We start from the raw sequence: 248,253 nt of genomic DNA on the forward strand, positions 1-248,253 counted from the left end.
AAACTCAAAAGAATTCTGTTAAAAAAAAATTTAAAAAAATTGACACTCTCACTCCTGCTTTGGAACTGCTTTGTTCCTCGATACGAAATGCAGCAATTTCACATTTAAAATCCTAAAACGACAACATTCTGAAGGCTGGTTAAGGTTCGACATTAAAATAAATATGCATTAACAAGACCTAAACAATGCTTGCAAAATACAATTTATTATGACACTATATCATGCTTCTGTGGTGTAATAAACCTTAAACTATAATAAACTGTAACATTTTTTGCTGTGACACTTGGCTGTTTAAGCCATTATGACTCAGAGCAGCATGAGAGAAATTAGATTCTTTTTATTATTATTAAATTCTTTTTAATTGAAGAAAATGTTGGTAAATTTGGTATGTCACAATAAAAGCTAAAAGTTAAACCTCTAGAATAGCTTTTCTATGGTGTTTTTACAACCCAAATTTTAAATTTCTGTATAAAAAATAAATAAAAACAGTAAACCAATATTTCATTCTCCACAGAACATAACAAACATATCAAATGTTAAAAGTGAGACAATTTACCATTTCATGAAAAATATTTGCTCATCTTGAGTTTGATGGTAGCCACGGCCATGTGTACACTGTGTTGGATCCTCTTTCAACGACAGTCTGTAACATCTGGGAACTGAGGAGACCAGCTGTTGGACCTTTAGGAGAGGAATGCTGTCCCATTCAAACAGGCCTTTTGTCAATTATCTTCATTAGTTGCAACATGTTCCTCCAGCCTTGTGTTCCTAATTTTTCTGAATAGATGTTGCTGCCATCGAATTCAAGATGAGCTAATTCTTTCCTTTAAATAGTAAGATTACTAATTTTAAATATTTGGTATGTTTCTTTGTTCTACAGTGAATGAAATACAGGAATAGGAGATATTTAATTCACATTTTCATAGTGTTCCAACTTTTTTGAAATTACGGTCGTTTCTTTAGACGCTGAGTTCAGAAATTGAATGTGTTAATTGACATTTTAAGTTTTCAAGAAAAGCCTCAGGTTTTAGAAAAGGCTGCTTTAAACAAATCATTAGGTCTTAGTGGGTTAAGTTTGTAAGACTTAGGAAAGAGAAATCAACACGACGAAACAATTTCTATACATTAGAATCAATTTTTATTTTACATATTAACAAACTAACTGATTCCTTTGCACAGTCTGAAGTTTTAAAGGTGCAGGTTTTGTGAAAATTAAACCAACATGTCACTGATTATTTGGCATACATCAATAATTTAAAAAAACTTGATACCATTTGATCATGTTCGTATTGTGTTTATGGATTATCTGTTTATGTATTTCATTACTCCGATTGATTTATGTTACAGTTTATCTTACTATGGGATAATGTTTTGAACCAGACTGGAGCAATTGCTCCTGATTGTTCATGTTTATTGGGATTAAAGTTATTATAGTTATGATTAATCTGCCAATGCCACCAAAATGGCGGGGTTTTTTTTCATATGCTGAACTTTACTGGTGAAAGTGCTTATATATCTTAACCTCGGAATTTAACAGCAGTACAGGTCTGCAACAAGCTTCTCTCTGACTGTTTTATGTTGCTGAGAGATGAAATTACACCATTAGGCAGCAAAAAGGGCATTGTGAGGACAGAGCTGAGGCCAGTTTGTGGATGTAAATAAAATACAGAATGGATGCTCTATAGTCTCCCGGATGTGTTATTCTTTCTACATCCTTGTGAGCACTGTAACAGTTTATAGCCACGGACACCTATAAACAGAAGTTTGTTATCACACAGCAATTATGTGCATGATTTGAAAGGATGTGCTTGGTGGCTTTACTGTCCCGGCGCCATTTGGTCTTTGCTGTTTTGTAGCCCATTTAGCTTTTTAGATAACAATTTCAAGAGAAGACTAGAACTGTCTTTACCAATTTAATTGGTAAATATGTATGTAAACATTCATGGATCATGAGTAAAAATCCCAGTTCATTATATCATGTACATACCACTGATTCATCTCTTTGAAACAAGCTAATAATTTTGACACTATACAAAAATTTGATTGAAACTGAGTTGAAAATGTACTTGATCACGTTTGTTCATGCAGGAACACAAGGTGTTTATCAGCAATGGGAAAAAATCCTCATGCGATGACAAAACAATATAAACTCAGAAACAATAGTGTCCTTCAGTATTATTACTGCATAGAGAGCTTGGAGTTCAAAGAAAAACATTGCATAAATCATTTATGCGCCATTAGAGAGTGCAAGTGAGGTCCCCATGTCAATAATAAGCTGTGGTTGTCCTTCAGGATTCAATGTGTCTCTCTCCAGTTTTTTTTTACAAACAATGTGGAAATCTGAAAACTCAGTTTTTATTAAGCAGCACAAAGCTAATGCTGCCACCCAGAGAGTGACAAAAAGAAGGGATACACTTGAAAATGGTCAAGAGTTAAAACCAAAATGTCCAAAATGACTTGAAACTTGTTAAAAAAAAAAAAAAAAAATTTAAAAAGTACATTACTTATTATTTACCTAAAAGGCAAAGCGGAACTTCCCTAAAAAGTACATAAAGACTTATTTATTACATTTCTGATACTTCTCCAAAGAAACTGGAAACTCATCTGAAAAGATAGAAAATTCCTCAAACGATCCAGTTTTGGGCAAAATTACAAAAAAAATAAATAAATAAATCCCAGAATATTTTTTCTTTTTAAATTTAAAATAAAAAAGTTATCTGCAAAAACAGAGTAAAAGTGTGTAAAAATTAAAAAGTTTCATAAACCTAAGTTATCGAATTTATCACATTAGAAATCTTCGTGTAAGACTGAAATAAGCTCATAGGGATTTTTTTCTATGGTTTTATTTTTGTCTGCGTGCCTGAAAAAACAGAAACACTCTAATCTGTTCATCCATCCACTCTCAGTCATTTTCTCCTCTCATCCTCATTCCTCTTCTACATCCAGAGGCTGCAGGACGCAGCCAAAGAGAAACATTTATTCTCCCTGTGTGGTGATGGTGTTGCTGTTGCCTGCAGCCCTGTGTGTAGGTGGAGGATCATTTGGTTGACCGATTTTAATAACTTTGCTATTGTATAAATACACACATAACTATCCATCACTCAGTGAGGGTGTGAGTGTGCATATTTATGTGCCTCTGTGTGTTATATATGAATGCAAACCATTAGTCCTTTCAGTGGGGAGTTTTCTGTTCTTGTGGGGACAAAGTCAGCACATATTTAAAACATATACTGTGCATCCACTTCAGAGAGACACAAACCTGCCCACACCTGTCTAAATGAGACCTCTGCTGGTGGAGAAAGCAGTTACAGACAAACAGACAAATCTAATTATCTGTATCCATGCTTTACACTGACATCCTATATGGTCTCTGCCTGAATCCAGCGACAACATTGAAAGAAAAATGGAATTTGTTAAAATGTAGGCACACTATGCAGACAAACAGGGTAAATATTTCATTATTAGCATTAAAAGTTTCAGTTAAAGCCTCTAAAACCAATATGAACATCATCAAACTGGCTATTAGTGGTTAGTAATAGGCAACCTAAATCATCAGCAGCTTGACAAGTGATTAAACAGCCCTTGGCTGAAGTGACTTGAACTTTTTTGAAGCAGGGCTCGCAATAGTCTGCTTGACTACCAAAAAATGTTTATCAATGTTTACAGCTTTTCACCATAGGCTATAGGCATTGTTTTGCAATTGTCTATAGCAAACAAGTCAAAGTAATACTTGATAATTTGGTAAAATGTTCTCTCTTTGGCTTTCCCTATAGTTATGGGGGGGTAGCACCACTAACACACATCCATATGGACCCTACACATGTAAATGTACACATGATGGATCAGTCTGTGGTTTGTATGATAGACTGAAAACAAATGTGGATGTTATGATGGAGATAATTTAATACTTTTGTTTATGTTGGATTACGCTATGGTGACCAGACGTCAGAGCTGTTCCCGAAAATGTCCCCAATTTTGACACTGAAAGGGGGAAAATACAGTTTTTACTGTTAAATGGCTACCGTAAGTAACAGTTATTACAGTAGCCATTTAACGCATCACCAGAGTCATATAAGGTACAGACGCAGAAGCATCAACAACAACAATCCAGAGGCGGCAAAAAGGAAAGAAAAGGAGACCAGTGGCCACGATAAATGGTATGTTGTGCATCAACTTATTTATTTTGTGGGAACTGGCAGTAGACTTGTGTGTGTGTGTGTGTGTGTGTGTGTGTGTGTGTGTGTGTGTGAAGTGACACACATGTAACATTAAAGTAAGTATAATTTTTTTCTGAATTGAAAACTTAACGTTATAAAAGTCAGTGAACGTTAACATTATGACACTGTTTTCATGTCTGTCATTGGTGAATCTGTAACGTTAACATTAGCATGAGATTACCAGGTGATGACATGTTTTTCTCATGTTCTCCTCTGCTCTTATTCTACCCAGGCTCCTGAGGTGGATGAATGAGGAGATAACTGTAATGTCACAAATTTTTTTGATTGCCAACTTTTGTGTAATAAAAGCTGGTTAAGATCCATGAAAAAGTACTTGTCCCTGTTTTTTTTTAATTTTTTTTTTATTTCATAAAGATGATATTTGATGATATTTCACCACTGCAATGAAAATGTCCCCGATTTTCATTTCAGAAATCTGGTCACATTAGATTAAGCCATATTTTATATTTTGAGATCAGCTTGCCAAATATTGAGTGAATAACTGGATATTCAGATAACACTCCATTTAGAGAGTGCCTCTGAAAAATCTCTGTTGGTCCATGTAACCCAATCACTTTGGCTTTTCCCTCCATCAACCCACAAAACTGTGACATCTAGTCCTCAGCATGAATATGACGAAAGGCAAAACAGAGAGCTAAGTGATAAGGACAAGTTCTGTAACAGATCTCACTTAGAGCTTCAAACACAAACATGTTTGCACCCTTACTAAGACATTGTATTGGACTCCATTTATTATGTACAGCCTAAACCAAACCCTACCCTTTACAAGTTTATGCTTTCTACTAACCTTAACCTAAGTTCAGTTCACATCCTGAGCTTTAACTTGTGGTCCCCACAAGTTTGGTATAAACAAAAGTACCTAATGAGGTAACAAAAACAAGAACACACACAAACAAGATATATAAAAATCTAGATATTATTTTCTAAGATTGTGTTGTCAAACTTAGCAAACATGTTGATGTTCAACATTTGAGGTCCATTAAGGAAACCCATCATCTCTGCCCCCAACGACATTCCCTTCTAGGGGATATATGATCATTCTACTGTGTTCCTCCCAGATGGACATGCCCAGAAAACCGCCACAGGAAGGCAACAAAAAGACATCCTAATCAGCTGCCAGAACCACCTGAGCTGACTTCTTTCAATGCAGAGGAGCGGCTCTACTCTGAGCTCCCTCTGAAGGCCGAGCTCCTCACCCTATCTCTAAGGCTAAGCCCAGACACCCTCGAAAGGAAGCTCATTTCAGCCGTCATTCCTTTGGTCACTACCCAAATGTCGTGACCAAATGTGAGAATTGGAATGAAGATGAACCAGTAAATCAGAAGCTTTGCCTTTTGGCTCAGTTCCTTCTTCACCACAACCGAACAGCGCAGGGCCCTCATTACTGCTGACGAAGCCCCAATCCGTCTGTCCATCTCTTGCTCTAATTTCTTCCAGCCTGATGACATTCACACTTCCTATCTTACAGTACTCTCATATTGATAGCAACATTGTGACACTCTGATTCAGATGAAATAGATATTTTCAAAAGATTGTAAAGTTCTGCACAAGCCTGGTAATGATGCATTTCTCTGAATCAGATTTGGGGAAACCTGCGGGACAGCGGCCCTCGAGGACCGGACATGGACATCCCTGGTATAGGGGAAGTAAAACTCATTCCCAATTCTCACTCTGTGCTGGCATGCCGAGCCAAAAAATTATTCTGATGAACCACACATTTGTAGACACGACAGAAAATAATACAAACAAGAATATTGGTGCAAATAAGCAGCAAGTTCTACAGCATGGACAGTTCACAAATATTTTAAACCAACACAGCTGCAAATCTGTGAGAAATTCAAAATCAGTGTCAGCATTCCTATTTTTTACCAAATATCAACAATGCTCACAATCTCTTCTGTTTTTGACTAGTGACATTGAAAATAAGAGACAGAAGATTATGATGTCAGTTAAGCTGGCTTTAACTTTATGTTGTACAGCATCTTCATTTCATCATATTCATCTCTTATCCCTTTCATCAAAACTGTTCCAAATCTGAAAAAAATGGCAACAAAAGTCTTCATGCTGCTACAGTAAAGTGGATTTCCACTCTAAATTGTTTGTTAGTAAAACTCTCACTGAGATGACAAAAAAAATCCAGCTTAGCATAATGAGCTTTGGATGCAAGACCATCAGCAGCACAGACAGGAAAGACAGTATGCAGGCGACAAAATGAAATCTCACAGCTGGAAAATTCATGCTTTTATCAATAATTCAGGAGTCTCGGGGAAAAAGGGTTTTGTGTTCTGTCCAAAATTCATGATCTGGCTTTTCTTTTTTTCTGGAAAAGCTTTTAGAGTAAAAGTCAGGGCACTGCTGCCTGGGTGGCTTTGAGGTTTCATTTGTCGTCTTTTAACAGCTCTACAGTAGTTTCAGTGGTCTAACATCCCTGCAGCAGAGTGACTCAATGCTGGAGAGATGCTCCTAAACAGCTGCAAACTAAAGCACACAATTGTGTATACTTCTGCCTTTGTGAGGACCTGATGCACTCTCTGGCGCCTTATCAAAGCCAGAAACCTAAAACCTTGCGTGAAACTGCAAACAGACCCTTCAGGCTATCCACAAGCAGCAATGGAAGACATATTCAAAATAACGTTTCTATGATAAATGTAACATTTTGGCCGATAAAGGCCGTAAACAGTGAAATAACTCTCTGCACAGTAATATTTTAAACAGCTTGTGGGAATAGCTTCTCATGATGTGTTTGGACTGACTGTGGTACAAAGAGGCTCGAAGCACATGACTAAATTACATTATGCATAAACTCTTCTTTAGATCTGTCTGAGTTTAATGATGCAGTTTGATACTTTCATTCTGTATTCTGTGTTAATTCTGCCCATTAATTGTTGGGCAGAGACTGGTGAGAGAAAACGGGAGTATTCTGCTGCATTTACAGTCTAGTATTCTAAATTTAAATCCAATTAAATTGAATTTAAATAAACAAAAGCTGAGGCTTTCATTATAAAACATGACTGTTTCTGAAAGGCAAACTCATGGCTAAATTAATTATTTCCAAAAAGATACAGTTAAAGATCACACCTTTTTAATGGTTTATAGAAAAACGATCCAAAGAAAAAGTTTGGGCCACCTGCATGGACCCCCTCTAACAAATACAACTGTCACTTTTGATTGCCGTTAAATTCTTGAAGTGTTTGGCAATCTTTTACTCATCCCTCCAGCAAGAAGTTTGAAACTCTTAGAGATTATTTTTGTTTGTTTGGTAATGTGCTGCTCTTTTTTTAGGTCTATCCACTGATCTTTAAAAATGTCAGGGTCAGGGGATTGTGTGTGGGCCGTGGCAAAACCAACAACCTGTGTCTCTTGAGGAGTCCATTGTAGATGTTAAATGTTTAGGATGACTATCATGTTATAGAAGCCATCCTCTTTTTACATTTGGCTTCAATTCAACTATTTTTTTTCCTGTACTAGTGAAATGCTCCTTTGTCCAAAGCCTAACTGATATTCTTTTCACTACCAAGACTCTGTCTTTGTAAAACATACAAACCAAGAAAAAGAGAGAAAAAAAAAAAAGTAATAATTAATGGCAGTTTCCTTTTCAGATCAAGTTGATGAAAAAACTATGGAATCAGCATGTCATTCTTACTTCTAAAACAAATACCTGCAGAAGCCTAAACATGCAAAGTCTGAGTCTGGAGTTAAAGCTTGCAGCGCTTGAGGAGCTGTTGCATCTGGCTGATTAATAGAAAAATGGCCCCGACAAGAGATCTGTCGGTGGAAACAATGGAAAGGATTATAAAACTCTCCATACTCAAACAACTTTGAGTATGGCAAAGGAAGTTGGTTATTCCCAGTCTGCTTTGTCTGAAATATAGTACAAATGAGATGGAAAGGTTGTAAACATACAGGTCGAACAACAAAGATGTCATGGAGAGTCAACTAAAAGCAATATGCCTGAAAATGGAAAAATCTAAATAAATAAAAAGGGGGATATGGGAAAAACACATTAGCAGCTGTGGATGGAAGTGATATTCAGAGATGAATCACCAATCTGTATCAGACAAGGAGATGATGCTGGAACTAGTTTGGTACAGGTCCAATAAAAACATGTAAAGATGACTGCCTGAAGAAAACAAACAAATTTCCACAATCATTGATGATTTGGGGTTAATGTCAGGTAAAGGACCATGGGGGGATGGCAGTCACTACCTCACAAGTGCGCTGCTGGACGCTGATATTTTGGACAGTTTTCCAGATGATAATGCATCTTATCACAAAGCAAAGAGCAGTCAAACTTCTCTTAAGGAAAGACAAGTCAACTCAAAGACATGGCAAACAAACACTCCAGATCTTTGACTGATTAATGATTAAAGATTAATGATTTTCTCTTTTTAAATGATCCGTGATAGGGCTCAATCCTGCAAAGCTGATCTGTCAACAGCAATGCAGAAAAGCTGAAACGTGACTGATTAAGAAGTGTTTTAAACACCTCAAAGATTTCAAGCTGTCAGAAAAGCCAGAGGATCTGCAAACATTCATTCATTCAACAGCTTTCTAAAAGAATGTCTTCAGTGTTAATTCCATATTCTTTTGCCAGGGCCTGTAGGTGAACATTAACCTCAATGGATTTGTATCCCTGTCTTTGTGGGAGTCTTTTTAACTAAAGAAGGTGTGTTATTTTGTGGAGGAAAAGCTAACGGTTCTTCCTGGGAATGAATGTGCATGCGTGGCATGCAAAACAAAGAACTTAGAAAACAGAGAGCTTGCGGAGGAAAAGTAGCTTCATGCTTGGATAAGAACATCATAATACACTGCGTGTAGTTGTTGTGGTTTTAGGATTTAAAACAGTGTAAATTGGAAGTTTAAATCACACAAACAAAGATTATGTGATACACTAACCTTTAAAATATGGAAAATTATATTTAATCTCTCTTATTCACTTACTTTCACAGAAGAAGAAATTACTGCCTGGATTGCTAAAACTGAGTAATGTCAGACTCGTTTTCCATAGAGACTAAATTTCCAAACTCAGACAAAAAACAAACAAGCCAATGGAGAGCAGCTATAAACAGGCCTCTTTGACATGCTGCTTGGAAAGTTCATGTGTCATGGGGCCCATTCAGAATTTTCTGTCCATAGGTTCATGGCAGGAAGTTTGCAACCATTTCCACTTTCACATTTAAGATGTTGTCTACTAAACAGCAGTATTGTCTTATCTGTCATCCAGTCTCTGTTCCAGTTTCCTCTTAATCTGTCAGAAAAACACCTCTGGCAGCAGCTTACTCCCTGCTTCTGCTGGACTCTCATACCTACGGAAAGCAGCTTACTTATAGTCTGAAATCTGAAGATGACTGGCATTGAGCCCAAGTTTCATTGCCAAACCCTGTAGCAATCACCTTTAACAGGTAGAACCATTTTAAGACAACTCAGGGTGAGAGGAACAGATCTGCTGAGATGCTGAATGTTTGTTTTAAATTGTTGGATCATATATCGCAGGCAGAGTGTGTGCAAAGAGCCTGTAGTCAAATGGCTTGAAAAATAAATACTAAATTCTGTTTTCGACTAATTAATTCTAATTGGGGTGTACATAAGAGCGGTTCTGCTTCGTGAGCTGTCAGGCCAGCTGCCCAATGATTACACTTCAATATTTAGCTTTAATTGTTTGCAAAATCAGCAGTAGAAACACACAGCCCGGAAGTAGGTTTGCCTGGTAATTATCTAGATTTTCCTCCCCTCCGGGAAATAAAACATCCAGCCTGCAGTTTCTGTGCTTTATAATCTTCTTTGTTGCTTTAGCAGAAAAAGCTGAGATATGACTTCTCAAAAATAACATAATAATGTATCACAGCCAGCTGAAAAATCTGAAAATCTCCGTATGATTTTTGTTATTTGTAAACTGAGCTTTTTTTAAATTTAGGTACAAACTCACTTATTTGCCCCATCAACAATTAGATACACAAATCTGTGGTTTTATTCTGAGCCTTGCTTTATCCCTGTTCTTCAACCCCAACAGACTCTTCTGAATCTCCATTACCAGACTTGTCCACCCACCTCACCCGTTTTCAATTCCATAATCGACCCTAATGTGTTTCTGTTTTCTTCACCTGTCATCTTACTACATTGAAAACATGCCTGCCTCAGCAACAAATGCTTACTGAAAATGCAAAAATGCACAAAAGGTTGTCATGTTTAATTCAACATATTCTTAGGGCATTGTGTCTGAATAGCACACAGTTTGTGGCACATTTTGCATGTCGTACATTCTGTCATGTTCTTTGGTCTGTGTGTTTATCTTGCGTTAATGGTTCTTTGCCTTTATTTTCATGTTTTTCTCAGTTAGACTTTATTTCTGCTCTCCTGACACACCTGACCTTAGTCTGTAATAACCACACCTGCACCGCTTCATCCTTTACCCCACTTAGTATCTATACTCATGACCTAGATGTAAAATGTCAAGGGTTTGAGGAAACCTGGTAGGGAACATTTCTTATGGACTTCTGAGCAGACGACCATGCTATAATGGGACTCGACCACACTTTCACTAAGCTGAGATGTGGGTCTGCAGCAACAAAGCTGTGCAAAGAGCTGTGCAATAAATATTCCACAAAAAGTGCTTTAGATAATCTTATGCAGTCTTAACATATTGTTACACACATATAACTCATATATATCATATTAGAGATAATGTAAATATTACTTTATCAAGGTTAGTAGTTGAAAAATTCAAGACAAACTGAAATATACTGTTGTCACAGGCTACTCATACTCATCCTCCTGTTTTCATCTTTATCCATCACCTTTACTACAACTCGATGAAAATAATCAAATGTCACTTTGAAACTTGTAACCACATGGAATTGTGGGACTAAATGATCTCCTCTCTTTCAATAAAGGATTGCCCCGTGTATCATATGCTAAATTATATCTTAAAGGCAGCACAGAGCACCTTTAGCATTTATATGATTTGAACAGCGCTCATCATGGCTACCACTTAGTTACCTCTGCATCATTTCACTCAGTTATGAAGGACCCAGATTCTCATCTCTGTTTCTGTCGTATGTCCCTCCTTGTAAACAAGTTCATTAGCATTGTAGATTTGTGTTTTTGGACATCCTGACATTGCAGCACTTTTTGGTTTGCTCTTGAATAAAAGTGTTTTTACTTACTTGTCTGTCTCTTGAGTATGAGTCTTTAAGTCTTCTTACACAAAACTGCAAGAGAGGGATCTTTCCAGTGTGGACCCAGCAGTGGCTGACTTTCCCTGTGAGGATCTCTTATTGGTGAGCTCTGCATCCAATGTCTTTTTTTTACTTGCTAATGTTGAAAGCATGTCCCATCCTGGGGTCAGATGCATTAAACTGTGTGTAGATTCATGACTCTCTATCCCCACTGTGTGAGAAAAGTTGCGAAGGTGTGGAGTGAGTCACTTTAGGAGTCACATGATCAATGCATGACACTTGAGAACCCTTAGCATCAGAGACAAAAAAATATGACATTTGTCAATATAATTTGCCAAGGGAGGCAGACTCAGTTATTTTAGAGCCCTCAGTATGATACTGACAAGTTTACTGCCTTAAAGGTAAACAACTGATCAAGACTTAGTATGATGATGTGGGCTGAGAGTGAGCACATGACCTGCCTGAACCAACCCTATGCTGAATTTGTGCTTGATCCTTAGCTGCTCCTCTTTGTCCTCTATCTTTTAAAGCAAGAAGACAGCATATCGTCTCTGTGGCCCTGCCTTCCAGCCTCCTCTGTCTGTCCAGATGATAGCTGAAATCAAAGAGGACCAGAATCAAAGGCAGAAACCATATGAATAAGAAATTAAAGAACAGCTCATGTGAGAGGATGAAATAATAAAATAGTGCATGTTGGAAAATAAAAAACAGGATGAGAAATGCAGGAAGTGAAAGAAGGAGGAGTTTCCATCTTATCGTAAAAAGGTGATGGAAAGATTAGTGAAGGTCTCAGGAAACAATTTAATGGCCATATACACCAATCAGCCACCTCATAAAACCCACTGACAGATGAAATGAAATCATCTAACAAAAGATTTATGCTTTGGAGTTAAATGCATTAAAAACTCTGCAGACTCAGGGACTTAGAAAACATCACCATGCAATAGGATGGAAGTGAAGCTGACTTCATGTCTAAAATGTATTAAGATTACTGGGGAAAAAAAGAAAGAAAAGAAACTTCTTCCTCTGGCAACTAGGATTTGATTGGTGCACAAGGCTATGGATTTTTTTTACAGCTCTTAACATTTACAAATATTACCAAACAATCCTTTACAATTTGGATTTCAAGAAGAAAATAGTAAATGCTGTAACTGCTAAATGAAGATAGGTAACCAGAGACATGCTCAGAAAGATCAGGCAGTGATCCATTTTGCAGGAAAAGGAGGTGAAATATGACATTCAGCAAATGCATGATGCTTGAGATGTTTTAGGAAAAGAAACACAAGCAGCTCCTCTTTGGTTTCTCTGCAGTCAGGCAGACTCACAGTGTGAGTACAGTGTGAGACTCAGAGAGGATTTAACTGAAATAATTTTCTAAGTGTCAGCAAGCCAGTAGCAGACTGCTGACAAGGTGAGGATGTTGAAATGAGCTCCTCATTGAGAGCTGATAACCAGGACACAGGATATGCAGGGCAAGAGAGCATATGACTGCAAGAAGAAGAGTAAAGGGGGACTGTAGAGATCTGAGTGTATTTCTGTTTGAGATTATGAGAAAGTGGTCTGAGGAGAGGGATTAAGGGCAAGAAGGACTGAAAATTGAGTGAATATCTGTCTGTCTGGGTGGACTGATATAGTGAAAGACCAATTAAATTCAAAGACAGACAGCTCTATCCTTCAGACCTGTCCTTGAGTTCAAGGAGAGGTATAAAGGGAACTGTGTGGGCATCTCCGCCTGCTGTTTTAGTTCATGTAATTGCAGGAACCCATATAAAGAGTCTCTAAACTGTTTAATCCTTGAAGTTTGGAAACATTCTAAAAAGTTCTGAAAAGCTTTAAAACCTTGAGCTAAGACAAAAACTTTTGTTTGTGCAGCATTAAAACTGTAAATCAGAAAACCAATAAAAGCCCCATAACAACCAATCAGTGACACAGATTTTACTGAACCCTTCCAAAAAAAAAACACCTTACCTGCCACTCTCCTAAATCTAATGAATCAGAAATTAAGTGAAACAAGGCTGTGTTCAGTCACAGCAGCATGTTAAATGTCCCATACAACATATTGCATTCCAGAAAAAGCTTTGGATTACATTTCAGGAACAGATACAGTCCACTTCTGGTACAGTAACCTCCAGAGTGGAAAGAGTCAAAGGTGAAAAAGCTGAGTAGTTTATGATTTTTTACAAAGGAATGATCTGTAAATCATTTAAGGGACACCATTTTTTTTTGTTCTTGGTAGGATATAGTTGAATGTCTTAAGTCAGTACCAACACAAAATCCCAACTCTGGCAATTTCTTTGGAACCATAACACATGACTCGCGAAAAGAGTGCTTAAAAGAGTGATCAGAACTAGCTGCCTATAGCTGAACTGCAGATAACGGAAATATCAGTATTTGAGAATAAAACTGCACAGTATTTTTTCACCGGTTTGGTGTGAGGCAGTGTGAAATCTCAAGCTAGATGCTGTATGCTTTCTCAAACAGGAATAATGTGCTTCAAGAGTTATTGAGTGCATTACATCCACTTTGATGTTTAAATTGTAGCTCAAAGGTGAGGAAAGATTTCAAAGAGAAGGAGAGTGTAGAACAAGTGAATTTGCTCCCTAAATCCAACCATTAAGTAACAAATGTCATTGTGACATGTGTCTACATGTAACCAAGGCAACAAGCATAATGGCATCCATGAAAGAGAAGGTCAACATGTAAAAAGAATATATTTTAGTCCTACTTATGAGCTTTCTCTAACACTCACAGCATTGAATTATATATAATATATATGATTATTATCATATATAATATATATAACTTAATCTTGACTTTTGATGATTTTGCAGAAATTCAAACAAAAGTTTTTAACTGAAAGTAACTCACAAGTGAAAAAGCTGCTTTCGTATTTTAGTTCTGAACTTGGTTCATGAATGCATGAATTATTATGTCTTTTAAGATCATGACAATGATGTGAAAATTTTTCCTAATTACAGCATTTGGTCTCCACACAAGTTTTTGTGTTAGTTTCTACATGTGAATTGTTGCTTTTGGTCTCTTTTCAGTTGTAGGGTGTAATTTGCATATTATTGGAGTCTGTTTTTATAGATATTTTCATAGCAGGATTCTTGCTAATTTAGTTTTACATTTAATGCAGCTCCCATAATCTACAGATGACAGCCTGTCACAGGTCAGCCAGAACTGCTACCTTCCTCCACCTGCAAGCTTCCTTTACCTCTTCCACCTCTGCGCCAAGAGAAGTAACACAGCTTTCAGTTGCACAAGTCATCAGAAGTTCAGACTGAGCTATTCATCTTGAGTAATTGTCTGACCTCCATCTGCACACAGACACGCCAACCAGCTTCCCTGAGGCTGCATTGTAGGATGAGAGGAAGCTGTTTGATTGGAGATCAGATCCCTCTGACCTTGTTTTATACAGCCTCACCGGAGTCTCAGTTTGAGTCTTAAAACTCTCCACGCGAAGCTGTGTTTGAATTATTATCTTATAGTGTTGATCAAGGCTTTATTTGCCTTCCTTGAAAAACTGGAAATTTTCTGTACCTGTCAAAAAAATATCATGTTCATTGCCAAATCTGCGCTGGCTGCATCATCAACTATATCAAAGCCAGACGTTTGTCTTGTTTGTGGGAAGACTGAGGTGGCAGAAAATATTGGGATAGAGCTCGATTGTTATCCAAAGCCTCTTGTATTCATATTGAAATTGCAACAACTCGAGTGAAACGTGATGTTGACAGTTTAAGCTTTAAATCTCTGCCATCTTCTTGCAAAGGAGAAGCGCCTCTTGATAATATGGTAATCTAAATCTGCAATATAAAGCACCATTAAATACAAAATCATTTTTACCATTTGATCAAACTGTCTGCTGTGAAGCTCTGCCTGTTCATCGCTGCAGATTGGATTTAGACACACCGTTCAGGACCTCTGCAGTTTTCATTCACTCTCCAGTGTCAGTTTCTCAGAGTCAGAGCATCACCCACTCAGAAATCAAACTTGCCTGCTTCGTGTCCTTCTTGTCCTTCCCCTCTTTTATCTCATATTTCTGTTTGCCTTTCTTTGATTGGCTCCGCTGCTCACTGATGGAAAACTCCACTCAAACAAATAAAACCTTGAGGGACACAAGTTAAAGCCTCAGAAGCAAATTTAAAGACATCTCATGTGATTCTAAAGAAACTGCTGTTCTCACTTTAGCATCACTTGTGGGGTTTTATTTTAGTTTTTCCCCCACTTTTACCAGGAGTAGAAGTAGTAAAAGTAGTTTGACATACACAACAAAATGGGTTAGATTTAGGCACAACAACCACTTGGTTGGTGTTAAGGTAAGAACAAGATATTATATGGTACAGTAGTGGTGATCAGTGATGAGATAACAGGTAGCTTTTCAGGAATTGACAATAACAAGTATAATATCTGAGGTTTTGTTGGTGATTTGGGAATTAAATGATTTTAAAGGTTTGGTTCCAACATTTTGTGACTAAATCTTTCACTGGTTGGATATTTGTACAATTCTAACACAGAACATAGATTTACTAGATTTATGCCCAACAGCAATAAAATGCTGCAAAAGTCTTTGTAGCTAAGTCCAAAAATCTGAGACGTATCTAAAATCTGTTGTGTCTTGTCACGTAAACCAGGATATCATTGGAAAGGTTGAGGATTAGAAACATTTAAAACCAAGATTCTGTCATAAGTAAATCTAATCAAATATTTCAGATTCTTAACTGTTCCTCAGACAGAAATCCCACTGAAACAAATAAGTTGTACAAAATGTCAAATTTTCTTTTGGTTGTATCCTTTCATTAGAGAAGTGTTGAGGTGATACTCGGATGGATTTGATTGACACTTCAATTTATACAAATGATGGACAAAACTGTGAAACTTAGACCCAGGTAGTCTATACTATTCTTATTTGTTCAATTTCAAATGTGTGAGCATGGACAGAAAATCAATCATCTCACAGACCTGAGGACCTCCAACACACCATCAGCTCCTCAGCTGCCTCTGAAGATTTATCTTCATGATGCCTTTGCCTTGAAACATCTGCATTAATATTCCATCTATATTTAATCTGGAAGCTGTGAGTGGATAAAGGCAGGAGAGAGGGGTAGAAGGCACATGGCTTTCTGTTTGGAAGTTGCTTTTTTTCTGTCGCACTGCTTCTACAGTAAAGGGAGGCTCTTAGCTGCTATTTGTAACAGCTATTTGAAGTGAACTTATTTTTTCTTTCTTTTCGGGGGGGATTTTAAGGGCTTTCATTGAGTACGAGAAGCGATGGAGTAGCGGCCCGTTGGTGGATTAGGCTCCGCTTCTTAATCGGCAGTAATCCTTCCATTCTTCTCCATGTTGTGCTTTGCTGCAGCTGTGTGAAAAGTGACATAAGAAAAACCAACTTTAGGGTTTTCCAAAATTTCATCGATGTTAGTTGTGTTACAGAAAGAACAGCAAGAATCTTAAACACAGTGCACAGACTCTACTTTTTAACTTTTATTTTACCCACCAAAGTGCTGAGAGACCAGATTTAAAAGACATGGTTCTTGTGGAGCTCTTCTTAGCTTCCATCAGACACCTAAAGCTGCTACAGAAAGATCAACATCTTTATTTTCAGCATGAATAGCCTTTACTGGAAAGTTGCTTGACAGGAAATGAAGGCAGAGAGCGAGACAGAGGGGAAAGACATGCAGCAAAGGGCCCCCGAATAGGGACGTTGAGGAGCTTAAACCTCTGTATATGGGATGTTTGCTCAACCTGTTGCGCTAACCGGCATCCTGGGATCAACATCTTTTGACACATTCTATGCTGAATTAGACTAGTGAAGGATGTATACAATCATTTCCATTGTTTTAGTTGGCATCACTCTTTATTTGGGGCAATGTTTTCTGTCAGTCAGCTAACTGTAGCAGCCCATGAAGGTCTGCAAGACTAATTTGCATATTTAGACTTGTGACGGTATTTGTTTTAGAAAATTCCAAGGTGATTTCATGACATTTCTCTCTTTACTTTATCTAAAAAAAATAATTAAAAAAGCCAAGATTTACAGCTTATGTTATACCTGTGATTTGTTTCCACTTTACAAAAACATAAAAGTCCTCCAAATATGGTGACTCGATTTTGCCAGGGCCAGTAAATGCATAGTTCAACTCACTTTTCTGCAGACACAGTGCAAATTATTTTTGAGGATAGCATTGAAACTATTTTGTTTAGCCTATAATTTGTCACATAATGACGAATGCAGCAGGAGCGGTGAGAGTGAAGGGCGTGATGCAGTTATCATTTGTTGTTTAAGTGGCAGCTTTCAACTGAAAGTACAGAGTAAATAAAGTGAGAAATCTTTTGAAAACTCTAGTCTGACCTATTAGAATAGTAGCATAGTAGTAAAACATTTTAAATAATACCTCCTACTTCATAGCTTATGACTAAGGTCACAACAGACTGAAACAGTTTAAAGCTACAAGGGTAATTCTGTGTTTTAATGTTAAACATGAGTCTTAAAAAGAGCACTCCAGCCCTCTGTCTGCATCAAAAACAGAACAAAAAGGATTTTTCTGCTCATTCAAAATTGTCGAGTGTCCGTGGAAACTTCCACACACTGACAAAGTCCTTTTGTCCATTTTCAAACAGCACTTAAATGTCTCAAGTGATGTGGCCCTGATGCAGTGAATGGTCCTCCAGTGTGTTTGAATTTTTGCATTTCAAGCATTTAACTTTTGTAAGCAATTAACAAGTGTGCAAACCGAGGGCACTTCATAGAAACCTCAGCAATTTATGGTTCTAATATCATAAAAAACTTTTTTTTAAACTACGACCATCTTTCACAGGTTTCTTCACTTTCTCTTGCTCAGCATGATTCGACAAAACAATCAAACCACTTAATTGTTTATTCTTGAGCTTTAACACTTTGTTGAAAAAAAAAGTTGAAAAAAAAATCCCTTTTGTAAGCTAGTGACTGCTCAGAGTGAGGGCAGAGAGACATCTGCCTTTGTTTGGAAGAAATACCATGTTTTTGTGCTAATGTCAATGGTTTGTCCACGAAGTTGCTCATTCTGCATCCTCACTGGTCTTGCTGTGGCAATGCAAGAGTCTTAATTGGCTTCATTTGTGGCACCTGTGAAGTTGTGGTTCATTTTAATCCCCGCTCCTGCCGCTGCTCAACCTGCACCTTTGCATTGGTTTTGCTTAAACTTTTAACCACGCTTATTGTTCTACAATAAACCCATTTTCCTATGCATTCAATCTCTTTTATGTTGCAGTCCATTAAACTAGGAGTTCATCTGTGATACGTTTAAACTTTTAGTGAGGGCTGTTAATGAGCTAAACCAGTGACACTGTTATATGACCAAGCGTTTGTACTTGGGGTGAACAAAAGTTTATGGATTTAGTGTTGGAGCTACGTATATAAATGTCCACCGTGTGAATGCATAGTACATCAGCACTTATAGATGCATAGCAATAAGGTGAGTGTGTTCTGTTTTGTGACCTTTAGTGTTATGGAGAAGTTGACCCTCTTTTGGTGGATCACCTGTGGATGTTACTTAGCTGGATGTCCGCACTAATTTTGTGGTCGTGAATCACAGTAGCTGTAGTCATTGTGTGTGGGTCTGGCTCTCTAAACTTGTGTGCAATCTTCATTTTATGTTTTGACTCAACTAACCAGGTCATAACATCCTAGATTTGAGGCTAACAATGTTGACAATGAAAACTGACAATGTTGTTAATTAAGGAGAATTTTACTGCTTTGAGCAGCAGAGATGTCAAGATTGCAAAGTTAAGACCATACATATTCATACCAAAAAAAGAGTAAAACCAATCACTTACCAGACAGACTAATAACTCAATAGAGTATTCAGGTATAATACCACTGCCAAGGGGACTTTCTGAAGAAGGGTCGACCAGAGGAGGAAGAAGTTTATGGTACAAAGAAACGTAAATAGTTCAGAAAGGGAAATAAATACATGAAAATCTGAGGAGAAATAAATTAAGTGTGATGATATTACACTTGACAACAGTAACACGCAGCTTACAGTATGATGTTACATACTAACTTTTGATTAACCTTGCTCATGATAATTTGCTCTGAAGACTTAGCTCCACTGTTCATATGACCAAGATTAAATTAATTGATTTGGTAGGTTATGACAATCTGAGATTTTGAGATCGTTCTTGTTAAAGTGCAGTTCTAGAGGGAACATGATGTAATGGGTGTATTTAAGACCCAAAATCAGCACTCTGGAAACAGCTGGTCATGACTTGGAACTTGAGCAGATGAAGAAACTTGGCAGACAGTTTAATCTTCAGGCTAATAGTCCACACACAGCCTCTGAGTCTCAGGCTAGAGAAAGGGACTAAGCCGAACCAGGCCGCAGGGCAACGTTGAGCCCTCGGACCCATACAATTTAGTTTAACAGGCAAGGAGGGCACCAAAAGATCAGACAGGTAATGAACACTGGAAAGTCAAGGACATGGATGCAGTAGAACAATCTGGCAAGGGTGAGAGTGCTGGAAAGGCTTATAAACAGGGCTAATTGGGAATGAGCTGCAGCTGAGCTTGCAGGTGAGTGTAGTTGGGCTGATTAGGTGGGAGTGGCTGGCAGGTAGAGTGGAGCAGAGGCAAGAAGGAGATAGGGAGGATGAAACTGTGACACAAGTTGTTTTAGTTTTTTTTCACATCTTCTAATATAGAAGCCTTACCCTAGGCATAGAAGGAAATATGAAGAATTTGGTTGTTTAAGTTTGGTCTTTTTGAGAAAGCACAAGTGCATTTGAGAAGAATATTTTCCAGCAGATGCAAACTGAATTCATATAGGGTTCCACTAGCATTTATCTAAACAAGTGAAAACATCAATAGTGTGGTTATAATGTTGTAGCATTGTAGCTCATCCCCTGATCAACATCCCTGCTGCACTTTTAATGACCATTCCATTTAATGTGATGACACACGCAGTCTATAATTACTTGATGAATATGCACATAATGTTAAAACAACACATGGTATTGTCACCCAGCTCTGAAGCATGTGTTTATTGCGCAAATAGATTCCTGCAAGGGATGTCGGAAGGCAGTTATTTTAATGAGTGTGTGACCACCTGCAGAGTGGGTGGCATGCTCCTCATTAGCATATTAACCTTAAGAAAAGGGGCATAATTAATGAGGGGCCTCATCAGATGACTTTTAAGTCATCTACATCAACATTTCTCTTACCATAGAAATGGAATATTAGCACTGCGGTGAAATTGCGATTACATTGGAGTTTACAATAAGAGATTGTTTATCACCACAGTAACATTAAATCATCCATGTAACAAAAAAACTAACATTATGACTGTTATCATACAATTTCATTAGGTTTAAAAGATTGGACAAAATCAATCAGCAATCTTTGTTGTCATGGTTCCAAGTTGAAAGGCATTCAAAAAAGCATGAATTTGACCAGAAAGTAATGGCTTTTTATCCGAGTATGCGCGTTTGCTACACTGTACACACATGGTACAGAGAAGGCGGGGTGTTTACATTACTGTCTGCTTGTTCAGTTGTAATTAACACAGCACTTCAAATTTTAATTTGTTCTTTGTGTATTTTGGTGCCAGGTTAAACAAAGGAGGATGGTTAGTTTGAATGGAGGATCTAACATCAACTTGATTAAAATAACCCTTACAATTAAAACATTATCATGACATAAAGTTACAAAAAGCAAATTAATACAATGCAGAGTTAAGTACAAGGAATGCCTTATGTTTAGCCTGGTGGTGCTAATGCTAATACCCAGTGTTTTTTGTTTGTTACCACCGTCATTAAGAGACAATTCCGTCCTTGGAAAAGGGCAAGAGATGGTCCAGGTCTGGCAGGAAAGAAGGAGCATAGGCACTCCTTGGGGGTGTTATGTGTGTCTTTGGGGGTTTGACTACCCGAAGGACTTTCGGAATGAAAGCCCAGTGTTTCAGGATTTCGGTTTCCAGTATTCCCAATAACACATAGAAGAGAGATTTGCAGAGGGAGTTCACAAAGTTTTGAATTGAATTTTTAAACTGAGTACACCATCTTGATGGGGTTCAGTTGTTCTACTTTGCAGATATGGAATCTCATGTTGTTTGACATATACATTCAAAGGGTACCATCAAAAAGGAAAAAAATTATAGAAATAATACTGAAAGTATTCATCTTATCCTTCTTCTTTAGAATTGTATCAGCTGTAATCAACTGCTGCTGATACCATGAAAAATTCTCTTTAACATCAGCTGAAATAACAGGAACGAATAGACTGAACCCTTCCGACAGTTCCTGTGGCTACACTTGAATACCATCTACTGGATTTTTGTACATGCCCATAATATTTTCAAGCAATGGACTCATCTGTAAGAACACAAAAATCTACCAAAATAGTCTTTAAATGTGGAAGTGTCGCACTTTTAAGAATTTCAGTAACTGTGTTTTCAGAGTTGTTTACAAGGTCATGTAGCTTCCTCTTGTTTGTATCTAAACCTTTTCACGGAACACCACTGAACTGTGACAAACAGAAGTGGTCATACATTGGAAATACATGTTATGTAAATTAAAATAAAGGAAGTGAAGCAGCTATTACTGGGTTCAAGCTCAACCCCCTAACCCCTTCTCAGTTTCCTGATTATCCCTGAAAGATGCGACGTGAACAGTCGATGAGTGCTTGTGAGTATCAGAAACAATTATGTATAACTAAACCGTTAAGATATAACTTTCCTTTCCTTATCAACAACAATGAATAAGAAAAAAAGTTTGATCTTAACAAACTCAACCTTTGAGTCACAATTTTCTTAAGGGACAACAAAATCTGCAAACAAGTCCTGGCAGCTTTTTCATTTAAACCAGGGAAGCAGTGCTTATCAAATATTTACAAGACTAAAGCTCGACATTCATGCTGCAGTCTAGACTAATTTAAAACAGCATGAGGCTGCTCAAATCTGTGCTTCATAGCTTCAGAGTGTTTAGTTGTAGGTAATCTTAGGTAGTGTTTTAATTACTGTGACGGTCTATCACTGCAACTATTTTTCAAGTAACTATCACAATGAGAAACTGTTCCTTTCTGGGGATAATGCAGCTCTGTGTATTTATGTGTTTGATTCTTTTTTTTTTACAGAAAATATTCGAACAAAATAAACTACAACCCCACAGTGACCTAACCGCCATGTCTATGGGAAGTTTGTCTTCACACCTTTTTCTGACTCTTCTGTCTTGTCTGCTTTATCTTAACCCCTCACTGGCTTATTCACTAAAAAACTGCAGCATTGGTTATCAGAGGAATCCCACTGATGATGCTTTATTGGACTGTGCGTACAGGAAACTTTTGACTGTCCCTGATGACATCCCCAAGGATGCTGTTTCAGTACAACTCAAGGACAATCTGCTTGAGAAGATTAACAAAAAAGATTTTGGTGGTATGTTAAAGCTGAGATTTCTGAGTCTAGCTGATAACCGCATTGCTCACGTGGACAATGAATCTTTCATCGAGTTGGTGACACTGAAAACACTCCACATGCACAAGAACATGCTCAAAAATCTGACAACTAACATTTTTCAGGGCTTGTCCAACCTTACCGTGCTTACATTAAGTGGAAATGAGATTAAGTTTATTCATGCCTCGGCCTTCGAGTCCCTAACCAGTTTACAGTCCCTGGATTTAGGTTCTAATATGCTCCAACAAGTCACTGACATTCAGCCTGTCCTGCAGCTCTCAAAAATACAAGTACTTTATCTTAATTACAATAAATTTTCTTCCTTTCAGACTAAGGACTTGCTACTTAATGTGTCCTCAAGTCTTAGAGTGTTGATTGTTTCTTTTAATGATCTGGAGAAGTTCAGCATCACAACACCAATCTTTCCTTATCTTCAGATGATAGATTTTTCTCAGTGTGGACGCAGTTCAGGGCTGAAATGGGAAATACCTGACAAGACGTTGCTGAGGAACATCACACAGCTGTTTTTTAGTCAACCTTGGATTTCCTTTGAAGAGATCCAAAAAGTCCTGCAAAGTCTTGACTCACTGACGCATCTGAGACTGAATTACATGGACGAGTGGATTAATAAAGGACTGTTAGCTACAGTTTGCAAAATACCAACACTGAGGAGGCTGGAGATGTATTACAACAATCTCACCAATTTTACTCTCGAACTTTCACCTTGCTCTGAGCTCAGGGAGCTTGACTTGTCCATCACGCACATAACTGAACTGTCAAAAGGTTCGATACAATCGATGAAGAAACTGCGGTCCCTGAATTTGGAGGCCAACTTGCTCACCAAGGTTCCACCTGACATTAGAAGCCTTGCCTCTCTTGAGATCTTGAATATGAATGACAATATTATCTTCGAACTGACCTGTGAGGATTTTGTGAACACAAAACATCTTACAGAGCTTTCCCTAGAACTCAACCATATTACCACACTGAACGGGTGTGTCTTTGAAAATCTTTCTAATTTAAAGCTTTTAGATCTTAGAAACAATCTGCTGTGGACATTTGGAGATGCCTTCAAAACTTCCCTGCAGACACTTGAGGTCTTGAATATAAGCCAAAACTCTATACTTATTCTGGAAAGTGGAGATTTTCAAGGTTTACAGTCCTTAAAACATCTGAATATGGTGTCAGATCATATTGGAAGGGTGACAAGTAAAAGTTTTGATGGACTGAAGAACTTGGAAACTCTTGTTGTATCTCTTCCCCTCGAATATGAACCTGACTTCACAGAATTAGTACACTTGGAAAGTCTTACAATCTACTTCAATGTTGATGGCACTTGGAAAAGTTCTCATCAGAACAATTCTAAAGACTTCAAAGGCATCAACTTAAAATATTTGAAAAACTTCACAGTAATCTGCAGTGGCTATCACTATGGCTTTCCTTTAGATGTACCAACGGATTTTTTCCAGGCTATGAAAGATTTAGAGGACTTCACAGCAGTGAATGTGTACACTCAAGCCCCAAATGTGGAAACATTTCAGTACAATCACCAGCTCAAGCGTCTGACATTTACAAAAACTGATTTGTCAGATTTGGATCCTGAACTGTTTCAATCAATCCCAAACCTGCAGGTGCTACATTTTTCAGAGTGTATGCTCACTTCTTTGGATTTTCTGGTGCAGGCCAACCTTGTTGAACTGAGATATCTTAAACTGAGTGAGAATGAGATTGCTGTGATCAATGAGACAGTCTTCCAGTTTCTCCCCGCTCTAACATACTTGGACCTGGACAAAAACCCATTCACCTGTGATTGCTCAAATGCTGGCTTCATCCACTGGGTAAAAACCAACAAGCAAACTCTGGTTGTAAATGCTTATCAGTATACATGCTCCTTTCCTGCGGCCGCACGAGGGAGCATGTTGCTAGACTTTGATATCCAGTCCTGTTGGGTGGAAGGTAGCTTCCTCTGCTTCATTTCTAGTTCCTGTCTTGTTGTTGCAACTCTCCTGGCATCCTTCATCTACCACTTCCTGAGGTGGCAGCTATCTTATGCCATCCATCTCTTCCGAGCATTCCTCTACGAAAGCAGAAAAAAGAAGAAGGCATGCCCATGTCAGTTTGATGCCTTTGTCTCTTACAATGTCCATGACGAGGACTGGGTTTACCGAGAGATGCTTCCAGTTCTGGAGGGAGAGCAAGGATGGAGACTCTGTCTGCACCACAGAGACTTCCAGCCAGGTAAACCCTGTCTTTCTGTTTGTTTATGATACAAAACACTCGATGTCCATAGACTTTGTATTGGCAGATATGTGTTTCAAAATATGTAGAACCTGTCGGCTTTTAGGTTTCCATTTGTAGGCAATTGGTAGATGGAGTAGAACTGAGTTAAATTTCAGTGGGTTTTAGTTTGGAAATAAGAGGTATGTGTGGAGATCAAATTAGGGAGAATACCCCGACTTAAATTCCGTGTCAAATCTATCAAACGTCGTCTGATGACAAGTTAACTTTGCTTTCTACGATCACTTTGAACTTGTAAGAAATATCTACCTGTATATCTGTTGTCAACACTGAAGGCGTCAAAGCATTCAAACTTTGCTTTGCTTTCAACAGCAGGTTCCCTTGTTGTTTCACCAGATGTGTATATTTGACCTTTGTTCTCTGTTTTACTCTTATCTGCTTCCTGTCAGACTCAACAGTGGGTAGTGAATGCACAACTACAGATGCTATTTATTTTCTGCTTGGTTTCACATCCGGTCTCAGCTCACAGTATCAGTGTGTCAGGTACTGACTGATGTGCTGATGTTCACTTTATTAAGCATGTTTCACTGGTTTAAATGTGCTTTTCTGTATGAAACTCAAACTTGATGCACTTGTTTTGCACTTCTCAGTGTTGAAGGTCCTTTCTATTGTAGACAGCAGCCTTATGACTGGTGTCGGTTTCAAAAGGACACTAAAAGCTGCAGTGAACTGTGCCCCAACGTCCAATAAAGAGAGATCTGTAGCATCTCAGCATTAGGACTCTTTCAGTGTCTTTTCTTTATTACTTTCTACAGTTCAGAGCAAAACTGAAGATGTCAGCTGATGTGTGTGACAGATTATTTCATTACTTTTTAGAGGATAAGTCTTTGCAGTACTCTTTTTGTGTTTCGGCTGACTGGTTTTCAGTTGAGAAACCAGTGAAATGCAGCTGATACACCTCATGTACTGTATCCACAGGTAAACCCATCACAGAGAACATCACAGATGCCATCTATGGCAGCAGGAAGACCATCTGTGTGATTAGCCGTCACTACCTGCAGAGCGAGTGGTGCTCTAGAGAGATCCAGATGGCCAGGTGGGGGTGCTGTCTTCTATCATTCTGTCTTTTTTGACAGATGTACAGGGGAAAAAAAGCTCTGTTTACATGACATCTCTATCAGACTAAAAATAACTTTCTGTCATATTTGCTGAAACGGTCACTAAGCCCCGACAGCTGATAGAAGTAAATGAGACAAATGACCTGTGGAAAAATCCATTTTGCATGAATTCAAGAAAGCAGTGTTGTTCTTTTTAAATGAGAGGCATCACGTCTGAGTATTCAGTTAATTTCCAACGAGACGTGACAGTTAGGTCGGGCGGTGGTACGGTAGGTGGTCACGGTCCCAAGAGACTTGATGCTTGTGTGCACAAATAAAGAGCATGACCTGCTCTCATATCCATCTTCTGGGTTGGCAGTGTCGAAGTTTTTATTGCATTTGGGTAGTCAACATGTACAACTTTTTGTTTGTCCAATAAGAAAGTAATCAAACAAAGTTTCACATCGACTTACCAAGACAATCTGATAATTCATATCAAATATGAAAGATGGCCTGAGAAATTATTTAAATATGTAATAATTACAAGGAAACTGACCATGTAGAAGAGACATTTTGGCAACTTGACATATATAATTCTTGAAGTAACTAAAGACACTCCAAGATATTACTTGTGAAATATGTAGCCTAAGAGTATCTGTAGTCATCCTATTCTAGAGTACTATTAAATAGTATGATATTGAAGAAATGTTGATCGCTGATTGATTCAAGCTGTATAATATTATATTGTTTCTCTGCCCTTTATCTTGCTACAGTTTCCGTCTGTTTGATGAGCAGAAGGACGTGTTGATTCTGCTGTTTCTGGAGGAGATCCCTTCTCATCAGCTGTCTCCATACTACCGCATGAGGAAACTGGTGAAGAAGCGTACCTACTTAAGCTGGCCTCAGGCCGCACAACACCCTGCAGTCATCTGGCAAAACCTCAAGAGAGCTTTGCAAACGGAGGATGTTGTCACTGAGAATGAAGACCTGCTGACTGGACCGAGAGGATGCTGAAAAACTAATGTTAGGAGACTGAAAGGGGAATGATAAAGATGATCAATCTCCTCATTTTCCTAAGGTTTAATGCACATGGTGTAAATTATAATCATCCAAAAACCGATCAAACATGCTTTTGTGATTTTTGTGTGACAAATGATTAATAATCAAATAGGTTATAAAATGCAAAGAGCAGAGCAGCTTTACAAAGAAGTCCCTGCTTTAATAATTATCAAGGTTTGTTTTTTTTTGCCTGACTATGCAATTTATGGACAAATCGCAAATGCTGACACCGACCATTCCTTGTGTCTTCCTAACTCCTACAAAGTTGTAGCTTAATCTATCAAATTGTGTGTAAATAGAGCAGACGTTAACTATCAAATGCCTGTCAGCTGTGAGCTCTGTGGGGCAGTAGGGGTTGCCATGGTGACGTTAAGTGCAACATTCTCTCTCCCTCAGACTAAAAAGTAAAACCACTGCTATTTCAGGAAAACCTGTTAGTCTGATTGACAGGATGTAACACCGTCAGCATCAAAAGGCTTTCCCTTGAAAATTGTGTGTTCATTATGGAAAATGCAGATATACGACCGAGTTAAAAACAGTTCTGCTCTCATTTTGCACAGGACGTTTTGGGGCAGTTGGTGATATTCCTGTCATTTGGTGGCATCCAGCTCCACTGTTTTAATGATGATTGTCAGCATTATTATTATTGTACGACATGATAGAACATATGTCTGAGCAATGTCACAGTAAGTGTTGTTAGGACATTTACATTTGAGAAAGTTGAAAACTGCCATACAAATAATTGTGATTAATAATTAAATTGTACGTCTGTTGATTTTCACGTCACTATTATACTGTATTATAAATTTACTAAGAAATTCACAGAACGCCATAAGGATTAATTGACATGTATTGTAAATGAATACAGAAAAAAAAATGGAACTGTGGAAACATGTAATATCTGTTAGTTTCAACCATCTGCTTTCATACAGGAGAATAAAAGAGAATGATTAATCCATCCAGCCATTTTCTACACCAATCCATTTCAATCCATTGCTTAATCCATTTCAGGCCCGCGGGGGGGCTGCAGCCTTTCCCAGTGAGCGAGAAGCGGGGTACAACCTGGACAGCTCGCCAGTCCATCACAGAGACATGATCAAGATTATCTCAAATCAAAATGCAATTATATGATACATTGTCATTTGTAACAGGCCTAATGGCTGTTATACCTTGCCAGCCATGTTTGTGTTTGAAGCATGTCCCATATGGCAAATGGTTTGACTCATTGCAACCAGAATCTTTTTGCATTCTATCAGCATATTTTGACTTTGTGCTTAACAATCCCACCAAAAAAAATCTCTTAAAATGTAATCATGATGAACTGCATTTTTGTGTTTTACTGTTTGATAATAAACCAAAGTGTTTCTTCACCTTCATTGTGTGTTGTCACACAATAACCCTTCTCACTCATTCCATGTGAAATTATGACCAACGTAGTTACTCAAATGGATTTTTCAGTACTAACTCAAATATTTTTTGGTGTTTTAGTTCATCAGGTACACACCTGGTTCAGGTCAACTGTTGTGTTTACACATTTTCAAACTCACACTGTATCTGTTAGGATCAAGGGATGTTAGTTGTAGTGTAGGACAATTGGATTTAATGTTATATTACCTGAAAGCGTTACACGGTTTTTGTATTTAGGTGTGATGACTGTGAGCATGTTATTGATTGGGAGCCTAAAGGTGCTGTATATTTAGCAGGGGCATTCATGTGTTATTGATTAGTATCAAAAGGGCTCAGACTAGCTGCTTGTAGATTAATTAAACCTCTAATTTCCTCAATCAATACTTTCTTAATATGCTTGTATTGATCAGACTATGCAGCGTGTTTGCATGCATGTGTTTTTGTGCGTGTTTGTGCTTGTTTGTGTTCCTCATACGTCATTCGTGAACAGTGTTCAGTCTGATAAAGCAAACTCCAGTTAAAGCTTCATTGGACTCCTGCTTTAACCTGACTATCACCTCTTTGCGTTTTACATTTTTACCATGAATGACCTCATCTGATCTGCAGCCAGCTGTTTCAACAAACAATCTGAGACCCACGTCATCTTCATGCAGTGCTTGATCGGCTGTAAGCGGATGTAATTTGGAACAGGTTCAGTAATAGAACAGAGTGTTCTGCTCTGCATTCAATCGACTTTGGAGACAACAAAGACAGAGGTGTTGATATGTGAGAGATAAGTGATTAGTGATGGAAAGCGCTACAGATGACACAATCGAAAATGTAGTCAGTTTTCTTCCTTTTAAGTAATAACAATCTGGAGCAGCCATCTTACTAGTTTTTCATTTGGCATTTTTCTTAAACACGGTTTACAAAGCCAAACACTTTCATTACACAATTAAAGAGAAAAGGACTGAAATATAACTAAAGAACCAAGCTATAAAAACTAGATTTCCATTAAAACCAACCCACAGAGGCACATTTACTGAAGAGCTGTCAACATTAATGGTTCAGAATGAGGCTGTTACCTGGCAACCTATCATCAGGAACCAGCTCTTTATCCTGAGCCATTAAAAGCAGTGAGAGGAAACATTCAGACTTGTAGAGCATTCTGCTGCCATTACACCTCATCTGAGCCAGTGCGAGAGCAGGCACAGAAACGCAGCTCTGCACCGACACCCGACAGGCTGACATAACCCCCCTTTGCCTGATGAGGTTACAGATATTATTAGGTTTCAGTTCCAATTCGCAGTTTGGACCAATTATCAGGAGTCAAGGGAAACGCTCATGGAACCCAGGATGGAACATCAACATTGACCACACTCACACAAGATTTAGCTCTCACAAATGTATTGTTCAGTCATCAACAATAACAGTATGACACAAATACCAATAATTGAATATGAAAAAAAATCAAATGCGCACAAAAATAAAAAATAAAAATTGTGTTCTTTTGTCCTGTTCATTCCTTATTGTCTTTTCATTCTTTTGTTGTGAGCTCAGTTTATTTTTGTATCGTTGGGGCCCTTTTAATCTTTGAGTGTTTCACTGTCCTACCACACCGCAGGTTCAGCTGTCCTTGATTCCTCTGTTCCAGCTCGCCATCGAGTGCACTGGATCCGTTTCATCAGTGGATGTCTGGAAAGCCGCCTGGTGGCTATCCAGCGCTAGTATACTCTCTCTAATGTAGACTACTGGTGTCACTGATGTCCTCTCTTTCAACATCAAGTGTCACCAAATCACATCCTCCAAAAAAACCTGACCTATATAACAGGCCACATTTATTCATTTCAGTTCAATTAAATTACTACAGGCCATCATTTCTTAGTGAAAATAAATAACATAAATGACCTATATAAAAATTTAAATAAACTTTTATATATATTTTATTCCCGTTTCTTCTTACAGGTCTCACTTTACCAGTGTAAATTAAATTTAAAAAAACTAATAATTCAAAATTAGCCATTTAACATCAATTATCTGGATTTTTTTCTCCTCTCATACAATACACACACGTGGCACACCTGAGGCATAAGCGGCTCACACCCGAGGTATCTAATTAGCAGTTTAGCAGCTAAATTAACGCTGCGGCTAACACTACCTTTACTCGACGCGCTTTCACTCAAAATGTACATTGAACTCACCGCCAAGCGGGTAACATCAACCGGGGACTCTGCTGAGTCGGCTCGCGGTGGATTCCGACTGTTTCACTCGGTTTTAACCACTTTTGGATACTTTTCTTAGGCAGAGCATTCCTCACACAGCGGGACGGTGTTATGTCTGCTCCCGTTCCTGTCTTCCAGAGTGCTGTGCGCAACTGTAACGCCGTTGGCCCGTGACATCATGACGCACTGCTCTCTCTGCTCTGCCCAATTAATCACATAAATGCTAGCTATCTCTCTCTCACACACATTCATACAGACTAAATAATGGACTTTTACTTCTTTTTCTTTTAACTTTTCCACAGCTTATGAAGCATGGGCTACACCGAGACTCAGAAAACACATCCAACAGGCTCCCAGAGATCAACCATGATGAAACATTTACTCCTTTGAAAGCAACACTATCCCCCAAAAGAGCAGGGACAAGTCCTCTGATCCTTTACTTTAGTAAAAGTGGAAGAACTAATTCAGACTACATCCTTACATGTAGAATTCTTGGAACAAAGCTTTTCCTTTTTCTGTTTAGAAAGTGCTGTAAATAATAATAATCCTAATCACAAGAAGAAGAATGTTATTTAGATGTACATTTTCACTTCTTCAGAGCCTGGGTTGATGCCATCAGATGATGCTTTTGTCCTAACAGAGGTCCAAATAATCAAAAAATATTGAATCCACTGTAACATTACACAAGAAAATCCAACAATTTCTGACTTCAAATGATTTGCATCCTTACCTTCCAGTCAAAAGTTAATCCTGAATTAATAAAACTGAATGTTGTGAATTATATAAATGCCAACTATTTCATGCATTTTATAAACAGATTTTACTGACTTTGTTTGCTGATGTGTCTCACAGTCCAATGGATTTGATTATAAAACAGGTGTTAACAAATAATTGAGTTGGCACAAACTGATCATACTATTTTCCTTAATTATTTGGCTTCATATTGTGCTTGGATGTGTATCTAAGCACAATAAACCTATGCAACAGACTTTATTATCATTATCATCATTATTGCACTGTGAAACATGCAGGATTCCAGTTAAGGCTCAGCTTAATATAACAGGCTGGTGTATTGTTGTTGTTCTGGGAATGGTGAGATCATTTACTGTGATGTCGGCCTTTTCCCGATGGAAACACAGTTTTATTACATTCAGATTTCATTAATACTTGGGTTCATAAACACATAAACAAAACATGCAGAGCAGCTCCATCTTCTACTCAGCCCTCCTGCAGGTCAGGCTGACCGCATTGAGGCACGTCATGTGTTTCATAATAAAATTCAAACACAAGTCGCAGAGGAGGAGAAGCTGGAAAGAATCTGAGATCAAAACTGTTTTCCAGGGAAAGAAAAACAATATCCAAGATACAGGACCATTCTAAAAAGTGGAGTTATGGTTAGAAATCTCAATGTTGCAAATGTAATTGTTTTCTTGTTTATTCTGCTTATGTCAGCCATATTCAGCTTTAACAACTGTTTGCGATTCATTTGATTCATTAATTTTGCTATTTTCAAATTTGATTAGCAGTTATGTGTGGTCAATATATGCTATGGAAATGTTTGTCGTCTAGTTGTGTGTTTTTGTTATGGACAGGTTACAGAGGAGTCCATCTGAACACAAGTCCTGACCCTTTTTGATATTTCAGTTAAATTTAAAAACTCCGAAACAATGATGAAATGGACAGAAGAAGATGTACATGACCACAAGGTCATGCAAAAGACCACAAAACTACAGACCAAAGAGATGAAAAACCACCGAAGACCAAAAATAATTACACAAAACATACACAAACTACCTCTAAGAGACTCAAAAAAACACAAGACGACCACAAAATCATGCAAACTACCACAGGAGGACATAACAGTAACACAAACAGCTAGTTTGCCTCTCAGAGAGGTCGTGCCAGCGCAAAGAAAGATGAAATCACCAAAAAATACAAAACCACGAAATGGCAGGTCTGCTTCTTTCTGTGCAATGTTTGCAAACTAAGATCAACATCTTACATGGTGTTAAAAGCCAAATGGAAAAGATGGGTTTTAAGGAGAGATTCAAAACTTTAAAACTTGACTTGAGACTTGTTTATAAGAATTACTTGAGAACTGACTTGGGAGACACGTCATATGCATGCAGGGAGATTTGGTCAATAATCACGCAAAAACTAACCCCCAGTACAAGACCTTTTCGTGGCTGTGAGAACAATTGCACGTGGAAGGTGAAAATGTTATCCATGAGGGTGATGGTCACATATTTTAGCCCAAACCATGACTGTTTTCTGACCTTGTCCAGTTGATGCTGCTGCCTAAACCAAACCGGGAAATAACAAAAGGGTTTCAGTGAAGTTTTGTTGTGTTATTGACTTGTACGTTGGTCTCAATCACAAGTCACAGAAAGACCTGTGGTTGAAAGCGCAGCACGTGACTTCGCATCCACCCTCCTTCCTTCCTTTTATGATTATTTTTGAGATTTGAGTATGACGTCTGCTGTGATTAGTCGTGTTTCCCTCCTGCTGCTTGTAGGGTTGGTACAAGACTGGTCATTCTGAAGGGTATGAAGAAACGTCCTATATAACTATTTCAGTTGGATCCGTTGTTGCAAATATGACCCCATGGATAGTTTGGTTCTTGCAGGCAAAGTAGCATTTTATGACAGACTAATTGTAAAATAATTTTTTGCAGCTTAGATCATTTCTATGAGGTGTCCAGAACAACATACAAAAACTCCTAAGAAATCCTAGTTGACGAAATATGTTAAATTCTCATTAATCCGAGATGTGTGCCAATAAGGCCAAACAACAATACACCCCAATGGGGCTATTGTTTTCCTTTACTCCTATCAAAATGAAACTTTATACGATGAAAGTACCCATGGAAAGCAAAATTTTTTGTGTTACAAGTTTCTTTGAAAATGAATTTGAATACATGAATGAGCTATACACTAATCTAAAATGCCCAAAATACCCAAATAGGCTTAATTTTTCCCTTTATTCCTACCACAATAAAACTTTACATGGTAAAAGTATACATGAAAAGTAACTTATTTTATACGGCATCTAATGACGTTTGAATAATACGCCACTTCAAGTGATCGTGAGAGAAACTGCATGTGAAGCTGTAAAAACAGGTGGCCGTGAGGGTGATGGTTACACTGTAAAAAAGGCTTTTCAGCCTTAATCTGGATAATTTTTTTAACCCTAAACAAGTGATGTTGTTATCTAAACCCAACTAGGAAGTAACAAAATGTTGTAGTACCATTTTGTGTTTACATGTAACCAAGGCAACCAGCAAAATGGTGTCAAATAGTCATATCATCATATCATATGCTGGATTTAGACAAACATAATGAATGTATGAATGAATGATTGAAAGCAATGCATGTATCACACCAACCAATTCCCCTCATTGCACCGAATAAGGACGTAGTGGCTTGTAAAGGAAACACTTGAAAATATATTTCATTCTCCTATCTAAAACACTCCTATGAGTCAAGCATCCTTCCTGCAGCTAATAGGGCCAGTACATCACAGGACATCATTATGGGTCGTATTTAGGGGTATGTTTCAGTTGGAGGACTTGTTTCACGTAGGGTTGCCTGTGCGAACTAAAAGATTGACTTGAAACTTTACTGACCCAACTCTTGAAATCCTGGAGGTTCTGATTTACAGATTTAACCTTGAAACTCCTACAATTGATCTGATAAACGAGAATTTTATAATGAAAATGCTTGGACACTTGTTACCTGTGCTTGACTGATAAGTAGGAACTGTTCTACAATTGACAGTTTTACTTAAATACTATGTTTTGGTTGGTTAAATATTTTTCTGGCCATTAATTACACTTGAGTCTGTCTACTTAAAAAAAACAAACATATGTGCCTTTAGTCAGTGTGCCAGAAGTCACATACAGTAAAAATAGTCCATCTGTCTCTAACTTGTGTCTGGACATCCATTAAAATGTGTTCCTGAAGGCTTTTTACTTATCTTGACAAAGTGAAGGACTTTGGACGTCTCGTCAAGCCTTTCAGAAACTCTTGCATCAGTTGTTCAGCTCAGAAGTAAATCAACCTTTCTGCTGCTTCCAGTGTCTCATTTTCTTGTCTGTCCTTGAATGTTCTGCTGTCCACATAGATCCCACTCCAGTGATTTTGGATCCTGTGGTGCATGAGGCTGTTTTTCGTCTAGTTCAGTTGTTTTCTTATGCACTTTTAAAAAAAAATCATTCCTCCATTTTTATTTAATTTGCTCTTGTTTTTCTGATGTAATTGTTTGTTTCTGTTTACTCTCTTCTGAATTATTTATCTCTTTATTTAAATTGTCTTTCTAATTATTCAAATTCATCTCTGTAGTTTTATGTTTTAGCTTACAATATGGCTCTGGGATCTTTTTTTTTATCTCGTTGTATTATTTTTTTTTGCATCCCTTCCTTATTTTGTGTTATTATGTTATATACATATATATTTCGTCTCTTTAGTAGCTCTGTGAGGGGTTTATTTTTGGTTTTGTTGCTTTTTATTTGCAAAGCATTTCTAAGAAAGCAGACCGCTTAATGACCAAATTATATTTGTGTTCATTTATTTGTCTTTTTTATTGACTGGATAAAAAAAAATGCATCAATAAACTTGGATACATGATTTACTGAAGAAACAATGAATTATCTAAATGGCAAATGACTTTGTTGTTTAATGTTTTGTAAAACTACAAATTCACTTCATCATTCACACTTTTCTTGAGTCGCTGTAAAGGGCAGTTTAGCAGGAATTTCCTGCTGAGAGTATAATTTGCAGCAGAAGTGGAAAGAGGGTCAGTGTTGTGCTGCTTTCGTGACTGACAGTTCAGACACACTGTGGCGGGCAAACAGACAAGTTAGTAAATAAATGGGAGGTGGCAGAATATATTTGTGCATGCTGTCAGGTATCCATGGGGTGAGATGATTTTCAGCCTGTGGCATCAGGATAGTCTCACCAACTTTATATCGTGCTCTTTTCTTTAAACTTTATAAAGGATTTCTAATAAAGATGGAAAACCTCAGAGGCTCCTGCTGCTGTTTTTAGAAAAGAGAAAAGAGAAAGAATCAGTTCAGCTGTAACCTGATGAAACAGCAGTTGCACACAACACAAGGTTTACCTTTATTGATTAAAGACCCTGTATGTTTATCCTTTCATGTCACCATCAGGACAGATATTTTTGTATTAAAAAGAAAGAAATAAGACATAATATCAAAGGCAATACTGTGTTAATTAATCACTGATAAACCAAAACCTATAATTAACAGTCTTTGGTTGATCATAAATTACAAGTATTTCATGAATATAATGTACCAGATGATTAAATCCCTCAGACAGCCAACTTGTCTGATTTTTACTTTAAGTAATTAATTTGTGGTTTTTATATAATCGTCTCATGTATAAACTAAAAGGAGGCTTCCAGACTGAATTGAAGTCTTATAATAATGTATTAATGTATTTAATTACAAGTTTTCCACTCAATATTTTTTTTTTGGAAGAAAAATGTGTGATTGATACAAATATTCTTTAATCAGCGTATAGTTTTTATAACTAGACCTAAAACGTAGCTTCTAATAAAAAGTGCTTCAGGAAGAGTAACAATGTATGTTGCCGATGTGCCTCTGAGCAGAAAATCTTCAATGATCAGGGATCAGATGGTTCTCTGCTTCACGTGTTCAATAACTCCAGAAGATCAACAGCACCTCCCAGTGCTTGTTTCTACTACTAAATCATTCAAATCATTAAGTTAAGTCTCAATAGTTGGATATTTATGTCTCTTAATTATGTTGAATGTAAGTGTATTTATTTCTCTGGACTTTACAATGCATTTTCTTAAAATCCTTGTGCTTTTGTGCATCAACCTTTTCATGTGTACACCAGATCTTCTCTCTTCTCTTTTATGAAAAGGTGAAAAAGCATGTTTTCTCTGAGAGGAAAGAATATACTTCTCGGACTGTTGTGTCAACCTGAACTTCTGCAGCCCATTAGAAATGTAGCAAAGCAGTTCATCTATCAATTCTTACATAATTTTTTATAAAGATCTGTTAGATTGTGAACTACAGTGCATTGTGAGGAAAATAAATCCTCACTTTTGTCTCTATTGTGGAGCACCACCAATTTATCCCTTTATGAATATATCAGTAAAACATGTTCATGATTGTCTATGCAGTTTGATGCAAATGTTGGACAAATCAAACACTTAGTCAGTACTGTTGTTAGATGTCACTCATATTATAAGCTATTCAAATTCTTACAATGTTTTCTAGTCAACAGATTACATCATCGACCCCTGATGATTCTGACAATTTGCAGGTTCTTTTTCCTGAGACACAACAGAAGATTTATAAGTTCTGTCTGCAGTGTATTGTAGATACAAAGATAGCTTGCTATAGTTACAAAGAAGTTATGTTTTTAAAGTTTTATTGTATTTACTCTGGCTCATATATCTCTATTTTGGCAAACTGCCATGTCTATAAAAACACTGAACGATTTGTTAATGATCGTTAATAATGTGTTTTTCATACATGTGCTGAAAACTACCAGTGCATCACTGTGATATTGCAAAAAACTGAAGATGTGATGATTCACGGGCAAATTCAGCAGGGTTTTTTTAAAAAATTTTTTATCTTCTCCTTTACTGGGATTTCATAGACATTTTTCCAGATGGACAGTGGAGGTGGTTAGTATAACCAAAGTGGCAAACGTGCATGTCATGTGTGTCCAAAGACTGTATACAGTCTGTATACGGTCTGCATACAGAAAAGCCAAGCTGACGGCAGTCTGTTTCGCAGTGATAGAGTACATTTTGACTGGTGACTGTATCATTTCTGTTGGTAAAAGTGCTCTTACATGAACATAGATGGCAGCTTAAATGTCTAAATATCTGTTGAAATACCTGGTTAGCAAAATATTTAATCATTAGGGATAACACTGCTTTCATCACATCACAGCCACTTTCCTAATTTGGATTAGATCAATAAAAAAGGTGAAATATTTCTAAACCACTGTTTAGGGACTTAACAATCCTTATTTTACTGATTAAAGTTTAATAAAATACTAATTTTTCTTTTCTTAAATGATAATAATGTAGATCATGCTATCCATGGTTCTGATCAGAACTCAGTTATTAAGAATATAAAAACTGTAATGAGGACAGTTTTAGATATATGATCAGGATCAGTAGTTCCCATCAAGGGTTTCCCTGACCCCTTAAAGGGGCCCCAAAGATTGCAGAGAGTGTGCAACCTTCACAGAGGTTGCTAAAATGATTTAGTAGCAATTGTGGACCACATTAGGTAGGTGTAGATCCACACTGATACAGTATTACACTTTAACTTTTTGAGATGTCAATTAGATTGATAGGGAATGTGTTTCAGTAGCTCTGAAACACAAGCACTTCCTCATCCTAGAGCTCCCAGAGCCATGAGAGGGATGCTTTTCCTTTCATTTACAGGTCCTTTACCCAATGTTGGGTGGTTTCTAGTTTACCGTTTGAGTGGATTTCTCAGGTACACACCTGACGTCAACTTTTCCATCCTGCAACAAATAATAAAAATCAGAAGCTGTAATAATTTGAATTGGATCTCCAGAGTCTAATTCAGCTTTAATACCCTAAACTGTTCAACTGGAGCACTTTAATCCTGTGCTGTGCCCTTCTGTCACACTCAACTGGACTTCAGACTGCTGATTTAAAAAACTTTAATTTGAAGTATTAATTAGTTCTTTCAGAGAGAGAATCAGAAAGAGAAGCTCTAAAAGTCATCACTGACAGACCTATTTTCTTATGCTATCTTCTTTTTGAACAAAAGGACTACAGTGACAACAATTTAAAAGCAAAAATGCCAAATATATAGGCTGCATAGGTTCAAAGGATAAAACTAAAGCCCAGTTTTACATTTTACTGTTTCATATTAAAGCAACAAAACTGCCACTGTAACCCAACTCAGATCAAATCATAATTTAAAAATCACTGTCTCTCTCTCTCCCTCCATCTAGACCACATTGAACAAGGTCCACATAAAAAAACACTTATTTTTTTATTTATTTTAGGCCTATATACCAAAAAACAAATGTATTTCATCTGATTAAGTTCTCCCTGTAAAACTATAGCATTACAAATCATCCTCATCATGGTTTGTGGCTTTGATTATGTTTTTGCCTTGTCTGCCTGTTTGTGGTTCACTATTGTTTACCAGTTTCATACTCTAGATGTCCTCAGTTATCCTTTTTTTTGTCTCCATTTCGCTATTTCACCACCTGCTCCCCGTTCCTCGCCTGTATTCATTCCCCTCTTCACCTCTCTCAGTACATACACCCTCAGTGTCATTGTTCCTAATTAGATTCTCTATTTACTTGTTGGTCAAAATGCCATATAAGCCTGCATGGGTCTTCTGACCTCTCACAATAACTAATAAAATAATATGATATTTGGCTTGTTTATGACACTTTTTAATGAGCAGTTGTGTAGTTGGTACTGTCTATGTATGGAAGCAAAACTATGTGTGTTAAGACTAGCCCAGTTGTCTAAACATGTGAAATTTAAACCAAAGTAATCCAAAGACCCTAAATACTTCTTTAGGGACTGGAGATACTACAAGAAACACCAGTTTTACGGCATTTTCCTCATCAAGACTAGTATACTTTTGAAACTTTACTAATATAAATCAAAGAAAACAAATTCCCCATAAGACAAAGGACTTCTAATGCATTTTTCACACGTTTGTGTCTTTTACAAAGTTGTTGATGAAGACAAAGCACACTTGAAAGCAGCTACATTTTTCTCACACCTTCTTCGACAAACCTGTGTCAGAAAGGATATCACTTTGACCTCTGACTTCAGATTTTCAATGTACATTGAACGCAGCATTAGCCTTGTCAGATCTAGACTAGGATTTTTTTTTAATTAAGTGAATTTGCAGAGAAATGTCACCTTTGTTATCGCTGCTGTGAGCAGGACTAAAGAGATGAAAGATGTTCTACTTTCATTGGTTTATCAGGGGAAAGGACAAGTTCATAAACCTCATATCTTCCTTAATATCTATTCAAATGGTCCACATTTACAAAGCATAACTAATGCCTATTTAGAATATGTAGATTTGTAGATAAAAATTTTACTCTACAAGCTATTTGATGGCAACTTTAAAGAAAGCCACCACCTAACATGATCTCTAACACAATGCCAACCTCATGAAGCTGATTTAGGAGGAATAACTTTTTTCTGCTGTGTTAGAAAAATTAAAACAATTTTTAAAATTGAATTAAGTGATTGTATCTAAACTTTTCACTTGCGCTAACAAATCTGCGAGAAGAGCATAAAACATCCTCTATCAGATTAAAAGCTGTACTTAGTAGCATCAAATCACAAGACGCTTCTTGTTTTCTTTATAACCGAAGTTCCCACACAAGCAGAGGTGATAATTACAACATATAAAGGCTCTAAATTGTGATTTTGGGTCTTGTTGCAGCTGGTTTGCTGACGCCTCCATCAAGCATTAAAATGATCTTCCGGTAATAACACAGCTGTCTGTTGGTGCAGCTGAAGCAACACATGAGTGTTTGGGATAATTGTAGGTTTGCACTGATTTACAGTCACATGTCTCCTCTTTGCTTGTAGAAAAACACACTTAGAACACAAACAGTTCAGAAGTCCAGTACTGGATCAAACACTGGTGAGCAGTCACATGTGTAGTCAGGTTAACTACGATGAGTGTATAGATAGTAGTTTGTTAGTAGTAGTAGTTTTTTTAGTTTGTTAGTATTAGAAACACTATCTCTATTACAAAGTTTGTCCACCAGAGAGCGCTCACAAGCATGTAATGATCCTTATCTTAAATGTGTCCTGTAACATTTACAGTATAAATCCAAAGACCTATCCTAAATCCTAAATCTTAAGACTAAAACCAACTCTAAATACCTGATGTGTATTTTCATCTGAGAAAGAGAGCTGCCACTAAAGCAAACTGGTGACTCAAAATCACTGATCAATAAAAATGTGAGATTAGTTTTTGCCTATAGTATTCCTATAATATCCCAGTAATATGTATATCTATATCTATATGTATATATAGATATACATATAGATATGTATGTAGATATATATAGATATATTTATATAAAACAGTTTGATGTGATTTCCATATCCGTAAGCCACTGCTGACAGTGCAAAACATTCATGATGTTCTCTGGAGAATTTCAACCACACCTCTTTCTGCTACACTTTAAATTTTGAGTCAATTTACAGTTGGTCAACCACTCCACCAGCATAAATGTTAGACATGCATACAGCTCCTCTACCCTTCCTTCATTAAGAAAAGACATTAACGTGGTACTTCTCACCACTACAAGCAAACCCATATGACACCAACGTGTCACCAAAGGAACTGTGAATGTGGTAACAGCAAGCTAAAGATACTCTGCAGGAGTGCTTTGAGGTTACAGAATTGGATCCAATCTGTGAGAGATGACATCAGACACATGACTGTGTATGGCAGACTATATTAAACCTGTGTGGTGACTATCATCCACACAGAGACAGTGATGCATTCCCCCAATAATAAGCCCTTGGTCACCAGTGATCGGAAAAAACTGCAGAACAAGAAGAGCCTTCTGGGAGGAAGACAGGGAGTAATTGAGGAGTGTGTAGAGAGCTGATGGAGAGTCGGGGGGGATGTAGACAAAAAAAAAAAAACTTCCAGAGAACAAAGCAAGGGATGTGTGGTCAGGGATGAAACAGATCCCAAATATTAACCTTAGCACAGCCTCACCAACCTCTCCCCAACATCCAAACACACTGAGAACCTTCTGCCTTCCCCTCCAACGTGCATCTCCCCAGCAGCCATTTAAAGACGCAGCAGGTCCAGGTGGTATTAGCCCAAAGAACTGTACTCTTCTTTTTCCTCTGCGCTACGTGCACATCAGATTTCCAGAGCAACTCAGTCACCTCCAGAAATGTTTAGATGATTCTGCAGTTGAGTGTAGTACAGGAAACTGGTTGACCACATTGTGGAATGGTGTGGGAATGATCCCCTCATCTTGGATGCTTTTAGAGAGATTAGAGATAAACCAAATGCTCTTTCAGTCCTGGCGAGAGGTGGAGGTGGTGGAGGACCACAGATACCTTGATGTTTCCCAGGACAACAGAGTGGACTGGAAATGCAACACTGGGGCTGTTTACAAGACGGGACATAACACAGTGTATTTCTTGAGGAAGCTTGGATTATTGAGCATTGCAGCAAGATGTTAAATATCTTCTAAAAGTCTGTTGTGGAGAGTGTAATCTGCTTTACAGCCATCTGTTGGGGCAGCAGCATCAGGGCCACAGACTCAAAGAAACTACAAAATGCCTGAAACAATGCAAAACACTGAAAGTGCCATGAGATGACAAGTTAAATGTCACTGATAGTCTTGTGTCTTGCTGATTAATGATGCAGAAACTAAATTTACAGCTAATGATGCACGTATTTTAAACTGGAGGGAGTTGTCTGCTTTCATGAAGAGGATAGTGAAAATGAAAAAAGACTGTCCTCACTTATCTTAACCTGCCTATTTTAGATTCTGTTTCAGTAGATAACAGGAAATGAAAATGGAGACCCATGTTCTCTGGGATAGGACGTTCAGTTTATTTGATTGTAAGACAGATTTTACGTTTATTAGAAAATCTGAGTGCTTTAAGAATTGAAGAATTGAATATCAAATCTTTAGCTTTACTTACTTTAATACCCTCTTTGTTCAAGTTTTACTTTGTTACGATTTAGTTTCTAGCATCTGAAAGCAGTTCCCAACGTAAAGTTCGCTCTCATCTCCCTCCTCACTTTCACCTCCCAGTTTCTGTGACAGTCTGATCTTGTCTATTTTTTGGTAAACTTCCATTTAAACAAACTCGGCTCCTCTCTGTCCCTCCATAGGCCTCCCCACATCTCCATCATCACCTCCGTCTCCCAATGAGCTCAGGTCCATCGCTATAGCAACTGGTTGCTACGGGTGACGAGACACAGCCAGCGCCAGCCAGCATTCTCAGTTGTTGTCGAAGGCAGGCAGAGAGAAGGCGAGGCGTGAGCAGAGCAGAGAAGCAGAGAGAGGAAGAGGCTTTTTCTCTTGCCAAAATAAAACCAACAACATGTAAAAAATAAAGTAAAAAAGGATCCAATCAGACGACTGGATTCTTTTATTTCTGATTCCGCCTCTGGAGAGGCAGTGAGAGGATGGTGACAACTTGTTCATCCAGGAAAGTGTTGCTTCAGCACTCGACAGTGTCGGAGTGCAGGCGGTGACCCCGACGCCCAAAACCTTAACAGAGACCTCAGAGACCAAGACCGGCACTACTGTTGACGCTGCTGTCTCTGCAGGGTGAGTCCCAACTTCCCTTTATTTCAGTTTGAGGTTTATAATCTTACCTAAATCATGTTTGTCATCTGTCATGTGGGTCCAGAATTTAAAGGTTCAGGGTGGTGCAGCGAGGTGAGGTATGTCATAGACTTTTGCAGGCGTGACAGGCGTGTGTGATGACGTCCCCAGCTGGTAAACAAAAACTGTAGCACCAAAGGGAGCCAAAAACTGCCATTTTCATCCCATGATATTTTTTTAAAATGTTGTCAATGACTGTTTAGATGTGTCAAGAAGTATCTAAATGCAACACCTAAAGGTACCATGTCTGGTTTTAATGTGGGATCGTGACTATATTCCAAATCCAAACTCATTAAATAATGAAAATAGATCCAGCCTGGTGGACTAAACAGCGTTTAAACCATCATACAGAGAAGTGGTGATAGGGTCAGGACCTCCAAGTGGATGCAGTAATAAAATTATATTGGTTATGAAGCAACCTACAAACCTCATTCGGATTTATTTTTGCTCTTAAAGCCATTTTGATTAAATTTTTTACACTGGGACAGATCAGGAGATCTTGATTAAGTCAATAACAAAAATAATGATAATAGTTACAGTAACATCTGCTGAAATAGCCTCACCCTTTATTTTTCTCAAGTAAATCTCTCCCTTTTTTTTGTTTTATTGGACAACAATTTATCATCTCAGGATAAAATTCTGCTTTCACTGAAAGTGAAAAGTGGAAGAAAATCAGATGGGAGAATATTAACACAGACTTTAAAGCTTATCAGGGAACCTACGACAGAAATAAATCAAATGTGTCAGGAGAGCTACACCCAGTGAGCTCATTAATGTGCTGTTGTGATGCCAGCTACAGGTTGGGCGCTATTCTTTGGGAGGCATGTTTTAAGACCCTATGTGTTTACTGTTTGTCAAACTCACACAGATTTAGAGCCTCTTTTTCTTTCTGGCTGGATCACTGAATTTCTTTAAGCAGATTTTAACGCATTCAGTTCTGTTTGTGTGCTTTCTCTTCTGCTTCATCCTGCTGAATGTCCATATCTGTTACAGACCTATTTATAGTCTCAATTGCAGGAACCACAGGGAATGATTAATCTTCAGTCTCCCCATGTAATGTTTACCCTGCTTGAATGAGGCTTTGGTCTCAGACAAACATGCACATTAGTATAATTCAAATTCACTTTATTTCATTTTTGTCAGCTTTGAGAAATGATGTTATGAAAATTCAGTCAAGACTTGACAGATTTGGTCACAGTCCACCTTTCCTAATGTTGCTGTTTATCTAGTTTATAGCTCATTTCACAGCAAGAAAAAAAGGGCATCCATTTAAATCTTTTGACAAAGTCGACTCTTGTATGGCCAGAAAATGTCTCTAAATCACAGCACTGATTTTTAAAAATGACATTTTTTTTCAGTTTTTGACACTAAATTCTGTTGTTGCATTTTGATTGGCATTAGCTCTGATTATGCCTTATCTGAAGGCACCACATCTCACAATCAAATGCTGTAAAGCATTTTAAGAGCCCAACATCAGCAGTGATTGTTTGCTATTGCATACTTACCTTTCTGAAATGAATTAGAACACTGCACTGTGATTGGCTGGCTTCTTGTCCATTATCTGACCCTCCTTTCCACCCACCCTCAGCTGGCTTATGCTCCAGCACCCTGCAACCCTGAACAGGATGAAGTGGGTTTAGCTGATGGATGAATGGATATAGATGAGAAAATGTTTTTTTATTTATGAACAAAGTGTTAATGTGTTACTGTCATCAACAACAAGTCATCATTAAAAGTCATTATAGAGGCTAGTCATGTAATTCGGACTCGCCCCTTGGTGGTAATGTAAATTCATTATTCAAAGCTCTAAACCCATACAATGTGACACAGAAGTGTGTCTCTGGGACTGACTGATACAGTAACACGATGGTGCTGCATCTGATTTGATTCGTTCAGAGCATCCTTTATTGTACTTAAGGCACATTTTGACCAACAGCGCCTAGAATTTAAACGCCACAGGGCTTTTGTCAAGGAGCTAAAAGGTTATATAAGCTCTGGGTTTTTCGCTTTTCTAGTCGAGATCTAAGGTCCAGGGTAGATTATGCAAATTGAGCCAATTGAAATGTAAAACATTGCACCTTGCTGGAGTGTTGGGGGTGTAGAGCTGGTTACACAGCAGCCTACAAAGGGGTCAAACCATGATGTGTGCTCCAGTTCTTCTAACTCATCATTTTTAACGTTACACATTTTTAAAGGGCTGTTTTTATTTGTGTTTTTAAATGTATCACTGTTGAACAATCCATGTTTCATTCTTCAGATTTGCTCTTTTACCATCACAATCGCCACCGCATCTCCTTATTTATTTCTCAGCCGTACCCAAGTACAGCAGCTCTAAGTGTGCATGTGTCTTCTCAGCAGATTGAAGTGGGGATCAATGGCCGAGTTTCTAAGTAATTTCCAAACATGAACAACCATTCCTTCTGTACAACGATGTTAACAGGTTTCAACAAGCTGTGGTGGAGATTAAACACGAGATGATTCTAAAACACAGAGGAAAACATGACCAACCATTATTCAGAAATTAAAACCCTATCTCAAAGGTTCCAAATAATTTCACTACCTCCCTAACAGTTCTGTAGGGAGGCTGGATGGAACTCTGTTTAGGGTCTGGTTCCTGGGGTGGAAAGGGATTGGGCCAAGGTAAGGACTGTCCAAAAGGGCATAGTTCCCTGAAAACATTTCTGCAGTTGGAATGCAGTTTTAGATTTCTGATGACAATAGTTCTGCAAATAAATAAGTACTGACACTGCTAATGATGGGGAGAGGGAGCTAGTTTATGGGTGATTAAGGATTTAGATCATTTGAAAAGGGGTCCAATTAAAATCCTAAAAGAAGACTGAACTGAAGGTGTGGATTCACATCTACTGCTTCAGGCCTGATGCTGTAAACAAGTAGAATTTAGGGACAAATTTCCAGCTCAAAGTTTTTAATCATCTTAACTGAACAGTTTGCTATAAATGTTATTTCATTCCCATTTTACTTGCCTGTGCGATTATCTGATAATAAAAAAAAGAATCTGTGCAAACAATATTAGGAAAATGAGGCACACAATTTATCTCCAACATTACTGGCTTTCAGCTGCAGTGGCCAAGCTGCAGAAAAGCAAAAGGATGTCAAAGCTTCCAAAAGCGGATGGGGCACTTGATATCTTTAATTTTTCCATAATGAGAACTGCTTCATTTAAAGCGAGGCATCTGAAGATGTCCAGCCATGGCAGTAGACCGGCTTTATGCAATAACCAGGCTGCAATAACCTCGAGCATGTGACTGTGAGAGGTGATAACTACGATGACTGATTTGTTTTGGTGGGTGTTCCTCTATAGCTCCTTTCAGACATGCACTCGATGCTATAATCAGATGGCGACTGAACGTAATGGCTTTATGTCTGAATAAGGATTTATGAAAAATTACAGCAGCTATATGGAAGATAAAACAGTAGAACCATGACATTTCAGGAAAAAATGTCTGAATATTAATCTAGTTGGAACTTTCACATTTTCTAACTTAAATGATTCCAACGTTCAAAAGGTGACATTTTTTATTGTTAGTCCTTTTGTCTTGAAATGTTACAGAGACATTTAGTATCTGGCTTTGTCAGACTTAAATAAGGTCTGAGTGATGAATTTAAAAGACAATCTGCATTTGATTAAAGGCAAGAAAGGAGGAGAAAAGGAAATAAAACATAAGTGATACAATCCGATGAAGAAAGGACACTGCAGATTGAGAGAAATTAAACTGATCTTTTGTTTGCTGTCTGCATTTTTCTGCTTTAAACTCATAATGATTCAGCATGTTTAGGCCTTTTTTCTTTCAAGACAATCATCCACCTAAGTTTAAACTCACAGATGATCCACATCTGTTTCTAAACCCCAAAGCTGAGAATGTAGTAGTAAATGTGTCAAACTAACTTAAGATGGCAAGCTATCATAGAAACTGCCACATCAAAGGGTTTTTCACACCATGAGAGGTAAAACAAGATAAAACATCACAAATGAAAACACAGTCACTAAATCTGTCGACATGTTTCTTCCAGAAACAGTCCCAAGGTGGACTGAGCATGCTCAGTTCAAACCTGAGAACAGAACAGATTAATGCAGACAGAGGGAATAAAGAGAAGCTAAGACCGATGAGCAGTCAGAATATTTATGTCCTCGCTGACCTCTTTTAACTTCATTTAAATTTAGATTTCTGATGCAATTTCAATGTGTCAGTGTTGTCCACTCCTGCAGACTCACAGAGGGAAAGTTAGACAGGCCGGAAGCAAGGGGAAGACAGAAATAACACCTCAGAGCAAGAGAAACAAAAGCATAGATTTGAAGATCTAAAAGACATAAATGAGAAACAAATACAACAACAAACAGATACAAAGACCACAGACCACAAAGAGAGCATTTTTTACAGTACATGGTTTGATACAGTTCAGCGCTGTTCAACCAGGCATTGCAGATAGTATCCCCTCGATGTGGGCAGGATCCGCTGTTTATCATCAGGGTGCACGTGAAGATGCAGCGACACAGAGGCAACTTCACTCAGATTTCATTATATTACATTGATTAAGCAGAAGCTTTTATCCAGGTGTTGTATGGAGTGGTTAGACTAAGTAACTTTCAGATGGCTTTTAGTACAAAAGCATTTGAATTTATTTTGGAAACAATAATAATCAGCGCTAGAGGGATCACTTCTGGTCAACACATTCGAAAAAAACCATCTGTAAATCCGTATTTCGAGATTGATAAACATTCTCATAGATTTATTAGTCATGCTCACAATATGGGATCCGTGCAGACAAATTAGATTTCTGCCATTTATGTTGTCAATTGTATGCAGGACTTTAAGATGATTTCATTAAACAAGGCAAAAAAGTAGGAGCTATAATTAGTGATGTGGTACCGCCGACAATGGAAAACAACAACAACATCAAAATAATCATACTGTACCATGTTCAAGAAAACCACCAGAGGCGTCAAATGACTGCGAAGACACACAAAATGACCATGTCTTGTTGTTTCTTGCATTAGGTTGAACTGTGCTGTTACCGTTACTTTTGTGCTTGACTTGCATGTGGTGTCATCAGCTGGATTTAAACTCACTGATGGGGAAAAATAAATAGAATAATGTATAATCAATTTCCTCTGGTTGTTCTGTGAAGCACTAGGCAAACAAGGTGGTACAAAACCACTATTTGCCGAAAACTAACCATTTGTGTTTGCTTTGGAGCCCGATTGTGCAAAAAGAAATGTTGAATAGGTTGCTATTCATATTTGACTCTGGTAGGTCAGACATGCCTAAAACAATAGTCTTACGTCATTCTGACTATTTGTTCTACTTATTTTTACTCATTTGATAATTATACTCCAAGAATATATTTTACCTTGAAATGATGTATGATTTAATTAAACTAACTGCAACAATACTTTTAACTATTAAAGTGAGATTGTGCCAGTCCATTATCATCTTAACTCTGACAGACGAACCCAAAACGTTCACAAAGAGAAACAAAATTACTACAAAGATGCACAAAAATAACCACAAAGAGACACAAAATTATACAAAAAGACAAAACTGAAAAAAAAAAACACCTCAAAGACACAAAAAGCAAGTTGAAGTTTCCTCAGATCGAAACCGGCTGCAGAGACAAAAAAATTAAGACGAAACACAAAATTACATGTGCAGCACAACCACAAATAGACTCAAAATGCACACAGATCCACAAATAAAAACAAAAACGGCCACCAAAAAATAGCTGACCACAAACTCCATCAAGACATTCGTAAAAACGAATAGAAACATCGATTAAGAAACCCAAACATCTACAAACACACTCGAAATATTCACAAAAATATGCAAATCAACCTCAAAAAGTTACAAGATGGAATAGATGGAATAATGGGAGACAGAGGTGGAGGAGATTATGAGATGTTGGAATGATGGTTGTGAATAAGGATGAGGCAGACTCAAAGACAGATTGGATCATTTTCTGGAGCTAAAAACTGATTCTAATCTTAGAGAATCACAACCAACCTGAAATAAAACAAGAGAGGAAGAGGTGTTAAAAGGAGAGAGGAAGATAAAAAAAGAAAGGATAAACATATGGAGGGCTGGGAAGAGGTAGTGACAGTACCACACTTCCTGATATCAGGCAGATTTCATCAACGAGGAGATGAGACACAGAGAAAGTAATTACGGCAGTGAAATAAAGCGAGATGAAGGGTGGAGAGACAGAACAAGTTCAACGGCATGAGCTAAAATCAGACAGTCAATAAAAAAAACTGACAACAGAAACACATCGAACGCCCCACTGTCACGTTCACACTCGAAATATCTTCATCAGCAAAACAAAGAGACTGAGATCAGAAACGTTGTCATGATTAGCAGGTTTAAGTTAATGATAAGAGCCGTCTCTCACAATCGTGAATTTAAAACTATTTATGAGCAAAATGTGACGCCGGGGTTGATGTAAAACACAAGTTCTTCGAAAACTAAAACAGTTTAAAAAAGCACTCAAAATATTGTTTTAATCTTGTTAAGTCAAGAAAAAGAGACAAATATCAGAACCCACAACAATGGTTCAAACTGCAAAACTATTAACTGAAAGAAAAGGTACCAGATCACGTTTATGTTTATGCATTTGGTCGACGCTTTTATCCAAAGTAGCTTACACTCACATCCCAGGTAGGTAGTGTAAGGGGGTCTTGCCCAAGGACCCGTACTGGAGGTAGAGCCTTTCATGCGGGCAGGTCAGGTTTCAAACCCCGGTCACCCACATGACACTATCCAGTGTCCATGATCATCTCAGGTCAGCGGCTGTAACAGTAAAGATTTGGCAGTTTTTCATATATTCAGAAACTAACTGATTGAAGGTCTGCAGGTTCTGAGGTGTGTTTTGTTTATATGGGATGGTTTAATTGGGTTACTTTTGGTTATATTATGCTCATTGCTTTTGTTTTGCTCCTGTTCTGTGTTTTGTTTGATTAGTGTTGCCTTATGCCTCATTCTCATTAACCTTATCTCCTGTTTTAATTTTCTAATGTCTGTTCTTTTGTTGAAATTCAGTTAGTTTAGCTTCCTCCCACCTGTTGTTCATCTGATTGCTTCCCCCAGGATATATTGTCCTTGGCTGCCCGTGTCACTCCTCCTCAGTCCTGTTACCTGTGCACATAGACAGTTTTTACTTTTCTGTTAATTATTAAAGTTTATTTTGTCCTTCACTTGCTGCGTCCTGCCTGTTCGTCCAGTGTTTGGGTCCTCTTTCTACCATGGAGCTTGACATATTGAATATATCCATCTTGTATAAACTTTAATATCTGGAAATATACTTTTGATAGAACTTTTGATTTTAGATGTGTGCATTCAATGATCCTACTTAAATTCATTTTACATATTGATCAATCATTTTGTCTTTTTTTCAATGATAAAAGATATATTTTATCTATTTACAAGAGAACAACAGAGTTTGGTGCTATGACTATTTCCTTATAGTGTACATTTGTGCTGAACATGTCGTCACCTTTGGACAGAAACACGTAATTTTATCTTCTGTGTCTTTAAGGCCCTGTCTGTTCTGATTGATTAAAAATGTCAACATGAGAGGCAGCTGCTCATTCTTACTTTGACATGGTTAAAACTATCCGATAGTATGGCATTATGGAAATCTGTCACATGCTTATGTCAATAAGTGACACAAAACGAAGCTTGGTCACAAACGAGGTATTTCAGGCAGTTTTAGAGCAGCCTCTCCTTCTTAGTTTAAGCTCTTTAGCTTTGTGATACTGCAGAACTTACTGAAAAAAATCCAAAAACATGTTTTCTGTATTAGCAAAGCAAATCATTACCCACTGCATCAGTATCAACCTCAGTTTCTTTGTGTTTGTCCACCCTGCAGCCTTGTTTGTACAGACGGATGTGATTTTCTTGTTCACTATAAGCACAACAATCAGCCTCCTGTCTGAAACACAGCTGGGCTTCACAGCAGCTGTTGTTTCTTTTTCATTGGCTGCTAAAATGGCTCTAAAATTCTAAAGCGGGAAGAAAAAATGTCTTGATGTTCAGCCTTGTATCCTCTCCTGTGTGTCCTGTCGGCTGTGACAGCCTCTTGCCCATCTATGTCCATCGGTCTACCTGCTGAGATGACTTATTGACAAGCTGTCAGGGATTACCGTGGCAACAATCACTTTCCCTCGTTAGGAAGTGCATACAGTGGTTGTGCTGCTGTTGCTCAGCCTTGTGCAGCAACAGATATTGATGTGCTCAGTGTCAGGACAGAGATTAACACAGTGTTTGCCCACACTTTATTAACCTGGTATAACCAGCACCGAAAATACACTGGACTGAGATACAGGTCCATCTCTGCCGTACTTCAGACCTTCAAGAAATATTTGGAAAACTGTCTGTTTGTGGGCACACACACTTTATACAGTCCTGAAAAAACAGCTTTTATATTTTTGTTTCCCCTGAAGAATTCAGTTTTGTTGAAAGTTTTGAAATTTGTTGTCTAAATGTTACCTGGACAAAAAGTCAAACGCGACATTTTCAAAGAGAAACACAAGATCAACATTTTAACCACACAAGTTGCAGGATGTTTTTGTCCCACCAGGTCAGCTCTGTGTCAGACCAGTTCTGCTGTATGCCTTTGAATCAGCATAAATGTCCACCACTATAACTTTGATTACATTTTTACAATTATTGAAGTTCAGGGAAATATCATGCAACAAGGTTACTTCAGTCCAACTGAGCTACATGAGCTAGTTTTAGTATTTGCATATGCAATAGCCAGGACAGATGGTCACCGTTGGGTCACTGTATTTAATAAAAGATACAATGACCAATGGATGCTTATGTGTTCATCTTCAATGTACCTAATGTGTGGTGAGAATATGGACACTTGAATTCCTCAAATTTTGCACACACACAATTTTTCTGATATCAAACAAAAACATTCCGCAGACTAGTATGATTGTAATTAGATCAGAAGACTATGATGACATTTGTTTCTATAATATACTCTTACTTCCCCGTAGATGCTATAAATAACTGCAGCTGGGTGACTTGGTCGAGCATAATGGATAAGGAAGACCTTGGTAATGAGCTTGAAAAAGAGCATTTAGATCTTGTGCTCTGTCTCATACCTTCTTATAGGTTTTAAAGGGCTTTTTCATAAAACAGCCTAAATACCATGATCCATCAGTGCATGTGTGTCTGCCTCAGCTTCATACAATGCTGTATGCTGTTCAGGTTATACACTTATTAGCTACATGTGAAGCAGAAGTTACTTTCCCCTATTTTGTTCTTTTTTTTTTACCTCTGCAGGGTTGTTTGTTCTGAACTCACAGAGCTGATCACTTTTGTTGTTTTTTCCACTCAGCATTTTTTTTGCTCTGTTTGTGATTCCAGACCAAATAAATCACATTTAATTTTCTCTTTGTCACTGGACAGTTTGTCGATTTGACTTTCGGTTAAACAGCACTTCACCTTCACTGTTGCTTTCATTCTCATGTCTATTTAGTCACTGTGCCTTTTTTTATATGCAAATAATAATAAGACGAATCAAGGGAGTATCTGCATACATTCATGGCAAAACATGGGAGTAGAAATCAGGTTTGTGCTCATATGTATAGTTTCATGATAATTGAGATTTATAAAAGATAACCATATGTACACACTGCCTTATGAATCTCTTCCCATTTAACTGTTGTTATGAATGCATAAAAAGATGTATACACAAATTATCCATAACATTTAAGTCTCTGAGACTTCATCATCACAGTAAACTACAATGGCAGCATCCTCCTCTGCCACAGTTCAAAAACTCTCAGGAACGCCACAAAATACTTAAAGCATCGACTTGACCTCTGAACTTCTCATGCGATTGAGCAAGCTCAAGAGGCATAACACAACAAATATATATCCTCATCCACCAACCCACATGATAACAAGGAGCCAGACACTACAAGATTCCCCCAAATATCACATGCAGAGACATACCCAACATTAGGCAGCAAGTTTTAATGTTATGGCTGAGCAGAGTCACTTGTGATTCAGTCACAAATATTAACTGCAGACCAGTTTATCTGCATCCTGAGATGAGCTTCTGATGAGGACTCATAAGGTGTCCTCCTCTTTATAATTGTTGTGAAACTGGCTCACAGCTTTGCTTTCTCTCGCTCCTGAATAGCTCTTTGTTAACACTAAAGGCGGGTGAGAAGGAGCTGTGGTTTGGTAGACGCAGGACTCCCCACAGAGCTTGAGCTGTATGCTGTTGGTGCTAAAAGTTGCAAACTTTGTGTTGTGGCAGTTTATTCTACAGTTTCCACAGTTCAGCTGTTTCACTTCTTTCTCTCTCAGCTGAGGAAACTCTCCCAACTGTTCATGCCCACGAACAGATTTCTGTCTATAGCTACACTTCCTATTTCACCTGGTTCCCCTGGCTCCCCCTTTCACCTGGTGTCTTATCGGCTGTTGCGGCAGCATTTTTAGATGAGCTAGGAGCTGGATCAGTAAGTTACCCAGCGCTACCAGTAGCCTTCAAGTAACAGCTGTTGGGATTAATGCACCAAATGCTGGAGAGATCGTCGTCTGCTTCTTTACGGACAAAAATTCCAGTTCTTTTTTTAAACTGCCTTTTTCTATACCAGTCACACCAATATCATAATTGTAGAAAATAAAACAAACACCCACATCTTTAACAAAGCAGCCTATAAAATGTAACAAATAGGTCACAAGGAGGAACATAGAAAAAAGAAATACCGTCATCCATTTCTGTGAGTCTGTAAAAAGCTGTACATCTTTCTGTGGGCCGTGCTAAGAAAGCAGTTTTTGCTTTAGTTGGTGTTTGTCTCTATGGTTATTGTCTAAGTGTGCGTATTGTGGAAATCATCATAAAAGACCAGAGAAGGTAAAAAGCTCCAACAAGGCAGTCTTTCTGTTAGTATACAATGAGGCTACCACTGTCACATTTGCCTGCTTCATGGAGTCAGAACCAAACGACTGCGCACAGTACTGACAGTATGTAGAATATAAATAGAATATACCCAGTGTCATGATCCATGGGTTTTTTGTGCATTGGTTTTCTATGTTTTGATTTTGCTGGTTCATCCTTGGTTCACTTATGTTCTTTGCCTTAGTTCATCATTCTTTTTAGTTTTTAGTCCTTGTTCTAGCCAGTTGCTCAGTTTACTTATCACTATCTCAGACATCCTGAGCTGCCTCTCATCATCTAATCACCTGCGCCTTGTCTTTGTTACTCACCTGCACCACTCAGCTAATAAGCCATCCCAGCATATATGCTCCTTGGTTTTCAGTGTTCATTGTCAGATCCTCGTCATTAATCCTACTTTGTTATTCTCTGTAGTTCTGCAAGTCTGGTTTTCTCCAATGGGTTTGTTCCGTAATTTTGTTTTTTGTTTTCACAATTTAATTTGTGGTTTTCCACCTTGCCGCATCTTTGTTTTCAAAGATGTTGATGATTTACCTCATATGGACTTGTTTTTGTCCCCCATAGAGTCCCCAGTCTGGCTATAAACAGATGACCGTCCCCACAACATGAGTCATTAATGTAGACACACGTACACAAATGTTAGTCCATAAGAAGAGGGTAATGACAGGCAATAGCAATTGTTATGTAATGCAGACAAAAATGATGATCAAGCATCATTTCATTACAAACACACACAGCATCCTTTCCGCAGGGAGGTGGATAAGCGGCACAGAGCTTCAATCTGTTTAACAGATGACTCTATGAGCAGGTGTTTATGTGTGTGTGCACATGTATGTCCATGTTTGTGAGGACCAGTGTGAGTTTTTAACCATGACTGGAGCAGAATTGTAATCGGATAAGGAGCCTAGGAAAGCCATACGACATTAAGCATCCTCACATAAGTAAAAGATAGATGGAGTGTGTCTGTGTTGGCGTCCAGTCTACATCCAGTTCACATCAGACGGACAGTTGCACTGATCAATTACAACCACAGATCAGAAGAGGCAACCACAGATCAATAACCATTACTGACCATGTTTGTGTGTCTGTTTGTTTCTTCCTCTTTGTTATTTCTATATATTCAAGTACCAGAAACACTTGCTTCTAATCTCAATTTTAAAAATATTCAGGCTGTTTTCTATCTACATCACCAAACTCGTTTTGGTGAGGAGACTGAACATCTTTCGTCCGTCAATATTTTTAAGCCCATTTTAATCTTTTTATCATTAAACCTTTATTTAACAAGATAAGTCAATTGAGAACAAATTCTCATTTCCAACAAGCAAAATACATACAACAAGACATACATACACATCAAACAATACATTACCATGCCAATTTAAAACAGGTTATAATATGACATATGAAATAATAAGACTAATAAAACTAGCTATAGCTAATACATAATAATAAGTACAACAATCACGGGCCATTTCCATTACCAATTTTTTAAAAGATGAGTTAGTACTAATATGTGTTTCAAATGAGAGTGAACAGTCGAGCCAAATGCCGAGATACTTATAAGAGTTAACAAACTGAACCAATGAAAGAATTTTGCTAGGACACTCATAGTGGGAGATCACACATTTTGTTTTGCTTGTGTTCAATGTTAAATAAAGGTCAGAAAAAGCATGTTGACTAATACTGAAGCTAATTTGTAGTGCAGACAAGGGAGAATCGAGAAACGAACTGGAAGTGTAGACAATAGTATCATCGGCATACAGGTGGATATGAGAGTTAGCTATGGCATGGGTTATATTGTTGATGTAAATGTTAAATAATGTTGGACCAAGTATAGAGCCTTGGCGAACACATTTACAAAGGGGCTGTGGATCTGAGAGGAGACCCCCCGGCCTCACTGACTGCATATGTCCAAAACAATGGCTACAAAACCTAGATTAGGTTAGAGGTGGCTATAGTGCAGCCCATTTACCATCTGTCCCTGTGTATTAGGAGTTTACATATGTGTTAACAATAATTATGAATATCAATGCATTTTCTTATAACAGACCAATAATTAATTGCAGACTAAACAATACCTGCACAAATATACAGTATATGCAAAGCAACCTATACTTTTCATATTACCATATTCATTCAAACTCATTCCTTTTGCAGGCTGGCAACACAGGCTTGTTTTCTGCTGAAGAGGACCATTTTCTACACTAATACTTAGCCCTACTCACACAAATACCTTGCTGGCATTTAACAGCCATTTGTCAGAAGCAGCTGGCAACAAATCCATCTTTTCCCTATAGAGAGGAACAAAGTTGATGTGTCGACTCACACCAAAACTGCTGAGCCTTAAATAATGCAGAGAGCTGTGATCATCTCGCACAAACAGTCACACGCACGCAAGTTTGTACAGCTGTCCTTATTAGGACATCGCAATGACTTCCATTCACTTTAACAGAAATCTACATCCAAGCCCTAACCTTATCGTCCCCACAATAACTATGTAATGTAAGTAGAGATAAGAGAAAAAATCTAATTAGAACCAAAAAAAAAACCAGAAAACATTTAACTTGCCATCAAACAAGACATATTGTATTTCTACTAACCTTTTGTCATATAATCTTATCAATTATAAAAAATTGTTTTGAAATCTGTCCATCTATCCATTTCCTAAACCAGCTAAATCCAATTCAGGGTTGCAGGAGCCTATCCCAGCTGTAATTGGACAAGTTGACAGTCCAATCACAGGGTCAGCTTTGAAATTTTTAGGTATACTTTTCTTTTATATTTTCAAAATATTTTTAATTTATTCCCACATTCAACAACAATCAGTGGAAAACCTTTCCCATAAAAATTCACACAAATTCCATTCCCTTATTCCCACCTCAGCTCTATGCCTAACTCTAAGCTCTATCCTGAACATAAAACAGGTCTTCCTGACCATGCATACTTCATTAACATGCTTCTTACCCAAGTCTTTAATCTTTACCCTGAATCTTAACCTAAAAAACAGTATCCTAGCCCTTACCTCTGCTGAACATTGGATGCTTTAAAGACTACTGCAACTGACAAGATAATTAATTTCACCAGAAGAGATACTAATAAGATAGCAAGAACACAAACGACACACATCTGTATGTGATGTGCTTATTAACCGGTGACACTGACAACATCAGGTAATAATAATAGGAAACAAAGTCAGTGTGAAAATCTGCCATACATGCAGGTATTTTAGGAGAGTTTGAGCATGTATGCATTGTTTTATTCTTGTTGTGGTGACATATGTCTAAAAAAAAAAAAAAAAAAAAGGTTTAGGGACTTTTATTTCCTTTTGGAAATTCCCCTGAGGGGGAGATGAAAAAAATGATGTTATGTTAAAAATAGGGTTTGGGTATTTTTGCCTCCTGAGAAAAAGCCCAAGATGTGCTTCAGGTTTATGTTACAATGGAGCAGGGAAACAAGAATGTGAGTTTCAGCTTTAAGTGTGGACTCTTTTTATAGCTCACTTTAAATGACAGCCCTGTCTCTGAAAACAGCCTGATGGGTACCTTGACAGCTTCTGTTGCACCATCCCCACATTGTATACTGGATTTATATCCACAATGTATAACTGTCAATCCACAATGACTCACAGTCACCTCGACTCTTAACTCTGCTATTTTGTCACTCTGTGACTCTTTATTCTGACATAAAGCCATGTGAATAAGAAAGTATATTCTCTTTAAATTTTAAGGTTGAAGGACTTTAAGACAAGATCTTAAAATAATAAAACTTTAGATAAACAACAACATATGGGTTAAAGTCCAAAGTAAAACAGTAAAAGTGAAAACTAAGTCCCTCCCATGATTCAATAGTTTGTAGAACAACTTTTTGCAGCAATAACTTTAAGTAATTCAGTGCTTCAGTTCAGCTACATCATTTCCGGCTGAGGTCTATTCTTTGACTGGACCATTGCAACATCTTTATTCTTTCATTCTTTAATTGATCATTGTCTTGTTGCATAACCCTATTTCAGCCAAGCTTTAACTGTCAGACGGATGGCCTCATATTATTCAAGAATACTTTGGTATGCAGAGTTCATGATTGAATCAGGTCCGCTGATACGCTGCATTTGGTTTTCTCTAAACAGGGTTCTGTACGTTATGGCTAAACATCTATGCTTTGGTCCATTCTGTCCAAAGGACATTGTTCCAGAAGTCTTGGGGTTTGTTCAGATGTAACTTTGAAAACTTATGCTGTGCTGCCATGTTTTTTCTAAGAGGCTTTCTCCAACATCCCTTCCAAACAAGCCATACTTGTTCAGTCTAGAAAGATTGTGAAAATGCACTTTTTAACTGTGGTCCATTTATCATCTGACTTTGGAATAAACTTGCGGTGACATTCACTCTTAGGAAGATTGCCAACTGGCCCAACTGTTTTCCACATGTAAATAATCTTTCTGAATCATAGACACCAAATGGTCTGGAAATGGTTACATAACCCTTCAAGATTGACAGGCAGCAGCAATTCACTGATGATGACTTTCTTCCTTTGCATTGTGTTCACGCACACCTGAATGCTCCGCACCACTGACAAAACTTCTATTTATAGAGGTGCTCACACCTGCTGATGATCTATCAATCAAGTGCACTTGATTAGCAGCACCTGACTGCTTCTTACCCTCTTAATTCCTAGGAAAACAATAAGAGTGGACTTAGTTTTTTACATGCAGCTTCTGCATTTGTTCTTAGTTTTTGTTAGATGAGTAATGACCTGGTATAATATGGCATGTGTTATTGTTTATCACAGACTTTATTTACTTCATTTTAATTTGTAGATCTGTGAAAGAACAAAAGGGATTTCTTTATATTTGCTCTAATACATCAAAACTTAGAGCTCAAAGAGGGTGTGCTGTATTTTTCACATGACTGTATCAGCTGCTGATATATATATATATATATATATATATATATATATATATATATATTAATTGCCCCTGGATCAGTTTATTGTGACTTTGAGCTTTTAAAAGCTGCTTTTTTTTCCCACCCCACTGACAGACAGACAACTATTTCCGTCGTGAGACACATCAGTGTGTTTTTCATGGATGCTCACCCCAAACATCTGGTTTTAACTGTGTAGTCAGTCAGAAATGTGGAGATTCGGTGACACAGCGGGAGGTTTACCTTGAGCAGCCTCTACAGAAGCTATTACCACAGTCCGTGTCTGTGTGTGTATGTTCCTTCTCTGATGTTGCAGTGGATTTCTTGTTTCAGCCTGCAGAAAAAAGTCTGAGAGTTGCTGTCATTCAGAGCTGCAGCCTCACACGCTGAGAAAGGAGTATACACATATTTTTATAGCTCAATGTGTGCTTTGAGGGAAAAAGACACTTTTAAATATACAGCGCACACAAACACAGTGGATAGGAGTACATACTGTGCACTAACAGACAGGTGTCAGGTTAAACAGTGATTGACAGGGCACACCAAGACGTATGAGATGAGAATGTAGGGCTGTACACAGATCTAGTGACAGTATACACATTCATTTTACTAAAATATCTTCTTTATAACTAAAAAATCTTGCACAGAAAGACACCCTGTGCTCCCATCTTCCTAAACGTTTCTGTGCTGTTTCTTCAGCAGTGAGGGACATTATGCTTTTATTTTGAGGCGGCATATGTAGTCATCTGCATTTGTTGTGTTTTATCAGCTGTAACAGTATTTCAAGACTAAAGATGCATTTAATTTATAGCAACACAGCACAATATTGCAAAGCAAAACTATAGATGTACTCCCTTAGGTCATAAGAAAACGCTGACATTGAGCAGATTATCTTTTTATCAGCACAAGGATGTTAGAAGACGTGATGTTACAGATCTTTGTGGAGTATTTCTTCCTCTGGTGGTGATATTATATCAAATTAGGTAACAGTTCTGAGGTCTGTTTGGTCAAAATTATCGTAACTGCTCATGATTTCTTGTAAACCATGAATTAATTTTCTATCTATTAGCATCTGGGGGAAAGTAAACATTGACATTCCAGAATTTAAAAAAAGTCAACACTGTTCATCTACCCTAACTGCATTTGTGGGCCAACTATCTCAAAGTCCTCCCACTTGTTCCACACTGTGTCAAAACAGGATCCAGCATCCACGTATCGAGCAGCTGAGACAAGTCTCGGCAGCGATATAGTATATATAGAGTCTTATAACATCTGCTCCATTCGCCTGTGACCGAACTTCTGCAGAATTGGGCTGATCGGAGGAAAAGCTCTGAGTGAAAGCAGGCTTAGTTTAAAGGGAACTCCGGTATTTTTAAACCTAGACCTTATTTCTGGCATGAAATACATTTATCTACTCACCGAGAACAGTTTGGCGAAAGTCGGCGTCCTTCGGAAGCGATTTAGATAACTCGCGATCGGCGTATATCTATATAACGGGGTGAACAGGGCAGGGGTGATGCAGCCTCTAAATAAGGCATTATCTGTCTTTATTTCACCAATACTTTAAGAAGAATGAATGAACGAACGTGCACTATAGCTCTGTTAGCTCATAGCTGCTGTTATGTGGCTACTTGCAGCTTTAGGAGAACTAACGGAGGGATTTCTACATAGGCACTCTACTGGGACCACTTCATCCACAGATTATTTACTTCTTTCTCTGTGACAGTCGGCTAACTTCACACGGTGTTTGCTTCTGCTAGTTTTGTGCAACATGGCAAGATCTTTATCAAATTTTGACAACGACTTTGAGTAAGATGGATGTTCTTACCGGAGTTTACTGTTCTCCTCATGCCAGAAATAAGGTCGAGGTTTAAAAATACCGGATTTCTCCTTTAACTTTTATCCCAACTTTCTTCATCTCTTTCTGGGTTAATCCACGATCTTGCAGTGATGTTTAGTCAGGCAGTATGGCCTGAGAGTCTGCTGCACCAATACTGTATCTGTGATCAATAATATTTACGAAACTGTACTGGAAAAACTCAATTCTGTTCTATTTTATTGCTTTTGTGCTACAGAGTCATGTCCCAAAGAAGAAACATGAGACAGAATATTGGACAATACGGGATAATTAACAATGATCAGCTCAAATATGCTATGTGTGCCGCTGACAAAAACACTGACACTTTGGCTTGTGTCATGATAATTTATTTAACCACAACCAAAAACGATTTTTCCTTTGTCAATATGAAATGGAAAAATCTCCACAATAAAGCACATGATGTGTGTGTGTGCATGTGTTTGTGTCACAGACCAAGATGAGTTGTAAACTGTTTGCATGAATAAAACTCCATCATCTTTCTGCTGTCAAATCCAAACTGGAGGCTCTGTGGAACTACATCATCCCCTAATTGAATTCTCTCTTGCATGAAAGCTGGACTGCACACAAACACGCACACACACTCCCACTGTATTAAAACACCAGAGCAGTAAATTGATGGAATGAATAATCCATTTTTCATTCATTGTTCCTCATCCCCCTGATTTACGTCTCAATTTCCCAAAATGAAAAATTAAACCACTGATAACTGAGGCATTGACTTGACATTTAAAACTGATGACAGCAGGCTTGTTCAAAGAAAGTTGAGAGATACGATGGTCACAGATAAGTAGATCTAGGTCTCTCTGTGCAACTCCTCAGAGGAAAATATGTTTGGGTTACGGGTTTTGATTCGAGCATGTGCAAGCAAGAACAGTTACTTCAGAGATCGATCAGTCTAAAAGACCAGTCACATAATCTCATTGGGATTAGGTTTGTCAAAATGTGGTTGATTACTTTTGATTAGTTTGAGTTACAGAAACTAAAATATTCTAATCTCCTTTCACATTTTTCCTCAGTGGCATTTTAGTCATTTTGGTGTTGTTGTTTTTTTAAATTTTCATATCTCCAAGGCATGTTGGGGCTGTAGCCATCTCTATTTTTGAGTAGGGTAACCATGGTTACAGCTGTTATTGTTGTCTAAGGCAAGATTAATGAAAAAGGCTCAGTGTCCTTCTGCTCTGCAGTCATAAGACAAACGGACTCTCCAGAAGATAAATGGAATACATGTGATCGTATCCCAACACTGAAGAATAATAACAATGTTAGAAGATGGTCCTCTTCCCTTTCATACTTTTTATATCTACTGAATGCTATTATGTTTTACAGCCTCTGGAAAATACTTTTAATATAGCTGTGAAAAGGTTGTTTTTATTGACAGGATGAACACTAACTGGATCTTTGTGAATTCTGGTATTATAACAAATAAATCTACTCTGATGGACATAAACTATATCTCTATTAGTCAGAGGACACATTTCTTAATATCTGCAATGCACTTTATTGTTGATCTGAATGTGTATAGTAATGAGTGCTTTGTGTCCAGCTTTCCAGTTCCCCAAGCTAAAACACTCAGATCTGCAGCAGGTTTCAACCAGTTTCAGTTGACCACAGAGATTTTGGTGTCCTTATTGAGGGAGAAGAAGCATCATCAGGAAACATCAGTATTAAAGGTCATCAAAACAAGCCTCCAATAGTCTGGATTCAAGAGCCAGATAAGAGCTAAAATCCCCTACCACCACCACTTTAGATTCACTTTTAGAATCTTAAAAGCATATAAGGGAAATAAAATGAGAAAATGAGCCATGAATATTTACAAAGGTGTGAAACAGCTTCAGAGACGTAAAATGACCAAAGATTTATGAGTAGCATAATAAGCAATGTTCCAGGGTCACCTGAGCCATCCCAGACTATAAGCTTTATTAAAAAAGAAAGTTTTAAGCCTAAGCAGAGGGTGTCTGCTTCACAAACCCAGACTGGCAGCTGGTTCGTAATGATAGAGAAAACCTTAAACAATTAGAGATGTAATAATCAAAAAGACACACAAAGCAATGCAATATGAACAGCTCATGACAAGTAAAATAACTGAAGTCGTCTATTAAAAAAAAGATGCAAAACATTTGAAAACCCCTAAAGAGAAACATTTGTACTATTATATTACACTGTAAAAGGGTGCTTTTTTCAGAAGATGTGAACGGATATAATCTGTATTACATATGACATATGAATGCCACCTAAAACCCAATGAAGAGTTGTGTTTTGTTCTAAATGTTTTGGTTACAACACCATAAAATTTTCAGGAGTGGATCCAGCAATCTAGACAGAATGTCGACACTTTTGTGTTTCAGTCAGTGAAGCTGCTGAGGGCAAAAACACCATTCATTTCAGTCTGGCATATTTCCCAGTAATGTGTTTACAGTCTCCCTCTGAGTCACAGTAACTCTGAATATACCCCCTTGACATTCAGGTGAATGCTTTAAAAGTTAGTCAGATGGCTGCGTGTGGTGTGCGTCTGTGACTGCAGGTCATTCAAGTCAAGTATGCTTGGATGAAGACTCTTTGACGAATAAAACAAAGACTAACTTGTACCAAAGGGATGGGAGGAGAAGAGTATGGAAATCAAAATGAAGGATTTGTGCAAGTATAACACATCACCAACCAAGCACGATGGAGATTATATTAATGATGTGGCTTCTAACAGACGCAGGATGAATTCTGATGCATCAAGCTAGATTTTGAATGAGCTTCTCTTGTTCTTTTGTTTTGGCAACAATCACTTTAATTCTTGCTGAATTTTTAGGATATTAAAGAGGTGTTTTGGTGAGTGAAGTATGGTTTGTGAGGGTGAGACCTGTATCTGTATTTCTCTGACTTTGTTTTTATGGGGTGGAAAGTGGTTCTTTTTTTAAATGAAGAGAAAAACATTGTCTCATTTATTTATTTATTTGCTCTTGACTGACACAGCTGGGTTATAGTTGTCTAAAGTGTCAAATATGAACATTGCTGCTGGATCTCACGAGATTCACCAGATCAAAATCATGAGAGAATCCATCTTACCAGCCTTCACACTATCCAGCAGAAAAACTCACGTTAAAGCCATTCATCATCCTATTTTGGGCGGCTACAGGTGTTTTGGTTTTTTTTACATGGTCTGTGGTTTTGGTGTTATAGTTTGTACTTAAATTTTTAACCTTTTGTCGTGGTTTGTGGTTTATTTTGTTACCTTTGTGCTTGTTTGAATATATTTTGTTATTTTCTTTTTGTTTCTGTTAAGTCTCTGGTTTTGGTCAACTTTTATTGATCTACTACTCCTCGAGAGGCTCCATGATGTTCCACGAGGTTTACCTGATATGTTGAGTTCAGTTCAATAATACTCTATTAATCCCTGTAGTGGGATTATATTGCTGCAATATAATTAATTACAAAATATATGTTTTTATCATAGACAGATACCAAAATAGATAACAAATCAGGTGAAAACCTGTAGAATGTTGAAGTGTAGCAGAGAGGAAGGTGTGGTAGAAATCTTCAGAGATCACCATGAATGGATTGGGGTGTTGTATTTGTAGCTAGGCAACAATTTAGCTTTTGCGATGTCACATACAATGCCAGCAGGTAACACAGGTGAACTCTATCAGTATAAACATAAAAATGGACTCAAAGCTGACAGTTTAACATTTGGAGTGTAGTGACACTCCTTCTCAGTAACGTCTCTTGGGTCACACTGTCTGTTGTCAATGAACACTGTAATCCTCCTCTTTCACTGTTTCATCTCTGTCTGCAAACTCTGTCAGCCCATATAGTTTGAATGCTGAGTAGAGAGGTATTAGAGGTGCTCCTGCAGCCATGTCCCATGTCTTGTGAAACAACTGTTGTCTTTCTGATGTTCCCACATCATCCTTGTCAGCGCTCCAAGCTCAGCCATTTCATCAGCGAGTGAGCTCGCAGTTCTCATGATGATCAAGGGAGGAGATGTTTTACAATTTCTCCTTTGTTCCTGCCCTACAGCCACAGCATCTCCTCTTCAGCCTGCCTGGTTTATTCCAGCCATTACTTGGGTTTTGGATAGCTCAATCAACTGCTGCAACATGCAAATAACTTTACTGCTACTGTTGGTTATGTATCATAACAGATGTAAAACACTGCCAACAGCACCGCATCCAAGCTATTATAGATTCACTTTATAATATCAGTGTTTTCACAGAAAAAAGGATTTATTATAAAATCTCAAGAACATGCAAAGAAAGAGTCAATATTTCCAGGGCTACTGCAGCAAGCTGCTGCTTGGATGGTGCCATTCTACGACAGAAAGATAGGTAGTCGTAGTAGTAGTATGCAAGAACCTGCCCTTTTCCAAACAATTTTTACAGAGAGCCTCCCAGATGGTTCTGTAAAACAAACCCTCCACTGTGTCAGGTTCAATCAGTGTTGTAATTCTGTAGAGTCTTGCCCTAAGGCAACATAAGGAGATTTGACACAAGGAAACTGAGAACTGATCCTTGTTTAATTCCATATGTCACAGCTATCCTATGAGATTCATAACTCTCTCTAGAGTGGCAAAATGACTTTCACCAACCCAGACCTTACACTATTCAGAACTGCCCAGGAAAGCGCTGCTCATTTTCCCAGAAATGTTGTTGGACCTAGAGTGTCAATTGCAGCACTTAACTTTTAAGCTTGAGTGATAAAGATCCCATCCAATAAATGTTTGACTTAATATTGTGGTGGTATTGAATCCCCTCGCTTGGAGAGATTAAAAAAAAAGTAAGAGTGGAAATCCAACACTGGTCTTTTATACAGTATGTTCAGGCGAAGACCTTATGCGAGAGCACCAACAAAAACTTGACTGGAGGAATGCTAATATGTTTTTCATCAAAACATACTTGCTACTCCAATATTATCCACAGGGTACTTTTTATACAGTAGAACACAAGTGAAATAAGCAGCGGATGTGATGGCTGAGCAATTACTCTTTTAAACTGCTGCTTACTGTTCCGGTGGCAGTCTAAAAAAAAAAAAACAGATTAGGACAGCAAGGATTTCCAATGTAACACATTTAATCAACCAATTCTGTCCACCAGCAGGGAGAGACTTCATCTAACATTATCAACATTTTATGACCCGTTCACTGACCTAATCAATTCTAAAGTGCTTGTTACTAACATTGCCATTATATTTGTGATGTTGTAGAGTGTAATGAAGTACTTTACAATTCTGACAAATTGGCCTACAGGCAACACTGCACAATATCTCACCTTTTTGTTCTGCTTCAACATCACCTGCATGGCTGAATTACTCCAGTATTACATCTTTGTGTGGCATGTGCAGAGTTGATGAGCAGGTAGGTTATGAACTGCTGCTGAGCGTTGGAGCTCGAGGCAATTTGCATTAGCTTTGAGCATGTTATAACCTTGTTTCCAAATGCATGGTAAGATGTAAAGAGAGGTATCAGTATGCAGTGCATACTGATACCTCTCTTTACATAGGAAATCTTTCATATGATATTATCTTAATTACAATTGTAGCAACATTCACTCTAATAACTCTCCTTTTTCAACATGGAAAAATCAAGGCGCTCTGGTTTCTTCAATCTCAGTTACCAACCAATCACTTGAGAGGTTAGTTTGATTAAAAATAACATTAATGACATGTTAAATGGTGGCTCGCTGCTCTGCAAAAGCTGTCCTGCGTCTTTCCTACACAGACTGACATCCTCCTCTCACACCCACTCTCACTCCTCCGCTTGCTCTCCACACCAACACATTTTGAATTTTACAGCAGGACGCTTCACTTTGTCTCATTTCCACCTCAGGCGGCAACAATGGTGAGTGTTGGAGGAAGGTTAGCTCGCCAGAAAAGGAATGAAAGTCAATGAGATGTCCTCTGAAGTGGCAGAAACAAACAGATATTAGATACTGATGTTGGGGTTTTAAAGGGGAACTCCGGTATTTTTAAACCTAGATCTTATTTCTGGCATGAAATAAGTTTATCTACTTTCTGGCATGAAATAAGTTTATCTACTCACCGAGAACAGTTAGGCGAAATTCGGCGTCCTTCGGAAGACTACTTTAAAAAGAATGAATGAAAGAACATGTACTATAGCTCTGTTAGCTCATAGGTGCTGTTATGTGGCTATTTGCAGCTTTAGGAGAGCTAAATAGCTTCTGAAGGTCGCCGACTTTCACCAAACTGTTCTCGGTGAGTAGATAAACGTATTTCATGCCAGAAATAAGGTCTAGGTTTAAAAATACCGGCGTTCCCCTTTAATGGGCATGTGTCCTTTTAAAATTCAGATGGTGAAGTAGTAATTACTGTATGCATCTTAATAAACAGGTGAAAGTCACTGATATACCATTAATTCAATAACTATGTGTGCCCTTATGTCCTTCTTTGTGAATGGAGTTTAAGACCTTTTTGGGAGGGGCTCAGATGCCTTGGACGGTTCATATTTGTTCAAGCCACTGGTCCTGAAAACTCCACCATGGAGGAACACATCTTGTGTGCATTTTGATACCAAAATGACAGCAATGCATACTGAGATCCTGTTGTCATTGTCTCTTTTCGTCCTGTGAAAGATCAGGCAAAGGAAATTAACAGCAGTCACCATGGCGACACTGCTACTCATGTAATAGTACCATTAATGAAAAACATAAATGAACAGTCTCTCAGAATTTGTGACGGGTATGGAAACAATGTCCAAATAACTGAGCTGTTAGAGACAATATCATCAGTGTGTCTGGGTGTAGTTCCTCCATCATCCACAAGATGATGTTGTACTAAAATGCTGACTGTATTGAAATGAATGAGGGAGAATTTGCAATAAAAAAAAAAAAAAAAGAATACTCTTTTTTGTTTGTTTCTTTTTACAGTGACAATAATTGTACAATAAAGGGAAAATTCTGCTTCACTTCACTTCTCTGCATCTCCCATTAATGCATCTTTTGTAGTTCTTTCATGACGACAATAACTGCAATTGAAAAAACTGCAGTTATGGAATAATATGATGATTGATTTTTGTTTCTGTCCACATGTTGGATCTAAAGACCAGGAGACATTGGCGCCAAATGACACACTTGAGAACAGCCTCTGCTGTCATTATCTATTATCTCTGTCTAGACTGGAGGAGGGCAACTGCATGACTAAGACAAGCCACCTATTGCCATTTCTAAACTCTGTCCCATTTTCAAGCATCCAGATCCTGAAAAACACACAGAAGTTTACACTAATAACTGAAATATTTGACGGTAAATATTTAATTGTACGATAATTTTAGTAATGTAAAAGTTACTGTATGGTTAGCAGTTGAAGTTCATGTTAAATCCCACTAAATATGACTGCCATTATGTTGATATAAATTGGTACCTGCATTGTCTTTTCTTATAGTAAAAATTTAGTATTTGAGTATAGAATCGAGGAATATTGCAGTCATTTTCTAGTAAGAAAACAACAGGCATGTCAGCCTATAATTTATATAGCACAATACAACAACAAGGTGATTCAAAGGGCCTTACATAAAACAAAATTTAGAGAGACAAAATCATTTTTTAATTAATTTATTGTAACGGTAAACTTGAAAGTCTTAGGATTTTATTTAAAAGAGGCAAGAGCTAATGCAGACCTCAACATATATGGTACATAAAAACTGAAAGCAGCTTCTGTGTGTTTAGTTCCAACTCTTACAAATAGAAAGCAAACCTGTTGCTCAGACATCTTGGAGGTTCATAATTTAGATCTGAGATGGACTTTGGCCCCAAACCATTAAAAGATTTATAGACCAACAGCATTAATTTAAAATCAACTCTTTTATGGCCACAAAGCCAGTGTAGAGACCTCAGTACTGGGGTGATATGATTTATTTTTATTGTGTTTAGATGCAGACTGCAGTGTGACACTTGATATGCGTCATATGATGTCGGTATGCTTTAAAATATTATATATATTATCAATCTGTACAATATTCACGGCCCAGAGGGCCATGGCGTTAATTATCAATAAAGTTTAATGCATATGGAGCCAGAGAGTGCCGAACTCTGTGCATTTATTTCTGCAAACAGTTGTGCCGTTGACAGTGATGTCAGTAGGTTTATATCGAACTAAAAATGTTTGTTTTTATTCCTTTTTGGATGTGTTTAGTGATCAGCATCTATTTACTACTCTTGATGTGCTGTATTTTTATACAATTTAAAGATTACGAGAGACATGTTTCCTATTTTGAAAAACCTTCTTGGATATTCTGGTTGTCTTTCATTCCAAATTTCCCATCATTTCACCCAGGACAAAAATACTCTTTCAGTGATTATATTACTGATACAACTGTCAGTTAACTTATGTTAAAGTATTTTTCTATTGTCTCTGCCTTGCTTTTTTCTTCTCATATAACCTTGCTATGTGATAAAGAGTATAAAGAGCACGCTACTTTGGCGGCACATTTGTGTGTCATTTATAGTTTTCGGCTTTGCACACATCATTTTATGCTATTAAAATGACTCACCAATTGATTAGAGTTAGGGTGAAAGTACAGGCCAGGGTGTCATCCTGTTATTGTACCCAGCATGAAATAACACAAAAACAAGACACCAGCCTGAAGGGTCACATTGTTTCCCAGTGTGTGGTGTGCAGGAGCGTAGCAAATGCACTGCAATGACACACAACATAGCTAAATGTGTTATTTCATAAGCTATTTCATATGGCCAGATAGGAATTTGTTACATTTCTCATGTTCAATGTTAAATAATTCAGAAAAATTCTAGAATAGTTTGTATAGGTTAACTGAGAGCAAGGATGAGGGGCAAACTCATACTTGACATTTGGACTATTCACCATTAGTACAACCAGCTCTTAATCATCTATAGAGTCTCTGACAGGAATAAGCTCTGGATTTTGATTTGAAAGCTGTGTGTCAAAGCTCTGACCTTAGCAGGTTCAAACTTCTGCAAGAACTTTTTTAAATATCTATGATTTTACACAGATGGCTCTTCAAAGGCTCAGTTTGCTGTGATGACTCTTCTTTGTGAGAGTGACACCTTTGAGGTCAGAGTGATTTGTTCCATCTAACCTAATTACATTTTTTGGGTTTCACACTTTTTCAGAAGCAGCATTTGCAGCGTGGAAGGACTCAAGGGCTTTATTCTATGTGCTGCAAAGGAAAAGAAGGCACTGTAAAAATGTGTGTTTTGACCTCTACTACTAGAAGTCAGCATAAAAGGGTGCAAAATGCAAATGATAACCACATGTTATGAAAAACATCCATTTTAAAGGATTAATTTCTCTGCAGGCCACATGGAGCTGTATTTCCAGATGGCTTTTCTTTTGGTTCCTGCAGAAGTTCAGAGACTAAAGGTGAACTGAATAAAAATGAGGAAGGAGACGAAGACTGGCTGTGAAATATTAACAAGAGTGGGAGGAGAGAGCTTAAATGTGCACACTCAGCAGATCCTCCACAGACGTCCTGCACTCATCTTGTTCAAACTAATAAGACTCAGAATCATGTGGTCCATGTAAAGTCACATTTTATAAGATTTCATATCAAAGCCAAATTTTTAAAAAGGCTAACAAAAACATCTATGGTCATTTTAGCATTGGTTCAGAGCTGCGTGTATGAGGAAAGTGAACTTATGGAGCTCAGAAATCCTAGAAATCCATAGAAATGGGAATCAGATTACAAAATATCTATTGTCTGGAAAAAAGACTATCCTATCTCCCCTCAAGCAGTCAAAAATGCAGCTTCACGAGCACACATTCACCTGAAGACAGTGTTCATCCTTCTTTTATTAGTCTACAGTTTCAATTCAGTCCAGCACATTCACTGTAGTTCCTCACCTTTGTGTTTTGGATCCAGACCAAGAAACAGACAAGCATGGCAACAGTGTAAGCCAATTGAGTTTGGCTTTAATCTGCACGTGGGAAGCAAATGAACAGTTTCTTCCCAGATTTATGTGTTTAAAACAAATGACACCCACAGTCCCACCCACAGACTGCTGGCATGAAAACATTTGAGAAGAAAAACTGGAGTTAGAAAACTGAGTTGTTTTGTAACTCAGAGTCTTTCTGGGGACAAAATGGATTCTTAAAAATACTGTATGGAGCAAAAGAAATAAAAAGAAATGGGCTGATATTGCTGTGACCACCATACAGCCTAAACCCTATATGAAGAAACAGAATATCTCTTAAAACGTTTTATTACTGTCCAAGTTCTCTTGGATTAGGGTAGATGATCTTAAGTACTCAAATTAAATTCAAAAGTGTGACTAGCATATTTTTGTCATAATTGTCACAAGAAATAAAAAACAAGGGCTAAGAATAATGTTATGTTTTGTGTGTTTGCATACTTAAGGGTGGAAAAGTTTGGGAACCTCATCTCTGGATCACTGAATCTTTAGCCTTTGATAACTAGTTTTATTCAGAAATTTTTCATTTTCCTGCAGATATAACTATGTCCTCATGTCCTTCCACCAGAAGCACACAGTGTTTGCATTAGTGAATAATGCAATATGTGAAGATGATTCACTTAATCAAGCTTTGTCAAGATAAACGGAAATTTGGATTATCAGAGGAAAGGTGCCAGTCAAAACCAAATTTTTGTGATCTCAGTTGACAGGCTGGGAAACAGACAGTGATGTGGATAAATAAAGAAGATATGGGGCCCAACCTCTATATTAAAAAACAAACAATAACTCATAAGGCAATCATCTTTTTCACCTCCTAGTCACCAGCTGGTGATTATTTTGTGCTATTTACAGTTAACATAACTTTCTTACAGTATATATGCTAACAGATAGAAGCTGAGAAAAGCCTCTTTTATTTAACTGTGACTGATTAACATCATACATTATTCAGTCACTCAATAGCAGGTCAGGTTAAAAATGTATATACATGATAATAGTGTGAATTCATATTTCTTACTTTTCCTCAATTCTGTCTGTATTTGTTGTGAGACAATATTCTGTGTTGTTCCACTGATATTTTGAGTGATTAAGATCAGAGTTTTACTTTATTATATATGTTTTAGGTAAGTGTTTTCTTTAGACTTTTGACCTTTTAGGAGCAGAAAAGGTCAGAAGATTTAACCCAAAGGAAAAAAAACAGAGTCTGTTTTTATTTTATTCCCCTTTTGTACATGAAGCATTCTTATGGTGTCATTCTGTTAAGAGCCGCTGTGATTGCTTGATTAATTTATTTACACAATCAACGTCAAAATAATTGCCAAGTATTTTTGATGATTATAAAATAATTTCAATAATCAAGCAAGGATTTTAGAAAATAATAAACAAAGATTTGCTGCTTATAACCCCAAACTTTGAGCTCTTGTGGCATAACTTTGTCACACTTGACAGTAAAAAGGAATACGTGGCATCAACGCTTCTACTACTTCTGCTGTTTGTTTTTCCCTGCAGACGTTTCCTCTCTGACTTCAACACGCATCTGCAATGAAAGTGATGATGTCCCGTGGACATATGAGGACAGTCACAGTCTGAACCAACCAATCATCATCATCTCAACATGGCTGATGACCTCTACAGCAGCACCTTCTCTGCATCTGAATCAGACTTCCCACCCTCCTCATCATCCTCAGCGTCTGCCTCTTTCCTCACACTCGAGCAGAGGGCGGCTTTTGTCTTTGTCCTTATCCTCTTCATCTTCTTGGGCCTTCTTATTGTTCGCTGTTTCCGGATCCTTTTGGACCCGTATCGCAGCATGCCGTCCTCCACCTGGACAGACTACATGGAGAAGGACACCTTCGATTACCGGATTTCCTGACAGGCAGCCTGAGAGGCAGCAACCCTAACAAATGAACGGTTAAACTGAGACGACGATCACACTAAGTAGAAAAGCAGAAACATGAGTGCACATTTTCTCACTGGTGATAACCACAAAGATCAACCAGAACAATCATCCATCCATCCATTTTCTATACCGTTAATCCGTGGTCGAGGTGGGCCGGAGCCTATCCCAGCAGTCATCGGGCGAATGGCGGCCAGAACCATCAATTCTTCCAAATTCAAAGTTCGCGTCAAACCTGACAAAACTGGTTAGAAGTTTGCCTGCCTCAGAATTCACTTTTGATTTAATCTCCAAAAATGTTTATTTGCAACAACATTTTGGGGCAGTTGAATCTACATCAGACTAAAACTAAGATTCAGCTCGTTAAACAATTATCCACCTCAGTACCTGGGTGGGGACTTAACTAACACACTAGTTTCAAACTTCATTAACACTACACCCAATATTTATAATTAAGGTATTTTGAAAATAATATGACCATAAAGTTCAATAATTTAAGAAGGAGGCAACGCTTTGTTTTAACTGTAGTTGCCTTTCTAACTTTTCCTTTAGCTTTCATTCAACATTGCCATGGATACTGCATACTAAAATAAAACCTTTAACAACAACTTAAAGCACTTAAAGTAAGTCACATCCACAAATAGTAAGTTCAATTTGCAAAAGATTGCGTGTGAAAAGTTCAGAAAAAGCTCATTAGCAAACATTTAGCTCAGTTTTTTGGTTGCACAACTGATAATACTTTGCAGACCAACTACAGCGCTCATGCCAACAACTCACTAGTATTAGTGTTATTAGTATTATTTTCATGACCTAGACATTTCCTAACCTCTCCCCACTTTGGCAGGTCAACGAGAAAATGTGCACCTTGTGTTTTTACTGCTTTGAGTCTGGTTGTCGTCTCGGTCTGCCTGGCAGGCAGCACATCTGGGCAAAAAACACCATCTATTTAAACATAGTGAATACCATTGAAAAAAGTGTCAAATTTATTAAGCGAGCTGGCAACATTTACTGGTGAAAAATGATAAAAACACTCAAAAATGAACTTCCTTTGATTGACCAGTTGTGTTTCATACATTTCACGAGTGACTGTTGCTTACAAGATGCAGGAAGATTTGTGTGATGTTTTGCAAAATGTGCAAATTTGGTGAAATTATTTGACAAACTATGGACACATTTGGCATCTGGTGTTTGTAAAATGGTCAACCTCCTGTCTGCGACGGTGGTTTCTGCTGAGATCATGTGAAGGTTGTAGAAATCCCTCCGCTCTGCAGTTCTCTGACAGCAGCACTGCAGGAATCAGCAGCGATGCAGCGAGAACATGAAGTGAATGTAGGAGTGTGAAAGGTGAGCTGGGATTTCATCAACTGCCTGCCGGGCAGCATGTTAGGGTTGCTGTCTCTCATGGGAGAAGAATTTGTTCTTTTTATTTGCTTTGTGTTCCCTTTCTTAAAAAACGTGAACTTTTATCATCAGTATTGAAAAACTTACTCAAACAACTTGTGAAGGTGACTGAGGAGATGCAGTGTTATTTCTGAATAGTGTATGTAGAGGTGGAGGAGGAGGAGGAACAGGTTGAGGCCCGGGAGAGTTGGAGGCTGGAGCTGGAGTGAACAAAGCTGTGTTGAATCGGTTTGACTGCAGAGACGAGACAAGTCGGTTTCCAGTGGCTCACCGTTGTCCTGTCAGCCTTCCTGTTGCTTAGTAACTGGTGCTTTTAGTGCCAGCTGAGGTCTGCAGCCAAAAGATCAGCTCAGAAGGAACGGAGATGACACAAAAGAAATGACCACCATGAACGCAGCATTTGTACTACAGCTACATTTTCTACCAGTTTGGGTAAAAACTGACCGTCAGCTGCATCGCAAAGTCTCACTGCTTTTCTGAAAAGACATTGGCAGGTGAGTCACTTAACACAAACTTAGCACGTCTTTTAATTTTAGGAATGAATCCAAAACTTTCTAAACAATCCAAATATTCCAAGTGAGATCCTTATAAAAACTAATTTCCATTTTATGAAATTGAGTTTCCTTGGTTTCATTCCATAACATTAGAGGATTTCTTCCAAATGCTAACTGCTTCATTCTTTTCATTCCAGTCAATGGTCTATCAGTTAAAAAAGCACTATTTCCAACAAAAACCTGGAAACTTAAACATCAAGTTTTTATATCATATTCTGAATACGACCAATACTGGGGCATTTTAGATGCAGTTCCTGGGGCACTCCGAGGGAAGGTTTTGGGGAGTGGTTGCCCTTCAAAAGCTTCTTCTTTGGTTGCATTTATGCTACAAAAAGGAGCACTGAAGTTGTTGGTAGGTGGTAGATTTGAGATAATAGTAAAACTCATGCTGCACTTCTTTCGTCACATATCGGCTCAACTGATCTTGTTTATCGGTTTATCTGTCAGTCTATCCTTCTGTATTCTAACATTTTAGAGGCGGATTTTAAGAACTGTTCTGGTCTGAAAATACATATTTTTGTATTTTCCCTTGTTGGTTCTGTGACAGTAAGAAAAAAGAAAGAAAACTCCCTTGTAATAGGAAGAAATGTCGGGCTGGACAAGACTCAGGAAGAGCACCTGGACGGTAGGGGGACAGTGAAAGAGAAAAGAACAAGCAAAAAAGAGAGGCAACAATAAACAACCAGAACCTGGTAGGCCTGCTAAAAAATCAGTTTCAGGAAAGTATTTTATTGACTTTTAGGTTGTTCTGGGCCACCTGTCGGGATCCTTTTAGAAAGGACAGCTATCATGTTTCTTATCAGCTGAACCTAAACACTGACACAAATCACATCAATTACCCCGAAACAGGTTCTACTCAGGCTGACAGGATTATTTAGTCTTTAATTAAGATCAAATAAGATCTTCTGGAAATGTTCTTGAATTTTCTTTTAGAGGGGAATGTATCTTTAGCAGCACAGACCAGCTTTTCCTTCATGTGAATTTAATGAACATTTGAATTCAACAGCGCATTTCCACAGACAAGGTAACTGCAGCAATGGGCTTTGTGTTTTATTTCTTCTCTCTTGCAACAGGCTCCCTTAGGCAACCTGCAGATATTCTGGTGTAATCGGCCTCCTCGTGGTCGGAGGTCTCCCGTCAAACCTCTGAGCTGGAAACCCCCTGGAGCAAAGAAAAGGTTTGAAATCAGAATGAAGACTCGGAGGGGAACGCAAAGCCACTCGTCCCTGGATGTTTTTCCTGCTGGTAGGTTTGAAAGCTAAATTGTAGCGCGGTTCACTTCTTGCATTGATAGAGACATTGAAGATATGGAGGAACAATGGTTACATTGATTTCTCTGGTAATTTGTGGTTGATAATGTTCATTATCCCAGATGACATTGTTTTGTGACCAGTGTAAAGTCAGTCCCCAGCTCTGCTGGGGGTCCTGACCTTCAGACTGAACCCTACAATTACCCCCTTCTTCCTGTCGCTCAGCAAACACTTCCAACAGTATTCCTCCCTTCTCCTCAGCGGGACCAAATTTTCTCTCCGCTTGGTGAGTCTTTAGGTTTCCAAGCTCTCCAGAGGGGTCCTCTCTGCAGGGAAGGTGACCGAACCTCCGCCTGGGTGGAAGAAAACACTGCTAGAAATTGAAAAAGGGTGATTTCCATTTTTTTTCCCATTTTTTTTTTTCCTCTCTGAAGCAGAGGGAGAGCTCTCTTGTCCTCTCTTTGTCAAATCCTCTGCTGATTAAACACAGCAGGGTCAGGAGGACGGGAGGCTCTCAACTTTCAGTGACTGAAACTTTGAATGGATTTTTTTTTTCTGTTGAAAGTTACAAACACTGTTTTTCTTTTTTTTTGTCCTTCATTTTTGAGAACTGGAAAAAAGATCTAGGACTTCCTCTGATTCGAAAGGGGGCTTCACAGAGATCAGAGATAGAATAAAAAAAAGCTGTTTTGATTTCTTTTTCTTATTATTTTGAACTGTGGGACGTCTTCAGCCCAGCTCCAGGATTGCTGGAGAGTGTTATTTCTAAGTTGTTCCATCTATTGAAGGAAAAGATCATGCCCTCTTCACTCTCATTAACTGAATGCCTCTAATTACAGAGTTTCTACATGGCTGTTTGTCCCTTCCTGTTAGTGTTTTAGTCAGTGTTGAGTCACCCACTATGCTTCAAAGACTAACAGTTTTTGAGCTTTTTTGTACATACTTTGTAAATTATGGCTTAAGTTTTACTGGCATCATTTCAACGCATCTTCAAACTGGTCTGACATATCTGATTTTGTTATGAAAAGAACTTCAAAGTTCCACATTTTTATCCGTTTTTGTGCCTGTTGTTGAAGGGTTGAAGTTTACATTTAAAGCCAGGGAGCCTGTGTGGAGCCAATTTTCCTAAATTTGAAGCTTTAAGTGAATATGATTTATTCATTGTTAGTCCAATTTTCTACAGTTTCCTTTTGTCCTGAAAAGATTTGTCAAAGAGAGAAAAAAAATCTGTTTAACTTGTTTAAATTTTCCTTTCATAAAACATGTAGATTAGAATTAAATGCTGGAAAAGCAGCTGCTTGCCCGTCCATTGAAAATTAAATTTGTCTAAATTTAGCCATTAAATTTACTTGACGTAAATCATTTTTGACTCATTATGAACTGGGGAAAAAAACAAGAATTTTTGCTTTTATTTTAACTTTTAAAGAAACACTCACATTTTTATTCCTTTTCAACAATAGTTATATCCAAATTGTAGAAATAATCAAGGACCTATTTTCTTATCTTGAATTTTGGTTGTAAGAACTTGCTAAAAGAGTTTTTATTGAAGTGTTGAAGAGGTTGGACATAAAATTCCCATTAAATAGTTTTTCTTTTCATGAATTGAAAATATATTCATGAATATATTATCTTAAGGCAAAAGTTACTTTTGGGCGGTCTGTATGGAGCTGTTTGAAATAGACTGACCAATTTATCATTTCTTTTTCTTTTTTTATTATAAAAGCTTTATTTTGCTATTGAATCGACTGGCCAGGTGTCCTCAGGAAACAAGTGTCTGAGATTATGAAAAATCCTTTAATTCTATACAAAGGGCGTAAAGCCTGTTTTGTTTACACTCACTCATTTGTACTTTTACGCTTCAGAGATTCATGATTGGACTACTTAACACTTTACTGTCCTCACTAAGACAACAGCAGTGGAAAGCGAATGGTTTAGATGTCACTACATGGTAAAATGAACTAAATTTGAAAAAGTAATTCCATATTACATACTCTCTTTTAACTATTTAAACCAAGTGGTAGAACTGGATCAGGGAGGTTAACTTCCTCATACCTTTAATAGTACAGTATAGTCACTAAAAATATGTCTTGTAAATTGATAGATTAGGACATTAAAGGGTTAAATTCTATAAAGTAAGTCTTTTTAGAAAGAAAAACATAAATATACATTTATATTTTGTTGGTTAAAAACTGTACAACTGTCCAAAATGTCAGAATTATGTGAAAATGTGAAAACTTCTGGAAATGTTGCTGTTTTGAAGTAGGTCTCAGAATGTTCCAGCTTTTCTCAGTCATCACTTTTCTAAAATAAATCCCTACTCTGCAAAAAGGCCCTCAATTATAAAATATGTTCTCACTTTTCTTTTGATGTCATCCTCTTACAAAATGTCCTCACTGTTCTAAAAGTCCTTTAATTTGTCCTTTTAAATTGATAAAAATGTACTTATTAAATATGTTTCTTTGCTCACTAAAGATAGAAGTACAAGCATATGCTCAAGTATCATTTACAGGATAAACAGGATGTTGTCTACTCTGCCTCTGTTTTTTCACATGCATATCTTAGACACGTGTACTTAATGAAACCACACATGCAGATGCAGTGGATATGCTGTCTGCAAACATTCAAAGGCTGACTGTCGAACACACCCAGCAATTCACTGCCAAACTAAACCCATGAAATGATAAACTCCTTCCTTTCGTCTCTTCTGCCCTCCATCCCTCCTTCCATATTGTCCCCTCATACCTTAACTCTATTCATTTCTCACCCTCCCACTCGTCCCCACCCCAGTCAGTTTTTTTTTTTTTTAATCTCTATTAGCTTCACCACCTTGACAGGTAAAACACATTTGTGTTGCTAAAGCTTATGAAGAAGTAAAATGGAGATAAAAGAAGAAAATAATTCTCTCTCAAAGACGTCTCACGGTCTTATCTCTTCACTTTCTCTTGCACTCGTCTCCCCTTGAAAGAGCTAAAACTCTCATTACTCGGCTGTCAGCTGCTGCAGGTTGAAAATCCGTGCTGGGGCTTTTATTTAAGGTGCAGTAATGTGTTTTAAGGCTGTGGACACCTGTGTTCTATGTATTGTTACTCTTTGGGGACGTATAGATTTATCCAGCTACACTGTGGGGATACAGACCATTTTCTATGTTTTTTTTCTTTGGGTTAGAGTTTAGTATTTAGGTAGCGTATCTAGAAACAAGCTTTAGGTGACAATATCGTGTGGTTACACAGAAGGTCATACACTTACATTGTGTGGACTTGGGTTTGCAGACAAGCATTGTTGGGACAGAGGCCTTCAAAAACTTTGCATTCAGGTTGAATTTTGTATTCAGGTGGTATTATTAGAGCTCATCTATAGTATGATATAGGCTAACACTGAAAGCTCAGTCTGATAGCCCCCATAAGGTTACTCACATTCATTCACATGGTATCTATGCATAAAAGAATACTCCAGTTTGCATTAGTTTAGATAAGATTTTGCATTTAATCATTTACAACTAGAGGAGGGTCTTCCTGCTGGCCATTTTATAGATTGCAGGTTTAAGACATTCCTGCAATGGCTTCATTTTTCAGATTTAAGGTCAGTCAGGTATACATCTTTGAATGTAGGTGATACAACACAGTTTATTTCTACCATACTATAAAGAAAAAAAAGAAAGAAAGACGTAGCTTGCATTTCTGGCGGAACTGTTTCAACAGCAAAGTTCACGCAGCTGAGACAGTTTAAAGACATTTATGTCTTTAAGTCGGTATATGGCAGAAATTAACTGGTAATGAAGCTGTGCTTTCTATGAATTTAATATGGAAAACATTCAGGACTGGCTGCAGCTCATCAACATAATCATCATCATCAGCCTCTTCATGAGGTGGAGATTAGTCAATCTAGCACTGATGGCTAAATAAGCTCCACATCTAAGTGACTTTACTACGCAATAGTGGAACGTGTTTGGCAAGAAGACAGCGAAGGCTTTAATGATTACCTAAAGGGCAAAATGGGACAAATGAAGACGAGTGCTGTAGGTCCAACTGAATATGAAGAACATTTAGAGGCCCCTTGTTAAACGCTTAAACAACACTTAAACAAATTTCCCATGTGTCTCCCTCCACTCTCCACTGTTTTTCTGTGCTTTTTAAATCTAAAAGAAACACAAAAACAGAATGAAAATGTTGCTAAATCCATCCAGATAAAACAAGACAGAAGCAAGGAACAAAGAGGAGGGAGGCATTCATTAAGCCTCCAAGACTAAACAAAGCCTTCAGAGTGGCAGGCTGGCAGTGCCCAAATGACACCCAAAACATTTTTTAGTTGTTGATAGAAACCTGAGAAGAATGCATACAATTTACAGAAGGAAAAGAATAATCGTGTTTCTGCAGTAGTGGGCACGGAGGAAAAAAAATCTGGCAAAAACATCAACCTGCAGAGAGAACACCTTGAGACAGATGATTCAATCAAATTTAATAAAATGTAAATTAGCTTTTCTTTTTTTTTTTTTACATATATCCAGATTAACCGACCACGAGGACATGAGAAATAACCACAGACAGTTCCAACTGAGACAATTAACAGCTGCCGAGAGACAAAGTTTCATGATCTATGGGTTTTTGTTCTCCTTATTTCATGATTTATTTTGATAGATCCTGATCTTTTCCTCACGTCTTTTAGTTTTGCTACTGCCTTGTCAAACCTGGTGTCCACTGCTGATCGCCCTCACCTGTTGCTCATTTTGTCATTGTTCGCTCAGTATATATTCACCTGGTATTCATTCTTCCTTTGCCCCTTGCCAGATCATCGTTGTTCTCCTGTGGTTCTCTGACGTCATTTCCTCATAGCCAGTTTGTCTATCAGTTCCTCTTCTGTTTTGTTCTCTAATAAAGCCACCATCAATTTCACTGCCTGCCTTTGCCCCCTCCTCCTGTAGTCCTGTGTTTTTCCACTTTTTGGTTTCTCACCATGAATCCTGACACAAAGTGTCTATCGGTACAAAGCAACTTGAAAGAGAAACTCAACACAACTCCAAATTTGACTTTATGCTCACAGTGATCAAAAATAACTATGAAGAGACTAAAATGACATTAAAAAGACATATGACAACAATAGTACAGTACATGAACACAAAGAGACACAAACTGACCACAGACTCAAATTTAAGAGACAATTAACGACAATTTCAAATTAAGATATGATAAAAAAAAAAGTTGTAAAAAAGACAAACTTACTACTTAGATACTTGAAATATCTCAAGTAGGTTCAAATGGACTTGAGAATAAATGACTACAAGGACATGAACAATGACAAAGATAGATCATAAATACAAGAAAGTACAAAACAACCTCAAACAGATGTAACAGAGAACTGATTAAAATAAACTGTTGGTCTTTTCAAGAGCACGTAGAGTTTGATTTGAGGAATAGTAAGTAGTAAGCACTCGATGTTCTGTCTCAAGATATTTTTCAAATTAACATTATTTTCAGTATAATTGTAATGAAGCACAAAACAACCCTGCTTTATGTCCATCAAATCATTTTACAAAGTTGCTGATAATTACTGAAAATTAGATTAAGAGTTTGTTTTGATTAAATGTAATCTGTCCACTACAAATCTAATTTTATTAATATGATGGCAATTTTACTAACACATTTTTCTTGAAGAAAAAAAATGTCCCTCAAGTGCACAAATTAAGGGAAAAGGGCAATTTTTTTATAAAAACTGGATGCCGCGCACATTGGTTTATAATCAAACTTATAGGACAATGAATATGGATACCAAATCATGCAAAGTTGGAATAAAGAAAAAAACTATACTAATCATTCCAATGATTGTAGATATTTGACTTGATATCAGTGAATATTACAGCAGAGAAAGGGAAGCAAATGGTGGAAAACAAAACTGTGAAGACAGTAAAAGTCGCTACTACTTTTGGCTTAAGAGGAGTTAATGTCCTTTGTTGTCTGATTTGATCACAGATGGTTTGGGAATGTTTCCTTGTTAAAAAACTGACAGATGGTTTGAACATCTTCTTCTCCAGGATTTTCTGCTGCGGCAGTCTTTATCATTTAAGCCCTCAGAAGAAGTTTGTGTCTCTGAGCCCTTTAATTCTATTGGCTGCCTTTTAGCCATCTTCATCCTGCTCTTCCTCTTTACCATCCTGTTTTCCTCCCACACCTTCATCGCTCTTCATCCTCAACCTTACATCCTTTTTCTAGCTGCTTATCCTCCTTTTCCTCCTTGCCTTACACTAAGTCTGTTTACAAAGGATAAGCAACTCAAGCAGTGCTCTCACTGCTGTTTTTTACCCTTTAAGGGAATTGAGACTGGATGTCTGTTTCTATGATGTGTGTATTTATGTAAAACTTTGAGAATGGCCACAACTTCATAGATGAACTTAGCCCCTGAGCTGCTGGTTTACCCAAACCGTTTGGTTTTTCACGCTGTACCTGAAGGAAAAATCCACCCAAAGACATAAATGGATTATTATTATGCATAGTGGGCATCGGTTCACAAGCCTGAAGTGTCAGGAAGTCTGGGGCCTAAAGGATTACAAATGGACACAAATTACTGCAAATGAATGCAAAACAAACCACAAAGAGATTAAATTACTGTAGAAAGATGGAAAAAACACAACAGCAGAACAGCACAACAGACACAGGTCAACAAGAAAGAGAGAAAACAGCCATAAACAGATGGAAAATTACCAAAAAAAGACTAAAGAAAGCTTTTATTCCAAAGCACTGTTCTTAGGGAATGTTAGAATACAAACTATATAACAGCGTTTAGAATATGTAATTTAAAACATACTGAATAAGTTATAGATGGGGGTCAAAAGGTGGATTTTTCCTTTAAGTACCGTGTTGTCCTGGAAATGTTTCTGCCTTGAAACTGTGAAGTCTTGTTGTAAATGATTTTGTTTTTAACAATCTAACAATGATTTGTCTGTTTTCTCTGTTTTTTTCTGTGTTGTGGCTATGAAAAAGTGTCACACAAACAAACAAACAAACACTGATGTACTTTTCAGCTGAATGTTTTGGGGATTTTGTACAAATCACATGTCATTTCCTGCAGTCTGTCTTTATTTGGTGGCAAAGGTGACGTTCTTTTTCATGTCGCATCAACGAAATCTGAGACCAGATGACTGAAGCATCTGAGATGTTTATTAGGTTTAACACTGTATATTACTGTTGTATTGTTGTACATCAAAGTTTCTAGTTTTGATAAACACTTTAAGTAGCCGCTTCATGGATATGTCAGCTTTTTTTTAGTAAAAGTCAAATGAAAACATGAACAAAGCTGAACTCAAAGTACTGTATTGACGTGATATGTGTCAGCATTTCTTAAACTGAAATATTTCAGGCTGAATTCGTGAAACATGCATTATACAGAAATTTAAACACAAATTACTTAAAATGAGTTAAGATCTTGACTGACTAAATCCTGAAAAAATGATCATAATTACATGAATGCAGTTTTATTGAACACAGCCTCATACAGAATGTGTCATAGGTACGTTGGTCCACAGCACAAAATGTTACAGTTTCACGATAAAGACTCAAAAATGTTAACTTTTCTACATATTCTGGGCTCCAAAATTATTGTATGCTTATGACATTTCTATGGTTTGCATATCGTGAAACTTTCACAAATGTGATATTGCACATCTGCAACGTGCTTATAAAGGAGGGAGGTGGGTATGGGTGGACATTGTCTTTATTATGGACTGTCATGCAAGAGAACCAAGAAAAGCTTCTCACGTTTTGTCTATGGTCTCCATTACAGTTGGTTTGGCTTAAGCATAAAAAGATTACATAGCTAGGTTTAGATATTAATAAAAATGTGTTTAGAGTCAGGGACAACAAATATATGGTCATAAGAAAACAGGCAAACATCACAACCTCACAATGTCGGCGCCTTCTTTGTTTGACTATTACATTTTGTACTTGTGGACAAACATAACTGGTAGAAGTTTTCTTGTGAGACTGGGTTGTTATGAGATGCCTATTCTCTTAATACATGTGGCAAATCCAACGCTATCATATGACAAGAAATGCAGATCAATGAAAATTCACATTTTTTTGGTTTGGTTGAGTCAAGTGTAAAAATTTAAGATTCTGGAATTGCAAAACATAATTGGGAAAAAAAGTGTTCAGAATATGAAGAAATGTTTCAGGGGTTCTGACTCATTTGCTTGCATACATGTGCAACGCGGTGATCTCTCAGCTGTGTTTCTATCTGCTCTTTTTCAACCGTATACGTGACGTGCAGATTGTGTGTATCAGTGTGTGAACAGAGCTCCTCTGCATTTTCTTAATAGTTGGAAGTTGTAAGAGTGGATTTATCTTCCTGCCTTCTGTTTGAGCTAATTTTTTGAAAGTGCACTCTTGTTTTGTAAATAAATAAAACTTCCTGTTGGACCTCATTTGATTGTTTGATTGTTAATGAGCTTTTTTGTTTTTGTAGACCTTTCACCCTTTTTTTAGGTTTATTTGCTTTTTGATGATGTCTCTTTTGCTTTTTTTGTTCTGTTGATTTTAAAGGGGAAGTTCGGAATTCATTGATAAAATTTTGGCAAAACTATATGTGAAGCTAGCCGACCGTCACAGAGCAGCGGCGCGCATCTATGACTTTATCCCAAATGACCAGTGTGTAGAAAGCCCCCAATAACAATTAACAGTGCTATAGTACGCGTTCATTCATTCATTCATTCATTCATTCATCTTAAAGTGTTGGTCAAATAAAGACAGATAATGCCTATTTAGAGGCTGTATTGTCAATGCCCCATTCACTCCCGTTATATGGATATACGCGGATCTCGTGTAATCTAAATAGCGTTGAAAGGACGCCGACTTTCACCAAAATGTTATCGATGAGTAGATGAAGTATTTTATGCCAGAAATAAGGTCCAGCTTTAAAAAAACGGACTTCCCCTTTAGGGATGTTTGGTCTTACTGTTGTCTTTCAAGACTCTAATTTCCCACTTAATTTCTTTCATCTTTTTATCTTTTGTCTACTGCTTCCTTGTGTTGCTTTCACTGACCTAAAACTGCTGTACTTGTGGAGCTTTAACTTCTCATTCTAGATTGATCTGCTTTGTCATTTCACACAAAGTCATTTCTGTGGACCGAACTGCAGAGACAAACCAGAATAAAAAAGATGGAAGTTGCATTTTAAGATTTAAAAATCATTTGGACAATAAGCTGCTTCTCATCATCTCTCTGTGGATAGTCATATGGAGAGCTAATATTAGCCTGTATTTTCCATAATCTGCATGTGTGAGTCATCATATGTGAAGGCTGACAGATGGTCGATGGGTGGAAGACAAATTTCAACATGCTGCTGCTTACAAAGGGGGAGGCAAGAGTCCTTGGTACTGCTGCCAAATATAACTAATATATCAAACTGCCTGATTGGAGCCCTAAACATAAAGCTGAAATGTCAAATACTGCATATCCATTGGTCAACATTATGTGATTAATTGCAGATTGCAGACAGTTCTTTTTTCTTGTTTTAGTTTATATTTAGGGTTGCTCAGTGGTGTGGTGGTTAGTACTGTCGCCTCACAGTAAGAGGGTTCCTGGATTTAATCCCGGCTGTGGTCTTTCTGTGTGGAGTTTGCATGTTCTTTCTGTGTACGCATGGGTTCTCTTCAGGTGCTCTGGCTTCCTCCTACTGTCCAAAAACATGCATGGTTGATTAGTGACTCTGAATTGTCCCAAGGTGTGAGCGTGAGCATGCTTAGTTGTGTAAATGGTAAATGGACTGTACTTGTATAGCGCTTTTCTAGTCTAACAAACCACTCAAAGCACTACATGCCACATTCATCTATTCACTCACACTCATACAGCATGTCTTACTCTGTAACTACGTGCTTTTCGACTCACTCACACACATTCATACACATTCATACATTGATAGGCAACGTGGGGTTCAGTGTCTTGCCCTAGGATGCTTCGACATGTAGCCCGGGGAAGTGCAGTCGAACCACCTTCCGATTGGTGGGCGACTGCTCTTCCTCCTGAGCTACAGCCGCCCATGTCTCGTTTGTCTCTATGTGGCCCAGTGACAGACTGGCGACCTGTCCAGGATGTACTTCGCCTGTCACCCACTGACAGCTGGGATAGGCTGTAGGGTCGAGCCTTCTTTAGGTTGACTTTCGATGTACATTGAAGTGAGTGTCTCACAGCCATTTGTGGAAACAGTTTGAGAGTTTTTGCTTTCACAGTCTCTTGCTCCACTTCTAAGTGCTGCCTTTCAGACAAACTATTGATATTAATAAAAGTAACAGTAATATTGACATAAATAATGTCAGTCATTGTTGATTGTAATAATGATACCAACATATTGGTAACAGTCATTATAACAAGAGCAAAAAGTTGTAATAATCTACAGCTACTACTAAAGTTCACGATCGTGATAAACTGTATGATCTGAAAGAAAGTTTTGTTCCTGCTTTTCATCCTAGTTGTCATCTCTTCAACTAATCTAGATTATTCCAGGCATAACTAGAGCTTTGGAAATCTTAATCAGCTGCTCCCACATGCAACTTTTCTGTTGCCATGGTTGTGCATCATAACAGATGTAAAAAGAAAGTTACCAGTAGAAGTAATTCAGCAGCAAATCCAAACCAGCATAGATATTAACATAAAGGCCTCTAAGTTCTCCTGAGTCACAGAGCCTCTTTGCCTGCTCTTCACAAGCCTTACCGTTTGAGAAGCTTTACTCAATGACAACCTCAGTTGGTCATTAAACAACTTTAATTCATCATTAATTAATGAAAGACTGAGGTTGTAGCGCAGCACAATAGATTAATATATTTACAATGTAAGAATAAAACTGACTGGACTGTCACTTTGATTTACAAAGTAAACCTCTGAACATATGAATTTCACGTAAAATCCCTTGTGTGATTGTTTTGTACTAAACTGCAATATCTTCTTCCTGCTCAAAGGGTACAAAATCATGAAGGGTTGTTTTATCGTACATGCTGTTCAAGTTCTAAATGTTTTAAGAACCTGATTAATTTTTCCTCTTCAAATGACATTTGAAAAAAAATCCTATGACCATTGATTTGACCTTTCTTGATAATATATTGGCAATGTGACATTTTACAGTCATTACCAGTCTCATCATCCACTCCGTACCAGTAGCCACGTCTGTGATTGTTTATCCACTCGAAAAATATGTTTCACGCTTTCAGCTGAGTCACCATCCACAACCTTATGGTTTCACACCTGAGCTTTTAATGCCATCTTCACATCTTTATAGTATCTATTTTCTCCATTTGCAAAATGATATTTATGGCTATGAGAGATTGAATAAAACAAAACCTTAAGCCTTGACTCAGACTCTGTTTCTACTACCTTTGACAGTTTGGGACGGGGGATTGCTTCACCGAGCATTCAGTAACTAGCGTGGAAAGTGAATGAAGTAATATGTGTGTCCACATCCAGTTTTTTAATGGCAGAAAAACGCCTGCAGAGGAACAAGAAGAACAACTTGCAACTCATACAGTGATAAAAGCCCAACACTCGACAGCAGCACTAGTGTCTAGACCAACTGCTGCTCCTAAATGGGTTTCTCTGTGCTTGTTGTGATCATTTGTGTCTGACAGATCAACAGCTTAAACTCAGGAAAAACAGAATGCTTCTCAGTCATGTGATTGGTTGTTTCAAAAGTAGCTACAGGGAACCTGAACCTGTCTAAAAAGTTAAGACATTTTCACAAGATGGGCGCAGTTATTTTCTGTTGGTGGTCCCATAAGCTCTTTACTTATTGGACAAATTGAAAAACAGACACTGGCACTGATGGGAACATGAAAGCGGCCCACCAGCAACCCTCCCAAAACTCCCTTTTAGCCTTTACGACTGCTTTTATAGGTCCTTTTACAACATACTTTAGCCTGTTGAGGTATCTATCCATGAATATAGTGTCTATGGAAGTTAATATCAGGTATAAATAACTGAATTCTGTTTAAAATCAGAGCAAGAAGCTAGACAGCTGTAGATAACAAGACAGACTGTGGAAGAGAATAGTGTAAATCTACTGTTCAAACACTTAAAAACAATATATCAGGGTGAACTGATGCTTTTGTAAAAATCTACAGATGCTCTGAGCTGACTCGCCTCACTTTCCCTTGATTACAGTGTGTGTATGCGTGTGAATCTTACGTTATCTTGCACCTGTGCAAATGCATGAGGCGACAGAGCCGCCCGAGGGCGAAGCATTTTAATGAAGGAGATGAAACTCCAGGAAAACCTGAGCAGGTTTCTGATCAGGGCAGAGAGGAAGAGAGCAGGTCAGAGTGACTGAGTGTGTTGGGTTATGATAGGAATTCATTTATAAAAGTATGAATTGCTCCATGACATGCTCCAGTGATGCTGATAATTCCACTCTAGCCAAAGGAATTATTTTTTTGCTTTGCTTCTGCCTTGCCAAAGAAAGTCTTGAAGATGATGATGCCATCCTCTCACCTGATCTACATGATTCCAAAATGACTGTTTCAAGCATACTAAAGTAAAACTGTATATCTTTTGCACCGATAATGATTTCCATTCATTTTCATGATCTCATGACCTTTCTCCCTTTGAATCAGTTTCTCCTGCAGAGGTTGCATTTACGAACAAGTTAAGACCCTCGTCTGCTGAGGTTGGGGTGTTTTCCTGAAGACGCCCGGGGGTGAATTTATCCAAGTTTGTTCTAGTTCTTGCAGGAATGTATTTGAGCTGTTGGTTATGGTGGAAAACCAAAAACCAGAACCTGGGGCACAAACTGTGACTGTCAGCAAGGGTTTAAAAACAGTAAATAAAGTCAGAGGACGCTCCATATCCACCTGCTCCATATTATTGTTACTCGCCTGCACCCATTCATAGAATCCTCCCTCTTTTCCTTGTCGTTTAGGTAGTTCTTCCTTTGTTCCATTTGAGTTTTGTTCTTGTTACTTTCTGTTTGTAGTTTCTTGTTAAGAGCACCCTCTGTTCAGGTTTAATGAAATCACCATTCATTTTCAGCTGACTTCACCTCCTCCTCCCATAGTCCTGCATTTGGGTCTTTTTCCTCACAGCAACTACAACTATGAATCCTGACATTTAATTTTTGAATATGTCTGTGACATCAGGGAAGAAAACAGTCATTGATGGAAAACCTTGCTCATTCAGTGTAGTGTTGGTATATATAGGTAGTCATCGGACCTCATTTTTAGGCACGTAATGTTGGTGACCCTTGACCAACTGAAGCAACCCAGAATGCATCACTTCATCCACAGTGCTTCTTACCCTGATGCACCCATCACTCAAGAAAATGGTCTGGACCCATCAGAACATTGATAAGTTAATACTTAATACTTTAAGCCTTTTTTCCCCAATTAGCTTAAAAGCTAAATGGTTTTCTAAAGGCTACAAAGGTGTTTGGTTGCTAAACTTTGAGTTCTTTTTGTAATGTATGTGTAGAAATGCTCTTACTCTTACTTTCACTGTTACTCATTGCTGTGAGTTCTAGTTTTAATTTCTTCAATATGACTTCACCAAACGTTTAAGTAACTTCAAGGCACAATTATTCAAGATCATTCTTGCAACCACATTTCATCCTGGAAGGTTATGGTTTACAACTATCCTTCCAGGTTTAACAGTGTGTTTTACAGCTTTCAACACAGTTTTAGAAGTTTCAACAGTCTCTTTAGTTTTGTTTGCTCAGTGCTTTTCAACTACTACATGATATATCTTCTAACATGGTTGTTATGGGAACCAGGGGCTGCATCGGTTAATGTTAAACAGCTCGGTGCCAGCTGAAACATAGTAATCACTGCAATATGTTTTTAACAGTTCAAATATTTGCTTTTTTTTTGTTGCTGTTTTTTTTTTTGATCGAGCAGTATATAAAAAAATAAAAAAGTAAATAAATGTTTATGTTTATGCATTTAGCAGACGCTTTTATCCAAAGCGACTTACACTGGCAGTTAGGGTAAGGGGGTCTTGCCTGAGTACCTCTACTGGAGGTAGTACCTTTCATGCAGCGGATTTGACTCCAGGTCACCCACATGAAAGGTGGCACTCTTACCACTACACTATCCAAAAATGTATCTATTTCAAGTAAAGCAAAAGTAATTTATGTTGCCCAAAATTTTATCCAAGTCTGACACTTCCAGTGTGCCCGACTGTAGTTACAACTTCCACTATGTCTAAAATAAAGTGTAAAATCAAAGCATTTATTTATTGATTCATTTATTGATCGCAGCATATCACCCTGACACGCAGCAGCAGTGAAGTGAGATGAGATCACACAGAGTAGGAGGATCAGAGGATTTTCGTCTTCAGCAGACTCGCACAGCTCCCAGGACATTACAGCTGTTTTCATTTATTTATGAGGTGGCTGATCAATACATCATATAGCCACAAACGATGGAAATGTTCAGTGATACATTTTGTATGTGCTCTGCAGAGGCTTCAGTCCCACAGCTGCTGATTAATTGATCAAATGAATCGAATAAAAGGAGCCAGTTCTCACAGGTATCACTCTGCTGAAGAAGAAAAGGGTTTGCAGATGGTTTACATTAGCAACACTTTACCTAACGTGACAGTTTTGATAAAATGTGTGTTATCTGAATCAAATTGAATGAATGCCATCAGTTAAAAGGAATTTCTATAGTCCTGCAGAGTGTAGCGAAATGAACAAACATCAGATCACCGCATAAGGAGCCGATGGTGAAGGTTTGCATTCATTACAGCACAAGTGTAAATGTTTGGGACATTGGTTGATTCTGGCCTCTGACTGGTTCCTTTTTTCTGTGGTTACAGTTTTCACCACCGAAACAACATCAGAGTCATCTTTTTTTAATAGGGTTGTCAAAGTTAATAAAAACACAATGACATTTCTCAATGTCATCTCAGTTTAATACCATTTGAATTGATACTTTCAAGTCAAATGTATAATAATTAACAGTATAAAAAAGTGCACTGCTTTACATTACACTATTTCAGGAAAATAGGAAATAACATTAGAAACAGTTGGAATCAGTTAAGGAAAAACGATTATGTATTAAGCGACTAAACAAAAGATGTACCGCGAAAGGAAAACTGCAACTAAAAAACAGGTATGGCAGGTTTTACCAAATCAGTGAAATTAGTCAAACAAAATGGATGCTATCACAGTTAAGTTACAGTTCTAATCTATGAGCAAAGCGGTAAATTAAATACTGTCCTGTTACCCAGTCATAAATAATGATATAAAACAACCCTGATACTTTAAGGTTATCACTAAGAGACATCTAACCGTCATCCACAATGCAGACCAAAAGCAGTGCTGCTAAAAATGTTATTTGAAAGTGAAATGGGCGATGAAGAATAGCATATAGAATGATCAATGCACATCCATATTTCTGAGCCTGGATTTCAGTTGTTTCAATGAATTACAGCAATCAATTTAGCTGTCAGCTCTTTACTTTTTATAAGTTTATTACACCGACTTCCTTCGTAAACTGTTAGTAGAGTCAGCTGCACAATCTCCATTTCAGATGTGTTTTCTGTGTTTTGCAACCAGTCAACCAGTGTTTTTGCCACTCAGTGGGGCCTAATTTAGTACAATCACATGTCTGTCATGTATCTGACATCACGTACCCTCTATAAAGAAGCTTTGGCAACCACAGTAGCTCTGCTGAAGGGAGGTTTGTTCACTTTTTTTGGATCACCTGCCTCCACAGTGTTTTTTGTTCTGTCTGACAGTTTACTTTCTTAACATCAGAGTGTCTCCGACCCCTTACTTGCACTTAGGTCCTCCACAACAACACAAAATGATAAGCAGCCAGGTTCTGCTATGCTTCTTCTTTCCACTCCCAATTTACCCACAAAGCTACCTTTTTAAAGGGAAATCGTTTTCCAGCGATTGTAAGTATTTCTTACAATTAATAACTCTCACACTTAAAAAAAGAGTTAATTGCAGATGACTATTACTAATATGTTTATTGTGAGTATGCAATTGCAAGTATGCAATAAACAGCTGTAGTTTTTAGTACTTTCACTTCTCTGTAGCTGAATCCATCCTTTTGTCTTGCAGGAATTTTTTTAAGAGGAAGAGCTGACAAAGGAGCCTTTACAGTCACAGTCACTGTTTGCACATGCTCCTCATAGTGGGAGCTTTATTAGCATGCATTTCAACAGAAAAGTAGTATGAAGAGTAGTATCATTCTGTGATTTTACAGAGGTTTGACGAGGGAGTTGTCCGGAAAATCGTCTCGAGAAGTCTAGAGCAAATCCAGCGGACATTTGCCACCTCTCTGGATCATCTCTCATGTGAAACTGTTCCCTTTTCAGTGTTTTGGATCTTTTGTGTTTTTTGCATCTCCAAAACTGTCTCGAGTTATTTTCTAAATTTCACCTGTTAATGTCAGTTTAGTTTTATCCCTCTTTTCATGTGTTTTATTGCTAAGACATATAATGTCTCTTATTTGATAAATGTTTGGTCTTGTTTTGCACCCATCTGTGGTCACTGTATCGACTTTCTATTATTAAAAAACACCTGCTTCAAGTGTTGGTCCTGGGCCTTTGGCTTGTACCTGAATGGAGGGTTCGGTAAACGATCCACATTAACAAGTCAGTTTCCCATCACTTTCTGACTCTTGACACCGGCACCACCTTCAGCTGTGAGAAAGAGGCAGAGCAGAATTCGATGAGGTAGTTAAACTCTTTTAAAGTCAGTTATATTTATCACCAGCACAGCAGGGGGCAAATCCCAGAATTTCAGGCTTGATCTCATTAAGCACACAATGTTTCTTCCTCATTGATAATTATGATATTAATAAAATCATTCAACTCTAATGCCTCCTGTTAAACTATTCACAATATTTATGTCTTTATTTAATGTTTACTGGGAGTAAATTGCTTTTTTTTTCTCTCTGTGTGATGCTTTTGTTAAACAGCAGCTTCATTATCCCACATGAGGATTTAAAGCTTTAACTCTTACACAGTGGATTGGTTCAATCAGGCTTTAGAACACATGACTTAATAAAGTATATTTTTCTTTGGCAGAAGGTTTTCTCAACCTTTCTGTATCAGGAGAGAATGCTGTTTTTCGGTTAGAATTAATCATAATGATAATAATACTATTATGACAAAATACCAAATGTTTCTGTGTTATTGACAGGTGGTTCTCAGCTGTTTATATGTGTAACTCACCCTGCATTTAAAACAGCAGGAACCAGAATTAAAAGTTATAAAACAAATAGTGGACAGGTGAATAGATCAAGATTTGTGTTTGTTTTTTCTTTATTGAACCACACTGAGAAATATTAATTTGCTGTCTGAGCTTAGCTTTTGGAAAGTCCATCCAGATTTTAAAACAAAAAAGATGCAGTAATTCTACAGCTTTTAGAGACAATGAACAAGCCATGGTCTTTGGAAATACACTACATTCGCAAAACTGCTGATTTTCACCTGAAATAGCAACCATAAGCACAATTTTTAAAAGAGCATAATTGTTAAATAAGTTCTGAATGATGGCTTGGTGCTTGTTTTAGACAGAGCAAACTCCCCAACAATGAAAACGATGCTCAAACTCTGACCAATTCTGTCTATGTGTCAGGAAAAATCAATACTTAATAACTGCAGCTGTGATATGTGCAATAAACTGACTGTTCTCAGTCAGTTCTCTTTTAATAATGCTCTGTTTAAATTACTTAAATGTTGCTCTCAATCAGTATGACAGCTGAGCTTTCTCCCTTTCTGTGTGTCAGTGGTATGAATCCCAAAGTGTTCCTCCCGTCTGACTAAAAAACAAAACTTACATCTAAAAACTCAAAAGCTTTTGGAAATTCAGTCCTGTTTCATAATTTTCTTACTATCTTCTTCGTTGTTTTCTAGATAAGAGGGGGATATTTCCTGGTAGGTATCCCTGGCCTGGTGTTATGGGTCTTGTTGACCCCTTCTTTCCTGTCCTTTCAACCTCTCTTCCTGAGTCTGCTTCTCCTGCAGGTTTTTTCCAGTTGAAGGGAATTTTCCTCTCCACAGTTGCCATGTGCATGCTCAGGGAGATGTTTTCTCACATCACAACCATTATTATCATATATATTATAATATATATACATATATTATATTAATGTAGTGGTATTATTGCCACCTTCTGTGTGGGTGACCTGGGTTCAAATCCCCTGCATGAAAGGTATTACACCTCCAGTAGGGGTCCTTAGGCAAGACCCCCTTACCCTATCTGCCTACCTGTAAGTCGCTTTGGATAAAAGCGTCTGCTAAATGCATAAAACATAAACATAACATATCTCTCATGTTACAAGTCACTTCAAAAGAATATGCATACAAAATGTATTATTTGGAATATGATTATTACTGCTCTATAGTATTAATGTTACTGGTAGAGTTGCAGTTTTAATACTTTAATCTTCATATGTAATGGACACAGATGGATAAATGTGTTTTTCTGAGCATGTGTTTTTTTTTTTCTAGTGTGAAATTTTGAGTTTGGCAATTAGTGAAACTCTGCCTCCCCCTAGTGCTAACTGCTAGTTAACGGCTATTACAGACATCAAAATCTTCCCATCTATTATATCCGTTTGTGGTTACAAGAGACTGCAAGTATGAACAAACCAAGCGGATCTAGTATCATTGGAAAAAAAGAGGGTTGGAGCCTTCAGTGTGTGCTCTAGACTTCTTTAGTCCTTTAGTCCTGAGAAGCATCTGATCCAGTTACATACTGCTGGAAGATGTGTGTGAGATTTTGTATCTGTGTTTTTATAAGAAAAGATTTAAAAACCGTTCAAATTTCCTTTCAAGTGAATATTTCTACTGAGTTATACTGTATCAGTTATCATATAATTCATATCAGTTATATGCTGTTTTAAGTAATATTGAGACAGATAATTTGATAGTAGATTGGTCAGTACTCAGCTGTTTTACCAAGGTTCCAATCTCCAGCTGCCAAGTAATCCTGTTAATCAGTCTATTCCCTCACAGATAAGAGGAGAACACTCCCTCCACTCTTGCACAATAAAAGTTCACTAATGTAAACAGAACACCGGTTCCATCTCTGCTTACATTTAGGCTCCTGTCCACCTGTAAACCTTGACACTTAGGGTCAGTTTAGACTCACCAGTTGACTAACAGGCATGTTTTTGGATAGTGGGTGGATGCCAGAGTATTTGGGGAGAACCGACGCATTCACAAGGAGAACATTCAAAGTCCACAATCGGTTCATCCTACAAGGCTTCAGGGCTGAAATTCAGACCACTAACCCTGTAAGACCCAGTGATAGAAAATTGAGCAAAACATTTTTTGACCTCTCTGATATTGTCTTAGGAGGCCTCTGATGTAGAAATTAAAGAGTTTTCAGATCTTTTACATTTTAGTAAGTTTTTATGGAAATGTTTTAAATGTGCAACGTTGGGCATAGTTGGGAGCAGAACTGTCTGTAGGCACCTGCAGGCATTTCTCCCTGAATGAATTCAGCCATGGTCTGAGTTTGTCCTTCTTTTCAAGTTGTTTATCATACTAAAAGGAACACACGCATCCCCCCAGAGCACTTACAGGTTCCCATTCAAGACAGTTCGCACCTGTCCCTGAACAATGCAACAGGCCAACAATTTCAGAACATTCAGAACCTGTTTGTCTATCTCCTAATGCTGCTAACTGCTGCTTGGGCAACACTGAGAAAAGTAGCTCAGGATCATTTAGAAGTTAAAAAACAAACAAAAAACTACAAAGATACAGGGAGTTTCACATACTGCTATAGATGCTGGAGTTTCACATATCCCATACAATTTATTCATTTGTTCAATTATGGTCATTATAGTTACAATGAATCATCTGACACTTTAAATTTCTGCTTCCTTTTTTTTCAATTTGTGATCATGTGATAAGTGCAGTGTCCTTATGTAATGTGTAAGGAGCTCAGGCTGTTTTGACCACTACTCAGGCCCAACGTTGTAGAATTACAACATAGACATTACAAGCTGACAACATGAGGCGCTTTTGATAAAAGTGTTTGCTCAGTGACTAAATATAAGCTTTGGACATTTTGGATTCTATACTAATTTTGTGTCTTGCTGTAGCTGATGTAAAATTCTTTAAATTACTTTGAGACTCCTCAGTCTTAGTCACCACCATCCATGTTACATAAAATGTTTTGCCTGATTTGTCTCATTCCTGTCCTCATGTCTCCAAATTAGTTTTACATCCATTTGGTTATTTTGCCTCACTTTGGTAATTATTTGACCCTTTTAGTTAATTAAGATGTTTGTAACCTTCAACTGTTTCATGCTTTGTTTCCTATTATACATCAGTAGGAGGGGGCTTAGGATCCAATTTGGGCTCGTATTGCCTCATATTATTTTGTTGGAACTTATTGCGATTATCTTTGTCAACAGATGTTGACAGCTGCTTCACAATGAGGTTTTGGTTCTCAGGGCTTGTACCTGCGAGATCTAATCAGTAATCCATTATATTTACAAGCAGCGCCTCCAAATACCCTTTAATTGAACTCTGTAAAAATCTGGTTTGATTTCTCATGAGCACAGCAGACAGGTACTCCCGTAATTAACAGTTCAAACTGCTAATATTGTTATTTAATTTCAGTTGCAAGAAGATTTCTTACTTTTCTCCTCAGTGTGATGCTGTTGTAATGTGGTGCCTTCATTTAACACATAAGGATTTAAGGCCTCAGCGCTTGTGGATTTGTTTAATTAGGGATTAATAAGAGAGAGAGAGAGAGAGAGAGAGAGATGATTATTTTCCTGTTTGTGGAGTTTATTTTAAATCAGCTCATCCTGCATTTCAACCACCAATGACTAGAATCTAAAGCTTTAAAACTCATAATGAGCACAGCTACAGCTCTAATTGGCAACAACCGTGTCTAATGATTGAATGGTAACTGGACTCAAAAATTACTGACAGAGGACGAAAGTTAAGGTTTATCGATGCTCGGGAAAAACACTGGAAGGAATACTGCTGACTCTGTCAGTCCTCCCCAGGGAGACGTGTTGATTCTGCTGTTTCTGGAGGAGATCCCAGCCCATCAGCTGTCTCCATACTACTGCATGAGGAAACTGGTGAAGAAACGCTCCTTCCTGAGCTGGCCTCAGGCCAGACAACACTCTGCAGTCTTTTGGCAGAACGTCCGGAGAGCTCTGCAGACGGGAGAGTCTCCCATGGAAAACACAAACCTGCTGACCGCTAGTTTTGTTCAAGACTATGGAACATAAAAAGTAAAGTAATAAACAGATGTAACACAAGGGGTGAATGAAACGAGGCACAACATTCAAAGTTTTGTGAGATCAAAGATTGCGTATAAAAAGTCTTCATTTGGGGGATTGTGTTGCATATCCTTTACATGCAGTGACGACTTGAAAGTCTTCAGACCATCTACATGTTCTGAGTATCCTCTCTGCTGAGGTTCTGACAGGAAGACGCTGCAGCATTTACAGTTTCATCTAGAGTGTTTCTGGAATGAGCACTTCGATTAACTCTTTCATTACAGACTTACAGATCTACTTGGCCAAAACACAACAGAGGAAGCTGCATGCTCTTGATTCATTTGGTTTTTAAGCTGATCATTTGAGCTTTAAACACTTTAAAATTTACATAAAAAAACTAATAATAAGACCCATATTTAATGGTTGTCATCTCTAACTGTCCAAGTCAAAAGCCAATAAAAGTCCACACTGTGTTTCCCAGATGCTGTTATTATTTAATGTTGATATGGTTATTTACATATCCAAGAAGCTGATCCCATCCATGAGTTTAGTTTTGCTTGTTATGCTGCCATGTGGTAAATGCCAAACTTCTTGCAAGCTTCTTTGGCTCTTATTTTTCTGTTTCATGTGTCAGTATTTTTCTCATTTTAGTAAACTCAATGTTAAGTTGGAGTTTTGATATTTTGGTATAGAGTTGGCAGAGGTCAGGTTGTTTCTCAGTACAAGTTTTAGCTGGATCCAAAGTGTCAAAGGTTGTACAAATGATCATTTGTAGCAAAGGGCAACTAAACAAATCAGTAAATGAATAACACGTAAATTCAACAATGTTATCACAAACTGAGAGATGTACTGACTTTGAAATTAGGTTGCATAATTATGGGGGTAAATAAAACTCTAATACTTGTGATGCAATTAGTGAAAAACCCACATTATGTAACTCTGTCAAACTGTGTTAAAACCAACTGGCTTGTAGGATCAGTCACAGTAACTTTCATCAGCTGTGCCTGAGAGTTCCAGCAAACAGCTTTTCTCCTTTAACTCTGAAGCTAACCAGCATCATGAATCTGTGGCTCAGCTGTCATCTCCTGTTCGTAGCGTTGTTTCTACGCAGCTCGGCTCTGACGCCTGAAGAATGCCAACCGCTGATCACACCTTTGTCTCTGGCCGACCCCTCCGTGGTAAAACTCCTCAATTAATGCTCTCATGTGTTCAAAATCCATCTCTGACCACATTTAAGTGAAGCCAGTTTAATCTTTAAGTGCAGTTTTCTTGCATCTTCATCATGTGATGCATCTCCAGCAAGCAGCCAGCCAGAGAAAATCTGCAAAGACAAAGCAGTGTGCCACTTGGGTTTCCATGGTGACTTTGTGATGCTTTGTTTAAACATCATACTAAAATGATTTGTGTGTGATAAAGCTACAGTTAAGGTTTCATCTGTAAACAGCTGAAAGTTTGTCTAGAAACCAGTCGCCAGATTTTAAGGACTAATCATACTCATCCTCCTGGTCTCACTTTTATCCACATGAATCAAAGTATGACTGGATAAAGAAATAATGAAGCGGACTGTGGGATGGAATTATCTTCTTTCATCTTCTCATAATGGAGAATCGATGTAGCCTATGCTAAAGGAGATAACTAAGTGGATATCGGCGTTCCTTTTTTTAGTGTTTAGAGGACAAACAGTTCTTATCTTGGCTGCTGCTCAAATACTTCCAGGTCATCTCATTCAGTTAGGAAGGATCCTAAGCAAATCAGACTATTCAACCAGACCCAAAGTCTTGTTGTAAAGGTTGTTTTTTCTTCTTCTTCTGTTACAACTGGTTCAGGAACAGAATGAAATGCAGCATTTTACTACCAGCATCTGTTTTGTCCCAGGTTCTACAGGATTTCAGTGAAGCTCTGTTTGGCAAACCAGTTATTTTCAGGAATTAATTTCAGGAAAAGCTCTTTACTGTGAGGAGAAAACCATTTGCCAGGTTTTCAAGTAATTTTTGATTGACATTCAAGATGCAAATAGTAATAAATGAATCAATAATAATAAATTAATTAATCGAAAGGGTCAACGAAAAGGGGGAAAATTCCAAATAATTTCCACAAATGTGCAAACATTTCATGCGCTCACTTGAGTTGGGTTTTCAAAGAGGACATATGGAGAACAACTTTCTGAATAACTTCTGACTTAACAAAGATTAAAAGCATGTGACTCATCAGTTTTTCTGAACACATGACCAATCAGCATCTTCCCTGGTATGAATGTGATATCCCAGATGTTCTCAGAGATTAATCCTGAAGAAGTGCTTCCTCAGTTTTTATTTGTGGATGTCCACCTCAGTTATTTTCTCCCTCCTGCAAGGTTTGATTCTGCTTAAAACAACTACCTCATCTACTGAATTCTAACCGCTCACTCGCTACATAATGTATTTTTTCAAACTTTTCAGAAGATGGTTTCAGATTTGCTTTGCAAGTGAATGGAAACTCAGCTTTTGGTTTATTGTGAAAGGAGGTGGGAGCAGATTTGCATCAGCTTTGACTTGTCACAGTCATATCATCAGATATTCGAAATGTGCAAAAAAGGGATTAAATAAAAAATATTCAGTAATAGGCCATACTTTTAAGGGCCTAATGAAAACGGCCTGTGATAACAAACTGACTTACTTTTTGTGTGCAGATGTACGGCAAAGTGAACTTCCTGGCAGGTGTCACTGACCATGATGCTTATAAAGCCATCTTGAAGGTAACAGAGAGCTCCTGGGTGAACATCACAGAGTCGCCATCCAGCACTACTGAAGCTGTCATGTCTGAGGGGAGCAGAATGTGAGTTGACATACAAACACACAATATAGAAACTTCCCAGGATCAATACCAATATACACAACCTGTTACCACATCTACAATGAAGTAGAGTGTGGCACTTTCAGTGAGGAAGCATCTCAAAATTAGGGTTGCAGTGGGTGTTTGTGTTGCACCGTATTTTGCATCATATAAGGCAGAGTGGACAATTAGTGCTTGCTCAGAGTCCCCTGAGTCAGCCCTAACTATACGTTTTATCTGAAAGGAAAGCTTTGAGCATGTCTCCTCCCAAACTGGCAGCTGGTTCTGCAGTAGAAGGGCTTGATAACTGGGCTCTGTCTCCCATTTTACTTTTCGATACTCTAGGAACCACAGGCCTATAACCTGAGAGCAAAGTGTTTTCCTTGTAAAACATGAAATTACGTGGCCTCTAAAATGCACTGGTCACTAAGGACTTCATATTGGAGTTGAAGACTTTTAAGTTTTCTTCTGGCTGAAATTGAAGTAACAACACTTCTAATAAGGACTTTCCAGAGTGCTGTGTGGACATCTCAAAATGAGGAATTACAAAATTACAGCCAACATATTAAAAAAAATGCAAATTTTTTGAAGATAAGTATTTTCTAATTTTGATTTCGATTTCGATTATGACATAGGTGAAAGAAGGCATTCTTAGAAACTTGTTTTGTGTGGTCAAAAATAATTCCAGACCTAAAGCACTATATGCCAAGTTAAGGCAATCCAAGATAACTAGACTGTTAGATAGTGTGTTTCAGAGTGTTCAGGTCCTAAGAAAATAACTTCAATATGTGTTGGACTGTAGAAACACAAAAAATAAAAGTGGAAAGGGCTTTAAAAAAAGTTTTTTTGGTCACTGGTTGCCTTTATTTGACAGCAGCTAGACAGGAAAGAGGATAGTAAGAGTGAGGGAATACATGCAGCAAAGAGCCCTGGGCTGGGACTCAAACTGGGGCTGGCTGTGTCAAAATGGGACACCAACTATACGGTGCCCCGAAGATTTAATTTCAAGTTTAATCTTTGTTTACTCTCTGCCACTGAGCTCATAATGTGCAAAAGCTTTCGTTTTTTCCTGCAGTGCCTCCATAAATGAGCTACTCTGATTCTTTTCTCATTTAAAACATCATTTAAAATCTTACTTTGTCTGCATGTAATTTTTCTAAAATATAAAAACAGTCGACTTTTTATAAATCGAATCGGTAGGGGAAAAAAGGCCAATACTATGTACTACAGTTAATCAAAGTCAAGGTACATTTTCTGGCTTTTTGCTAATCCAACACTGGATCTTCACCATGATGTAATCGTGTTGATTCTATGAGACTGTGTTGAAGAACCTCACTTTATAAAACAGCAGTTCTAAGTCTACTCACACAGCACTGCTTATTTATCACACATCGGCTGACTTTTTATGCCAACGTGAACGATGAACTCTTCTCTTCCTCTGATGTGTAATTCCAGAAATGGAACTTGTATGGCTTCAGGAGCAAACGTGACCATCAAAGACAACATTGCAAGTGCAACACGTAAGTTTCCTGACCTGATTTGACACACTGAGCCTGAGTCACAAAGCTGGCAGGAGAGATTCTGTTACTATTATGGTTCAACTTAGAAGCTGCAGATTCCCCACAGTGACACACAGTGTGCAGCTATATGTTTTTTTTTAATAAAAATAAGGCAGTCATGATATGTTTCTCTAGAAGTTTGGATATCTTTTATTGATGTGACATCTTTGCAGTCACTTTTGTCTGTTTCTTTGGCCCTTTTCAATCATTTTTGTATTTTTTTCTGTTGGTCCATCTTTCTTTAGTCATACTACAAGTTACTTGCTCATTATTTTTTGATAAGGCTGATAAATTCATTTTTTTGTCCGTTTACATTGCGCGTATCGTTTGTTGTCATATTGAGTTTCTTTTAACTAATTTTAAATCTTTTTAAAAGACTTGGAATATTTTTCCTGCCGTTTTGCATCTCTTTTCGGTTGTTTAACATTTATTTCTTGATGTTGATGTATTTTTTTAAAGTTTTTTGGTTCCTTTTTGCTTGTATTATTAATTTAGCAACTCTATTCTATTATTCTTTCAATTTGCTTTGATATGTGAGTTGCCAGACATCAGGGGCCAGATGTGCACATACAAAAACATATATACACTTTTTCCTGCACAAGTAGTGGTATTCACAAAGAAAGGAAGTGTGGTGAGAATGCATTTTTAGACCATGTCTACACGTGTTTCTAGAGCAATATAAAGTTGACATGGTTGGGTGGAAATAGAATAACAATCAACATGATTTAACATCATAAAATTGGAGAATGGGTGGTTTTGATTTGATACACATAGGCTTATTTAATTGTTGATGCTATAAATGACTGAAGATGTGTGAAATGGTCATGTTTTAGGAAAGTAATGTTAAAAGCTTTTGTGAATCCAACTTTAAGAAGATAGAGTGTTAAGAGATTGTCCTGAATCTTCCAGCACATCATGGGCTCCTGCGCTGCTTTTGGTTTGATAGAACAGTTTTCATTAAGTTTTTTGATAGACTGGCTTCTCTGTTGCTCCAATGCTGTTTGTGTGTGACGAGTTTTTTTTTTTCACTTGTTCACAATCAAACCATTTATTGTATTACCTCTGTAGCATTCTTGGCTCTTTTGCTCTGAACTTACGGAATCTATCATTCGGTTATTTTCAGAACTCGTACAACTAAATGTCTCAATTTTATACTCAGTAAATATTAGCTTCTTCTTTGCGGTTTCTTTCACTGTCATATAGATTAAGTTATACTGTAAGCAATCTTTTCATAAGCAAATTATTCATTAGTTGGACAGTGTACATCAATTGATTGCTTCAAATAAGAGTGGAAATCAGGTCCATGCTTGTGACTATAAAATACAACAATGTCTATGCACGGCTTTATAAGTCACGTGAAAAGACTCACAGTTTTATGCATCTGGCCCCTGGACTTTGGTTGGCTATGTGCTTCAAATGCGTAATGCTGTTCGTTTCTATTCATATCTTTTTTCTGTCTACCCCTAGTTACCAACATGACCTGGGCTCTCCATATACTGCCAAGCTGTGATGGCTGTATTGTATTCAGTTTAAACAGCACTGCCAAAAACTCCAAAAAGATGTTTGAGTTGATGAACATCAGTATTGCAGACGACGCTGATGAGATCCATGCTCATTCTCTTTATCTCCTAGGTAGGAACAAACAGTCAGAGAGAAAGAAATACCTTGTCTAAAAGCACATCTGAACATTCATGGTTTTTTGTCCTTTTGTTTCCAGGGAGACAACTGACCCTGAAGGACTCTGATCTAGAGCATTTCAAGAAGCAGGCGAGCTGCCTCGGCTTCTCTGGAGAACTAGATTTCCTCTTCAATCCTGAGAAAAGTGCTTAAGTTTTAAACTCCAGAATGAGCTGTTGATCTTTGATTTAGGACAGAACTGATTTTCATACCTGTATGTCTCTGTCTCTGAAGGTTTCTGTAAGGAAGGTGAAGGCATCAAGGTTCCATTCTAACAAGGATTCTAACGAGGATTTCCGGGAGGATGAGAGGGGATACCATTCACCTATCACGAGGAAAGAGAAAGTGAAGAGAGAAAAAGGATCAATGAACATCCAAAAATGTGTGGTCTACATGTTGAATTTTTTATGTAATAAAACACTTTGATTCCAAGGTTTTTTTAGACTCCAAAGTCCCTCATCAGCAGTCACCTCACAGAGGGGATACACATGTTTTTAAACACCATTTCACAATTCTCAGGGTCGAAAGTCTGATACATGGGATCACAATCAGACTTAAAAAGGTCATTCTGCAAACAAAAGACACAAGAAGGGTAATACTTTACAATAAGATACACAAAAAAGTACATAATGATTAACTTGCAACTCATCTTATTAGGACACTCATGTAAAGGGTAATGGCCAGTTTTTCAAAAAGTGAGAAACTAATCAAGTAATGCAAAGTACTACCCTAATAATTCCTTAAGGGTCACTATACAGTAGACATTGCATAGTTAGCTAGGAGTAGAGCGGGAGATCCCATATTATTGTGTCATCGGGTAGTTAATAGTCAATTTGAATTGATCTTACTGACTTCACAAGAGTAGAATGCAACAGTTTCATGAGTTGACTCTGGTTTTATTGCCTTTTGCACATGTAAAGTATACATACGTACAGCAGATCATTTTTAAACCTAAAAATGTTATCAGTGTTCACAAATTGTGTGAAAATATAGATATATAAGATATAAAATCTCAGGGGCAAATCGGGGACGCCATGTGTCCTTGACCCACACGATATGGAGGGAGCTGCTTTCACTTGCTGTATTTGGTTCTGCAACACAGATCATTTCAGCTTTAAATATTTCTCAAAATGTATATAAAAAAACGTATATAGAGGACCGTGTATTCCTCAAAGATGTCATCTCTAACTGTTCAAGTCAACAGACAGTTACAGTCCTCCAGATGTTATAGCTAACAGATGATTCTGTACTTTAGTTTAGACAGTGTAAAGCCATGCTTTGGATATTCTTTGTGACATTTTGTCATTTTAGCATTTGACCTTTGATATTTCAGATAGTGTTGGTAGAGGTCTGGATGTTTCTCAGTGCAGTTTTTTACCTGGATCCGAAGGTTCAAATGTTGTATTGTACTCACTCAACTGAGTCTTTAATAGCAAAAGGTCATGAAAATCAGTAAATAAAAAATAAATAAAAAACAGTTCAACAGTGTTATGATGAAATACCACTAAAGCAAAAATGAACCTTATATGCAATTAGTGGAAAAAAACACATCATGTAACTCTGCCAAACTGTATAAAAGCTGAGGGGCTCTTAGGATCAGACACAGTCTGTACCTGAGAGATCCACCTTGGGCAAAGCAAAACTTTTCTCCTTTTCAAGGTTTCAAAGCTAACCAGCATCATGGATCTGTGGCTCAGCTGTCATCTCCTGTTGGCAGCGCTGTTTCTTAGCAGCTCAGCTCTGACGCCTGAAGAATGCCAACCGCTGGTCACGCCTTTGTCTCTGGCCAACTCCTCCACGGTAAAGTTCCTCTCCTGCCTTACTGGTCTGTGAAATTAATGCTCTCATGTGTTCAACATCCATTGCTGGCTACATTCATAAGAGGCCAGTTTAATCTTTAAGTGCAGTTTTCATGCATCTTCATTACATGATGCATCTGCAGCAAACGACCTGCCAGAGAGTTTCTATGGTGGCTATGACAGTGCTGCCGCACTGTAAAAAGAGTGTATTGTATTTGTTTTCTAACCCTAACCAAGTGACAATGCCATCATGAGTCCATCCGTCCATTTTCAATCCATTAATCGGGTAGCGGGTGGGTTGGAGCCTATCCCGGCAGTCATCGGGCGAAAGGCGGGGTACACCCTGGACAGGTTGCCAGTCCATCACAGGGCCACATAGAGACAAACGAGACAAACGCCATCATGAGTCATTTTAGGAAAATATACAAAATTCCAAACTGCATAACTCTTCATATTTCACATGTCCTGATTCCCAGGGTGTTTGTTCAAACTCTTGCGGACACAGCAGGTGGGTGCTGAAAGTCCCTGACAAGCACAAAGCTGTCAGTTTAATCGTTATGGTCAAAGTATTTCTTCTTCTGTTACATGTTAAGTTCGAGAACACAAACAAACATAGTTAGTTGTAGCACTTTTTGTTGTTGTTGTTTAATTTAGCTAGCTTGGCACAAAGAGGCTTCAGTTATTGTTTTATTCAGATGAGTATAACCATATAAAAAAAGAAGATGAAAAAGATGAATAATTCAACAAAGGAATTACATGATTTAGCTTCAGATCAGACTTTCAACATTGAGCTTTATACAGATTTTGGTTGGTGTCACAAAAGTAAAGAGGTTCAGTATTCAGATATGCTGACTGAAAGCTATCTGTGTCCTGTTTGTGTGCAGATGGACGGCAAATTTTATTTCCTTGCTGGATTTAGTGATCATGAGATTTTTAAAGCCATCCTGAAGATAACTGACAGCTCCTGGATGAAAATCACAGAGTCGCCGTCCAGCAAAACTGAAATTGTTATGTCCCAGGAGAACAGGATGTGAGTTAACAAAACAATACACAATTTAGCTTTATTATCTTTGCTAACAAATGTAAGCAAAGCTCACTGAACTGAAGCAGCGTTGTAAAGAAAAATGGACCACAATTCCTCCACAACAATGCGAGAAAATGATAACTTCAGGTTATTGCTGTTCAAAGAGTTGATGAATCTTCGGGCTGTGTTTAGTTTTTCAATTAAGCATTTTAGCTTAATTTTTGTCAAAAAATAAATAATTAAGGACAGTAAAGATTATGTCACATGTTGTAGTTCATCTAAGGTTGTATTTGTTTCATTTTAATACCTGATATGGACCAGATTATTTCTGAGATTATTTCCTTAGAGCAGTTACTTACAGGTCAACTAACATTGAGTCAACGCCCACTTACTGGGTTTTTACAGATCCACCACTTCATCTGTGGTTGCTTAGGTGCAGTCATATTAATTGTTTTAATTCTAATTTTGATGAGGGGCTAAACTCTAAGTCCACTCACACAGCATTTCTAAAAGTATTCATCAGCTTTTAAACCAATGTGAATGTTTCCTAAAAGATTTCTTTGAGGTTAACGACTCACCCCCTCTTCTGACAATTTTCCCAGAAATGGAACTTGCATTGGTTCAACATCAAACATGACCACCGAAGGCAACACTTTTACAGTGACAAGTAAGTCTCCTGAGCAGATCTGACACAAAGCTTCAGTCACCAAGCCAGTCGGAAAGATCATGTGACTGATATTTGTGACCTTTTATTTTTGGGGAATGTTGTATTTATTCAACTTCTTCCTTTTGTCTGTCTCTTCCCAGTTAACAACACAACCACGATATCTCATGTGCTGCCAAGCTGTGACACCTGTTTGGTTTTTAGTATCAATTGTACAGTTAAAAACAGCAAAAAAGCTCTTTGAGGCCATGAAAATCAGCAACCTAAATGGGCCGGACGACATTGAAGCTCGGGCCATTTATCTTTTTGGTAGGAAGAAACTTATTAAGTCAGAAAGCTACATACCAAATCAGGGAGAAAACAATACTTTTACAACCAGATCCATTCATTTTTACATTTTTGTTTCCAGGCACAGAGCTGACCCTGAAGGACTCTGACCTGGAACATTTCAAGAAGCAGGCAAGCTGCCTCGGCTTCTCTGGAGAACTAGATTACCTCTTCAATCCTGAGAAAAGTACTTTGCTTTTAAACTTCCCTTTTTGAAATTGCTATCATTGAAATCAAGATTAACTTATGATCTTTGCTGATTTTAATATCTGTGTACCTCTCTGCAGGTTTATGTGCAGAAGGTGAAGGCATCAGAATATCATCAAAGAATTTTGGGGGAATGGCCGCCTGATTAGCGCAATGAGCAAATTCATCCCCCTTGATAACCTGTCCTCCCATTTTGATGCAAGAAAACCCTTCAACACCAAGATTTTTGGACTGTTGGGTCCCTCATCTGCGATCAACCCAAAGAAGGGATAAACTTGCTTTTATCAAACCACAATTGTACACTTTTATTTGTCTCTGCAAATAAAAGACACAACAGACTAAAATGTGGCTACATGTGTGACTCAGTGGAGATAACATTAAATGTACACAGACAAACGAAAGAGTAATACACTTTTGAAAGCAGTAGTGCAAGCCAAGAAAGTTTTTACCATGCCGTATTTTACTTTTGTCAGTCTGCCTGATTTGTGTTTTTTCTTCCACTGAAACAAAGAAATTCCCACCATGATATGATGCAGGAAACACAGCAACGGGTTCATAAAAATCTATCACATAGAGACAGAAATTTCATATAATTTTTGGGCACGAGTGCAGACATGATGTGTTTACTACAGTGGCTGAGAAGTGCAAAACTCTTTTACAATAAAAAAAAACACATTAACAAATTTACAAAAAAAAATAAAAACTAACAAATTTTTTTTTTAATTTAGGAAACAAAAGTATTTTTGATAAACAAGTTTTAATTCTTAAAAACAAATTCACATACAAAATTACATATTAGCAAAAAAAAATGTTTATAATTTTTTGGAAACACATTTACAAAACATGCGTGCCGACACAAAACTACAAGTGGCAAAACACAGTTACAAAGTTACAAAGCGAAAAACAAATTAACAGAAGACAGAAAGGGAACGTCCTAAAGGCCGGACGTGACGTCACGGTGACCCAAACTTGTAGTACAAACAACTGAATTTTGTAATTTTTTTTGTGAATTTGTTTCCTAAAATGTAAATTTGTTTTCAAAAATTAAAACTTGTTTTTCAAAAATACATTTGTTTCCTAAAATTAAATTTTTCTTACAATTATTATTTTTTTTTTATTGTAAAAGGGTTTTGCACTTCTCAGCCACCGTAATTTACCATCAGCTGCCGTGCTTGATTTCTCATTGAAGTGTTAGGTTTCCTCCCTGACTGTGATATTTGTGTTGTATACTGTGGCCACCTTGACTGCAGTCTTTTGTCGTTTTATCCTTCACATCCTGACAAGAGCCGGCAGCTCTTGTCAGCTGGATGAACTCAGCTGAAGATGTACTCGATTGCACCCATAGTTTTGTTTACACACAAAGCTCTGAGGATCGTGCTTGCACTGAGATCGTCCTTTACATGTGGAGGGGTGGGGGGGGGGGGGGGGGGGGGGGTCTGCACCTTTGGGATTGTGTTTTTAGGACTAACTGGTAAAATCAAGATTCAGTCAGTTTCTACCCAACTTTAACAAACGTCAAATATATCTGCAAAGAAGGAAAAACATCTTTCATAATTCAGAGCCTGACAAAACAAAACAAACTCCATAACATGAACACATGGCTGAATGTTTTTGGTTTCGTTTAACTATGGGGCTAGAAAAGGGGTTGGGTAGTGCAGGGGATCAGATATCAGCATGAATATTTGTCCTGCTTTCGTACTCTGTCATGATAACCACGTCATGATTTGCAGTACACAGCAAAAAAAAAAAACAACTCGTACTAATAAGATCTGGGTCCCGTTTACTCTTCAGCTGGTTAGTAACACGTGGAGTTTGTGCATGGAAAAGCAATCCACTATATCCAATGAGGAAATGTTGAAAAAAGGGTAACTACTCTGCATTTATAAAACTTTGTGATATTTATGTGGAAAAATACACCACAACTCTCTGGTATTATGCTGCCCCCTGATGGTTCCTTACAAAGTGTTCGTGTAGTAACCAGCGATCTATTGGATGGTCTTCATAGACAGTGTAAAAATGTCCCAAAAACAGTATCATAAGTAAATTTTCTATATATTATTCTGTATATGTCTGCCCCCTCCTGTCCTGCAGCATAAAAGCAATCTCATCTCAGTGGATGACAGTGACAGTATAAAGATGCTGCTGAACACTTGGGGAGTCAGCTCTGATGTTATGTCACACATATATAAATACTTATATATATACAGTATTATATACTATTTTTGCTGCTTATCCAGGTCACAGGAACAACAGTCTGAGCAGTGAACCCCAGGCCTCCATCACCTTCTCCAGCTCAGTCATACATACATACATGTGCACATATGTGTAGTTTTTATATATTTTTACATTTGCAGTTTAATTTTGAACAGTCAGGCTCTTGTCCAGAATTTTTATGTAAATGTGTGGTTTTTGTGGGCTGTTTTATTTCATCCTATTTCATATTCTCTTTCTATTTTTGTTGTGATCCTTACTTTATGGATCTCCGTTAAGTTTATTATTTAAGTTTATTATTAAGTTTATTGGCTTGAATTTATTGATGATTTTTCTATGATTGTGGTGATGTTGTCATGTTTACGCTCTCACAAAGCACTGTTGAAATTGTTCCAAAACAGTGACAGAGATTCAAACCAGAATAAAGGAGTAATTGTAAGTTAGTGGATGAGTGTTTTAAGTCAACTACTTTGGTTTCAACACAACAGAACCATTGGCAACCTTCCCCTGAAATCTGACTGGTCAACACTGGTGCCACCCCTGGCACCATACACACCCACGCACACAGGATGGTACCAAGTTCACCACAGAACATTACTATTGTGTAATTTTAGTAAATAAATCAGTCCCTTAAGTCACTAAATTAATGGCTGTATCAACAATCAAACCTGTTTATTCAACAAAGTCTCAGAATTTATTGCAGCAACCTGCATGAGTCTGCATTTGACAGCTACAATGATTTATGTATAAAGAAAACTGATTTGAAATAAAAGCAAGCAAAGTATAGTTTTCTTTTAATGCTGATACTGTGCAAAGAATCATGCATCACCTTCCCATAAAATCAGTTAAAGGCTACCTGCACATGCGTCAGTGACATCAAGCATGTCTTGGACGTGTATGAAATCCAGAAAAGGAGACGACATTTTGCATATTGAGTAATTCTTTTGTTGTTTGCCTAATTTAAGCACATTTGTACTTTCATCAAGAGGGTAACATTCTAAACTTTATAAACAATCCATACAGAAAGAAAGACAAAAAACCTGTAATACAACAATAAACACCAGTTTGATGTCAGCTGGCCCCAGTTTTGGTTCCGAGGAAGCTAAATGAGCGTAAACCCTGAAAGTTTAACTTCCAAAAAAAATAAAATAAAGGAAAATACATAACTTGACTAACCATCTAATTGGGATTACAATCAGCTCCTGACATCATCTATCTGAAATCACATCACTGTTTATTTTTAGAGGTGCATTTCCAAAAAGGCGCATGGTTGGAAGTACTTTTGGGTTGGGGCCTGCAGAGCTGAACGTTTCTGATTGGTCAAGTATTCTCAGGTTTGATATCCAGCTCATGAAATATGTTAATATTAAGTTGTATCATAGGAACTTTAAGTCACAACTTTAAGTTGTTTGTGTTTACTGGCTGTTCACAAGAAAGTTGTTAAATCGGAGAAATGAAACATATCTTTCTAACTGTTTCACAGTGGTTTTACTCTAAGACACAAATAAAAACACTCAAAACCCCACAAAAATGTGTAACATGGACAGATTATGGGTTTCTTTCTGGTTTTAGGCTCTGCATGGCATTGCCAGACTCCTCCAATGTGGGGACAACATCTCTTGGTCACGCAGTTACCTCAATCCACCAAAGAGTAGTAAGGTACTATAAGGTAGTATGCTGAGTAGTCGGTTCTAAATTCTTAGAACATCTATTGGTATGGCCTTGTGAGGGAACAGCATGCACGGATAAACATCAAACATCAATAAACAAAACCACAAAGCTGAAGATTGACAAGCACGGAGTAAATCAAAGGGTAAGTTAAGTAACCCATTAAGCACACATGATCTTCGGACTGACCTCAGGCCAGAAGGGGCCCCAGTTCTTTATAAGATTACCAGAGTCCATCCTGTCAGTCTGCTGTCCTGATAGACCAGGTGCGTTTGTTTTTCATCTCAGAGCACGATGAGAGTATCAAAGGTAGCAGTGCTGCTGCTGTTGGCTGTGATTGGCTCCAATGCAGAACCATCCGCTGAAGAGTGTGAAGGTCTGACCAAAAGGCTGCCAAGTAAAGACCTGCACAAGGTGAGTGGTTCTGATCAGCGTGGCCCCTCAGATCCATCGTCACCACCAGCCACCACATTGCACAAAAAGTCAAAATCAGCACAGTTCTCTTCCATTGTTCCTATTTAGAAGCAGAACCTGGAAGTAATTTTTCATTAAACTGAGATAGTGTGAGCTGACTTATTCAGTTCTTTATTGTAGTTTTTACCATGAAATATTTGTTGCTTTAATCTATTCCATTACCATTAATCACATTATCTACACATATTTTGTCTGTTAATCTAAAATTCTGTTATTAGTCTACTTGATGCTGGTTGATCCATTACTGACGGCCAGTAATGTTTCATTTTGTTTTCACTGTTAGTAATGGTATTCAACAAATTTCCTCCCCTGCAGAACATTTCCAGAGAAACACAATCAAAGCTTCCCCCCTGACTCTGACTTGTTATTTTCTCCTCCTGCAGATTTTTGGAGATTGGGTTCTGGTCTGGTCTGTCTCTGACCATGACCTGGGTCATTCCATTCTGGCAAACTCCTCCAGCTCACACGTTGAGTTCAAACTCCTGTCTGACAATGAAACAATTGAGTACAACGAGAGGAACGTCTACCTGTGAGTTTTTACAATAAAGACAATTCTAGTAGTGGTTCAGCAGGAAATAAAGAGTTTTTACATGATAAGAAGCAAGTCTAAGCACATGTTATGCATTAAACTGAGATATCTAGATGTTAAGAGACACTCCACACATGCGGCTGTGAATTACTGAAGAATGATAACCAACCATAAAACAAATAAGAAACAGAAAAGGGGAGCTGAAGGCTAACCCTCTAAAGTGGATGAAAAATGAGCTACTATGAGATCATTTGTACTTTAGTAACCTTGGCCTCCATTAACCAGAAGCAATTGTTAATTTGTAGATTGTAAAAAGTTCTGTCTGTTCTGAGGCCAGGCTGACTTTTTCTGACTGTTCTGTGTTGACTTCAGTGGTAGTCTTGACTCCTGCACAACATACTTCGTCAACATGACGGTGCCCTCTGACAACAGCACTGAGCACCACACACTGAAAACTGATGTCATCAGTAAGTACTACTGACACACAAACATACATACCAAAGTCTGTGTGATCTACTTTATTCCCTATCCGTGATCTATTCAAGAGGGTGGTTTGCTCTGCTCTGGTAATGTACAAGTCAGATAGAAGGATGGCAGAAGAACAGTGTTTGTCTGTCTCTCCAATGTGTTTTGCTAGTTAAGTTGATGGGATGAGACTTGGTCATCACTAATTCAGTTTTGCTCCTCAACTCAGCAAATAAGTGTTTGTGTGGCTCCATCCTCCACTTCTTCTGGCCTCTAAACTGTTAAAAGTGATGCTGTAGATGATTACACTTTGCTGTTCTTACAAAATGATACAAAATGTGGTTATTCTTAGTTGTTACCATCTTAACATTCTCCTGTGTACTGGACGAAAACTTTGGAGCATGCACGGACTGGCCTGGTCAGATAGAGTCAAGTTAAGCAAATACATGAAGGGGTACTTAGACTTCCATCTTCGTTCATTCGGTCTGTTAGTCAATTCTTAAGGAATTTTTTATTTCAGTCAGACAAACATGTTAACTCGCATTCTAAACGTTTGGTTTTGGTCATACTAATACAATAATTAGTTTTTTTCTTGTCTTACATAAACTTGTTGTGCAGTAAACTCATAGTAAATATATGTAAAAAGGTAGAACTGTGTACTACAAATCCTACATCGCTGCTTTTGTTACTGTCTGTATTGATGTGTTACATGTTGATGTGTTATTAATGTTGCCTGTGCTTTATATTTGTTTTGGGTGTTAGGAGTGGAGAAGGATGGGGTTGTTCAGGAGTACAATGACACAGGCGACGTTGACTTCTACGAGAGCTGCTCCGACTGTCTGCTGATGAGCTACAAAACATCCACTCACAGATTCCTGCTCAGCTACAGTAATACAAACACTCACTTATTTTGTTGCCATGAAACTATAATAAAAACCTAAGGCAATAGTTCAATGTTTCTTCCTCATGATCGGGATGCGCATTAAACCCAACGTTTAGCTAAAATGTATGATCTCATTGATGTTTGTTTGTATTTTCGCATAACAGAGAGGGAGGGGTCACATCGGGATGTTGAGCTGATGAAAGCCGCCCACGATGACCTGAAGAAAGTGGCCGAATGTCTGAAATTCCCCCATGACAAACCATTCACCTATGATGGACTCGCAGGTGAGCGAGCGTGAACCACTACTACACTATCACCGAAAGACAGTCAGCATGACCAGATCATTATTTATAAGTGTTTTAAAGGAAGATAGATAAGTAATAATGAGAAATATTTACTGATTTATTAAAAAAAACGTAGAAAAACCTAACATTCCTTTTGTGTTCTCTTGTCACAGATTTTTGTCATAAGAAATCTGCTCCAGAGGCAAGTCCCTAGACGCCCTGAGTGAAACAAAAGGAAATGGCCACCATCTATCAAAAGATGTATCTACAAGTAAAATAAAAGCAAATCTTAACACTGAATGCGTTTGTTTTATTTCTCAGACCAAAAGCATTATCTTTATTTCATTAAAGTCTGTAATCTCCTGTCCTGCTTGCTCGCACAGGATCATTTTGTTTCTGATTTTAAAGTCCCAAGGCCCAATTAAAAGGTAAAGACCATGGATCTAAACTTACAAAGAGTACAACGAGACAAAAAATTACTATAAAGAGATCCATTATGATTACAAAGACAGTCCAAATGATCACAGACTGAAACTGGCCACAGAAACATAAACAACCACACACAAAAAACACGAAACATTTACAGACAGGCCACTGCGAGACAGAAAAGGACATGAACAACAAAAAACACAGAGACACAGGCTAACCTCTCTACAACTAAGGCCACACACATGCTTTACACTTTATCTATCATTCAAATGCTTTTAGCAACCCATTGTACACACATGACCTTTGGACTGACCCCAAGGCCAGCAGTGGCAATGAGCCATTATAAAATGACCAGGTTTCCATCTGCTGCCCTGACAGAAAACTGACCAGGAGAGTTTATGTTTTATCAGAATGAGAATAGTGAAGCGAGCAGTGCTGCTGATGACCTCAGCCTTCCCAGCTAAAGTCTACACTCCTCTCAAACAGCCTCAGTGTTGTATTTCAAGTCCAAATTAAACATCCTGGCAGCAGCTTGCCTCCACCAACTCTACCTTATCTCTGAGTATGTAAATAGTGTTTGGCTCATTCCTTCTCCTCCTTCTCTCCATCTCTTCTCAGAGATGTCTGTCACAAGAAATGACAGATACCAATCCTTTAAAAGTCCTGACAGAAACAAAATGGAAGATAAGTCCGAAAAAGCTGTCCACAACTAAAATAAAAACTAATACTTAACGAACATGTGTTGTTTTTTTCTTTTGGTAAAATAAAAATCAGTCTTTGGAATTTTGTATCAAATTTCTTCAAATTTGTAATCTTCAATCTTTAAAGTCCTGCTTCAGTTCCATTAACATATCTGGTTTATCAGTAACACTTTTCAGTTAACTAATAATAATAATAATAATAAATGATCCCACGTTTCATGTAAAATACAACAGATTATAAAGGGGATAATTGTATAAAAGGAGTTTAAAAAAGTACATTTCTTATCCAACAAAGCTTGATCTGTGAATCTATTTAAGTCACTGTAAAAAGTGAGATAAATACATCTTAAACTAACACTTTTTACCTCTCAATTTCTATAGTTTTCTAGTCAAAATGAATCCCTGACTACCTTGAACTGTAATCCAATAAAAGCAACGACAACGGGCGAACTCAAATTATCGTTACTGTTCATCTCTCTATGGAATTGAACAAAACATGGCGGAAAATTGAAGTAATCACGTCAAGTCTAAGACTGTTTTCAGTTAATCGTGTTTTTTATCTTCAACGCGCGTACAATAATCTGTAGTGTTTTGTTACGGTGAGCTGTGGTTTTTTTTCGCGTATGTTGCGTGGCTAACGCAATGTCCGGGTTTCTACGGGTACACGTTGGTGGGCGGGGCCTGTGAGCCTACTGAGTGCCTGTCGGAGTAGGAATGTAAACAGCTAGCATGGCTGTTCATCAGCTAACGTCAGCGCAGATCACAGACCCACAACTGTTATCGGTAAGGCGAAGATTAACAAGCCGACTATTCGTTCAGATATTAATACAGAGGTTAGTGCCGTAGCTTGGACACCGCTATGGTTTTTCTGTTTGCGAATTAAAGCTAACTTAGCTAAATTAGCTCGGAGAGCTAGCTTCAGGTTAGCTAGTGCAGAGTTGTGTCAGAGCAGAAAGCTGCTTAATGTTGAGGCGTCAGCAAGACGCGTGTTACAGAGGTTCTGTCGGGTTTCTGCTGAAGTGACGGTTGTTTTGAGGACTGCTGTTAGTTTAATGCTATCAGTAGTTAGTACAGACACCCATTGTCCCAAGTTGTGGATGCAAAAAAACATGTTTAATCAGAGTGACGTTGAGCTTTTGCTGTGGTTTCTTATCTGACCAAGAGGCATTATGGGGAAACTTAAACATTTGTTTGGCTGACTAATGACTGTCCTCAGAGTCCACTCTATACTGTTTTATAGAAATTATCTGCTCCCTTTCACCTCATACAGAGCGATGAACTCTCATAGGTATTTTCATTCTTTTACTTCCCCTTTTAGTCAAATATTTGTGGCTGAAAATAAACCAGTTTGTTATCACCATCAAGATAAGATGCGGTAAGTTCACCTGACAGTAAAAACACTGAAAATCCTAATGAAAGCAGGGCTAATCAATGACTGCACAGACTTTTGGAATCCCAGATGTCAGGATGCCCAACCTCTGTCTGAAGTGACTGTTTATATTTGTTGTTTGGAAATTATTGAGCTCTGTTAAAAGTCTAATTGAGATGCAGAGTGATTACAATGAGGCACTGAATGACCTCAAAGACGTCTTTGTTGATTTTTTTTCTTTGTCCTAAGGTCTGATCGGACATCTGCTGACTAAATAAAGAAGAAAAAGAGAAACATCTTTGAATTGCTCTGTGGATTTTCTGCCTTTAAGTTCAACAGTGATTGAAGATGAAGACCTGACCTGCGCATGTAGAGAGTCGCATTTGTCTCCACAGTGTTTCCTGGTGGCCATGTTGGAGCATCTGACGCTACCTGCCATCTTCACTACCTTGCCTTCCCTTTAAATCAGCCATTTGACCGAAGCACATCGCCTGAGTCTGAGAACGTGTTTCGTGATTCATTTTGAAATACATGTTTTTAAGGTAAATAAGCAGTTGTTGTGTCCTGTGAAGCCGGTCCGTCTTGTTTCGTCAGCATCCAACAGTGAGCTGATCATGGCAGAATCCAGCTCACAGCAGCTGACAGCTGCAGCAGACCTGCTGATTGAACGCAGCAAAGAGGAGCCAGCTCTCAGCAAAGAAAGCCCCTCCAAAGAACTGAGTGTAACCATGACAAAAGAGGGACCAGACCTCAGAGCCAAAGTCCTGAGCAGCAACGGCTCTGCCGACAGACCTCTTCCTGCCAAAGTTCCCGAAGAGGAGGCCACCCCCACACCTCCAGAGTCATCACCAAGTGTGTCTGAAAATGAGACGTTGACCATTGTTACCACAGAGGAAGAAAATCTGTCAGCCCTGCTCAAACACATCAAGAGACAAGGAGGACCGGACAGAGGAGGTAAGAGAAGTCTAACCAGAACCCCTTTCTAACAAGGCCTGTTTACAAAGTCTGTGTAAGCTTAAATTAATACACGTATCTACTGTAGATACGCTTTTCACTGCCTATGAGTCATTAACACGCTTTCCTTGACTTTAGAATCTGATTTATTTAAGAAACCACTGATGAGGCACTGCAGGACCCAAAAGCCTTTATGATTCCAGGCCTAAAGAGGGGAGTAAATTAATAATAGTCTGTCTACAATAAGTAACTCTGTTCTTGAATGTCATAATTACCAACTTATTCTAAATAATATCCTAAATAAGAAATTATTTTAGCTATTACAGTAACATCAATTCTACCAAATGCAAGCACTTGTCCAAGATCTTAACACTGATGTTTGTGCTTTTATTCAAACAACAGAATAACTATGGTGCATACATTAGAACTATTTAAGCACAGATTAGGAACAGATGAAACTCTGTGTATAAGTTATGAAACTGACATACCAGAATCAGATTACACCTGTAAATGCTAAAAACATTGTGGAAGTGGATTTTGGTCAAGATGCTCTGCAGCTCTTTCCCTAACCGTAAACTATTTCCTTGATGAAACAAAATGGCTCAAAGCAGACGCAGAACTTAAGAGAACAGCTGCAAACATAGAAAACTGAAAAGGAGAAACATAAAAACCAACTAAAAGCTAGCAGGATTTTAGGGGCTAAAAAGGGCAATTAAAAGGAGGATTTTACACAATCAACCCTTTTTGTGCTGATTAAACCTGTCCACGCTGTTGGAAGTTCAGGTGGGGAAGTTAAAAAAAGAAGAAAACTTGGTGTTGTCATGCAGTCTGTAACATGGACGACAGACAGTGTCCCTGGTTATTTCATCGCATGTCTTTGTAGGGATTCTGTCCCCCACAGAATCACTGGAACATGACCAACTGACGGCAGAAGATTGCGATTAAGTGGCTGCGCATGCAAACAAATATGTGATGTTGCTGATTTTGAGTTTGGAGTGTTTCAGTGGGTTAACGTTCAGGAAGCTGAGACTGTGTAGAGCAGGAGACGCCTTAAATGAGCCTTTGTTGTTTTGAGATATTGGTGGCTGCGGGCCAGTCGGGACAACGTGTGCAAAATGACAAGACCAAACAATATCCACAGCAGCTTTACTTCCAACCGTTGTTTTCACAGCAGTTTCAAAGAGAAATGATGTGCAAACATTGTGCGCACCAGAGTTTCGGTCTATATGAAGAAAAACACATGATGCTGTTTGTGATTTCTCCTTCGCTCATATCCTGTTGTAATGCCAGATGTCAGCATGAGGTGAACATTTGCAGAAATGCTTCCTGCTGTATTATCTCTGCTTTCATGTAGGTGATGCTTAACATAATGTTAATCTGCTTGGTTATCCACTGCCTCGGTAGTCTTTGTTTACATAATAAAACTGCCCTGTCGAGTGAACTCTCCTGTTCTTTGCTGCACTTGTCTTAAATAATTCATATATTCTGTCAATATTATAATGAGTAGAAGAAATACTGGCTCTTATCATCCTAATTTTCCCAAAGCTAACTAATGCAAAGAACCTGGTGGGGTTTTACTTGTTTCATATAATAATATTTATTTCTCATATCTTCTTCATCTGTAGAAATCTCCTGTGATCTCTGCTTGGTGTTTTTAATCACCAGAGTGAGCGCGGTGTACCTTGTGAGGCAGACAGATTCTCCAGGCTTAAGTTTGTGGTCAAAACACAAAACTTTTTTTTTTTTTTTTTTAATATCTCAAAGAGCATCACTGATTGTGTCAGGTTAGATGAACGGTTCTAACTGCTATTCCGGTCAGCTGTAAGTTTTGGCTCCTGCTCTGCTGCTGCTTTGGTCTCCAGCACACCTTTCAGGATTCAGGTGGGAAATGAGAGTGCTTTAAGAATCCTCACGGCGTCCTTCGACCCTGGCTTCAACCTGCTGTGAATCACTTGTAGAAAATTTCTATCCTGTCCTGGAAGCTGTGAGAACACTTACAACACGCCCCATAAATAAGATTTAGAGCGATGCACTTAAGGCATTTCCGCAGCTGTGGTAATTATAGTTATGAATGCAGTTGCAGCAACATGCAGCAGAGACTTTAGTTTAATTGATGTTTACAGCTCTATAATGTATGTTAGCTCAGAGTCAGCACGAATCACAAACAAGGTTTTATTTTATTTGTGCGTCAGTTGCCTTAAAATTCAGAGGTTCCTCTCATCTGTCTCTGTTCCTGTCTCCAGGTGTGGACCAGGACCTGGAGGAGAACTCTTCAGTAATGACAGGGGGTGGCTCTGATGATCAGCGGGAGTCCACCGACTCTGCGTCTTTCTCCATCCCCAGTCTGGAGCTTTCAGACGGGGTCACGGCCGCGGGGAACTCCCTGGACATCGATGATGGTTTGTCTTCGTCCTACTCGGCTCTGGGTGTTGAGGGGTGCTCCCCTTCCACTGAGGTTCCCAGTCTGAAGGAGGACGAGACACTGGAAGCTGCTGGTGAGGTGTCATCTGGTTGTCAGACTGAGTTCATTTCTTGTCAGTCCAATTTTAGCTTTATGGAATGGATTCAATATTCAATCAGTCCCTGAATGAATTTTTTTGACTGATTTATTTCAGTTCATTATTTAGCTTTAAAACCATTAAGAACATATACACTTCAAAAAGAGTTCCAAAAATACTAAATTTTCAGTAAAAATCCTCTTCTTTTAGATGATAAAAACTTCAAAAGTAAAAACAAGCCCTCATTTGTGAAACATCATTCCAGCCATTCTTATAATTAATTTGTTTATCTAAAGTGATGCAGCCATGACATTCAGTATGGAAACTGAAATTAAAAATGGTTTGCATTAATCAGGTAACCGCTAAAGTAAAGGATAAAATGAAGGAAAATTACCAGTGTAGTTCTCAGCAGTCCAAAGTCCCAACCTCATGTGCTTGTTCTGTCAAAGAATCCAGTAATATTCTGTAAACATACATATTTAGAAAAGCAAGAAATCGAATTATCACATTTAAGACTTTTGTTATTTTTGCTGCAGTAATGACCAAAATTGTTCCAAGGTAATTCTACGAATCAATTTAGCGTCGCCTTATAGTTATTTTGTGTCACTTTGTGGCCGTTTGAATTCTTTGATTTGTGTACCTACGCTCTGATCCACTGGCACCATGCACTGTGGGCTTTTACAGTTAAATTTCCACAACATAACTGTCTCTGTTTGTAATCATTTATAGTTTCTATTGGCCTTTCAGCTTCATCATTTAGTTTACTTTATAATCCTCAGTGATATTCTCTGGTCTTTTTTGTGCTGTGTGGTTCACATCAGGTGTGATGAAGGTCTGATTAGAGTTTAGGACAGATGTATGTTCGTCTGCTTTTCAGTCAGTGTGACTGTAATTGCCCTCCTGACCACAGGGGGTGCTGTTGTTGCTGCAGCTGCTCCTCCCCATTCCAGCGCCGCTGCCGTCCCAGAGCCTGGACCCTCCATGCCTGCCTACTACCTGGTGAAGTGGATCACTTGGAAGGAGAAGAAGACTCCCATCATCACTCAGAGTGAGAACGGACCCTGCCCCCTGCTGGCCATCATGAACACACTGTTCCTGCGCTGGAAGGTAAAACACACATTGATAACCTTCTTTGTATATATCAACCTACTTTCTTTTTGATGGCCAGCAGGAGGCAACTTTGGCAGCTAAAGAAGTTAAAGAAAAAGTTAAATTAAAGAAGTTAGAAGCTAAAGAACAGTATATGAATACCCATACAGGTCTTCTTTTGTACTCTTATTGGCCTCCACATAGACCTGTATGTTGGTGTAATCCCAGCCTCTTAAAACCTGAGGGTTTACAGAAAAATCGTGAACAAAACTGCCACTGTTCACTAAAACCTGTTTTTTTCTTCAGCTGCTGAAGAAACAGTGTGAAATCAACACATTTGAGCAGTTAAATCATCTTATATCCTCATCTCATTATCCTGATTTTGGCTTTTGTTCATCAATATAAAAAAAAAACATTATTTCCATGTACCTGTTGCTACATTCAGACTATTATCAGGTTGCCTTTAAGTCTCCATCATCATATTCAGACATGTTAGAACTGTCATTTTGAAAGGAGAATGTTTTAAAGTAAGTGGTTATCTGGTGTTTGAACCTAAAAGCTCCAAAATCAGCAACTACTGACAGTGATTTGGGTGAACTGAGCCTTTACAGTATACGTGGAGGGTGCTGTATAGCTATACTGGTTAAGCAGATGCCCCATATACAGAGGCTGAAGGACACAGCTGGCCCGGGTGTGACCCCTGGCCTGGGGCCCACGGGCTCCTGGGGCCTATTCAGTGTCGAATAAAGGCCACAAGTGCCCAAAAATCCTTGAAAAGAAGAAAAAGAAAGAAAGAAAGAAAACAATAATGATTGTGTACGTATGTTTGTGTTTAGGCTAAACTTCCTGCTCAGACTGAAGTGGTCACCGCTGAGGACCTTATGGCTCACCTGGGTAAGATCACTGCAAGGCTGATGAATATTAATCTGCACATCTTCATTTCTTCCTTTTAAATGACTGATTGTTTTGTCCACAAAATTTGAGAAAGTTGTAAAAAGTCCCTCTCAGATTGATTTTTCAGGCTGATTCCACATTAATTGTGGAAAACAAAACCAAATCAGTCTAAACTATAGGCATGAGACTGATGTTACTGACTGGCTTTTGTGTTGGTTCATTGTGTAGGAGAGTGTGTTCTGTCTGTCACTCCCAGAGAGAAGGCTAATGGCATGGAGCTCAACTTCCAGCAGGTACACACACACACACACACACACCGTTTTTAGTTCATCTGTCTTTCTGAAGAACGTCATTAGCCACATTTAAATTATCGGGCCAAAAGTCAGCCTGTGAGTGAGTGTGTGCCAAGTCCCAGAACGTTTCCACTTTCACTTACAGGGCTGAAGTGGTGCTTGATCCATTGGATAGGGGTCAGGGCTTGACAGATACCTCTGGGCCAGACAGGGCTGCTCTGGTATGAGGTGGCTTTAAAGGCGAGCTTACCTGTGGGTTTAAACGCAGCTACCTGGTGTTGAATAAAGAGGAAGTTCACTCTGCAGCCCAACAAATGGCTTTTTGTTTTGTTGTCCGGCTGCAACAATCGTACTGTGTACGAAACCACACAAACAGTGTCTGCCATAATCAGCAAACACATCTCCCAGGACACAGCTCTGCCACAGGATTCAAATTCAGACATTTTTTTAAACCATTTATTTTGCTAGCTAAACAACTAATTACTTGAACTTAAAGTTTGGTCTGAAGGGGGAAAGATTCTAAGCTTTTTCTGACCTGATAGCTCCTGTATGCACACACCTTTTGCTGTTATGCCATTATTCAGTGCTCCTGTGTGTTATGCATGAATTGCACACTGTTCCACTCAGAGCTGTTTCACAGCAGGTTGGGTGACATTCACAGTGACACTGTATATTGTGGGCGGGTTCTAGGACAATGCTTCAGGGCCAACAGCCCCTCAGTTTAAAGGCTCGGAACTTCCAGCCTTTAAAGTTCAAACCTCCAAATGGCCCAATCGTATAAACGTGGCTATAGACATGCTCTCTGCTCCCTGAATACCAGCCAATTCTAACCTGTATCCTAAAATGCAATTTGAACAGTCAAAGAGAAGGTCTCAAAGTCATGTCTTTTTACAAAATTTGCATTTTTTTCTAAACAACAATGTCTCTTATAACAAATCATTGCAGCTTTACTCTTCTTTTCCCGACATTTTCTCCTGCATTATGCACTGTTGACCTGGGATCGATAACAAGTTGACATGAACTGTGTGTGTCTGCAGAACATGAGCGACGCCATGGCTGTCCTTCCAAAGCTGTCCACAGGTCTGGATGTGAACGTGCGTTTCACTGGAGTCACAGACTTTGAATATACGCCGGAGTGCATCGTATTCGACCTGCTGGACATCCCACTGTACCACGGCTGGCTGGTCGACCCACAGGTAACACCATACCTGTATTGCAATGCTCTTGTGTGCTCAAGTTAAATTATGCATCTGTTTAAATTCAAACAAAATAACCAATAATAACAGTAGTAATAAATCTGTACGTATGCTAACTAAGAACTAAAATGTGATGTTAATCTGTTCCATTATCCTAAAAGTCACTAATATGTGTCTCCGCATCGTGTCTGCTGTGCTTAGAGTCCAGAGATGGTGGCCGCTGTGGGGAAGCTGAGTTACAACCAGCTGGTAGAGAAAATCATTGACTACAAACACTCTACCGACAGCAGCCGAGTCAGTGAAGGTAACACACACGCTCATGTACACATGATCATAAACCCCTGATTTGTAGAAGCAGCAAAGACGACTGTAGGTGAGGGTTTACTGGAGAGCGGATCACAGCAAAGACTCATCCAAACGTCCACTGACTGGCCAGAGTAAGGGCTTCTGCAACTTTAAGATGCTAAGTTCTGACATCCATCAGACAAAGGTATGGAGAGAAGATTTTAGAAACACCTACACACCCTGAGGAAGAAGCTCATTTTTGATCAATGAAGACGCATGAGTCCCGGCTTGAAAATCATATGTGAAAAGGCCTAAAGATGCAGCCCAGAGCCCCCCAGACCCGACACTCCCCACAACACATCTCATAGACTGCAGTTATGTCAAGTCCAGGTTAGCAAACTCCCATACAGCCTCCAGTATCTCCGAGCAAGTAGAGTTAACCCCAACAAAAACCAGACTCTCCCCTCCACTGATTTAGCATTTGACCTTCCCTGGGAGTTTGAAATGTGTCATTTCCCCCTTAAAATCGAATGCATCCTCTTTTTAAAATATGAGACCACCACCTCAATCTGCCAGTCCTGGCCTTCATGTATTATTGCAGTTTTGAGAACCAGGCAGCTTAATAACGTCAGAACCTGAAAGAACGCACCTGATCGGTACTGCATCCATATCTCCTAGATCTCTCTATAAATAACAACAGTGAACATAACGTACACATCTGTATATTTGTATATATGCTGTCTGTATTTATGTGTGTGTTTACACAGTAAATATTCTTGTGCTCCATAGGTCTGGTGGCTGAGCAGTTTCTGGAGTCAACAGCAACTCAGCTGTCGTACCACGGTCTGTGTGAACTCAACACGACGGCCAAAGAGGGAGAGATCTCCGTGTTCTTCAGAAACAACCACTTCAGTACCATGATCAAACACAAGGTGGGGTTAGGCGCAATGTTTGCTGTCGTGATCTAACACAAAGTGTAGCTGTTATTAAAGCTTCCTGCACTCTCTCAGGGTCACTTATACCTGCTGGTGACAGACCAGGGCTTCCTGCAGGAGGAGGGCTTGGTTTGGGAGTCTCTTCATAACGTTGAAGGAGATGGAAACTTCTGCGATTCGGACTTTCGACTGTGCCATCCTCCTCAGAGAACTCCACCCTCCTCCCACCTGCCGCCCAGCGCCCAGGAGCAGCAGAGGCAGATTGACCAGGTGAGGCCACCAGGTGACACTGATGAGCAGAGGTGATTGGCATATTAAAGCACCACTGATTGTGGTTGTTGGTCTCAGGACTACCTTGTGGCGGTGTCACTCCAGCAGCAGCAGGGCGGTGCCCCGGGACCCCTGAGTGACTTGGAGTTAGCCCGGAAGCTCCAACAGGAGGAGTACCAGCAACAGCAACAGCAGCAGCAGCAGCAGCAGCAGCAGCAGCAACCAGGATCAGCGCAGACAACACAGCAGGTAACATCCACATCCTGAGACATAGTAAACCCACACTGAGTGTGACGTGAATCTTTTAATGTTGACGTGGAACTTAAAAACTTTTCTGATCAGATTTGGTTGGACTGGACACAAGCAAATGATACTTAAGATGTTAAATAATTAAATAATCCGAGAGATCCTAAGATGTCTCATCAATAAAGCAAAAGAGGATCTGACTGTATATGTTTCTATATTTAATTCAGTCACACAGGTGTCTTTTAAGGAACTGGAAACATTTGTGTGCATAGCTGTGTGAAATGGTCTTTGCAACAAATAATGAAATGTGTCCAAGTTCATTCTCTGTGAGGAAAGGGATTTAGACGGTCTGCCGTTGGGCTCACTGCAGTCTTCACCTTAAACAGTAGGTGTTGCTGCTGTGGTGAATGACACCACCACACTGCAGGGATAGCACAATATTCTAATGCAGCTGCACCGTTTCAACACATCTGATGGGTAATACAGACACATACCTGCTCGATTTTAGTTGGCTCTGCCGTTTGTAAGGTCGAGATGGCAACCGTTAACTTAGAGTAACTTCAATGATTGGTAGGTGGCGCGTTTACATGTGAGGATCCTTTATCTGTAACCTGAGCCGTGAAAATTCAGAGCTGTATCTGAAGATGTCAGTGTTTTGTTACTTTCTCCAGGTCAGAGGTCAGGGGTCACAGCCACCGAGGAGAAGAGAGAAGGACTCGGACTGTGTCATCCTATAGACTCATCTGAAACTTCCCGAGTCCAGTTTGTCTGCAGCGGGGCGGTCACACACACACAGAAACACACGCACACAGACTTACACTGAGTCCGCTTTGATGCCAAACCCCAGTGCTTTTATCCAGCAGGTCACAGTCTGTTTCAGCCGCGATTCCAGTTTGTAAAGTTGTGAGAATAAAACGGTGGAGTCGGGTGGAACACACGGGTAACCACTGACTTAACAAATCTGCCTTGATCAAGGGCTTATTAAGTAACTGAAGTCTTTATTTATCGTCAGTGAACTCCTTAACTGCTGCTTGTAGATCAGGTTCAAATTAATAAGAAGAACTTTGTGCTGCCAACAGTCAAAACTTTCCAGCCTGATGATTTAAGGTAAAACTGTGAAAAATGTTGGGGTGAACAAAGCGAGACACCTGAAGATGTTGCTCCACATTCATAACACCTTTAACAACATTTTAGGAACTAACAAAAGATATTTGAGCTCCTGATGGAAGTGAACTTTCTTTGACATCAGTAATAGTTATCTTTCTTACAGGGTGTCGGAACTGCACTGCTACACTGCTGCCGCCCCCACTGAACCGTCTTTATAATAAATATAATGTAAAACTTAACATCGACACAAATGAGTGACTGATTTGATACAGGACTTTTTAAAAATGGAAGTGAAATATTCATCAGATTGAAGCACTTTAAAAGATCATTCTGCCCTATTTCAACCTGGAATATTTCCCATTTATGGGTCACGCTAACTTGCTGCTTTACACAAAAACAGATGACGCGGATAATTTGAAACGTTTGCTTCAAGCTACAATGAAGGAGCATGTAGCGGAACTAATCGCCTACAAAATGCACCCACTGAATTATCCTTTAATGTCACCGAACAACTTCTCTGTACAGTGTAGTCAGTGGAAAGAACAGGAAGCATAAAAAACGCTGCTAAGCTGATGGAGATGTCTTCAAATGTCTCATTTTGTTCAGTCAATAGTCCAAAACTCAAATAGTCACCCAAGAATGATACAAGAAAAAGCAGTAATTCAGAGAGAATTTGGCATTTTTCGATGATTTTACCTGAAAATATCTGGCTGCCAGAATACAGATTTGCTCTATTTTAAATGCAGCTGTGAGCCAAAGAATCCCAGATATAAAGTTAACCGCTCACACATAGTTCTCAGTGGTGACTCAACTGTTTATTAACCATCTATAAAGACATCTTGTAGAGCCTGTAGAAAGGATGGTTTCACAGAAGGTGGCACTTACTGGTGATGAAGGGAAACCGTTGAAAGGTTGGCTCATTGAATTTCTACTTCACGGACCTTTTCTTACGGTGTCTGCCTTCACCTGTGGGAAGCAGATTTCTTTACAGGAAATTCTTTTTTGTTGATAAACTTGAATTTCAAAAGAAGTTGTGGATCATTTTTGAGAGGAAATCCGCTGAAAACTCCGCCGTTAGATGCGATGAATGTTACATGCGCTCAGATCTTTTCCTCCTCAGCAACACTAAAACGTTTCCGTTACGTAATGTCCTCTAAGAGTGATCCATTTCCAATAATTGCTTCTCAATGCTGATTGGAAGTGGCATATTATAACCAGGGATTTAGTAACTTCCTGAAACAGGATCAGTTCCATGTAGCTTCATTCAGATTTCTACAGATTTTGTTTCCCAGCAGTCCAATGAGGGTTCAAACTGTCGATGTTTAAGAGCACCAGATGAACAGTGTCTCCATTTGCATTTTAAACATCTTTGCATTTCCTTATTAGTACTGCTGGTTGCCATGACTACCGGTACACATTGCTGCCTTTAAAAAGTCAAATTTTTTTCACTTCATTTCACATCATTCTGGACTTTTTAATCTCCAGTGAGTTTGACTTTGGTACAAATTTTTACCTGCTGAATAATCTCGTTACAAATTTGTCTCACGATTGCTAATCTTTTACATACAAGTAGGGAAAAAGCACAAAGCATATCAAGAATTTGACTTGGCGAGCCCACAATGTGGTTCAAGAAGTCAGAATTTTGACTTATCACGTGATTTGGATTGAAATCTTAAGATTTCTGAGACAAATATGTACATTTTTGTAGGAAACCTGTATTCATGAAAGATTTTGACTCTTTATCTTATAATTTGACCTTAATGTCCCATGGGGCAGAGGGAGAGATGTAACCATACAAAAGATCCCAGTTCTCGTTTTCTACCATAGTAAAATAAACTTTTGTAATTAGATTATAAATTCTTTAGTATATTAAATTGCTAATATTGAAAACATTGGCTCCAAACAGTCTGAATTAAACAATAAAACACTGTTGGGTGTGGCTAACCCTTGATTATACACCATTTTTGTGAGTAGTTCTTCTTATTAAACCTTTAAGTAAAGATTGTTTATCTCATCGTGCATCTAAAATCTCCTTATTTGGACTGTCGTCAGATGTTGAAATCCAATTTACATCCACATGTCTCAAAATTTAATTTTACTGTCTAAAAGAGTCGTTATGTATTATTTAGGTATCTCATGACAAGGGGTGAGTAGTTCAATCACTTTTGTTTGTTTCTGGGGATTTCTATAGACTGTTGAGCCTGAATACATTTTAAAAGCTGCTGTGGAAACCAAATCAAAGCGGAATCTGAACGGAGTTCCTGAAGACACGTCAAACATGGCTTGTAGTTGCTGATTCTCATATGGTTTCTTTCTTTAAACTGTCTCGATTTTCTTCTTTGAACCAAGATATAAGTCAAAAACTTGAATAAAGTAACTTGTGCTAATTTTAAATAAATGTCTTTAAGGCCAAGGTGAATGAAACTGTTAATGACTCAGAGTAAAAACTGTTTTCTAATGAACCCAGCAGTTTCGAGGTGATTATTCAGTTTGTAAACCTTTCCCATTATGCCTGTCTGAGTGTTTCGGGTGTCACCAGCGCTTTGTTTCATCATTCCGGTAGTTTCATTTCCTTTTTCCAGAGGTTTTCCTTCAGTGTGACTGTTTGACTGCCGCCATGCTCTGTTCAAGCTTTTGTATTTAATTTGCCATCGTGTCAAATTGTCAATAAAAACAGAATCTCCTTACAGCTCCACTCTTTGGTGCTTTGTTGGTCTTTATACAGTGAAAGTGAACACTTGTATGGGACATTTGATCAGAAAATGAAGGGTCTCGGGTAATCCTGAGACCAACTGTTAACTCAAAGAGATTAAGTTGTTGTAGATCGGTCTGTATTTGGGGAAAAAGATTTGTCTGCACTGAAACATTTCATCAGGCTTTGTAAAATTTCTGACAGTTACAACATTAAAACGTTAGATTTCAACTCATTCAGATTAAAAACAACAAACTTTTTGGGTCCAAAAACAACAGAATTTGGAAGGACGGTATGCTACCTCCATTTGTAGCTTCAAATTCAGCCGTTTTATTTTAATGTGTTTTAAATGGTTAAATAATTACTGGTCTTTATTCTGCCTTATGAGCTTTTACCATTTGTGAAATATCTTAGAAACCCTGAAATAAATATGTATATTTCCTTTTGTTTTAGCATCTTTTGATTAAGTTTTCAAAGTTCTTCTGGACTTCAGTCAAAATGCCTTTGGGGGGGAAAAAAAAACTTCACGTCGGTTTTAATGACTTTAGTGTTACATATTAAGCTCCAAGTGAAGTTAAAAACAACAAGGAATCCTTACATATGACAAACATTTTCATTCAAGATAAATGCACTTAGTTTTTCACATTGAAACTATAGACTGTTCAGAGCTGATGAAAGGAAGAAAAAAAGGCAATGAAAGGTTTTCTGTAGCAGGGCGAGCTTCAACATGCTGGTGTTTTCCTCATCAAGACAACGGACATGATGTGGCAGCCATCTTAGCTTTATGTTACAGGCATTTTGCAACTGACAGTGGACATAAACATGTGGAAACGTAAGCGTAACATTTTTAAATTGTTCCTCAATCTATCAAAGATTTCTGCTCAAATGTGACTTGAATTGGAGATACACGAAGGGTAGGAGGACATCCAAGTATTGAAACTCGCCCCTGAAGCTATCAAATATCTAATATAAAAGCACTTGTGAGGTCCGAACACCATCGTCCCTCCGGTTGCATTGATAAAGAGTTTGTACCTTCTGTACATCTCAAGGCATCAATTTTCTCACAGGAGAACGTACATACACAAATAAATATTCACAAATGAAAAAGAAAGATTGCAAAGACATTTGCTATTTCAGTTGCTTATCTGGTAAACTTTAGTCACAGCTGTGTGTAAAGTAGCACTCGTATGGTTAGCAGAAGGTAACGCGACACCGACTCATAACAAATCTGTGCTTCTCCTTCAATAGTGGTCAAAACACAAACACATTCAGAAAATAACCATAGATGTAACATCCAACAACATCCCTAAAAACGGCTTTTTTAAAAACCTTTTTTTTTTTTTTTTAAAGTGAGGGACTTTTCCTCACTTTACCCACAACTCGGCTGGCTTTACTGACGGCTCATTAAGTGTAAAAATTTGCTTTTTTCAAGCCAAAACGCTCTCCTGTCGCAGTTAATTTTACATTCATGCATAAGATTACTGAAGCAAACAGCTTGGAAATGGAATAAAATCTGAAATATGGTTGTTAAAACAAATCCCAAGTCTAAAATTTTACTTTTTCTTGTTAGTTAACTTTCACTTTTTTCTAATATTTCACTCATTTGCCTGCACAAAGAAAGTTTACTGAGAGGAAGAATTGATTATTATAGTCACATGCTGTGGGTTTTATGTCAATATATTAATAATAGTTGTGCGTTTTAATCATGGAACTTTTTTTTTCAGCTTACATATGTTTAACATTCGGTTGTAAAGAGCAGAAATGGACTGAGAAATGATTTAACCGCAACAGTCTGAGCACAGAAACCCTATTCTGAGGTAAGAATTCAGGGTTTGTACTACATCTAAACAAACTGATGTGTGATGTCAACTATGCAACAAACTAACTGGAAAAAAAAATTAAATTAAATTAATTACTTTTCTGCATTTAAAGCTTAAAAGAAATGCCTAATTTCTGCTGATGTATTTCACATTTTGCAGTAACCTCTGTTAACTACTTGTGCGATAATGACTTAAAGAATAAAAGAAATGCAACAACTTCTACAGTGACTCTTGGTTGTTAGCAATTAGCATGATAATGACTCAGCTAAAAGCTTTGGTGTTATCTAGCTAGCCATTAAAGATATGTTACCAAAATGTGTGCCTAATCAGAGGCAGACCACCTCCTTTAATAACAATTTTTTCTTGTAAAATAAAATAATAATAATAAAAAACAATAAAAAAAAAACAACATCAAACAGTACAAAATTCTCGTGACTGTTGGAAAATTAGCATGATAGTGACTCAGCTAATGGGTCTTTAGATCAGTCAGCAAGTAAGTGGACATAAGATATGTGACAGACCCTCTCTATAAATATGAAAATATTCATACTCTGTTATAAAATATTTATCCAAATAATTCAATAAGCAGTGGTTTATTAGTATGACAATGACAAAATGGTTGACGACCAACGGACCAAGTATGTTTAGTTCAGTTTTGCCTCCATGTCAGATTCTGCTTAATTTCTAATGCGAGAAAAGTAACTTGAGCAGTCGATGCTAAATTAACTGCGACAGGCAGCATAGGAGTTAGCTTGTTCAAGCTGATTATGGTTGTTATGATATAAATAAAACTGTATAAACTTGCAGTAAGATAGCAGTGACTTGCGAATTATCCTGTTTCGTGTTTTTACATCAGAACAACAAGCTGCAATTAACAGGCCTCGACAAACTGTTCGCTAGGTAAGCAAGTCAACTGACATCTTAAATGCTCATAGTGGCGTTAGTAGATATTCAAAGTACACAAGAAATACTTCACCTCATGAGGAGAAAAAAAAATGATTTCCATGTATAAACATCTGTTCATACTTGTTTGTGGAGTAAAGCCAGTGTTACAATGTTAGTCCAACATAATGATCGGTTTAGGAACTCTAAGCCTCTGCTCGTCAATACTCGTCTTTTTTTTAAGGAGAATAACGTTACAACATTTTAGTGGACCGTTATTTAAAATAATCAAATTAAATAAAAAAAATGAAAATAAAAAAAAGGCAGAAATAAACTTTTTGTCCCTTCGTCTCATTCAACCAATCCACAAAGCTGCCTCTCCTGATTGGCCGGAATTTACAGGAATGCGTCTTGAAGCCAATCAGAAGAAAGAATGGTAAGTGTTAATTAAATATGCAAATGTCACTCGTGTAACTGTAACCACAGATGTAAATTAAGACAGCCAAATATGGATGATGAACGAGGATTCTTTCTAAAAATCCATTTTGGCCTAAAGTGGAGACAATCTGTTAGCCTTCATTTTAAATGCATGTGGGTTTTTTGTTATTATTATCATCTTTAAAGTCTCCATGGAGCATGTTGGCAGAAATTGAAAATTTATAACATCATTTTCTTCTGAAATTCAACTCGGACCTAAAGTGATGTAACAAACATTAAAAAGTTAATCGTTCACCAGACACTTCTCACATTTGCGAAGTCTGCAGCGTGCGAGGTTTCTGAAAGAGAGAAATCATCAGTCGTTGGAATATCTCAACATTTTTTGGGGGGGGGGCAAAAAAAAAAAAAAACAACCACCGTTAATAAAGTTGGAGAAAAATCCTAGGGTCACAGTCGTAGACTGTAGGGGAATGGATGCAGCCACCACCTCTCTCGTTGGTTTAGCATTTTGGCCGTTGCCATCTTGCTCCTGTGAAACCTGACGTTACCAGTAAGTGATGGGCCTAAGGGACAACTATGTGAGAACTACCCAGGCCCACTGGGTTCAATCATGCTTGTATATTTTATGCTCTATCAAATAAGGTTTGAACCCACACAACTTGTCAATAAATGTATTCATTTTCCCACAAGATTCTATACAACTGGAAGTCTTTTTAACTGAATGCTGCCTCCACAGAGGTTAATGCCTCTAGGTGAGAGGCTACATCCATCATTTAAACACAGTACAATGGTCAGTCATTTTGTAAGCATGCTTTTGTTAGCAGAAATTGTACAACAACTTATCAATACTTAATAATTTGAGCAAGCTTTAGAAAATCGATAAGACATGTTGCAGCATTTAAACATAACAGCATGTTGTGTACAGTTTAGACTACAAAGGGACTGTGCCACTGACTTCTGAGATCTCATAAGTATGAGAAATGTGAGAATGTTTACCTTATAGTGGCATAGTGCCCCCCCCCAGTTACTATACTGATGGGATTAGTTTTAATGGGTTCAGATTTGCAGTTGTCTTAAGCATCTGGTGAAATTAACTTAAGTTTAACACATCGAGGAATCCTACTGAGAGACAAAACTCCTCCAAGACATCATTTCAAACTTAAAATAATAATAAAAAAAAAAATTTAAGTCTTTCCTTTCTCCAGAAATCGCTTTCTCTGCTTTTCAAGAGACCAGATCCAGAGAAAACACCCTAGTTTTAGGTTGTGCTTTTACCATTTAGTGTTTCTGTTCTTTAAGAACAACCACAAATGCAGATTAATTCCTTCGGCTGATACGAGGCGTCGCGGGGAGACGTCCCTGCTAGCGTTTGCTGCCCTGTCGGGCTGGACTTTACAGACGAGGCTCAGCAGGAACAGGACGCCCCCTCTTGTTGGTCTGAAGAGGTACGACCCACACGATCTTCTGAGGACTTAATCTTAGAATGATTATAAAATACCAGGGGTTACAATTAATCAGTTTCACAACTACTTTGCAGTCAGTTGTCAAGTTCTGAAGAACCCAACAAATTCATAGTAAATATTCAAGACTTATACATGACCTTGATTTTTATCATTTGAGGTCATAAACTGAGATTAAGTTTTATCTCAGAGTAATGAGATGATGAAACTTATATCCTGTAATGATCATGACTGAAACTTTTCTGGTAGATTTGCCTTTTTCTTTTTTCCCTGTGCTTTCTTTACTCTAATTTCTGAACATTTGACGCCATGAAGCCAATTTCATCCCAATTATTCAGTAAAATTAGCTGATGTTATTGGTGGAGACTTCATTTAACACAATAAATCCAAAACTGCCAATAAAACAGAAGGAAGAAGCTCTGCTGCCAGCTGATTGATTTATCGATCATGTGACCAGAAGAGGCGATGGCTCAGTTTTGTAACATTGCACTGTGCAAATCCTGGGAGTTTAACTCAATAAATGACTAAATTAATTCCTCTGTGATGGAATGAAATGATTTCTCTTTCCATTGAATCCTTTCAGCAGCAGCTTAACAATCTAAACTGATCCGGAAACAGAAGGATCCCTAAAACCAGCAGCTTGTGAGCCGGTTCAGAGTCGAGTCCAGTAGAAGTCATCTAAAGCCGCAGCACAGCAAACGTCTGTGATGCCTCAATTAGCCCATTTAGTGTTTTTCTGACCTGGAAAAGTTACAGATTCCATACTTTCCAAGATCCCAACAAAAAGCTGATCTAATCCTTTAATCAGATTCCAGAAGAATCACAAACTTCGGATCCAGTTAATCCCGTCGTGCCAACATTCACCTCCTGGTTCATCAGAAGGAGGAAAACAAACATAAAGCCACCACTTTTATCCGCGGAGTCGATCTGAGTTCCAACGCACAGTCTGAAGACTCCTCAGCTTTTCCCAGTATCTCCGGTCACATGATGCCATTGGTGACGTACTGGAAGGAGTCGTAGAGTTTTGTTGTGATGGAGCGCATGGATCCGTCCACCAGCTGCTCCACCAGCAGCTGCAGCTGCTCCTCCGTCAGAGACATGTGGAAACGCTCCTTCAGGCCACGGATGGTGCTGGAGCCGTGGAAACAAGGCAGGTGAGAGCCTACAGGTACACAAAAAGACGAGGAGGGGATCATATTGCATTTTACTGTGTCGTTTTTATCTGGAATGTTTACTTACTTGTAACATAATAATATCAGGTTCTTAAAATATTACAGAAACATATGATTAAACTCCCTAAAGTCAAATGAATTGCCCTAACGTCTACTGATGCGATTCATCGTTTCTTTTGTCATAAGCATTCAGAGTTCTACACAAACCTGTAGACAATAAAGTCATTTATGTTTAGATTTATGCTTTAAGTGTTGCATAAATCGGTTGTTTCATAAACAGCTGTGGAACATGCGTCAGTGGCTACCTTGCTGCATGATCTCAACAATCTGCAACACTTTCTCCATGTGCTTTCTGGCTGCAATCAGGCCCTGCAGCATCAGCATCTTATAGTAGATAAACATGTCTCCGTCCAGGCCGCCCATCACCTGAAATGCACGATATGAAATGTCAGCAGTGAGATTGTTCATGTCAAATACAGGGAGTTTCTGCTGCTCGGTCACATTTTAAGCCCAAATGTGCCTGTTTTTGTCAACTTGCCATCATTAAAAGTTCCTAAATTCTCAATGAACAGCTCCCTGTTTATTCTACACCTCCTTAGCAAACATCTGGCAGATATTTCTCATTATCAGTATCTGAGCTGGTTCACATTCAACTCAGTTTTCACTGCATAGATATAGAGAAGCAAAGTCTTTACTCACGTCGACGAACTCTGACGTCAGTTTGAAAGCCGATGTCTCGAAGCCGAGGTTACGAGGCGAGCTGGAGAGGATGAAGCCGAAGTCTATGTGGATGATGTGGCCTTCAGAGTCCAGCAGGATGTTCCCGTTGTGTCTGCAGCGATCACAAAATGCCAGTTTCAGCACTGAGAAACACAGGATTTCTTAACTTTTTACACTTTATCAGGTTCAAACAAATACAAGATAATAATAAATCGTGCCAAATGATGTCACATAAAACTGTGGGATTACAGGACCGCTTCAACAGGTTAAAAACACTCCAGAATGTTCCTCCTCCTCCTTTGGATCAGCTTTTTGCAACTTGAACAGTTCCTCTTTGACTCCCTGTGAGCCTTTTAAGACCTGAGCGTTTTCTGGAAAACTTAAAAAGGTTGTCTTGGTCAGAAAACGAGAACAAAATATTGAAAATGATTCAATATTGTCCCTTAAATTTGTCAGAATCTTTCAAAAGACGTAACGGTGGGTCTTAAAAATGACGCAACACGGCGTTGCGTCAGGCTTGAAAGGCACGTTGCGTCACATTTGACTGCGTTTAAGCTGAAAACATCACAGGCAGCTACCAGCAGTTTATCAAACGTGCAAGAGGGGCACAGACAGATTCCTTTGTGTGATGAAAACTGTATTTACACTGTTGGCAAAACCCTTTACTGCCTTACAAAGAGCAGGACCCACAGAAAGGCTCACAAAGGCAGACCAAAAGCTTTTCAGCAGACTCCATATTGCCTCATTTGTTGGTCTATATGTGCCTCTTTGTGGTCGTTCTGCGTCTCACCTGTCTTTGACCTGCAGCAGGTAACAGATGAGGCTGTATCCAGCGCAGCTCTGGACAAAGTTCCTCTGTGCGGTGAGGAAAGCCTCCGTGGTGAAGCTGCCGTGTTCCTGCAGGAAGTAGTCCAGCAGCGACAGCTGACTTTGTTTTCTCACCTGGCGGACGGACAACAAACCAAAACATTCAGTTCGTCATCCCTTTACGTGGAACATAAAGACCATTTCAGGGGAAAAAAACAAACATGAAATGTGTTAAAGTTTTCCAGGATCCCCTGTGTACCTGATGCAGAGAGACGGCATTGAGGACGGGCTCGATCATCCCGCTGTCTGATGACATCACCAGGATCTTATAAGGTTTGATCCACAGAGGAACTCGCTCCTGTTGCCAGATGGACTGATGAGACCAATCGGAACAGAGGTCATTAAAAAGGATGGAAATCATTTTCTGAAATCTGATGATTGGAGTCATGTTCTTTATGTTTTGCGTTTTTTCTTGAATTAAATTATTCTCTTTTAGTTCCGTTATGTTCAACAGCCTAAATAAAATGGTGATATTACAACTATGAGCAGCATCATTACTACTATTATCCTCCAATAAGTTTTTTTATCATTATCACTGAAGTCAAGTTGTAACTCTCAAAGTGTCTACAGAATTGTCATTAATGCCTCCAACTGAAAAGTTTGTATGTTAATAAAGTTTTCTGTAAAATCAACAGTTTAAATATGAGCATTTTTAGATAAAAACTGATGCTGCTCACACTGATGTTACACAACATGCCTGCAAATGCACTCATGGCTGTCTGCTGCCACTCAGGTTACAAATAAGTAAATATTCTTTGTTTTAAGGGATAAAACAATCGAGATTGCTGCCCTTCCAGTGGACGATATGCTTGATTAACAGGTGCGTCTGTACCTGCAGCTGTTTGAGGACCTGATAGGCCAGCAGCTCCTGTCTCAGGTCGTCTCCACACTTCACGATGACCGACAGCAGCCTCCAGTTGAGCAGGTGACCGTAAGGAGAGGCTTCTCTGATCCGCCTGAACACAAACGCAGAGTTACCACGGAGACACACGGAAGCGGGCGAGAAGCCTTCTTCTGCTCGACGCCGTGGACACACCTGACTTTCTCCTCCCAGGGTTCTTTGAGGGCGACGGCTGACGGGTCCTCGGGGTCCCTCCTGAACGATGTCGGTGGGTGAGCGAGGTTTTCTGATAGACGGCGTCTGAGAAGCCACCAGAAACAGAGAGAAAGCTCAGAGCTGGGCGACTGACGGATTAAGAAAAGTGCATCTTCGTGGCAGCCAATGAAAAGCTACAGCACATCACAGCTTAACTGTTAGAAATGTGAGCAAGAAAATGAAAGCTCTTGTAAAACTTTTGGTCCTTTTATATAGTCGTTCCCCTGCGGCGTGCGTCTACCTGATGTCTCCTGCAGCGATGAACACCGGCTCTTTGCTCTCCAGGCTGGTGATGCTGTCGACTGAAAACTGGCTGATGTTGTCACTGCTGCTGGTCTGAGCCTCCGCCTGCAGCAAACGCACACAAACCTGTTAATACTGAGGGTTTACCTGGACCGGTACACCTCGGACTGAACAGCGAGTACCTCCACTTGAAGCTGTCCAATATCGTCTGTGGCCCAGGCCTCGTCGTCGTTGTCGTAGTTTGGGACGGTGGAGAAACTCCCTGCTCTGTGCTCTGATGTCATAACACCGCTATTAGCATTACTGTTCGCCACGGTGCCGCAGTCCAGGTTATCTGCAGAGCGAGCGGAGCGGATCCTCGTCTCCGGGATCCGGACAGGAACAGGAGACGTCTCGAAGCTGTCGCACTCCAGGACCTCGACGTAGATGATGTAGGGAGCCTGCAGGAGGAGTCACAGTCTGACAGTTAATGGACGTCCTCCATTTATTGTGCATTACAGTGTTAAACCACATCTTATTTCTTAAGATTTTTACTTCCAAGCTGCCAGTTTCTTGTAACCATTTAAAGCAGTCTTAAGCAGTAGTTCTCCAGGCTTTTCTTTGGACATTAGCTGCTTGTTCACTTGTTTTCAGTCTACCGCACCATATTCAGAGGAATGTGTCATTTGTTTGCAAAATCACTTAAGACTGACACATGAAAAAAAGGTACTTAAGAACCAGACACATAACAGACAACAAAGCAAAGAGACTATTTCAAATCATATCCTTTGGCACTTTGTTGATAGCAGAAGACTGATCATTTGCTCCCATTTATCTTGTCGCACTTCCAAAGAAAAGCAAGAAATTTAACTTTTTCCCCACCAACAAGGGGATTCCCAAGGAGCTATTAGCTGAAAACCGTGGAAGGGTGGCTGTCAAGAAGCCATTCTTAAGGAAGGGAAACCGGGAGAAACGGCTGAGCTATGCCAAGTGACACAAGAAGTGGACTGAAAACCAGTGGAAACAGGTCTTATGGAGGGATGAATCCTCCCCAGAGCCTGGACCTCAACATTACTGAAGCAGTGTGGGATCATCTGACAGAGAACGGAACAAAAGGCAGCCGACATCCAAAGAAGAGCTTTGGGATGTCCTTCAAGAAGCCCGGAGAACTATTCCTGAAGACTCCTTAAAGAAATGACAGGCTGCTGGTTCAGGCTGTGTTGGAGAATAAAGGTGGTATTCCCAAATATTAAATACAATATTTCCATTTATGTTTGCACATGTTTTAACATATAAAGACATGAAGCCTTTTGCACAGGGTTGGTCATGATTACGGGTGTCAACAGTGTGAGTCACCTTGTCCTTGGAGTTGAGGACCACGGCCTGGGTGTGGGGCACCCTGCAGACGTGGTGCTGGTGCTCAGCTGTGGGTAACCAAACCCTGGCTGGCAGCTTGTGGTTGAGCAGCGATAGCTCCGAGATCAGCCGCTGGGTCTTCTGCTCTTTGGTGGGCAGCGTGGCCAAACGCTTTCCGATGCCGAACAGAGACTTGACAAACTCCCTCTGAGGACGAAGACGCTCCGGCTACAAAGAGGCAGGAAGAAAAACCCTTTCAAAGAGAGTTTGAGCAGCCAGGGAGCAACAATATAAGACAAATAACAAACACAGTTCACCGCTGAAATGGAAGCTCACACTTTAACGGTCAAATCCACATGAGTGAACTGAAACACGTCCCTGTCAGCCAGCAGGGTACAAACCCAGCAAGTTGTGATGAATATTTCTTGCTTGAATGACACAAAACCAACCAGAGTGGATGCAACCAGTTTGTCAGCGTGCAGCGTCATCAATAGGAAGGTGGGAGGCCTTTTAGTCATCTTTTCCCACAAGTCCCTGGATTTTTTTCTTGTGATAAATCAATGAGAACATACCAAAAAAACCTCAAGTTTTTGTCAAATTCTGTCGACTGCAATTAAAGTTTTTGTGTCCACATTTTCCAGCACATTCAGTCATCAAGTTCAACCTCTTCTCGTCCTCCATTTCTGACAGCAGTGAGAGACGTTAATGAAGCAGGTCAAAATCTTAAAAGTTCTACGTTTTCTAACCAGCAGCATGCAGAAAGTCTTTGTATCAAAGTAGCTGATTAGTGACAACCGAGCTGCCGATTCAGCATCATGTGGGTTAAAATCCTCCTCCAGAGGCATGCGTAACCCCCCATCCACTCACACATACCCAGAACCAGACCAGGTTGAGCTCCTTCGCAGACACAAAGTTTCACAAAGGAAATCAAGGACAGGAAAGAAGGTTAAAGATATTTTTATGACCCACTTTCTGCAGGATAAGCAGAGCATCTGAAGATTATTCAGATGAGAAAGTGCCAAAGCAACAGAAGAAATTAAATAAAAACATGCAACAGCAAATATGAAACTTGTTACTGTTCAATCTTTAGAATAAAGATTGATTGTTCAATCTTTAGAATAAAGATTGAACGCGTATCTGCTGCCTTCACGTCCTTTAGATGTAAATCAGGAATATTTTAAACAGAGTCTGGTGCTCTCACACACTGTTGTTTAAAGTATCTGCAGCCTCTGGCTGTAAGCTGACACTCATCCCATCTTTGTCCACCCCTCCGCTTCCTGCCCTCCCACTCACCTCCTCCCCTCTGTCACCATGACAACCCAGGCCTTCCACAAAGAGGGCGAGGTATCAGATAGGCTATCTTCTGTGACGGGTTTACGTTTCACTGCATTATATCACGTTTCTTTCGAAGAACGTCTCCTTCTTTTATACTAAGTGAGACTGCAAAGACACAAAGACAGACAGTTCCTGTTAAACTTCTGCCTTTTACGTGAAAGGTTAATCGTTTAACCAGAGGAAGTGAACAAACAAAGAGGAACTGTGATTCAGCTCATGCAGAAAGTGCCAAATGCTTTAAATGTGATACACTTATGGCACTTACAACAGGTATCGGGGCCTGCTCTGCATTCTCCTGTTAGTGTTCAATGCTCAGATTTCCTGTTTTCTTTCAAAGTTAGAATAATATTTTAGGTTTGAGACAAGACTTTTGAAGATGGCTATTCCTGTCATTTGATGCCACGCTCGAGATACGTTTGTCTGATAGGAGGGACAGAGAGACAAACGCAACATGTGATGATAACAGGGAAGAAGAAGACTTCCTGAAGCCGGACTGTAAACAAATGACACTAAGCGGACAGCAGGGTTCTTGTTGCCTTTTGTTAATCTGTAACTTCACCACAGTATGTCTCTGTTACACCGGTTGTAGCTGTGCTGTGGGTCTGCTGCTTAATTAAACTGAACTGAAGAAACCAGAGGCCTTCAAATGTTCAAACTCACAAAAACTCCCAGAAACTTCTACAGAAAGCCTAAAAACTTCAGTCATCCATCACTCAAACACATTCATCAAGAAAAAGTCCACAAGTATCTGGGCTATCCACTCAAGGAAGATTTATAGATGAATATTTCCTTCATTCATATTAAAAACACCAAAACTGAAATGGCTCTTACCCAATTATAACTTTGGAAATAAACAAAGAATCAGAGGAGGAATAATTCATCCGTGAGACATTTGCTCTCAAACATCGTAATAAAGAACTTATATGAATCATTAAATCAAGCTGTGCAGATTCATGTTAGAGCTGGGATGTTTGCTTTCTACAATTTTAATATTTTTTCCAGGTGAGAAGGAAACTCAAACTAGTTTATGAAGATTATACCTACTCCAAATCATCTGTTCTGATGTTTTCTGAGACGTACAAACCCGTTTGCTGAGCCCGTCGTCGAGGCAGCATCTTTTCCGGGGCCTTGAGTTAAGGTTTTTCTGTCTCAGTGCAGCCACAGCTGTGATGTGTAATAAAGAGCCGAGCTGCTGATCTAGCTGCAAACATTCCTGCCGTCTTAACTGCGGAGCCTGCACAGAGTTGACTTGCCAAGTTCAAACTCTTAAAGTCTGTGAGTCTGCACACTCGAACACAAGGAACAAAAGCCTGAACCGACAGATACTGTGAAACAGTACTGTCTCAATAACTCTGCATTAAATTGCTTTTCCTTTTCTTGTTGCATCGATACCACTGGGAAGCAGCACATCTCTTTAAAGGCCTGATCCCACGTTTTCTTTGAACAGTCTAGAAACTAACCCACAATGCCTGCTGCCAGATGAATGTGGAGCAGTACAATGCTGAATATTTGTTTCTGAACCTTCAAATCTATACAGTGCTTAAAGCAAACATTATTCCATGACCGCACAGAAGTCTGTGAGCTTACCTAAACCACGACTGTGTTAAGGAAAAGTTCTACATCCCTGTTGTACATTTAGCCTCAGTCCTGAACTTTTTCTTATTCTTCTGAGGAAACAACGGGATCAGAATCAATCTGATCAGGACGTCGGACACTCAACAACAGAAACAAAAGGAGGTTTATCGTCTTCTACTTAAGTCTCTCCTGCTTCAGTCTTTCAGGTTTAGCATCTCTCTACTACTAAAGCACATGAATAACTGGAAAATAACATCAAACATGAGCAGCAGGAGGAGAAAAAAAAAAAAGAGAGGTTTATAGTTTTCACTCAGTCTGTCGCTCGTCTGTTTTTGTCTTTGCAGAGCAACCAATCGCATCACACAATGCATCTGGCTCTCAGCCAATGGAGAGCCTCGGAGCATGTGACTGAGCCGCCAGTCAGGAATGTGAAGGACAAGTCCAACCCAGAAAACACACGCTGATCTCCAAGTATCTGTCTTAGTACAGACTCGTACTGGAAACCAGCTCCTGCCCTCTCATCTGACTGGTTGAGATGAGAGGCAGCAGCAGCTCTCACGGGTGGTTCTGTCGGCACCGACAGGATGCAGAACCCAGACAAGCAGAATTCTGTATAAGCAGCTTCTGCTCACAGTGTATCATAAGCACACAGAAAAATATCAGTAGGTTGCACTGATACTGAGGAAAAATGTAAAAACAGGAGGATTCTCAAGGAAGTTCTGCAACATTTTTCCCTCTGGTTTATGAGTGGATTTCTGGGTGATGTCCTCAGGAAGAGACGAATACAGCGAATCTAAACGTGCGCGCAGCTTCAGATTTGTTACTTCCTGTTTGTAGATAACCTGCTGACTACGCTTTAGGAATCTCTGTTTTCACTGATCATTTAAGGCCCGTCATTGGACAACCATAAGAAGAGGATCTGCAGCTGCTGTTTGGGATTAAACAGGTTATGAATGAAGCGGACTCCGGTTTCTCTCACATGTCGCTAAACAAACAGGGTTTTCTTTGACTGCACAAAAATTATGTAACCAACAAAAGAAAAGAAGCTGAAATGAGAGAAAGAAAGGACGCAAACAAAAAGCATCATGAGACGCAATCGGAGGGAAAGTGAACAAAGAAAAACTTTGAGGGTATAAATGTTGTTCTGGCAAACTTCTATGTTTAATACGTGCTGAATCACAGGTTTCTGAATCACAGTGGCCATCTAAAATTAAGGACAGATTCCCTGCCAGTGCATTTTTAACCAGATAATACAGAGCTTTGATTTATAATCTTCATCACCAAGAAAGTAATTTATTTTACACTCATTTAGTGATGAGTTAGAGATGTGAATTTGGAACTAAACCAAAGATTTTTTTAGCTAAGTATCTGACCCAGTGAACAGAGGGCTCGTATTTCATTCTAATGCACGTCATCCCTATGTGGATTACATTCACATGTAAAGTTGTGTTTAATCAAAAATTCCAGGCTTGCAGGAATTAGGGGGAACTTGGAGGCAGTGGGGTTTAAATGGGTTACGGGTTAATCCGCCCTCGTGAACCAACATTGCACTCCTTAGCCTCTAATCCCCCTCAGGCAACACCATCCAAGTTCTCCCATCCTGATAAATCTGTCCCTCACCTCCTCATGGACCGCCTCCACCTTCGGGTTACTGCCAGTCCGACGGAGGCTGGCACCAAGCCCGCTGCTGGCGGTGGTGGCGTCTGACTTTGATCTCTGGTGGGTCCTCCTGGACGGGGACACGAACACCTCCCCCTGATCGGGGCCGTTTGGGGCAGGGCCAACAACAGAGGAGGGGGCGATGGAGGCCTCCGTGTTGCTGCTGTTGTGCCTGCGGTGGCAGCGGCAGTTGGACGGTGAGGACAGCGGACTGTCGGACACAGACGCCGACACAGATCGAGGCAAATCACACGGTGGAGCAGAAGGTTTGAGCTCATCGGACAGGATGAGCTTTCGGAATTTGGTGCCTCTGGAGTGACGCTGGGTGGAGATGTGCATGTCGGAGGAGTAGGCGCCCAACAGCCAGGCCGACAGCAAGGAGAAGGTTATGCTGCCTCTGCAGCGATGGATCTGAGGGAGAAATCAATTTCCACAATGTTAGCCTTAGCTTCCAATACATTTACAAACAAAACACAAGCGCCATGTGGTGCTGCGATGGGTAAATAAACCCAAACAGGCGTGAAGGACTCACCAGGTAGGGTCTGATGGCGTCTCCCACCTCGGTGTCCATGTGCACGTACATGCTCAGGAGCTGCGGCAGGTAGAAGTCCACCTCGCTGTCGGGGAAGCTGAAGAGGCGGTTCCCGATGTACGCCTGCACCCCCGGCTCCTTCGACTTGTACAAGTAAGAGATTGCCATGGAAACGTCAAACAGCTTGGATTCAAACAGGCGCAAGAGCCATGACTGTTTAGATGATGATGATGGTGAGGAAGACCCATACGGGGCTGACAGAGGTGGGTTTTGCTGGGACGCAACGACAGCTTTTTGCCCTTCCTCCTCGTTCTCGTCCTCCTCTTTGATGGAGCTGGTGTCAGGGCTCATGTGCCACTGTGAGCTGCAGCGCTCTGTGACATCAGAGTTGTTTTGTTGATGATGATGTTGTTGGTCATCTTGTTGCTGTTTGTTGTCGAGCAGCTTCACTTTGAGAAGCACTTCCTGGCAAGCCTTCAGCGCCACCTCTGGATCGATCACTGTGGAAAAAAAAAGACAGACAAACAATCTGCGATTAATGTTTGATTTAACTGCGTTCTTGTCATAATCTGAGCTCTGTCTCGTCGTTCATTCAGGAGCTCCCAAGAAAAAAGTCTGAATTTGAGTGTTCACAACTCCAACAACAACTCCTGAGGTAAGTTAACATGTTTTATGAGCTTTTGTGGCTATAAAACCTTGGAATATTTGACCAATCAGAAATGCTGAGCTCTGAAAGCCTCACCCCAAACGTTCAGGATAGTCTCAGAAGTACTACCTCCCTACCAGGGCCCATTCCGTTTTAACCCTGGTTTCTGTGGTGGGAATGGAAAGGGCCGAGACAAAAGACCCCAGTTCCTGAAAAAGCTTCCAGTGGAGCTTTCATTCCTCCATCCTCACAGACCCAAAGGAAACATTAGCAGGCTGTTGAAGATTTTCAGATGTGGAACAATCTGACCCTAAGAGAACAACCACTTCACTTAATTTAACTGAGAAATTCAACTGCGCACTTTCTTTCATTTCTTAGATCAGAGTTCATCTCATCTGACTGAACATCTCAATCATTCCTTTACCTTGGTCGACTACCAGGTCCATCTCCATGGCGTCCTCCGAGATGACGTCCAGCAGGGGGCTTGGCCCCCGTGGGTCGCCGCTGCTCGACATGCCGCTGCTGCCGATGCCCTCGCTGGCGCTGCTGCTGCCGAGGCTGCCGGTGCTGCCAATGCTCCCGCTGGGGCTGGAGCTGCGAGGGCTGGCGCTGGGGGAGGAGGGCTGCTCGCTGTGGGAGGGCGGGGGAAGCTGCAGCTGAGGCCGGGGACGGTGGTGATGATGATGATGATGGTGATTGGGGCAATCTGAGGAGCTCTCAGAGCACGAGGAAGAGGAAGAGGAAGAGGAGGATGAGGCACTGGAGGGGGAGGAGGGGCAGGAGAAAGTGGTGGGGGAGGAGGAAGAGGCTGGCAGAGGAGGCTGGGAGGAGTGAGAGGGGCTAAGGTGGAGTGGCTGCAGAGCCGGGGACAAGGAGACCTCGGCGTCGGCCATTTTGGAGGGAAAGTGCTGTAAAAAGAAAAAACTCCAAATTAGAACCAAAACAGAACCTGAACAACATAAAATCAACAAATCACAGAAATGCTTCACAAGGTTTATGACGATAATAACTCTAATCAACATTTGTCGCCTTTATTTCACATTTGCATTTTTACCACCTGCTATGTTGCCATCTCTCTCATTCCATCTGTCATAAAGTTATTATGAGTCATTTTACAACGTCTTCCAACTCATCTCAAACTTTTAGTATCATAATCACCTCTGAAAAAGGTACTAAATGATGGCAACAGCTACAGAATCACACGATATAATTCATGTTTCATTTCAAACATGTAAATTTGAAGACAGGTGGACTTCCTGTGGACAGCGGTAACACCGGCATCAACGGTGAGTGTCAGAGGTTTATTGGAAGGAAGTGAATGGTTTATGATTGAAACGCAGATCTAACAGGCTTCCTGCTCACCTGTGATGACAGAGCGGTGAGCAGGGAGGAGGACTTTGGATGTGTGTGTGGGATGGAAATGACATGGATAAGATCATGAAAATGTGTGGATGATCCCTGACCAGCTGATCTGGTCTGATCTGGATTCTGTCTTTAGGTCCAAAAACGTTTGTTGTGTTTAGTAACCTCCGCAGCACGTGTGAGCCGGTCGACCACGACACAGCGAGGAGGAGTGTCAGGGAGTCACTGTTTGTGTTTGTGTTGGCGTGAGATCGGTGTGACGCAGGCTGCGTGCATCACCATCATCACCACCGTCGTCGTCCGTTTGTCTGAGGAGGCGTCTGGTTTCTATTTTAATCTTTAATCACAGACTCAGCTCCTTGTTTCCTTCGGTATCTCTTTGTTCTCAGATCACAATGCTTTACATGAAATGTTCAGTTTCCATGACAGTGCTTCGTGATAAAAGTTTCACGTCTCTGACAATATTCTTTTTGTTTATACAAGAAAAATGAGGAGTTTTGGTCTCCCGACAAAGCTTTTTATTGAAGATTCAGTTAATTTGTTGGTGATGTCACAGAAATATTCCATTTAATTATTTTTCGTCTGTTTTATAAGGTTTTAAAGACGATGCTTTCATTAAAGCCCTCATTTACATAAGATTCAGTGTCTGTAACACTACTTCTTAAGATGGGTTTTGTTTTGTTTATCTCACAATAAATAATTGTAATAATAAGAATCAAATCAAAATAAAAGCCCACAAAAATGTCAAGAACTCATCATGCAAAACAACGTGATGCAGAAAACAAAGTCGTGAACTGCGGTATCACAGCCCTTGGGCGCTGTGGGGCAGTTTCAGACCGGAGAATGTGGGTTCAGGTTCACAAACTTCTTGAGTGTTGCTTTAAGAAGAGCAAACTTAGAATAAAAAAGGCAAAAATACACAATATGAATCTCAAAAGGACTGGCTAGTGCAGCGTCCGTGCCTTAGGTACGATAAAATGGCCAATGTGAATCTCTATTGCAGCAAATGCCACCAAAGCATGACCAGTAGCAGTGGTTTTGTTGTCATAGTTTCAACATTCAGAGCTGAAACCCAAAAAAAAACACAACATCTCAAAATAAACACATCTGTCATGACAAATTTTTGACAACCTAAATGTTCTCCTTTCCCATTTCAACCGAAAAGTCAGCGTTGCCCACAATAAACCCAAAGAAGAGATGCTTTTTTTTTTTTTCTAAACCAAACTTAAGTCACAAATCATCCTCTGGTTTAAATCTTAATCCAACCAATATTTAGTCATTTGCATAACTGCCAACGAGTACGGGAGAAACATTTAAAATGCACAACTTTACCTACTGTGGGTATCGCGAAAGGTTAGTCTGGAGCTCTGCCAACACTAGTATCTTATCTTTTCACATGCTCAAGAATATTGCGAATTATCCATCTTACCTCTGGAAGACACTGGAGGTAACATGCAACCATGGTAACCTGTAAAAAACGCATCTACGCACATTATATCTCGAAGAGCGAAACAATACATTTACTTAACATAAAGAGAATTGACATACAGCCGAGTTACTGTTCGATGTTCAACTGCGTAGCTTTGTGGAAATTCAATGACTGCATAATGTCCACAGCTTGCATACTTAATCAGAGAAAAGTTTTAAGTTCCTGGATATCAATACCACAGAGGAAGAGCCATGGTCGTATCACGTCTCAGAGGACGGCAACTTGTTAAGAAACGATAGGAAAGCCCGGCAGAGATCCAAACTGGCAATATCACAAGCTGGGATAAGGTGTGCACAGCCCTGCAGCAGCTGGGTAAAGCTCCCCAGAAAATAACGATCTCATAACTCGACCTTTTACAGCGAGAGTATCACGACATCAGTGAAACATCTACAAAAACCCAAAGGATATGAAAAGGAAAATCCACTCAGCCAAAGTTTTAGATCATCTGGCATGCAATCTGCTGCAGTATCGACATCAACAATTATAAATCACACCTCTTGTTTTTACTTTACGAATACCACCCCCACCCCCCCAAAGCTGAATAAAATAAGTTAATTACTCTGATTTACTCCCGATGACATCAGAGCCCTCACATGTTTGGAGGAGAGGCTGAGCATGAGGTCATCGCACTGCACAGGGAGTGTGTGAGTTAATATGTGTGTGTGATGGCTTCCAGATGTGCGGGCCGTAGAGGTCGCTGCCATGGTGACGGTGTTTAAACGGGGGGAGCGTGCACCACTTCGCTGCGCTGGTGTTTGTGTCTAAGCCGAGGTTACTCCGAGGCCGTTTCTGATCATCAGTAAACATTTGCTGCGATATGCGCCGAACGTTACAGCCCTGGCTCAGACAGTCTGGATCATTTGGTTTAATTATCCAGAAAGAGGTTACAGTCACAGCCCGTTAAACTCGTAATAAAAGCAGACAGAGTTGATTAGACGTGCAATCACTGCAGTTTTCAAGGCTGGTTCCCAAAACCGGTTTTCTTTCATAAAACTGATAACAAAACATTTCTTTTTCAGAATCTTTAATTTAATTAAAAATCCAACTGTGTTTTCATCATAAATCATTAAATGTAAGTAATTTACAGTAGATTAGGACTTTAAATCATTCGCTTTAGGTCATATGTACACAGCTTCCTATAAGAATATGAAGCATTTTGGGTACGCCACAAATCTCTCTACATAAACTTATATTCTATCATCAAAAAGAGCTTTATCAGGTCATTTATCTTTGTTGTGTTATGGCTCCACACTCTTGACAACGTCCAGCAGATCCTGAACTCAAAGATACAGACACGGGAGGGGTTCTGAGATTTGATACGCCACCTGCGCACAGATGCTACGTTACCAGAACTGTTTCAAGTCACGAGCACACGACCTGCAGTCTGTTTCACAACAACCACTGTAAAAAACTGCATTCAGTGCCTTTAACAGTAACCTGGAGCGTGCTACTTTGACATTTCCAGTGATAAGGAGACAGGAATCACTCATCTGATGAAGTTTTGGGGCAAATGTGACAGTTAACCATGTTGTTTACGTTTTTATAATAACAATCCAGATGTTGAATTCTTTGAAAAATATCTTTGAAATCTCAAAGCAGTGGATACTAGGTAAAGAAAAAAAAATCAATTTTTAGTTTAAAGGTCTGAGTGATGTCACATGTTTGACCTTTGACCTGCTGACTGCTGGTCCCACTTAAAGAGCCGTGCACTGTAGCGCTCTTTGTTTACGTTAAACATAAGATCCTTTTAGATTCTACTGAATTATTTAAAAGAATAAACCCTCTCTGAATATGTTCAAATCACACAAAGTGGTTTCGGTGTCAGCTGAAACCAGAGCAGAGGAGGAAACAGTCCGGAGGTCAGGGAAGTTGATTTAATCACAGCGCGATGGTAGAGGCAACGTGTGAGTTGAGGGCAAAGTGTGAAAGTTATCAGGAAGGCATCACAGTTAAGGGGCCACAGAGTCCGTCCACGAACCTTAAACACAAACAGACTCCCAGGGAAAATCAAGACCTCAGTTTTTATCTAGCAGCAGGAAATAAAACATATTTCTGTGAAAGGTAGACAGTCTGTGCGACAGGTTTTTCTGATCTTAGATTCAGACCCAGCAACAGGAAATACCACACTCTATGGAGAGCGTACTACCTGATGAAAATCTTGTTCAGGATACCAAATTTGTCAATATTTATCTTGTCCAGGAATCTGTGAACACTCCCCGTTTGAAATGGTTTTAAAGCTGGTTTTAAGCAGTAATCACTTGGCATACAAAAAAATAATAGTAATCCACTGCAACCTTTCAGCATATTGTCCTGAAAGTGGGCTGGTACGAAACTAGACTTTTACACTTCCCTTTGGCTCTTTGTCAAGCGTTAGAAAACAAGCACATGCCGGGGGACTTGGGCCAAACACAGTATTTTCTATTCACAGATTCTGTGTGTGCCTATTAGTTTTACAAATACAGATACATGGGCACATCCCCGGTGAAAAATCCTACAAGAAACTCTAAAAACCCCCTGAATGGTTCTCACATTCAGCAACTATAATATTCAAAGCTTGTGGTCTCTCCCCCATATTTCTACTCACATACACGTTGCAAATATTTTACTTTCATTCTGTGCTGTATGATTTTCTATTCTTTGCTGTGTCTGATGTATTGATTTATTTCTACTATACAAATATCACTTTCATAAATCCAACAGATTGCTTTGGCATACATCTTGGTTGCAAGGTCATAGATAGATGGATTGTTAAACAGAAAGATACAAGAAAAAGTGGAAGTGGTGGGATATAGTAATGTAGAGACCTTGTAAGGATGGGCCTTTTGTTGAGATACACGGGTTTGTCTGCCAGAAGCAGAAGCAGCAGGAGGAGGAGGAAGAGGAGGAGGAGAGGAGCCGCTCCCTCCTGATGAAAACAAACTGGAGGAAGGGGGACTAGAGCCGGGCTTCAGCAGGCCCACAGCCCGGGGATTTAATACCAAAGCAGCCGAAGAACACATTCGCCTGTAAGCTAGCTAAACCAAACTAACGTAAACAGGTCGAGAGGGGAAAACCAAAAGTAAAATGGTGTAAAAGCAGCAAAGAAAAACGGGACCTACCAGGCACTGAAGCGCCTTCACTCCGTGTAAAAGCTCCGACACTCGAGATATATTCTAGTTTCCGTCCGGGGTCTGTCCCAGTCGACTCCGGGTCTTTAATCCAGGTGTCAGAGCGTGTTTTAGTCCGAGATTTCAGGCTCGGACACGGTCCATCTGGTCCGGGATTTGGAGCCTGGATGGTCTCGACTCGGGCTGCTTTAAAGCAGCCGTGACGCAACATCTGTCAAGACAACGGTGGTCCAGGACTGTTAGAACTTCCGGTTAGGCTGATGAAAAAATAAAAGCATATAGAAAATACATTTCGTTAAACAGAATATATACAAGCTGAAAATCATCTGAAACACGCAATTTTTGGTGACTTTTTTTGGGCTGAAACATTATCTGAAACACTCACAATATATGTCAAATTCACATTAATGTCACTAAACATATACGTGAAATTATATGTGTTTATTTCTAACTTTTTGTTGTATATACTGTGCTATGTGTATAATGTGATTTCTGGAAGGTTTTTATCTTTATTTCTAATTGGACAAATTTGAAAAAAAAACTGATAATCAACCTCCTAATCAACCCCAAACATAGATTTTTGAAAATAAAACATAAAGAGTTAACACTAAATCCCGTTTTTTGAGTCAGTCATTCTATAGAATCCAAAATATCCATTTATTCTAGTCTTGGTGCTTTTTCTTAATGCATACAACTCATACTGATCTTATCAAATAAATGATCAACATCTTTATTCACTTCTTCCCTGACCAAACTCTTCTCTAGTTTCAGTCTTTCTAATCTGAATATTGTTTAAAGCTTTAAAGCTAAGTAAAAGCTTTGAAGCTTTCATTTTGAAGGCAGCATGGCGTCACTTCTGGTGTTACCAAGGTTACCTTGATAGAGCAGCTGTTTTTGGTTGTATTTCCGTTTTGACCAAATTATTCATCCTGTCCTCCCACTCAGTTTTTCATCTAAATGCGTTAATAAAACTTTTAATTAACAAACTAATTAACTTTTTCCAATAACAATAACTGCCACCTCATTTCCGCCATTTTTCAACTATTTTACATTTAAATTATATAGTGTAATAGATAGATAGATAGATATGTAGATATGTGTTAGATTTATCACACGTGTTTCAAACCTCTTTGTTCAATCTCTATCTGTATAATCTAAGTCTTGAGGGACAGCATTAATCTTAAATATTAGAAACCTTTTGAGGTTTTAACCCACAACAGTGGCGCTATCCTCAACGTCAGAACATAGCGCCTCCACGTGACCGACGGCTGGAACAGCAGGAAAAAAGGAGATTAATGGAGGAAAAACCATAAAAGGTGGACAAGTAAGGGAGAACATGAAGAGGGAAAGGAAAAGTTTAAAGAAACAGGAGACGAAACGAGAAACACCACAGGAGGAAATGATGCTATTTAATGCTTTACTGCTTATTTTAACACATATTTATTGCCGTTTTAGGGACTGCTAAATAAACTTGTTCAGCTTGTAGAGCACTTCGATCAACAGCGGTTGTATCAGATGTTCTATAGAAATTAACTTTGACTTGACTTATATTTAGTTATATTTAGCAGAGGGCTCTTGATAAAACCCGAGGTAGGAGCTAAAACCCACAGCTCATTTATACCAAACTTTTAGTCTGATCCGTAAATTAATTCAATTTTCATTTGCTTTCAACAAATGGTCTGTCTGTTTATTTAATCTCAAACATACCTTTTACATCATTTTATCTATATTTATGATCCGTAAATACTATTTTTGAATGCTTATGTGATCTGAATATGACCTTTTCTTCTTCAGTTTGTTTTCCCAGAGCACAGTCCTTCAGTGCTTTGAGCTGGTATAGTTTTTAATCTTTTCTACTTTTTTCTTTGCATTTGGACCACTGTAAAGCACTTCACTTTGCATCTTTGGTGCTAAACAAGTAGCCCAATTGATTGATTTATAGAAACCGGATCAGAAGCATCCAAAAAAGTGACAGGACACGTCCTCCACCCTGTGGTTTTCCAGCTTTTTGGAAAAGGATTCACACTGCTGCGGGATAATGTCAAAGACCAAGGAGGCCTGATGAGTGACAACCGTCACAGACTTTCCTCAAACATTTCTGACACGGTAAGAAGTTGTTAGAAGCTTTGTCACATCCTGCTCAGCATGGAAACATCCTTGGGTCTGTTTTTTAAATAAATGCTAAAATCAAAAGAATCTTCATTCGCGGTCCAAGAGATTCAGACTCTGCTGCATTTGAAATAGAAAGACTGAGAAGAGGCAATAAAAAAAGGGGGAAATCAGACAGAGATGTGATGAAATAAAAAGAAAGAATGGGAGGGAAGAGAGGGAAAGAAGGCATCACATAATAAGTGAACGTCACGTCTTTTATTCCATCAATGTAGGAAAATAGATTCACATTAATGTCCTGGCTTCTGTCCTCAGTCACTCTGTTTCTCTTCACAACAAACAAACGAAAACTAACAAGCAAAACTAACAGGGCAAAGTAAAGGTGCATTTCACTGCTTATTGTCATCTCCAAAGCAAACCAACCAAAAAATACCCCCCCCCCCCCCCCGAACTTCATAAGTAAAGTGCAAAACAAGGGGAAAAAACAACACAAAGCCAGCAGGTCACAGACAAAAGCAAAAGCAAACGTTTACAGGTGAGAATCTAGAAAACCGGACAAGAAACCACAGGAAAAAACCATGCAGGAAGCCGACGGCGTCTTCCGCAAATTAAACATAGTTCAAACGATTTTACAGCAAGAGGAAGAAAAACTGCACATCGAGAAGCTGTACAACTGTAATAAACAGCGAACACACAGCAACAAACAGAACCAAAGACAGACGACAGAGCAGTAAACAGATTTATGAAAGCACTGATGAATCCTCATCTTCGCAGAGTGAACAGAAAACGGCAGCAAGAAGCTGCTTGGTGTCGAAATCCCACTCAGGACGACGTTACCCAGAGTTCCTGAGCCTGGGAGGCACAGCACCTGCAAGGCCTCACTCAGGGCGGGAAAAACTTCCCCATGGAAATGTTTTTCTGCATTTTTCAGGGTAAAAAAAAAAGATTTAAAAAAAAATCCAGAGTGGGCTTCTGACAGCAAACAGAGCTACTTTGACGTCAGACTGAGAGTTCACCATCATCACATTAACTGCGGGGTTGACCAGGATCAGCTCGCTCTAACAAACGTCTCGTCATCTCGTCACCTTCGCTCTTAAGTAGTCTTTTAGCTCTAAACTGGCTTTTCCTTTAGCTGCTCCCGTTAATTATTTCTATTCTATTTAATCCATAAAAACATCCACTTTGTTTTATAGGTTCTTCTATCTGTAAAACTTTGTGACATTTTAAAGATAAATATCATTGTTGTTACATAGATTCTTTTAATTTGATCTCACTTGAGCCACCCTGGCCTGTAATTATTGGCGATCTAGATGCCCAAAGCATTATAAATGTCGCTGTGTGGCTCCCATAATCGTAGCAAAGGCTGAGATGAGCCGCTTTTCAGGAATTAAAAAGAGTTTCAGTAAAATGTTTGGTTATAAGATATCTAAAGCTTCTCTGTCTCACTTTAACTTCAGTAAATAACGACAGGAACAGGACAGGAAGTGACATCAGAGGCCGTTGTTTGATTCAGTCTGATCCTTCAGAGTCAACACACCGCTACCCGAATCCCGATCCATTTATCTTTGATTATCTGACCCGTTTCTAGTTTGTTTGTTTGAGCTGCGCCGCTCCACAGTGAAAGTTTACCTCAACCAGCCCCACTTTCAAGCCTGCTGGGCCAAACTGGGCCAAACTGGACCAAAGTAAATCAAACTGAGTCATGATAGAGCTTTCCTGCCTTCCAAGGCTAGCTCTGAACCATCTCTTTGAGTTTTCTTTTGTCGAACATCAAGACTTTTTCCACTTTTGATGGAAACCCTGTAAGGAACTCCACATCTCTAGTCTATCCAGTGTCTTTGCCAAACTGGGCCTTGACTTCCTTGTTTTGGAGCTTGACTTTCAGAGTCCTGCTGATCCTTCAGGCTTCTTCAAAACATAAAAAAGAAAAAACATTCAAACAAAACATCTACATCCCGTCATTCCTATTCAGAGATGAGCTCAGCCAAACTGGGCTTTGTGAGTTGCTTGAAACCATTCATAAAAGCTGTTTCACGTCTCATTTTTCAGGATATTCCACATATCTGACACAGACCCAACTCTGACGTCCCATCATGACATCTTCTTGATTTTGACTTCCACAATGCTGCGACTCTTAAACGTTCTCACATGAAGAGAACGGCACATGTTCAAGAAGCCAAAGTTTTCCATATACGAGTTCAAACTGAGCTGAACTGGTTCCCGCATGCTGACTTGCTCCAAACCATCTTCTCCAGACAACACTCCAGAACTCCAAACCCAGTTTCCGAGCTCCTCGTGGTGAGCTACTCGTCTCTCAGGCTCCTCCTGAACAACAACACAGCAGCGCCGCTTTACTTGTCCAGAGGAGCCAAATTCCATTAAACTGGGTGTAGAGTAATTTTACCAAACTTTCACACGGTGTTAATTAGAAATGTCCACAGCAGGTTCAAACTGGATCCTCGTTCCACTTGACTTCAACTGTGCAATTTTTGAGCTCCTTTTAGATCTTTGTCATGTTTTCCAGTTGGACCAGTTTAGCCCAGTAGGTCCAGCAGACAGAAACAGCCGCTGCATAGCCTCCGGTTTCAGTCTGAACCTTTTGCATCACCATTAAATCAAAAAGCAACATTTCACTTTGAGATCACGATCGTCTGTCTCTGGTGTTAAGAGGTTAGAAGTTCGGAACAACAAGTAAAAGGACATGTTTATGGATGAGTGATGGAAGTGCAACTTGTTGGATCACTCCACACTTCCCCAAAGGAAGCCTTAGTTTACTTTAGACCGAAAGGATTTTGAAAACATTCAAGCCTCAGAGCACCACATCGGAAGTGCTTGTTAAGTCATCTAAACCAGCTCCAAATCAAGACCAGCAGGTCTAAAGTAAAGACCAACAAGAAAGAAAAGCATTAAAAAAAGAAAAAGTCTGGAAAAATCTATCGAGTCAAATCCAAAGTCAAGATCTCCAAGCACCTGAGCCAAGATCAACTGGTCCCAAACAAAGGTCTGGAAGTCCAGAGCAAAGTAAAACTAACTTTGATCAAAATTCCCAAGTTACAATAAAGAAAGTTAAGCCTGAATCAAGACCAGTAAGAAACAAATCAAGTCCCAGGTGTTTACTCAGGACATGACCAGGTTTAAACATAACATTTGTGTCATCGAGCAGAACGAGAAACACCACGGCAACATCAGAAATGATCATCAAGCCAGGTCCTAGTCCTTGACCACTGCGAGTGTAAAAAAACACGACTGCGATTGGCTGCTGACAAAAATCCAGGTCATGTGACAGGCGTAAACATCTCTGCTGTTACGTCCAGATGAGGTTTTGACATTGTTGTAAAGGACCAGCTCACTGGAAGCACACTGAGGCCTTTAAAGAAGCATTCACACTTTACTGCAAACAAAGCCCAACAAGTGAAATGTTGCCTGTAACCACACGTCTCGTCCCTTCAAACCCCTCCAGTTACAACAAACTTTAATATAAAAGAGTGTGTTTTCTTCATCTTCTTTTTACCTACAACTACTGGACACAGTGTAGTTTGAACAAGGATTATTATCCTGACCAAATCTTTTGCCATAAAAAAATAGCACCGACCGTCAGCCTCGAGCAGAGTGTGAGCATAAAGCAGAACGCTACATCCCCCATAGATACTCGTCAGTGTATTATCTCAATTAACAAATTCATAGAATACACAGACTCCCTCTTTTAACACTCAACGGTGCAACGTTTGTTTCGGTTGTCTGAAAAGGGCCGAGGCTCAGACCAAGACATTTCGGTCGAGCTGTTGCTTCTCCATGAGGTAAGATGTGGCGTATTGGCACTTCACTAAACTGATGTGACTGAACAACACATAGTATTAGTACTCATTTTAATAAGGGAAATGTGGGCAGTGGCAAAAACAGCAAGCACATCAGCTAGCCTTCTCTAAAACTCGCTTTCCCATCATGCAACAAGTCTGACGTTTTTAAGGGTCCCTTTAACTGATCTGAAGCCTTTGGATGCAGGGAAACAAGGACACTAGGGATGGAAAATGGCGAGATCAAGCCCTGCTGTGTTTAGCACCAACGATGAAGACGACACCCTCTCAAAGAGCGAGAGGACGCTCGGCAGAGGTGAAGAACAGCAGTGGGTCAAAAATGTGACATTTCCATGATGAGAGAAGGTCAAACTCCTTTAGAAATCAGCAAATATGAGGAGGAGGAAGAGAAAACCCTTCCTTCAGCTGACTTGTTTTTTTTAAAATAAATAAAGTTCAAACAAGTATCACCAAATATCTTAGCAAATATTTCAATTTATCAATTAATCCTCTGAACAGTTTTGAATTCTAGATGTTTATCAAGATGCAAAACCTGCAAAAGATATATGAAGTTATTCTAAAGCGCCTCAGTTTAAATCTGAGACATTTGAGAACAAGCTCTAACCTCCATTAGCCATATTTTAATTATATATGACGCACAAAAGAGATTAAATGAGGACTAAAAAAAAAGGAGGACTACAATAGTGCCCCCCCCCCAAAAAAAAAAAACAGTCTCCGCAATACAATTTGGTCTATTTTCAGTGAAGAAGAGCGTCTTCGACGGCTGTATTTCATTTTCTGTAGCACAGAAACTGCAGCTTTTCTAATTTGTGGGCAATTAGGAGTATAAAACTGAGATGTTTGAACTTAAAAGTTGAGCTCAAGTTGGTGTGTCAACTGAAAATGACTTTAAAATAAGGACAAAATGTTTTTTTTTAACATCTAGAGTCAGAGAGAGACAGAGCTGAAGTGACAAGTTCAAAGAGGTGGTTAAGTTAGTGCAAAGGGCGCATGGCAACATACAACGAGAACTAAGCCAGCTAGCTAAAACAGCTTTAGTGCAACGAAAGCTAATCCTATGCAAAATATCTCCCATAAATAGGTCATTTTTACTGCATCTTAACGTATTAGTTCTACGTAGCAGGTATCTTTGTACTTTGCACAAAGTGCCTGAGCTGAAGCATTTTCTTCAGCCCTTGAGGACTAATTTAATTTTACTCCTGCTGTGATTGAGCACGTCAGCATATATCATAATTTATTTGCATCTTATCAAGCTTTGTTGAGTGTGAATGAAGCAGTTTGGTGTCTCCCTCAACTCAAAAAGTCGGGTCTGCTTGGCATCATCGGGGCTGGATAACTTCTTTCTTGGATCCACTTGTTCAGTTTCACACATATAGTTTTAAACAGGCTACAGAGCTGTTGGACCACTAGATTTGTTACGTCTGGGCCGAGCAAACATAGCAATCTCCTCCCTCGAAGTTAAGTTAAAAGCAGTCGGCTGTAGCTTCATCTACAGCTGTGTCAGAATTGAAAAAACTTTATTTGGGCACATTTCTGCATGTCATTTATAGACATTTTCAACTTTTAGGGTGTCATTTTAGGCCACTAAAAAGTTTGTACACAGTGTGAACTGACCCGGCTGCTTTGGTGAACCAGGCATTTGGTTTAGAACCGATTCTCAGCTCAATAAGGTTTAACTAACTGTTTCTAAGAAGCTCTGTGACTCAGACGGTAGAAAAGCAGGAAAAAGACTCGACTTTAAGTGTTCCAGTGTTTGATCGACTCTGTTGCTGCTGTCGGCCAGAAGCTGTTTTCTGATAAATGACTTGAAATAATTCATTTAATTTAAATATACATCAACACTGACGAGTCATGTCAAACGAGTTTTTGGGTGACGGGTATTTTCTCACACACACACACACACGATCAGAAATACAAAGCTGTTTAAAACAGGGATTAAAAACAGCTATTTTTCATGAGGAGAAGCTGGATCGAGGCTGGGCTCTGTTAAAGAGGTCGTTTTTAATTGAAGCACAGAGAACCTTCACAAGGCTCTGACCCGTAAGTACCTACGATATCTATCAACTATATCCGGGGCCTGATTCAACGGGGAACACGTCTCCCTTCTCTCTTCCTCCTATTTTCAACTTCCTGACCTCCTTTGCATGAATCTCTTCTTTTTCAGTTTTTCTTTTTTTTATATGAAGCAAAGCAGCAGACGATGAAACCTCGGCACGGAAAATTTAAGAGTGAGGACACAAGAAAGCACGAGAGGGAGGAAGGAAGAGGGAACGAGGGAAGAGGAGTGGTTCTGATTTCGGCTACGAGCGAAGCACAGACACACATGCAGTTACAGCATCGTAGGTTCAGTTTATAAGTGCGTTTAAGCCGATGAAAGGACAGAGTGCCGACATTTTGGCTTCATTTATCCCGCTCGATTGGCTGTTTGCTGCTGCCGCCATTCTGGGATTTCCACCAATAAAGAGAAGGAGAGGTAAAGGAGCGGGGCTTCAGAGCAAGTGCAGTAAAAGCTGTGCGAGGGAGGACAGTAAAAAAAGACAAAAAGGAGTTGATGAGAGTTAATGTCCTTCTCTCTTCGAGGGGCTGCTGATCTCTTTTCCCTCCTCCTCAAGCTTCACATCCATGATGGGAGAGGCGGGAGGAGAGTAGACGGGAGCAGCAGCGGAGGTGGAGGGAGGCGGCAGTTCCACTGGCGTCAGTGTTATTTCCACCTCACCTCGCTCCTCGTGCAGCGTGGGCAGGGGGAGAGGAGGCGGCTGTGGGTTTGCTACAGGAGGAGCAGCGGCGCTGGTGTTGTTATTGCTCGGTCTAGGAGCTTTCTGGATGACTTCCACCATTGGGGTCCGTCCTGACGGCGCCAGCTCCAAGCTGGAGTTCCCTGAACTCTGGAACAGCAGCAGCGGCCTACTTTGACGATCTGGCTCGGCTGTCCCGCCAGGTTGGCACTGCACCACCACGCCGCGGTGCTCCACCAGCTGGTGAACCGTGTCCGGCATCGCTGGCAGCTGACTTAGAAGCAGTCCCGACTGTTCCTGGATCACCAGCTCCAGCACCGGCTGTGAGGAGGATGACAAGGAGGAGGAAGCCTTCTGGATGACACCGCCCGTCAAGGAGGTGATGACCGGAGGCTGTGCGGGAGGTGCAGGAGGCGGAGGCTGAGGAGGAAGAGCAACGGGAGGAGCAGGAAGGGAATCTTCCGGACGAGGTTTTCTTGGTCGTCCGCGTTTCCGCTTCACCAGAGGAGCGTTAACAGCAGAGGCACCAGACACACCAACAGCACCGCCGCCTGACGAAACGCCCTCCAGGGGGCGCTTGGTGGCGCTCCCTCGTGCTTTCTGGACCACAGAGGTGGGGGCTGCCGGACTGTGCTGCTGCTGCTGAGCAGGAAGAGGGGGAGGTGGGGCAATCTTCTCCCTTTCGTAGGACAGACAGCCCTGAGGCAGGATCATCAGAGGGACAGGCCCGCCCTGCTGCTGGGGCAGCGTTGCCATGGCAATGACCTTCACCCCACCACTGCTGGCAGCAGCAGCAGCAGCAGCAGCAGGACCTCCGTGTCCAGACGCGGCTCCAACACCTGATGCATCTTTGGGAGCCAGCGAGGGCGGAGAGGAGCGGACAGAGAGGGTCTTATCAGGGATGGAGCTGCGAGGGAGGATTCTGGGTAACTGCTTCATGAACGCCTGCATCTGCAGCAAAGTCAGAGATTTGTGTTATTTTTATTGATTTCCCCACTTATAACTGTACTTACTGAAACATATCAGCTTTTTGTTGTAGCGAATAGTCAGCCGGCTTTTAAATTGCACTAAAAAAAGGCCGTAAATCTTCATATCTGACAAGTAGTGACCACCGATGGTGTGACCTTTGTGCTTTACGACTGACAGTCAGCAGATCCAGCAGCTGTTACAGAACAGATCAGGAGGTTGGGAATTTAACCCACAGCATCGGCAAGCTGCTCCGCTCTCTGACCTCGTCTTTCTAACAGGCTGGAAAATGCAGAGTGATATGCAGCTTAAAAGGAAATTGTTCCGATATTTTTTTTGTTTCAGACCATTTCTGCGGTTTAGACCAGATCAGATCATGCCGTTGCATGGGTCACTACAACTCTCTCAACAGCAGCACATCAGCTGCTTTTGAAGGAAACTAAGTTGTTTTGACTCACCGCTGGACGCAGAGATGAGGAAGAGGTAGAGGAAGGAGGAGGAGGAGCGTCTGCTGAAGAAGATTTGGTTCCTACTGCTGATTTATCTCCAGATGTGAGCTTCAGTAAGGACGGGTCTCCGGATTCCTTCTGCAGACAGAGAGGAAGCAGTGAGCAGTGAACATGCAGCTCGATGAGATCCACGACTGTTCAGGAACAAACCTTCTGATCTGCAGCTCCGTCACCATCAGCTTTAGAGATCACAGGAGTTTTCTTAATGACTTTGTGGGTTTTAGCGGGGCCACCTGCAGACAAGCAACAGGAGCAACAGCTGAGACATCTTGTCACAAACAGGAGCAGCATCTGTGTCTGAATTATAGTTACAGTGATTCAGTGCTCATGCTGTAAGCTTTAACAAAGTCTTAAGTTACCATTGTCCTAGCTTTTAAAAAAAACTGCCCAGTGAGACCAGCCCACTCATTTTTAATGTTGAGCAAATGTAGCTCTAATGAGTTCTATACCATCCAATTTCTAGTTTCAAAGTCCTTTTTACTGTTACATTCAGGGAAGAATTCACGTCTAAAATAAAAACAACTTCTCTCTAAACTTTAAAAAAAAACTGTCCCCAGTTTACAAAATATGTACCAACTTTCCAGTAATTGTCCAGGAACAGTCCTTGTTTATCAAAAAGCCCAAATCTAAAATTTCTGGATGAGAACATCATGTTAATTCATTAGAAGCAGCCAAACCCAATTAAAATAACATAAATAAACATATTTGAATTTAACATAACCAGTATCCTGCCTTACTGATACTCTGTTTTGGTTCCCATGAGGATTACAGGACGCATGAAGGTCAGTGATAATACCAGAAAAGGTACTAATGAAGTAACAAGTACAGGAACACACACAGAGCGACGTACCTGCGAGCGCTGCAGAGGTCACCAGCTCGGCCTGGCTGCAGCGAGGGTTTACAATGTGCTCCTGGATCAGGTACCGAGCAATCTCCACAACTGTGTCGAAGGAACGCTTCAGGATCTTCTGCGCCCAGTCACAGATCAGCTCACACGCTGCCTCCGTCACTTCCTGTTTGTAGGTCTGGACCAGCTCTGTCAGCTCCGACTGGAAACAAAGAGCAACGAGCGTAAGTTCGGGCTCACCTAAAAATAATGTACACGTTATCGAGCTTCACGTTCGGTGCATGAGTACCGGGTCATTCTTCAGGTCCAGGTTGGGTAGCAGAGGCATGTTGAGCACTGTCTTCCTCCTGATGCCGCTGTAACAGTACGTATCGGCCGAGCAGGTCAAGGAGCTCAACCGGCAACCTTCACAGCCTGATCTGCACTAACAGGAGCTACGTTTACAAACACCTGAGAATAAAAGCATCCGTTAACTGGCCAAATCAGGTGGAAGACCCTCAGCTGTGTCTGTCAGGCACAGGTCTGCACCTCTGCAGTTAGGCAGAAAACTGGAGGCGCTTCTACGGCCACAGCTCGACTCATTTAACCAGACCACCATCCTTGTAAGTGTTTACATGCACGCAAAGAGAATCGAGTTATTTACTGAAGTATGTCTGACTGCAACTATGAGGTCTGTGTGAGAAAATGTTGGAGATATTCTGCGGCTTTTTGTTTCTGTTCTGAATCCCAGCTGTTCTTAGCTGGTATAATCCTGGCTGTGACACAGAGGTCTTTAATGGCTGGAGCTCTGACTACATACAGCAGTGCTGGAAACCGAAGTCGTGAGCTGCTTTATCTCAGCCCCCGAAATTGTTTGTCTTTGAGTATTTCCATCAAGGTTACATCTGAGTTGAAGCAAAAATAGACTTTTTCTAAAAAGTGTTGGATCACCAAAAAAACAGGGGAAAGCTTTGTGTTCTTCTGATTACAGTAAGATTAATAATTATTGTTCATAAGGGTCTTTGTTTTATATGATCATCATTATCACTATTACTACATTTTCTGGCTGTCAGCAGCTGAATGAAACTGTATGATTTCTGATCTGATAACTTACCCATCTGCAGCTTATTGTTTCTGTATTCACCAAATGTTTTTCTATGTGACAATCACTGAATACTATTGTTGTTTCCAAATAGATAACGATCATTAGAATGATAAATGCATTTGATTGCTCGCCTGGCTGAATAAAAGCAACTCTTTGAGCCGTTACATTCATTCAGCTCCTCTTCTATAAACAGTTATGTCTGGGAGGACTTCAACAGAAGCCAGAACAGCAGCAGACTGTCCATCTTTTCTTGTTTGTTTCGACTGTAAGAAAAGGATATTTGGACTGCCCTCTGCCCCCGAGTCGTCTCGCTTTGATGTTAGGGAAAATATCTCTGATGATCTTCCCAAAGTTGGCAGCGCTCAGGGGGCGATGCTGCAGGTTCTCGCAGTATCTCCTGCGGCACAAAGCGGGCAGAAACACGGGATTGTCAGTCAACTATTAACATTTTTGATGAAAAAGAATTAAATAAGAAGATAAAAGAATTCAATAATTAATGTAACCTCCATTCACCAAACAGTGGGACAACCAGGACATGACCAACCATTACGATTTAACCACTCATATTTTGTAGGCTGCACTCTGGCCTGTTCTTTTCTCGCTCTATTCATTTTTTCATCTGATCTTTATTGGCTTTAAAATGATTATAATATGACTCTGTCTCTCTTTATCTAATTAAAACGGGTGTGAATTTGTGTGTTTTCTCACTTGTATGTCTCATAGACGTCCTGTTTAGGCAGACAGGTGTCCGAATGCTCCTCCAGATGACTGCGGATCCAGTAACAGGTGTGAAGCTGGTCGGCTGTGTTGAATGAACTGGAGTCGCTGCTACTGTCCACAAACATAAATATTCAGCTGCGTATTAACCACAAATGTCTCTCCCTGCCAAAATATACTTGATAATGTTTATTGAACGGGTCCTGCAGTTCCCGAATAATTTCCTACTACCAAAGACAGGTTAAATTACAGGTTACTGCAGTTAGCAGTAGAAGCTTGAAGATAGTTCACATAGACAAAAACGGGGATGGTCCTCAAGCATCTAATAAGCTACTAAATCTATTCACCTTTAAGTCAACACCTCCTGGAAAATCATTGGGTGACTGAGATTATTTACTGAATCATTTCTCAACAGTTTACTAAAAATCCAAGAGAATTCAGTTCCAAATAGCTGGTTGTTTCTGGTTCTAATGATATAGGAGCACCCTGTGCTATATTCTCTAAAACATGAAAACTAAAAGCATCCCGTGCAAACTTATCCTCCACAATATGTTTTCAAGAGATCAAAGACCTTCTGTAAATACAGTTAAACACGGGACCTGAACTAAAAGCGTTGCCCTGCATTACGTAGTTGGACATCTCTGACCTTTTGTCCCCAGAACTGGGTCCAGAGGGCAGTTGGAGGTACAGGTACAGCTTGTCGTTGTCAGAGAAACGTTGGACATCTTGCTGTTGAAGTAGAATAGAAAAGATCAAGCCAAGCACCAAGGAGGCACAAAACCATGCAGGCCTCATGTTTTTTTTTTTTAATAAGCAGGATTTTAAAAGTCAAAGTTAAGTTCTTACCAAGATCTGATCCACTTTGGTCTGAACATTCTTACTGCAAGACAGAGAACACAGCACTCAGAAACCTGCTCACATTCACTCAAACACGATGCGTTTAAGCGCCTCGCGACGCTCCCTAAGGCGGCAGCTTTGAATAACCAAAACAACCTCACAGGATATTTTCACTGACACTGAGAGACGGATAAAAAACAGGAAAAGGAATACTGAGTTATCTCTGATTAACCTCTTTACGTTGCTGTTTTAACTGTTTGCTAAAACTGTTGTTTAAGTGTTTCATTCATTGTTCCGCTTATGCAGACCATTAAAAACACACATCAAGACGACTGTCTTCTGACTTTCAGCTTCATGGATTTTCCTCTTGCATCATCAAGGAATCAAACGTGAAGCAGTTGCTCGAAGAGATTAAAGTCAGAATTTTCCAATTCGTTTTTTAAGAAACCTCAGAGCTTCTCTGGTTTCCTGCAAGACTTACGAGATGTTGCTTTTCAGTTTCTGGAGCAGCATGCTGGGCTCGGTGTCGCCCTCCGCTGCCTCCAGGGCACCCTCCCCTCGCTGGGAGGCTTCAGCCCGCGGGTGGTGCTGGTCCTCCGACATCTGGACCGACTAACCGGTGCTGATCGCCACCATCTGAGAACACACGAGCAAGAGACACTCCATGAAAACTCTGTGATGAGAACATGAAAAATGGCAAACAGGAGCCATTTTTAAATAGAAACGTTAAATGTCAAATGTAGCTGAGACAGATTTTAGTGTCTCAGAGAAGATTTTTGAGCTTTCGTAAAAAAAAAAAAAATAATAAAAACAAACAAATAAATAAAAAGAAACGCAGATGCCACCTTGGATCTGTACAGATGCTTTAATACACAGTAACACTCAGGAAATCACCTGTGTGGTTTATCTAGTTACAGAAGACTCCATGGGAAAAATGTGGGGCTAGAACTACTTTCATGATGAATACATTTGAATGTTGGCTTCCTTTATTACCTAACACACTAAAAAACTAAAAAACAAAGGTCTAAAACACAGAGAGGCCGGGTTTGCAGCTGGAAAACTGAGAAATAGTCACATCTGAGAGGCTGAAAACAGAAATTTCTGACATTTTTTCCCTTTGAAAGTGGTTGATTATCTATCAGAATTGTTACAGATGAATGTCTTGTTAATTAACCATATCAGGATTCCTGTGTTGATTAAATATCTACGTGAATAATGGCACTGGCTAGTACAGCGATGTTATACAAAAACAGCATCATCTAAGAGTAAAAAAAAACTGCCTGAAAAAGAGAGCAGATCAATGTAGACCACAGAGTTAAATGGTTAACTTTACAGCAGAGATAAACGTTTACTGCCCGGTACAAAAAGCTGCTTTGGTCCTTAAAGCTAACCCTCATCAAGGCCCTGAGGCCTGAAGTAACACCGAGAACTTGGCAACTATTTTTTTCATTTTTGGCTCCCTCTATAGTCACGAGGTGTAACACCACAACAATAAACAGCCATACACATGAATTTTTTGTCATGTTGAAGAGTAAGTGTTTGAATAACCCCAGAAAGACCAAAATAATTGACAAAAGTATATATAACTATGTAGTTGAATATCAACCACTAAAAAAACAAACACCACAAAAACTACAAAAAAATAGAACACATAATGACTATGAAGAGAAACCGTATTAATCTGTAAGGGCGGGCCTTTGCATGTCAGCTCTCAGGTTCCCAGGGGCCTTTCATTTTTACCACCTGTTCATGCCGCAGTTACTCAAGACGTTAAGATGATTCAAACTAACAATACAATGAGAAATGAGCATCTGAATTTAAAAGTGTTTACTCAAAAGGTACCACAGACTCAAATGAGCAAACGGGCGTGTTTTTCTGAGTACGGAGACGTTGAGGCTGCTGTTGTCACCCGGAGCTTCGGGTCTTTGCAGCATCTGCAGCCCGATCAGAGCAGCTCGATCCATTTCAGCAACACACCATGTTATCATTAAGCTAAGACTCCACCGCTGACAGCTGGTAAAAAGGCCTGCTGGCTGCCGGGTAGTAACACATGTTAACTGTCACAGTGCTGTTATTAACTTCCACAAACGGAGCGGGTCACACGCCTCTAAGAAGCCAGATTCAATCGGTCACTGACCACAGCCCCTCGACACACCCGCTAGCGTTAGTTGGAAACGCTCGTGTGCCAGCAGAGTTACCATGTCAGGTCTGACTGCCGTGTTTACAGCGGGCGCAGCGCCGATGGTCATGTGCCTGCCATTTACTACACAACACACACACCAACACATTGACCCAGCTCAACATGTTACTGCCAAGCTAGCTGGCTAGCGAACAACATAGGCGCCCTTCACCCGTTACCTGAATTTAATTCGATCAAATTTTAACAACGCTTGAAAGCCATAGAAAACGAAAAGTGTTTCCTATAGAGAAGAGTGATATCAAAACGGCTAATTGTTTATTCGGATACCTTGAGGATGTCGCTAACAGTTGAAGGCTAGCTAGCAAAGTTAGCTACGTGCTATGAGGTAGCATTAGCTAGCAAGCAATGAAAGATCTCTCACACCGGTTTTTACGCGCTATTTTCAATTTCAAAATAATTCAGGACAATAATCAGTTAATTCTCTTTTTAATGTATGATCGGGCGGGTTACTCATATTTCAATATTTATTTTAAAAAAGAAAAAGAAAGTACCTGAGCCAAGATACAGCAAAAATCCCCTTTCAGATTTTTTTGTGATTGGACGACTTTGTTATGTCTGCCTGACTACAAAGCCAACGTCTACTGCGATTGGTCAGCTGTCAAACATCTACTCGGATACAGAAAGTGGGTGAATTTCCATTCGTGGAATGGAATTATTTTTTTCATAGAGATTATTCTGATTGGACGCGGTTTTCTGGTCTGCCCAGTTACAAAACAGATGAAGTTATCTTGCGAAACCTGCCTAGCAACAGCCGCGCCTTCACGTGAGGAAACTGAAAGGAGTCATGAGTTTTATAACACAACCAGCAACACATACACTTACACTTATTTTATAAGCACATAAAATATACGGGAAAAATAAACTTTCCATATGTATGGAAATATAAGACGTGCAATATTGCAATTACCAATGCTGCACTTTTAGTGTTTATATTATTTCTATGCATCTTTCATCATTTATGGGAACTGGTATGGGAATGCTGCACAAAGTTTTGTTGGCAATACACAAATGCATAATTACAATTACACAATTACATAAAAAAATAAAAAAGACCTACAAAAATATCACAATCTTTACCAAATTATGCATTTGACTCCAATAAGTCACGATTGGTCTGACACTGGAAGTTTGACAAAACCCAAAGGATATTCATACTCACAAAAATATGACTAGTTTAATGGTAGTTAGACTGAAACAAATTTAAACAACTTATAGCCAAACTATTTATTGAACAGAAATGTAATAGTTTTCTAAAGAAAAGAGAGGGGTTTAAAATAAAACCAAAAACACAATAAGTTTGTCATTTATCACGTTTATTTTCCGTTATACAAAAGTGACGATAAGCAAAAAGAAACTAAATCGGAACAGATAAGTTGCATGTGAGTAGCCATTTCTGATGCAGCAGGGAAACACTCGCAGTTCATCTTCACTCAAACCCGCTGCGCAGAAACAAGACAAGAAATAGAAGTTAATGCAGAGATGTCGACATGACGTTTAACCTTCTGAAAATTTGGTTTACTATAAAACTTGCAATCCTTACATTGAAATTAAGCTACAATCGTGTCAAACCCTGTATTACCAACAAAAAGAAAGGACCCTACCTGACCAGGTGGGCAATGTCCCAGTTGGTTTCAGAAGACAGAGGTCCAATGATCTCCACACCCTCCTCTGTTACAATGGCAATTTCATGCTGAAATAAAAACATCACCTTGCATCACATGAGGAGCAAATGAGACGATTTAAACAGAAAAACGCTCATTTTCTTGGGTCTACAGTTACTCTCAAGTCTGGAAAAAACAACAATGTAAACAATTAGAAAAACAAAGAGCAATTCGGTCTGAACAACTTAAACAAACACTGTTTTTTAAGTTCTGTCAATATGAATGATGGGTCGTAAACTCACCCTGTTGTAGGAGCGAGCATCTCTGTAGTACAGTACTTTGAGGCAGCGCTCCACCAGGTCACGGGCCTCCTGTTTTGTGATCTCCACCTTGTTCTCCAACACCTCCCTCATCAGAGGCTGAAAACACAAGCACACACAGTTCGTGGGCTTCACTCAGTCTGCAGAGCTTCAGGCCAGCTTCATTCACACATTTCCAGCAATTCAGTGCTTGAACACCTCTTTTATATAACTGACAGCAGATTTCACTTTCAAACTGTATGGCTGAAACTCATTCACAGAACATACAAAGGCCACGTTCCTCATGGTAGCTCACTACCTCCTTACAAACGTAGCTGTAAATGTGTAGTTTAAATTAAGCTGCAATGAACAGCAACAAGCAGGAAGTCCTTTCACTAATGATTTTTTTAAAAATTAATCAATAATTTAATATAATATATATATATATATATATATATATAAAAAAATATCTTGTTGACATTCAAACCAAGAAATCAAACTCACCTGAGCCAGGTACGCTCCAAAACCAGTGGCTACTGTGGGAGCCTCATATGCTACACCCAGCTTGTCCACATAACCTAGGAAACTACAGAGGTGAGATGGTCACCTGGTTATTTATCTTAAAAAACAAAAGTGAGAAGCAAGAGAAGCAGCTGATTTATTAACCCGTTTTTTTATAGTCGTCTGTTCTGAACGTGAGTTAACACTCAACAGGAATGTGTGAATAATTATTTCTCATGTTTGCATCATAGAAATATAATTTGATATGTGTTGGTTAAATACAACCTAGGAGTTGTATTAGACTTCTTTTCATGTCAGCAGGTTTTATGACACGTGGACACAGTTTTCTCATGGAAACTAAGTGATAACAAAGTGATGACTAGAAATATAATTAAATAAATGCAAATAAAAAAATGAAAAAGACTGAAGAAAAAAAGTAGTAAATCAATTAAACAGATTTGTATTAAATCAATGAAAATGTAAACAAAAGAATTACTTCTTAACAAGTAAGCAACTAAAAAGTGTCATATGGAAAAAGATGGATGAATTCAAATTAAACTTTTAAAATTAATTTATTTTTAAAAACTCTTCAATAAATGTGCACAAAGAATAAAATAATAATCCACAATTTACAAATTAACCATTTTTTAAAAAGAAAATCAGATTAAATAATTATTCAATTTATGCATTTATACAAATTTTAAGAAATTCTTCTCGAGCTATATCTGAACAGAAAGTTAGAAATTACAGCAGCGAGGGAACAGTCTCACCTCTCCCCGTTGTAGAAACCTCCGATGACCACTGTGTTCCACAGAGGATTCATCTTGCTGCGGCGGTTGTACATCACCCTGGTCAGCCAGGAGTGGACGGCCTTCGGACTGTAGCTGTGACCGTCACCCAGGAGCTCCTCATCGATCCTGACAGATCAACCAGAATGTTTTTAGACTGATGTAATAAAGAGGCAGGGAGCTGTATTTCAAAACGATCCACTGCTTACACCATCTGTTCGATGACCTGCTTGAGGTACTGGTAGTCAGCGTAGTCTCCCGACGCCCCCAGGATAGTATTGCTGTTCACCTGCAGAAGAAACACAGATTCAGCACGTTTTCACTCAGTTACATCACAGCTGTTGGTATTTTTGTCAACAGCGACCATCACCTTCATTAGACGGGAGACGTTTCTGAACCGAGCCAGAGAGCCGTATGAGCCCAACATGTCAGCTGCGATGACAACGCCGCCTGTGAACTTCACACCAAGCACTGATGTTCCAGTCACCATCGGTTTGCTGCGGAGAGGAAGGTGTTATTGTCATTAACAGTCAGTCAGAAAACAAAGTTAAACAAACATCTGTGAATATGACTGCATAAAAGCTTTGATGTCTGCCTACAAGTGGAAGCCTTCTGAAGTAAGGCCACAGCCTAACTTTCAGATTATTTCTAATCCTTAATATTTTAGTTGAAAACTCTCTGTTGTCTCACAAAGTCAAATACCACCAGAAAGCCAAATGCCACGACACTGCAACACTTTGAGTACATTTTAGTTTTTAAATTAAATTAACAAAAGGTTTAGCTCAATAACTTAAGAGATGAGAGTAGCAGCCAAATGCACAACTAATAGTTACTTTAAATTATAGGGATAGGTAAAAACAACTTATTTTAATGATCTGAATATCTGATATCTGAATTGATTGCCAGTAGCTCATCTAGGCAGTGTATCATGGATGTAGAAACTGAAACTATACGAGAAAACATAAATATACAACTTAATCTGAAAGATGCGGAACCAAACGATTCTAAAACAAATCCTCCATTCACTCAGGTAATGTTGTTCACTTTCTCGTGTTTTACGTAGTTTTACGAAGTCTCCTTATAAGAAGTTTTCGCATCTGTAAACAAACAAAAAAAAATCCCCATTGGCTAACATTGCTAACGCAGTTTACAGTCAGTACAACACCAAAATCAAAATAACTGCAATGGTTGCTGTAATGTGGTGGTAAATAGTCAGTACAGAAATGTATTACTTGAGTAGCACCCAATCTTAAATTCGCCGGAAAATATTAAACCTGATGTAGACCGCCAGTTAGCTTAGCATCGGTTAGCAGCCGTTTCTCCATGATGATACAGCACTGAAGCGAAGCTCGAACCGAAACTGACAGAGGTGTTCGGCTTAAATCGGCCTTAAAAAGCTCAGGTTGTTACGAAGAACCCACACTCACAGTGTGTGTTTGATAGGTCCGCATGAAGTGCCGGGCCCGCTGCTGCCATGGAGAGAGTAAAACTCTCCGGGCTTTGGTCCGTTCTCCCAGAAATTCAGCTTCAAGTCTCTCGACGCCATGATGAATATGCAGGAAGTGACGACACACCGTCTTCTTGTCAAGGAGCCGGTTTGATGTCACCAAGCGCAACTTTACCGCCACCTACTGATTGGAATAGTTACCGTCTGTATATGAACGCTACAAGTGAGACAGATGTTTTTTTTCGAATTTTAACCTTTAGATTGAAATATATCTTCAAAGATTAAGTGTATTAGATAATATTGAGAATAATCATTGTGAAATAAGTTTTTTTTTAAGTGTTAAAAAATATCAGTGTTTATACAAAGATAAGACTTCTAAGATGCCATTTTTTCTGGAGAGACAGTGTATTTAAAGAAATATCTTATAAAAACCAGAATTTTCATGATAACAATCTTCATAAATAAAGGTTTTGATTGTGTTTTCTGCATAAAGTAAAATCAGCATACAAAGAATAACTTTTGCATCTATATCACTTATCCTGGAATACTTAAAAGGTTACTCAACCAAATTACAGTCAAACAAAATGATCAATAAAAAATCAACATAAGTATTATGGACAAACGCAGCTTTGTGTTAGTCTCTTTACCGTGGTCATGTTTTTCTTTCCTATTTCCTCCTTTCTGTTTTGCAGTTGCTGTGCCTTCATATTGTGCAAAACACTCTTGTTCTTTAAATGTTCTAAATCAACATTTATTTTCACTTGTCTCGTCTGCTGTGCTTACTTTTAAACACTCAGAAACATTTTAAGTTTGACCATCTGTACAAAAAAGAAACTTTCTCCTTTAACAGATGACATATTAGAATATTTTTCTTTCAACACACACAGGGTTTTCCAATACTGGGTGTTCATGTTAACATGAAGGAATTATTTTCTAGTGACTCAGCAGCATTAGTGACCTGAGGATGAGCACAGACTATGGAGAATAAGGAGTTCTCCTCCTTCTCTTTTAGTAGTAACAGTGAAGATTGAAGATAAACATTTTGTGGTACCACATGTTGCTGCAGTCAGAGGAATTACAACAAATGGACATATTCAGTGTTGATTTAATACAGACAGCAGATGAAAAACAGAATCATAAGATGTGCAAGTTGAGATGTTTCCATGAGAAGTAAAGTCACTTTGAAACAGCTGCTGCAGAGAATCGTTTGGGAGGCACATATTTAGTTTAAAATACAAGATTTCATCCTTTTTCTTGTCTTGCTCTATCTAAACTGATGATTGCTGACTGTCGGCAGCTGACATCAGAGAAACTACAAAGTGATGAGCTGAACAACAGGGTGAAAATGAAAACAAAAGGCAGGGGAGGTGGAAAAAAAAGCAAATTTCCTTTAATCTACAAAGCAAAAAGGGGTAAAAATGAAAAAAAAAAACATAAGCTGAGTGGCTCAAAGTAGGTTGTCGAACAGTTTGGTCCTCCATTGTCCAGTTTAAAAAAGTAAACTCAGATCAAGAATCCACAAAAATCGTGATTCTTCTCTCAGTTTTACATCTGAACGAGTTGCTTTGGTCTGATCAGTGTGTGCTTTCTGCAGACATGATCAATACTTCATTTCAAAACCTCCATAAAAGATAAACAATAACAAACCAACTAAACAAAAATGTTTTTATGTTTCAGACGACATTCATTCCATGATCATGATTGAAGGAGAGTGATGATCAGTTGAGGCAGTTGGAGGAATTAATGGACGATCTTCTGCATCAGCTCTATCATCTGAGAGCTGAGTGGCGTCTGTGGAAGACACACTGAACATACGATCACATCACAGTCCTGCAGCTCTTCAGGATGAGTCCATCCTTGCTGATGGTGCAGACGTAGGTGCCGCTGTCCAGCAGGGTGGGTCCATTCAGCAGCAAAGTTTCAGGTCTGCAGTGGGTCTCCCACCATGACCAGTCTCTCTATCAAACAAAAGTAAAGACGCTGGCCATTAATATTTCTGGGTTGGCAACCTTCTAAATAGTCCACTGCTTTGGCTTTTAGCTTGTCCAGGCTAACTGAATTAGCTGCTGAGTTGGCTCATGTTCTTGTTATCTCCAGATTGCCAGACTAGAAATGCTAATGGGCAGCCGAGACAGTAGATGAGCCAATGACAGGCTGCAATAGATGCATGAGTTTCGGCCCAGGCTGAATGAGTAGTTGTGTTTTCATTTGACACTACTGGACTCTTGGTTACCAGTGCTTACTTATCTTTGGTCGAATCAGACCTCAGCAGGGATATAGTCTCCTGCTACAAGTATATAGCATCTGCCAAGTGCTTAATAGTCACAATTGTGGGCCTTTTACTGCATCGTAACCATGGAAAACATGTAACCATGCTGCCGGCCTTTGACCCTGAGCTGTATGTCAATCAGTCTCAGCTGGTCTTTAAGCTTGCTGATGATGCAGATGTAGCTGCCACTGTTAGGCAGCTGTGGTTGGGTCAGAGTAAGGCCTAGGTCTGCCGTGTTCGTTGTCATTGACGTTCGGCCTCTGTGACGGCGAGCTAACCATCACGCTTGTCTCTGTCTTCATGTCGCATGTGGACGGTTTTGGGGTCACTGTCATCATGCTCCCACGTCACAGTGGTGTCTTCAGTTGAATGATGAACTAACAACCAATTCAGAGTTCAACAAAGATTAATATGACTTTAGGTGAAAGAGACTGAGATTTAAATTAGATTAGCAGACTCAAATGTGCTCCATGATGAATTAAAGCCAACACACAAACATGAAGCTTGTGGGTCATAATAAAACTCCCTTATCTTCCCTAAAACAAAGCCTTTTTCTAGCTTTAATTCATTTTTAACCAAATCCAATCCATGGCGACGACTTACAGCAGTTTACAGAATCCACTGAGATGAGACTTTCACTTTGAACTGTTTCCTGTGAAGCAGCAGCAGAAATCTGAAGCTTCAAATATAAACCTACACATAAAGTTTTTAGTGGAGGTTTAGCTGCAGCCTTTGTTAGATTATTAGTATTGATAATTGTTGTTTGTCCATTCTTATACAGTGCTTTGTCTTGTTTTGTTTCTTTGAATTCCTTTATATTGTGTTTCTCATTCACTTGTTCCCTGAAACACTCATTCTTCACCAATTCTTAGCCTGTTTATGCATATTTTATAGTCATGCAGCACTTTTTCTGTGCAATCACACTGATAAGCACATCAGGGGCAGTGTGGGGTGCAATGTTTTGCCCACGCACACTTCACCATGTAGAGGGGCTGGGGATGGAGCTGTCGACCTTCCAATTGGAGGAAATATAACGTTCGTACAGGTTATACAGGATTGATTAGTTTGAGGGAGGAGAAAAAAGTACGAGTCAAAATTTAAAAAAAAATGTTTGTTACTCTATAGAAAAAAACACGGGCTAATATTTTATCAAACATATAGTCTTTTGAGAAGTCTTTTTGTCGATTTAGAGCTTAATCGATACGTTATAGTTAATTGCATTTGTCAGTACTACATACAATTTCTATTACATACATTTTTTTTCAAAGCAATTTTTTTCAACGACTTGGATTATATATAAAAACATATATTTATATACAGATATAAAACAAGTTGCTCTCTCTCATGAAGATGCATGTTGTTATGAGCAGCGCGCAGTCAGAAGTATGTTGGCGCTGCTGTTGGTTTATTACGGAAAATAAACATTTTAGTCCGTCAGTCCAAACCCTCAGAACAAACAAATCTGCAGACCAACAGTTCAACAACATCAGTTGTACAATTGACTGTGAGCGTATCCACGCGGGTGCGCTCAGCAGGCAGCAACATGCGCGCGGCAGTTTCCAACCCGGCACTCCTGCTTGAACAGTCATAGTTGGCATAGCAACCGGGCGTCACCCGTGTTGCTGCAACTCACCACACCTCTGTCGGCCAAATGTACAGAGACAGACAAGTGGTGGGGGCTGTGTGGGAGTCAGAGGTCGCTCATATCATCTCATAAAAAAATAAAAAATGAATTGGAAAAAAAAGAAAGGCTGTGATGTCATCAGCTGAGACGTCAGGTGTGCTGCAGGTCCCTCAGTGATCTCGGTTTCTAGTCCAGAACCCGTCTCACCTGTTTTCTCTCCTTAGCTGGCAGTCGACGGGCTGAGGAAGCAGAACTGCCGTAAGTCCGTCCAAGTTTGTCCTCTTCGCTCTTTGATTTCTTTATGCGGTTGTTCCCGATCATTGTAAAGTTGTACTTTCATTATGTCTCGCAAATTTTCTCTGTCCCTTTCGCCTGTAAAAGTCAGATAAGAGCTGTATGAGCAAAGATTGCTGCGGCAGTGTGATTATGAGCTTGATAAACCCAGAAGTGTGTGGACAGGGCTTGTTTTCCTGTTTTAGTTCCAGCCAGGTGAAATCTTGATGCGGTGACTTCTCTCGCATTTCAACCTGTTGTACCAACAGGTTCGGTTTGTTTTAGTTGTTTCTTGTTTCAACGCGTAAGGAAATATACATGAAGAAACACTGTTGGCAAAGTACCCAGAGCATTTCTCCAGACAGCAAGAAGAGTCTTTTTATTTAATGAATTAGCGGCTTTGTTCTACAGTATTCACTGAGTGCACCTGAGTCTGACACCTGGACCTGGAAACTACTTGCTATTAGAAAAAGATTGTCATATAATCAGCCGTTTCCATGGCACCATAACAAACTATGTTAGTCCCACCAAAACAAGACTTTTAAAGTGCACATCGGTCTGATCAGAACTGTATGAAATGGAGCTTCTAAAAACTGGACATACACAGACGGGTAATGTGGGCTGAAACTGAATCACATGCATGTTTACACTCAGCTAGACTCAAATGGACCGAGGCGCGCCACAAATTCTCCAAAGTTTCTTTAAACAGTAAAGTGTAAGTATAAATCTATAAAGCCGAATTCTCGACAAAGGTGCTAACATTCATTTATTTTTTTAATTTCCTTTGTCAGACAACTTAACGCCTCAGAACTTGTGACTGAAAATTAAATTAAATTAAATTTCAGTTCAGTTCAATGATGCTCTATTCCTCCTCAAAGGAAAATCATATTGCTGCGGTATATACTGCTGTTATAGAGATTATATTGTTATAGATCGATATAGAATAAAAGTAGAATAAAATGCAGCTGACAAACATTTATTACATTTTTATTACTTCTGTTACTAAATCAGGCTGCAGCAGTGTTGGTTTGGTCCAAACTCAAACTAAAGCTGCTGACCAGGAGAAGAACTTACCCATCAGCCAGAGAAACAATATGGAGTCCAGAGGAGAAGAACAAGAGGAAGAAACACACAGGTAAGAACACATACCTGAGAGTTTTAATTTCTTTATTTTGGGCATAAGGTGTATTTACTCCTATATTACTGTCAGTTATTTGTTATGATAATTATTTGAGAAAGATTAAAATGTACTGACATCTTTCTCTTTGCCTTAAAAACTGGAAAGAAGCTGTAATAAAAATCAGTGATGGCTTTGAGAATATCGTAATTACTTCAAGTGAAAATTTCCTGGTTATCATTAGGGTGAAGGAATACTGCAGTGTCATCTGCAAATCAATGGATATACACTGTCTCTATTCAGTCAGTATGAGTAACCACAGAAGAAGAGCAGTAGCTCAACAAGGAAGTCTTTTTTTAGCTGATTTAGTGAGAATGGATTCATATAAGTGAGGTGAGCATTTAAATGCATTGCACCAAGCCAGGACATTTGTTAGCTTGTCATAAAGACTAACGGCAGATTGAAGGCTGGCTCGGTTTAAAGTTAAAAAGCTTACCTGCTGATTTCAACGTCAGTTTTCTCCTGACACCCTAAAAAAAAAAAGGTAAAGGTATTTCTTTTTGCAGCGATGTGAGGCATGAAAAGTCACACCAAAAAATAAAATAAATCTCTAAATTATCCTTTAGTTGTGTTTGTCAATTGCAGGCAGTCTGTGGTAGAAGAAAACACAGAAACCATTGAAACCACCAACAGCATGACTGCTGATTCAGTCACAACAACTACTGCTGCGGCTTCAAGAAGTACCTCGAGTGATGATCAAACAGGTATTAACTGTGTTGTTGGACACAAGAAACGTTATAGACAATATCATTAAAGTATCACAGCACATGTTATTAATTTAGATTCATATATTTTCTGTAAAATCAACCCAGAAATTCAGTAAATTTAATTTTGGAACATCAAATAAAAACTAAGTTGTAAAGTTGTTCACAGCAAAAACTTACAATCTTTGACAAACAAATGTATGTCATCAGCATATATGATCATATCACTTTACCTTAACTCTTTAAGTCGTGAGAAATGTTGTCAACTTTCACAAGTGACCAGTCACATTTGAATGTTTGTGTTGAATGTAGTTGCATTTTTATGGTTTGACAGACAAAACAAACTGATATCCTATAGAAAGGGCTGGTAGATTTGAGTCCTGACTGCAGGCTAAAACCTTAATCTGCAGCTTATTTCTAAATATTTATCTGCAGGAGACGAGAAAACAGGATTGGACAGTGTTGTCACAGTGACAGATGCTGACTCAGCAGGTAGGAAGAATTGACATGTGTCGCAGGCTTAGGTGAGCCTTTGTCATTTACTGTCACATCTATTTGTTTTTAAGGCGAAGACAACGCGGAGGACACATGCAGGGAGGAAGCATCTGCTGCAGATGAAGAAGGGGAGGAGAAAGAGGAGCAGGGTGAGGAACACTCCTCCATTATAATATCGCTTTCAGAAACGTGTTTTGTTTGATTTCCAGCCTGGTAAGTCAGCCATTGCCCTCGTTCTTCTGCTGTTTCCTCTCTGACATCCTGTTTTCCTCCTGTTTTGTCGATCAGGAGCTGCAGAGTCTGAGGAGTCAAAGTCTGAGTCTGAGCAAAGATCATCAACACCGAGCAGAGGCAGGCCAGGTACACAAGTTTCTCTGCTGTGATATAAAATCGTATCCAGTTGCACTTAAAAAAACGTACATGTGTACGACATGGCCATCATCATGTGATTCATCAGTTAGTACTAACAGTGTGTGAAAAAATGTATAAGGAACAGAGAAACAACCATATTTAGAGAACAGAAAAAAATAAAATGAAAGAATGGTGAGAAAATTAAAGCATGTGGTGTAAAACAAAGTTATTAGAAATATAATAATATAATATTCTGTTTTAACTGGAAATTAATCAAATACTAAAGAATAAGATGTGAAAATAAGACTAAAGTTTGTATATGATTGTTCTTGTTGAATAAGGACAAATGTGAATTTAAAGGAGTTCATCAACATAAATACAAGTGTGTGATCATGAAGACACGTCCTTTTTGATGCTCTGTGTCTGCACTTCCTGTTTGCAGCTCCTCCCAGCAGCCTGGCTTTATCAGCTCCACGACCCATGAAGAAGAAAGTCCTGGTGGCTCCAACTCTCAGTCTGTCGTTAGGTAACAAAAAATGGCTGTTTTTGTCATCATCCAGAACACAGAACAAAAGCCCCTGGTTCTGAACTGGATTTTAAGTAACTGTATGAATATTTCATTAGTTCCACATCATTCATGAGTGTGGATGGCTACTTCGATTTAGTTCAGGTGAATCTCGGTCTCAGTGCTTCTTTGGTTCAACTAAAAGGATCGTTAATGAGCCTGCTCTGTGGGTACGAGGTTACCACAGGGTTTAGACTGTATCAGTACTTAATCCTTAGCGAAGGTGGAACTCTACTGGATGCCAAAAGGGTCGACTCTGGATCAGCCGTTAGATGCTGCCATTTTGTCACATGACAGTTTCAGATGATGGTGTTTCTTCTTCAGTTGGCAGCGAGTCGATCATCTCTGACGACTTAAGCGCAGCCTTCATCTCCCCGTCACCTGAAAATGATGATGACACCGGACTCGACTTTGACTTGGACGCCCTCGAGACGCCTTCTGACAGTGAATCGCTGCATTTTCCCATCTATGACCTGGACCTGGAAGGTGAGAGATCAAATCAATTTTTTTTATGGATGTCAGTGTAGAACTCCATATGTTGTGACAACCTGTTTTATTATATTTATAATCTCTGATCAATCACTGGTTTGCTCTACAGATGACCTGCGGCGTCTTGGCGTGGCATCCCGCCGCCACAGAGTGTCTGGCTCCAGGTCCAGGTCAGGTTCTCATACCAGTTCCTTACGAGGGATTGATCAGAGCGGACTGGACAGGGAGGATGTAGTAGACAGCGAAGGCGCCAGGTGGCGCTGCTTCTCTACAGGTGACCCGCCGCAGGAAAGCCAGGTCAACATGAGCGTCCTGGAGCCGTTTCTCAGGGTGCTGTCACACGGAGGTACGACCAGATACCTGCACACTGGTTTATCTGATTAACTCAAATTAAACTCCTGTTGTCATCACTCAGGTTACTATGGAGACAGCATGGATGACATCATTGTGTTTTCCTCCTGTTACCTGCCGGAGAACAGCCTGGAGAACTACCAGTATGTGATGGATAACCTGTTCAGGTACAGCATACACACACATTCTTACTGCTCGAAGGCCCATTTAGTGGTGTAATTGTAATGTAGTTCCAGGCACCTAACCTGAAACAGTAAAACCAGTCTGTTGTCAGTTCTGACCCATCCACACCTGAACAGCACAAACTACTCCCCACTGACTCTGTTGAACTGTTCTCATGAAATGATGTATATTCTTTAGCCGGGCGTCAGATTTTTAAACCGATAAGCTAATCAATCGGCTCAGAGATGGTTTTGTTTGTGACTCTGACTTCTTTCCATCCATCCGTCAGGTTTGTCGTTGGCACTCTGGATCTGATGGTGGCGGAGAACTATGTGATAGTGTATTTTTGTGCTGGAGGCCAGAAAGACAAACTACCAGGAATCAGCTGGCTCAAAGAGTGTTACACCACCATTGACCGGAGGTAAGAAAACCAGGCAAGATGAATAAGGACACTGACACTATAAGGTTCTCCTCAGGGTAAAAGCTGAAGCTTTGAAGCATGAAGACTAAATATGTATAACTGATTCTACCGGATTTGGTCAGTTTGCGCTACTTACAGGATCGTCTACAGTAAGCAGCGTTTCAGTTTGTTTGGCCATTACACGGGTTGTTCAGCCTCTGTCTGAACATCACAGGAATTTAATTCTAGGTTTGATTAGTTTAATTCTTTCGGGTGGGGTGAGTAAGAAGATGTTAACTTTAAAGCTGCTGAGGGAAAACAAAGAAGGAAAAGGTTTTTTTTTAAATTTACGATAATTTTCTGTATTTTTGGTTTCAGTCACTGGTTTGCAATAATGGAATTCGGCTGCTGATTGTTTCTTCTCTTTCATTTATCAAGATGAGTGTTTAAAAAATATGCAGGTGGTGAGTTATTTAAGAGATTTACTGCAGAGGAGGAACTTAACATACTCCAAGCCTTCCTGATTTTGGTTTCAGCTCTCAGGTTATTTCAGTGAGAGTCCAGTAGAGGGCGCCACATCCTCGCTGTGAAAATCAGCTCTTTAACACGACTGTTTTGTTGTTTTTACGATAAATCAATCTCTTGTTTTAGTTTATGCTTAATAAAAAAAAAACAAGGTGATACACACTGAAAATGCCACAATCAATACTGTTGCAGCAGAATTTAACATGAATTTTGTTTGTTTCTTATTTCATGTATTTTCTCACGTTAACTTTACCCAAACTTTTTATTTATTCTTACATATTTACCATCCTGTGTGTGAAAGTGACTCTTTGCTCTTTGAGTTGAAGCTGCTGTGTAGATAAAGACTGACTGAGGATTGAAGTTGAGGATGAGCTGCAGTTTGATGTTTGCGGAGTCATGATTTTTCATCTGCTTGTTTGTCTGCAGGCTGAGGAAGAACCTGAAGGGCTTCTACGTGGTCCATCCCACCTGGTACATCAAAGCTCTCATTACCATCATCAAGCCCTTCATCAGGTCTGCTGCTTCCTCATTATCCCTCTTTTGTTACTGAGATAAGCATCTAAACATATTAACACCACTTTTTCGTCTCCACCTCTTCCTCCTCCTCAGCTCCAAGTTCAGCAGGAAGCTGCAGTTCGTCGACAGTCTTCAGGAGCTTTCGCAGTTCATCCCCACTGAGCACGTGCAGATCCCAGACAGCGTCAGAGAGTGAGTGACATTCATTCATTCATAGGAAACGCATAGAAAACAAGAAAACATAGTTTTTATTGGATTAATAAACCCAGGGAACACATCCATCATCGTTACTTCAGCTGTCTGGAGTCTGGGATCAATCAGAGAACTCTAAAAATGATAAAAAGATGACTTTAGAAGTAGAGACAAAATGTTTTTCAGCTCAGAAATGCATCAACATCCTGATAATGTCTTTGATTTTCCCGCAGGTACGACCAGAACCTGTCCAGGTAAAGCTCAGGTGATGCTGGGCGCTGGGAATTTTCCTCCCTGTCATTTAGATACTAACAGCTGCCCGAGCATGTCTTCCAGCAGGAGCACCAGCGTCTTCTTCAGAGACACTTAGTCCGTGCTGAAGGACAAACCCTGACAGTATAAAAGGGCGGATCACTGCCCTGATATGGTGTTGAAGAACAAGCAGTCGTTACATGAGATTTAGCCTAATTTACAGATCGTCTGAAAACAGTGTTGATGGTGACTTTGGTCCCAGATATTCAAGATTAAAAAGATAAAAAAGATTAACCTGTTATGTGCCTTTTCAAAACAAAAAAAATACAGTATGATGTAAACTAGAAAAGAATACAACCTCCCTGATTTCAAACTGTATGATTTTTTTGATTAAAAATGTATTTTTCAGACAGAATTTCAGACTTATTAGTTTTAACCAAACAGTTTTATCAGTTATTTTATGCTGTGCTTCCTCCTGCACTAAGACACTGACTTAAAATAACATGGACTAATATCATTCTCACAGACTCGGTGTGCATTTAAGAGTCTCCAGTGTTTTTTTATGCAAGCAAATCATGATACTTCAGTCATAATCTTCCTCATAAAGTTGTTTATGCAAGTTATAAACCTACAGAGGGTTAAACACATCTCTTTGACAGTTTATCTTAATATTTTAATTTCAGCTGATTGAGAAGTTGAATACTTTGAACTGTCAAAGAGACTTTGAAGTTGCCCATTTTCAGTCAGCAACTGTTCCGACCTGGTGAAGGTTTTAAAGACTTGTCCCATTGTGCACTTTCATTTTCCTCAGCACGAGTTTACTCATCAGTCCTTCCAGGACCAGTGTTTGCATACTTGTGATGCTGAATAAAATCATAGTTGTTCAGTATTGTTTGAAACTTGGTAAAAGCATGTCTTTAACTGTGTATCAAAGTTCTTAATGTGGGTCTTCCTTCCAATTTGATGCTTTTAAAAACACAAAACTCTGAGACTTAGACTATCCTGGCAAAGAGGTATTGACAACACTTTGAACATAGCAAATTAAGAAATGCAAGAATAAGTTTGGGGAGGTGTTGCAAGGCCCTTCCAGTGCCAGGCATCACCATGTTTACTCAGAAACTCTCTTGGCTTTCTGTCTTGGGATTATTATCACAGCTGGACGTATCGACACAGACTGAGACCGGCTGCCAGAAGTGGTACTGCAACTGGAATTCCTACAGGACAAATATGTTTCTTCATCATAATTATAAACTCTTAAAGGCTGAACGGATAGCATTTGCAAAATAAACTCAGAGCACTTTCTTTGGTGGCCATGACACTGCATAAACAAAATGAACAAAAGAAAAGACTAAAAAGACATCTGCAATCTGACAACTTTGCATGGTTTGGGGTAAAGAACACTAAGAAGGGAAAATCATCTTGAGGATGATGTGCTTCTCTCTGAGCCCATTGTATCAAGTATGTACAAGTAACTGTGGCTGTATAACTGAGAAAAATAAGTATATTCTGCTGTATATACACAATAGAATATTCTGTTTAGATATGTTTATGCATTGGGCAGACACTATCCAAGTCCCCAAATATGAGTTATTTGAGAGGATTTATTCTTGTTTATGCTGCTGAATGTTCAAGGCTGTTGTAGAGCAGATCATGTCATTTCATTAAGTTTTAAATCTCTTCTGAAAGATGAGTTGAATTACAAATAACACAACATTTTACTCCCCACTTCCTATTTAATGGTAATCTGTTAAATTAGTCTTCATTATTTTACTGTATATCTTGTGTAATGGACATCTAAGATTCTGCCATTAATGTATCTTTACTTGTTTTTACTTACAAATATTATTTTCTTGTCATATCAGTCATTTTAAACAAAGTACACAGGGGACAAGCAAGCTGAAGATAACTTTTTGGGTTGGATCAGGGGCCCCCTGCTCTTATCTGACCCGTGGCCTCCCAGCAAGTTAATCTGGCTCTGACCATGGCTCTCTGTGAACGTTTAGGTCACTAATAAACACAACAGAGTGAGCTGTGTGTGAACACCTTCAGTGTTTGAGCCCTGAATACAGCAAACATGTCTCAGGAATATACGGTGAGAGTAGAAAGTCATTATGTGGGTTTTCCCATAAAGTTGATCATCACATTAAACTGTGAAATCAGTGTTAGAGTAAGGTTACAGTAAGGTTTGGTTATGGCAAGTCAAAGTAATGGCCTCCGAAGTGATGGAAACACAACAATTTGTATGGTCTGTATGAATCAAGCTGCTGGTCAGGAAATGGAGGTTGACAGGAAGGAAGTGATGTAGCTGCTGAGGAAACTCCAAAAACACAGAGCAGACTGTGTGTGAATCCAGGTCCAAGCTGACTTACTTTTCTGAATTTTTCCACATTCATGAAAATCTAAATACGTGCAGAAACTCATCGTTGTTAATTGTACGGGTGTCCCTCCTGTGTCTAAGGCTCTGTTTCTCATTTCAGTGTAACGTATAATGAAAACCTAATGATGGGGAATTAACCAAAGTGAACCACACACTTCCAGCAAACAAAAAAAAGTCCCTGAGACATTCAGCCACGTCATTGTGTTGGGTTCCTTTTTTTTTTTACTGAGCAATTATTTTCTGGAAATTCAGAACTGAAATGTTAAAGGTTACATATAGCCAAACCATCAAGAAGTTAAACCCAGTTCTCCCACACCTCGTGTTTCACTAATTTCGTTAGCAGCTCAGAGATAACAGTTGTTGCACTAGTATTCTCAGTAATTCTATTGATGTACATAAAAAACAGACATGTTCTGATCGGTATTGATCGTGAAAATATCATCCATAGGACCAAATGTGGACATTCCCTGAAGGTCTGATTTACATCTTATTCACAACAATAACTTGTTACAGACAACACTAACGTTCCATTAATCCCCCACTCAGAGTGTTGTAGTGGGAACCCGTAGTGGAGCCGATCCCAGTGGCCGTTGGGCAAGAAGCAGGGTACACCTTGGACGGGTTGCTGGACCATCACAGAGACACATATAGACAATTGTAGAATCACCAATTAACCTGACAGGCACATTATTGGATGGTGGGAGGAAGCTGGAAACAAGCCACAAATACACAGAGAGAACATGCAAACTCCTCACAGAAAGGCCCCAGCCGGGATTCAAACCAGGAACCTTTCTGCCGTAAGCCTTTCTCACTGCTAACCATCACACCCCTGTGGACCCCCAACTTTTCATGCCAAGCTAAAATGAGCTTCTCCTGGTATGAGTTTACAAACTGCTGCATTATCCTGTACAGGAAACAGAATGGATTAAATATGGAGAGTTTATAGATAATAAAAAGGGCTTTAGACTCACTAACATCTGGCTCTTGACAACAATGGGATAGTGTTTAATTGGCATTCTCAAATGACTCTGCAGGAGTCACAGTGGGAACACAAGACCCAGGTTGATGTGTTAATCTTCGCTCTGGACTTGGGCAACAAATAAGGGCACAGCTCACACTTTCCTAACAGAAACAGTCATTTACTGACTGTAACGTATCACATTGAGGTTCTAAAACTGAGGCTGTCCATCCTGCTGTGTGGGGCTGATGTCTGTGGTCCTGTAAAAAGTAGTAAACTACCCTGATAGTAGCACAGCCTTCAGGATACAGTGTAATGCCCTAACCTCATGTTGTCATAGTGACACACCTGTCCTCTGGGAGGTAGAGGTACGCTGGACCAGTAGTTACTTCTCACAGTCGGATAGGCATTAATCAGCTTGATTTAGTGGGTGTATCTATGTTTGAAAAACAGTTTAAACATGTTCCTTTTGGTATGAAAACAGTATAAAAGGGATGCATGGAGCAGCGGTGCTGAGGGGGCCCCTGCACCCTATTGGCAGGAGGCTGTAACCATGAAGATTTTTTTTTTACATTTACAACAAATTAGGCATAAGCAAACTTGGTTCTTTGCTAAATATGTAAAATCCACCGTTTGTCATCTTTTAAAACTTACAATAATTTTAGAACTTTTCAACATGTTTTCAATGAACGAATAGGCCTTTAATCACAGAATAAACCCACGAGGGTTATGTTAGTTTGTTAAAAGAAACAAATGTCTGTTTTTCTGTGTTTCTTTCTTCAGGGTTTAAAAGGTTTGTTTTACATTGTTTCCATGGACAAACAAGCTGTTCTGTTTAGTGGTGAAGATGGGGTGTTGTTAAAAGAACAAAAAACTTGGAAAATAACATTGAGAGCCTTTGGTACATGTGTATGTGTAACGTAGGTAACATTGGGTCATTTGGTCATTATCAAAGGAAAAAGATTGTGCTGACAAAGGAATTACCTGATGAAACTATTAAAGCTAATTCCAGGTTTCTGCATCGGCTTAAGCTCTGGGCCTGCGTGACATGACATTTTTACTGGTCCATAAGGGTCTGCTGGTTCACTCCGTGGATGACCACCTGCATCCCAAATAATTACATATGAGCCTGGATCGATGTCCATTCAGAAAAAAAAGATACCAGAGAGGAAGAGGAACAGAAGAACAACATGGATGCCTATTTAGAAGAAAAACTTTGCAGGTTAAGCGCTCTCATTCACGCCTCCACAGTGTATAGTAGAAAAGATAAAAGGCATCATGAATTGGAAGCTGAACCAAAGAGTAGTATGGTTAGTGCCACTTGCAGACAATTAATGCCACATCCAAATGCATAAATCCTAAGCACGGCCTTACTGTGTGACAAAAACTCAAATAGAAGAGCTTCCATTCGTATCAATATCTGGGGCACCTGAATACCATGATACAGCTGTGTACTCTAAACCTAATAAAACCACGAATGGAACTGAAAGTAAACACATTAATTATAACATTTCAGTTAGAAACAGCAGTCTCAACTGTGATCCTCGTGTTTCAGGTCCTGTGAATTTCCACCTCTTATCGTGCAGCGACCTTATGAGAACCTTGTCACTTGTTCATAAGTAGACACGTTAGCGTTTGCTGCCAGTGTCTAAGAGGTAAAACATTGCTCATATAGGTCAAGGTGAAGTTCATTAATACAGCACATTTACAACTGCCCAAAGTGCTGTACAGTCTAAAAACTAATAACACCCAATAAAAGTATGCAAAATACACAATAAAATAGAATAAAATGGAGAAAAGATTAAAATAAAAATCAGCCTCTGCTGCGTTTAAAAACCAGGGCAAAGAAATTGATATGAGGCTCACTGTTACAGCAGCAGCAGTAGTCTAACCGGGACATAACGAACAAATAGAGGACTTTTCAAATAAAATCTTAACATTAGCATTAAAAACATTCTATGAAAATACAGAGGACTGTACTGACAGTCAAGCCAGTGCTTTCCCATGAATCCCAATGCTTTTATCTGTGTGTATTATAGGGTTGTGAGTTCAGCATATGCATTAAAAAAGGGCTGTGGGAAAGGGTAAATATGGCTTCAAATACCGAATGGAATCCATTCTTGGTCAAAAATACACACATTCACTGCATTTGTGAGTCTTATTTGTGTCTGTAACGCCACCAAGTCGATGAAAAAACATTCTCCCAAGAGTTAATCTGTATTAAAAACCAGCTAATCGTGGCTCAGTTCAAAGCAGAGTTTTTTCGTTGGGGGTCAGTTTCTTATAAAAGTTTCGAATGATTCATTTGAGCTGCTGGAACATTGAGAACACATGACGTCACGCATGTTTAGCATGTGTGTTTCCCACACACTCAGCTCAGAACAAGCCACCAGCGACCACATCTTCAATTTTTCCACTTGTGTTTCCTTTTCCTCGGTGCTCGACTTGTGTTTCCGTGGCAACGCAGAGTTCAACCATCATTATTTCAGCTCTGCGGTCTCTGCACAGCTGCTTGTAATAAAACGTGATCTTAAAGTGCGACACAGTCCGTGAACAGTGTCATACATGTACAAAAAGACAGGGTGCGTAAAAACAAACACTCACACACGTGTACACGCAGCACCATAAGAGAGTGTTTGGATTATGTGTGATGCTTGATGGATTTACTGTTTTACAGACACGATCAATAAATCTTTAAACTATAATTTCCACAGTTTTACAAAGCATTATGAGCATGGTACCACTCAGTTAAGGCTTATTCACAAATATCTTGTACATGGCTTTGAATGTATTCTTCCAAAAACATTGATTTTCTACACCCAGTTAATCCAGTTCAGGGTCTTGGGGGGTCTAGAGCCTTGTGCAAACTGAATTCCTTAAAGATTCTCATTCCTTATTTACATATGTTGCTTTATTTATGAGTTAATCTTCTTTCTTTTTTTTCTTGGAAAACATTCAGGTTAATTTTTGGACCATAACACTTTGATTCTTTGAATGTTACATTATTTCTTGAAATAATCTCAGCTTTATTGTTAAAAAAACCCACTTGAACCTAAAATAAAACAGCTAATTTCTACTTGAAACGATCTTTAATCTTTAAAACTGCATTCATTCGTGAAACACAAGAACTTTAGTATTGAAACATTATTCTTAAACTGGACATATTATGAAAAAGCAGCATCACTTCTCCTTCTTCTGCTCTACTAGAGAATACGTTTGGGTGTCTGAAATGACTGTAAACTCAGACATAAAACAACCCTGTTATTGTGTGTTAGGGTCGATTAAATCTGAAAAAAAGTTTAATTTTGTGAAAATTCCCATTTGTGGTCAGCTCAGACATCACAGTCCACCCACAGCTTCACATCATGCAGTATTCATTTTAGAAGTCAGAACAACTTAATTTTCTACCTTTTGTGCATCTGATGTATAAAGTGGGAAAAGAAAGATGGCTGCCTTCTGGTTTGCTTTGATACTTTATGCAGTTATATAGCTAACTTAGCATAAGAATGAGCTAAAAAATACTCTCCCAGTAGACCTGCTTTGTCGACGATTTTAAAATCAAATCATGAAACTCGGATGAAAGTTTTTACTTTTACCTGGTTCACAACTTTTCTGGAGAATGTCATAACATTCGTAAGTCGTGGACGACAAACCAAACAGAGTTCCTGACAGTGAAATCTGACTTAACTGTTGTTTAGAGAAAATTACATCATGAATTATAGTTTCAATACATTAATTGCATAGTTTTATTGAACACAGCTGCTATAAGATCTCTTCTGTGCCTTTTGGTGGTGCATTCAATAACATGTACAAACTGGAAATTCCGGCTTCAAACTGTATGAAACAATGTGCCTTCAGTATTAAAATATCAAATCATGCTGCCATTATCTTTAAACTGTGCAATGACTTCATTCTTAAATTACCACAACTTTTGTGGTGAAACAGTTTCATTTTTGAAACACTGCAACTTTATTCCAGAAAAAAGTTGTCATTATCGTGTACATCACTGTACTTTGTATGCAACAGCAAGTTGTCCGTCTCTATCTGACCGCAGACTCTCTCACTTTTTTTTTATCTATAAATGCATTCTTGGACTTTTTCCCACATATTTATGGTCACTTCTGTGTTGGAACTTCTGCCATTATGGTCTGCACTCTCAGGACATAATTTTGCTGCAGGTCCCAAAAGTCAGAACTGATTTGGGTAAAAAAAAGGCCATTAAATTTTCTGCAAAAAGATTTAAAACTGTCATTTCTAATAACTTTGGGGGAATTCAAGTCAATTTTAAAGGACAGAGGCATTATCTCACCTGGCTCCTGTAACTCGCCAAATGTTTAATGCTACGTGATATCTACTGCGATAAGAACACTACTACAACTTTAGTCTTGATACAAAGAGGTGTCATTGTTAAAATTACTCTTTAAACACTGAGACTGAAGTCCTGAAACATCACAGTTCTTAAACCATGATGTTGTTCTTTAATCACAATCAATTTATTCTTAAAATTCCCACAGCTTCAGTGCGAAGAATCTTGTTCTCAAAAAACTGTGGCACTAACTTTGAATCACAACATTATTTACAAAAAACTATGACTTACTGAAACACAACAACTTTAGCCTGTTTCAAATCATCGATGTTAATGTCCATCCTCCTCAACAAACTGAGTTAGGGCATAAATTGCTCTTCACACATACAAACACACACGTTTTGAGAGAAAACAGCAGATTTATTCAGCCGCCACGAGACACTTATTACATAACGAGGAGGAATAAAGTCGATCTGTATTTCTTTTTCTGCCGAGAAGGAACAAGTTACATAACAAACACAAAAAGTAATAATCAGTCACACACAGAACCACACATTCGTGTCACTTTAACTCAAAATACATCACGCCGCATATACCGAGTGAAGTCTGCTTAAAGCTTTTTAAATTAATGTGAGATCAATTTAATGTAGCATCAAATATAAACTCCACTTTAAAGCAAAGTCTCTTAATGTGTCAACAGAAGGTTTCACAAATCATATTACAATCTGACCAGTTTATGTTTAATGACTGGATTCAGCATATCAAAAGTACTAAAAGTTGATATTTCATTATGTGCTTTGCATGGGGGGGTATCTAATAGAGTTCACACAACATATCTGCCTCGTTTGTTAACATTATTTTCACAGAACTCTGTTTTCTTTGTTCTAAACGTGAAACTGATATATATCTATAAAATATCTTTTGGACACATGACAGTAAATCCTGTTATGAAAATTAAAACAATGAAAAAAAAAATAAGGCCGCTGCATAATTCAGTCTTTAAGGTAATATTTGTTTCAATCCACTGGGCCTCAATACACAATTGTAGTGTTTAAACTAGTCAAAAAAATAACCGTGACAGGATTCAGGTTAACTTCTGCGTGGTATCATGTTCCTCAAATCTCACCAGGTTGGCAGACTATCATTGAAACAGCAAGAAGTTTCTAAATATAGATCATCATTTTGTAGGTTTTCATGCTCACAGTTTTCCGAACCCCAAACAGGAACCGCCACAGGGGAGTCTGATAAGCTGGGACACGTGTAAATCAAACAAACATCCAAAGGAGAACAAAACAAAAGCAACGTTTCAGTTTCTAAATTAGATTTTTTTTTTTTTTTTTTTTTTAAAGTGGTCAGTGAAAATTAAGAAGAGAATAAAAAAAAAAACTGCAGTTCAGCACACTTAAATATTCAACTGTGAAGGTTGCTGATTGGTTTATATCAGATTAAACTTTGGTTCATTACCAGGAATTTTGTGAGCATGTAAACAGTTGCTAAAGGAGGAAAATGAGCTAAATAATAACAGTAATAATAATAATCTGACCTTGTATTCATTAATTCCTGTTGGTTTTGGACAGCAGGATCCACAGAGGCTCAAAGTGTGAAAAGTCACAGAAAAAGTTTGCAATCAATACTCTTTATAGATGCATCAATACAATAATAATAAGAAATGTTTTCAGAATGGGACAGTAATACAAATATATAGTTAAACAGAATCAGTATCTTTGATAAACAACAACAAATAAAACCCCAGGAAAATAAAGTGATAATAAGAAAGTTTGAATTTGAGAAGATAAACAGCATATTTTACACTCAGGACTGAATCTCTTTCATTCTGCTTTAAGGTGAGACTGAAGGGAAAGTGCTTTCCAGTGTTGTTGGACTGTAAGTATAGATGGGAATCAAACAGGAAGAGGAAGAGGAAGAAAGAAACTATGGTTGAGATAAACAAAAGGAACTGGAGTTCAGCAGCCAGGTTTGAATTTCCAAGAATTAGAGGAGGAATGGGACAGATAGAGCCAGAAGGTTGACAGCAGTAATGCTGACATGAACCTAAACACTTCAACAACTCCAACATGAGGCTTAAAGAGGATGTAAGAGGCCCCTAGATACGTGGTGACCAAATGGTAACTAATTCTGTAAATAAAACTATGAAAAGTGAATGAAAAGGTCTTAAAACCCTGTTTTACAGAAGCCACATTTGTTTCTGACATCAGTTCAAGCATGTGTGGTGTGAACTAAGTTGAACTAATATTTCTCTAAATGTTACGAATTCCTGATGTTTCTGGATTTACACATTTCCTACCCTAGAAGCAAAGCTGAAGATGATATGTGTTTGTACCCAAGACTCCCAGGTCTGCACAGAATGTACAGCTTTGTCTTGGTTGAGCCCTGATGATCATTAATATATATTTCATATAGAGAGCTAATTGAGACAAGAGGAAGTGTAAAAACTCCCACACTTTGAGGGGGCTTGTGAACACACCATGACCAGTAGCAGCAGCAGCTCAGAGTTTCCTTAAACAGACTTTCGACTACTTAAGCCTCAGTCTTGGGGAGGAAGTGGCCAGTCGCCACAGTTAGGGGCAACACCGCGACTCAGTCGTTTCCGTGGCAACCATTCAGATGGATTTCCCTCAAGGAGTTACAGCTACGGACACAGTTCAGTCTGTGTTCACATACATCTGCAAAGTTTCCAGACATATTTCCTACTTTTTTCCTTTAATTATATGTTGATCAAGCAGACTGGAAACAAACCGATTAAAGCAGCGTTGGGATTGTTGCATAAATAACAATATTACTTAAATAAATCAAGATTTGAAATAAATTGTCATGGTCAGAAATGCTAAAACGATCAGCAACAAATGCAGATGGTAAAGGTGCTAATCTGGCAATAGAAGTCTGGAATAGGGCTTTAGCTCCTGCCAAACATATATATCTAATCTCTAATTCACTGGTAATTTAAGAGTTTTAATGATGTGAAAAGTTGTTGACACAAAAAGTGTATTTTTCCCCCAATATGAATACCTTCAAATGTAATAAATTACATTGAACTGCAGTTAGCCTGTGTGTCAGTTAGTGTAAAGTAGCCTTTGACACATTTGGACCATCGTGCAGGTATAACTGGAAAAATATGGCAAAACATATTTACAAAAATAGATGAAATGAGGACTGTCTTTTCCATTTTAGAATATTTGTTTGAGAATAACAGTGGACACTTTGGTGAGTGGGTGTGACCCTGAGCCAGAGGTCGTTTCTTACAAAGTGCTGCAATTAAACTTTTTGATCAAGCAAAAAGAAATTTCGTTTTGTATTAAGAACGTACTTATCACAAAGACTTTGAATATGTTCTGTTTAACAAAATTATAAAGTGTTTGTGTTATTTTTACAAAACGTTTTACATGAAACATATTTAATCTGTGAGTGACATGAAATCATCTCCATATCACCATATCAACCCAAATGTCCAGAAGGTTGAACACTAAGAAAACAAAAGGCTAATCTGAGCTAAAGGATCAGGAGAAAACAGAGCAGACTGACATCAAGAGATATAAGAGCAAATCATTCAAAACAGCAGAAAATTTGCATGAAGCAACCACATGCACACAATGCAAAGCAGTAAAACATTTGATCTTCCAACATGAAAGCATGCAGCATGAAATGTTTTGAACAGAAACACTAAAAATATCTCAGCTTGATACTGAAGGACTGAAAATAAGATGAAGACCCATTTAGAGTCCCTGAACTGCAGTATGAGTAAAGTGATGGGATGGAAACAATTTTGTTACATAAAACATGTTTGAATGTTAAAAATAAAACAGGGCGTTCTCTCTCTCTCGCTCTCTCTCTCTCTCTCTCACACACACACACACACACACACATACTTGTGCTTCTATCTTTGTTAGAACATGTGTTGACATAATGCAGTCCCACGACCCAAAACCTGGTTCTGAAACTGAGGACCGGACTAATCATAAATGTCCCCATAAGGTTGGGAACTGAACGTGGTCCCCAAAAAGACTATAAAAGAGCACACACACAGACACACACACACTCGCACGCACATAGTCCGGTCCAGTGTAGCAGGGATTTGTGGGACTTTCCCATCTCTTAAAACAAGAGTCTGTCATCATCAAGCACCAGCAGTGAGGATGGCCTGACAGGCATCCTGAGAGATGAAGTCCAGTGATGTCATCACTGTGGCCATGTGACCCCACAACACATGGAAGGGTTTGAAAACAGACAACCCACCCCCCTCGACCAAAGAAAGGTGTAATAATCCTTTAGGAACTCAATATAAGGAGCAAACTTAGCACAATGAAGCATCCTGAAAATTGGCGTCCTGTAAGACAGCGCTCAAAACCAGAAAACATCGTCCTTTTATCAATCTGTGGGAATTAAACTCAGTTTTTCTTTACTAAATACAGACTTTCTGTCATTAACTGTTTATCATAAATGGTAATTGATGCTGGGAAATGGAGTCCAGTGGTGATATCGGTTGGTTTAATTCAATACTGATGGGGGAACCTCTTCAGTCTGCCCTCTATTGGTGAGCACACGAACACCATGCTCAACTCCTCTGATGCGAAGTGATTACGTTTCATCTTAAATGTGATGGTAAAATAGTCTCTTGTGGTGTGTTGTTCTTGTAAAATATTAAATTAAAGGCCAGTCAGAGGCATGCTGGGAGAAGTCCTTGCCTTTGTTTTACAGGATGACGTCTCGAGCTGCAGGTTAATTGGACCTGAAGAAGATGAAATTGTGGGTGGATGGTAAAATAAAGGTATTGAAAAAAAAAAAAAAGGTTAAAATGTTGCACTTAAAAAACCCTGCAAAAAGTGGTGGGGTGGCAGCAGTTGCTCAAGGACACTTCAGCAGGGCAAGAGCGGAGTCAAAGCCTTTGGCTGTTGGCTGGATGTTGGAGAAGAGGCTCAGAGGTTTAGAGTGCGTAGGAGGTCAGTCAGCTGGTCTGGGTCAATTTAATACACTCCTAAAAAAATAACAGAAATATTTAACCCTAACTAATCAGAATATAACAATAATTATAGATTATTTGACTGTCATCGTTTGTAGTTTCATATCATCTAACTTTTATGCACATCATAAAAGTTAGATGATACTTTAATGAAGCGCATTAAAGTTTTCATCATCTCATTATCGCTTTTTTATCGTATAATTGTTCGAAAGAATTACTTCATTCATTCTTTTAATCATTCATTCAGGTGAAAGTGCAAAGTACGTTGCTGCCTTTAAGCCTTCAATGTCTGCACTTAGAACACAAATAGTTGTGTTGATGCTTAATGGTAAAATTAGCAGTTTAACGTATACTTTCGTTTATAATCAAACCTAAACAGACGGTTTATGTCAGAAATTTTCAATAAGATACAAAGTAGTCACTGAAAAATGTTTATCAAAAGGTAAAGCAGGATGTTAAAGGGTTAAAGACTTGCAAGTGTTAGACGAAGCAGAAATGAAGAGTGACGTTACAAGTTGTTATTTACCGGCTATAACATGCTGTTCCTCCCGTTCACGTTTGGGCCTTTGGACCTCATCTGCTCCTGAACTGACCCAGACTGTAAAACAAAAACAAGTATTTCTTAAAACATCCCATTTTAAAACATGGACGACAGTCAAAGTTCTCCCACAGGCAAAGAAACTAAAACATCTAATACAATCAAATTCAAAATAAGTTAGAACTTAGATTTCATTCTAACCTTTTTGCCATGTTTTTAACTTAAATTCTTGTTCAAGAAAGATAAAACTTCAGGTTAAATGTGAGGATTTCCCAACTCTCTTTGGTATTTTAGAATATATACTGACATGTAAATGGAGATATATTTATTCTATTTATGTGGTTCACACTGGTCTGACATCATTGATTTACTCCATGTCCATATGTCATTCTGGTTCCTTCAGATTCTCTGAAAAAACAACGGAAGCATCAAAAAGGAAGGACATGTTTGACCTCTGACCTCATCTTAAAGGAAGAGCACCTGCTGACACTGACTAAATCTAAAAACTGATGATGTCATCTGATGATGTCACACCTCCCCAGCTGACGGATGTTTCTTTAAGCATGGCCATGTTAGATTTAACTCAAATTTTCACGATTTTCTTTACTTTTATTTCCCTTTTTCATGTAAGTCGTTATGAATTTCCTGTCTTTTTGTTTGTTTTTAACTCTGTTATTTTTTCATAGGGGCTGTTGAATCTCACAGCCGATGCATACTCTCACACACCAGATGTGAAACCAAAATGCCAAAATAGAAGCACGACGGATGCAGTGCCCCATGACACTTCCTGACCCCCCCCCCCACATACACACACACACACACACACAATGCCGCTCTGTCTTGGTGTTGGTCTGACGCCCGAGCCGTAGATAAGTCGTCTCTGCTGTGAGGAGCTGCAGAGTTTCACATTTAATTCTTGTCCTGATAAACGTTAAATAACTGCATGACAATGACTGCTGCAAGGTCGTATGACAGGTAAAGATGAACAGGTGTACTTAAGTGTGGTGTCTCACTGGCTGCATGCCGTCCGCCATCTCTCCAGAGCCGATGTGTGTGAGGTGGACGAAGTTCGTCGGCTCCCCGATCATAGTGCGATCAATCTTTCTCCTCTTCTTCTTCTACATGGAAAGACACAATCAAACACACATTCCCGACATTAATAAGGTGGGTTTTTCTTGCTTCTCTCTCTTTTTTTTTGCCCATCTGACAGAGATCATTAAATACAGCTGTCAGATTATGCCACTTTGCGGAATGTCACTACGAGTTTATGATGTTGCTATAAAATAACAGCTCTGAGGCATAGAACTCATTTTAATGAATGCCTATTGGTTCAAATCTTTTCTTGTCAAGTCTCCAACAATGAGATGAGATGTGTCGATGATGGTCTGATGCTTTTTACATGTTCAATAGTTTTAGTCTTTTATGTGTCTTCAATATATCACAAGTGTACATTCGTCTTAAGTGTGCTGGTCTCATGTCTCTAATAGTCTAATATCCCTTTAATATGTATCACATGGTCTGATTTACATAGAGACATGTTGCTTAAAATGTATTACAATGCAGAGAGCTGTATTTTACTGAATTACGGAGTTGTGCTGTTAAACAGTTTTTTTTTTTTAAAATAATTTCTGCTCAGGATTTTTAAAGCCGGTCTAAAAACACAATTCCATGATGCAGGGGGATCGAGCATAAAAGCCAAGTCCACCCCTGACACTGGAACGTTATAAACAGACCTACAAGATGCGTTAAGTGCCTCATACGAGCAGCTAGCTCGCTAACTGCTCTGTCTTCTTCATGGAAATCTTCATCCTGAATCTTTCCCATACCCCAGAATTACCCCAGAAAAGTCTTAAACCACAAGAGACATAATGAGAACAAGAAAAAGTTAATTAATTTAGTCAAGAGCCACACAATAATGTTGTGAAGATCTGACACTGCACCGTTTAGGTTCCAGGTCGACAGATTTACCAAGTTTGAGTTGGAGGGTTCATTTTGTTTTTCAGAGCCAGCCTCACTGTTCAGTTGGTATTTTTAAAAATGTCTATTGGTGGTAGCTGGGATTAACGGATACAGTTATACACCTCTGTGGCTCCTGCTCGCGTGCTCACACTGCACTGATGTGTATCTGCTGAATCCTTGGCAGCTAAGACATAGATGCCATGAGAATGTGAGTAAGCTGCAGAAGTTAACAGTGTTGATACCCTAGTCCACAGCAGGAGACTTAAATATTTCATGCCTTTATTGTGTGTTTTTGATTTCATGCCAAGCAGTTTAGTTTGGTTCAAATTAAACTCCACTGTTTGCCATGTGGAGTGGTTAATTTGAGCTGATCTGAGATCTGCTCATAGGGAGTCATACACTGACACAGCCCCAGCATCTTAGGGCAGAAAGCAATGCTCATTTTCACAGATTCAGAGACCTAATTTAATTTACTTGATAATTGCTTTAGTCATTCAAAGTTAGCTGGGCTGTTAACAACACATTTGTCTGTGATGTGACAAACCCAGAAAATTGATTTATTTCTTCTTTACTCTGGATTTAATAGTCTGATTTGTCTCTAATGTGTCTCTGGTGTGTCTGCACATGTCCACATACTCTCCGACTCGCATCATCTTAGGGAATCATGAAAGAACAAAAATATGAAGCAACAGAAAGAGAGAAAGAAAACAAATACAAGAAGCAGTAGGCTAAGACTTCAGAATTAAATAATATGACTCACATACAATTAGTTTCATTGAAGACAGTGTGTTCCTAATAAAAGTTATCATTTGACAACTGAAATTAGGTTTTTAGGCTAGCCCATAGTGCAGTTTCTGTGCTGCATTCAGGGACACTCAGAGCTCTGGCAGACAGCCACAGAACATTTCATTAAAATCCCATTTTGCTCCCAAAGTCCAGTAAATCCTGCTGCGTTGAAACACATCCCAACCACAATCACAACCATTAAGATGTTATTTAAGAGGCTTATGCTCCTCAGGCTTATTCAGAGATCTTATGTAACACAGCAGAACCGAAGTGAAAGGTTGAACATGACCAAGAGATCAAGACAAGTCTACAAGACCACAAGAAATCTTCTCGTAGATGAAATAAAAGTAACTGTTTCTAGAGTGAGTTCTGAAGTTTTATGCTAAAAACGTTAAGACTGAAAGTGTTAAAACTCATTAACAAGTTTACCATTTTAAAATCAGCTAATGTATTTATTCATTTGGTGTGAAATAAACGTAACTTATAGTTCATTTGCATTTTAATTTACTCTTTTTAATGCATTTCATTCAAATTTGATGTAAATTTATATTTACATATTCACTCAGTATAAATATATTACTTTTTAAAGCCTAAATGAGACACCTAATCTTTAAACAGAGTTTCTTTATCTTAAAGAATAAAAATATTAAAATCTTCTTGATAGTACATTCTGTTACCTCTGCACAGTTTATTAGCCGTTCACAATCAGGATGTAGCTTGTTTGAATTATTAGGGATACAATGAAAAACTGAACTTAACTGAAAAGTCTGTGTAACCAAAGACCAAAGTAGTTCCCACTGAAAAATACATTTAAATGATCGTGTTCAAGCGATATGAAACTAAAAAACTAAAGGTTTTGTTGGTGAAACAAGTCATTGTCATGTATTTGCTTAAGAATAAACATGGTGATATTTTTGGATTCAGGTGTATCAATGAAGATTATGCTGTGTGAGTGCTGATCAGCATCCATCCTTCTGCACAAGCCCAAACACAAAGGTCAAATCAGCATGTTACTGATAATTGTCGGGCAATTAGTTAACTTAGCATGCCTTCGCTCCCACCAGGATTAAAAACAAATGTGTAAAGCCTGTCAAATACAAAAGCATTGTTAAACAATAATGTAAAATAAATAAAATTCCTTTTCTTTAACAGCTCAAAATATATTTTTTTGTCTAATTGGTTTATTCCCCAAAAAGTAACTAACTACTTGAGTTACTGTGCATGTATGAATATATTTCAACCACCAACAAGTTACTACAAAACGTGGTTAATCTACTTGTTCAGTTTTGCCGATTTTCGGCCCTTTGAATCCGTCCACGCGACGGTCTGGCACTGTGACGTAAAACTAAGGTTTCTCACATATAAAACGTATAGTTCAGTGAACAGCAAGGTAAGCAATAACAATTAACCTCGGTTAAACTACTGTTGATTTTAACCAGGCATCACTTACTTTTTTTTTTTAATTAAAGCTACAAATGAAACACGGCTACTGAACAGCAAATAGAGGAACACAATGAACACAATGAACTGTTTCTACATCGCTCCACTCAACACTAATCAGGTGTGTTGACCCCCAGTGGTCGGTTAGGGAACAACAAATTATCTGACATCACGCAAAGTTCAAGAACATGTAGTTAATTTCTCTTCAACACTGCAGATTTATAATGTCCGACAGCAAAAACCACCATGAAGAGGCTTTGTCCTTCCATGAAACTTATAGATACTGATATCAGTTTATCGGCTACATACAATGACCTTCATTTTAAAATCTCAAACAAAAACAATCAGAGCTTGACTTGTAGCCTAATATCTACACTGACTCTCTGATGGGGACATTCAGACTGAACATAATGGAGATAAGGCAGTAAAGCAGACATGGTGACGTCATCTCACTGTTATTGTCTGTTTTTTTTTCATCTGCAGTCTGATTCAGAAGCACCACATCTACATGTGAACATTTCTGGAGGTTGAAACTCGAATCAGACCTAATACTGCAGACTGGTCCACTAACACATGAGCATGCTGGCATCCTGTGGTCAACCAGCTGGGAGTGAATCATCCCTCAGCCTACATGCTACCTCCTCCACAGCGACAGCTGTCGTCATGGCAACAACATTGAAACGGGAACCTGGCAACACAGGCTGAAAAACTGGAAGAATTTTAAGCCTTTATTTCTCTGGGATGCTTCAGCCGAGCGTTGACACAAGACAGCCTTTATAAACTCCAGCATCCTATCAGATGAATTCACGTGGTTGGCCCCGCCCCTCACAGCCCAGGGCCACACATTTATGCCATATCTCATCACTTTTTTTTGTTTCATTTCTTCAATTCTATGTAATTGTGAAGTGCACTGGACGTCTGCTAACCACGAGAACCTAATCATGTGAGATTTTAACATGGCAAACTGAGGTACAAACTGATCTGAGAGCACTTTTGTTGCGTAACAGTCAGGCTGCTGCTCAGTTACTGAACAAACAGGAGGGGGAAAAATAAAAGGACTCCTGGCAACCTCTGTGTTGGGCTGATAAACAGTTCTGCTCTCCATCATCATCACCATCATCATCATCATGTAATCTCTGAGTCATCTACATGAAGGCAGGGAACAGGCTGGAATTTCTAAAGAAAAGGCTGAGGAGTGACATCACAGATATATAAACATATACAGAAAACCAGTCCGGGCCCTGTGTTTTACTGTGTGCACACCATCAGCTGTTCACAGACCTCCTACAGAGGGCTGGTAACATCACGCACATGCCCTGAGCGGGCTCTTTGGTCATAGGTCCACAAGCCCCTGGGGTCAGGGTTTCTATGGGGTCGTATTTTATAATCTGTACTGTGGTGTTTATACATGTGCAAAGACGTATCGGTGACAAACAGTTGTGCAGGAGGCTTCAAACTTATGTCAGACAGCATCTCGTCATCAACCAAGTGAACTCAATACTTAAGTTCAGTTTCAGTTTTTGTTTTTGAAGTGGCAGCCATGCAAATAGCAGCATTAAAAGTCACAGAATTACAAAGAAAAGGCACAAAACAATAATCGTAACAAAGACTACTGCTGACATAAGCAACAAATGATTACGAAGAAACACCGAATACTGGTGATATGCTACAAAGAGACAAAAGCAACCCAACAAAGATGCAAAGTGCAGGAAAGACATGCAACTACAAAAAGACATAAAAAAAGACTATAAAGACACAAAATAAGGGGAAAGAAATTCAAAATTACAACTTCGGTATAATCAAAATAGAAATTATGGGAACACAAAAATACCACAAAGATGTACAAAACAATGAGAGAAGCTTTGCTGAAACTAAAACAACAACAAGGACACAGAATGACTACAAAGAAATGCAAACACATTGAGCACAAAATTGAGAAGACAGAGACTCAAAAAAACTGAAATGGAATTAAAAATACAACCAAAATACTGTGGAGGGAGCTCTGTTGTTTCTCCTTCACTCATGAAAAAGAGACATATGTCTAATCATCTGTTCATTCATGTGTGAAAAGGATCTTTACATTATTTTCTACAGATGGAGCAGTTGTTGAGCCTGATCTTTACAGTCAATCTTTACAAAGAGACTCAGTTTTTACTTCCTGAGTGAAGTCACTTCTGGCATTGCTGTGTGTCTGAGTATGTTTATTAAAGGTGTATTGTTGCAGCGGCACAATAGAACAAACAGAAAACTCTAAAAATACAGGCAGAGGAAGGAGGGAGGCTCTCTGGAGAGAAGCACAACATTGCACAACTTCCTCCTGGCAGCACAAGCACACACCGTGTCTACAACACATTACTGTAGTAAACCTGCACATGGTGGCGTGCTGGGGTTTACTCCCATGGCTGCAGGGATTCGCTCCGATTGTTTCCCCGTTAATCTATTAATCATTTGAATATGACATTTACGATGTTTCCAATCTGACGTCTTCAAACGTCTCTTTTAATCTGAAATGTTTGTCTTTTAGAGGAGTCACAAAGAAAAAAGATGATCCATCAGTGTTCAGCGGCTGTTCGGAGCTGCAGCAAGTTGAATGCAGAGCTGGGGAAGGAAACTGCTTTCGTGTGTGGACGTAATGTATCTCAGGTCGTTTTACGTGAAATGAAGTGAAAAAAAGGGAAGTGAGAGGCTGCAGCAGAAACAGGTCAGAGGTCAAGGTGAAACAGGAAGTTCTGCCACCTGTATGAGGTGCACGCATTCTTGTTCTTTTGACTTTGTGGGAACCATACTGACTTGGAAGCCTCGGAAAGGACAATTTTAAAGGGTACATATTATGACAACTTGCTTCTTTCTGTTCTTGGGAGCATAAATTAGGGTGTTTTTTTTTGTGCCCCTTTGTTTGAAAGTTCCTCATTTAAGGAACTCTGACTTTCATTTGAAAATGACATCACTCCTGAAGTTCACTACGCCTCAACCTCTGAGCCCTGACCCCTCACACCCACCCCATCTATTACATCTACCACCAGCCTAAGAGGATATAAGAGCTCAGTTGATTAACTATATTTGAGCTATTGTTCCAGCAAGGGTTAGCTAAAGCTTAACCCATAAAGTATTCCCCACCGATTGTGCTTACACACTAATGAATATATAAAAGTCAAGTTTCCAGTACTCACACATCACAGTAGCTACAAGCAGACATTTCCTTTTCAAATAAAATTGATCATTTTATTTATTATAGCTTATACAGGATTCACTGTTCCTGGACATTATGTCATTAAAAGATTAAGATGTGTGAGTGTCTCACCGGTGGAGGTTTAGCCACCACGCAACAGCCCATCTTGTGCCAGAAGTCGCTCATACCGACGCTCCGCCCGTCCAGCGGCCTGCTGTTGGTCTCTGCTGCCGCCCTGCAGGCTGGAGGAAGAACTGCAGCCTGAGGATAATCCTGGGGCATCCAGACAAACAAACTACACAGTTGACACTCAGAGGACGAACCCTCAAATGTACCCCACCTCAGAGTGAAAATGGTCTTTAGAAGGACTCCAGGAGGTTCAGACTAAAAAAATATAAAATGAAGCCGGGCTGTCCACAAGTTAGTTTGCTGAAACCTCAGAAGTTGGGAAAAAAAAAAAGAAAAAAAAAAGTTATTCCTCAAAATCAGATGACCGTAAATCCAAATTGTGATGAGTTCAGAGCCGAAACTTCAAGTTTTATCTGTGGAGACAGAAAACAAAAGACAGTTTAAATAAATAAAAATTCCTGGAAGAAAGTATCTGTCTGTCCATCTGACCTCCCCAGTGGGGAGAGATTCAAACATTTCATCATTTCATCTCTTTACTTTGTCTCTCTTCACTAGAAGGAAGTTCTCAGATGACTTATTGTCTCGGGAAGCCTGCCACTGGTTGTGTAAGTTCCTCTTTTGCAATCAGACTGAGAGTGGTTTCTTTTATCTGCGATAATATGCCTCTCACTGATAAACCTTTTAATCCATCAAAAGCCCTGCATTTAGTTTATCGTCTCATTGGTTTTCCGCCTGAAAAATTCATGTCAAACTGCCTCAAGTCCCCACATCAACACAAAACCAACCAGATAGACTCAGTCAATAGTCTTTAAATGCTTCCATATTACTTCTGATTTATCTAACTTTATAATGTACCAGTGACCCTGAACCTAGCTGTATTTGCCAACTATTGACCTTTACTCAGTCTCCTCTTTCACAGAAAAGAAAAAATGTTTCAAATCAAAGCCATAAAATTCACCAAACTGATCCAGGAACAGCAGTAACACAGAGACGTCTACAGTATCAACTGAAGTCAGCCACCATCAGCTACCAAATAAGGTTACAAAAGTCAAATTCCTGTGCGTTGCATGAAAAACAATGTAATGTAATAACTGATTACAGTTTTTAGACTCTCAAACAGCACTTATGATCCAAAAACAACCACTTCCCCAAAGCATTTTCCCCGTATAGTCCTCACAATGATAGAAGAACATGTATACACTCTGTCATTGAGCTGCATGGGAACCAAACCCTCTGAGACGTCAACAAGGCAAGCACATTAAGCATGACTAAACACTGGGTGTGGTCCAAGCACAGTGCAGGAAGTAACAGACACACACACTGAGGGCTGTTCCTTTGAATTTGTGTCTCTGGTCTTCTGCTTTTCGTGTTTCCAGATGACACAAACTGAACAAACTTTAACTGATCAGAAGACTTGAACCTAAACTCCAGAAGATTTAAGACACACATACACACACACACACACCTGACCTTTGCCTCCTCAGGTGAGATTTATACAGAGTAATGAGCGATTACTGCAATAAAAACACAGAATGAAGTCTGGTTTGTGAACATGAATAGCTCCTCTGTTTCTCCACCCAGTTCTTTGGCTTTCCTGCTCTGATGGAGATTTACTGTAACATTTATTTTTCAAACTTAACTCTGACCTGCAGTTACTGCTTCAGTTTTATTTTACATTGTACTATCTGATCATAAATACATTTGCCATCGAGGAATCACGGAACCACGACTAATGGTTTAAGACTTGTTTTCACGATCTTGTTTGAAAAAAAATTAACTCAGACATGTCTTTTGGTTTTGTTTTGAGCTCTGAACATTAAAGAATGCTAAAATAAGTTGATGTTATGTCACTTTCAATCTCCTGTTGACTTTTACGGGATCATGTGAACTAGATTTCATAATAATTTGTAAGTAAGTGTTGAGAAATATTGAGGAACTCACCAATAAGACCTTTAGTAATCACAATTTAAACACAATTCTAAACTCCCACCAAAGGTACATCCACAACACTGGAAAACAGCGTGAAACGGAAAAAATTACGCATGCGGATGAGTGCATCACATGTCAAATGGCTGATAACGAAATTCACACTTGAAGGCATCAAATCTGAGACGTGTGAACTCATAACGGTGCTTGAAATGTCTCACAGGAGATCATTGTGGTGAGATTTGAATTTCCTTCAGCCTGAGAGAATCCGGGGTGGCGATGAACCGAGGTGACCTCTAAATCTGAACACTGCTCTGACAGACAAACCTGAATCCTGCTGCAGCTCGCCTCGACTGGATGGCAGGAGGCGTCCAGCGTTTCCTGATTACAAGAATGGTTAAACTGTGTTTCTATTCTCAGTCTGTTCTGGTCCTGCAGCAGAAATGTCTGGAGTCCCTCCAACACATTTCAGCAGATGATAAGGAAAGAATGTGGAGGCCAGAAACATGTAGCTTCATGCTTCACATCAACACAAATCAGCAGAGAGGAATTCAGCCTGAGGCCCTGGCATCCAGATGCTCCACCTGATGGTGGACTTCCTGTTAGTGAATCAAACAATTCACAGTTTATTAAATGAACCGAACATGAACCAAAAACTTTCAGTTTGCAACTGAAAGCCACACAAGACAAGGGGATTTTCCTCCGCTCTTTGCGTCTTGCTTCAATTTCCAATTCACTTCAGCAGCTAGTTCCAGTTCTAGCACCACTTCTTATTCGTCTGTCGGGAAGAATATGTGCTTTTCCGAGTCCACATGTCGCTGCTTAATCTAACGCAAAACACTCATCTTGACAGAGTTGGGCTCTTTGGAAACTCAGTGTCTTTGTTTAGCGTTTTTTGTTCAGTTTGTAATGCTGCCCGTTATTGTTCCTGTTCCTGTGGAGCACATGCTGCCCATATATCACTGAATAGTTTTATTGTTAGGCTGTGGTGGAAAACGTAATCGCTGCAGGATATGATCAGAGATTTTTTGAGTGAATCAAGCTCCACATGTGTGAACTCAATTAGAGTCAACAGGAAGAGGTCAGGGTGAATGTAGAGCATTAAAAGACCAGGATATCCATGGATAGAGCTGTGCAGCCATATAAAAACAGAAACATAAAGATGTTCCAAGCATTCGCCTACTTCTGTCAAATTAATTTCCACTGGTTTAACTCCCACAGTTCACTGTAACTGGAGAGTTATAAACAACTTCAGCTGATTAAAGATCAGTAAAGAGAAAAATCTCTGAAACATGGTGGACGATGTTCAGATTGTCTGCAGGAGATGAATGAATGAATTAATGAATGAATGAATGAGTGGATGACAGAACAGAGATGAATGTGCAGCAGGGAAAAAGTAGAAAATTAATTCAAACCTCCTGACCTCCTGCTTGTTTGTGTGTTAGTTAGCAGAATGTCTGCCTCATGATGTTGTTGTGGGAAGGCAAAGCGCCACCCTCTCACACCTTTTGTGTTGTCTAAAATCAAAATCTTAGGAAGTTTAACAGAGCAAGAGTGGGAAATGAATTAAAGTTAATTAAAGTTGAACATCTTGTCATTTTGTTTGAGTTTTTCCTGCCTTTTGATTCGTGTTTATGTACGGATAACGTCTGTCGTTTCATGTTCTGAAACATCACACCCTGACAAACAAATGAATGTCGTCGCCCTCTCCGCGTCATCATCATCGTCACCACTGACCTCCTGCTCTGACTGTTCATCAGCCTGAGGGCAGAATCAGCTGAAACGCCACTAAACAACAACAACAACAGCAGCGGTCTGTCTGTGAGGGCAGGCAGCCTGTGGGTCACATGATCACGCTTCAAGCAGCTGAGCAGAAAATCTTTATTTACACAAGTCTGCTGAGCAGTCTGACCTCTGACAGCCTCACAACGATCCTGCTGGCCCTGTGAGTGAAGTCAGTATATGACCTCCAGCTGATGTGTGAAGTTTAATTAGTTAATAACTTTCCCCCTCTTTCCTCATATATATGCTTTATTAGAAAAGAAAACATTTAATCATTTATGTCGTTTGAGTTTCCTGTAACAGTGTTAAGTCAGTTTTACCAGGTAAACGCCAACATATCCTGAGAGATTATCAATTAGATGCGACTTAAATAAGCAAAAACAAGTGGTTGATTAATCTATTTGCTTCGTCTACGTCTGTGTGCTTCATAAAAAGTTTAAATAAAACCACTTTTACTTTTCTTTAAATATAATGTACCTTGTTTAGAAGCACTTTGCTTTTCTTTTCTCTTTTCTAAAACCACCAGTTTGTTACTTTTACATATTTTTGTAGAAAGAAAAGACAAAGAAAATTGTCTGGATTAAAAGTTTGAAAATAAAACAATATGTAGACGATGCGTGACAATGCGTAAATAGATTGATGCTTAATGAATGCTGCACAGTCCCTCATGGAAGCTGAACTCTTAATAACAGACAGACTGAATTGTTATTCTCTGGTTTCTGGTTCACTTCCCTTTTTCTAAACTCAGACGCTGACTTCCTGCTGCTGCTTATCTCAGAGCGTCAGCAGCTTGTGATAAGAAAAAACACAAGGGCTTCGTCTTTAAAACAGCAGATCCTGAGCTCCGGAGAGCCTGGACTGAGGAGGAAGGTTAAAGTCTGCCAGGTTCCGTGTACGCATCTCATGCACAAAATCTGATCAACTTTGCTCTTCCTGCAACAAGAAAGAAAACTTTGCTAACATATTTCAAATTTCCGTTTTTCTATGCACATATTCAACATATACAGTGTGAAAAGACGCATGAGAGCGTGAAACTCTGACCTTTCGCACATGCATTTCATCGGAAAAACCCAACACTAACACCAAGGTGGACTTCTCTTTTCTCTCAGCCCTTAGAGGTTGTAAAACTTCTCTTAGGATCAATATTTCTGCAGATTTGTCTTACGGCATCACAAAGGTTCTCCTCTGGTTTTACACCCGCTGACTGCGGAGGCATCAGGCACCCACTGAACCCCCTGAACTCCCCATCACATTCAAGGCACCAGTTGGAAATGGGTTCTGCTTTAGAAGGTAAACCGTGGCCATAAAAGTATGAACACAACAACAAAACTGAGACAGGCTGTGGCATTCAAACCATGACTGCTGGCATCCAGAGGACCAGAGGGGCCAAGAAAACGTGCTCCACATCATTAGACCAGCAACAAGCTGGATTGTTGACATGAAAAAAAATGCAACAATATAAGTCTGTAAATGTTTGACGAACTGTTAAAACACTACATGAAAATAGTGACGCGCTAGTGTGAATTCAGAACCGGTTTTCACCTCTATTTTTCTGGGGCAAAATGAGTATTTTAAATCATTGTTTTCCTAAATCCAACCAGGGTCGCAATCAAACATTAAACATTTCGTATGCAGTTAATCGGCAAGTTGTAAACTGACCAGAGAAGCGATAGTTAACAACAAGCATCTGTCAGAATTCCAGTTGCACGCGTAACCTCTTTTCTGGTAAAGAACCCTTAATTTGTTTATTTCCTTGCATAGACCCGATTCTGAAGCATTGTTCACATATTTGCAATATGCCTGAGGTTGACTTTTAACAAATAACAAATCTTAAAATGCCCAGAAACAGCGAGCAGAGTGGCATTTGCTCACTTGTATTTACACATTTCCTGCTAAATCAGAAGCTGATCTTCCAAAATTCCCTCCCTACTCCGATTGGTTGGCTCCAGCGGTCTGGAGCTCCGCCCCTGAACGCATCAGCCCTGTTTTAATTCAAAATCTAAAATAAGCATCTCATCGGACACAAAGTTAGCATACGCCCCCAAGTGCAGGATTTGTCATCAACATTTTCAGTTGCTTTCCAGGAATTGAAAGACTGTAAAATACCTTGAAAAATACCTACAAAGCAGCATCTGGTGTATTGGTGACATGTGGTGGAAGATAAATGATGGCCAGGATTGTTGATAGTTGGACATTAAAGTTGTCTTTGTATTTTAGACGCTTAGGTTTTTGTGACATTCTTTGGAGATATCACAGAAAATTGGCTTTTAGCTACATCTGGTACAAAATGTTGAGCATTGTCACTAAACACGAAACATAAAAAAAGCACTTCCTTTGATTTCATGGGAACTTCAACATTAGCCTGTTTTCCCAGTTCGACAGCAGGTTTAGATAAATGTGAGGTCACTTTCCCATTTGAATACTCACATTTATCCAAGTTTCAGCCATCTTTTTTTAACTGATGGTTTGTTCTTTTTTACAAAATACCTTTATGCGCACAGTTAAGTTGAGCTGCTGTTATAGGTCAGCTTAGCCTTTTAATTGGACTGCTCTCCTTGTTCCAGCATATAAACGACTTTTGGCAATATTCCCTCTTTCAGCTCGTTAGTATCGAGCTTTTAACAGTTGACCTATTTCTTCACGGATCAAAATAATTGACGGACAAAACAGCTGGCAGCAAATTGGTACCATGTGGAGTGGTGAATTGGACAGCTTTACAGCTCGCTCTACTTTTTCATTTCTTAAACAAATGAGCTGCATGCTATCACTTATGGTTGCTGGTAGCGGCTTCTTCTCTTACTTCCGGGTCAAAGCAGGATCTGTGGAGCCGAGGGTCTTTTAATTTATAACAGTTTCAGTTAACATCTATCTTAAAAGTTTGGTTTTAATGGGACTAACTTTGTTTGTAACGTGGTGTTAAACACACTGATTGTTCCATACTTTATGTAGTGTACCAGCTTCAGTTTTAAAATTTTTTTTCTTAGCTGCAGTTGTTTGGGCTGAAGGTGGTGTAAAAACAGTGCCTCGATGCTTCCTGGTTTGGTTTAGACCCATCTGAACAAGATTCCTCTCTGCTGATGAAGACAGTTTGGATCTTCTTTAAGACTTTTGACTGCACAACCGGTACCTTTAACTTACATGTAAGTGCTTCAGCTGGTGATTTTTAAACTGACAGTTTGGAAACGACTTCAGGAGACATCCCTGATTTGGGAAAATGTACAATCCTCTTACTCAGATCTACTCTGAGACCCTTTCTACTGTATGCTGGCACGGAGGAGATACCAAAAGCAGTAAGTAATGATCACTCACATGAAGTTAAGACACTTTGCATCGTTACGATTAAAGATAAAACCTGTAATGAATTTAAATTTATATGGATGTTGTAGATTTATTCAGTTAAAAATAAATCACTGCCACCCAGTGCTGTCATGGCCATGTCCATGGTGAGTGCATCTGTGCTTACATGTGGAGAAAGTGACAGGGAGCAGGTAGAGAGAATCATAGCTAGTGTTGGTGAGCAAGAAAGAGCAAGAGAGCACACGGCTTCACAATGAGCTCTTTTCATTCACACATTTAGAGGAAAAACTTTCCAACTGGTTAACGGCCAACCCCTCTGTTTGAACACAACGAGCAGCTTTCACTTCTTGGAAAATAAAATCACACCAACATACTTTAAACTGAGGTGAGTTTCCAGGTTCAGCAGCTCAAACACCAAACTCAAAAGCACAACATACAGTAGCAATCTGCAAGAACCAGAAACGGAGAGAAGCTGAGAGCTGAACCATTTCAACACAGACCGTGTGTGATCAGATACTGGTATTTATCATGCAATTAGATGATAGTATTTATCAAGCATGCAGGAATATACAGAGCTAAATTTAAACTTCATTACCAAACATGATCAAAAGCAGGACAAAAAGCAGTTAGTCATTTATCTCCCTACAACAGCCACTGAGGTCAGAGTCCAGCAGCCACATGCCGCCAAACGACCCGCTCTAACACAACCCTGAATCACTTCCTGTTCCTCTGACTGTCTGCAGGAATAACATCACAAACACTGACCAAGAAATTGGATTCTTAGCCAACTGGAAACTTTGAGTCTGTGTAGCTGCTAAAATACACAAAATACCTTGAAGACTTTAGAACATTCCCAGTCCCCTCCAAAAAAGCCTTGAGTCAGTTTGAAAGTCCTGACGGCATCTGCAATGATTAAACTGTTTGAAAGATGAGCTCAGCAAAGTGTTCAGTTCTCACGCAGCAGAAGATTGATGACACGTATCTGCTGGTCCTGAGACGTTTGTATAGAAACCAAAATCTAGCCAAGTCACGGCTTCACCTGCAGATCAGGAACTGTGAGTCAGTGCTACCATGGAAACCAGAAACACCCCGAGACGTGAGAGAAACTATCAAAAACTATCCAGAAGCAAACCAAGAACCACACGGAAATCAATAAGATTAACAGTTCACATACAGTCCAGAAAAACTCCAGAAATTACAAACAGCAAGAAAACTAACTCATGACAATACGGAAACTATTAAGAAACACAACTGTGACAAAAACATCCTGAAACAAACAAAAACTAAAACAGGATCCAGAAACAAACTAAAAACAGAAACCAGGAACTAAACCTCAACTTATTAAAGAAAATCAAATTATGAAAAACTAAATAAATACAGTAACTAGCCTGAATCACTCCAGAAACTAATAATTTGCACATGTATTCCTGTCAGAGGGTTAAAAAAAAACAAACATGAGACTTCTTCTGGCGCTTTAACAGTCCAATTTTCAAGAATCTGAGTTATTAAGTGTGTTTGCATGACACACACAGTCACACATTGAAATAAAACCAACACTCTGCTGCTGTAAACAGCAAAAATTAGGTTATCTGTGAGGAGGTCAACTGTCCACAGGCTGCATTTAAACTTGCTATTTAAAAAAGAAAAAAAAAAAGCTCTAAAGAAGGCTTTAAGGCCCAGAATAGCTGCGGAGGCTGTAAGAAATATCCGTAACTTCAGAGGTTTTTTTCAAAGACCTGTTAAAATACTGCTTCTTCTACACAAATGTAAGTCCCGCTTTCCAAACTGAACGGTTTCCTAAGTGCACTTGAACGCAGCCTAACGGTCGAACACATCCCACTAACACTGAGAACAGAGACTTGCAGTATTTCTCCCATCTCACCACAGTCAGCGGCTCTGTTCTCTGCAGACCTGTAATTTGGCTCCGGATCTGGATCTTCACACTGCAGATCCACAAAGAAGGAACTTGCTCCATCACGGGCGGCGAGGATCGCATTCATAGCTTTCCGGAAACAATTCTCAGAGTTCATCCTGAGCCTGACAGCTACAGCAGAGTTTGTCTGCACCCTGTGACCTCTGACCTCTAACCTCCAAACTGCAGGTCACCTATGATGTTCTCATAATGGAAGCTTTATGTTATAGATGTTTTCAGGAAAATCACAGTCCCACTGTGTTTACATGTTATCAGGCTGTTTTATTTATTCATTTTGATAAAATCTTGATAAAATCTTGCAAAGCTAAGCTGTCAGCAAAAAGACAAATATTTCAACTTTCTAGAAAGGAAAATTTCCTCTTTAGCAACTAAATTCTCTGGTCTGGGAACAAAGTGACTAACCTGAAATGTTTAAAGCATCAAAAAATATTTTGTCCATAACACAGAGCTCAGTTTTGTGGCTAAAAATAACACAAGTGGGTTGTTACACAGTATAAAGATATTCCATAGAAGCGCTGCATGTAACAGATTATCAGACTTTGACAGCAGTGTCACCATGATCTTACGCAGCCTGTTTGGTGCCGAATTACAGATATTTTCACAGATGATTTCACAGAGCTAGGCAAGCAGCCCCTCTACCTCTGTTCATTGTGCTAAGCTACACTTATCAGATCTAAAACCCACACGTTTCTGTGTCCTCCATACTACCACACAGAAATCACTTCATAACGGTTTTACCTGCTGAACAGATTCAACTGAAAACCGTACAGGGATCAAAACCAAAGCCAGCAGAAACTGTGGCGGTGTTACACTGTATCCTGTGACCCTCAGATTCTGCGACCTGATAGAGGAACTGAAATGCATTCTTGTGTCTCTTGAACGCAAATTGAACTCTGAAGGGAAACAGATTTCAACACTTGACGTGGACATGAAAACAGATGATCAAGGGTCACAGAGGGAAACACTGAAACAGCAGTTAAAAATATTCACAGGCATTTCAAAGGTCCTATAACATCATTTGTAGCTACACGCCTCTTAATTCCTGCTGCCTTGAGGGAAGAGTATGAGAAAAACCCTTCAAATGGCAATTATTTTCTGTTAATGTAAAAAACAAAACAAAAAAACAGTCATTGAACACGCCTGAGCTGACTCTTCTACCCTGTAGATTGATCATTTACAGATCAAACTGTCCTTCAGGGAGGTGGTTGAACTGGTAACTTCAGGTGACAGCTGAACATTTCACATTCTAAAGCATTTTAATGTATCTCCTGTTATCCTGCTGGAAGCCCCCTGCATGTGGATCTGAGCTGGGAGCAGCTTCATTAAGAAAAAAGCAGACTTACCAGAGACGAAGGACAGCAGACAACCAGGGCGGCTGAAAAAACTGCTCTCTGAACCCGCTGCAGCTCTGACAGTGTCTCTGTGAGGTGTGGCTCCAAACAGGAAATCCATCCTCTTTTCTTTCAAAAGAACTTCATTTTTCTCCCTTCTCCCTCCCTCTTTGTGTTCCTGTGCAGCCAAACAGCGCCCCCTGTTGGCAGGGAAAGACCATCACACGGTCAGCTTTACAGGCCACCAAGAAACACCAAGAACTATAAATAAGACGGTTAAAAAATAGTTGTTTTTATGTCTCGTTTAAAAGCCTGAAACTGTTGAATGTTTAACTTTTTGCATAAAAGATGACGTTGTTATTTTTAATTGTTGAATCTGAAGTTGTACACAAAACCAGGGTCTTACAAGCTGAGGTCTTTTCTCTTCCACCAGCAGGCTAAAATAAGAGTTGTGTGCTTTTTTGGAGATGACGTTTGTGGTGGATGTGTGTAAGCTGATTCAGACCGTGTTTGTTCAATCAAACAGCGCCCCCTGTTGATGAAAAACACACGCCAGCTGTTTGCAGGCATCTTTGGATGTAACTTTTACTGCTGCAGATGTTTATCGGTGTGTTTATCATCATTTTATGATGATTGTGGCTATTCTTTTTGCCCCTCACTGAGAATGGCATAAGCAAAAAGAAGAAAAACCTGCATAAATCTCGTGTCGATTCATTTATTTATTTACTGTTAACATGATATGAGGTTAGTTATTTGGGGAAAACACCAATATTTTGTATATTTACAGCGTTTTTTCAAACCCTATAATGGCACAAACCACAGTGTGTGTTTGTAAGTGCATGTCATCGTAAAGCTCTTGGTGCGAGTCAAACAAACCGGAAATGTGTTTCTTTCCAAATAAAGTGCACTGTTTGGTAACAAGATGTTTGGAAATGACAAGAATTTCAAATATCGCTGCAATGGGAGAAAAAGTTAGATATAATTTGGATTATATTTTATATCTTGTTTGGATAAGATGCTTCAAAGCAAAAAATAATCAGTCATAAGGTTAGTCATAAGGCTCCACTGACATAATAGTTCAGTTTTAGCTTCTGCTTGCTTGTTCTTCTCTAAATTTTACAATTTGAGCAAAATTGATAATCATCATATAAATATCATGACGCATATTATTGATATTTAATTTTTTCTTGTTTTTATAAAGTGCACCATTTGCAACAATTAATGCAGTACTCTAACAGTTTAACGCTGAATATGATCCACAAACCTTGATTTAACAATGAAAATCTAAGCAGACAATATTAATAGTTGTAAGCAGCCACAGCTTATAGACAATCCCCACCAAGTCAAGTCACCAAATCGACCTTTTTGTCATTTTTTAAAGATGTTTCTGAAGCGTGGGAAGACTCATCACGAGTGAAACCATCCATCAAGATATTATTGGTCCTTTATTTATACAGGAAAGTCTATTGAGATACCACACTCTTCTTCCAGTGAGTCCTCGTGAAGATGGTGGCATAAAACAATATTTCAAATCTTAGTGGGAAATAAACAATGAATATGATGACAAATCGTCCATATACGCGGACCTTTATTTCTAAACGTGGAACAGGAAGTACTGAGGTATAAATTATGGTGTTTGACGCTGCCTTTGAGCTCATTTGACCTGCGGCAGCGCATCAGGAGGACCATCTGATCCACCTACATCAAAAACCAGCTGAACAAAGAGGAAAATCCCAAAAATCCTGTTTTATTTCCACATCGGAAGCATTCTGATAGATAACCAGGTAAAGCTGCGTCATTTTCACTTTGCTGCTTCTTCTTCTTCGTTTTGTAATGATTCTCGTTTAAAGCCAGAAAAGGGTCAGACGCTCATTAAATACTAAAATAGCGATTTGATATGTGATGTCGTTTATTGTTATTACTATTATTATTATTATTATTATTATTCGTCATCTGGTCTATATATATGTCCTATATTTGATGAGAGGTTGTATTTTATTCTGCGCCTGAGCTCCGGCCAACGCCTCAAACTCAGGCTGATGCTCCCCTGTCGCAAAAAAAAAAAAATACAATAATCAATAGTCTCAACACGAATACTGGCCACACATATTAAATCACACATTGGTTATTCATCGCTATCCAGGCCACCGGTTTTCCGTTGGTTCTGATCCGCAGAAACCAGGCCGACTTCTCGGGATCCGCGTCCCAGAATAAAAGCAGCCCAAAATAAAATGGGCAGAAATATGAATGGGGTTTGGTGGCATGTTTATTTCAGTCTGCTGAGACACGATGACCTGGTCTCTGTTTCTGTTTGCAGTCTCAGGTACAATCCGCATCATTCCCCTTAAGATTAATTGATGCTGGACCGGAACCACATCCCCTGAGAAAGAACCAGACTCTGTGCGGCTGCAGCCAATCAGCCATTTTATCGTGAAATCGTCTATTATAATCGACTAATCGGCGTATAAAGTGACCCAGATAGACCTCCTCTCTGTCCACTAATTATCAGCTGCTATTTCACGGAGCTCATTGGCTGCTGGTGTCTGCTCCACCTGATGGAGCTTCAACAGATTTTAATCCTGAGTTTCGTCAGATCAGATATCAATTTCATTTAATTATATCAAAATGAAAGTATTTTAATCAGATGTACAAACACACAAACACAGTGTTGGTAAAAGCACTCTGTCCAGCCATGGTTGGTGCCAGATAGTTTGCAGGTTTGTGCTTTTCTTTCTCATTTCAGACTCTTGACATGATGGAGAAATCAAACAGCCAGTATGACTCCTTCCTGTTCTGGAGGCAGCCCATCCCGGTCGTTGACCTGTCCGAACTGGAGGACCTGGGTCTGACTGACGGTCAGCCGATCAGCGGCAGCAAAACAAAAGACAAGACGTCCCAGCTGTGGAGTCAGGAACAGCAGGTGACACATTTGTGCTCTCAGTCCCTATTTAAAATGCAGACTTCGTTAAGCGACAACCTGAATTTGTGTTTGCTGTGACGTTGTTCTTTTTCGGGTCTGTAAATACAACCGTTTCCTCCCCCCAACAGGGTGAGCTGTCAGAGTTTTCCTCCTTTAACTACTGGAGGGCTCCCATCGGTGACGTGGACGCTTTGCTGGCCGACCTCAACCTGCTGCTCTGAAACTACCAGAACCTGAACCCAGACCAGCCCAAGATCACTTGCCCTCTAACCCCTGATCAGCACCTTCAGACCCAGATCAGTTAGATTTCAGTTGACCTCTGACCCTGGATCAGTGTTAAATGTTTACCACAGACATGGGAGGACGTATCATGATCACACACAGAGAGTTTGGATAAAACAAGGGATTAAACTGATCATGGTTCATATTAAACTCTGATCCTGGCTCAGTTCACCTGGGGTTGGACTGAATTTGTATGAATCTGGTTCAGTCTGTTTAAGTTTAATAACCTAATGCTGCTTTCAAACCTGATTTAGGACTGTTTACACTGGAAAAGAATCTGATTCTGATCAGACTGGATTTTTAAACCCTTTTAGGTGACAGAACAGAAACACTGCATCACTTTCTTGACCCACTGATGATCAAAACATTGTTTGCATCAATTCATTCAGTCAAAAATGTCTGTGTGCCATATCAATTTAAAATAAGATGCTCTGATCACACGATTATGACGGAAGGAGGCGACACGAAGTTGCTAACAGAGTGAATTTTTTTTCCTAATCTTAAAGTTTTACCAACGGGATGAAAGGAAAAGTGTCCTAAAGCCTGTTTGTTTCCATCCCAGCAGCTTGTTGGACATGATCCATCTGCTGTGAAATAAAGCCTTTATTTTTCTTTAGTGAATGTTTTTCTGATGAGTTTAAATGTTTCATTTTGTTTCCTTCAGAGCTGCTTTATTAACACGTAAGTTCCCCATTCTGTTCTGATCTATATGTTGCTTTTAAACTTGTGTTCACTTTTTCCAGTCGGAACAGACCGGAAACCTGCCTACAACAATAAAATAAAATGTCCTTTGTTGACTGGAATCGCTTGTCATTTTCCATTTGTAATAATTCTCATACAGGAAGAAGACATTCTCAGCTGAAAGCTGTAAAAGTTCAAAGCCAATATGGTGGATGGTTTCAGGAAGAATCACACACAAAAAAATTGTATATTAAAACTAATCAGTCTGTAATATAATTTAAAACAAACATAAAAAAATACAAGTGATTAAATAATTTTCCACTTTTTTATTGAAGTTTAGAGTTATAAAATGATTTTCTATAAGAAAACTGAAATATTGAAAACCTACATATAAATAACTATTTTCTCTACAGTTACACAATCATATCTTTTAAACATTTTATTTTTAAATAAATGGATATAAAAAAGTGAAAGACAAAAATTTGGATTTAAACACTTTATTCATACTCAGCTTTTAGGGGTAATACAACATACTGCAAAACTTTAACAGTTTATTTGAAAATATAGTTGAGCTCATGAGTTGTGAATGACCTCATTACAAATGTAAAGCAAAAGTTAAAATCTGAATATGGGCAATTACCGCAACACCATACTTAGTTCTTCTCTGTTAAGTTTAATATGAGACAAACTACTGAAATCGGAATAAATGTTCACATTTGAAACAGACTTCATATCCGGGTTAACAATTAGATCCGATTCTTATTTATTCAATTCAGCTAATTAATAGTTTTCAAATGAACCCGACATGCTCTTTACAGGCAGGAATGTGTAGTTTCTTTGCACTGTTCTTAGATCAGCGTCTGTCCCGCGGTATAAACGAGACTGTGCTTATCAGACCGACCTCAGGTCTGTTCTAACGCGATGCGACAAAAGCCCGCCCACTAGGAGGTTAACGCACACCCTGGCTTCCACCTCCGGTGTCGCGAGGCCGCCATATTTGTACTGGACAAAACACAAAAATAAAGAGCTTTTTAAAGCGCCCTTGGCAGGTGAACACCTGTCAGACACAGATTCACGTCAGGAGGCGTACAGTTACGAGACTGACCAAGAAAAAAAGGTAAAACACGCGTTAATCTGACCTGCTAATCATCTGCATGTGTTCAAGCTAACGGCTAACACCACCAGCTGGTAAACAGCAGAGTTAAAAAAGTATGAACTTCCTGTCAGAAGTTTCAACATAAAATACAGCCTGTACCTTCCAAATATGCAGTACCTAAGAGTTATTCATGGGAAGTTCGTATGTATTTATTTCTCACAATCAAGCAGTCCTTTTGGTTATATTTAAAGGAAAAAGTTAGCAGTTAAGCTGATGTGCTTTAAGAAAACTTAACATATTTACAGGTTAAGTGCTATCGCTAAACTACATATTTTAAATCATATTAAAATTCTGTTAAATAGTAAACTTAATAATAAATCAAACAAAAATTAAACAAATGCAGACATGCAAACGTCCTTTTAAAAATGTGTGTAAATCATTTACCTACAAAGAGACGGTTGTACCTTCGGCTCCACAACTGGAACTGGTAACATAAATTCTATCACTTTACTTGATTGTGACATTTAATATTAATTTCGATATAGAATGGAAGCATCCGTTTCAATAACTATTAGATAACTGTTGAATTTTTATTTTATTTTTAAAAAGTATTTATCTCAATAAAACAGTTAAATTAAAGTTATTTTAAGCAAAATAATACGTTGGAAATCATTTAATCTATTATGAATACGTTGATGGTGGAAGTTAATTCAATAATACATTTGAATGTTTGCTTATGGAGGCGATAAGATATCGCATTCATCAAACTCCTATTTTGAAGGCCACACTCATAACATCCGGAATTGGTAACGGCCGCCTCTCGCTAACTTTCTGCAGTAAACAAGCCTTGAGGAACCCGACAGACTGCAGTGGCGGCTAATGTCCATGTTTTGCGCATTTTGAAATAAAGTTTACACCTCATCAGCTCTTCCTACGTATCGCGGAACTGTAAAAGCCTACAAGTCCTCCTCACATTGGGGAGCTTGTTCTATTTAGCCGGCTAGCGTGCTAACATTAGCAGAGAGGAGCAGCCCGGCTGGCCCCTAACAAACCTGAACACGGTAAGTAGCCACTCCGCCGTCCTACGCCAGGAGAAGATGCATGCTTTATTAGTCTTTACACTTTAAAAGACCAGAAAATAAAGGGGGGAGTTGAAGAGTATCTTCAGTCGAGTCTCCGGTAAGCGGTTTGACGATGCACGCTTTCAGAATGCAACTTAACCGGATGTGGAAGTAGTTTTTTTCTCCGTGTGTAAAATAGGAAATTTCTGTGTGACTTCCCCCGGAAAACCAACAACTTAATATCAAACAGTTTCCTGTCTGTGCTACTGTAAATATATAGGTGGCACAGGTGGACAGATTTACACGTCAAATGCGGTAGATAGCAGCTTAGAGAGAGGACAAGGGGGTACGTGGCACATGGCGGACTCTTTTTCTGGCCATGAAGGCGCGTAAAATGGCTCCTCGGCCGCGAAGAGAAAAGCCTCGTCCTTCTTCGCTGTTTCGCAATATGATATGCTGTTTGTCTGCTTAGGTTCCATTATCGGACACGGCTTTGTTGAATTTTCTTGCAAAAGAAAACTATCATTTCTTATTTCAACTTCAACAGAGCCCCCATTCCAAGGCTATACTTTAAAAACTGTAACTTTTTGTTCAGTTATGGAGTGATTCTGTGCAGTCTCATTTTGAGGATGTCATGGGTGTTGTTAGCGCTGAGAACACCCGCATGCATTAATCCATTATCGGACACAATCGTGTTGTTTTGCCACATTTCAGAGGAACTTTAATCATCTGTATGATTCAGGTCGCATCCACCAAAAGTTGCTACGTTTATGTTGCTAAGACGTAATAAAATACACAGAAAAGAGGAACGCCATCAAGGGTTTTCCAGATTTATTTTGATAGCAATAGGCGGGAGCTTTGTCCGATAATGGACACCTAACAATTAGCTTAGTTACTGGGGATGGGGAGGGGGAAACAAACGAACGAACGCCCTTTCTCATGGAAAAAATTACTTTATATGGAAACCTCCAATCTCTCATACACACAAAGGCACTAAATGCTGTGAAATGAAAACGTAATACAGTTTACGTCTCATAAACCCTCTCAAGTCATACAAATTAAATTTGGGCCACTTCAACTGGTTAGTTTTTGTTCTATAAAATGTAAGAAGTCAGTGCAAAATGCCTTTCCTACCTACCCCCTAAAGTCAGAACGTTTTTTTAAGTTTCCTTTTGTCATAGGCTCTCAGTCATTTGTCACGATCAGTTAATTCATACATACTTTGAATAGTTATTGTATAGTTAATTTAGGAAATAGACAAACCTGTACATTTCTTTATGAGCTGCAAGTATCATCGAGGTTAGATAAAACATCACAAAAAGATTAAAGTGTGTTACTGTCTACAGGAAACAGTGACAAGTTGAGTCCAAAAAGGCAAATATATCTAGTTTAATGCTGTGTAACAAAGAGAAGCATCAAATCATCAAATATTTAGGTTCTCTGTTTGGAATAAAGCAGTTAACTAGTTATTTACATTCACTCACTTAGCAGATAGTTTGATCCAAAGTTACTTGCATATCATTACTTGCATTTTACTACAGTAAAAAATGCAATTGTAAGCATTAGGTACTGAATGTATTTAATGGACAATAAAAGAGGGTATTTGTACAGAATGTGTCAGGCATGTCCCAAAAGATTTTTTATAGGCAGATAAGGACGCCACTGCTCTGCTCTTCATAGCTGGTTCCTATATATAAAAGGGTCTGGACTGAGACTTCGCTGTTCGTGAGGATGGTGGTACCACATTTAATAGAAGAACGGAGTTGCAGAGAACGACCAGATACCTGTTGATTAAATGGTATTCAGTTGGTTAAAGAACTGTATGTGGTTCTGCTCGATAACTGGATTCTGTCTGTACTATTTAAATATATTTAGATGTTTATGCACTTTTCTCACATTTCAAAAGACGACTATTCTGAAGGAGTGTGGCAGTTTATTTCTGGTTGAAACAAACTTTAATGCTGCTATTTGTCAAACAGAAGATCATAATCCCATAGAGACTTGACATGAAATGGGGAAGAAAAAGGCTATTTAGTGTGAAATAGACCTTAAGTGCAGGAAGATAATTCAGGGCCCAAGTGGTGCTTCCTGTTAAGACTGATCACCTGTACTGATCTGTGCCAGATGTCGCTGGTGGACCTGGGGAAGAGGCTGCTGGAGGCGGCTCGGAAAGGTCAGGATGACGAGGTCCGAAACCTGATGGCCAACGGAGCTCCGTTCACCACCGACTGGGTGAGAGGCCGGCCTCACTTACGCCACTTGGAGTGATATCTGTTTAATGTTTCCTAATTAACGAGTTAACCTCAAATGTTGAAACCGAGTCATCCAGGTTGTCGTTAACACAAACTAAAGATATTTATGTCGAGTCTTCTTCTGTGACAGTTTACATAATTTTCTTATCTTCTAAGCATTTTGAAGCTACAGCTGTTGCCATCATTCTGTACCCAAAGAGACATGTTTGAGGTCATTCAGCTTCAGTTTATCTGCTGCACTGATGTCACACGTGTTTTACCCGTGTCCCACAGTTGGGAACGTCCCCTCTCCATTTGGCCGCTCAGCACGGCCATTACTCCACCGCAGACGTCCTGCTGAGAGCTGGCGTCAGCAGGGATGCCCGCACCAAAGTTGACAGGACCCCGCTGCATATGGCGGCTGCCGAGGGTCACACAGTCATCGTAGAGCTGCTGGTCAGGGTGGGTCCTCTAGTTTTTACATTTCTTTCCATAGGCTTAAAGTACTGTTTTAAATCTTTTCTACCTAAGATACAAGGCAATACTAAATCACATAATGAATTAAATGACCAGCTGCATAAACAGGCTTTTTGAATTTTAACTTGACATTTTAGAGCTCCTGTCTAAAGTATTCCTCAGAACTGATCTACAAGATGCAGTGACCTGTTTACAGCTGGAACAGATGTTCAAAGCCTTCCCTGTTTTCCACCACCGCTAACGTTTCCATCCTCGGATGATAAACGCTTTAAAGCTAATGTTGTTGGAAGAATGTCAGCCAGTCCTGGTGCTCCTGTACATATGAGGCCGAGGGCAGCTAGTTAAACCAGACAGATAACAACTCAGAGGAAGTTAAAGCTCCGGAGGTCATCAAGAGTGCGCAGAGACAATGAATGCACGTTTTTACAGTCTGTACTGGTGGTGAGCAATAATACCTGCATCTCCACTTCATCATACATTAACAGACTCCTCCTGGTTGTGCAGTTCCATCAGATATTCTTGTTTTTTTTGCATTACGGTTTATTTAATTATGTTATTTATAGCGAATAATCAGTTTGTGATTTATCAGTAACTGCTTGGCTGCTGCTGCACCTTTACAGCTGTGAGTTTGTCACAGCAAAATAAAAACAATCCGTTTTCAGGGGGAGTTCAGGTCTCACAAAGGCAGCTCCAGTCCTGATTCGGGGACCGGGCCCAACTTTGAACCAGTTCTTTCTGTATTGAACGCCAAAGCATTTTCTCAGGCCCCGAAAAACTGGTGCTACAGTAGCACCGATCCTGAGCAAAGGGCTGAGGTCGGACATATGGAGACCCACTAAAATGTTGTGACTGCCACATTTAAAGAAAAAAAGTGTCTGGTTTAGTCTCCTTGATTGGAGACAAAGCAGTAAAAAAACTGAGGAGCTGGAGCTGAAGCTGAAGCACCAGTGGAAGAACATGAACTCAGTCTTCCTCTCGTTTTCCTGCTCTTTAATGTTTTTAACATCTAAAGTCGTATTTGTGAACGTTACCTAATGACCTGCATAGAATAGCGTTTGCAATAATAATTTTCAGCTGAATTTGCAGATAACTTTACTGTACAAACATTGTCCGCTGTTCTAATATTTCGAGCTGCAGTTTATAGATACCACGTGAGACAGTGTGTATAAATATCATTTTCAGCACCGTTAATAAACACCAGTAAGTGTTTTTAAACTCTCGACAGATTTACAAGAAATATTCACAAACGTAGACTTGTTTAAAAAGGTGTTTATAAGCTAGGCTGGTGATATTAAGACATTGGTTTGCATGGACAATTAGGCAAATACTGATATCTGTGAAGATAATCCGTGTCCTTACTCTGAGGTCCTCTACAGAAACCTGAGAGTATACGAGAGGGAAGTCGAAACGTGTTGGACGAAGCTTTTAAAGCAACGCAGCTCCATAGATGCACACTGGCTTTGGGAAATCAAAACCTTTTTATCTGGTTGTTTATGAGACCAAGTAGAAGCGGCTCTAGCACCAGAACCAGCTCTGAAACTGCTTTGGTCAGTTTCAGACCTCCACCACAGCTTTAGCATCTTTTCTGTGGACAGAGGATCCACTGTCTTTACATTCTGTGTTTACTTGTGCCTGAAAGGCCTTAAAAAGGGATTTTTCAATGTTTAAATGTAAACGCCTGCTGTCAGAGAAACAGTTGGTTCAGAATCAGGGAATCAGTGTCTGCAGCTCTCTCTCATCTGCGTTAAAAAACTGCTTTCAGAGCGGAGCAGACATTAACGCCAAAGACATGCTGAAGATGACGGCTCTTCACTGGGCAGCCCAGCACGGACACAACGGCGTGGCCGAAACCCTCATCAAACACGGGGCTGACGTGCACGCGCTCAGCAAGTTCGACAAGACGCCGTTTGACATCGCGGTAGACATCCAGAACACGGAGCTGATGCTGCTGCTGCAGGTGAGACAAGACCTTAAACATCCAGTCAGCTGATTTGAGCCTTAAGACTGTTGTACTCCGGTTCTTTTTGGATGTGTCGGTTTGTACTTTTTGTTAAGGATGTAGATAAAGCACATTTTCATTTATTCATCCCATTAATGTCTCAGTGACTTTCAGTAAAAAAAAAATAGTTATAAGTTCTCTGCAGCTTCACAGCTGTGGGAAGCCAAAATGAGGACAAACATGATCAATGCAAGCTGAAATAAATCTGAATCACTTTTAACCTCCGTAACTAGTCGGTTCAGATTTTAAACTGTCACGTTCTCTCGTGATGCAGCTCTGTTGTTGTTGCTAATGTGTTTGGGAAGGAAAATCTGGTCGGATTAATGTGAGTGTAGTTTGAAACGGGGAAGTGGAGCCGAACATCAGTGCACTCAAGATGTTTGACAAATAAAATTTATGGAGGCTAAAACAGAAAAAGATTTGTTTAGGAGCTCATAAGTATCTCTAATGGAGACTTAGAGGAACGTTTCCCTTTTATGTGTCTTCAGGAGGGTATGCAGAACCAGGTTAACATGAACCAGGTGAACATGAACCAAGTGAGTATGAACGTGGAGACAAGCAGCACCACCAACCAGCCACAGTTCATCATCCAGGGGATACCTGCCATCCAAGGGGGGGTGGTCAACCTGGCTGAGCTCCTCAACAAGGCCAACGCCGGTATGAACACACACACTGGCACCATACACTGCTGTCCCCACTGTGATTGCTAATTAGCCGTGTTGTTGTGTAATTATTTGGCTGTGACAGACCGCATGGAGGTAAAAGGAAAATAAAACACTTTGATGACAGAACAATCAGTTAACTCCTTGTGAAAACCTTGTGAAACTGGGGAAGATTTTATTTTATTTTTTTACTTTGAAAAGTGCATAAAAGGCATTAATAGAAGCCCGATTATTAAACTCTTAAACCTGTGAATTGTATCACAACTGAGGACTAAACCATGTGCGTCGGGTTTAATGTTTTTGTCCTTCAGGAGATTCAGAGGAAGCGATGGCCGCCAGCGCTCTAGACTCAAACATCCAGCATGCTGCTGTCGTCAACGAGGGTGGTCAGAGAGTTATCACCATAGTAACGGACCAGCACGGCAACCTGCAGACTACCGGAGGGATGTCGCAGCCGTTCTTTGTCACAATGCAGCACGGACAGCAGAGTACGGCTCAGACAGTAATGCCTCTCATCAGACTCCGAGTAGCCCTGAGGTTGTTCTGTTGCTGAGTGTTTGCTTTATTTTCAGTGCTGGCGGTGCCCGCCAACACAGTGACAGAGGAGGTGGTGACGGAGGAGCCTCAGCCTCCACCCTCCAGGAAGAGGAAGCTGGAGGTAACCAACAACCACAACGACACAGGCGAGACGGTGAGTGGAGCTCGTTTACGTACGAAGAGAAGTAAAAACCATGGTCACAGGTCTGCTTCGTCACATCTGCAGTCTCAGTCCGATGTACTGTATCTTCTTCTTCACGACTATTCAGTATTATTTTGAACAACAGTTCCAATTTCCTGCTGTAACTGATTATTCTGCAGATTCTGCAAGTAAATCAGATGTCTTGTTTGATTCACACAACAATCTAACCCCCTCCAATTTATTGCTTATGATCAGATATGAAAAAGAAAATCTTTACAACTGATGACCATAATGATCATATATGTCAAGTATGGATGAATATAAACAGAAAACCTTTTTTAGAAGCTAAAACCAGCAGGTCTTAGTCAAAGTTGGCGTGATTATCTATCTTTTTGACCAAAACAAAAAAAGAATTTCAAGGGCTCGCATGCCTTCATAAATAAACCCTCGTCTCCTTTTTATTCCTCAGGAGTTGTTGCAGAGACAACTGCTGGAGGCCAACAGAAAGGCTCAGGAGTACCGACAGCAGCTGCTGCGCAAGGAGCAGGAAGCCGAGGAGTACCGCATCAAGCTGGAGGCCATGTCCCAAAGTCAGGCAAACAGCACCAACGCCAACACCGCCGGCAGCGCTGCTGCCAACGCCGCCAGCCCCGAGGAAGTGGTTGGAGGGGAAGATGAAGAGGAGGGCGCCGCCAGTGTGGTGGAAGAAGAGGGAGAGATGGTGGTGCTGCAGGAGGGTGGCATCATCATGGAGGGAGAGGAGGGTCAGGTGACTCTGGTGGAGACGGGTGGAGAAACAACACAGGTCAGCTCATAACATAGAATGAGGGAGGAGAAGAAGAAGAAGAAGAAGAAGAAGGAGGAGGGGGAGGTACACCAATGAAAAGACTCGTCATAGCAGATTGATTAAACTCGTGCATTTAACTGAGACTAGGGGGAAGGAGCTGACTCACCATTTTGAATCCCCTTCAAAGATCTGATACCAACTTGTGGGAGAAGAGAGACTAAATGGATTCTCTAAACAGAATGTTCAGAGAAGAAACACGGGCCGATAGATGAGACTAGTCATGATGGTGTAGTTCACGTCTGCACCATCATGATTCCCTGAATGATTTGTTACTAACGGAAGATGTGGAAGGACAAGACGGAGGACTTCAATCATTCACAGTGTTGCGTTCCTCCTTGTTGGTTTTTCTTTAATGCCTCCTCAAATGGTTGCAGCCAGATGGAGTTTTCCTTCCCAGCAGCGAGGAAAAGATGAATGAACTCAGGAGGAGGTGTTCCTTCACTCAGAGGTTTGCTGATGTGCTGTGTTTTTACTGCTTAAACACAACATTTTGCTTCCCTGATTGAATCGGAGTGAGTGGTTCTGAAGGCAAGATGATTTAAAACAGGTGGTTCAATTAGAAAAAGTGATACGCAGCAAGATATTTGAGTTTTAGTTTGTGTTTAATTACAATTTCCCCTCTTGATTTTTGTGAATACCTTTGCTTTTTCTTACCTTATCCATGTATGCCCTTTTGATTACATGTTATTCAGTTTTCCTCGATGCTCTCTCATTTAGTAAATGTCAGAGTCAACACAATTTATCGAATGGCTTCATAACCACACATGTTGCTGACAGGGGAAGGTGTTGCCCTGTCTGACACCATTTTGCTTCCCGGTGACAGTAAAGCAGAAGGACAGAACAGAAGGACACCAACTCCTTCTGAATTGATCTCCAATCTTTAGTTATTTTCTTCGCGTCACTTCTAATGAACTTTTGTTTTGGGGCTTTTTCAGATGTGATCATGTTTGAGCACCAAACAGCATTTCTCATTCGCTTCACGATAACTAAACTGTCTGGAATTCTTTCACAAGCAAAGGGAGCATTTCCCGTTTTAAATCTGAAACACATTACACGTCCGAGTTTCAACAGCTGAACCACATCCATCATTGAAACCGTAATTATTCCAACGCTTATTATTTAAAACCTTTTTTTGGTAATAAAGCCATTGTTTGTCTGACTGGGACCAAGATAAAGAGCTGCTTGATCAGTCTCCCAATCATTTTTTTTTATTTTTAAGGCTTAAAATAAATCCAATTTTGCCACAGTCCAAGATGACCATCAACTTTAGTCTCCCCAAAGAACAGTTTAAAACCTAAAGTAATACAAGAATTATAACAAAGAAAATATCGTCCCTTTCCTCTTTAATCCTCCAATCATCATGTAGTCAATGAACCAGTTATCAGGTCCTCTATCTGGTCTTTCCTAAAAGGGACTCTTTGGGTGTCCAAATACCACAGATTTACACATCAGTTTCTAGAAGGAGGTATATGTTACATATTAACACGTCACTTGTTCAAGCAGATTTTTATTTCTCTTCTTGGAAGTAAAAAGAAAGCTTATTTTTTTCGTTCTGCAGTGTGAACAATTCTGAAAACCCAAAGACTTGAAAATCATCCGTTTGGCCAGTTCTTGTTCGACTTGAAACTTTTCATGTATTGAATAATTTCATATGAGGCTGTGACACAGTGCTGGAGTTGCTGAATTGATCTAAAGTCCAGATGAAACACTCGGTGTGTCGTCCACGGTCTCAGTTTGCTGGTTTGTAAAACGGCCTCAGAGTTACAGTAGTGCTGTGTTTCTGTTGGCTTCAGCTTTACGTGTGCAAAATGATTTAATACACTCTACACAAGAATCTTCTGGCTGCAAATCAAGTGAATGAACCAGGAAACATTAAGCCGGTGCCTGCTGTCTGAGTATACATGTGCAGACACATACTGTCTTAAACTTGCTACCGTTTGGATCGGCTGCACTGAAGCTTGGACATATATAAGTGACTGTAGTGAAGTGAGGATAGCGTCGATTCCCCTGCAAAGTGTCTCTTCAAAACAAGCATCCTTGTTCTTCTGCACCAGGTTTTCTCTGTCGTGTTTATTTGAATGGAAATCGATTCAGACCCATGGCGCAGTGAGCCTGAGCCGTTACAGGGAGACCCGGTGAACCCCAGCGGGCAGGTGAGGATGAAACTTTGAATTGCCTTTCAGCGGGGCGCTTTAGCCATGTGTTGGATCATAATGTTTGACAACTGATGCTGCGTCTTGAACACTTCCCAGTGTCATGACAAAAAATATGATCTTGTCAGTTTCTGAAGTTTTCTTATCTCGACATCCACACAGATCAGTAGGAGTATAGAGTAGAGTCAAAACTTGTGTTGATAATCAGCTGATCTTAGTGCAGGAATTTTAACATCCCTTAATTTAAACTAATGTCAGGAGCTTCCCGGGCAGCGATATGTTTTCCACCTCATCGTTAGCCGCTGATGTTCCCTCTGAATGTCAAACAAAGACAGGTAAAACTCTCAGTTCAGCAGTATCGAAATGGCTTTCACCACAAATTGCAGCAGAATGACCGGTTTACAGCTGCAGGGTTTTAAAATGTCACTTGTACAACAGTGTCTAATTAAAGTGAACTCTCTAGTTGGAGAAGAAACACCTAATGCCACAGGCACACTCCTCTAAGAGGCTTCATGTTGGTTCAGTTCAGAAACCAGTTGCTGATGCTATCTGTGAGCTTATGTCTGTTAGCAGCTTTTTAAACCCACCTGTATCCTCTCAGCCACCTGTTGTGCCCTCCCTCCCTTCCCTTCTTCCTTTAATCTATGATCCTGCATCTTTTGAGTTATAGTTATTTTTATAACCTCAGAAAAGCCAACCCTTTTGTATGTACATATAAAGTTGTATTTTTTTAACTGTACCTGATTGCTTATGACGATTATGATGATAATGGCTGCCTGCATTGTTAATCTGAAATATAAACTTGTTTTTTGGAATAAGAACTTTTTTGTTGTGTTTTTAAATCTTTGAGACGCCTCTTCTTGAGGCCTTTATCGGCCAGACCTTACATTTTTTGTTTATGAGCTTTCTATAGTTTTTTGGGACGACAGCAGAGCTCTGCAGCATGGAAGCATTCACCGTTAGTCTAGATTTTTTTTTAAATGTCAATTTAGTTGTTTACCAGTAAAAGGAATTAACCTTATTGGGTAATGATGCAATTTGTCTTTTTTACATTGAAAGCAACATTATACATGCTAAAATATGCATTTATGAAATGGAATAAATAACATTTTCAACATATTTAGGTCTGAAGTTTCAAAGGTTAACATTTTTTTCTCTTAGAACTTGATTACTTAGATGCTTATTACATTTTAACAGTTCAGGTCCAAACAATCTTCACTCTTAAACTAAGGGATAGTATTTTATTTAATGGTAATGACTAAATTTGACTCGTGAATGTAAAGATAAATAGTGTTTTTATTTATTAATTTAATTATCTATGTGGAAAATCCTATCCATTAAATTCCCTGGAGTGCTTCTGTCAGAAAAAATATCAAAAGTGGAGCATTTTTCTTAAGCCCTGATGATGGAGACCGATATCTACTTATGTGTTTATGGGTAAAACGTGAAGAATTACCGAAATGTTGGTATTATCGATGGAATCCGACACTACATCTCCCATGTGACTGTGCGCGGCTGTCTGTGGCTTTTGGGATACAGCCATCTAGTTAGTGGATTAATACGATCAGATATGATTGACATGTCCGTTGCCCAATCAGCAGCAGGGCACACATATACGGCCAACCCCGAGCATCGGGGGGCGGGGCTGTAGTGGAGAGGGCAGGGCGCGAGGTATCATGGAGGATCAGTAGGCAAACTGCGGCCAGCAGAGTAGGGCAGCCACGGCTCTGATCCCCGGGAGTTTCTCAACTGTTCATCGCTCGCTTCTTAACAAAAACACCTCATATTTCAAAATGGACATGAAGAAGAGGATCACTTTAGAGCTGCGGAACCGGAGTCCAGCGGAGGTGAGTTACTTAGACTTTAATAACATGTTTAATTGTTGCCTGAAATAGTCCGTGAGGTGATGTGCGTCCGGAGCCCGGTCTGGCTGCTCCCCCACCGTTGCTCTCATGGACCCCACTTCTCACATCAGTGCGTTCGGATATTCGCCTACTAAACCACAATTATAGATCAGCTCTCGTTTTGATCTGCTGCCCCAGTTATCATCAGCTATTTCAGTGGAGATGTGGAGCATCTCACGGTTTGCGCCGTCCGCCCGCCCCCTCCTGCTTTTCGGTGAAATCTCGTCTGTCACGGAGGTTCAACTTATCCCATAAAATGCACCAGCTTGCGACCGCTTCATGCCCCTAATCCCACCGAGTCGTTCAGCTCTCGACAACCGACAACTGAAACGCCGTCACGAACGAGGCGAAGTTGTAACTTTCAACCATCCCCCGGTGGCTCAAAACAGCTCGGCTTTAACAGAGGACATCGTGATAATGCGAAATAAATATGACAAAACTGCGTGAGTGTTTGGTTGGGGCGGGGGGGTGGGGAAAGAGCGGTTGTTTGAAGGTGAGCACCGGGCTGTTTCGGGCTCGACGTCTCGGGGTAAACGAAGCGCGTCAACAAGAACAACAACTCGGTTGGCGGTTATAGAACCGTCTTCCTTCACGAGCGGACATTTTAAGTCTCAGGCGGTTCAAACTTCGACAGTAATGTCTGATGCAAGACTTCTTTTCACCGTGTTCCGTCGCGTCGCACTGTGCCCAGATTAATTCAAAATAGCATGTATCGTGTTTTGCGGGCTTTTGTGGAGGTTTCGAGGAGGTGCGACCCAGTTCGGTGGCGCACTGAGGTCGGTCAAACACACACTGGAGCAGTAACGCGTTACCGACTTACCGTTACAGAAAGCGGATTAGCTGTAGTGTCGACTGTTATGTTTTGCGATAACTGCGAAAATTTCGACTTTATGAACGTAAGAAACATTAATAATGCAGCTTTATGCTATCGCCCGTTACTGTAACGTCGGTTACACGGTAACGACGACTCGGCGTTTGGATAACGGCGTCGTAACGGAAGAAACAACGGCGTTACTCCCCGGGTTTTAAAAGTATCACAGATTATATCTAGATTACTGTGAGTGCTGATCGAACCGATTCAGCTAACTTTGTCACTTTACCCGTGTCGTGTTTCTCCTGTCGTCCCCATTAAACGTTGCCGCGAGCGCAGTAACGGACTCAGTCTAATTAATTTTAATTGTCAGGTTGTGTCGTCCATTTCTACACGGCAGGACTCCATGCTGCGTGTGTCTGTGTGTATTATATAACCAGCAACTCCAGTCAAATAATACTCCAGCCTAATTCACTTCGGCAGACGAAACGCTGCTGTCATGTTTTATGAATTGGGGGAAGCCGGCAGATGGTGAATGTATAGAAACCTCCACCTCCTCCTCCTCCTCCTGCAGCAGCAGCGGCTCCACGCTGCATGCAGATTATAGTGGGTTAAACCCTGCGCAGTCACAGTGGAGATAGTGGAGCTGCAGGCTTACGCTCAACTGAAGCTCTTATGGTTATATAAGCAGGAAGAGCAAAGGAACTCTGGGAAATGAAAGCACCCACCAGTCCGGATTTCAAACCACACAGTCCAATCTATCTACTGTGAGCCTCACTCAGATATCTTTACCCTATCATCTCCCCAATGTGTTTTAAAAATATATATATTATTAACTCTGCCGTTTTTACAGCATCAAACAATATGAAAAACATTGAAACTGTTTACAAACTAAATGGAAAATGTCACATTCCTCCATCTCAGTTCATCTTTAAACACTAATTACAAATGAATCAAGTATTTATAAATGAACAAAGAATAAGTTATTATATCAACAGTTCCAATTCAGAGGTATTTTCATTAGAAAAACCCAACATCGATTTGTAAAGTGCTCGATTTTTTGCATCATCTACATTAGGACTTATTACACAATCTTTAGACTAGTTTCACGTGACTAGTTTTGCAACATTGAGTAAGAGGTTGGTGCAGGTGTGGGGAAGAACCTGTACTGTCTGTGGGTGGGGGTGGGGACATGGCAGGAGCAGCTCCGTCACACCTGCAGACAGATGTGTGGCAGCATTTTCTAAAGAAAGCATGGCCGCCCAGAGCAGCGTGACCAAAAAGGTGATTCATTTATTGATTCACACATTTGAATTATTTGAATTGTTGTTGAACCAAGTCAGAAATGAAACTGAATTGCATTCTTCTGGTTTTGGACCCCGGCCCTAACCAACAGTTCTGACTGAGTGTGTTATTGTTATTTCTGCCCTGACGTATAGAAAAGAATGACTTTAGGAGGAATTTTTGTGCTTATTTCTGATTTTTTTTTAATACGTTTACACATTTCCAACAGTTTTGTCAATATTTCTTTTTTAATGTGATCATTTATTTATTCTCCATGTTAATACTTAAACAATATATGGTTTATGTGAATAGGAAAACACATCCTCTGTCATTTCTAAGGTTTACGTCTCAGACTCTACAGGCCTCAGTTAGCAGGTTAAATGTTAAAGTTCATGACAGTACAGTCAGAAAAAGGCTGAACAAGTATGGCTTGTTTGTTAGGTTTCAAGGAGAAAGCCTCTTCTCTGTAAAAACAAAAGCTGCATCTGAACAAATCACAAGACGTCTGGAACGATGTTCTTTGGACAGATGAGACCAAAGTGGAGATGTTTGGTCATAATGCACAGCAGCACGTTTGGAGAAAACCAAACACAAACACCTCATACCAGCTGTCAAGCACGGTGGTGGAGGGCTGATGATCCGGGCTGGTTCTGCAGCCACAGGACCTGGACACCCTGCAGTCATTGAGTCCACCATGAACTCCTCTGGATACCAAAGTATTGTAGAGTCAAATGTGAAAGCTTGGCTGAAACTGGGTCATCAACAGGACAATGACCCCAAACACAGCAGCAAAGTGTTGCAATGCTTCAGTTGATAATATTAAGAAATAACAATATAAAGAAAAGTACGCCAAGTACTGATAACGTCACACAGAATCTACTAATTCTAGTTATTGCTGTTAAAGGTGGTTCTACAAGCTGCTTTTCTTTATAAGTGTAATTTCGCTTTTAGGGGTTAGTAAAGTATTATTCTGTTAAATTATTTCTTTAGTCGTCTTAATCTGTCAGCTAACTGTGCTAACCTTAAATTAGCTATCAGTTGGGAGCTAATACTTTGTTTATGGACAGATAATTTGATAAAAAGATACAGAGCATTAACAGGTAAATGTAGAGTTACATGAATTTATGTGGAAATTGAAGGAGAATACACGTAGAGATGCTGAATGAATGACTTTAGGTTAAAGTTATCTATAAATACAAAAAGAAACCTGGTCAGAAGTACAGAAATGCTGAAAAAATCAAAGTAAGAAATGCTGAAATCAACAGAGATGAATTTGAAGATAACATTTAGAAAAAAATCCTCAAATTCAGTTATTTATGTCTGCATTTATTTGTATGAACTCTGTTGTTAAAATGAGCAACAATCAATAAATAAGCCAATACACGACTAACAAAATGATCTTGTCTGATGTTGTTGTAAATATTTTTTCCATTAATCGTTTGTTCTGTCAGAAAATGCCGACATTGAACTTAAATAACCCTCCAGATGTTAATATAAAGACCTAAGACAGCTTTTAGTGTTTGGCCAAAGCTGCAGCAGGTTGCAAATTGATCAGTCTGCTGAAAGAAAGATGATCAGCAATGATCGATCAGCAGCAGTTAAGCATATTCAAAGTATTCTATAAAGTCTTCCAGAACTGGAGGAATCATTGTGTACAGGAAGCTTTTGTTCGCGCTGGCATCTGCTGGTTGTTGGATGAACAGCAGGGGAAACGTGATTGAAAATGGGCAGCTGCTCCTCAGACAGCTGCACTGTTACGTCCTCCAAACAGAGCTCTGCTTTTGTCCTGCCTGTCAGATTGTGGAGCTGGTGGTGGACAACAGTCGCTCTGCTGACGGGGAGGTTGAAGGTCTGACGGACGCGTTCACGGAGCTCGAGTTCCTCAGCATGGTCAACGTGGGTCTGAGCTCACTGTCAAAGCTGCCCTCTCTGCCCAAACTACGTAAGGTAAGCGCTCCTCACCTGCCGGGTGTCCTCGGGGAGAGCTCCAGGTGTGGCAGACGACACGAGGAGGAGAAGTCTTTGATTTTCTCATTAAAATGTCGCAAAAAAGTTCTTAATTAATTGATTATGAATTAAAATATTAATTTATCATCTAATAATTTAGAATTTTAAGTGAAATGATCGCTTTTACACACTTTACATTAACATTATGTATGAGTTGTTCCTGGGATATCTGAAGATCTGGGAACAAGCAGTACAGTTTACATAATGCCTTACAGTACACTGAAATAAACACAATACTGGACATTTTAATTCTGTGTTTGTTCTGCAGATGAGATCAAAACGTGATTTAATGTTGGAAAAATCTCACCACTTGCCTTTCTAACATTAAATGCTGGGTGGTGCTGAATTAGCTTATATTTAACAACAATAAGTCAGAGATGATTGTGTTTGTTTCCCTGAAATTCTTTCAGTTCTGTTGGGTCTTGTCCTGACAGCCTATTAGATATCAAGCAGGCTATTAGGGATCTGGTAGTTATGTTAGTCCCACATCCTGCTTATAGTTTGTGACTAAACTCTCTGCCCACTGAACTCAGGCACACTAAGTCTTTTCCTGCCTCCTCTAAACTTTCCTCTGGCTAACTCTGATATATTTATGACACTTTTTATTATTCTAACTTATAACTCACCTTGTTCCTTCCTGCAAAGCACTTTGGGATATTATTAAGAAAGTGCTGCACAAAAAGACCTGTGTTAGAGTTTTGATTTTGAACTTAATTTCTGTTAGACTGTTGTGTTGTTTTGAAAAAAAAACTCAAAAGAAGTGGAGCATCAGGCGGTTTAGGTGCCTTTAGTCTAATCCTCTGACAGTCTGTAGGACGCCAGTTCGTCCAGTAGGTGTCGCTGTTGGGCTTTGGCTCAAAAACAGAAATAGTAGGAACTGAGGCTCCTTATGTTGTTAACACAGGGAAGATTATGAATGATCTGTGATTATGATTGAAAAATACAGGCAAAAAATGAATGTTTTGACTATACACTTAGACATCAGTTTGTCAGGAGTCTGTTTGCAGCCTCTTGCTGGACAGACGGGTGTGAATTTTACACCGATCTCACTTATCAGCCCCTTACACGACCTCTTTGAGCTCCGATAAAGACACCTGAACTGAAAAAGAAACAGCATCTTTGCATCTCACTGACAGGACAAACGTTTGTTTGAGTCAAATGATCCACAGCTGAGTTTAGACTTCAGAGGAAGATGAAAATGCTTCAAATTTTCTCTTTATTTGAACTATTCATCAAACTGATGTTGACTGAATGATGGAATCATGTTACGGTCATCCACCCAGATGATCCCCCAGCTGTTCTCACAGCCCTCTCTTGTTTCCACAGCTGGAGCTGAGCGACAACAACCTGTCAGGGTCTCTGGAGACTCTTGCAGAGAAATGTCCCAACCTGACCTACCTCAACCTGAGCGGGAACAAGATCAAAGAGCTGAGCAACGTGGAGGCGCTGGTCAGTTGCTCACTCTTGTTCGCCACCTTTAAACTCTTGACTGTGGATGTTGGTATGTGTTAACACGCTCGCGTGCCGTTTCCTGCTGCAGCAAAATCTGAAGAGCCTGCAGAGTCTGGACCTGTTCAACTGTGAGATCACATCCCTGGAGGACTACAGGGAGAGCGTGTTTGAGCTGCTTCCTCAGGTCACCTACCTGGACGGCTTTGACCAGGAGGACAACGAGGCCCCGGATTCCGAGGCTGACGATGAAGGTGGGGCGGTGACCTCTGTTCAGGGTTTAGCGAATACTTCTCATAGTGGGAACGTCTTTGTAAGTATGTGATGGGGTCTGTCTGATGGTGACGTGTGTTCATAGATGAAAACGGCGAGGAAGGGGCGGGGCCAACCGGCGACTACGAAGATGAGGATGATGAAGAAGAGGATGAAGACGGCTCAGAGGGAGGAGAGGTGGGGTTGAGCTTTCAAGTGAACCAGGGCAATCAGGTGGGCATCTCAGGCTTTAGCCTGCAGGTAGAGCCACAGCAGGACCCCTCCCCATATCCCATCATGCACCTGTGCTCAGCCAGGCAGAGAACATAGTTTCAGATCCAGAGTCTGACTTCCTTACAAAGCTTTTTGTTTTCTCTGTAGATTTTGTATTGATCAATGGTTTCCGTGGTAACACTGATCTGAATCAGAAGCTGCCCCATCAGACTTGGAGTCTGATGTGAATCTAAGTTCAGTTCTCTGGCTGGTCTGATGGATTCACCTCAGGTCTGAACGTGTTCTCGACCAGGTTCAGCTCCAAAATGGCCGCCTCTGAAACCGAGGACAGAAACCTTCTCTAAACGCAGCGTTTATTTCTTTTGATATTTTAAGTCTTTTTATGAGGGCTTTATAATTTTTCTTTTTTAATAAGAAGTAATAAAATGTTCCTTTTTGTGAAGACAAAATGTTCAGTGAAAACACAAAAAATTATGAAAATCAGCTCATATTTTCCTGCTAATTTCTTGGAAATTCAACTGTAAATTACAGCATAGTTCACACAATGTCCACAGTTTCAGTCCAAATTATCATATATATTATATTTACGAGATTCTTACCTAAAGGGCAGAAAGTGTTGCATTTATCAAGTATCTTTTGATGTATTTGAGGCTTTTGGATTTAGGTTGATAAACTGATGTTAGTTTCAAACAGTGTTTTTACTTTGTGGAACTGTCATTGTTGCATGCAGTGAGCTGCACGCTTATTGCTGTTCACTGAAAGTGAGAATACAGTCGTGCTTTGGATGCGTCACATGCTAACATTTACAGGATCATGCTTTTTACATTTTCTCGGGACACTGATAATTAGAATCGGAACATTTACTTTAATTATTACACACTGAAATAGAATGTAAGAGATAGCTCTGCGACACATTGACTCTGATGTCACCTTTTTGCACCAAAGTTGAATGCAATTTTGCTTTAACGCTGCGTTTAGTTAAAAGTTTTGCATAATATTGCGGTAACTGGCAACTGGCAAGCATGCGACAATGTGTATTACCCTCACCTAAATCTAACACTTCAGTCACTGATAGGGAATCTGACCAGTTCTACCCCCAAAAAACACTGTGAGGAAATTTGTAAGAGCCTCAGTCTGTCTGGATAAAAGAAAAGCCCACTTATGTAATCAGTAAATGACTGCTGTGGTCACAAATAAGGTTTTAATCTTGTTTTTAAACTAATATTTAGTTTGATTTCCACAGAAGTTGCTGTTTCAGATATATTTAGAACCAAACTGTGGAAATTTCATGGAAATTAGCTGGAAAATACTTTTAACACACAATGTAAAAAGTTGTGTTTAAGGACAGCTTGTCAGAGTCGGTCTGGTGGAACTGGCCTGGTTACAGTGATGTTGTGCTGACGTAGCCGTAGAGCTTCATTAGTGCCTTCTGCATTAGTTCTGAAAGAGCACGCCCTCAGCTGAAGTGAAACTGCTCCTCTTTTTCATTTGTGTCTGTGCTTCATCACAGGAGGAGTACGATGATGAGGACGACTATGCAGAGGAGGAAGGTGAGCGTGAGTTTAAATGTTACAGCTGCACTGAATCCAGCGGCACGGTGCAGCCTGTGATTGGTTCGGTTTCTCTCTGCAGAGGAACAGGCGGGCGATCAGGGACAGAAGAGGAAGAGAGACGTAGACGACGAAGGCGAGGAAGATGATGACGATGAAGACGACTAGGCATCCAGCTGGCCGTCGCCCGTGTGTCATCCTGTCCCTTCTCCGTCCTCCTCCGGACCCAACCTCCACCAGACAGCAGCCACGGCGCTGTGACCTGAGATAGTTGGTTTCAGTTTGTAATAGAATCACTTGTTTATTTTTAGATATTATATGAGATTTACAGAGAAAGATTTTATCTGAACTTTACCTGTTGGTTCCAGCTGACGACTCCACATGTTTCCCTTTAAAACCTGGTTCAGGATCAAACTTTCTGTCTGTCCAGTAAGTCTGCTTCCCTCCACATCCTGGACTCCGGTCCTCGTCTAAACATCTTTCTGGACGGCTGAAGTTTGGCTCTCGGTTCTTCCTCTTGCTGCTGCGCCTCCTACTTGTACGAATCTGTTCATTATGTCCTCAAGCACAGAAACCATCAAGCACAGGTTGATTTTCTTCAGGATCTTCAGGGATAACTTTTCATCAGCTGGTACTAAAAGGGCCTTCAGAGGTAGAATCCTGCCAACATCCAGAGAAGACTTCAGAACTGTTAGTCCTGCAGTGGCTCCTGAAAATCAGAGGCAAGTAGCAACAAAAGTACCATCTAAACAAGAACAAAGCACCAGAGTCCACTTCACAGCAGAGACCCTCCTGCCTGTCCTGCTCAGGTGGGCTCGCTGCATCACGTTTGAGTTCTCTGGATAAACGCGTTTGAACGCAGCCTGAAACCCACATCTGTGGTCTTATGATCACCTCTGCTCCATCTACAGAAAAGTCCTTGAGTTTTTGTGGAATAACTTCAGTGGAACTGAGCTGGTCTTCATCGTCTGCACTGGTTTTTGTTTGACCCCTGTGAGCTGGGACTGTCGCGGCCAGTTTCCACATCCATATGAGACTTTGCAGATGTGCGTTTGGTTCCGTTCATTTGACGATTTCGGTACAAGTTGGTATGTGATGCAACTTTGTGAAAAAGTCCAATAGAAAATATCACCTGTGTGTCCTTGCTGACCTGCTTCGGATCATAAATGTGTGGATAGCAAGTCTGAAAACAGGCCAATTACATCATCAGAGAACAGGAGCTACATCCAGTTACCAGGCTTCGACTAAACTGAACTTTAGATTGATCTCACACTTATATATGAGGACCCTTGCAGATGGACTGGGATGGAAACCGTGAACTGGCCCTCAAAAACCATCGAAGTCTGCAGTTCCACCACATGGATGTCATCAAACCGGCAGGTTACCCTTTTAGGTTTTCCTGTATGGCCATTCCAACCTTAGAGCAGATCCTGAGAGTGAACACCAGCTCACAATTTTGTCTTTCTCTGAATTCCTGAACTACAAACCGGACAGAGCATCTGCATTTGATCGGATTAACACCTGTTCATTTTAACCAAGAACAAGAAACTGGTTCGTACTGCAGCCATATCAGTCTGTGGACTCAGACAGAGGAGAGCGCCCACTTCAGGACCTCACATTCAGTCAGGGAAGTCACATTTTTCAGTTGAGGATCACATGGACTCTGCTGTCTCCACCCCTTCATAGTTAGAAATATGCAGACCTGCTGTAGCTCAGGTCCACAAATGAGATCCTAGTCACGATATTGTTCCAGTGTGTGTTTGATTTATTGTAGGGATTTTGTGGGGGAAGTAGTGGGTGGGTGGGAGGAACTATTAGCTCTGATTTTATTTCATTTTTTTTGTTAATGTGTTAATTTTTTTTTGGTTTTTGTGTTTGTTGATCAGTGGCTGCTGATATTTTTAGATAATTAATAACCGAGTGGCTCATTTTCGGTCCCCTTGAAACAGTCAGACCACCGCTGCGCCACAGCTCGTCCCCCGGCTGAAACAACCTGACCTTTTACCTTTACACAAAACCCGTGGTGCGTTCAGGTGCTCTCTGCCTCGGGTGAAATGTAAACATTCAGAGTTTTCTGTTTTTCAACAGGCAACGTTCAGGTTGATTCGGGTTTTTGGGTTAATCAGTTTTTTTTATATATATACATACAGCACCTGTGATACATTTTAAAGTGACTGACAAACATAGGAAGGTAAATACAGCCCAGGAGACTATGACCCAAGATAAAAACACCTGAATTAATAAAACCTGCTTCAGAAAACAAATCAAAAGAACACACTTTCTTAGCTTCTGAATTTTTCCTGCAAATGACATAATCCTGCATAATTAAAAGCTGTCAGAAGTCGCCTGAACGCACCACTCCACCTGGCAGATGTGCAGTCCATTCTGGGACACTGAGGACTTTAGCCCATCTCCTCTAATTTCCCCGTTTGTGCGTCCTTGACTCTTCTCCTTACCTCCTCTCCTCCCCCTTTTTAGTCTCCCCCACTTGAGACACAAATGTAGGAGGTGAGATATAGACCGGAGAGAGCAGCCAAGGTAACAAACATTTTAAAATACGACACATCTTTTCATCAGAGTCGTCGTTTAAACAGACGTCCATTAAGTTAGAACCTGCTGTTGTGGTCAACGATCCCTAAAATGCATTCGTTTTTATTTTAATTCAGTTTACAATGTCACATTGTAAACAAGCCTCTTACTCCTCTCGCCTTTTGTTGTATTTTAGGTATTTGAGTGATCTTCAGCAGGATTGAGGAGACGGTGATGCACAAAGATGAGAAATGAGAGAATTTGTGTTCTGTTTGATGGAGTTGCATTTTCCTTCATCTCGCTGTTTTGAAGGAGGCGGAGCCTGAAACAGGACACACCTCTAACTGTTTCAGGTGTCGCTGCGCTGCGTCGGTTTCTGCAGCCACACAAGCAGAAGTTTCTGCTTCTTCTGGCTGTGTTAAAGTGGACCGAACCTGACCGGGAAGCAAATAAGTGACCTACTTCAATCAGATAACTCTTTTTAAGTGTAGACGTGGAAACATAAAATGCTGTTTGTCCAGGTTTATTTCTGTCCCGATGTGTCCTGTTTGGTCCTGATTAAGCAGCAGCCCTCTGTACAGCCATTTAACCGCTGTAAACATCTAGCTTCTCTGGTTTTTAACACTCTTGGAAGCAACACACCGTTTTCAGAAGGCCTGTGTGATGGTTTTCGTCGATAAAGGAGCTGAACGAAGAGTCTCTTGTGTCCTGACTTTTAAGATCTTTGTTGAGTTACAGTCGGGACAAACTCAAGCCATAAGAAATTTGAACAGTCGGGACGGGGTGAACTTCATGCTGATGATGATAATGTGAAGTAAAGACTCAACAAGAACTGCTGCTTTTGTGATATTTTAATGTTATTTTTAATTTAATGCATTTCCTCTTGTTTAAGTTCAGAAATCTGCAGAGTTTGTGCCAGCAATTTATGAACCAGCTGACACGAATGTTCCCACCCAGTAACGCACCAGTTTGAACCACTAACAAATTTTATTATGATTGAATAATACATTACCCCCCCCCCGGTGGCTTCTGGTCACAAAGCCAGACACAGGACTGTTGAGAACAGGTGTGTTGCTGTTCAGAGTGTAAAGGGAAAAGGTCGCATCTGTCGGGCCCGCTGAGGTCAGGGTGCCCTGGTTTCTATGGCAGTCTTGTAAATGGTCTCCTGGTTAAGTTTCAGGTTGGGTTTTTATTCCGAAAAAAGACTTCTTTTCTTCTGTTTTGTTTTCTGCAGTGAGGTTATTGTAGACTCCCCTTTTCGACCCTTCATCTCGGCTCCTCCGTCAGCCCTCCATCGCCCCCTTCTGTGGGGAAAAACTGTGTTTGACTTTTTGTGGTGTAACTAAAACATGTTCAGGGGTTTTGAATAAAAAAATGTAAAATCACTACTGAGTTTGACAGTTTGTTATCTTAAGGCAGGATGTCATGATGATGTGAAAACATGCATAATGGGAGAATTTTTCATCCACTCAAAATCAATTTCACTAAAATTGAACTGACTTGAGCTCTAAGCTGAACCAGGTCTTCACAGCATGTCGGCCTGCAGGAAGAGAAACTCCAGCAGCAAGAACACAGAGCCTCAACGACCTTGTGCCGAGCTTTCCCTTCCCATCGACTGACAGGAACCACGTGAAGTCACCTGAACATCACAGCAGGTGAGTTTCAGCCAACTCAGGACAAGCTCAGAGTCTGTTAGTTTGCTGCCTTCTGTTTTTTTTTATTATAAAGCAGCAATAAAAGCTGCTTTTACTGTTCCTGTCTGACAGTAAAAGGGCGAAATTACCTTGGGTGACCAGTGCTGATAAATGAGGCCTTGTGGGAAATCTTAAACAGAGGTGAACGAAAGGTTATTCCTTTAAAACCATATAGGTTCAGCAATATTTAACAGAACTTTTACGATAAATGTATAATGAAAGCAAACTAAATGAATAAATCGAGTGAAATCAGAACAACAAAACTAAGTGGTTTGATTTTACATAGAAAATTATAAGAACAAGTATCTGGATTTTATCTATACAAACATTACATATGGTTAGTGTCCTCCTGTATGATGTAGTAATGTACTAAAATATGATGCATAAAACCTAAAACACAGTCAAATGTTAGGGCTGTACATGGTTTGTCCTCTAGGGAGAGCTGTTGTCTTCCCCCTGCTCATTTCTTTCTGATCTTTGACTTACATACATAAATATTTGACCTGCTTCACACCTGCACTGAGGGACAGTTTGGGGTTTTTTTGTTAGTTGGTTTTAATCTCTTGCTTGTAATTGTTCCTCCTGCCTTTCCTTCCTTCTTCACTATCCTGCTTTATGACCTGTATGTGATCGGCTCTCTGTTTAGTTCTGTCCAGAAAAACGACCTGCAACTTTTCTGATGTGCAGCAACAGGAAGTGGAACAAGGAAAAAAAACCTGTCAGTAAATGCTCTACAGCGATTAAAGGAGACAAGTGAGCCACCAAAGGAAACAAGAAGGTGAAATAAGGATGCGCCCCTGTGTCCTCTGAAACCTCCCCCTTCCTTTTGCTCCTTCTCTTGATCGACTTTGTAGAATTTAAACAGATCAAACAGATAAATTGTCCTTTAACGGAGGCAACAGCTGCGACCACACACACATTAACACACATTAACACACATGTCCCCCACTTCCCGCTGCCTCCCCTGGGAGCTTCCTGCCTGACCGCTTCCCAGGAGAGAATGTTCAAACTGCTCATTATTCAGCTGTCGGTCACAGGCCGCAGCTGCTCTGGTTGGTCACAAAAGGTCAGGTGATTACAGAAGACCTGTCATCAAGCTGGATACGCTACGACAAAGTCTCTGATTCATGCATCAGCTCTGACTTTGGACATTTTAATATCCAGTAACGGCACATTGTGGAGCCGAGAACAAGGACGGAAATTAGAGCTGCAGCTGCTACAATCAATCAGTTGATCAAATGGGCGTTTATGTTGACATGTTGGTGTGAGTGTGTGTTCCTGTTGGGCATGTAAACTGCGTGGAGTCCAGAAAGACACTTGAAGGATCATTCAGTCTGCTGAGGATGATAGATTTAGTCAATCACACAAGGTCATAAATGGAGGAAAGACAGAGGAGTCGTCATTCATTGTGTTATCGAGGGCCCCCTTTGTTGGGATGTAATTTTAGGTCCTTTAATACATTTATTTTGTCCTTGTGTTGCAAATCGGTCCTATTTAATTGAATTATAATCAGTTTAGTTTCAGCAGGTCAACGTGACAGAATCCAGCTGAGGTCGCAGGATGTTTTCAGATATTTCCTCCTTTTCCTGACGACGTTTCACACATAAATTCAGGTTTTCTGTTCATGTCCAGCAGCTCAACAGATTCTCAGGTCAGAGTTCATCTTTTTTCAGCTAACAGTCCCAACAGTTCTTTGACCAAAGTGTCAGAGGGCAAACCCACCGCTAAGGTCAGTGGCAGCTAAAGTGATCCTGCTCCTCACCTAAATTTAACTGATTAATAGTTGGCAACTGGTTCTTCTGCCAATGTTCCAACTCTGGGAAGTTTCATGAGATTCAAGTTTTAGATTCATTCTGCAACAAACATAAAGACAAACACACCATCTTATTTCTTTGGCACAAGTAACAAAAGCTACAAAACAACATCTAGCAACACTGGCAGAAAACAGCAGTCAGCCACAACCCTGGCAGGTGAAGTCAATAACACTACAACTCTTTTTACAAACCCTCACCCACCTATCTAAACATTTTTGCACGTTGTTTACTCCCCCAACTTGAAATAGCACTCCCACAGTAGCAGCCTTCCCCAGCAGGACAGCAGTGGACCTTACAAAAAAAAAAACGCTTAGAAAGGCCCCAAAGAACACGACAAAAAAAAAAGCAAAACTCCCAATCTGATGCGATCTGAACACATCCTCAGCCTGCAGCACCTCAAGGATCTGCCACAAATGTGTAGTGTAGTGGTAAGATTGCCACCTTTCATATGGGTGACCTGCGTTCAAATCCTGCATGAAAGGTATTAAGGGTCCTTAGGCAAGACCCCCTGACCCGAGGGGGTACTTACCAGCTTTGGATAAAAGCATCTGCTAAATGCATAAACATTAACATGGTGGAACAAGGCAGACTTACTCAATATTAGGCACAATGTTTTGGCTGATAGTTGGAACAACCAAGTCAGAAATAACAAGAGCTGGTTACGTTTAGTTTCCATGAATCAATATGCAGGACATTTATCAGCTCTTATTTACATTTCTGTGGAGATGCAGATCAGGCTGATGGATTCAGTGAAGACAAAGACAAATCCAGGCTGCAGGGTTCATGTTCAGAGGGTTGTGGAGAACCCTTAAAAAGGTCAGTCTCCTCATGTAAAGGGTTGACTGGTCGAGGCGAACAGCCGGCCTTCCTGGTTCTGGTTCTGATGGCCTCTCCCTGTTAAAAGGGAGTTTTTTCTATTGACTCACTTCATGCACGCTCAGGACGGGAGATTGGATCGAAGTGAAGTTTCGGTGCAATCTGTCAGTTTCCTTTGCTTGGCCACTTTTTTTTTTATTTGCTCTGTATGAATTGGACTTCTTTGGAATTTAATGAATTGGATTTGATTGGATTATGATGAATTGGATTCTAATTGGCTTGAATTGGACTGTATCTTTGAAGTGCCCTGAGATTAGATTTGTTGTGATTTGCCGCTAAAATTAAAACTGAATTAGATTGACTGTGTTTGTTAAAGATGTTCATTTTAGCTTTAAATGCAGTTATAATACAACCGTTTGAATATAACGTGTGCACGTGAGCATGTGTTAGAGTGCCATTTTGTTTTTAGCTACTCTGAAATATTCAAACTCTTTGACATAAAAGCCTTTTTGGTTCCCAAGTTATTTTTAGAAAGCACAGATCATGCACGCACATGCTAACATGCGCACACTATAACAGACGAATGTACAGTCACCAACAAAATTATTCAACCCCCACTGCATGGGAAATCCATTTCAATGGGAGTCTGACTTGCGGCTGCAGCTAGTCTGATGTCACGTTCGCTCCTTTGTTATTTGCATTGTCTGTTCTTGTATCACTCAAGTTATGGGTCTCACATTTCGGGGACAAATAGCACTTATTGAATCAAAAACTGAAGTTGTGTCTTAAAGACAAGGTTTTTGTATTAGTTATTCATGTATCATAAGTCAAAGTAAGGCCTCCAAAGTGTGTCTGTTTGTGGACAAAAACCAGGAAGTATTTTTAGTTCTGTTGCTACCAGAGCGGCAGGACGACAAACTGCTGCTTCAGCTCCTCTCCCTCCTGATGATGTCAGCCTTCCAGCCGTGGCGCAGGGCCTACATGCTCCCCAGGATCATCACGATGCTGCAGATCAGGATCAAGTGAATCACCTGATCCTGACCCCTGGACCATATGCTGCCTGTGTCGCCTGAAAGAACCTCCACAGAGCGATGTGAGCCAGTTTACTCAGCTGATGGTTGGCCATTGTCGTCTGAAATAGTCTGGATTAAGGTGCAGTTGTTGTTGTCTTCAAAAAACCTGAATTTTTTTCAGTAACACAGAAAATAATTTAAAAGAACGGCAGCATCTTGCTGTAGACAAGATGGTGGATGTTGCTGTTTTGGGGGATGTGTGATCAGACATCAGGATATCATTCAGAAGCTCCACCTCAGGTTGAAGTTGAGTCCCTTTCAGATGTTCAAACCACAGACTGTAAACAAAGATGAATGCTCAGGGGTAATATCTGGATCCTGCTGTTCTAACTGACAGCTGACAGGTCGGGTGTAATCATCAGGTAGAAATGGAGCATGTTGTGCAAAATGTACATGAAATCAAGTGAATGGAAATGTTACTACAGGAAAGGGAAGGAGGTAGAGGATGGAAGTGGGAACAAAGTCAAAAGAGGAGTGAAATGAGGAAAGGAGGTGAGGAAGGAGGCAAGGTTGAGGGGAATAAACGAGGTCGAGGCTTTGAACAGACGCTGCAGGGCTCTGACTCACACAGTTACCATCCCCCACCTCCCGCTGTAATCCTTCCTGCTTTAACTGAGAACAAACTGTAACACTGACCTGGTACACTGGGACTGAGTGAGCGTTAATGTGTGCGTGTTTTAATAAAACATGGGATAACACCCCCCAGCCCCTCCCCTGATCCCAATGGAGAGAATAACTAATCCAGAAACATCAGATAGTAAGCGAGTGAGCGTGATGATGCAGAGAGAGAATCGTTGTAAATAATTGATCAGATTCTGATGTGAACGTGAATCAGCCTCGACCATCTTTCAGTAAATAATTCTGTGAAAGCACCCCGCTGTCACACAGTTGTTGTTAGGAACCGCATCATACATGACTTTAATTATTACACCTAAACACCAAAAAATGTCTGGGGGTTTAAAATTTTAAACACTGCAAGTTCAAGTATCAAATGTTTATCGATCAACTAAGAATCGGGTAACAGACAGGAAGAAATAATATGCATTCGTTCCTTTTTTTCAAACTCGTTTCATCGTATTCAGAGTCGCAGGAAGGCTGGAGTTTATCCCAGCTGCCCTGAGGCAGGGTGCACCCCGGGCAGGTCGCAGGTCCATCACAGAGACAAGCGACTTGAATAACCAGGCATGCTCACACTCGCTCCAAAGGTTATATTACAACATGCGTGTTTTTGGAGAAAACTGGAGTTCCAGGGGTGAACATGTAAACTCCACACAGAAAGTCACAGTTAAGATTAGAACCACAGATGTTTTAGGACAGGTAGAACCACAGCATACGACTGGGAGGTGCTGATTATTATCCTGCTGTGTCCTACTCTGCCTCAAGCCACCCCGGTTCCTGACGACAGTCCTGTTCTGACAAAGAAAACAGGGCCAAAAACGGAGCAAAGAGGCAGTTCTGCGGTCAGGTAATCAGACTTTTTTCCACCCGACTAACCTTTAAGAGCCCGTTTCTTAGCACAACAATAAGTGCTGAATATCAGACATTTACTCATTAGCACAGACTAAATTTGAGAAATCACAATTTAACTACAACACAAACTGATTTTATGTATCTCTCTACTTTCTCTCTGCCAGTTTCAGACTGAAATCAGACCCAGTTAGAACAACCAACCAGATGCCAGTGAGACATGACACCTAGTCCAGTTTGTCCAGTTTTACACAAACGCAGTGGTCTATGAAAAATTGGAGGCATGAGTACAAAATATTGACATGTTCAGATTCTAAGGGGTCAAAGAAACAAAAGGATTTTGTTTCACTGTACATGAGCGGCTCTGAGCATCCTTAGCAACTTGTAAGTTTATATATTTTGCTGTTGTTAAGTTATCAATAAAAAATATCTTCCAATCTTCTTTTTATGACAAGCTAAGTCTATCACGCAGACATTTAAACTACCTTAATCTAAAAAAACAATTTGTTATTAGAGCATGAGGAAAAGTGACTTTTATCCTGCATAGATGGAAGGATAAAGTGCTTATATGCTGCTCTCGCTGTGGCAGAACAAGGTTAAAAATAAACCCACAGGCGGGGAGCTCTGTTGCTGTCCAGAAAGCACTGTAAGCACTTTACGTCTGGTTCATTGATCCTGGGAGTTTGTCACAGAGATGAAACAGTGGAGCAGACAGAGAAGACGTTTTATTAAAGCTGGCCGACTGTTCCTTCAAGGTGAATCTGCTTCTCAGTGATTCCTGTGGCAACACACGTAATGGCAGCAGATTACTCATTAAGAAATGCTCACACATGCATACGTGATCGCACACATGGCCTGATGCGTCACAGTGGGTGTTGGTGTGGAGCTGCGGAGGTGGAGCTGCGTAATAGGCCGATACCGTTTGTCCTGCCCTACATTTTTCCAGCTCTTCACCACCTCTCACTCAAACAGTGAGATAGGGTCATCTCTGTTTGTGTTGTGTTGCGTTAAAGTGGAGACAATGGGGGCTCGGCTTCTTTATAGGTACAAAGACATTCAACATCACACGCAGAACGCACACACCAGGGGGACAGATGACGTGGTTGTAGGTACAATTAGAAAAAATACTTCTACCTTTATACCCATTATCCTCAGAACCAGCTTTACATGCTGAGTATGTTAGCCCAGTCAAACAGTACGGATGGCGTGAGTCTCCATATATGTTTTAATATGAATTACTACTGTTCAGTGTAATATTTATCCTATGTGAGTTACATTCATTATGACTGTTTTCATAAAGATGACTCTCTACATGTTTACCTGAATTGCTTGTTGCTTCAGCAGCATCATCACAAGAAAAACAAGAGACCAACAAACTGTACAGCACATTTCATAGCTGCGGTCATTTTTAAAGGCAAGCATTTAGATACAGTCGTGGGGTGTCTCTGAGCTGTTCGGTTATAACTGAACACACCATGTATATTCTTGTTCATGCCTGTTTAGTCATCTTAAAACATTTGGATAAAGGTTGTCTTTGAAGCAAGATTTCCAGTGACAGTAATTTGATTTTGTGTTCCAGTTCTCAGAGATTTACAAAGTATTTTATTATTTTGTCTATTATTTTGTCTAAGTGCATCTGACACTCCTGTTTGATTCCTTTTTTTGTATGAAGTGTTCTTGTTGCTTTTTTCTGTTTAATCCATCCCACAATTTTGCTGCTCTTTAAATCTTTCATCGTGACACGGTGGCTCGAGACAGAGAAAATGTTTATGAATCACATAAAATCTGTGATGGAAGTATTTTATACCTTTGGTAAAGTAAGTAAAGTGATTTAAACTCTCTTTTTAAATGTCTACCATTGGCTTAACATTTAAAAAGAACCTGGAATTTAAAATGAGGCAGTCTTGATGATGTAAGATGTTGAAAGTCTTGTCCTGTGTTGAATGTTATAACCTGGATTTTAATGCCGTGAGATGTGTGTTCATGTGTTATTCTAAACTCACAGAGCGTGAACTATACCCGCTTGCCTTTGAGGCGGTGCTTTTGCAGTTTTCACACACGCACTGCCATCCTCAATTTTTCATGACATTATACGGAGGGGCAGCGTGAGATAATCCAGATGAAGGACAGGGCTTTCTGCAGGATTTGTCAGCTCACTGGTGACAAGTCCCGAAAG

General features: G+C 39.5%; 12 protein-coding genes and 1 pseudogene across 21 annotated transcripts; 9 read left to right on the forward strand and 4 right to left on the reverse strand.

Moving 5' to 3' along the window:
- Nucleotides 1-9,294: 9,294 nt before the first annotated feature.
- Nucleotides 9,295-212,199, reverse strand: cdc42se1 (CDC42 small effector 1). Of its 2 annotated transcripts, XR_011908418.1 has the most exons (6): nt 212,118-212,199; nt 201,840-202,249; nt 195,367-195,471; nt 194,342-194,413; nt 192,881-193,830; nt 9,295-9,309 (listed from the first exon to the last, which is right to left on the reverse strand). XR_011908418.1 is itself a non-coding variant. In XM_072371144.1 (5 exons), exons 2-4 carry the CDS (start codon nt 201,987-201,989, stop codon nt 194,345-194,347), a joined length of 324 nt encoding a protein of 107 aa, XP_072227245.1. In that variant the 5' UTR covers nt 201,990-202,249; nt 212,118-212,199; the 3' UTR covers nt 189,240-193,830; nt 194,342-194,344. The 2 variants fall into 2 exon arrangements, 1 of the variants encoding a protein (XP_072227245.1); XM_072371144.1 differs by lacking the exon at nt 9,295-9,309 and having other exon boundaries at nt 189,240-193,830.
- LOC140275633 (uncharacterized) lies at nt 22,525-27,268 on the forward strand. The gene is made up of 3 exons (XM_072371140.1): nt 22,525-25,071; nt 26,050-26,167; nt 26,942-27,268. Exons 1-3 carry the CDS (start codon nt 22,566-22,568, stop codon nt 27,180-27,182), a joined length of 2,865 nt encoding a protein of 954 aa, XP_072227241.1. The 5' UTR covers nt 22,525-22,565; the 3' UTR covers nt 27,183-27,268.
- Nucleotides 98,089-103,600, forward strand: LOC140275637 (uncharacterized). The gene is made up of 6 exons (XM_072371143.1): nt 98,089-98,299; nt 99,790-99,935; nt 101,388-101,452; nt 102,959-103,123; nt 103,209-103,313; nt 103,403-103,600. The coding sequence occupies exons 1-6, from the start codon at nt 98,180-98,182 to the stop codon at nt 103,441-103,443; spliced, it is 642 nt and encodes a 213-aa protein (XP_072227244.1). The 5' UTR covers nt 98,089-98,179; the 3' UTR covers nt 103,444-103,600.
- Nucleotides 104,753-107,631, forward strand: LOC140275635 (uncharacterized; annotated as a pseudogene).
- LOC140275636 (saxitoxin and tetrodotoxin-binding protein 1-like) lies at nt 111,306-114,003 on the forward strand. Its single transcript, XM_072371142.1, has 6 exons — nt 111,306-111,482; nt 111,926-112,071; nt 112,444-112,538; nt 113,299-113,424; nt 113,584-113,703; nt 113,877-114,003. The coding sequence occupies exons 1-6, from the start codon at nt 111,363-111,365 to the stop codon at nt 113,915-113,917; spliced, it is 648 nt and encodes a 215-aa protein (XP_072227243.1). The 5' UTR covers nt 111,306-111,362; the 3' UTR covers nt 113,918-114,003.
- Nucleotides 115,527-128,658, forward strand: mindy1 (MINDY lysine 48 deubiquitinase 1). 3 transcript variants are annotated; one of them, XM_072370537.1, is made up of 12 exons: nt 115,527-115,666; nt 116,452-117,156; nt 119,400-119,651; nt 120,565-120,761; nt 121,580-121,637; nt 121,866-121,930; nt 122,968-123,126; nt 123,328-123,430; nt 124,201-124,343; nt 124,422-124,616; nt 124,695-124,865; nt 125,534-128,658. In XM_072370537.1, the coding sequence occupies exons 2-12, from the start codon at nt 116,817-116,819 to the stop codon at nt 125,597-125,599; spliced, it is 1,749 nt and encodes a 582-aa protein (XP_072226638.1). In that variant the 5' UTR covers nt 115,527-115,666; nt 116,452-116,816; the 3' UTR covers nt 125,600-128,658. The 3 variants fall into 3 exon arrangements, with proteins under 3 accessions (XP_072226638.1, XP_072226637.1, XP_072226639.1); XM_072370536.1 differs by having other exon boundaries at nt 115,527-115,616; XM_072370538.1 differs by having other exon boundaries at nt 115,527-115,616; nt 120,586-120,761.
- LOC140275132 (phosphatidylinositol 4-kinase beta-like) lies at nt 129,191-150,605 on the reverse strand. Its single transcript, XM_072370535.1, has 14 exons — nt 150,391-150,605; nt 144,866-145,349; nt 143,796-144,295; nt 143,225-143,674; nt 138,695-138,922; nt 137,542-137,799; nt 137,358-137,464; nt 137,057-137,161; nt 136,853-136,976; nt 136,220-136,333; nt 135,944-136,095; nt 135,133-135,265; nt 134,739-134,859; nt 129,191-134,423 (listed from the first exon to the last, which is right to left on the reverse strand). The coding sequence occupies exons 2-14, from the start codon at nt 145,332-145,334 to the stop codon at nt 134,242-134,244; spliced, it is 2,943 nt and encodes a 980-aa protein (XP_072226636.1). The 5' UTR covers nt 145,335-145,349; nt 150,391-150,605; the 3' UTR covers nt 129,191-134,241.
- Nucleotides 158,882-166,756, reverse strand: rfx5 (regulatory factor X, 5). The gene is made up of 11 exons (XM_072370314.1): nt 166,710-166,756; nt 164,500-164,654; nt 164,028-164,061; nt 163,828-163,910; nt 163,173-163,295; nt 162,745-162,861; nt 161,670-161,748; nt 161,384-161,582; nt 160,684-160,766; nt 160,483-160,611; nt 158,882-160,009 (listed from the first exon to the last, which is right to left on the reverse strand). The coding sequence occupies exons 2-11, from the start codon at nt 164,619-164,621 to the stop codon at nt 158,882-158,884; spliced, it is 2,097 nt and encodes a 698-aa protein (XP_072226415.1). The 5' UTR covers nt 164,622-164,654; nt 166,710-166,756.
- On the reverse strand, nt 167,515-170,978 carry psmb4 (proteasome 20S subunit beta 4). Its single transcript, XM_072370691.1, has 8 exons — nt 170,835-170,978; nt 169,778-169,904; nt 169,617-169,696; nt 169,390-169,536; nt 168,623-168,704; nt 168,122-168,238; nt 167,820-167,908; nt 167,515-167,657 (listed from the first exon to the last, which is right to left on the reverse strand). Exons 1-8 carry the CDS (start codon nt 170,951-170,953, stop codon nt 167,645-167,647), a joined length of 774 nt encoding a protein of 257 aa, XP_072226792.1. The 5' UTR covers nt 170,954-170,978; the 3' UTR covers nt 167,515-167,644.
- LOC140275305 (bcl-2/adenovirus E1B 19 kDa-interacting protein 2-like protein) lies at nt 174,740-181,842 on the forward strand. Of its 2 annotated transcripts, none has more exons than XM_072370746.1 (13): nt 174,740-175,013; nt 176,039-176,155; nt 176,783-176,901; nt 177,468-177,545; nt 177,685-177,756; nt 178,190-178,273; nt 178,637-178,798; nt 178,911-179,147; nt 179,217-179,319; nt 179,604-179,735; nt 180,666-180,752; nt 180,849-180,947; nt 181,181-181,842. In XM_072370746.1, exons 2-13 carry the CDS (start codon nt 176,115-176,117, stop codon nt 181,203-181,205), a joined length of 1,239 nt encoding a protein of 412 aa, XP_072226847.1. In that variant the 5' UTR covers nt 174,740-175,013; nt 176,039-176,114; the 3' UTR covers nt 181,206-181,842. The 2 variants fall into 2 exon arrangements, with proteins under 2 accessions (XP_072226847.1, XP_072226846.1); XM_072370745.1 differs by lacking the exon at nt 174,740-175,013 and adding an exon at nt 175,308-175,631 and having other exon boundaries at nt 176,032-176,155.
- A 1,548-nt stretch (nt 212,200-213,747) lies between the features above and the next one.
- mllt11 (MLLT11 transcription factor 7 cofactor) lies at nt 213,748-216,110 on the forward strand. Its single transcript, XM_072370938.1, has 3 exons — nt 213,748-213,889; nt 214,849-215,025; nt 215,154-216,110. Exons 2-3 carry the CDS (start codon nt 214,858-214,860, stop codon nt 215,244-215,246), a joined length of 261 nt encoding a protein of 86 aa, XP_072227039.1. The 5' UTR covers nt 213,748-213,889; nt 214,849-214,857; the 3' UTR covers nt 215,247-216,110.
- Nucleotides 216,111-216,950: 840 nt separating this feature from the next.
- LOC140274666 (GA-binding protein subunit beta-2-like) lies at nt 216,951-228,014 on the forward strand. Of its 3 annotated transcripts, none has more exons than XM_072370034.1 (8): nt 216,951-217,105; nt 220,270-220,377; nt 220,671-220,838; nt 222,616-222,810; nt 223,341-223,509; nt 223,826-224,002; nt 224,087-224,205; nt 224,663-228,014. In XM_072370034.1, the coding sequence occupies exons 2-8, from the start codon at nt 220,270-220,272 to the stop codon at nt 225,008-225,010; spliced, it is 1,284 nt and encodes a 427-aa protein (XP_072226135.1). In that variant the 5' UTR covers nt 216,951-217,105; the 3' UTR covers nt 225,011-228,014. The 3 variants fall into 3 exon arrangements, with proteins under 3 accessions (XP_072226135.1, XP_072226134.1, XP_072226136.1); XM_072370033.1 differs by lacking the exon at nt 216,951-217,105 and adding an exon at nt 217,834-218,145; XM_072370035.1 differs by lacking the exon at nt 216,951-217,105 and adding an exon at nt 218,184-218,263.
- Nucleotides 228,015-228,858: 844 nt separating this feature from the next.
- On the forward strand, nt 228,859-238,957 carry anp32e (acidic (leucine-rich) nuclear phosphoprotein 32 family, member E). 4 transcript variants are annotated; one of them, XM_072369950.1, is made up of 7 exons: nt 228,859-229,040; nt 232,990-233,139; nt 234,526-234,648; nt 234,740-234,902; nt 235,007-235,134; nt 236,645-236,679; nt 236,765-238,957. In XM_072369950.1, exons 1-7 carry the CDS (start codon nt 228,987-228,989, stop codon nt 236,850-236,852), a joined length of 741 nt encoding a protein of 246 aa, XP_072226051.1. In that variant the 5' UTR covers nt 228,859-228,986; the 3' UTR covers nt 236,853-238,957. The 4 variants fall into 4 exon arrangements, with proteins under 4 accessions (XP_072226051.1, XP_072226053.1, XP_072226050.1 ...); XM_072369952.1 differs by having other exon boundaries at nt 235,007-235,098; XM_072369949.1 differs by having other exon boundaries at nt 228,860-229,040; nt 236,645-236,684; nt 236,767-238,957.
- The last annotated feature ends 9,296 nt before the right edge of the window (nt 238,958-248,253 follow it).

The sequence above is a fragment of the Leuresthes tenuis genome, unplaced genomic scaffold (genome assembly GCF_036924035.1).
Source record: "Leuresthes tenuis unplaced genomic scaffold, fLeuTen1.0.hap1 SCAF_18, whole genome shotgun sequence".
Taxonomy (NCBI): domain Eukaryota; kingdom Metazoa; phylum Chordata; class Actinopteri; order Atheriniformes; family Atherinopsidae; genus Leuresthes; species Leuresthes tenuis.

What these genes read in the sequence shown, in the direction of transcription:
- LOC140275305 (XM_072370745.1), top strand. Translation starts at nt 175,598, where the DNA reads ATGGAGCTTCTAAAAACTGGACATACACAGACGG. An exon ending in AACTCTCAGTCTGTCGTTAG is followed by an intron (nt 178,274 to 178,636) that starts GTAACAAAAAAT and finishes TTTCTTCTTCAG; the next exon opens with TTGGCAGCGAGTCGATCATC. An exon ending in GTGATGGATAACCTGTTCAG is followed by an intron (nt 179,320 to 179,603) that starts GTACAGCATACA and finishes TCCATCCGTCAG; the next exon opens with GTTTGTCGTTGGCACTCTGG.
- mindy1 (XM_072370537.1), top strand. Translation starts at nt 116,817, where the DNA reads ATGGCAGAATCCAGCTCACAGCAGCTGACAGCTGCAGCAGACCTGCTG. An exon ending in GCTGGCTGGTCGACCCACAG is followed by an intron (nt 123,127 to 123,327) that starts GTAACACCATAC and finishes TGCTGTGCTTAG; the next exon opens with AGTCCAGAGATGGTGGCCGC. An exon ending in CAGCAGCCGAGTCAGTGAAG is followed by an intron (nt 123,431 to 124,200) that starts GTAACACACACG and finishes TGTGCTCCATAG; the next exon opens with GTCTGGTGGCTGAGCAGTTT.
- mllt11 (XM_072370938.1), top strand. Translation starts at nt 214,858, where the DNA reads ATGATGGAGAAATCAAACAGCCAGTATGACTCCTTCCTGTTCTGGAGG. An exon ending in TGTGGAGTCAGGAACAGCAG is followed by an intron (nt 215,026 to 215,153) that starts GTGACACATTTG and finishes TCCCCCCAACAG; the next exon opens with GGTGAGCTGTCAGAGTTTTC.
- LOC140275633 (XM_072371140.1), top strand. Translation starts at nt 22,566, where the DNA reads ATGTCTATGGGAAGTTTGTCTTCACACCTTTTTCTGACTCTTCTGTCT. An exon ending in CCACAGAGACTTCCAGCCAG is followed by an intron (nt 25,072 to 26,049) that starts GTAAACCCTGTC and finishes CTGTATCCACAG; the next exon opens with GTAAACCCATCACAGAGAAC. An exon ending in AGAGAGATCCAGATGGCCAG is followed by an intron (nt 26,168 to 26,941) that starts GTGGGGGTGCTG and finishes ATCTTGCTACAG; the next exon opens with TTTCCGTCTGTTTGATGAGC.
- cdc42se1 (XM_072371144.1), bottom strand. Translation starts at nt 201,989, where the DNA reads ATGCCCCAGGATTATCCTCAGGCTGCAGTTCTTCCTCCAGCCTGCAGG. An exon ending in TGGTGGCTAAACCTCCACCG is followed by an intron (nt 195,472 to 201,839) that starts GTGAGACACTCA and finishes CTTTCCATGTAG; the next exon opens with AAGAAGAAGAGGAGAAAGAT. An exon ending in TGGCGGACGGCATGCAGCCA is followed by an intron (nt 194,414 to 195,366) that starts GTGAGACACCAC and finishes TTTGTTTTACAG; the next exon opens with TCTGGGTCAGTTCAGGAGCA.
- LOC140275132 (XM_072370535.1), bottom strand. Translation starts at nt 145,334, where the DNA reads ATGGCCGACGCCGAGGTCTCCTTGTCCCCGGCTCTGCAGCCACTCCAC. An exon ending in ACGCCATCAGACCCTACCTG is followed by an intron (nt 143,675 to 143,795) that starts GTGAGTCCTTCA and finishes TTTCTCCCTCAG; the next exon opens with ATCCATCGCTGCAGAGGCAG. An exon ending in CCCTGGGAGGAGAAAGTCAG is followed by an intron (nt 136,977 to 137,056) that starts GTGTGTCCACGG and finishes GTTTGTGTTCAG; the next exon opens with GCGGATCAGAGAAGCCTCTC.
- rfx5 (XM_072370314.1), bottom strand. Translation starts at nt 164,621, where the DNA reads ATGTCGGAGGACCAGCACCACCCGCGGGCTGAAGCCTCCCAGCGAGGG. An exon ending in GACGTCTATGAGACATACAA is followed by an intron (nt 162,862 to 163,172) that starts GTGAGAAAACAC and finishes TTTGTGCCGCAG; the next exon opens with GAGATACTGCGAGAACCTGC. An exon ending in GACCTCTGCAGCGCTCGCAG is followed by an intron (nt 160,767 to 161,383) that starts GTACGTCGCTCT and finishes GCTTGTCTGCAG; the next exon opens with GTGGCCCCGCTAAAACCCAC.
- LOC140275636 (XM_072371142.1), top strand. Translation starts at nt 111,363, where the DNA reads ATGAGAGTATCAAAGGTAGCAGTGCTGCTGCTGTTGGCTGTGATTGGC. An exon ending in CAAGTAAAGACCTGCACAAG is followed by an intron (nt 111,483 to 111,925) that starts GTGAGTGGTTCT and finishes CTCCTCCTGCAG; the next exon opens with ATTTTTGGAGATTGGGTTCT. An exon ending in CACCTATGATGGACTCGCAG is followed by an intron (nt 113,704 to 113,876) that starts GTGAGCGAGCGT and finishes CTCTTGTCACAG; the next exon opens with ATTTTTGTCATAAGAAATCT.
- LOC140274666 (XM_072370034.1), top strand. Translation starts at nt 220,270, where the DNA reads ATGTCGCTGGTGGACCTGGGGAAGAGGCTGCTGGAGGCGGCTCGGAAA. An exon ending in CTCCGTTCACCACCGACTGG is followed by an intron (nt 220,378 to 220,670) that starts GTGAGAGGCCGG and finishes CGTGTCCCACAG; the next exon opens with TTGGGAACGTCCCCTCTCCA. An exon ending in CCTCAACAAGGCCAACGCCG is followed by an intron (nt 223,510 to 223,825) that starts GTATGAACACAC and finishes TTTGTCCTTCAG; the next exon opens with GAGATTCAGAGGAAGCGATG.
- anp32e (XM_072369949.1), top strand. Translation starts at nt 228,987, where the DNA reads ATGGACATGAAGAAGAGGATCACTTTAGAGCTGCGGAACCGGAGTCCA. An exon ending in CTCTGCCCAAACTACGTAAG is followed by an intron (nt 233,140 to 234,525) that starts GTAAGCGCTCCT and finishes TTGTTTCCACAG; the next exon opens with CTGGAGCTGAGCGACAACAA. An exon ending in TTCCGAGGCTGACGATGAAG is followed by an intron (nt 234,903 to 235,006) that starts GTGGGGCGGTGA and finishes GTGTGTTCATAG; the next exon opens with ATGAAAACGGCGAGGAAGGG.
- LOC140275637 (XM_072371143.1), top strand. Translation starts at nt 98,180, where the DNA reads ATGAATCTGTGGCTCAGCTGTCATCTCCTGTTCGTAGCGTTGTTTCTA. An exon ending in CTCTGGCCGACCCCTCCGTG is followed by an intron (nt 98,300 to 99,789) that starts GTAAAACTCCTC and finishes TTTTGTGTGCAG; the next exon opens with ATGTACGGCAAAGTGAACTT. An exon ending in CCTCTTCAATCCTGAGAAAA is followed by an intron (nt 103,314 to 103,402) that starts GTGCTTAAGTTT and finishes CTGTCTCTGAAG; the next exon opens with GTTTCTGTAAGGAAGGTGAA.
- psmb4 (XM_072370691.1), bottom strand. Translation starts at nt 170,953, where the DNA reads ATGGCGTCGAGAGACTTGAAGCTGAATTTCTGGGAGAACGGACCAAAG. An exon ending in GGTTTCTACAACGGGGAGAG is followed by an intron (nt 168,705 to 169,389) that starts GTGAGACTGTTC and finishes TCACCTCTGTAG; the next exon opens with TTTCCTAGGTTATGTGGACA. An exon ending in TTGGAGCGTACCTGGCTCAG is followed by an intron (nt 168,239 to 168,622) that starts GTGAGTTTGATT and finishes TTGTGTTTTCAG; the next exon opens with CCTCTGATGAGGGAGGTGTT.